The 258,471-nt window shown below is 36.1% G+C and overlaps 3 protein-coding genes and 1 long non-coding RNA gene across 6 annotated transcripts; all 4 read left to right on the top strand.

Moving 5' to 3' along the window:
• The first annotated feature begins 7,349 nt into the window (after positions 1 to 7,349).
• Positions 7,350 to 23,366, top strand: LOC149807534 (uncharacterized). 3 transcript variants are annotated; one of them, XM_089967495.1, is made up of 9 exons: positions 7,350 to 7,476; positions 9,149 to 9,763; positions 10,437 to 10,577; positions 14,614 to 14,757; positions 16,736 to 16,890; positions 17,188 to 17,341; positions 18,282 to 18,440; positions 21,342 to 21,472; positions 22,162 to 23,366. In XM_089967495.1, the coding sequence occupies exons 1-9, from the start codon at positions 7,444 to 7,446 to the stop codon at positions 22,268 to 22,270; spliced, it is 1,641 nt and encodes a 546-aa protein (XP_089823621.1). In that variant the 5' UTR covers positions 7,350 to 7,443; the 3' UTR covers positions 22,271 to 23,366. The 3 variants fall into 3 exon arrangements, with proteins under 3 accessions (XP_089823621.1, XP_089823628.1, XP_089823627.1); XM_089967501.1 differs by lacking the exon at positions 7,350 to 7,476 and adding an exon at positions 7,557 to 7,695; XM_089967502.1 differs by lacking the exon at positions 18,282 to 18,440.
• Positions 23,367 to 23,382: 16 nt separating this feature from the next.
• Positions 23,383 to 25,206, top strand: LOC149807533 (uncharacterized). The gene is made up of 2 exons (XR_016422843.1): positions 23,383 to 23,800; positions 24,214 to 25,206. It is a non-coding gene; the product is annotated as an uncharacterized LOC149807533 (long non-coding RNA).
• A 15,797-nt stretch (positions 25,207 to 41,003) lies between these two features.
• Positions 41,004 to 166,786, top strand: LOC149807532 (uncharacterized). The gene is made up of 7 exons (XM_089957514.1): positions 41,004 to 41,178; positions 146,601 to 146,699; positions 147,566 to 147,634; positions 153,874 to 153,969; positions 155,960 to 156,224; positions 158,234 to 158,501; positions 165,253 to 166,786. The coding sequence occupies exons 1-5, from the start codon at positions 41,004 to 41,006 to the stop codon at positions 156,025 to 156,027; spliced, it is 507 nt and encodes a 168-aa protein (XP_089813640.1). The 3' UTR covers positions 156,028 to 156,224; positions 158,234 to 158,501; positions 165,253 to 166,786.
• Positions 166,787 to 223,273: 56,487 nt separating this feature from the next.
• LOC149807531 (uncharacterized) lies at positions 223,274 to 224,723 on the top strand. The gene has a single exon (XM_089941535.1). It carries the CDS (start codon positions 223,426 to 223,428, stop codon positions 224,359 to 224,361), a length of 936 nt encoding a protein of 311 aa, XP_089797661.1. The 5' UTR covers positions 223,274 to 223,425; the 3' UTR covers positions 224,362 to 224,723.
• Positions 224,724 to 258,471: the final 33,748 nt, after the last annotated feature.

Raw genomic sequence — 258,471 nt, 5'->3', positions numbered from 1 at the left:
TAGATTCTGTTAATTTTTGACATTGAAACTGTACGTAATCCATAATACCAATGAGAACTGACTTAACTCTTTGAACAGCAAATACAATACTGAAGTGACACTAGCGCTTGAAAAGTAGTCATGGAAGGAGCTGATAACATTAATCAATTAAAAAGATAGTGCTAGATTTACGAGTACTGCATAACTCAGTAAACAGTCATGTACTGCCTTATTCAGTAACAAGACCACGTATCTATGACCATCAATAACTATAATGAAGTCGCACTGGGTTCCTTTCCTCCCTGTTTACTTTTTCTCTCCAGTACAAAGTACGTAAATCTGATCCCCTAGCAAAGGAAACATGTTCCATTTCATATGAATTAACATAAATAAGCAGACTGCAGAACGGAAATAATTATACCAGATAATAAAAAGTAATTAGACAATTCAGACAAGAAGGTATCGTTACTTTCGTGATAAGCATAAAATGTCCAATAGGAGAGATTTTGTAAGGAAATTTTTGCGACCAATAAAAAAGAAAATGCACTTCAAAAACATTTCCACTTAGATAAAAGCGGACATGTAATTAGACAGTCGCAACACCTGGTAGAAAAAATGTACGGTTCTATAATATATTTTTTTTTTTTATTAAAACCTGATTTATATAAAAAGGATAACACAAAAATATGTAAATCGGCGTTTTCTGAGAATCATTTCTGCATCTAAGTCGCCGATTATACTAAATATACTAACAAGTTTTATGGAACTTATTACGTAACCGACGACTAAGAAGTAAGTTTTCAAAAATGGTTTGTATTGACGATGATTAAAAGTTTTCTAATTAGTTCAATTTGTATTTTAAGCTTACAACCTATTATAGCACATGCAGCAAGACTTCATTGCCGAGTTTTGAAATCAACATGTATTGCTAGAAAGCTAGATGGCCATAGTTCCAATCCAGCGTGAATGCTTTACCAAATCGTTCGATTTAGTCAACAAACCAAGCTGTTTTCTGAATTTACCAACATTTTTACATCTCGTATTTGCCATTTAACTTCCGAGACCAAGGCTATATTTATCATCTTAAGTAATGTTGCAGAGTCCATATGTGGTATTTCTACAACCGTTTGTTTGCATTGATCATATAATCGATGACTTGCACAAAGCTAACTTGACTTTTATTAATAATACAGATGTTACAGTTCCCGGGTGAAAGATAGGCCCAAAGCATATCAAAGTGAGGCTCTTATACAAGTATGCTATGGTTTACCGATCAGTCATTTATCCTCTGTCCGCGTTGGTTCGTGTCTTGGGCTCAGTCGATGTGGGTATTTGAGAAAATTTGCAAGTCGATAGTTCTAACTGGGGCTTTCCCTGGTTCTTCCTCCTCCATTTTATCTTGCCGCTTAGAACTGTTTTAAGTCCATTACAACAACAACAACCTCCAACACGGTTAAATATACAAACTTAAAATTTTGGGATTTAACTGGAGGTGGTCGGTGGATACGCACGACGGTTTTACAATTTTGAGAGGAGCTAGCAATGGTCAAAACGTTTCATCATCGATGACAGGGCTACAAATATATAACAAGTTTCTGGATTACATCCTCCAGTGTTGCCCCAGGGATGGGGTATAAAATTTCACATTGCACATAATACTCGTAACTTGGAAACTGTTATGTCGTTGTGAACCCCTATAGCAACCGGCCAGGTGACTAGCCTCTAGATCATGGCTTTAAAACTGTCGTGATCCCCACCCCTTGTAATACTAGATTTGCAATCTTCTAAAGATGTGATTCTATTTTTCTATGATAATCATTATTTTGTCGAGATGTATAGAAAGAATAGTTATATATTTGTAACAAAACTAAGTATGCAGATGTTTACTGTCTTATGGCGAGGGAACAAAAATGGCTTCCTTCTTTGGAGTTCTAGGGCTGTCTTATGTGGTATTTGATTATTATATTCAGTGGTTTCATCGTTCTATTTCACTATGTTAATTACCCGTCCTAGGACGGGAATCAAAAAACAAAAACAAAAAGCGGATAAGCTAGTTTAAAAGAAGGTTAGAACATAAAAATACAAAAAAGAAAGAAAATGAGGTGCCGCCGCGAGTTTCAAACTCGCTACCTCATGTTTGGCAGCTGGGACACACAGAACGACAAATGTTAATGTTTATATATCAGATACCCATTTAATCTTACTTGCTTTATCTGGTCTGTGGCACAGTTGTTCAGTTCGTTTTTCTATATCACACATCCTAACTCGATCAATATATATGCCTATTTTGACGTTCGCTTATACATATTTTTTATATCTAATGATGCCAATTCAATTACGGTTTCATTCATACAATAATACTAAAGGTTTCCAAAAACGTAAAAGTGGTGGTATGTTATCAATAAAAAGGACATTCGTGTTTTGTTCCTAGTCGGGAGAAAGAACTCGTTTAATACAGCTTGTAGTTACGCCTCAGTCTGGAGGTCTCATTGAATCCCTGCGTCATATCTCTCATTCTTTTTGATGCTGACTCAGAACAAACCACTTATGTACTTTTGTGTCATATTCGGCGCTTTTCATTATGTGTTGTTGTTTCTGTATCATATGAAGTATATTCTTAATTACATGCATTTTTGTTGCTATGACATGCATTTGATTTTGTCGTCTTATGCTGTATATTTGTGGTGATTTTAACATTATGCAGTCCTTTAAGCATTGTGCGATGGGTTTTACATTGTATATGTTGGTTTGCTATTCTTTGCAATGGTTTTATCATTGTATGTGGTGCTTACTCCAAACTAAGCTGTGCATTTTCTTTTAAATTTGGCGCTTTAATCCTATTTTATATTCAGTGATTCTATCCGTATATAATGTAGCTGCATCATTATAATTTGTACTTATTTCATCATATGCGGTACTTTTGGCATGATGATAACGATAATGAGGTCAACATTACCTATCTACGGGATTCGACAGGTAGCCACCGAAATCGTAGTGTAGGTCTCAGCTATTTAACATCAGGACTGTCTTAAGTGGTATTTCTTATTACATTAGGTAGAGTTTGACTTTATTTTCAAATAACAGAACAAGAAGTGCATTTTGTGACTGACATCCCATCTATTGACCAATGACTTTGAAGATATGGACCTAAATGTGGTAAGCTACTTACTTTCCAGTGATTATATACAAATGCACGAATTCCATTCCTGTATATCAAACAGCTTAAAAGTTTTAAAGCTGAAAGGAAATCGGAACGGAAGCCTTATAATAATAACCGGAGGCACTGACCTCGGATATAGAATTTCCGGTGCTGTTTGCTACACACCTTCTAATGGTGACGTATGCACGTGCCAAGTTTCATTCCTTTATCTCTAACAGTCTGAAGCTAAAAATCGGAAAGGAAAGGCTAATAGAAAACTTAAAATATCAAAAACTGACTTTAACAGTGAAGACAGAACCCAAATGTTGTAAGTGGCACTCCTTATTACAATGATATACGCAGACCAGCTTTCATCCCGTAGTAAAGAAAGGGTTGTAGTTATAAAGTACAAAAAGTGACCGATGGTGAGACGGTCATACAAACGCATGTGATAGAGAATGCTACGTAATATCCATCTCTTCGCAACACGTTATGGTAACGTCAGGGGACCAAACGTTATCTGATAGCAAGGACTTTTACAGGCATGTGCTTAGAAACTCTCACTTCTTGTAATGGTATCAATTGTCTCATATAACCTGCTGTAACAATATTGCCTTATGTGGGGAAAGGTGTCATATCTAACTAAAGACCAGCCTTCAAGACTGAGACAACATTCACTGTTGAGAAATTTTAACCAAAATCTAGTTACGAAGACACCCAGATGATCCCTTTAGAACTTTCAAATAAGTGACTAACATATAAAAAAACAAATTCGTCCTGAAACATATTGCATAAACAAATACTTTGCTAGAAGAAATAAAACTCCTGACACGATTAATGCATCAGTGATTTACAACTGTACCGGTTCACAGCCTATACATCTCAAAATTAAGCATTTTATTCATAGTGATCGAGTTTTAAATGATTATAATTAATGTTCAGTAAAAAAGTTAAATTAAAAGTTCCAGACTCAAATATTCTCACAATCCTCTGCACTTTTCGTCTTTTCTTTTGCTCTCCGCTCATTCCTTTCACTTCCCCTCAATCTCGCAAGATTCTGTCAGAATCTGTCGAGCCGATCTCACACGGTCGGTACATTATTGTTAAAGAGTTTTCGAAGACTCGTTTGTATAAGATCTTTCATTTATGTGTTGTGGTTTGTTATATGCCGTAGATTCGTCAATATACTGGGTGCTTATCCTATTTATATACGTTGGTTTATATGCATTTATATGCAGTGTTTTGGACATTATATACTTTGGTCTCTTGACATGCAATACTTTTTGACAGTACATGCGGTAATGTTTACATTATATATATATATATATATATATATATATATATATATATATATATATATATATATATATATATATATATATGTATATATATGTGTGTGTGTGTGTGTGTGTGTGTGTGTGTGTGTGTGTGTGTGTGTGAGGTTTTGGGTTTTTAAAGTAGCTTTAACAATTTTTCAATCATATAGCTACGATTTCTGCAGTGTGGCAGTTTATAGTGATGTCTATCACTGAGGCATCATGCCACAGGGATGTAGCATCATGTCCCACCCAGTCATTATCCTCACACCAGGCCGACCAGTCCTAACGTTCACCTTTTAATGCTGAGCGCCTAGCGAGGCAGGTTTTAGTACCATTTTTAAAAGTCTTGGTATGACTCGGCCGGGGTTCGAACCCACGACTCCAAAGCGGACGCTCTAACTACTAGGCCACCGGAGCGCTCCTACATTATATGTAACGTATGATAACTAATCGTAAAATGAAAGGAAAACACCCCTATAGATAAAAGATAACAACAACAACAACAGAAAACAAAACAAATAAAATAACGACAACAACAGGTGAACAAATGAAGTGTCGGACCATTACCACTTCCGATTTTAGTAGCCCAGGTAGAATCCTAGAGATTTGTGAGATTTGTCCAATCAGTATCAGGACAAATGCGCAGCATATACTGAAATAAACCTAAAATATTACGTTGTAACTACCGCATATAAAGATACGATCACCGAATATGGTAGTAGTAGAGGACCAAATCCGAGAAACATCTGCTCTTCCACTTTCCTCCACCTCGACTGTTGGTCTTATGATGGATGTGTGTATGAATTAACTTTACACGTGCATTTCCTTTTGAAGCATTTATAAGATGGATTCATTAGAGTAATTTCTCCGAAAATAAATGGTAGGGCCTTTTTCTATGATCAAAAATATTTTATTTCAGGAATAATTTTTCTTATCTAATTAACCACAAAACACATTAGTGGTCACAAAATATTACATAAAAAATATTTTATATGATAATAGACATCCTTATAACAAAGGTGATTCTTTTGGTAATTATTGCTTTTACTTGATCCACACTTATTCTTATTTTAGCTGACTTTGATGATTTATATAGATACATGAAAAAATATGTATAGTTTTACATTTTCAGTGGAAGTACAAAATTGGAATTAGATCTCTTGTTCATATATATATATATATATATATATAACACAGAGGTCTCATATGACATATTGCATAGACTAGCATGCGGTGTGCAAGAACTTGGATGCTGCTGCTGCTGCTGCTGCTGCTGCTGCTGATGATGATGATGATGGTGGTGGTGGTAGAAAGAAGACAAAGGCAATTTAAAATATAGTTCAGACTATAACTGACAATAATGGGATAGAGCTGAAGTAAAGAGTTACTGTACCAATTGTTTTTATCAATAGACCTTAATGTTAGCGTTTCGTGAAATAAGTACACTTTCTTCCTAATTTAGCTTGCAAGTCACACAGTCATAGAAAACAATGGTAGATTGTCAGTTTGACCAGACAAAAGCAAGCATTCCTTTGCACGTAAGAGAGATAACTCTGCTGGAACAAGACATGGTACTAGTTAAGTAAGATAACAGTTACACGGCCACAACAGATAAAATTTATATGATCTACATCACATTAATAAAACAAAATCAAAGCAAAGAAAAAAAGCATGACCTAAATATGAATTAACGTAATCTCATATGCAGTCAAGATACCTTTTTGAAGACCGACAACTCATAAATAATTCACCAATAACAGCTATAGTATTCGCACACCCACCCATTTTCTTGTGACCCCCCCCCCATGATATTATTACCTAAAAACGTAAAGTATATGAAAACTGCAAGAAATTTTACAATGACTTCACTCTCCTGCGTGCATAATAGGGTCATAGGTAGTCCGAGAAATCAACCCCACAAATATGTGTTGGTACTCATGGACGATATGTTGGTCTGATGTCACGTGTTCATTAAAATGTGCAATTTGGATGCATGCATATCATTCCGGAATAAACCCGCGTACACTTTAGACACACACCGGTAATTGGTAACAGCCATATCTAGCACGAAATTCAAAATGGTTGCAGGACAGGTGGTGGTACTCTACCACGTAGATTTACAAGTCAACAAACGTAGGTTTTGTTCCGGAAATATAATGTACATGTCACCAAAAGAACCCTTCAGCCGTCTGTAGCTCTACAGCCACGAGAAATACCGGTAAGTGTATAAAATGTACACCGATGTGTGCAGTCAAAATTGGCAGCAGATAATTGCAGCTTTAAATGAATATGTGATTACAGCCCCTAACCCGAAAATCAATGTCATCACGGACGAGGGGCTGATTTATCGGCCTAGGTCATAGGTAGTAAAATTATAAGAAATGTATATCAAAACATTAACAAGGTTTGTTAAGTTCTTTTTCATTAAATAATTTATAATAATTTTGAAACATCGGTCATTTGAATAGTTTGTATTGTTTTTAAGTCCATAACATTTTCTTGCAAGTAGTTCCTATTCAAACAATTGTCATTTATTGTAAACAGTTCCTATTCAAACAATTGATATTCATTGTAAACAGTGCCGTTATATGGTGCGCATGCAACAGTATGGAGCTAATGTGCATGCTGTATGTTAAAGCAGTATATAGACTTAGCTCAAGATTCCATGCACTGATGAAAGATGTTTTAACTTTTAACCGGGACAATAACTTCTTATTCAACTTGCTCAATTAATAAGCATTTAAAAACTGATAACATCTTTTTATATGCATGTAGTTTACTCAAATGCAATTCACAACAGGATGGAATACCGTGGACGTTCATATCTGCTGCATCCGCTTTATTCATTATCACAACTGCATTATTTATCGCACGTATTGTTTTCTTCCTGTTGAAATTAAAATAGGTTACATTTTACGGACGATTCATATCACACATTTTCTATCAACTAGCTAAGATATATAGCACATATCTGACAATGCAGCCTTCATACTAGAAGATATTTGTATGAAGTTGTGCTCTGTCCTGAAATCAGGAAAGGTATTGTACATGCCTGGTAATGCAGCCTACAAACTGTACAATATTTATATTTAGTTGTGAATTGTCTCCTCTATAAATGTTTCTAGGCGTACACTATCCGTGGATGTGCTTTTCCTGAAATCTCGACCGTAGTCAGAATTCACTGACTCACAGTATCAGGGAAGTCCATAAAATAGTTTATTCGTCATTGAGTGTGCTTTGGAGTTTCAGAAAAGACAGGTTGGTTATATGTCTGCATTTACTTATGTTGTGTAACAGGATGCATATGGAAGAGGTAGTCAGTGGTATATATACTTACAAATTGCATTTAATATGTAAGGTCCATGATAAGTACTACTAAAACGAAAGAGAAAGTAAACGGAGGCATTTACTACTGCATTTTATGCTGTCGTAGGACATTCTACCAATTCAGTGAAAAGAGAAATAAACAAGGATATTTTTCAGTTTGAGAATTACTATACCATATGAACAGTTAAAGACAGTATTGGTAGATTAGTTATTTGTGTATGATAACCACATGCGAGAGAATGATAGTTTGGGTTTCGCGAAATTTTTGAACTTGCAGTTTTCTTCTTTTGGTAGGTAGGTGTAAATTTGGATCTATAATTCGATGCATTTACTTTGCATTTCTTAATATAAATCAAGTGGGTATGATCCATTCAGCTGACTGTTAAGATCTGCTTGCAAAGCGGGTGAGTATTTGTGCATCTCCAGTCCTATCCTTGTGAATTGTTCAACCCTTGTTGAAGAATGAACGGAACGGCAGTCTGTGTTATATGAAATGCAGGATCGTTCAAAATGGATAAGCACGTCACTCCATCTCTCTCTCTCTCTCTCTCTCTCTCTCTCTCTCGCTGGTTGTCTCTCTCTCTCTCTCTCCCTCTCTCTCTCTCTCTCTCTCTCTCTAAAGATTTCTCATCCATTTTGAACTATTTGGCATTCCATACTGTTAAGACGCTGGTGTTCGTGCCATGTTTCTGATTTGTGAATGGGACGAACTACAACTATATAATAACTATTGGATCAGGGTCCGGGGATATTTCATTTTTAAAACAAAAATCGCTGAGATTTGTCACAAAAAGCCTTGGAATTGGTTTTCTCCAAAATAAATCTGCAGATCAAACGATTGGCATTGAAACCGGAATAACTTTCGGTCTCGTCGAAATTATCGAGGAAGTGGCTACATAATTGGTAGGAATTCTTAAATTTATAAAGTTCAGTTTGAAGTGTAATTGATATATGCATTTAAAGTACAACATAAATAGCAAATACATTCAGGGCGTAAGTCAATAACAGATGACTCTTTTGGCAGTAATTTGCTGATGATTTTTCTATAGGGATATAAACACATTCGTACATAGATGCATGGCTAAACAGACAAAACCGAAAGACATACAGTTAAAACAATTGCTGATTAGTTAGCTGGATAAAATGAAGAGATTATGTCACAAACTAATTACAACTATTGAATCATTAATCGAGGTGAACTTAAAGCTAATAGTTTACAAACATATGCAAGGGTACTTCCATAAATACCATAAATCATAGTTTAAAAAACTAATATTTAGGCCGATTATCGATGTGACCTTCCTATGATCCGACAATCATCAACTAGATACTTTTATGGTTAGGATGTTTTGATCCTTGTAAGTATTTATGCCTTTCCTTTCAGGCATTTTCATGTGGAATGGAAACTGATCGAAGAGGGGAAGAAGGCATGAGCACCCATTTGGCCAAAACTAAATCTGGCTCAGAAACAAAAGCAAGCAAACAGCAATCTAGCAAAAACTCTTCTAGAAGACATGCTGATATTAACTATGTTTCAACGGTTCCGACAACTCGAAAAAATGGTTCATCCGTATCAAGGAAGAGAAGTACAGGGTCTGACGAATATGTAACCACTGAGGCAGAATCAACTAGAGGAAGGAGTGCAATTAGCAACACGAACGTCCACAACGAAGAAAAAGGAATTCGCTATCCGGATTCGGAATTGGAAGGTGGTAACAACACATCTAGTATTAAAGTGAAATATGGTAACCCACACACGACCGAACACACATCATCAAAGGAAATAGACACAAGTAAAGCACAGACTGGGTTACTAAAAGAAGTTACTTGTTTCATGAAACTGCAGTCTAAAAGTAAGAAGGCTTCGATAAGAAATCTTCACCAGTCGTATGAATTAGAAGAACGAACTGAACAGATATTTGCTACACTGTATGGGCAATGTATTGGTGATGCCATTGGTCTCCTGACAGAGTTCATGTCAAAGAGCGAGGCAAATTATGTAAGTAGAAATCAATAAAGGAGAAAATATGCTAATATACGAACATCAATTCATGCATAAAACACAAATGCACACCCACACAGGCATGTACGTATTTACAGACACACACAAAGTATATATATATATATATATATATATATATATATATATATATATATATATATATATATATATATATATATGTATATATATACACACACATATACATACACATCTGGGTGGGATTGTGTGTGTATATACATCGATGCGTGTATGGGTGTACAGTTGTGTTGTATATATGTAAATAATTACATACACGCACTGAAAATCAATATGCACACATATTGGCAGCGATATAAAAATAGCTATAATCAGTTTTTGTTTTATTGAGTTTAATAGAGTACGATGCACTGTTTCTTACGAAACGCACATGTTTGTGTATATATGTGTGTAGTGTTTCAATTGTAGCACAGTCTCATGGAGCATTATGTAGATTTATCAAGATGCAATGCTGGAAATTAGAAGAGAGAGTGAAAAAAGCAAAGTAACAGTTATCCTGACAAAAAGAGCGAAGCCAATCGCCCGTGTACAAGAATTTTTAAACCATATAAATAAATTACACTTCTCTGCTATTGTTTTGTATTATCATGATGTATTTAATATTGTTGAAACATATTTTCTCATATAATTTCAGTATTATAGTCACAAAAGTGAGTTAGAATATGAAGACAAATTAGAGGACAGTCACAGAAAACGTTGGAAGGTTGGCGATTGGACGGATGACTCTGATCAGATGATTTTAATAATGCAGTCTCTAACTGAAAAAGATGGAGTGGTAATTACACATTCATTCCTCTATTTGGTGTGTGCTAAGACAAGAATGGAGTGGTAATTACACATTTAGTCCTCTATGTCTTGTGTGCTAAAAAAGGAATGGAGTGGTAATTACACATTTAGTCCTCCTTTGCGTGTGTACTAAAGTAAGAATGGAGTGGTAATTATACATTTAGTCCTCTATTTCGTGTGTGCTAAAACAAGAATGGAGTGGTAATTACACATTCAGTCCTCTTTTGCGTGTCTGCTAAAGCAAGAATGGAATGGTGAGTACACATTTAATCCTCTATTTCGTGTGTGCTAAAACAAGAAAGGAGTGGTAATTACACATTTAGTCCTCTATGTCTTGTGTACTAAAACATGAATGGAGTGGTAATTACACATTCAGTCCTCCTTTGCGTGTATACTAAAGCAAGAATGGAATGGTAATTATACATTTAGTCCTCTATTTGGTGTGTGCTAAAACAAGAATTGAGTGGTAATTACACATTTAGTCCTCTATGTCTTGTGTGCTAAAACAAGAATGGAGTGGTAATTACACATTTAGTCCTCTATGTCTTGTGTGCTAAAACAAGAATGGAGTGGTAATTACACATTCAGTCCTCTTTTGCGTGTGTGCTAAAGCAAGAATGGAATAGTGATTACATTTAGTCCTCTGTTTTGTGTGTGCTAAAACAAGAATGGAGTGGTAATTACACATTCAGTCCTCCTTTGCGTGTGTGCTAAAACAAGAATGGAGTGGTAATTACACATTTAGTCCTCTATGTCTTGTTTGCTAAAACAAGAATGGAGTGGTAATTACACATTCAGTCCTCCTTTGCGTGTGTGCTAAAACAAGAATTGAGTGGTAATTACACATTTAGTCCTCTATGTCTTGTGTGCTAAAACAAGAATGGAGTGGTAATTACACATTCAGTCCTCTTTTGCGTGTGTGCTAAAACAAGAATGGAATAGTAATTACACATTCAGTCCTCTTTTGCGTGTGTGCTAAAGCAAGAATGGAGTGGTAATTACACTTTTAGTTCTCTATTTCGTGTGCGCTACAACAGGAATGGAGTGGTAATTACACATTTAGTCCTCTATTACGTGTGTGCTAAGACAAAATGGAGTGGTATAAAAACAGGCTGATTTCTATTTCGTGTGTATTAAGACACATAAAGTTGATTATTAATATGATGTTATTGCACATCTGACTTTTTGTATCTTATATATATATATATATATATATACGTATTTTATATTTGTGTCTGCTGTATTTACAGATCTATGGAAAACTGAATAAATAGGCAAAATCAAACTTTTAAAAATGAAAACATAATTGATACATTCTGTATTGCAGGGTGCTGTAGTATTTTGACACATTGCTAGCAATACACATCTTTACACACCTTCCCCATTTATATATAAATAAACATTATGCCTGATGAGGTGATAGGAGCATACGCGTTTATGATGTTTTTAAAATATATTTTATAATCTTATTCCACCCATGCAGTGGTCTTATTTAGCATAATCTCTTTTTGATCAACAACAAAATCTCTTACCAAGCACGATCAAAAGGGAGACAATCTCGACCTACAAATATTTGGCTAGCATGCCGACACCGACCCGTATAACTCATTTAAACGGGAGCGCCATTTCTCAGTACAAAAATATATTAACTACGCTGATTTAAAGCAATTTAATAAATAATTAAAGCAGAAAAGTTGGCAGCTGTCCTTCAACAATATGTTCTACTAATCTCGCAGCCTTGTTCATCAAAAATATGCATGTTGTTTAATAAAACGAAAAATTATTTAATTTCACTTGACGGATTTAATAGTTTTCTTTTTTCCACATCTTTGGTATCAGAATATGATGACAAAAATATTTTACTTTTATTTGCATTTCAACGTTTCTATTTAAAATATATGTTAATTGAACCTGTTTGATAATGTAAATAAAAAATATCATTTGCATTGTGTAACATTTACATAATAAACATCGCAAAAATGTCCATCAGGAGGATGACAAGTTTGGACTTATTTATTTTCAATTAGTATGGCATAGTTATTAATTAAATAATAAATGTCGTGAAAAGAAGACTACTTCCAAGTAAATAATAAAATAATCGTCTTTCTTGTTGTTACGAATCTAGTAAAAGGAAAACCAAAACGTTTAGTAAAAATTCTACAATTAATTTATTTGCCCCTCATGCAAGGTGAAAATTTAAGAGGAACTTAGAGTATTATGAATTAAAATAACATATAATCCTAAAGAAGTGCAAAAATATACAGTGTTTCGAATGATTTCCAGTATTGAATGGTCTAATGTGCCAATTGCCTTATGAGCTGACGTGCCAACAGTCTTGAGATATCATAATGATATAATCCAGAATATCCTTGAAAGAATTCAAAATAAACCCCAAATAGTGATTTAGTCCCAAATGTCAATGAGCACTTTGTAATTACGATGAATACTTTTAAATAAATATTCTTTTCAAATTATATCTGAAGACAACTTACAATGATTCTTGAAACTGTACTTAAAGATGGAATGAGAAAGTTTGTTTACTTCAGAACCTTATAATCAAACCTAAGACCCAGTAAAGACTACCAGGATGTAGGCCATTTTCATAACAAATTTGCAAACAAGTTCTCTTCTAGAACATTCTAATGCTCGACCTTGAAATCAAATATCAACAAACAAGGTATGCATAAAATACAAACAAGACCAAAAGCAGATACGCCTTCTAGAACCTTCTAATGTCACAAGTTCATGTCAACATGTTCACATTATCTAAAAGTATAATCTACAATCATGGACAAAACTTAGTTATATTATATGTTGTTTACAAATGATTCTTGCAATCTACAATCATGTACAAATGTTAAATGCTCAATATGGATATACATTACAGTATATATATATATATATATATATATATATATATATATATATATATATATATATATATATATATATATATATATATATAAAGCGCGGTCCTGTTCCTTGCTATTCAGTGTATTATTGAACTATTTAGACGGGCTTGTGCAACCTACCTGGTTTTATCTGCTTATTCACATCATGGGTTTTCGCTTTAAAAGTCCTTATCCGACCCACACCTCGAAGGAAGCTACATATTCCTGGTTTAAACATATTATCAAAATCTCCGAGGTTCTTACATATTTAAATACATTAAATGTATTATATATTTATGGGCGAAATATAAGGACTCATTGACGAAATAATTTTCACTTTATTTCCTGCCTCTGATTTCGCATGTGATAAGTATATCTTTATATTTACACATGTGAAAAATATATTTTTTTTTCACATGTGAAAATATCAGCTCTTCCATCGTGACATTTGACGCTTGATTGTATTTGCCAATGAAAGTTGTACTCGCAACAACAAAAACGAGTACTTTGTGAGATAAAACAAATAAATATAAACTGCCTTTTATTTCGGACATGGAAATAATCTTTGATAACGAAATTTGACACGACGCAGTTCGCGTCTCCGAAGTTATTTCCTCTGACTTCCTTAACAACAATAACAAACCCGCTGTGTTGCATTGCTGAATCGGACTAACTTTGTTTTCAAATAATTTACGAAATGACATGAAATGTAATTTACTGCACCTTATTAGGTCCACCACTTCCTACCACTTTCTTAAGTCACGTGTATTTATATGATAATGCTATGAAAGTGAGGTGAATTTACAAGGAGGTGGGGGTGAGAGCATGTTGTGCCAAAGAGCGAGTTTATTTTTTCTAAACTTCGATTCTGGAGAAAGTATGGTACATAATAAAAGTAAATGTTCTTCTCCTGCGTTAATAGCGGATATATTTCATCTCTATATTTTAATGTGTGGCAAATATCATGTTGTTGGGGAGTGGGAGGGTACCACACGATGAAATTTATCCGGTATTAACGGAGGACAAGAAAATATCCTCTTGTATTGCATGTTTTAAAATTGTCATTTGTCTGCTTATTCAGATGAACGAGCTTAAATGTCCTTTGATTCATTTTTAATTATGTCATATATAAAGGTAACTCCAAATGATTTTGCGAGAAGACTGGTCCGTTGGAGGGAAGATGGTTTCAACGAACTTGATGATATATGTGGCATGGGGATTGGTCACACAACGTATAATATAATCTCCAGACAAGACTTCGAACAATATCCACATAAAGTAAGACTAACGTGTCTTTATTTTATTCTTCCGGGCATGAACTTATTTGTCCCTTTTTCGCTCTTTGCATGCCCTAACCTAAAGAAACAGCTTAATTAGATTATTTGTAAGTGTTTGTTGTGGCTTACAGTATATAGGTATATAATAGAGGAAACATGTTTCAGAATAATAGTTTATCTGTGCTGCAGATGGAAAACGAAAATCAATATTTGATTGCAATTGTAAACGTTGGCTTGGAGAAAATGAAAAGTATTAACCAGAAATTGAGTTCTTAATGTTCAAGCTCAAGTTTCTTATCTAGGATTCGTATTAAAGTTTTAACGCATCAAATAAGACGTGTTTTGTGTATTTATATCACCAAACAACCAATTGGAGTTGATTTTCGTCATCACAACAATCAGTCTCTCTCATGCACTGCAAAGTAGCATGACAAGAAATGTATATGTATGTGCGATTTTTCAGTTATGCCTGCGTTGGATCTAGATGGCATAAAAAGAGTAATTTGTCAAAATGAAACGGACATTTCTCTTAATATGTATAGATACTGAAAATCCAAGAACGTGATTCAGCCAATTCTCTCACTTACTTTTTAGCTGTCGCTAAAACATTTTCCCCAAAATATTTGTTACTGATATTTGTCTACAACTGGAAAGCAAGGAAACTTGCATACGGAGGTATTTCAGAACATTCCGCGATACGTACCACGGTATACCGCAATTACATTAGGGACCAACAATTTATTGTTTGGGGCATGAACCTGACACTTTTAAAATGAACAAAATCCGTCTGTCGTTAGCTGGAAAAAAACAACTTGCTCTGATTTATAGCAAAATAACACTATATTATTATTATTATTATTATTATTATATCAATTGTATTAACTGAGAGAAAAAAATAGTTATCTTGAGATAAAATACAATAAAATATTTCAGCTAAAAAGAAAATCGCAGCACACCTCTCACTCCCCTGAAAATCAACTGTGCTGTACCTTATGGTAGTTGAAAAAAAGTAACTAATGTGAGATGATTAGACCTACACTATAACTGACACTGTGAAAACAGATCGTGCTACAATTAGAGATCTTGTCGATTACACCAGGAAGTATTGACCCTGAAATTTAGTATCACAGCTGATATAATCAGCACAACTGATATAATCAGCACGGAAACTTTGAGTGGGATGCCAACATCCGGGCAAGATATTTATCAGATGGGGCGAGTAACACAAAACACACTTACTCAACATACGAGAAAATATACAGTGGGTTAGAAGCTGTGGAAAAATTCAAATTGAAAAAATTACTCTACTGAAAAACTTAGGATGATTCACGGTCATACAATGAAGTACATGTACTTATTACATTCACGTACGGTAGTACATGACTGAAACAATGACATTTTTAATACGAATAATTATGTGTCCACCACGTTTCGTATGTGACTACGTGTCAAGTATGTGATTAAAAGGTCAGTAATATAATGATATGTGTAACAATACAAATTAATTTGTGACATCTACGCCTGCTTTGTAAAATAATACTTTTTTCGAATTATTTTGTCCCTAAAAGCATGCTCTTAAGTTAATAAAATTCGTAACAAGATGATTTGGGAATTTCCGTACAGTATGTACTGGAGGACACTATGGAAGTACCTGTACAGAGAAAAAGTATGTACCAACGGAAAAAAAACATACCGCGATAAACCTGTATACTGGTAATACCGTGCACCTCTAATATATATGTGTATTGCTGGTGGAATATATATATATATATATATATATATATATATATATATATATATATATATATATATATATATATATATATATATATATATATATATATATATATTCCATCATAAATTACTTTTTTCCTCTCGAAATGTTTGATATTACATTCCTCTCAGTAGCTATAACTAGCCTGATAATTAAGTGGGACCCTTATGCTCTCTTCTATGGGCAAAACGTTTTAATATTTCAGGCGTCTAAGGAGGTTTGGCAAGAGAGTGGAGGATATGTGGCTCCAAATGGAGGAGTTATGAGGACCAGTATCCTTGGAATCCACGACTGGTGGGATCGAAACAAGGTGTATGCAAATGCCATAGATATTTGCAAAACAACACATTTTGATTCAAGGTACATTCTGATTTACTTCTCAGTTTGGTAATAGCGAGACAATACATATTGTAAGTTTGTAATATAACGAGGCTGGTCGTTGTTTGATCTGGCACACTGTGACTACTCAGTGTATCCAACGTAGTTTCATGGTGCATTGTGGCAGTTTATAGTAACGTCTAGCGTTAGGGCACGATGCCGTAAACATGTAGCATCTTGTTCCACCCAGTTATCCTGACGCCGTGCCGACCAATATTGACATTAAGCTCTTAATGATGAGTGACTAATATAAATATACTGTTCTCCATATCACGATAGGTGTCAAGCATCTGCTGTTGCTGTATGTACTGCCATCAGCCTGATGTTACAGCGGGGAAGTCGACATTTCAAACCAAATGGGGAATACGTTGTTGAGACAATAATTGAAGATGCGTTTGGAGAAGCCTCGACCTGCCTCCAATCAAAAGAGGAGGTATGATATATGAGTCATTTTACAACCAATGCCAGTATATGTATTTACGAATACAGAAGATCAAATTATGTTAATGCATGTACATCTAATTTCAAAGCTTCCATTAAACTCTACGTGTATGCCCATTCTGTTGATTCGTCTATTAACTAATAATAATCACTAGTTTAATTTCCCATGTTCTGCTCTTTCCGTCTTGTCCACTGCAACGGAAATGATGCCATAGCGAGACATTTAAGCTAACTGTTTATTTTTTGCTTAGGAAATTATTAATGAAATCTTTGTTGCACTCTTCTTTCTTACTGAAATATTTAGATTTTTTAAAGAAGATGCCACAATAATTTGCTCTCACACACTAAATGGATTGTACGATTTTCCAATCGAAACATCTACTCTTTGTTTGATAAGTTGAAAGAAATAGTATAAACTTCATACGGAGCTACTCATAGAGAAGAATCAAGACACAAAGATTTTCCACCATGCATAATCCTCAAATGTTTTTGTTTGTATCTATGAAGATATGGCTGGCTGTCTGGCTGGCTGGATGCTTGAATGCATATTTGTTTACCTCTTTTTATATCTACTGCTCTGCTACCTACAACTGTCTTGATAGATTTTCAATTCACTGATTAATTAATTAGACTATGTTCTTACCAGCATTGAAGTACCACCTGTCTTAGAGACCATAGTCATTGCATTGAAATAATCAATTACACAGTGTTTCCACCTGTAATGAGAGATCACATGCCTTAAGAGAACTTATTTTATTGGTAGAAGAGGTGGCCTCTCGAGATGGGTTTTAATGTGATGATGATGATCATAATCATGATGATTGTTGTTGTTGTTGTTGTTGTTATTATTATTATTATTATTATCATTATAATTATTATTATTATTATTATTATTATTATTATTATTATTATTATTATTATTATTATTATAGAGAGAACCCCTTTGGAAATGTCTTCAGTGTGAACAGCTGTCAGAACTTAACTTAGACGAAAATAATGCAATTGGCTACACTTACAAGTGCTTGGGAGCTGGTTTCTGGGCTTTGAAACAAAATAATTTCAGAAAAGCTCTGCAGGAGGTAGTTATGAGTGTACGTATTTAGATTATTTCGATGTAACGAAGTACAGTAACTAATATTCATCAACAAAATTAATACCATATTGTGTGTATGTGCATATATATATATATATATATATATATATATATATATATATATATATATATACATTAAAAATAACAAGACATTAACAGTGTTAGTATAAAGCAAATTGATCTACCAATACTATTGGTATATCGAATTGTGATCCGCCCATGGCGCAATAATACGAATATTTAAACATTCTTTCAACTGCAGGCCTATATATCAATGATGAATTTCAACTCATTCATAAATCATAAATGGCATATGAAAATAACGATAAAAGTATTAATAGGCCCTGTTGTTTTTAAATGAAATTGAAATGATACACAATTTTTTTGGAATCCTTTTTTTCCATTCCCCTGTCCCCTCTCGTGCGTTGGGGACAAAACAAAAATCTAGAGTGAGAGAAAAACATACTGGGCTGGACGAAAACATTAAAACTGAACTTGTACCAAGTAACCTACAGTAATCTGGTTCGTCGTAACGGTATGTTTACGCTTTCCTTGGGATTTATCTACAGTGTACATAATATTAATGATACATAGTTGTAATAGCCAGTCGACACTATATGTTGAATTTGTCTTTAATGAGGCACACATACTTTAGCGTATTTAATACCTTGTTGTTGTCTTTGCTGAAACCTATTATAATGTTCTAAAAATCGATTAATAATTATTAAATATCAAAATGTCCAAATGGTCGCCCCGCCCCGCCCCGCCCCCCCCTTTCTTTTTCTCTCTCTCTCTCCGTCTCTCTCTCTCTTTCTCTCTCTCTCTCTCTCTCTCTCTCTCTCTCTCTCTCTCTCTCTCTGGATTATCGTAGCTAAATATGGGCGAAAATTCATGAAAATACGAGCGTTGGTGATTTTCGCTTGTGTCATACGAAGATGTCTCTGGACCTATGAATGATGGTAATGTTTAGTCAAACCGTCCAAAGGGGGGGGGGGGAGAGAAAGAGAGAGAGAGAGAGAGACTTGTAAAGTCCCTGGAACTTTTAATTAAAACAGAATAATGACTAAGATTAACTGTAGATATGTTACAATATTTTAATTACCTCTTGTTGGTTCGTCATATTGCTTAGTTTCTTTTCCTCGCTAATTTCCATTCACCAGTACGTGAATGCCTGATAGATAGGGTTCAGTGTACACGAGGCTAGCCGTGTTTGTAGTGCACTACTTTCTTCGTAAAGCCATATTTCATGTTTAAATCATGAGTTTGTCTTATAATGATTTAATGAATGTGAATAAAAATAGAAAATCAAAAAGAAAACAATCAATTTATCAATGTGCACATGTGTTTAAAAAAAAAAGTATATATCTCGTGGTATATCATTGATACAGCGTACGTACTATACTATACTATCCTATCCTATCCTATCCTATACTATACTATACTATACTATACTATACTATACTATACTATACTATACTGTACTGTACTGTGCTGTGCTGTGCTGTGCTGGGCATACATACATACATACATACATACATACATACATACATACATTTATAGATATCTGCGTGTATATTTATATCTTACCAGAACCTTCAACCCACAAGGAAGAAAAGACAATATTTTCGGGGGAAAATGTTGTTTTATAGAGTTATGATTATTTTATTTATTCGCAATCGTGATCACATTTTCTTATAACAGGAAGTTGGTTAAACGTAAAATACGTAAACTGATAACACATTCTCCCCTTGGAATCTATATAATTCGTAATAGCGATCCTGTGAAATTGTGATAAAAAGGTAAGGAGATCGGATTGAAAGCAATCCTATTAAATAACTTTAATAGCCACTCATCCACAACTGTAGCAACAATTCCCCAATTGAAACACTGCTAAACTGATAACAAATACTTCCCTAAAAGACGACGGATGAATGTAAGACTATTTTTGGAGACATGAATATATTATTGCTTGTCATTAAAAAATTGGGTGAAATATTCAGTTATCAGCTGCATACCCCGGACCTCTCTCTCTCTCTCTCTCTGTATTCCCACCCTTATCGTGGCCCACCATGCTCATAGAATGCTCGAGTAAGAAATACTTTCAAACAAGGGAGGTTATTCAACATTCCAAAGAGGTAAACAATGCAAACAGTACTGGTATTGGAATCGTTGATATTATATTTAACTGTGGCATATTCAAAACAGTTTTTCATGTATGGTATATATCAAAGGCAAACTCCCTATAGTTAATGGAGGGTGTGTTTCACATTTTGTCAGCAAAACACTTTGTAATGAATTACTAAAATGAAAATATATCCTTGAAAGCAGAAGAACTGTGTCGTAGATAAAAGATAACGTAGATCGCTGACGAAATATATGATTACTTGTTTTCATGTCGAGTACGTACGGTGAAGGTTATCGGTTTTTAGGTAATGTTAAACATGGCTGTATTATGTTATAAAGAGTTTTGCGTTAGTTATTGGTTGGTTGGTTGGTTGGAACATTAGTTAGTGTATTTGCTTAATGACCATGTCAGCTGTTATATAGGATCTTATTCTGAGTTTAAGTATAGTTGTATATCTGCCTATGTTCGTTAATTAGTTAGTTAGTTCCTAGCTAGTTAGTTATTTAGTTAGTTAGTTCGCTAGTCAAAAGTTTACTAGAAAAAATGTTATCGGCAACAGGACTTGCCTTTACTGGCGCATTAATACAGTGTTTTATAATGGGTATAATGCTGACTTTCTGTGGTTAAAATTAAAGTCCCTTAAATTTCTGCTATGCTGCTTTAGAAGCACACCTTGCGATTACCATGCTTACTAAGTGTCTATCATTAAATTAACGACGCACATTCAATGTTTCAATTCGCAATGCTTTAGAGTCAACAATCTTTGTTTCACAGGGTGGCGACGCAGACACAAACGCCGCAGTGGCAGGTGCTCTCCTAGGATGCAAGCTTGGAAATAGGAAACTCTTTCCAGCGACTTGGCTAAATCTGAAACACAAAGGTTGGCTAGACAAGCAAATACTGGGGTAACTGTTTTCTTTCATTTCTTCGTTTCTCCTTTCTTTACTTTTATTAACAATTACAGCAGCTGCAAAATTTATTTCAATATCGAGAACAGTATGAAAGATGCTCTCTGTCTCTGTCTGTCTGTCTCACTTTCATCACTTTAAATCTTTCGTATACGGAAACATAGGAGGCTATATATTTGTGCTTAGCGATAGAGTGTATATAGTTGTAGAAGCTACGCTTCTGTTTGTATTGTTAGTAGTAAAGTGTCCCAAACTCATTATCTCCTTCCTATCAGATTTCATAATACCATCATTATCAAGTCATTTCTTAACATATACAACCAATATCAAGTGTTTTGTTAGCGTAATAATTTAGAGGCAAGAGAAGCAAAATATTATAGACTCCATTACATTTGGTCTTTAAATTTAGAGCAAGGCATCTACACGACTGTTATTTAATTCCATATTGTATGAACTGTAGTTTTTGAATGCTAAAAAATAATAGGCAACGTAAACTGTATAAATGTTATATAATTAATGACGTGGTCACACCAACAAGCGTGAATGCCGATATAGACTAATCTTATTGGAAGTTGTAGCATCTTTTTATTTCGAGTAAGTATGACAAGTTTGAATCTGAGAAATACTTGAGATGGAATGTTAAAATGAAATTCTTTAAGTATGTCACAGTTTTGACACATTTCCAGATATTTGACAGTTTTGAAGAAACGGCAAGAAGATTGGAATCGTGTATTCGGAAAGGAACAGATACCAGCCAAAATGTCTAATCTGAAGGAAACAGACATAAATAATTAACATTTCTTAACAATAACTACAGCAGCACTGCATACCTTTCTAAGGTGAATGATATAAAACATCAACCTCATATATAGATGGACCAACAAGTTATGTCGTGGGAGTTTTTTTTGTTTCTTTTTAAAAAAAAATATTCGTAGCAGTTTATTACATTATCTACTGTAGGACTAGAAGGGTTCACAGGGAAAACTAGTATTTGTTTGGATGTTTTTCTGAGTATTGATTATTTATCTGATTGAAATTTTGAATGATTGAGTAGAATGATTACGTACACTGCATAGGGGGTGGGGTAGAGAAAGACCAAAATTATAAGCTGAAATAATGAGACAGGCCATATTTTAATGTTAATAAATATAGGCTCACGACCCATTGCTATTGGCAGGATAGAGCTGGAGAAACACGTTACGTTGTGGAAGTATTTCTCATTATACACCGTTGTTGGTGCCAATATCTCTCACATGGTAAAGGCGGTCCATTCCACTGTGTTTCATTGGGTAACAAGAGCAAAGAGTCACGTTGACTATGCATTTCTGGTCTGTCTGTCTTGCGTATATAATACGCACTAGCTACCTACATCTGAAAATTGCTAGTTTATCAGTGTTTGAGTCAGTCCCAAATAGAGCATTTACGAGCATGCTCCTACAGTGTTTAGGTTGGCCACTGACGGAACTCAAAGATATTTTCTTACGTAATTCCATTGGCTCATACCGAAATTACGCAAAAATGATCACGTTGAGAAGGAGACAAACCGGTTGAAACGTGGACTGTTTGGTATAAAATCGGACGAATGGCCACCGTACACGAGATATGAAATTTGTCAGGCTATAGCTTAGCAAGCATGAAAGGTCACGGGCGTGTCTTAATATTCATAACACGTGTTTTAATACCCTTTGGGAGTAAACAAGTTTAGGTAGAAAAGCTCAACTTAAACTTTTAAAACGTCTATATCTTTGTATTAGCGAGAGAGAGAGAGAGAGAGAGAGAGAGAGAGAGATGTTTGAATATCAAAAGTACATGTTTAAATATGAGACAAGCCCAGATAATGCGCTCGGTAGTACACTTAGTAGTATCCAAAATATAGTCATAAAGTGCCATCCACTTTAGAAACATTCTGTTTTAATATAAATTCGCATTTATTCTTCGCCCGCCATCCCATGCATATAAATCAAGACAGAAATAATCTAATAGACAGTGAAGAGCTGCTCCTAAATATCTCCGTTGGTGGGTACTACGTTTCTAAGGGTTGGATTGCTCATCCTTAATATTTAGACGTCCTTTAATTTTTTACTTTATGTTTAAGAAATTACATTTTCTTTTATATCGTTCTCGATTGCAGAGGAAGACTATGAAATTGTTCATATATGTGTGTGCGTCCATGCATGCTTGGAGGGGAGGGGGAGGGGTAGGGCCGAGTGGTCTAAAGCACTCACCGTTACTGATCACTGCCATCTCTCCTCTGTCTGTGTGATTTAGAGTCTCGGATTCGGCCAATGTGGTTACATGAGAAAGCTTGCCAGGAACTTCTCGTAGGTAGGTGGTTCTTTCCGGCTTTTTCCCGGGTTCTTCCTCCACCATTTTTACTGGCCACCATGTATAGCATATCTTGTGTTGAAAAATGGCGTTAAACCCTATAACAACAACAATAACAACCATGCATGCTTTTGTGTGAATGTGTGTAAGCGCAATTAATATAAATTGAAAATATACTGGAATTCAAAGATGAAATAACCTGAGCCTGGAAAATGTTTGTAGATATTTTCTTACGTAATTCCATAACGAATACAAATTTTAGTATGTGTACGTTTGGTAGGATGACAGTTTTCTTCCATTAGACAGTCAAGATGCACTAGTGCGGTGACTACAGTACTGCATGTATGTATGCGAGAGTACTTGGAGTTGAGTCCCCTTTCGACTGTGTTTTTATAAACTTATTTCTCTTGCAGAAAAGGCGAAAATAATTATCAATCAAGTGCATACATTTCTTATATCATCCTGTTCCGGATCCGTACAGAATTAGTGTACTAAAGGGGACCTTACGTATGCAGTCTTACCCATCCAACTGAGAATAATTGTATACTCATGTTTTCTATTATGCATACTAAGTGCGTGTCATTGATTTATTTGTTTTAAAAAAGTGCTTATTTTATAAAATTATATTAAAAGCTGAACATCAGAAGTAATAGTGTAAGAGTGCATTTTGCCAAAAACTATATTTAAAAATCAGTTATTTTCTTGACTTAACATTTGAAAAACATGCGTGTGAGGATAACATTGCTTAAAGGTGGTGACCGTAATTTGATTCATTGTAAATGGCTGTAAAATGGTTGCTAGTATTGCCATACATGGTCAGCTAATCTGTGTTAATAGTCTATTTAAAACCGCAGTTAATAAGAACTTTTTCATGAATTCACAGATTTTAAATAAAAACTAACCGCATTGCCAATATTATATTGGTCTTACTTGTAAATATAGAAACATGAATCACAGCAAGGAATTACTCCAAGTTGAATGGAAGGCCATTTTGCATACGTTCTTAGCTTTTGAGGCAGCGATAAGTTTTCAAACAATTACGGTTATAGTATAAATCGTAGATTTTCAGGTTTGGTTTACAAGCTTATAATTTATTATCAATGGTCGGGGAATTTTAATTTTCTTGGGTTTATTACTCATGTATTTGTTACTGTTCTTTGTATAAGGTCATATTTCCAGTTGCAATGTTGTTGTTCTTAGTATTGGATTTTATTTCTAGTTATTATGGTATTGATCTAGTCAGGAACAGTAAATAGCTACCACAGTTAGTATATTTCAAATGAATATGACTCATAATAGCTTTTCAAGCAACAGTAAAGTCATTATCATTTCTCATGATATTTTGTACAGACATATTTAATTTATCTTGTAATCCGTTGCTCAAATAATAAAAAAATCTATCAGTTTGTCAGATTTTTTTAAAAAATATGGTTGTGGATAGAGAGTAACAGGACATAAAGTACTGGTTATCCACTCCGTATTTGTGTTCATCCTCGTCCTCGTCTTTCGATCTATCAAAAAGCGGTCATAGTCACACACAAATCTAACTAGTCGCTTACATATAAAAAGCAACTAGTTATGAAAAATGTTTGTTGGATTTGTTTATTATGCACTGTGTATTTTCTTTTCGTTTTTCATGAAATAGGACACGTGGATATATTGGATCGGCGGCTACGTGCAGTGTATAAATATATCGCTTTAAGTTTGGATTTGGCCCGCCCTGGAAAAATTTGTGCGAACGCCCATGGAACTACTACTACTACAATAATAATAACAACTACTACTACTACTGATACTACTAATACTACTACTAAACATAATAATAATAATAAACATAAACATAATAATAATAATAATAATAATAATAACAATAAAGCGCGTATTTGTAAATAATATAATACTACATTTATTAAAATATTTATTCGATAAATTAGATCTCGATTTTTTGCTATAAGTTTTGTTTACTTCAGGCTGAAGTGAAAGTTGGTGTGTCCCTGACTGCCTCATTCCATGTATTTTTTTCTTCATATATTTCAAATAACCATGTATGCATACCCTTGACATGGTCAAGGCGTAGTAATGAAAGGATCGATTGATGAATACATGGGTGGGTGGTTTGATTATTGTATGCATTTGAACTAGAGGCCCATGTGAGCCTGAGACTGCTGATCTGTCTGGTATCTGCCTAATTCCCCCAAAGAAAATAATAAAAAAATGCAATAGCAGTTTCCCAAAAAGAATGTAGGTCAGTAAATTAATAAATTTTTCTCTGGTGGATCAGTAGGTGTACAGATTTCTACCAGCGCTGATGACTGCTTAATAGTTTCAAGGCTTCTCTGTCGTTTGTATCTTCATCCATATTTGATTGGTACATCAGGTTACTATTTCCAGTATTGAAAGACCTTTATGCCTGGATGCTTTCTGTTAACGTTGGTCAAATTCTGTTGGGCGAATTTTTGGGAGGTAAAGTTTTTGTTTTTCTGTTTCCAGCGATGGTGGCAATATTTTTTGGCACATCGACACAATTTGTATAATTCCGAAAGTAATGCAGGTTAGGACACTTTTCTGTCAAAATCTCTTCAGCGGCGTTTGAGACTAACTTTGTCCTGTCTGTTTATATTTTTGGTAACAGTGGTCAGTTTGACAAAGGACCATCACCACTTGCATGAATTTAAATCCCTTCGTGCCAGGATACTTTCAGTCAATGTTGGCCAATTTCTGTTGATTGTGTGTCAGTTGGGGGTTGAGGGGCGGTTGCAGTGTGTCATTTTAAAAACGTTTAAAGTATTATTATTTTTGTTGTTGTTGTAATGGTTGCCATATTTTATGGCTTGCAGGAGGAATTTTTAAAATAAATTGAAAGCCGTTGCTTTCTGGCAAATTTGGCAAACTTCTATTGAGCGAGGTTTGACATGAAGTCTGGCGGCTCCGAGTGGCTGAGTGGTCTAAAAAGCTCGCCGTTACGTATCACTGTCATCTCACCTTTGTCTGCGTGGGTTCGAGTCTCAGATTCGGCCAATGTAGTTATGTGAGAAAGCCTGCCAGTAGCTTCTCCTGGGTCCGTGGTTCTTTCCGGAGGTTTTCCCGGGTTCATCATCCAGCATTAATACTGGCAATCATGTATAGTCTATCGTGTGCTGAAAAATTGCGTTAAACCCTACAACAAGAACAACAACGACATGAAGTCTTTAAAATATTCTTTTTTCTTCTGCTTTAAGTAACAACTGCATATTTCGAGTCAAATCCTGCTAAACGATGTCTGAGAATTTAAAGTTTGTCGTATTTTGAATAACCGCAGCCTTATCTGACGGCAAATCGAGATCATTGATATAAACTTTAAAGAACTTTACGTGAAATGCTTTCTCTACGATCTTGTCAAATTCTGGACAGCAGGTTTTGAGAAGAATGTCGTTAAATGGTTTTACGATTTTTATAATAGAGGCTTCATTAGATGGCACAGCGGTGTCTTTTTGTATACAATGAAAGACCTCTATGCTGGATTGCGTTCTTTCAGATTGGATCAAATGGTGAAGAGCTGATTGTGGAAGAACTTTTTTCTTTTTTGTTTTCTTCTATTTTTGTAACGGTCGCCATAATTGTCAGCAGATCGTGATCATTTCAACAAAAAGAAATTACTCCTAGTTGAGGATATTTTCCTTTAAATTTGGTCCATTCTAGAAAGAGAATTTTGAGAATAAATCGTTTAAAGTTTCTTGAATTTTAGAAACCCGGTCCGTATTCGATTGGCATCATATCACCAGATTTGAAGACTGCTAAAGGAGCATTTTTGTTAAAATTGTCAAAATTTATTAAACTTTTATTAGCAATGTTTAAAGATTTTAAATGTTTGTAACGGTTGCCATCCACTTGAACGATTTCTATGTTAGGATGGATTTTTGTCAAATTTTGACAAATTTTGGACAGGGTCTTTGGAAAAGAAGTCGATAAATGGTTTTCCTTTTTTATTAACCTTACCATGTTTGAGGACATCATTTGTGCAAGCTTAGAGACCCTTTATGTCAGGACACTTTCACCAAAATTTAACCAAGTTGTGTTGGACCGGGTTTTAGAAGTCAAGTAAAAGATTTTACATGAAGATATGTATTTCTTTGATAGAGACGATCTTAAAAGATCTGAGTGATTTAATTTAATACCAAAAGTCGGGCGACTGACAAAGTGGCATAGCAAGAAATTCCATCCACCACCAACCACAGCAAAACGTAATTCTAGTGACCTTCGAATTAAAAAAATATGATTGATGGGAATTAGGGCCTGGGACATTCACACCCAGCCCATATCCCCCGTGCTGTTACAGAAGGGGGTGGGAGCGGGATTCTTGGGATGCTGCTACGCTACCGACCTGAGAACTTATGGATTGCGAGCAATAATTTTATGTTGCTTCTGGTGGTGCTCTACAGTTTCGTAGTTTTGCATGGAAAAAGTACTTTAAGAAAATGATTCTCCAATGTTTTCCTCATTGGTCATCGTGGCCATATAGAAGAGACCTTGTATTGTTAAAATATCTTGTAAATTTATTTTGATAGTTGATTAATGGATGCAATTTTGGTTATAGAGTATATAGCTTGGCCTTAAATCAGAAATGCACCTATTAAAGAGCTTTCTGCTTCGCTCGGTATTTTGTTCATCATTAACTTCAAAAATAAACTGTAAAATAATATATATATATATAAAACAAGGAGGAAATACCTTTTTACTTTTTAGTCATTTAGTAATCTCTCCCGATGTGTCCTCCCCCAGTTCTGACTATCACCCGTGGCGGATCGCCCACCACCCCCCGCAACCCTTTTTGTACGCCACTGATATAATGCCCTGGCATTATATGATATGTCATATAATGTATAATATGATCTTTGTTTCTCCGTCCGAATGTGCTCTAGGAACATTTTCAAGTTCTTCCATGTTTTATGGATGCGACATTTTTATGTTTTGGTTTCCAATTTTCACGCGACAAAGAGCCTTATGCGAACACATGGTACCTTTTATAATATATTTAATTTAAGGTATGTTATTCCCACCTTTGTGCTTAATCCACTCAATTTCTTTTTTATTTCTCTTAAGTAAAAGATCTTGCGAGATAAAAATAATATTTTAAAAATCTGTGACGATGATGATGTTAGATTATTCAGGATTCAATACACTTGATGGTGAAGGTGAATTGGAAGGGATGATTCCAGCCAAGCAACTTTATTCTTACGTAACAAGATGCTTAAATAACTGTTACCAATGTCCAGAATGGTCGACAGAGAGGGAGTAGACACAATATCTGTGGAAGGCAAATTTAAATTAACCATTCTGCTAGTTTATCGCTAGAAACATAGAAACATGCCTAAATGATAAATTTAGCGTTCAATTTCGTGAAGGGAGACAACAGTTAGTTACAATATTTATAATTTGCTTAAGTTATGTCGGCAGTGTCATTTTGTATGATAGCAAAATATTTAGTACAAGTGTTTAGTGTGTATCTAATTTGCTTGCTGTAATACTGACTTTGGGGCCGTCCATAAATGACGTCACGCACCTGGGGGGGGGAGGGGTTTACACATTTGTGACGATGTGTGACGAGGGGAAGGAATTTGTTTAAGAAATGTGTGACGAGTGGGGGTAGGGGTCAAAAACCGGCCAAAATCGCGTGACGTTATTTATGGATGGCCCATTTTGTAATATAGTTGATTCATTGTGCAATTAATTTATATATGCCATGTGGACGGCTTGAGAGCTATAACTTTGAAAATACATAATAATGATCCATGCAGTGCAGTATTTTGGTTTGAATACATTATATGCTAAAGAAAGACGCCGATGTGTTCGACATACATCAAAACAGAACTCGTGCGGTTACTTACAAACCATAAAAGACTTGATAAATCAGCGATTGAATGTGTCCCAGCTTGCGTCCATTTCTTTCGAAAGGTTTGAATTGATTCAACAGGGAAAAATCACTGCGTTCTTCAAGGTCACTTAACGATGCTATCGAACATTTGATAATGGTATATCAGAAAGGTAAATAACGTCAGGAAAAGAATATCGGAAAGGTAAATACCATCATGAAAAAGAACAAAAACAGATACAAAAAATACCAGCACATATAATGTGTCACGATGGATGGTTACGGATCCATTGACCGGAAGATGCTTTGAAGTTTGTTATATATTAATGAAAAATGTGTTGTCTTCACAAGATTTCTTGCAGAGAAAATAAAGACACAATGAACAAAATAAAAGAATAACATATTGAAAAGGAAATTAATTATTTTACACGAACACGCACGCAGAAGATTTATATTTTAAATGACAAAATAATTTAAAACAAATCTTACTGAATGATTTCAAAATTATTGTAATTATGGTTCTAAAAAAAAAATATTATGTAATTTAGAGCGGTTTATCTATTTCAATAAATATTTTACTTTGCTATCAGCATTCATTATGCACAATGAAATATATGTTTTGGAAGCTTTTTCGTGTAATTTAAGTAATCCAAACAGATATATTACATGTACCTAACATACATACATACATACATACATACATACATACATACATACATACATACATACAACATACATACATAACCTAACATACATACATATATATATATATATATATATATATATATATATATATATATATATATATATATATATATATATATATATATATATATATATATATATACATATCACCTAATTCATTTAATTTGAACTAAGATTAATATCTGATGAGATAGATGTAATCTACCAGACTGTCAGATCAATGATTGGGTATTTTAGTAGAGTATTGAGTACCTGAGGAGATTGGCAGGTGGATCAGATGCAGGTATAAATGTTTCTTAAAATAGTGCTTACCTTAAACAATTGGAGTACTTCATTTGCATTATGTCAGTTTTCATTTCAAAAAAACAAATATCGTTATAATATAGTTTTTAAACTTTCTGAGTTAGGCACCCAATATTAATGAATTACACAGTGGAACGTGTGGTAATGCGGTCTTTAAATATGTAGTGAAAATGTCTAGAAAAACAAATTCTATTAATCTGTTTTTCTTCTCGTTTATCAATAAACTTTGTGTATGCAAAACATTACATGGACAAAGCGGACCGCTCCGATGGCCTAGTGGTTAGAGCGTCCGCCTCGATTGTGGGAGGTCGCGGGTTCGAATCCCGGCGGAGTCATGCCAAAGACTTATAAAAATAGTACTAACAGCTACCTGGATAGGTGCTCAGCATTGAGAGGTTAGTATTAGGGCTGGTCGGTCTGGTATCAGAATAATGTGACTGGATGGGACACCATGCTACATGTCTGCAACATGATGCCCCTGTCTTTATTAGACATCACTATCATCTGCCACACTGCATACATCGTAACGATATGACTGAAAAATGTTAAAGCTACGTTAAAAATCCATATCACATACACAAACACACATACACACAGACACGAGCGAAACATGTTCGGAAATCTATAAGTAGACTATTTATTACTTGTCATACTGTACCTCTACTTCAGTTTGTTATGAATATAGATCTACTACTAGATTCATACAGCACTTACATGCTATATTTCGGAATGCTATATCTCGGAATTTTAGTGTTGGTTGCATCCTTGCTTTGCAACGTCCTCAATACAGATCCCCAGTCATCTTCACAGACGTTTAATGTTACGTGGTGTTATCAGTTGTGGGCAGTGAGAAATTAAATCTTTCTGAAATGCGATATACTCGAAATTGCAACGTGTTATTAAAAAAATCAAAGATATACGATTATAAACAGAAATTGCAACTGATGTATGTGAACGATAAGGTGCAGTTCACAAAGATATCATAAACTTGTGACTTACACTTAAGACGGAATGTTGATCATCAAAAGTCTAATGTTGTGAAGGTACAAACTTCCAACTGATTTGAAACATTGAACAGATTGAACTGAACAGACTGAACAGGCAACAGTTTTATGCACGTGCTTGCTATCAAATTTTGGGCAAAATATCACACCATTAACTTAAACCAGGAAGACAAAAATCAAAAGTAGATATAAATTAAGGATTTACGCCGCTAATAAAATGTTGGTGGAAAGTTGGAGGCCCTCACTTTTCAACACGAACATTTCCGTTTGTGACCAAACTTGTCGAAACAACGAGTCATGCCATTGTTTAGTGCTTTGAGTTAACTTTTACCTCAGTACCTAATGTCTTGAAGTGAAGTTTTACTGATATTCTAAGAATAAGAGTATGTGATACAAGACAAGTCAAAGAGTAAGAATATGTGATACAAACAAAGTCTAAGAGTAAGAATATGTGCTACAAGACAAGTCAAAGAGTAAGAATATGTGCTACAAGACATGTCAAAGTGGTTCAATCGCCATATGTATCTTTAAGAAAATCTCAATCCGTTAAATTGACAATGTTGTTTGCTTCAGAGTACAGTCTATCTTAAGCCATCTGTCTGAATGGAGTTTCGAATGATGTTATAAGGTGACAAATGTAAGGTCATGTGACTGAAGTACCATACTCATATAAAGATAAAGCTTCGTGCATATATCTGAGTTTATGAGGATACATCTTAATAACTAAACCGCTATTTCAGTTGTAAAGACCAAATGATTCATTTTTGGTTTACCCTGAAATATTTAACTTTTACAAATTTTGAAAATGTCATAGTTTTACCAAAGGTACCACCCAGGTAGCTTACCGGAAGTACGATGCCCGCAAACTTTAAAATGGCAATTTTATTTTTTCAATCATTGCGTCAGTGTATAGCGTATTAATGGTGTACACCTCAGGCTAAACATGAGAAAAGCTTAGATCCATGAACAACATCTGGAAATTTCCATAATACTGGCATGCACACTTTGGAATCAAAAGAGTGTCAAAAACTCTTTTATATGTTTATTTTCAATTATCTGAAAAAATATAAATGTCGGGAATGGTACATTTTACAATCTGATGCCTTCAGAGACAAACATTTCGTATATTCCATACAACTGACCATACAAGGTGCCTTAATTTTTGCCTTATAAGTCCATGGTTAAATGGACAAATTGGACTCTTTTCTATAGACAATGATAATATTTCTTGTTAAGACCATCTAAGCAGTATTCCGGTTATATAACTTATTTCAAAGGGGGCGCACAGAGAGAGAGAGAGAGAGAGAGAGAGAGAGAGAGAGTCTTTCCTGAAAAGAATTAATAGTACAGTAATCCTGTGAAACTATTTAAGAAACTTTTAATGTCAGGAAAAAGGAAAAGAATTAATTTATACTGGGCTCTAAATCCAGTGATATTGCGAGCGTACAAGAACTTACAACTATAAAAGAAGCGAAAGCTGTCGTGATTCTACGGATAAGTTAAATAAACATGAAAACCAAGCACAAGATTTCATCAGATATTTATGCATTTACAACCCATATGTTACAATTCGAAAGCGTGTCATGCATAATTTACACCGATACTACCCAGTTTTCGAGTATCCGTAATTCTTAGCTATATTCTGTGTAAAATGAATGTTAAAACTTCTATTCCAGTAACAAATTTATTATCCTTCATAAAACAATATGTAAATAATGCGCGGATCTATTCGACTTAAATTGGATTTAGGGCGTACTAAATGACATTTTAATCGTCAAGATGCCATTTTTGTTCCCGAATTACAAGGGGCACTCGCAACATTACGACCAAAATTAGAACTTCCTTGTAAGTAGGAATGTTTTCTGAACAGGTAGTTTGATTGTAGGATTCTCGCATGCGCACACTTATTATGTTTAACTCTTATGATTTTTGTTAAAGTTATGCCTCGGTGCACAGACCAGGTCTCCTTAAAATTAAGCAACTCGCATGTGACGAAGGCAGCTACTGTTGCACTTCGTATAAACGACAATAGTGCTCTAAAATTCGACTGATGGTAAACACATTTAATTAATTTTGTATGTATTTCGTAATCGTGTTTCAAAGATTCACTCGATCGGAAGCAGATGTTATTTTGCGAAAACGATAAACAAGTATATTATAAATAAAATCGATCCAATAGTTCGATTCTTCAAATTGTCTCAAAATAATACTCGCCTTCGGTGATTACGATCAGGAATTATATATATACATATGTATATATACTAGCTGAGCAATTTAAAATTAACAATGGGGTTTCGAGACTTACCATTCTCCACTTTTTGATTAAGCTATTTTCCTTTGAATGCCGTTTTTTTTTTGTTGTTGCGCGTAGCACACAACAAAACCGCATCATATATTTTTGATGAGTTACATTTCATATTTCCTATACAGTTATTGACATTGCTGCCATTAACTTCATTCTTCATATGAATAATTTATTTTCAAACTCATTTATAACGATTTTAATATTGCCTGAGCGATTTCAACGACTGCAGAGACTGTAGATACAGCCGCCTAGCCAGCCCTTCGAAACAGACATTGATCGACCATTTTCCAGCGGCAGTCAAACCTTTTCGACGACTGCTAAGTGACATCTCACATCAATTATATGCTTCACAAAATACCCAGATCAACCATTTTCATTTTCTACTCATTTGTTTACTTCGTATTGATGTTTTACTGATGCCGGATGCTTTATGCAGTTTAGGATAAAACTGATGGGATACTTTTTAAACAACTTTTTTTATCCATAGCAACACCAGTTTATCTTTTGTTTGGAGACAATCTCAGTTTGGAGCGATATTAATACCACAGTCGCGTCTTTATTGAATTGGTCAGGAGGAGGTAATTTAGGCTATGTCGGATCAGACTTGACAATTGTTATATAATACTAGTTCGATTTGCTGCTTTAATTTTCTTTGAGCCATTCAACATTTAACAACAAAAAGCACTGTTTTGATAGACTTAAAATCAAGCATAATGTGTGAATGACGTCAGCCTCATTAAAAATTTGCTTCAATCAATTTTACACTGAGTGATCACAAGCATCATATTGACATTTTCCAAGGACGCCATGGCGTTTCATAAATATTTGTGAGCATGACCCATACAAATATCTGTTCAATAAATGAGACAGTAATAATGGAGGATATTTGTTTGGCAAATAATACAGATCAGAAGTGTCAAGTGAGGAAATCAATGACTTAGAGTATTGAAAGTGGACCTATCTACAGTTGTTTTATTGTCAATGGAAATTTCAAGTACTTTATTTGCCCAAGGATTTAATATGTAAATTCACCAATCGGGTCACATTATCACAGGGAAATTGGATAAGTATGTACGTATGACTGCAAATTCTGTCAGGCGGGTACAAGTGGCAGAAGGCTAACATTACCTGACAATGTTATAAGGAACCAAACGCAATTATAATGTGTGACTTGTACAAGAATGGAATCGCATATTCAGCTTATGATCAGAAATGGTACGAAGGGAAGAAATTCATATTAAGTTCTGTGTGCCATACAGAATATCATTACCTGGGCATGTATGAGAACAAATGACGATGTCGCGATTAAGTCCTGCAAAATTGAGAGACACTTTCTTGAAAGATCGAGACCTGTTCGAAGTAATGCGTTCAAGAAAGTTAAATCAAGTTCAAATCAAGCTGATGCGAAATCACAGAAAGCAAATAAGAGCCATCGAAATTGCCGAAAAATCTTTTTTCTCTGGATATGAAACAAAGCGGGTTCTTTTCTTGCAAAAAATGGCAGAGCGGGTCAAGCAAAGGAACAAAATCAAAACTGATTTTGGTACGGAGGGAAAACACACGAGAGAAATTCATAGAAGTGTTTTGAAACTTTACCATGGGACAAACGAAGAAACTCTTGCAGAAAATCCAAATTCGGGTCCGAGAGTAAACAAGGATTGTCTTGAGCATTCCATTGATACAACATTCGAAATGATATCAAACAAGAAGCAAACAGAAATTAGACTAAATTTAAATTCAGATGTGTTTGATTCTGATGTACATGGTTCGGAATTTAATAACACTGTAAAAACTATGATACTACATAGAAGAATAAAGACAAAAATGAAAAATGAGCCTAAAGGGAAGGCAGCTGATGGAAAAGAGTCGAAAGAGTACACTTTTGAAACACAACTTGCAAAGCATATACCAAAGACAGAAATTATCGATTTAAAAGAAAAACCAAAATTCGTGGAAAGGTTGAATTCATTACCGGAATTGAAGATGTTGACAAAGCCAATGGTGAGCATGAAAATAGGGGAAGTGACTCCAGATGGGAGATTGATTCTTACGAAGGAGGACTATGACGAATATTTGAAAAGATTTCGACTAGCACGTGATGCGCGTCTTCACAGAGCACGGAGAAAAAGCGAGACATTGGAGCAACTTGTCGCAAGTTTCCACGTGCAGGATGATGTACCATATAGCGCAGTTGGAATTGAAAATACGATGAATGATTCAGGATAATAGTTGCCAACCATGGTCGCTCGTATAAGTTAAATTTCAAGCATCGACAAAGAATGCTAAAACAAATTCTCAGCCATCACTGTCACAACTTACATACTTGATAAATATATAATTTTACTACAGCTTCTTATAAAGATGTGTTAATAAATAGGAAAACGTAAAACATTAGATTAATAAGTATATGTCTACACTTAATCTTAACATCTTTAAAGCAGGTGTTAATAGAAAGCAGTGGCAAGTATTTTCTCGAAAAAAAATATTTTTGTTTATTTCTTTCATGAAAATGTCATGATGTTAAAATATTAATATACATTGAAAACATTATGTTTTGTCTTAAGTTACAAAGATGAACTTTGAAAATTAATCTGTGATTTTCTATGCTGAATAAAAATTGAAACGAACCCCGGAATCATAGTATGGGAAAAAGAACTGATTTTTTTATCATGCAGAAATGTTAATTTTAGTATCTATCAGGCAATTCCAGGCTGAAAATGTGTTTATTAACATTTCCCGTGTCCGAATATCTAAATTACATCCGGGGCACATAGTCTACCCTACGCACCCTTGTAAAAATACCTTCCTGTAGAAAGATACTCTTAAAATTTTGGAAAAAGGTTTTAGTTTACTTAGACACCTGAATTTATCAATTGCTCTCCAGGTGGCGCTCTTGGCTCTCAAAGTACATTTGCCATATCAAGCTGAAAACAGCTACTTTCGTGTAGAAAGTCTGCTCCTGCTTTAAATTCATTTTCCAATGAATTCTGAAAAGGAAACCGAATATATATATATATATATATATATATATATATATATATATATATATATATATTAATTAAGATAGTTATCAGCAGATCTAGCAGTGCTATTCTAAACGTTTATATTTTGTTCGAAGAAAATGACTGAGATGACAATTTAAAGAGGCACACCCATGTATAAAGCGGTCTTTGCAGGAGGGCTTTTTTTTTTTTTTTAATAAGAGAGCAGCTAATGAAAATATGGCTACATCTAACGTACATTTCTTTATACAATACCATGAAGGCGAATATAGTAGGCTGCTTGATTGATAACCTTAGGAAGTGTACTTAAATTAGAGACAGTACATTCTACGTGAGACCGATTTAATCACTTCTTTCGAAGGATCGTAAACAATGATCGCCCATGTTATTTCGAGGTAAATGATAAAAGTCGCAAATTGCATTGATAATATTTTTATCAGATATTTGTTCAACAGTATTACAATCGACGAAAAAGCAATAAATTCGAACTGCATCATTGAAACATGATTAGGCGATCAATGAGAATTGTGATCTCTTTTCTAACAGCTTCTTGCTCTTATCTTTGAACTTTGTTGTTGTTGTTGTTGTTATTGTTGTGAAGATGTCATTGACAGTCATTGTAGCACATGTTGTTTTTTAAAACTGTTTTTGCATCTGGCTTCTAAAACAACATCGACTAGAAATTGAGTATATGTGATATTCAAAAACGTCTAGTGTTTTGCGAATACATCATGGACAGTATATGTCGTACTTCTTTTATTGCTTTTTGTTTTTGTTAATATTGCCCATGTATTAATATTAATAAAATATTTAAATTCAAATTCTCCCTGCGATTGAAGCAAGACAAATGGAAGTCTCTTCGGGAATATGATTTATATCGGTATATGCGCGGCGAACGTTATTGGCGACTAGGAATAATATATGACTGTTCGTCAATTTGTGATAAAATAGTTGATGCGCAGAGACATAATCATTAAAGGACACTGTTTACTACAATAAATTGCTAATCAATGACCAAAATCGTTCCAAAGATTTACACACCTATCCTTATTATAAAGTACCAGACAATTTAGAAATGTTTGCGAAACAATCCAAAGAAACTCCATAGAGAATGGTAATGGATAATTTCAGGGGAGACATTTTTTCTTTTTTATGACAATGTAAGTATACCTTGGAATGTGAGAGACGTCGACAAAATTGTACGAAGATAGGATTTATGTAATCAACTGATGTCACACAGTATTAAACAAACGGACTTTGTCAAGGATGTGCTGAATGTTTTAGTTTCTAAAAGATCTCTGAATGTCTGACATTTTAGTTTCTGGTTTAGGGTGGATATATTGTATTAATCATAATGAAGCCTCGTACTGAGTTATCCATTCTTGCAGAAAACTTCTTTCCAAAATCAAGCTACATAACACATGCAACACAAAATGTACATTTAAGACCATGTTAATATAATCTTATATTTGCACTAATTTAAACTAAAAGTGCCAAGCTTGCTGGTGGATTTAATTTTATTTCTTGCAAATTTTCGATTTAATACCCTGCATTTCAAACGAGCAGTCATGCTAAGATTGTATCGCTGTACGTGCAAAAGCTGCTTAGACCACAACGGAGTTTAAATTGGCAAAGCGTATTTGTCTGATCTTATTATAATGCCTGATCACACACGATTTTTTCTTTGATGCATCAGCACGGTGGTGAATCAATGCATACAATACGGAGAGTTGTATTTACATTCATTTTCTTTCTCCCTCCCCATTACAATGTCACGCGATGAATTGTCTTGATAATACGGAATAAACACTCGCTCAGCCCGAGTTTGTTCATGGTCTCAATTAAATCAGCATTAGGTGCTGTTTCCTAATCAATGCTGAAAGACAAGAAGGGCGAATTAAATCATTTATTTGTGCCTTTAATATTGAAGAGTCTTTCAAATCCAACAAGAATCCTCTCATAAAGTGCTTTTTAATTCTAACTTTACAGCTGGGATTAAATGTCTACTCCAAAGCAAACAGTAGATTTTCCGACGGTTTGACTTAATTCTAATGAAAAATATGTTCATGAACTTTCATCCCGGACAAGTACTTCCCTTTTAATGTGGTTACATGGAATGCTTTTGAAGTGAGTGAATAGTTTGCAAATATTGTAAATGGATACAAACATAAAATGTCAATAACTGTAACGACTAAAGTAACGAGAATATAAGTGGACATTATTAGAATCATTTCTACCAAAGAATCATATTGACGTCAGCTACTATGAATGCAGTCACGTGACTTGTAGGTACAACACTTGTTTAAGATTTTCTGGTATTTGTATAAAGTATTATCGGGCGTACGCCCCTCCACTATACTGATATCCTAATGCAAAATTTATACTTGAGGGTAACGTGGAAGGTTGGAAACATAAAATGTCTGGGTAATAGTTGCATTCCCTGAATATTGACAAAGATTTGTGCATATTAAACTAAATGTGTAGGTATGTTTTTGTATATATTGTTACGAGTCAGTGGTCTTAAATTAAGTAATAGAAAAAGCAAAATCAACTAGTAAAGTAAAATTGAACTAATAATATAGACCGCTCCGGTGGCATAAGTGGTTAGAGTGTCCGCCTTGGACAGAGGAGGTCGCGCTTTCGAACCCCATCCGAGTCATATCAAAGACTTATAAAAATGATACTACCAGCTGCCTCGAATGGCGTTCAGTATTAAGACGCGTGTTGTTACAAAGTTGAAAAACACTTTTAACTGTCACAAAGCAGATAACGTAGCAATATGACTAAAACTTCTAAAGCTAAGTTAAAAATCCAAATCACAAACACTCACACTAATAACATTGATATAATTTTGTAATTCCAATTAAGTCTTAAATAAATAATTCATCCCAAATTATATCTGAACACAACAGTAAATACTTATACAAAATGAAATTAAAGGAGGAATGAATAATCGTATTGATCTCAACACTATCTACATTTCCACTTTACGTATGTCATAAAGTGGTGTAAGGGGTGCTCATGGAGGAATAGTACCTCTGGTTGGGGTAGCAGTCGTACTTCCTTGGGGGTAGCTAGTCCACCTTTGGTCTCCACTTGGTGCTCAGCTCTCACTTGTGGCTCCAAGATGCTGTAGCATGCGCAGCGGCCACACCACGGGCAACGGCTTCGACTGGCCGGCCAAACCAGCATGAGGGTAACAGACGGGTCTCAAACCCCCGGTGAGTCAGGGATTGCCACCCATTGCATGTGAAGACTACGTCCTACAACTTTACAAAGTGGAGCCTGGACGAGAGAGTGAGGTTGACGCAGCACACTCTTCCTCACTTTAATCCAACTCACACGTCATTTATTTCATCACCCATGCGCAAGTCCTGCGGCGATGGGCGAAATGCGACGCGGCAGGTGTGGATGCACTGGCAGCCGTTGTGGCAGACCTGCACGCAGGTGGCTCAGGCCGTATGATCGTCTTCCATTGATCTGAAGCAGAAATGGATGCCGGCAGCCGTCTGAGCGACTAAGCGGACCTCTTCAGGATTGCGCTGCTTACCTCCATAGCATGAGAAAGGGGCTAGTAGAGGTGCCCCCCTCAAAGCCTTCTTCATCTACCCCGACCTGCTTACCACGGCTGGACGAAACCCAATTCTTGCGGTCGAAGCACAAAGAAAACCGAAAAGGTTCCACTCACTCTTGGGGCGTGGAACATATGCACTCTATTGGATCGTTCAGAGGATGACAGACCAGAGAGAAGAACTACCCTGATTGCATGAGAACTTGCTCGCTACAAGATAGAGATAGCAGCCCTAAGTGAAACTCGTTTGGCCAACTGACTGAAGTTGGAGCTGGTTACACCTTTTTCTGGAGTGGACGTGGCACGGATGAACGTCCTGAGTCTGGAGTTGGATTCGCTGTCAAGGCGAGTTTGGTGAATAAGCTCTCCATCTTACCAAAATGAATTAATGACCGACTTATAATGCTGAAGCTACCCTTCCATGGAATAAAGCAAGCCACACTAGTTAGTACTTATGCACCAACCATGACCTACTCGGAGGAAGCCAAAGACAAGTTCTACCAGGATCTGGAAACTCTGATTGCTTCGGTACTAAAGTCAGACAAGCTGATCATTCTTGATGATTTTAACGCCAAAGTTGGCGCGGACTACATATCATGGAATGTAGTTATTGGTAGACATGGGATTGGCAACAGCAACAGTAATGGACATCTGCTCTTGCAAATGTGCGCAACATATACTCTCCTGATCACAAACACCATCTTCCGTCTGCCTAACCGTAATAAAACCACTTGGATGCACCCACGGTCTAAGCATTGCCATCAGATCGACTACATCTTAGTTCGTAGGAATGACAGGCAGGATGTCCGTGTGACCAAGGCCATGTGTGCTGCTGACTGCTGGACAGACCACAGGCTACTGATTTTCAAGATGAATCTTAGTATTCAACCTCCCACACGTCCACAGGGAATTAAAATCCCAAAACGACTCAGCGTCTACAGGCTGAAAGTCTGCAACACTGAGCAAGACCTATCTGAAGCTCTGACAAGCCAGCTAGAAACCACAGACTCTAATACCAACGACGTAGAGAAATGCTGGATGGTCTTCAAACATCTGGTGTACTCTACTCCATCTGAAACCCCTGGCATCACTGCCCGAAAGCACCAAGACTGGTTTGACGAGAACTGTGAAGAAATACAGTCCCTGCTAGAGGAGAAGCATCGTATCCATCGAGCATACAACATCAACCCCAAGTCTGCTGCAAGAAGGATGCCTTTCGCAGACTCCGCCAAGCTCTGCAGAAGAAACTACGCGAGATGCAGGACACATGGCTGAGCAGAAAGGCTGATGATATCCAGTCCTTTGCCGACAGACACGACATGAAAAATTGCTATAGGGCTCTTCGTGATGTTTATGGCCCAGTAACATCAGGCACATCCCCACTCTTGAGCTCCGATGGCAGTACTCTCATAACCGAGAAGGAGAAGATACTGGATCGCTGGGCTGAACACTTTGGCCGTATCCTTAACAGACTCCCTTTCATCAACGAGTAGAGGCATGTTTAAAATATGGATGGGTAATCTGAATAATTATGTATTTACAGCTGTCCACAATGTTACATGGTCAGCTGCGTTAATTCAAATCCACCTCCTACCACAGAGTCCTAAGGCAATCTGAAATCTGTGAAATCTGATAACCATATAGTCTATACTTGTGACTCCAATCTATTTCATCCTTGGTAAAATTATGTTTAATGGCAACGCAGGGCCTCTATGTGTCAATACTCTCATATTGGGCCACAGTCCTAATAGCAGGCATTAAGGACTTATTCGGGCATTAAGGACTGATTTAATGATACACATGTGAAAGGTTATTCGTTGTGGACTTCAGGTTAGAATCTGCAGGATATACAAGTTCTCATCACACAAAAAACCCAAACAAATTCCACAACGCAGGAAGAGGTAGCAGGTCCCTATAGATTAAGCTTTCAAACGGTATCGAGTAATGCTATATAAGGTTTACACACACACACACACACACACACACACACACACAGGCACACACACATTTCTTGGACAAAAATATTTGATAAAGCATTGCTGCTCTATTCCTATCAAAATGTTGATTGTCAGCAAATCACTGACGTAGACACTTGTAAATTAATTGCTGACGTTGTGATATTTATAGTTTGAGTACGAAATGGTGCAACGGTTATGGGGCCATAGGTTACAGAATAAGAACACTTAGGAGACTCTCAGTTACTATGCAAACCTCCAAGGATCTGTTCAATGATTATATTGCCTGACTGGTCGAACAAGATGTGGAAATGGTAAAACAAGTGAATAAACTGTTTACTTCATAAGAAAGAGGCGTATTTCGACATAGATGGTAAATGTAAGATACTGGATAACTCATTAACTTCATAAGATAGCGGGGTATTCCGACATAGCTGGTAAATGTAGTATACTGAAAAATCGCTAACTTCATAAGATAGCGGCGTATTTCGACATAAATGCCGCAGACATGTAGCATGATGTCCCACCCAGTCACATTATTCTGACACCAAGCCGACCAGCCCTAACATTAACATCTTAATGCTGAGTGCCAAGCGAGGCAGCTGTTAGTACCATTTTTGTAAGTATTTGGTATGACTCGGCCCGTGATCGAACCCACGACCTCTCACATTCGATGCAGACGCTCTAACCTCTAGGCCACCGGAGCGGTACGACATAGATAGCGAAATCTAACAAATCAATCTGGAATTTATGTACGCTGAAACTTTAATTCAGGAAATATAATGTTCTTAGATTTAATTACACTATTTGATATTGAAAGTTGTACGTAATCCATAAATGAACATGGATTGACTTACCGGCAAATTTATTGCAACACAGGCGACCGTTCTTATCTGGTAGCCATGGAAGAGGGCAAGAGCTTGAAACAATTAATGAGATAATGCAAGATTTATGAGTTACAGAATTACTCGGTAAACATTCATATATTATCCTATTCAGCCGTGATACAACATATCTATATACAACGATTTATATAAGGAAGTAATGTCTGCCTACTGTTCTGACTGTTGCCATTTTCATCTAGTACCACATATTGACGTCTAACCGTCTGGCAAATAACTTAGGTCCAGTTTTATATGCATTAAGCTTAAAACGCAAAATAACTCGAGGCAGTAAATTAAATCAAAATATAAAAAGTGTACCGTTACTGCATCGATGAGCGGAAAAAAATCTAGTAGAACATAGATCAAAGTAATTAATTTTCGGCAATAAAATAGATTGTGTACTCGAGAAAAATGAAGTATATTTAAAGTATACAACATTAGAAAGCAGTTACTCCCATTACAAATATGTATTTTTAACTATAACAGAAAACGCATACAAATAAGAAGTATCATGCAAAGAACGTGATTTGACATATCTGAAAGAAACATTTCTCTCCTACGTCAAAGTGGCAGACAGTATTACATGACAGTTTTAGGAATTTATCATTCAAATTATCTTGAATAAATAAACATATTTGAAAGATTTGTACTAATATCAATCAGAACACTACGCAAATATGTAACTTATAATTATATAATTTTATTTAATATAGTTTGATCTTTTATTTCGTTGCAATGCTTAGACATTACAAAGTTATGCGTTATTCGGTGGTGTACTAGGGTCATTGACGCCCGGGGCGAAGATGATGGCCTAAAGGAGTTTTGACGCCCCAAGACCTATGTTGCACATGACAACCATTATACTGCATAAAGGCACTGTATATATTTCGTATGAACGGGCAGTTTGCTAAAGGGATTATAGTATAGTTTGCATACAAGTTCAAATACAATTCAGTCAGACTATCTTCCTATTGTAGGGATGCCCTTGATGGGGTCTAAAGCACTGTTCATCAACCACTTGGTTAAAATTACACAGTGAGGTTGCGAGTACGTTCCCCATCATCAGGGAGGGCGAACTGAACGATGCTTCAGGGTGGGGGCGCGTCCTCCCATTCCCCTTTCAGTTCGCTTTCAGAAAGGGTGGCTCAACTCATACAATGCTCTTCCTCCATTTAAAAGCTATTCAACTCAACGCTACAGACGTATGCTCACCACCCTCAACACATGCCAGTTTCACATAAAAACACAGAGAGCCGAGCCGGACGGTCTACCCCATCATAGGCCTAGGCTTTACTGGTGAAAAAAAAAAAACCTACTCTTTGACGACTTTTCTGTTACATATACAAATAAATGCCTACTTATACAGAAATTGTCACTACGGAACTGTCTGACCAAACATTCTGAGCCGAGATTTTCACCTGAACATTGGCAGAGATGTTGTATTAATGTTATATGTAATTCATTGCATATCATTTACAAAATGTCACAATACGTTTTCTTTCATTTCATTAGTCGATGAGTATACTTGAACTAACATATACCAGCCAATAGAGCAGAGTAGATGGATACGGACATGAACATTAAAGTAAATTGTCCAAAGATTAAAGACAAAATTTAAAAACAAATTCAGTCTTGAAAGTGAATAGATAGAAAATGAGATGGAAAGAAACATAAAGACGCTAAAGGAAATAAAGAAAGGTGACGCAAAAACAGAAATTACATCTCGATCATGTTGTACTCATAAAATATCACTAACAATCATGTATTGTTTCATTGAAGTGGTCATGTCCACGAATTTACTAACTGATGTTAAAATGTTTGTTGAGAGTGAGCACATGTTCATGATTCTTTAACTTTGTTACCGACTATTTTAGAGGTGCCCATCAATTCGGTCTTCTTCATTATCGTTTATATTTGAAGTTAATAAAATTATTTGATCTTATGTGAGTGTTCTGACATTTTTCTCCTGCTGATTTCTCTACCTCTGAAAAGTCATAAATAGGAGATATACCGGTTGTTTTAAGTCATTGCCTAATATATAACTGAGTAAAAATTCATTAGTCGCAGAGCTTGGGATTATGCATAGAGGCAGTGCATTGTGAAGGTCCTGAACTTTTACTCTGAGTCTCCAGTACGTTTATGACAAATAAGAAGGCTCATCTTGTGACGACTGCAATGGAAGACAGCGATTTTTTCCCTCTTCGTCCAATGTCAAACAACGTGTGCTTGAGTGCCCTGAACAAATTTGAGCCTTCATGGGAGTTTTTTCTTCTTCAACTTCATTTATGATAAGTTATAACTCTTAATCGGAGACGTGGAAACTGTGTAAAACTCTTAACAAGCGGCGTGGATTGGTATTCTATGTGGCTTCGTCAAGCACACAGATCTCGTTATGAATTTTGGATTTTTGCAGAAGGCGTCGAATTATAAAATTGCTGAAGTCCCAGACAGTTCGCAGTCTGAGAAGGTGGTTCAATTCGTGCAAAAAAGGCGCGGCAATACTGTTTTCAATCACAAGCCACTTTTGTTGCCGTTATCGCTGGCGAGCCGGCAGGTCGGAGTAAGGATAATGGGCTTCCTCTTGCACAAGTGATCAATAGCACGAATGGTTATTCCTGACCATATCGTCACAATTAAGGTCGCTGATTTTTGTGTCGACGGCGATTCGTCCGGTAATGGTGCGGTTGCATCTGCGACAACTTTGTTTGCATCCCACCCTAACAAACACAGATTATTCACGAGTGGGAATGTCGACTGCAAACTCATGTGAGGTATACAGTTCCAATCCCTATTCACGACGTTTTTAAGGAGTCCGCAATCAGAATGTAATATCTAAATTTAAGTTAGGTAAAAATCTTGCAAATGAATTTTTTGGTAACAAAGGTAAGGTATCGACATGGTAAAGTCTGTGAAGTGACATTTTCTTGAGGGAGAACTAGTCTGTAGTCGCCGGTCATCCTCATTATCATTAAAACGCCTGAGCATGGCAAGAAGGTAGATGAGGGTATAAATCAGCCTGCATGGTCACATATTTGTATACTTATAGGTTAATGCATTTGTATTGGAATATGTGAAAGATTTTGTCGGATGTAAATATATCCATCCGCAAAACGAGTTCATATTTTCCCCTGCAAATGCAGTAACCATTTTATTATATGCTCATTTTCTTATTCTACCTAATGCTTAATTTTTTCACAAAATACAGTACAAGAAGCAAAATAACTGAATTTATGCCGTATTCCAAACTATATACACAAGCGCAGATTCATCATTACACAACAACAACATTATTACTGTGCACTTAACTCTGCCCAGATAAATTTGAACTTAGTCGCGCGCTAGACATAACTTTCGAAAGAAAATGGCGTGTCTAGTTAAAATTGAAATTTGGAGTCATATTGTGAATGAAAACGCATTGCAACAACTTTTCCATTTGATCTGGAATAAATACATTTTGGTATTTTTTTCGATTCTATGAAATTTCGTGATTATGGACTGGATTTATATACGACAATTCCACATGAAATACATAGGACTGAAGAAGCGAGGGAGAAGCGTGTTGACATCTGCAAATGTGTTTCTGTTTCTGTCACTGAATGTTTGAAATCATAATGTGGGACAAATATGAAGTCTTTCAATTGTAATTATCAAAACGACGCTATGGAATGCAATGCCTATTTCATTTTGATTGCAGTACGGACGATGTAATTGCACTTATATTCGAAATTACAGTACAATTTCGAAACGTGTAATCAAGATTGAGAACCTATTACATGGCTCAAGTAGTTAGGATATGCAGAACTAAGAAAATACATTTTGAGGAAATTCAGGAGGTAAAACTCTATATTTTTTGCCATTCTTATTACCAGCTAAAGAAGATAGTTTATGCCTTGTCACTTGTATGTTATATGAAAGGACCATTTCTGGCCTTTACTGTATAGCTAGCCTAAATTCGAAACATAGCATCAAAAAAGGTAAAACGGAATGTGCCAAAGTAGCTGGTATGTAGCAGTCAACAAAACACATGCTTTACTTCATTCATAAACAAATTTAATCAACCAAAACGTAAAGCGCCTACTACATGAGTGTACATGATTTGTTTTCAAATCAAAACAGCAGGCGTCTGCGTTCATTGTTTGTTTACAATATAAAGTAGTTCGTTTATGCACGTAAATGTAATATGAAGGTGTGCAATATTGTAAAATACTGAACCATTATGAAAATTTCAATTTAACGGAGAAAAAATAGGAGCATATAATAATGCGGTATACTGTCATCGTTTTAGGTCAGGACGTTTCACATTTAGCATCTTTTCGGTTTCTGCTAAGTTGGTCACCAGGCGGCGTAACAAGCATTTACAAACTGTTTTCTTACCCTGTACGAACCCAGCAATGACCAACCAACCCTGATTTATGTTGTCAGGCAGCCATATATGTTTCTGTTTATCACAGACAACAAAAGCTTCGGTCGCTTCAAGACTGGGAGTGGTCTTTGCTGCCTTATTCTCGACACCAACCTCAGGCAAGGGCTATATGGTCATAGAAGAGGAGAGCAGGATTTTATTATCTCGTCGTGTAAGTTTCGTATGCAGTTTAAAAGAAACTGGTCAACGGTCAGCTGGTCATCTTAGTCCCTTGCAACGTCAATGCCTTTGGCTTAGCTTGTTGTTCCTAGACAACACCCTAGCAGATGTGTACTTACTGAGGCTCAGAATCTTTAGGCCATGGATGGTAGTTCCGGACGATGAGCCCTGTCATTTTGTTGGTGTGTCCCTAGTGTCCTTATTACTTGCTGCTGCTGTAAGTTCCATTGATGGCTATGGTGTGCAAAATAATCAGCCGCTTAAGAGTACTTTCTAGCTCGTCGGTGTAATTTTACTCTAGTGCTTCTCTTGTGAATTGTTTGACTTTCCATACTTCGATCATTTGCTCCACATCGCATTAAAGTTTTGAGTCCATATGACGTTGTCAAAGTACCCAACAACGTTGAGCAACACATTCGTGTTCGGCGCTTCTCAAAGGGGTAATGATAGCTTGGTCTGTGTCTTTGACACCTTAAGGGTCATATATAATGACGATGACTGGATAATCTTTCACATCAGCAGGGTCAGTCGATCCCGCTGAAGGATTTACAGTTTGATCATCTAGGTCGCTTTTATCACAGGGTAAAGCCTATATTTTATACTCCACTTGCATTAATCTTGTCAGAGAAACTGTCGAGTACTCCTCGCGGACGCAGTATAGCCAAGGGGCGTAAGTTAGTCGATTGCGTGTTTAAGACAAACAAACCAATCTTCGCCAGCTTGTGGCGAGGACAACAAATACAAAAGGATGGCGATGAAAAGGGAGTTTCCATTAACAAACAACCAGGCGAAAATGACAAAAGAGGCCGTTATCAGCAAACGGGTTTTGGTATCACATTGATCCAAAGAGTGCCATCAAGTTCTCTTGACATGGTAATCGAAATCAATACCAGGTAGACGAAGCCGCTTTTAGCATCGGGAGAGATGCGGCTTACGCATTCAGGGTCACCGTTAAACATCCCCATGAGATTTAGTCGCTCTTAAAAACTAGACAAGGATATTATTTTACAGCTTCATAGCGGTTTAGTTTGTCTTGATGCTCAGTAACTTATGCTTATCTACTATGGTAGGAGGATCATAGGCTTATGTTTGCTTAAAATTACTCACGCAAGAGAGTGGGCACAAAAACATACGGCAGCATAAGCTTCAAGCTCGCTTTATCACGCTCCTGAGATCGAGTGCAGGGGCAAGGTTCAGTCTTTTTTCTTAACCGCTGTCGGTGGAATTCATCATATTTGACAGCTTTTTTCACAGGCCTCATAACGTTATCCCAGTTCAATTTTGTATTTACCAAAACACACTTTTTGTGATTTCATTGGCTACGGTATCTCTGAACGAGAAAAATAAACTTAGAGATGTTCACTCTACATGAACCTTTTGTCTTACACCAGTAGAGTTCAAGTACATGTGACACTGGGTCATCCCACGCGACTATATTGCTCTTTAGTGTGATTGATCTTGGTAGTGGTAGGGTCTTCCACCCTTCTGATTCTCATGTCATGGTCATTTAGCAAATATAAATACAGAACTTTAGGTATTATACGGGCCCCTGCTATTTTTTTTTGTGTGGTCAATCGTTGGCTTTTGAGAATTCTGCTCTTTCTGAAACACACAAGTCGACTGCAGTTGTCAATTTGGTACAGTAATCAGGCAATATGTTTCATAAAGTTTATAGATGTGGTAGCATAATAACTAACTCAGGAAGTATATTTCCTATATTTTTTAATTTCTATGGCCAAAAACATCCTCGAAGTTTTCTTAACTCTTCTCAATCTGACTATCCACCCACCCCACCCCATGTAAACGAGGATACTATGCACCATTATAATTTGCATGTTGTCTTTGGGAAATTATTGTAAATCTCATTGTATCAATTATTTAGAACAATAATCACATTTCACGATTTGCTCGTGCCCCTAAGTTATGAATTAAATTTAGGATGAATGACTTGGATTTTTGGGACCACTCCGTTGGCCTAGTGGTTAGAGTGTCCGCCTCGGATGGGATGTGTCGTATATTCGATCATCAGCCGAGTCATACCAAAAACCTTTTAAAATGGTACTTACAGTTGCCTTGCTGCGCTAAGCATTTAAGAGGTTAGTGTTAGGATTGGTCGACCTGGTGTCAGGATAATATTACTGGATGGGACATCATGCTACATGTCTGCGGCATGATACTCCAGTGTTGACATCACTATAAATTGCCACAATGCAGACATCGTAGCAATACGACTGAAAAATTGTTAATGCTACGTTCAAAATCCAAATCACTCACACGCTTGGAAGGTGGGCTTCAGACGGTTACTCATTCGCATTGTCAAGTACCACAACAATGATCTCTCGCCGATGACTAATATTAGAATGTGTGATTATAGAGGAAAGTGAGAGCATGATTTGCTTATTCACTATTTATTGCGTCACCGTTGGAAATTTACAACTGTTTAATACAGGCCTACTGTAAAGTATAGTATTTGAGCAGCATAAAGATTTAGGGAATGTCGTGTTCAGCCTATTAGCAACACAGATACTTTGTCACATAACATTTAAGTGCAAGAATGGTTTATCGCTATTTGAACAGCAAAATGTGTGGCCGCAATCAACGCCATGATAACAGGTGCTAAATTAATAGGGTCCTGCTATTTAAAAAATAAACACCATCAAAAACATACTAAAGCCCCCCCCCCCTCCGAAATTGTCTCCTTTAGTTAATCATTCTCAGACAAAGAGTGTAGACAACAAAAAAAACAGTTTGTTTAAAACGTTTTCCACTGGTTAGTCAACATCTTCGTTTCTTTTACAAAGCTGCTTATATTTCATTTTCCTTACATCCCATAATAAATATGTTCATAAGGTGTACCTTAATAGCAAGAACGTCATTTCAACCATTCTTGGGGGTGGGGGGGGGGGGGCAAAGCAAAACTTGATTGGGGAGGTCAAAACTTGATGGGGGGGGGTGCGGCAAAACTTGATTCATGCAAATATCAACGAGATGGCTCAGGCTGAATAACAGATTAGAAAGTAATAGCAGAGACGTCATTTCAATTTTTCGGGGGGGTGGCAAAAACATGACGAGCTTGTTAATTTTTGTATATATGTTACATCAATTTTACAGCGGGGGGGGGGGGACTGACCCCTCTAAACCCACCCCATGACATCCATGCTTAATAGTAATAACGTTTTGTTTCTTTGAACCAATTAATAAATTTAAATACGATACGTACATAAAATAATGTTCTTTAAAATGATCTGCAGCTGCGTATTCAGCACGCTGGACATCTAAAGATATATACATGTGATGTAACACAGGTAAATGATAGTCACCTGAAAACGTCAGTGAAGGAAACCGTTCTGCTACAGAGCAAAAAGTGTAAAGTCCAGGCGCTCTCATGGTACTGTTTGACTGAAATCAAGGATGACATAGATCGTAATCCTCTTTCATTATCCTTAAGTCTGCGGTGGCGTTTTCGTTTTAAAGATAGTCGGAAATCTATGGCAAATGATCCACTTTCTGGAAGACCGTTGTCTGCAATTGGTGAGCGGAAGTGGCTGCTCTGAAGAGGGTAACTGATGAAGATGCTTGGTATACAGTGGGTAATAGTTATAACATTATAATTAATTAGTCAGCTGTTTTAAATATGATGAAGACTCAATTGATGCTCAGAAAGGTTTTGGGGTCCACATTTGTTGACAACTGATTAAAAACAGATTCGGGTTGAAAAAACAAATTAGCTACTCACTAAATATGAAAATAATGACTAGAGACGTTTAAATGGCATTGTTAACAGTGTCAAAACATGGATTTACATTTTTGAACGCGACTCAAGAAAACAAAATAAAGTTTGAATTGGAGACAACGAGCTGAGTCACAAATTGCTCAAAGATGTCGGACTATCAAGAGAGTTTAGAACCATTATTTTATATTGCAAACATGACTCGTCGTCCAGGTACCTGTGCTTCATGTGCTTCATTCTGCTATCAACACTGAAAACTTGGATGCCTCCAAAATGTAGCCAGAACTTGTGGAATACTATCAAACCAATAATCTGTGCACCTGTACTTTTTCAAAATAGTACAGTCAATGGAAATATACAAGTGCTTATTCGGTACATGGTGGTGATAATATAAGAACGTGCAAAGAATACTTTGTCGGGGTGTTGAAGCAAGAGGGTTATCAGGTCTAACCATTAATGCTTATATTAGTATCCCTACCTCGTGGACAGGTACTAACATAATCCTATGAAAATCAACGGAGTAGGGTGTGTGATACTCATCCCCATTTCAGCTGACTATAAAAAAAATTGATCGTTACATATACAAAGTAATGTATAATGTGTATAATGCACACATAATGAAAGAAATTAAAAAATCCTCTTCTTTAATACCAGAATTGCTGCATATAATTGTAGAAAGCCGTGTAAAATACCGTTTACCTTTTTTAGCCGATATTTTATGTTGGCTCATCGGTCATATTAGTTCAACTGATAACTACTTCCGTTTCAAGCTCCTTTTTTGTTTGCCATATAAGAACATCACAGCCTTATTTGAAAACATAATCAAATCGTAGTATATATGTCATGCGTACGGAACACGGTGCACATTCTGTTATCTTTTGTTACTAGGACAATAACCAATGCGAAGTGATTGATTTAATGATGCTTCCAATAGTCATGACTGTATCATGAAAATGTTATTTACACCATTATAATACTCTTTTGTGTGTGTGTGTTTGTGTCTGTGTGTGTGTGTATGTTTTGCGTGTGCGTGTGTGTGTGTGCGTGTGTCACTCAGTGACTCAGCTGGTACAGCGTCGGATTCATAATTCAAAATCGCGCGTTCCATCCATTTTTGGCTATTCCGGTTTGGCTACCTCTGCGATTCAAACTCTGCTTGAAACTCGCTAATCCCAATTTTGTTTAATAATTATTTTTTAACCTTTATTTATTTCCGTCTTAGAACGGGAAATTAACCATGTCAAACGAAGGTTTAACGTTTGAAAATGATTAAATAATTAATTATTACAACAATATATATTTTATTCTGAAAATCAGCCGTCACAGAAAGGCAAACCATATTTGTAAATGTTAATAAGCATTATTTGTTACGGAACAAATGCAGTAGGGTTAACCCACAGTAATGTAAAGCTATAACGTTTGATACCAACCAAGATACACAAATAGTTAAACTATGTGGATTACACGCCATTTATGTGTTAAAACTATTACTAAGGTGTACGATGGCTAGGATGTCTGAAAGCGGCCGAAATAATGAAATGCAAATAAACTAAAAATGTACACGTGTACACACCAAGGTGATCGTTAAGGGGAACCACTACGAAAGGTTAATGATTAGAGTAGTCGCAATGATCAGACCAAGGAATGCAATTACTGTATTGATGTGAACATACATGCAAGTTATGTCAACCATTACAGAATAGGAATCCATCACTGCACTAGTAGAACTTATTCTAACTCTGAGCATTTAGGGGCCAAACTAACCCATTTGAGAGCAGCTCCATAGCTCACGCCTACCATGTCGCAAGTAAGTAAAATTGTATCCATAAAATAGCTTCAGGTGTACATACTGTACTTTTCTTAAAGCCTACAGATATATAGTCCTTGAAGAATCCAATATGTCTTATTTACTTGATCGATATTGCATATAAAATGATTCATGATAATGGTGCTTGTGATTTTGCAGTAAGAAAAAATATATTTGGATAATAGATTGAATGTTATGTTATTTTCTACACCTCTACCACCTTTTGTCGACTGCCAGCGATGAAAGATAGTAGCCGAGTGATTTTAGAATCAAAGTTAATTTGAAGACCACGGTCACTGTCATCCGTAACAAGACAAACTGTAAGCGTATATGTGGTACCTTTGATTTCTAATAATGCTTTGATACTTGTGTCAAGTTGCAGTAAAAAGATGATACTATTCCATTTGTACGGACACAAGATTTTGAGGAAAAAATAGTTTACTTTTGTATAAGAATAATTACAGGTCTACTTGTTTTTAAAAAAAAACAAAATGTTTGATTCATTGATAAGACGAGTTTGATCTGATTATCATGGCAATTGCTCAAAGTTATACATTTTCTTTTCTAATAGACGCCGACACTTTCGAACCTCCATCGCAAAGAGTTGCAACATGATTCTGTTACAGTGGATCCTTTAAACGGACTGGTTTCTTTTTATGTCATCCTTGCATATCTAAATGTGACTGATTTATTTCTGCCTTTACTTAAATGTCCTTTTTTTAGCGCACTGTTAAACACATGAAGCTTTTGTACAGCGCACATTTTCTCGTGTGATAAAACTTTATCCATTACTGCTCCCTCGGTAAATATAATAAGCTTTTGCAGAATCAAGTCAGACAACTGTATGCATACTAGTTTTACATGCAGCTTTCTTTACAGTTTCGTCATGAAATAATGGTATTCTGTTGATAGGACACTTTCGTCAGAACATGTAACATATTTCGATTGAAGTGTGTTGTGAATGCATGGGTGATGCTTTAACATTATATTGCCATAAAATTGACGCTAGGAACAATTGTGACGATGTTTGTTTTATTATTACTTATTCCCCGGGCAATATATTATATCTTGATGATGGCATGGTTACTGTTGTTCCCGAGACTCAGCAGCATCCTCAGTTAACACTTTATATATTGCTGTACTTTACTATGCCCTTGAGAAAAAACCATCTGCTCATATTGAATTCGTTGATTGCATGCTTGCGGTCTTTAAATAAAATTTTTACAAGAAGTTTCCTCTTTAAATAGGTGCTATCTTCCATCACCATTCCGTCCTGAAATATGTAATATTTCTTTTAGAATTTAGGTTGATGAATGCATTAACTGCATGGTTTTCTCTAATTTCTCCCAGAGAAAAAAATTGAAACTTTTCTTCATTACTATTCCCTCAGAATATAGAAACCGTTTTTCTCGAGTTGGTTAGATGACCGAATTGTTACTGCTGTTATCGGTTTTTTTTTCTAGTTTCAGATCCCTCAATGGTCAATTTGAGATCATGTTTTCATAGTTGGTTTGATAACTGCATAAGTTCTAATTTTGGTTTCATTTTTCCTGAATTCTCAAGAATATGTTCTTTATTGATGTTCCTTCAAGAGATATAGAAAGTTGTATCCATAGATGGGTCAGATGATTGCATTGTTACTATTTTTCTTGGGAATAATATAATCTATGCTGGGGGTTGCACCGAGGCAATGACAACTTAGTTAAGGACTTACAGTATTTGTCTCCCCACGAGGCAGAGATTTCCTAGGTTTGGTATAAAAACACATTAAAAAATTATTTTTCTGGCCCATTATTTTCCATTCAACATAAAACCGGGCACTTTTGGAAATCAGTTGCAGATTTTATACGTAAGTACTTATCGGATACTATTATTGCCTCACTTTTTATATAGGTCATCCGGCATAATACGTTTTTCTAAAATTTGAATAATTAACTATGCAGAATCTAGCAATAAAAAAAATAGCAAAGGTTATAACTGCTTCCTGCTGAAAGTTTTGCACCATGAGCGTCTCGAGTCACGTGCTATTGTTTGTAAATACCTCGCATTAGCACAAAATTATTTAATGAGGGCAGTGGGGGTAGCCTGTCGACTCTAAATACACAAACATAAACAGCATTTGGTATTATCCCAGTTTTATCCTGTTTAATTGATGGATGTTACACGAAAATATCAATCATAACTTTTATAAAGATAATCTTCTAACATTTCTCACTTCTTATTTGGAAAGGTTATTTGGTAACTAATGTCACGATAGGACACTGGATACGGGGCTGTATCGAAGTGTGTAACGACTGTAGTACGATTTATATGTGTTGGACTATTCATTGAGAATTGGAGATATGTGTTACTATCATTTATAAGGCACATGTTCTTTGCAAGAGGTGAAACTGTATGAGAGATAATGGTGCTGTAATTGATAATGGTTGTAAAATTACCATCATGTATTGAAGACCCCCTCGAATATGAGGAGATTTGTAATTCAGGAATTTCTTGGATATTTATGTTTTCTGTCTTGGAAATATGGTAATTGTTGCTATTACTATTGCAATGATGTTTCGTACATGAAATCTTCTTGTGGAATAGGATGAGGACTGATACATAAACCACTCTGATTGGTAAGTGCATGCGTTTTCATTTATAGTTACATTATTATGTTTGATTCTACAGGGCCGGTATTTGACAAAGTCTTTCTTTAGTATTGGAGAGGAAATATTACACGTGATAAGGGCTTCCTCTGAAACTAAAAACTATACAACTAGCTGTACTTAACTTGTGTACGGCAAATCAAAGAGGTTCCAGGGGATGAAGAATGCGCCGCTCACCTAAAGCTATTGCTGTACCAGGACCAATATCGTCTGTCATAATTTTTTGCACGGTTTAGTAATGTGACCTCTGGGTTTTATCTCCCTACTACTAAATCGCATAACAATATTGCTTATTTTTAAAAGAATGTCGTTCAGCATCCATATCAGTCTAGCAATATTATGTGTAAAGGAGTTTTCCTCAGCACATTTTACTTGGGATCAGAAAACCTTGGCTATTTCATTATACTATATAGTGAGGCTGGTGGTGTCCTATCTTTATGGATGTAATCAGCCAGATCTTTCCACGAAAAAGGCTCATTCATAGTTGTCTGCCTGTTTATGTCTTTCCAAAGCTTATCAAAAACAAATTTAGTGCAGCAGCTCTTTGGAAGCGATTTCCTAAACCAGTAAACACAGAATATCGCTAAACTTCAAATTAGTTGTTATTTCACAATTTGGTAGAGTAAATTGTAACCATTCAACCTTTGTTTCACATATTCGTGAACATAGTTTTACTATATTCGAAAATCTAAACGTTTTCATATTTCTTTCTAAAAACTCATTTGTATATAAAAGCCTTTCTTTACAGAAAAAATATTTAGTTGTAAACTCAAAATGATGGTTATCAGCTTCATCGTTTAGGTATTTACTTTTAGACATGTCATATTAACGTTTAGTCATATTATTTATTTGGTCCCTTTATTCTGACTGTATGTCTTAACTATAACATTTAGGCAGCATACACACCTTTGTTTATCGAAAATTTTATATTTTCATACATCTAAGCATGCATGTTTCTTCCCTCAGCCATCTCATCTAATCCGTTGTTTGTATCTGTTGGAGAATCTTGTAATAAAAGCAATTAGCTAGCTGATTAAGTTGCATGAATCGATAGTAGTATATGGCAATGTAATGTTAAATTCATTTTGGAGTTTATTCTAACTCAAACGTAGAAATACAACACGAATAACTTAAAAAGACAAATTATAATGCACTGGAATAGAAATCAAGACAGTATTGAAAAAGTGAACATGTTCCAGCACTGATATTGTATCATTTGATAATGTCATGCTACATCTTCACGAAAAAAATGTCGACTATTTAAGAGAACTGTCCCCGTTAATATCCCATTCTCAAGTCATTTGAATGAAGAAGTTTAAAGAACAATTGAGCCTTCGTCCGTTCCGATACATTCACGTTCGAAAAAACAATTATTGACCTTGCAGCAATGAAAGGGTTATCTATTTAGTCAATAAGTGTTCCAAAAGGCCTTGATTGAATTAATATTGTGAAAACAAAATTATATTGAAGAAAAAGTCTTTGAGCAGGAGAACGAAATCCTATACTACGACCTTCACATACTTCAATATATTCCCGAAATATTAGTTGACTGAGTGTTGTGAATGACATAAAGTAAAGGAGATATTTTTTGTAGATATATTTAAAGTAGGGGTCTCAAACACGCAGACTGCGAGCCGCATGCGGTATCCTTGTAGCCAACAAAATGATTGGCGTCACAAGGTGTCATGAGAGATAACAAACGTGTTGCAGCCCTTGGGACATCGAAAATGTCCTCATGCGCCCTTCAGGGTGTTTTAAGTTTGTAACCCCTGATTTAAAGGGTATATTACAAGCCATTATCATGTCCGATTACCTCTTGCATCTCCCAAATTGGGGATTTGAGCATACATTATTATTAACAATCATTACCATTTGGTCACATACACAAATGTGCATGCATAAAAATTTACATATTTTGTAGTGATTTTTTGCCGATATCGTATTCTAAATAAGGAATGAAGGATATATTTAACCACCGAATTGAAATCAGATGTTTAATCAGACTGTCGTCATTTTCATGAGCTCCAAACGGGAGGCTACTCTTACAAGAACTACTGTAACATTATAGAGCGTAGCAACATCTACATTCCCTTTCAATCGTATATTTCTTTAGCATTATGTAGGTTTTCTAGTCAAATAATGATATGAAACAAACAAACAAAAATATCAGTCAGATGATACTGATTAGACGCATATACAGAATAAAAAACATGTTGAAAATTGGTTTGGTTTCCATATTAAACACTGAAAAATAGAAACAGCATCAACTCTCTTAGCTTAATCACGGTGCTAAAGCACTTACAATACAACTACATTCAGAATGGATATTTAAAATATCATACAGATTTATTTCATGAGATTCATTATCCAGAGTTTTACACAGAAAATATGAATTTCCCACAAGTCACAATACTGTACTGCTCGTATACAAATTAGCCACTAATTTCTTTACAAATAATGGAGTCCTGAAACCTTTCGCGTTACATGTCTGGTCTTTGTCGGTCTCTAATTCTTCGTCGCTTGAGACACTATTGGTTAAGGTTCTGTCTCGTTTGTCCGGTATTTCCACCATTTAGACTCAGATCACAATTGATTGTCTTATATAGTCTGTACATTTGGTTATTAACACTGAACTTTCAACTGTGTGCCAATCAATAAAAATCATATGTTAATCTAAAATACCATCAACGATGACTTCATGGCGAATTTCTTGTCATAGATTCACTGGAATTTCTTTGGGAGGCTGGACTGTAAACAATGAAATGTGCAATGCAACATACAAATCATTACGAAGGCCTTATTACTCTCTGTGCACTGTCGCCGAAATACAGACAAACAACCACACCATACGCTCTTATTCTTACGAAGTAACAATTGCCTTTAAATCCATACCAAGAATGTCTAAACCTAACTTTTGTATCACCATCCAAAGGGAGACAGAAATAAATTCTCTACAATAGACTGGAACTAAATTCGTGGTTACTGAACCGGAACTAATAATTGTGATCTGATTTCATCTCATCCCGTGTATGTTACTTGCTAGGAGATAAGTTTCTTATTTCTTTCTCTACAAGCTAATATGTCCACGTAAGCTGAGCTGATTGATGTTAATAATAGTCTGTGTTGTCTTTCCACTGCTCCATTTTCAGGTATTGTTTTCTGATACTAACTAATTGTTCCTGTGAATTTTATTAAATTTATCCAAAATGAATTATAGCCCATTGTCTATTCGAATTGGGAGGAGTAATCGGGATCTCATAAAAATCGATTCTTAATTACCACCATATTTCCCGATACTACGATACTCCTAAGAATGGCAACCTCGATGTGTCGACTATTGTAAGTTATTACCGGTAGTGCACTTTCTCCAGATAAAATTGGATCCATCAGATATTTAGCTAGATATTTATCAAACTTTTTTGTCATTGGTTCTGGCACCACAGGTGCACATACAACTTGGCACGTATGTAAAATCTTGAATAACTGTTCTGTCTTCCATCCATTTTGGGCAACCATAATTTCGTAATCAGAATCAATTTTGCTTTTGTGATTTCTTGAAGTTCTTCATTGCCAACATACAATACTCTTTACCTCATGCACATTGGAATAACGCTTGTCGTTCATCATAGTGCTAACATTCGAAAACTGCATAATACGTCTTCGTTGCTTGTTATATTACGTAACAATCAGACCAATTACCAGTTTTGATGTTGTGCCTCGTTGTTTGCATCATTTGCAGACTACTGTCCAAGCTCTTACACAGTTACGGCCCTTAAAATCGCAATTTCTGCCACATTTGTCACTGATTTCATCTTTTCCACAGACAATCTAGAAAGCACGTGTACGACCATTTTGAAGTCCATGTGTATTTTGAACATTGAAATTATATGCTAGGACACTCAACAGCCATCTTTCGATGCGAGCGGATGGATTTGAATTTGGTGAGTAAAGCCACTCTAATGCATCGTTGTCAGTTGCAAATTCAATTCCATACACGCAAGGATGAAATATATCATAAACCCTAACCAGAGTGACTGCTTCGTTTTCAAGTGAGTGTAATGGTGTTCCACGTCAAAAAGGTTACAAACTACATACATTACTACATACATTGTATTTGCACTGATACTGCTAACGGATTTTGTTAAAGTATGTGAGAGTATCTGCTTTCTCTGGCTCTTCTCCCCAGATGAATAGGTCAATCTTACGTATGGGTTTCTGGAAGTAATCAGCATACAACGCAAAGTGTGGTATATGTTTGGCATTGGTGACGCTGCTTACCCATCCTGGCGTTAATTTCGTCAGCAGAGTGTTAATTCCTTGGAATCCCTTACTCATGTAAAAACCTCATGTCTGGAACATTGTCTTGAAATCTGATCCTCGTCAGATTCCTCTAGATTCCCTGCAAAAATGGTATATCATCTTGTCAATGTTATTATACCCCTCCCGGATTTGAAATACAAACGACAGGGTCGGCAACACACTAGCATGTAGTCTGTAAAAGGCCTCACTAACTTTGTAATTCTGGTATTGATTTCTTCCTCAATGTGGGGTGCAGTTGAGGGTGTATTACCGGGGTGAGTGTATTTGTCCACTGCTTGGAGTTTTTGGCCACCATTACCTCTGATCTTGATCTCTACTTAAGACATTCATTGTACATGATGGTGTGGCATGCAAGTATGACACATGCAAGTATAACAGAGAGCATCATAACTGAAGAGGGTTGGGGTCAACAATCAGTCTTACTTGATTCCATTGGTGACTGCGAATGGATTAAATGATTCACAGTCGTACACTACATGAACGGGAATGCCATCATAGAATTGGCGGACCATAATGATCCCTTTCTATGGGCAACCAAACGTTTACATGATCTTCTAGAGGCCCTCAAGGCTGACTGTGTCAAAAGCGTTTGCCTGGTGCACTCAGGACAGTTAATCGATTTTCTCCTCATTGATAAATGATTGATGATAGATGATGTTATTCATATACTATATCCATCTGTGTAGCATTTTTTCTTTGTCTGTGAGAAGTGAAGCATTGTCACCACTCAAGTTTGAAAATGTTCTTAATGACTATAACCTTTAAATTGCGTAGATTATGAACATTGCACACTTTTCACCAATCGCTTTTGTGATGAAATAAATCCAAATTAGACTGCTATTAAATTCTGTTGACATAACGTAGGTTGAATTGGAATTGCGACAATCAATTGTTATTGATTCAATTTTGTTATTTATCTTGTCGAATGGGACTCGTATTGTTTTATTTCTTCCCAATAGTCTTGCTCTGTTCTCTGTTGATGTTATATATATCCACTCAAACCGGGTCATACAATCTAGGGAGGTCATCCCCTCGATAACGCTATCCAAATCCAAATCACCACTCCTCTAACTAAGAGGGCGACGTTCTCCTATTGACCTAAGTATAAAATATTATAAAGAAGAAAATATATAGGCGAACTTTACTCATTCATAAGTCTGTATGGCAGCATAATACCTATTTAACTAGTCTTGCTATTTACGTGTGGTTGGGCACCGGGTTTAAAATGCAGCTGAGTACGCAAAATCTCTGAAGGACGCCCACGATTCCTACTGACTGTTACTAACTGGTCGTTCAGTTCTTCAACAAGTGTCTGTTTCGGTCTCCTGTTTCAGTTTCAAGACTTTGAACGTTTTCACATTTTTCCTTGTGGTCGTCTGTTAGACCGAATCCGGATATTGCGATAGGAACGTATACGTTTGTAGTCGTTCGTTAGTGTGACATTTTGGGGTTTTGGCAGGAGGAATATTGTTTGGTGGATAAGATTAAGAGGTCGTGTTCAGTGAGTTTCCTCAGTAGCAGTCCGTTGTTGCCACAATTGCCAGATCCATTATTTGACAATTTTAAGAGATTTGTGCCAACCCGCGCACTGGAGTCACCAAGGATAATGATCTTAACTGTCGTCGGCACTTGTGACAATAAACGATTCCAGATCAACATAAAATTTGCCCTTTATCACATATGGGTTAGTCATGGTGGGTGCTTAGGCGCTGATAAATGTTGTATGTCTTTTTCCAGACAATGTGAGTTTCAATCCGATGAGTGTGTCATTCATACGTTTTGGAAGATTGATGAGCGTACGGACTGTCGGTGTGCAAACCCAGGACCCGCTTCACTTTGGTATTCTTTTATGAACGTTTACTCTAGTCAGTTCTGTAGCAACATGTACTTCTCTTCTCTGGTCTATCTACTGGTGTATTGTCAGCTGGTGTGAACCCATTCCAGATATTAAGTGTTGTCAGCTTTTTGTCTTCTTGTGTGATTTATAAGCTGGAATCTCCAGCACCTCCATTAGATTGAATATGGTCAACGTTAAGCAGACACTATTAAGTAAACACATTCCAGATAATTCCACATACTGCGGAGGTGAGCAGTGCATTGCTAGTTAGTACTGCGCAGTCGCTGAGGAGCTTCCTAATTCCACTGCTGCTTCGCTCCATCGAGCAGTTGCTCTGTGTCCTAAGCCTGCTGTAAACTGGCACAGCTCCCATTATATATACAAGTGAGGCATTACATCTTTATATTGCAAAAAGATATATAAGTAGCTGGGACAAAGGGGAGGAGGGAATGATGTCATGACTTGAAGTGGACTTACGAGAGGTAAAATTGTACAGTCACTTTGACTCTCTTGTTAATATAGACACAAACGAATATATATATATATATATATATATATATATATATATATATATATATATATATATATATATATATATATATATATATAAGAGATTGAGAGAGAGAGAGAGAGAGACAGACAGACAGAGAGAGGTAAATAAATCCTTTTTATTTCACTTCTATAAACTTCAAGAAATTGCACGATGCACTCCGCCCGGAATTGTACCGTCTAGGATCGAGGACTCACCAAATGAAAACTACATTGCAAAAACAGAAATGAGCTATTAATAATGAGAACTATATCATATTAAATATGTTTTTCTATGCTATAATTGAACGTTTGAACATATAACTTTATTAGTGATGTATTTATAAACTAAAATAACAGTAGTATCTGAACTGATAACAAACTAATAACATTCCAGTCGATTAATATTCAGTTTCTTCCTTTATTTATTGGAAATTATTCAATAAAATGAGTGTACTACAACACTTCTTGAAACATCTGGTACACACACTGAGGAAGGAAAAAAAGGTGACTGACCCATGAAAGGTGAAAGCAGAATAAATGCATACCAGCTCTGAAATATCCACCTTCCTTGACATGGAAGAGTTAGAGGCTTTATCCCACGCAAGAAAATGAATTTATATACCACGCCCGAAAGGATAAAACAACTTTTAGCTCAGGGCACTTTGGAAATCAAGAGGAAAACAGCCCATGTGATAGACCCACTAATCATTCATAGAGAAATAGCCATTAAATATGTTGACAGGAATTTAACAGGAATCTCCATATAAATGCGCCATTGGAGAGGTTCGGAAAGATAATCAAACTGAAAATTAATGAATCTTAAATGGCAAAGTACGCTAGCTGTTTTACAATACAGACATATGCGAGACTGATATCAATAGATAAAAGCATGCAGAAGAGACTTACAACTTGTTTCTGTATCCAAGGCTTCCTTGTGAAATCATGACATAGAGAGAATGCATCTATGATCGGACATGCCAGAAATGTGGCACAAAAGAGCATGACCACAAGGACTGCCCTCCCGGAACGAAAGAAAATACTCGTACAAATATATTTCAGATTCAGGCGGGATTAATGTATATCAACATGTTGTTTCAATCTAAAGGGAAAAAACAACAAACAAACAAAGAAACAAAAACAAACAAAAAATTTAGAAAAATAAAGCTTGCATGGTGTTGTTACAAATGATAAAGAATAAGACTTTACACGTTTAGTATGTCAGCAAAAGCATTATCACATCTTACAAATATTCTCCTCGATTTTGCTTGTCAAATGTAAGAACCATTAAATATTTCTTTTCAAAAACCGCAATAGCAGGAATGGAGAAGGAGCAAATATCTGAGTCCAAAACCTAAACGGTTTATCTGATAACTAAAAATCATTATAGTTATATCCCAGAGAGAGAGAGAGAGAGAGAGAGAGAGAGAGACATAATTTGTTTCTTAAAATCTAAGTCCGTCTCCATACAAACAGGAATGTAGTACAACATACAACAACAATAATATAAACAAAAACATATACGAATATAAAATGAACTCGATATATTGAAGGAAACAAGAGAAAATAATGAGAGAAAAAAACTTGAATAAGACCTTTAAGGGGGAATGTCAGTAATGATTCCAAACTCTAAGAAATAGCGAAGGAAGGGAAGGAAACCCGACAAGCAGGAAATACCTGAAAGGAGGAGAGTACAAGCCTAGAAACCCTGATATCTTGAAAATATATGGAAAAAAAACCCAAAACAGAAAATAGATAATTAAACCTCATTTGAAAATCTTAAATGAAACTCTAAATCATAAAAGTCTTTTGTATTAACGAGGGGTCATATCGAAAGCGCTAAAGAGCTACACGTGCTGGATGTAATGGGAGATGATCACAAATAACTACATATTTCAAAGCATTGTGTTGTTTATTGTATGTGTAATAAATGGGTACACTTCTAACAATCCGGTCTATACTCAGTTTATCTGACAACTGATGTTGATATTAATACTGAGTGATGTCATTATTAGTCAGTACATATATACTATATGGGTGTCCCACCCTGCTAAAATTGTATTGAGGTAGTTATTGGCGATATAACTGCAAATATAGGTGATATTCTATCGCCTTCAACGAAGGTACGAAATGCCTGTGTATTTTTATCTACAGATTGAACGTGTATTTGGAGAAATAAGGATAAAATCAAATGGGTAATAGGGTAAAAATAAGAGGCAGATTGGTCAAAAAGGTAATAATTTGAAGGAAACGAAAGAGACAATCTAAATGAACAAAACAGCAATACAAATTATTGCAGATTTCGAGGTTACGGTTTGCTTTGATTTCTTTTTCTCTTGGGGCTTGTGAATCTACAAGTGTGTTGAAGGAAAATAACAGTTTTGGCTTTTGTCATTATTCATCGGACGCACCTGTAAAAACATTAGTAAACTGAGCTGTAATGATTAATATGTGTGCTTACAATTAAAGTAGCCGCAGGGTTGGGTGTATAATTGATAAGCACATCAAGATAATTGCTAGTTATCATATAACCTGTTAATAGACCTGTACGATTTATTGAGTCCTGTCGACCAACATTAGTATCATTACTAATTGGCGATTCCAGACGTGAAATCTGAGAATTGCAAACTCATTTATTTACAAAAACAACGGAGTTAACCCAAAGTACCATGTGATAGTGACAGAAGATGCAAACGTGTAGCTTGCGATGGGCGTATGAGCGTCTGGAGTAAGTTGTATTCTTTGCCATCCGTCTGTTGGACGAGACAGCGGATTCCGTTAGTCTTTAATTTTCTCTGTTATTTTTCTTTTTTTGGATAGCAAGCTTGTTTTCTTGTATATTTTTTCTTTAAGCAAAATGTTATGCAATGTGTGAATTTTAACATAAGAACAACACAAATTAAGTACATCCGGTAATGACTAAATCTTCATTATTTTGCTTCACTCTTTGAAGTAAAATTCGAGAAACTTCCCTGTATGGGCTTTTAATAAAAGATTATGACGTATCAGATCATGATGTGGTTTATAAAGCATGAAAAAAAACGTTAAGTACTTCGAAAATATTGGAAATAAATGATATCCAATACCCTTTAAGGCACGAGAGACATTAAGCAAACATAATGCTAGTCGTGTGAGTGATTGAACCCTCTGACTCCACGTATTCGTCCCCCGTGGTATTTGTCAGAGCAAACGTTGAATTAAACCGCTTTTACGTCGACTTTCGTCAATTTAATAAAATCGTCGTTTTTAATGCGGAAACGATGCTAGACATGGAAAGTTTATTTACCGAATTCGCATGATACCAGCATATTTCGAATTTAGATCTCATCAATGATATGGACACCTGCCTATTGTTAATAATGTCCGCGTGTTAACCGCATTCGTGACCTTATAGGCAATTTCGATAGGTCTATCCCTGCTTAAAGATAGGTTTGGTCAACGCCTCTGCATCAAGAGTTCGTGTTATGCACAGATTGTTGAAAAGCAAGGAGAACGCAGATAGTTTCGTTGATGATATTCTTGCATGTATGCACACATTGAAAGGGTACATTAGGATATTAACTAACCGATTCGACAGACTCCTTAAAGCCAGTCTCACAGTGTATAGCATACTTTAACTTGGAATGCTTGAGCTATATAGTAAGAGAAGAGGGTCAGGGTAGTTACAGAAGCAGACTGATAAAATCGAAGCGATTAGAGACACTTCATCACCAAAACCCAAGAAACAAATTCGATCGTTCCTTGGGTAATATGGTTTTACAGGAAATGTGTTCCAAATTTCGCCGCTACAGCTAATCAATTGAGGGACATAACTAGCAAAGGGCAACCAAATAAAGCTTCCTCGGCGTAATACATGGATAGAGATTTTAATGAACTTTAGGGAATGTTCATCAGTGCACGATTCCTAATGTTGCAAGAGCTGAATAAAAATAGTTCATTTTGAGAACCAAGGCTATTGACACTGAATTATGCGCATTTGTATTATATAATTGTTATGATAAGGTTTGTATCATAACCTTTTTCTCATCTCTTGCTATGAGAAGGGATTACTCATAAGTTAAGAAATGTGTTTGCCCTTGGTTAGAGAGAGAGGGAAGGAGTTCAGGTTCTCTTAACAAGGGTGTAACCCATAACCGTGTAGATACGGCTATATCTTGGGGGAATGAGGTACGGAATCTCTGTAAGGAAAAGACAGAGCTGTTCTGAATCAAGGGACGAACTGTTTATTTAAATATACATAATACTACATTCTAGAGATACATCAATAAAGCCCTTATATTAAAATATACAAAATACATGTAAGATTACACTTTTCCGTTGATTGTACCAACTTCATACATTTGTATAATTTCTGCCTTTAGAATGTAATACAGAGAGCTAAATGTCGATTAACTTTATCACAGCCAATGAGTATAAAATTCAATAGTTTCAATTAATGCAAAAATCATTTTGGAATAGGTTACTAAACATTACTCATTATTACTTAAATAATAGTTTAGTTCCAAATCAAAAGTAAACATGAAGTTGGTAGCGAATTCATCTTTCTCAATAATGGATATCACAAATTCAATTAAACATTCCATTATATTATAATATAAATTACAAATAGCTCACAACATTGTTGGAAAAATATGAACTTTACCGTTAAAATCTCAAATATTAAAATGTGCCCATTCTGTAAAGAAGTTTGCCAGCACAGACGATTTTTACCTGCAAGGAAAGACAGGGCTGTTCTGACTCGAAGAACGAACTAATTCTTCTTAAGTCTGCTTCTCTATTTATACACAGTTTTGCTTTCTCTCAGTCCAGTCAGAACAAAGCTCTCGACCTTTCCAAGGGAAACCGTGTGAATCATCTGCGTATCTCATCCATTATTGATTTAATAATTTGCCTGTTCAGCAGCTTCCCACCAAATCTAAATTGTTGACCCTTAGATACATGCGAAACGTATTTTATGGATTTCTGCACCTGCTCGTAACGCGCGATCTTTATAAAATAACGTACAGTTGTATTTCACAAATAGATACAATTAATCTCAATATATTTTAGTGGAGAATTACTTTCAATATAATTTAAAGAAAATTTATTTTTAATACAATTTAGAGAAAATTTAAATCTTAATAATTTTACTCAAACATTATGTCCTAATATATTTAAGAGGGGGTAACATCACTAATTGCTTATGCTGGTATGAAATTGCTACCTCGTGAGCAAAATTAATCCGTGATCGACAAAGAGTGTTTGGCACTGGCGTAGGGAACAAGAGAATTTCACACGTACGTTTTATCGTTAAAACGGATCACCAGCCCCTTGTGAATTTACACAAGGTGAAAACCGCCAATGCAAGATTGATTCGTTTGGCATTCTTTTTACAGCCTTTTCGTTTCCAGGTCAAGACGATTCGAGAGACGGGAAACGTAGGGGGCCAATAACCTGAACAGAATGTGATGTACATATCGTATCTTACCATGTTATCCTGGAAATGTAAACAATATATTTTATTTGCTTACATTCCTTGATATTGTAAGGGTTTCAACCTTTTTAAGGGTGTGGAGTGAGGGATGAATTGTAGCTGAAAATGTGTCAGTTCGTTACCGTTACGCAAGGCTGGTTTAGTTTTAACCTTAGCACGTGCAAAGTAAATCCATTGAGTTATATGTTTAACTAGAGTTCAATGGACAAAGATTTGCCATAACCAGGGATGTATTCAACACATTCACGTGGTATTATCATAATACAAAGAGTTTTGTCAGAAGCTGTCAACTTAACGGAGCAATCAAAGGAGTTTCGTCATGGGAAGTCTTAGAACTATGGGGTTTCGTATGACCCGGATGCTGTGGTCAATGTTGACGCTAGTTCAGGACGGTATTGATTTGTTCGCAGTCTGTGGGACCACAAGCTTGGAACCACCAGTTCTGCAGGGGTATGGAGGCTTTCGGAGAATCCTTCGAAAGACTGGGAGGAGAGGTTCATACGTGGTTGTTTCCAGTACCGGCCTTAGGGAAAGACAAAGAAAGTGGTCCGATTGACAGAAAAAATATTAAGCATACTAGAGTAACTCCTGCGTGGCGCTTTGGAAAAAAACGCGAATGCTGTTGCCAGTGCGGTGAACAAACTTTTATTCAATATGCCATGGCAAACTTCCATGTCCAACAAAAGTCACAAATCAGAGTGGAAATGGTATATTTTCGCGCATGTGTTACAAGGCAAAAGTCTTAACTAATTTGACTCTTGCGAACGGATCAGCCTGGTTTTCTCGATTTCATTGCAATATTTGTCTAGCCCATCTTGATGAGAAATCACGTTTCCGCCCGCTGCGAAAACAGTTTGTAAAGTTTTGTTTCACGTTTTCCAACAATATTTTTTATTTTGAAACGGTGTCTCTATTTCACATTTAGTCTCGGTCGTCTTACCAGTAACACTTGCTGGGAAAGTTCTTAAGTCAATAAAAGTGCCTAATAAAATTGAATAATAGCATTTTCTATTATCTTGTGTTTATTATTATTATTATTATTATTATTATTAGTAATAGTAGTAGTAGTAGTAGTAGTAGTAGTAGTTGTAGTAGTAGTAGTAGTAGTAATAATAGTAGTATTTATTAAAATAGAAATTGCAATATAAAGGTTTTGTCCTATTCTTCTTGCACATTTATTGGAACGATACAATAAAATTGTCTGTGTCGCACACTTAATCAAGAAATTTGAAATTCACCCGTAAATAGTATGCGTTTTTATACTTATTCGGTTTTAAAGTTGATTATGGATATGATTTTATTTACCAATCATGAATGACTATATTTGTTTCGAGCATTTCTAAATTGAATATGAGTACGGAACGATTATATATTTTTCATCCAAAAATAGCTATATGACAATGTCCCTGTTGATAATTTAACAAAGACAAATGACAACATTTTGGGAGAGATCCATTCAAGTTATTTATGTCAGGTTCAGATACTGTAAACCTGAGTTAATCAAAGAAAGATCTTTAGTTACTTTTGTGACTGTACCGATTGAACTTTTCATGCCCTAAATAGATGTGATAAAGAAATACCTTGTCGATGCATGAACTGGTTAATACTCTCAGAGCATAAAGACATTATTATAGACACATCTTTCGTAGGATAATTTGGAAATAAACTTCCAAGCAATGTTTATGAATCATTACATTGTGCCCGTGATAGCGTCGAAGTGTAGCAAATATTCTAGAAATTTGGTAATACAGAGAAATTCCAAATGCAGTATGTCTACGAAAGGAAAGAAAAAATGTTAAGGGAAAGAAACTTTCGGAAAACTGGAACGTCAGTACAATCAAAAACATGTTATAGTTAAGTTGTCTGACTCTGACATGTCTTCTAAAGGACCTTAAATTTGGTTTCGGCGGTCCAAAGCGTACAATATACTGGAATTAAAAGAAAATTTACCGTGTTTTGCACCGAGATCGAGACTGAAGAAATACTTAGATTAAATTTACGCCGGAGTCATTAAATAGGTCAATAACTTTTTGGATACTCAATCTAACCTTTTCGAGGGAAAAGTAGAAACTGACATGCCTTCCAAACCAACGTACTCTCACTAGTATCTACTGCCAATTCCAGCACGTAATAACAGAAACAAATATTCGTTACATGTGCAAACGCCAATGCTATAATCCGGCTACCTTTCAAACGAGACTTGAAGAGCACAATGGGCACCTACGAAAGAGAGATTACACTCTGTGTGTGTGTGTGTGTGTGTGTGTGATTTTAATTTTTAACTTAGCTTTAACAATTTTTTTCAATCATATTGCTACGATGTCTGCAGTTTAGCAGCTAATAGCGATGTTTAGCACTGGGACATCATGCCGCCAATCACATTAACCCGATACCAGGCCGGCCACTTCTAACACTAACCTCTTAATGTTGAGCTCTAAGCAAGGCAGCTCTTAGTAAAATTTGTCAAAGTCCTTACATTAGGGAAGCTATTAACATAATTAGGCTCCTCAACGGTGGACATCCCGTCATCCTGGAATATGACGCCAAGGAAAGCAACGAAAGCATCCCTTCAGTGGTTACTTTTCACCCCGATTATAAAAACTTACAACAGATCATTTCGAAGCTCTGGCAGCAGATTGAATCCTCCAAGCGTCTTAACTGCATATTTCAAGAAGCTCCAATGGTTTCATATCGTGGACCTAAAAATATGAACGATCTGATATATGTGCCGAAATAACTTCTGATACCACCCCAGTTTCAGGTACATGCTGCTTTAAAGACGTATTTTACCTAATTTGCAATCCAATACCCGAAACAATTATTACTACTGCTACTACTACTATGTATACTGCTGTAGAATCTGCTGTTCCTCTGCTCTTACAAGTACAGCTGCTTATTTGACTATTGTCATTTAGTGTTTGTCACTGAAATATTTATTAATAACTTACCAAGCATTTCGCTGTTAGACCGTCTCCTCCTTTATTCTGGTCTTTAGAAACTGTAAAGTTGTCCCTGTGTATTGCTTTATGGAAATGTTATCCCGTGTATTTATTTAAAATATATTAAAACATGTGACCTAATATTAGAGAGGGTGCTTACATCTAGCATAATTACTGCATACAAAGATCATTTTAACGTGCGCAAAAGTTGAGGTTTTAAAGGACGAAATAATGAGAACCCACCTAGTTTTCATTTTGCTGTTTATGGTTTCGCAGTTGATGAACTATTGAGGTTGTACTACTTATGTTAGTGAGCATCGAACTGATATATGTTCGCGATATCGCTACGAGACGGTTCAATCGCTAAAACATCTCCACGGTTAGAAATTCTCTATATATGGTATATGCTCCAGTTTTATATCAAGGAATGTGTATAAATGTACTATATTCAAAGTATAACCAAATGAATAGAACTATGACACGATCCTTTCATGCATCTAAAATAGTTACATGACAATAAACATGTTGCTCATTTTGACAAGTAAATTGAAATTTTCGTGCAAGAGATGGTCATTTGAAACATGCATGTCATGTAAACCATTATAGTTTTATGTTGAACAAAGATATTAATGCCTTATTACCGAAGTTCCATTTTACAAGCTCAGTACCAGATATATAATTATCCAGTTAAAGAATTCACTAGCTCATAAATACGTATTAATTAGATAATATTTGAATCACAACTTCAGGAGGAAATCTTGGATATTAAATTCAGTTGATGACTGTAAAAAATATTTCGGTTGCACACAGGGTTGGCGTTGAGGGCAGACTGACCTTTATCAATCATTTTAATTCCTTATCGCCTTTCCAGTATGGGTGGAAATGTTCTTGTCATGGCAATGATGCATTTGTCAGAATCAATGACACCATCGTCATCATCATCAACTGCCCCTATTTCTTCAATATATACAGCAATAATTTATTATTAATGCTTTTAAGAGAACGCAACAGCATAATTTATTTGCAAAGCGACTTAATCTTCTATTCATCTGTTTTACAAAGCATTGTTATTTTAATTTTCTTATATACGTTCTGGTGCAGTGGAGGTTTTCACGAGGATTAGGTTCATCATATCAATATACTACCTTTCGATAACGGGAGACAAAAGCATGTACGAACGAATAATTATCAGTGCGTGTATATATATGTCCAGTATTCTTTGTAAAGCCTTACCATCAGTTTATTCATACATTATGCTTAAGTGATCACCTGGTAGCAGAGTTAGGACTGCCTTCGCCGTTGTAAATTATACAAGTTGTGACGAGTAGCTATAAATTAGGTGTTTATGATTTGTATTATTCACCCTGTCCACGCCTTAGTAAAACGATAACATTACCGCTTTTTGCATACGCAAGTGCAGTGCAAGTATGTGCAGCGTGAATTGCTACACGCAACAGCACTTCCAGAGATCGCCCTCGAAACCCTTCTGCGGTAGCCAAACTACTTACTTGATATTTCTTTAATTTCCGAATAAACACATGTTCGCTAATGAAGCCGAAGCGACAATACTTTACCAGCACCACGTGTAACACCGGTTACAATCTATATAATCCTGACGGCAAATCCGATTGGTCTGCATATGATTCTTGCCGTGCTAGAGATTCCTGCCACGCCAAGGTAAACAGTGGTCGTACCTGCGAATTCACGAATAGCACCCACAACGACATACAAGCTTTTGTATTTTGCAAGTACTGTATTTCTCTTAAAAAATGATCTCGCAACTGTTGTTCCGTATCGATTATATTTTCCGGCGGTACCATGAGGATGTATTACAGGTTTATTAATACAGTCACCTCAAAGTATAGCTCGACAGACAGACCTTGTGTAGATGCATCTGGCTCAGGAGCAAGACGCACATGTACTTCCATATTTTGTTTCCTCTGCTGGAACAACTGCCATGCAATCAGAACAAATATTTTCGGGGGTATTGATTGTTTACATACGTCCAAGTTTACGTAGACTTGCATTGATTATGTCCCTGCATGGTGTTGTCAAAGATGTTTCTCATTTTTGCCCAAGGACTGTTACAAGAACAAATGCATCCTTATTGAAAAAACAGTTGATATATTTCTCTCCTTAGTTCAGTTAATGTTTGATATAATTGACGTGATACGTAACAGGCGTGGATTTGTCGGTGAATGTCACATCATCGCTATAGAAACAATCCCTGGCTAATAGATAATTCATAAACACAAACTCAAAGATGGATAAGACACTGCTCTGATACATATTGAGTTTTTCGAAATTAAGTTTCACTTCCGCCGTCAATAATATTGATACTGTAAATGAAGGAAATACAACAACAATATGAATTATTTGTATAGAACTGAATCTCTGGGCATTTATCAATTCTGTAATTGTACCCCAGTAGCGTATAATTCCAGTTAAAATCAACAAGTACAATCCACACAATGGCACACCTTTCAGATGTAAGGTGTAGGTTTATCAAATCCATCCGTGATACCAATGATAGAAAGTCGACAATTTACAGCATAGTTGTTTTCCCTCTGCTTCGCTGTTTAATATTCCTCTAGCTCCGTTAAATAAAGTTTATACGCGTATTGCGTCCACATATTGTTTCATCCCATTATTTTCAGCATCTACTTAGTCTTTGATGAAAGCAACCAACACGTGAGACTCTCTGATACTCTGGTTGTCAGTGATTTCTGACATGCCTTTTGAGATGGCTCATTGTTGCTTCAAGACAGCGTCGTTGATCTCCAGTTAGAACGGTTGACGTGTTCCAGTTTAATGCTAAATTAAATTACAAGCTCGACGCCGTAGACAAACCGGTTACTCATGTGGACCAAATCCGCTTTTTTTTACTGCTGAGCTCGATCCTCTATAAATATCAACAATCATTTCATACATTTTATGCATAAAATCTAAGTGATTTTGTCTTAAACACCATGAAAGCAGCAAGCCCGTGGTGTTTCTGTGAACGCTTGAGTGCACGCAGGGTTTCAGTTGTATCGTCTTCAAGTAAATAAACAACAACTTCATGTGACTGTGCGACCCGCTACAAGTCAAAATGCAAAAGATGTTGAGGTGCCAACGTGTATGCGACTCGAGGTTCTGTTGACAAAAGAAAATTGTCGATGACGGTTCCCGACGGGGGCGGCATCGACCTAAGTTCGGATTTCATGAAGATGCCAGGGATATGCTTGACTGATTTTGTCATCGCGAGAGACTCAAACAGCAGTCTAATCGTTGCTAGAAATGACAATAGTCAGACTTTGTTTCTCCGACGTTGATCTGTAGCTGCTTCAAATTCTTGCAATTTTGGTGGTGTCAACAACAGTGAGTGGTCCCGATAATTTAACCCGGAAATGTTCAAAGTCCTTTTTTCCCGCCAAGTATGCGATCATTTCGTGTTGACCTCAGGTCAGTGTGACTAGTTCACACTGGTGCCATATTTTATTTAAATGTTTCAGGTCTTATTGCCTTCTACGATAATGCGGAAAACACTACAATCGTGTCAATGACTTCTTTACAGGCGTGTCAATGACTTCATGTGCCCGCTTGAACCTTTCAACAGTGTTTTGTTGGAGAGAATCACGGCAATACATATATACTCCTCGTTCTGACCTACACGTGCTTTGAAATACATGTCCATCAAGTATTGATTAGCCAGGTATAGATGTTCCTGAGGAAAGTAAAAAATCAGTTATAAATGAGCGAAGTCTTTGTCGGAAATCTGAAAGTTCGTGTCATTGTTTTGGACTATATCCATATATTGTATTTTAAAAGCCGGCGATGCACACCGAGTCTATAGTCATAGTGAAGAATGAGATCGTAGATGTTCCGTTAGAATCCATAAATTATGCCAAACGTACTTCTGTAGCCCCTGACGAAGTTAATGATGGCATATAAAGCGAAAGTTTCCGTTAACATACTCTGTTATGCCGTCGTTGACGAAAAGAGGACATATCATTATAAACATTTATCTATGTCATGAAATTGATTTGTCCAAACCATTGCCATACTTTCTTCTCGAGATAAAGCTTCCTCCGGTGGCTCTAAGATCAATCGTGAGGATGCAGTGTGGGTTCCTGTTGACCTCGGCAGACATATTCCGAAAATCATCCCACAAGTGAGTGGCAGCACACCAGGTCCATTGAATCTTTTCAAGGCCATGCGTTTAAAACCAGGAAATATCATGAACATGGTACATGGCCCCGGATCACTTTTGTCACATGTGCGTATCGTTGTGGTGCGTAGGTTATGTTTGATACCGGAAACATATTTTTACGAGGTCGTCTTGCCGATCAAACATCATATCGCCGTACACGGCAAGAGTATTCTTGTCCGAGTCAAGAGGATCAAAGGTGGTGGCCTAGTCGATTTTGGAAAAGGACTGGATGATTGACAAATATAACGTCTTTAACGATTCAGGCGCGCACGTAAAATCATCGAGTACATCATAACAAAGCTGATTGTCTGCGTGTGGTGGAATCACGCCTAGCCTTTGCATGATAAGATTCCGTAACGCTTGAATTTTCCAGAATACCGACTGGTCAATGACTAGCGCGTGAACCAAATTCGGGGTGGTTGGGAATCTGACGCAAAAAGAGTCGATGACGGTGAAATCGTTTGCATTTTTTTCTTTTGCAGATGAACCTTAAAAAAATAAGTAAATTGAGCTATAATTAATATTTGAATTTCCGAAATCCAATATTGAGATTTTTAGCGCATAAACCGAATTCGGACACACATACATCCAGTTCCATCGGAGTCGCTCAGACACAACATGATGCACGGGAGAACCTTTTACACAACCGCGCTGGGGATTCGTTTATATTTCTTCAAATCTTTTGCGGGTTTTTGTTCGAACAACCGGGCAACAATTATCGGTCGTATTTCCCGTGCACTAGTATTTGAATTTCCCCATGACTTGTATGATAGCTTTGCTTGACAGTGGATTGTCATTCGGGCACTCGTTGATGTAAAATTCGTTCACGAAAGATACTTCACTCATATCGGCATCAACGTCATAGGTCGTTATTTGAATCAGTTACGAATTCGTATCCTTGTTTAGCATATTGATGTTGTCACCGTACCGCGGTTTAATCTTACTATAGTAAAAATCATACATGAGCACCTTTGACAAATCCAACGCAGACGATCCAGTGTAGATTGGACTCAACAACATCAAGTCAGATTTTTACTGTCTATTGCTGTCATTACAAATCTTGTATAACTCACTGCTCTGGGTCCACAATTAGCCTGTGATGTTTTCGTTGTTCACTGTCCGAGACACACTAGACACGGATACTTCTGGAAAATTCTTTATGGTTTTTTTCGAAGACTGCATTTTGTTCATGAGTTTGGAGAAGTCTTTTCCGAACTCATTAGTGGCCTTCTTCCGCAGATCCTTGTTATCGGGATGGAAGGAGTAATCCACGCCCTCGGAAAAAACCGGGGCAATCGGTGAACTTCACATACATGCATCCTCAACGGCAGACATAACAGGAAGTTCAGTATGTGGATAACATAGATGAGTTGAGAACCAATTTCTCACCAGAATTATCTACGAGCCAACACTGGTACGGGGACAACAACTCGCGAGACATTGACAACGTTTCAGAATCCATCGGATAATTATTGTGCACCTGGTGAAGCTGGTCTGGGTACTCAAGGTCGGCGTCGAAGAAATAATACATGTCGCTCTTGCTGTCGTACTCGTCTATACTGACGTGTTCGAGATTAACCCATGCGAACTAACCTACGGGCATAGGTTGTATCATACATAGCACACACATCCATACAGATTATTTGTCTCAAGGTGCATGATCTTACCGTTTGGGGCAGGTGGTGTCGTATCCGCCCACACGTGGTGTGCTTGAGCGAACTAAACATTGAATCACCATGCACTATCCCGCCGTGGATAACACATTCGACGAATAAATGCTGAGAAGTAGAGTGCACGGTCGCGCTTGTGCACCCGCAAGATTGTGTGAAGGAAAAGTTAAAAAATATCATTGAGCAGCAATACGTCAGTGTGCAGTTGGCGTGGTGGTCAGTGAGATTACGATAACCTAACGCGACCAATCGTTGTCCCCGTGGGTGTAGTCTTACTTTGGCGAAACCGTTACGAATAGAAAGTCTCCATGCGTGGAAGCTGAGTTTCAGAAAACTTATTCCAGGCGATCATGTACTTGTACGTGTATATTCCTTTGCGTGTGAGTAATAGGGGGAAGTGACACCATAGCGACGGATGATTTGTCCAGGCTGTCATAGAGAACCTGCATAGAGTCACTGGCCCAGCCGAACGTCACATGTTTTTCGTTATTGTTGAGAATGACACTTACAGGTGTATTCCATGCTATTGCCGCTTCCTGAATAATCATGTGACCATCAGAATCGCGCTAGTTATGAAGCACAAGCGGATAATGTATTCGTTATGTATAAGTTCGCAGCTGCAGGTTGCATGTGTTGTGTGTGGTTCATCTGCACGATCCATTGACATAGCAGTGAACAAACTTTCTTGTCGTTGGATTTGAAACTTCGTTGCAGATCCAGCAATGCGTCCCCGAGGAATCCATTCCTTTTTAACCTTGAGCGATTTAATAAACATTTCAACCAAGTCCTTGACACGGTACAATATTGATGACTCAGTCGCTCCATTGCATCTGAAGATTCCATGGAAATATTCAGCTATTAAAAGTCCGTGAAGATGACATACATGACCTATATCTTCCGTTGCACCGCGATGAATTTCTGTTTCTGCCAGGCTTTGGCATGATCGTAAGCAACAAAGTTTGGCTAATTCTCACAGCAAATGTCATTGCTGTCGAGCAATCGTTGTGTCATAAATACATGCTTAAAGCGTCGACATGGAAATTGTCTCCGATGGTACTTGCCGGTACCGGTAAATCATCCGGAGAAAATTTTTGATCAACACACAATGGTACCGCGCATGTGGGAATAGTCGAATCGTCTAAAGGCCATGTTCTAAGCAAACACATTAACCGTCATGGATGAGTCGCTGAAAGTTAATAATGTCAGTTACTTGTACAGGGAATGATATGTTACCTTACTTGAGCTGTTTGCTTTTTCGACGCTGGTTTGTATTATCACGTGTATCACACATTCAATACATCGATTTTCGCTGCTTACCACGTTTAACAATTGTCGCGGTGGAATAATCGCTGGCGTTGGAACATAACTGGATCCACGAACAAGCTTAGACTAGGAACCCTTAATGTGAAGTATGCGCGTGAGATATTAGACTCCATAACGAGAACACTTTTCACAACGACTCCGGACGCGCGTTGAGTTAACCAAAGCTGACGTAATTCCAGGTGGCATGTTTGAGAGAAAAAGTTTCATAGTGTGTTGATCTAGTTTGTATGAATATGGGATGATTTTCTGGTTAATTTTTAAATCACCGACTCGCTTGACGACTTATCCTCGAAACTTGTATACGCGATAGCCTCAGCGGCATTAGAAACTGCGATACGATGGGTCTTGTTCATGAATTACCAAGAGTACAAAATGTCCCGGTGAGGCTCGTGAAGGAATTTTCATACGTAACTGTTCGACCTTTTCAGAGTCGGATGCGACTCATTCGGGGAATATCCTAATAACGCAAATATATCTGAATTTCTTACACCTCTTGGTATCCTGATTCCCCGAATCTCTCACGGTTTTAATAACAACATAATATAATAGATAAATATTTGTTGTGTCATTTTTCCCTGACCAGGAACAAAAGCAGCAATCGCGTCGCTTCTGGATATTAATTCATCGACTTCTTTGTATTTTTCCTCTGTAATTAGCTGTGTCTGAGGATTATATATATGTTGTATATTAAAGATTGCAAACGAAGCCGCAAACAAGTTTCATATATCGTAAAAGCTGATATCTGATGTGATCATTTCTAATTCTGAAATTGTTAAATGAGAACGCTCACCAAAAATAATTTTAACATTCTCGATGGTCATTCAACTGTTGAGGACCATACTTTGGAACACGTTTTTCCATAATAGACACGCAGAATAAATAAAATGCTTCAAATTAATCTGTCCTTAGCAACATATTTCAAGCTTCTGATGCTGCTATGGGTATCTAACAGCCGATTAATACGTAAGGGATTAGTAAACAGTTTAGCCTCTAGAGCGCTTTCAGACGGACAGTCGCGCGGTTCGGACCCGTATTTCTATGCACACGGTAATTGTACCTGTTGTACTCGCGTGTGCGAAAGGCGAAAGGTAACGGGTAACAAAGACGTAAAGCAGAATGAGCAATACAAATTTGAAGCGCCAAGAATACAATTACCTAACGTCTGAGATCGCGGTTAGGAACTCCACGTCCCATCGCCAACCAAGTGCCCCTAAGCCTACTACTCGTATTGTGCAGTTGTGTTTTGTTTTGGGAGGTTTGTGATTATTGTCTTTTATGTGGGTTTTTTTGTAATTATTTTAATCCATCAGTGTATCATTTCAATCCGGTGGATTTAGAGTTGCACGCTTTAAGTAGCATGTAGCATTGTCCCCATTTACAAAAGTATATTCGAACTTTTACTTGAACGCAAATAATTTTAGTTATCAGAGTTCTAAAGTATTTATAGCTTTATGCGATACATAACAAATGTGTTATTGATTAACTATTATATTGATTTCATCAAACTACTGAAACGTTTGGTTGTTCTATTTACTTACGACGGGATAAACTATTCTATCCCGTTTTTTTATAACGAAAATGAATTCACAGCCATTCCTACACGTATCTCAAGTTTTAATAATACACCATGCGGTGAAGAAAATTGTGCAAATCATTTTATATTGCGCGAAATTTATTCAGTGCAGGTCCCGTCTCTAAACAAATTCCTGCAGTCGATAGGTACTAGTGGCTTAGGATAGATACTAGTAGCTTAGTATTTTACACTTACTGTGATGTAACGCAATGAATAATGCATATATTGTTTATACCTAGTTCCCGACCCTTGACTTTAAATGAAACTTGCTTCCTAGTATTGAACAAAAGCACATATAATACGTCGCATTGGCTGCCGACCTAGAGAACAAAATCTGCACCGATTTGTATGCACATGACTGAATATATATAATTGTAGTCGGAATTTTGAGTTGCATATACAGGCTAACTCATTCTACTGGAGTTGGAAAACCATTTGTAGTTTCAAGCTTTCACTTTAAATAGTGGGAAATGTATTACGTCTCCTAGGGGTATTGTGAAGACACTGCCATCATAGACAGCCTTTCATTTGATATAAGGTAAGAAAAAGCTGTTACAGTCATGGATGTAGTGGACGATTAAGGGTTTATGTGGCCCTGGGTACTTAAGATATGGATCCACTAATAAACTTGTTGTTGTCCTTAAATTGTACCTTTTGTGTATATAATTAGTATAACTATTTTAGGTTAATTGATAAATTGTTTGGACCTATCTATGTTTTATTTAAGCATATGGGGGGGGGGGCAGACGGGAAACGACCAGGGCAATGGAGGAAAAGATATATAAAACACATGCACGCAGTATACAAAATAAAAATACGCAAAAAAAATTTCTTACAATCTATGCAAGATAAATAAAAAACTTGATCTATTGAAGACTTTTTTTTTACAATCTATGCAAGAAACATAAAAAACTTGATCTATTGAAGGAGACAAAAGAAAAGAAACAGAAAGACCTGAGCAAGATCTTTAAGGGCAAAGATCATTGATAACTCCACCCTGCCAAGCATAGTCTTGAACTAGATAAGGGCGAGGATAGATGACATTAATGACCTTCAATGAGAAACGAACAGCTTGTGTTGCTCTGTCTACAGATTGAAAGTTCATTTGGGGAAATATCGAATAAATATTATTGGTATTAGATTAGAAACGAGAGACAAACAGAAGGACAGAAATGACAGTTTTATGGGAAAGGGAAATGCAAGTTCAAAAGACAATACAGGAACACACAGTTTTGCAGATATCGCCGTTGTAGATTTCGTCTCTTCGGGTTTGCGAATCTACAAATCTGGTTGAAAGAACAAAACCATCTGGGGTTTTAGTAATTCCTTTTGCGGATGAACGTGTACAAACTAAGTAAATTGAACTATGATTAACATTTGAATTTGCAAAATCCGATCGGGCAATCATCAGCAATGATCAGCGCGTGAACCGAATCGGAAACACGAACTTCCAGTTCCATCGGGGTGCTTGGGAAGCTGAGGCCTTCCTGACGCAAACAAAAATTGATAATGGTGAAATCTTTAGAATTTTCTTCTTTTGTGACGATCACAGGTTAAACGCCGATTGTTGTAAACTTGTTATAATGTCCTCATATTCTGTGCGAAACCGTTGAAAAACATGTAATGCCAACTCAACTCGAACAGTAGCATTTAATGATAGAAGTCCTGGTAATAAGAAGTCCTAATTAATCTGAGTTGGAGTCCTGATTAAAAAAATTCAAGATGGAGGACGATGACGTATGCGGTAGTCATTGTTGTTCTGATGAGTCAACCGTACCTTGTTGAACCACAGAAAATAATATTCCAGCTTTGAATTCCGAATACAATTTCAATAAATGTCATTGTCTAAGAATTATGTATGAGTACTTAGATAGTTCAAGAAAAAAACAATATTTCCATAAAACAGAATTTCAACTCAAACTGGCAACAACAAAACACCTTTAAGTGTCAATGGTTTGAAGCCCAACTCAATAAATTTTATATAGAAATGAGGTATACACTAATTTAACACTCAGAAATGATTCCCGTATGAGGGTCACATGGTGATGTTTCTAGAACAACATGGAAGCTTTACATGCCTAACATCACGTACTCCCAGTATGGCCTTGATTTCACTTTATGAATCTTCTCTAAGAAAGAATAAAAAAATAAAATAAAAAAGTTGTTTACTTCTCTCTCACTGATTCTGAATCAAGGTCAGGAACTAGGTCAGCAATTAAATACAAAGTTTATATCATTAGGTGTTTACGAAAAACCAGTGAGGTCAAACTAATTTCTGAAAAATGTCAGATCCAGTAAATAAAGTTATATTACAATACCATGTAATTAAATAAAACAAATTCAAAACTAACTAACAAACAATTAAATTAAATCAAATATAAATTTAATCAAATATACATAAGAGAATCTACAAATCTGGTTGAAGGAACATTACCGTTATGGCTTTTGTACTTTTTGGGGGGATGAATCTGTTCAAAATAAATTAAATGAGCTGTAATTAATATTTGATTTTCCAAAACCCGACCGGATAATGATCAGCGCGTGAGTCGAATTCGGAAACACTGAACTTCCAATATAAAACTTATCATAAATGTTTTAATAGAAAAAAACTAGGTAATCATAGTGTGATCAACACAACGAGAGTTTGTTTTCTTGTAGTCCATTTCTGGCAGTTATAATTTGAAATTATGTTGATTACTATTTTAGTGGCTAAAGATGTGATATAAAACAAGGACATACAGTCCAAGCATTTATCCGATAAATTAAACCCTCAAATCTGTGTTGTTGCAGATGGGGAATTTGTGGATTTGATGCCATCTGTTCATTAAAATGTGCAATATGTTTCGTTGGATTCAAATCTTTCTAGAACACACTTGCGTACAGTTTCGACACCTTCCGGTTTTTATTAACAGCCATATCTAGCACAAATTTCCACGTTACATAAGGTTGTGCTGTTTCACGTGGATTTACTAGTCACCGAACATACTATTTGATTCGGAAATAGTATGCACATATTGCCAAAGACCCATTTAACTGACGGTGACTCAGAAGTACCAGTATGTGTATAACGTTTACACTGATGGTGAAGATAAGAGTGTCTGCAAATATTTTCACATTTCACACTGTCAATGCAAGTTACAATATTACACGCATTATAAATGCTTTGCTGATTTTGAACAATGCCTGACTGGTAGTGAACGATTATAATATTGTCGACACGCAGCCTCAATGTTATTGGTTGTTTAGCAACAATTGCAATTACTTACTAATTAATGGCAAGAACAATCCATCAGAATATACACATCCATTCTTACTATAGCCTAATAAAATATTTATAAATATTTGCAAGTCAATAAATGAAATCCTCTTGGAGCATCGTCAACTCCCAATTCGTAACAGACTTTGTTCGACAATTTCGGTGCACATTAATAGAAACGAAGCGAACAGAAAAGGTAGCAGAATAAATAAAATATTAATATATGCCCAATATCACGGTTATAGTGCATTTGTTCATTCTATTGGGGTGCTCTGTGTTTTGTGTCATAATACACGCGAAAGCCTGACTGGCATTTTAGCTTCTCGTATATACTGGACATACTGTACAAATACTATTGTTAAGACAGGAAAATGTAAATTACATCACATCAAAACAAAAACTGAAATTCTATACCTTGGAAAACTAAAAAGTACCTAAACTGAAATTGCACAATGTAAACCTAATTTTTTGAAAAGGTTTGGATAAAGATAGAATCCTCAATACATGCAGTTGAATTAAAACCCATATGTATGTTGAAAGATTAACTGAATCATAACTATAACGAATAATGTATAATTGAAATAAATCACAGTATGTATAGGATGATATTTTTTATAACGACACGTTGAAACATGTCAATATGAGATAACTGATATCCCCATAGGGGCGACACTACTTTTATCCCCATAGTGGATTTATCTCTTCTATAAATACTTTCTTTTCCCCATTCAGGAAATATAACAGCTCTATATATGTATATTTGGACTTGTATTTCCACACTTAGGGGGATTTCATATCTGTTATTCTTTTTCTCTATCACTCTCTTCTTCTATAGATCCATCAGGATCAATAGATCTTAAACTATATCAGACCCACAAGTATGTATTTATGAAATCAACGATGATGTGTCAAACGAAAATGCCAAAAAATGAAATAAAAACAAAATATATTTGTCATTAAGTATTTACCTTTCTCCATATAAATCGTGCAAATTCTCAGTGACTCAACTGCTTCTATTCGGTATTCATTGTTACTCATACAGTATTGTACACTCGATAAATGATTTTTTTTTTGTAAGCGGAAAAATCTGGATTACATATTGTAATAAAATTGCTTAGGTATCAATATCGTCTAATTACAGTCATAATCTTTGTTGAAAGTGACGTAGAGATCGAGAACAGATGAGTAAAGAGAGAAACTGAAATTAAGTGACAATATAAATTTTGTTGTTGCTTCCTTTACAGAGCCGGACTGCATGGTTGCCAATGTCACACAATTTACGCTTGAATACAGACATAAACAAAACAAAAAACTAAAATATTTATGGGAAAAGTTAGAATTATTAAGATTATTTGTTAAATGTGTATACTCTGAATTTATTTTACTACAACGCTCTGTAATATTTCTACTGACCATCAATTGAATATTGTTCGCTATATTAAACCGTACGAGAAATGTGTTAAACATACAAATGTTAATTTTGTATGAACACTGTCATTAATAAGACAGAGTATATAATTTGAAATATTAAATATAGGTTTCCGTCCTAATCCTATTGTAAACATTTCGGAGATTATTTCTCGGAAGTAGTAATGCAGACGATAATCTCCTTGAACAGAATGGATAACATACTCCATGGAATCTCTGGCTTATGCCTTAACATATAGAACAAAGATACGTTTTTCACATATATAGAGGATATTTATATATTAATAATGGATATACGTAATGGTGCGGTAGAAAACGTTCACCTGCCAATACAATGTTCCCCACTTAATTCGTGAAACATTTATTTATACATGTATATTCAAAAATTGTAGATATCCTATACATATTAGTGGTTTGTTTGCTGATGTTCTATTCAAAACTTTTATTTTACATATCATCAACGATTTTAATTTTGCAGAGCATTAACTGTATCCTTTTCAAGTTCTATGGTTTTATTTTTAAGATATAAACATGAAAAGCTCTAGTCAAATACTGAGAGCTTAGTTTACGTTTATTTTGCATCCTATTTATATATCACGGGAAGTACTGTTTTGATAAAAATAAAAAAGACACAGTCATGTTGATGCAATAAGGACAGGAAGGGTGAAAACAAAATTTGTTCAGATCTTATATTCATAGTATTGTCAACTCAATTAGCGTCCTCAAACAATGTAATAATTATGTACATTTGTATTATTTGTTTGCTCTTCTTAATGATTATATGTTATGTATAATTGTGTTTTGTAACTGACCTTAGTTAAAAATCAACTATCCCTGACTAGGGACAACTATATTTTAACAACATAAAATATAGCTAATATTGTTCTGTGGATATTAAATGAAAGGATCTTTATCAGTGGAGGAAATCATCTTTATCTTAATCTGAGTCTAGGATATGTTTATTCCCCCATTGAAGAGTCTGGTGTTCCTGATGTTTACCATGTTCTTTATTATAATTTTAGTAATAGACTATATCCTATTGGCAACTTAGAATGTTTCAAAAAATGAACTTTGACCTTCATCCTGGTTCTCTTATTGTCTCTTAGATAGTTATGTCAATAACGTTTACTTGAAAGTTACTCATTCCTATTTTAACGTCCACCGTGGAACCATTTTTATTTTTGTGTTCAGTTATGATTTCGGTGGATTTATTTATTTAAAGTATTATTTACTGGAATTACAAAGTGCTCGATAATATTCTTTGACATATAAATTGACTTGGGATTCGAGTGAACTCAGACAAGAAACTCTTGGTTATATTTATTGTGACACATGGAAAGACTGTTCACACATCTCCACCAGTGAGATACTAAGTGTGTGTGATTAGGAATTTTAGCGTAGCTTTAACAATTTGTCAGCCGTATCGCTACAATGTCTGCATTGTGGCAGTTTATAGGGATGTCAAGCACTGGGGATTCATGCCGTATACATGTAGCATGATGTCCCACACAGACACATTATCCTGACACCAGGCCTACCAGTCCTAACACTAACCTCTTAATGCTATTGTTAGTATCATTTTTTTTTATAAGTCTTTGGTATATATATATATATATATATATATATATATAAGGGACACATTTTTGCGTTTTCTAACTTGTTTAAGTTTTCGAATATTTTATCATCTATTGATAGAACATGAGACACTGTTCACTCTGACATCCTCAAAAACGTTGAAGTGGTGCTTTACAGAAACAGAAGTTGTCATATTGAAAAATGTATACATGTCTAGGAATTGTACTGGTTGGTTATTAACAAATAATTATGCATAGTATAAGTGAGCATTGGTTCTGTCAAAGTTACTTTGGAAAATTATCCATTGTATACGACTAAATACTGTTTTCCCATTTCTGTTACTTTTCTATTGATATGTTCATATAAAGCAGACCATTTGTCATATTGGTCATGTGGTATATTACAGGTGTCATATTAGCTATATCGTATATTACATAATTTATGGGGGCCCCGAGTGGCCGAGTGGTCTAAAGCGCTCACCGTTCCGGATCACTGCCATCTCACCTCTGTCTGCGTGGGTTCGTGTCCAAGGCTCGGCTAGCGCGGGTACGCGGGAAAGCTTGCCAGTAGGTTCTCGTGGGTCGGTGGTTCTTCCCTGGGTTTTCCAGGGTTCATCCTCCACCAGTTATACTGGCCGCCATGTATAGCCTATATTGTGCTGAAAAATGGCGTTAAACACCAGAACAACAACAACAACAACATAATTTATGTCATATTGGCTATCTGGTATATTACATATGTCATATTGGGTATATAGCATATTACATAATTTATATTTTATTGGCTATGCGGTGTATAAAATATTATATGTCTTACTGGGTATGTGGCATATCCATTGAAATTTATTTGTCAGGTTGCCAACTAGTACACATAATTTCAGGCATTTCATCATGACGAAGTAAAGTTGGCATTCATCACATGTAGACCGTTGACTGTTCATGGTAGTCCATGCTGATTAAAACAAATTGTATTGGCAAAGTTTATGCGGTTAAATGATCGAAGATCAGTATTTAGCTCTTAAATGCAATACGAGGAAATATTAGAAAGGGTTAATTGTTGAATTGCAGAGAGAGAGAGAGAGAGATAGAGAGAGAGTATTCCTGATGAAGGCATATCGTTGAGAAGTTTGTTTGCCCAGGTGTCCCTTGTCATCAGGAGACTATATTAATTTATGCAGCATTATACAAGATAATGCTAGACGGAAAATCGTGATGTAACTGTTACAAAAGGTAGACTTCATGTTTTCATTGTAGCGGTATGGTACAGTAAGCTGAGTATGGAGTCGTTATGTTTCCAAACTACCAGACTAGTCATTATGAATTTGTCTCTAATTTGCTTGGATGTTCCACATGAGTTATATTCATTTATGCTGCTTTATCGCAAGACTGCTGCTTCATCACATCTAGATTAAATGCATGTATGCCATATTTTCTATCGTACTCATAACATGTCAAATAGGTCACAAACATGACTTAAACGGCAGAGACGTAATGTATCAGGCCGATGAATCCGCATTTAAGCTTTTTCGCCATTCTATTTTGCGTTTTTATTCAAGAAACTCTGTATGTTGTCTTTGTTACAAAAATATAATCATTGCTTTCATTTCTATTGAAAGTTATAAAACTTGTTGAATAAGTTCAGTCGCTAGTTTGCCGAGGCGTTATTCATAAATTGGATTTGAAATATTCTTTAAGTATGTACACATGTATTTAAGTTATCAGACCATATCTAATTGATCGTTTTCCAGCAGTTAACTAGCACAAAGTTCCTCATTGAAATGCTTAACGCGGCTTTAAAACTATGAAAAGCCCTTTCCTAACATTGTGAAAAGTCAGCTTTATGTGATACTGTTTCCTGGTTAATGCAAACCGGTCACGAAGGTTGAAATAAAACTTGATTCAGCTTCATTATTCAAGAACTAGCGCCTTCTCGTAAATTAATTCATTCGAACGTTATACCAGTTATTAAATATCAAATCCAAAATGGAAAGTACATTTTCAGATGTTTCTCATGAATTGTAAGACAAAATGTTCATCAACTATCAGACTCCTGCTTTCCAGCCTTAAAAGATGAATTTGACAAGTACACTTGCACTGGCATCTTCATACCAAAATGTAGTATTAAACGTTCAGTTTCTGACTCAAGATATAGCTGACGGATTGATCTGTATTACCTTGAAAGTTTAGTATATATCCATTTTTCCATGCTTACAACTACCTCGGCATAAACATTTAATTAGAAGTGAAGAAAGAAAATAAATAACGTTTCAAATGTACTATACCATGCTGAGACATTCGTTTGACATAAGTGACTATGGTAATTTGCTCAGAGGATAGATACATAATCATTTGAAGGGATGACTAACATATTAATACATTCTTTCTCACCATTGAAAGGGTCGATATACATTGTAGGATGGAGACAAAGACGACACAGACCTATTTGTGTTCGCTTAGAAATGGTGAACAGCATATGTATTCAATGGGCACATTCTTCCTCACAGATAATCACTGTTTTGTTCCGATTTGAGAGGAGGCTATGGTTTGTTTAGAATCATATACATTTCCTTGCGTGTAAAGTAATTGAAGCTCACGTGGCACCTAACATAATCCGATCGATTCCCGTAACCGTATAAATATCTTACAGAACGTGTGTCGCTGATACCACTGGACAACAAATTTTTACAAAAGTCATGTTACTGAAATAAAATTAGTCAATTCTTATCAATTTTTATGTGCTGAACACGAATATGACAGTCAAATTGCAAAATTGGCTCTAGTCTTTTTGTAATCTGCAAGAAATTAATGTTTACATAACGAAATGCATTCCAATAGTAAAAGGTCAACTGTAATAGCCTACCTATAAAAAATCAAGTCATTGACTACATCTTAGATTTCTTCGCCTGTCTCTTGTACAGCTGTTCGGGAGCATCTCTGAGGAGTGTCCAGCAGTAGTCAGCCAGCATTGTAGTGGACCATTTTCCCTGGTATCTTTGTTCCATTGTTGCGATATCTTGATGAAAACGATCGCCGTGTTCATCACTAACAATACCACAGTTGCTAGGAAAGAAATCCAAATGGGAATGAAGGAAGTGAATCTTTAGAGACATATTGCAGCCAAGTTTCTTATACTTCATCAACATTTCTTCTACTAGTTCCTTATAGTTTTCTGCCCTTACATTTCCGAGGAAGTTTGTAGAAACTAGGCGAAAAGCATTCCATGCTTGTTTCGCGTCACCTTCCAGCAAGGTGTTGAACCGGTCATCTTTGAAAAGCTCTCGAATCTGAGGACCCACAAAAACTCCCTCTTTAATCTTTGCTTCGCTGAGTCGAGGGAATTTTTCATGCAGGTATCGGAATGCTGGCAAAGTCCGGTCAATGCCTTTCACGAAGTTCGTCATCAAACCTAGTTTGATGTGAAGGGGTGGTAGCAAGATTTTCTGAGCCTCAACCAGAGCTGGGTGTTGGATATTCTTCTCTCCAATGGCTACATTCTGCCTGTGAGTCCATTCCTTCCTCATGTAGTGCATTTCCCTTGCTCGGCTATCCCACTCGCATAAGAAACACATGTATTTTGTATATCCTTGCTGCAGTCCCATTAAAAGGGCAACTACCTTCAAATCACCACAGAGGTGCCAGCTGTACTTGTTATACTCAATGGAATTCAGTAGCTGCCTTAAGTTATCGTATGTCTCTTTCATGTGGACAGCATACGCTACTGGAATAGATGGAAGAATGTTTCCATTGTGCAAAAGCACAGCCTTGAGACTCAGTTTCGAAGAGTCCACAAATAGTCTCCATTCTTGTGGGTCATGAGTGATTTTTAAAGCATTCATGAGGCCCTCAATATCGGAACAGAATATCAGATTACCAAGCAGAAGTAACAGTCATTTAGGTGGTTGCTTGGCTCTCTCCACACCACTGGGACTGCAAACGGCATTGATGACCTTTTGCAATTCAACCACTGTGAAAGCTGTGTTGTACATGTAGCACAGCATATATGCGGAGCCCAAGGCTTGTCTTGGTCACCAACCTTGCATCCGAAGTAAAGATGATATGCCTTCTTCACTTGAGAATTGATACTTTTCTTCTGGTTGGCAAATGTCACTTCCCCACAAATATAGCAAAAATTGTCCGCGGTATTAACACACTTTCGAGGCATTACTGTTCTTTATTGTACGTAAATGGATAAAATAATAAGTTTTATGTAACAGTAGCTTGAACTGTCTCGCACAACGTCTAAAATATTTTAAATGCTGAACCTATCTGATTGGGCTTTATATAGTACACTGCTTACGTCAGCTTCAGCAGCCGCCTGGCATTAGTATAATAGGCCTACACATGTATAGTACACTGCTGACGTCAACTTACTTCAGCAGCCGCATGTCATTAGTATTGCATTGCATCAGAAAATGATGCAATCAACTGTGGATGATGTGAGCATGATGGTATTATGCAATGTTACATCATTATTCCGGATGTTGCTGCAGTCCTACTGGAGAAATTTACACAGTGAAACATAGAAAATGAGGTATATGAATATCTTCAAAACGAGAGCCAATACAAATTTTTCACGGTTATATTCGTGTTCGGCACACCAAAATACTACAGATTAGGGCCTTTTCAAGTCAGTAATGATTTCACTGTTGACCAGTGTACTACACAAACTGTGCAGGTGTACGGCCTAGATACAACTCAAATCAGTCTTCTCTCAACCGTAAACATTTTTTTCATATAACCGTAACATCGACAGTTAAGAAATGCCATTGTTGAATATATATTTCAGTATAGGTGAAACAAGTTTGGGATCGCTGTGATTTTGTTTCGCACTGCAACATGCATGTGTATCGCCACATCACTGATCAACACTGATTTCGTACGAAAATATTAATTTTGAACAAACATGTACCGCACAGTAGGTTTCCTACTATCACCTTTGTAAAAATTAAAGCTGTTCTATTCTGAGCTAGCGTTGTTGGTGGAGAAATTGGGAAATGTTTAAAAAAAGTTATATAATATTAAGTGACCTTCGTTCTGGTATACACAATGTTAAATTTCTTTCCTTTATCAGACAAATTCTGTAAGAGTTAGGACGGAATAAATTGCCCTCCGATGATCGTTGTATATATATATATAGATAGATATATATATGAACATACTCGGCATTAAAATGCTTTTAATTCCTGTTAAAGTTTATAATATCAATATTTAAAAATGTTTTAATTGTGTGCCATTTTTAACACCTATGCCACAAAAGTACATACTGATTTTAACAGTACATACTGATTTTAACAGAGTGCCGCCTTATATATATATATATATATATATATATATATATATATATATATATATATATATATATATATATATATATATATATATATATATATATATATATCAAGCCATTCTACTGCTGCCTTAATTATCTTAAGTGGAGTTTCTCAAAGAGTTAGTTATTGATGCTCTATTGTGTACGCTACTGCATATTGAGATCTACGTTCGGTAATGCTAGTAAGCGTTACGTTTTCGTCTACAATGTTTTAAACTTAATGTTTCTAGGATCTGTCAGAAAATCTTGGTTTTTTAATCCCCTCGAACCTGGATATGTTAGTTTGAATTCTTCTTCTATTGTATATGTTTATGTTGCATCGAGAAGCAAGCGTTCGTGTATACAAACCATATCATTAACATAATCTTTTACAGTTTCTTCATACTTGTCGATATATACTGAAACTTTTTAACAGCACTAGAAGGAAATCTATTTTTGAAATGGTGAATAAGTTGGAGGCGAGCAATAGCGAAAGTATTTAAATTATCTGTTTTAGTTAATACACCGTTTAACAGCAAGTTTAAGATTTTTGCTACCCTTTCTTTCATTCTTGTGTATTCTAATTTTGTTAATATTTTCCTAGCTTCTGGACGATATTTCTTCAACTTTGTGTTTTTGAGACGCTCCCTTGCTAAATCAACTTTAGGAGGCTATGTTATTGTTTCTTTACTTCATCGTTTTCAAGATCTTTATAAAAAGATATTTTTATCTTCTTGTGCTGCAGCTTCGGCTTGTGCTTTGATTTTTCCATCGCGTACAATGCAGTATAAATTTCAGCATCAAGTATAAAGTACGCTGTTGTTAATGCTTCAGCATTCTATGGTTCACCATTTACTGCCAGAACATTTTCAACATCGTTATAATCTAGTCAGAGTTCTCTGTGCAATAATCGTTCAGCAAAATGCTCACGAATTTTAACATTTTTACTTAACACAAAGTTCTTTCTATCGTCTAGTGTGTCTATGCATTACATATCTTTTCTAATTTGAGCATCTTTTGTTTGGCGGAAAACCTTTTTCGTTTTACGCCTTTGAGAGGAGAGCATTACTACTACAAGTATAGTTTATGAAGAAATCATCCATTTGTTTCTCCGTTTCGGCTTTAGCTTTATTCGAGCAGTACTTAACAAATATCTCATACTAATATTTATCTCATCTGTTCAGCTCTCATTGCGCGAACTGACTGATTATTTAACCAGTTTTCTGAAACATTTTCGTGTTTGTCGGCCTGTTTTAGACTTACAGATCAGCAACTGCTTTTCCTGAACTGGTGGAAATTTTACTCCTTCCGGAGTTCTATGTCCGAGATAATTAAGATTAAAAACAACACCTGTCGAGAAAATGCCTTTGTGTGTGTCGTGGTCCTTTTGGTAAAGTTCATTGTTTGGAAAGCGATACATGTCTTATTCTTTTTGCATGCGATATCCCAGAGTTTGAACAAAAAACAATTCTACGCTAACCCACACGCCTGTCTAAGCGGTATGATCACAAGGCTGGTCTTGGTTCCAGGTTACGGCACATGTACGGCACAGTGGAAACATCCGTTTTCGTTGGCAGTGGTTTGGTATGACGGGATCGTACAAGTGAGTGTTAGGTAAGACTTGGCATTTGATCAAGCCTTCATATTGACAAAAGTGTTCCACATCGATGTGTTATGTCAACTTTTCGGGGTGTACTGATGGAAATAGATAATATTTACACATCCAAAGATACAACGTACACACATCGATGTACTTGATTTCATATCCTTGAAATTAGTCCGTGGTTTACATCACGACTGTGGCATTCGTACGTCTTCCAAAGAAACTGTCATGTGCATCCAGAGGCTGTATGTCTACAACGTCGTAGCTTTTGACAATACGCCCAAACAAGAGATTGGTTCGGAAACTTCGATTGGCGTTGTGCTCCCACATTTCTACCACCCGGTATCCTTGTTATTAAAACTTCAGACGCCGTTTCTGCGTTTTCTCGTTCGTGTAGTCCAAAAATTGACTTTATACGTGTCGCTGAAAATAACAGGTAGGGCATCCGTGAAATAAGCATCCATGAAATTTGTAAACGATCTTGGGATCTTCTAAATCCCAACCATCCACCGAAAGAATTCCAATTTTCTTCTCGCATCCTCCGTTTGTGGCATATTGTATCCATTTGTCTTCCTCTACGCACAAGTAACGTAACCACCGCAATGCTTTGTTAGAAAATCGACCACTGATGAATTGGAAAGTTTGAGAGTGAATGATGGTTACTGTGTTCTTGTGCATAAATTAGTTGCGGTACACCAAGGAACACGCATTGACAGTAGTAGAGGCGTCTTTCAAATAATGTATCCCTCCTTACCCAATAAACAAGTGTCCAAAGTTTCAAAAAAAATGTCGGAAGGCAATAGTTTAACATTTCTTCCAGAAAGTCAAAGGGGTTAGAAGCTTGAGATTGGTACCAGACGTAGAAGGTCTCGCGTTGTGCTCATTTTTGGAGATACCGAATAATCAGACGATACTGGTAATGACATCAAAATGGGAAATCATGGTCTCAAAACAACAGAAATCGACGAACCACACGAGAGTACACACCCAACTTGTAGCGTAAATCCAAGACTTTTTGCAGTTTTTTGCATTTTAGGAATGTCATGGGCGGTGTCTTTCAACATGTTTGCCTGCTGTAGGAGCAGTTCTGCTTTTTTGTTGTTTGATTCGATCCGGTTTTAAATGCCCTCTAAGGCACTTTTCTATTCTGCGGTTTCGTTCTTGTCAGCATACGTTCAACCCACAACGGTGGATTGGGCTAAACACACGTGGTCTTTTGATATGTGAATGTGGACGATGCTGCATTGGCGCCGAGAATGTCATCCATCAATAACACTTTTCTACGTTGCCCACTCTCTTGCATAGGGGAAACTTTGGTCATGAAAAGCGTAGTTTTTCCATCGGTAACGTGAAACTCGTCATTGGATTGTCGGACGTGCTGAATTTTGTCGATTCTATTTTAAGGTGGTGCCAGTTCTGCCGGGATGCTGAACTCAATGACTTCAAAATGTTGTGATGAATGGAAAGTCTCAAACGATCCTCTTAGTTCGCTTGACATTGTCTTTTCAGTGTCGATAACAAGGAAAACCTAAATATCGATGATGAACACTTCTATTTTCTTTGTGCACTTCAGACTTAAACTCTTTATATTTCACTGTGTAGTTGTAAGCATTGATTCTAAGTCGTGTGGAGGTACGTTATTGCCTCTTTCGAATGTGGAAATAATTTTCGGAGCTACCGAAAAAATTTCTTTCGGGGTAGAGTCCCTTGGGTTTGGATAAAAGTGTAAGGAGTTGCTTCAGACCTATTCGCATCGTCGTAAATTGCTGGCATAGATTTGAGCCAAAACTTCATCTTGTGTATAAGGCGATATAACACTTCGTTGCCTCTTAATTTATTCCTCTTTATTCTGACTGAAATGGTGCAGTCGTTTCATCTTGATCGTAAATTTGCATTAGAATGTATTTTCCACGAAGCGGACAACGTTGTATATAGGGCACAATATTTTTGAGTCAGGTTATATATTCATCTCTCCAATATAATCGAAGACGGAAGAGTCAACAAAGATCAACCTTCTGGGCAGAACTTTGCAGGGTCTCATATGAAAAGACACCGCTCATCCTCTCGATATAAAGATCAAGTTACTTGCTATATCAGCCACGAGAAGGAAAATAGCTCTTCAGAGTGCCGTAGGTAAAAAGAGAACAAACAAAATAAACAGGATGAGGAAGATGAGAGTTCTTCAGAAAATGAAAACCAAATTCTAGTGAAGAAGGGCAGGAAATACAGACCACGGTAGGAAAGTGGAAACGAGGAAGAAGAATTAGTGAAGTAATTGAAACGGAGAGAAAAAGTGAAGGAAGAATACAAATGGACTTTGCTGATCTGCTGTGAAATGTTAATTGTGTTTCAAGAAAAAGAGAATATACCACAGTAAAACGCCTTTCTTTTACTTGATCTTAATAAACTATATATCAACAAACACACACACACTCACATGTACACAATTCAATCATGGGGAAAAGGGATTTAAATTGCTCTTGATTTTGATAATCTTTGAGTAGTATCTTTTATCTAGAGATGTGGATGGCCCTGAAGAGTACCTTGGATTGTTTGTTCTGTTGACAACTTCATAGACTAGTATAATGAGTTTTAACTGTCTTAAGCACTTACTTTGGCCGAATCCTACTTGCACTCATTCTCCTGTGATTAGGATTGCTGATGATGGTACCTCGTTGATAGTGAACGTAGATGTAGTGATGGCTGTTTTGGAGTGTTTGATATGTGAAAGTCTCTTTCTCTTGGGTCGTGTTTAAACAAGTCTGATACTTTTGTCTCAGATACCATAAATCTGTAAAAATGTATTGTTGTACATATAATGTTTGAGTTAGTAACTCGTATTTTTAATGATTTTAATCTTCCAGGCTATCACATATAAGCGAGCAATATCAAGCATTGATTGTAAACGAATCGAGTTGTCTGAAATTAAACTTACTTTTATTCCTTATTTACAGTCTTCTGACAATTTAATACAGCAAATGATATATAACAGTTAAAGAGGCATTGAAAGCATCCTGCCTTGCCGAAAACTATGTCTGGTTGGTACAGGCTCAGATTTGGTGTCATTTATAGTTACAATGTTATACATATTATAGTATGATTCCTTAATTACAATGAAGAGTGTGCCAGTAACTCCATATAGGACAAGCTTTATGAAACATCCATCGTGATATACGCTGTCTAGTGTGTGTCCACACACGTATGGTTTAATTTGGATCAATAATGATCAACAAACTAAATGCTTAAACTTGCTGTATATTATTAAAGTTCACTGCTAATATCATTTGTTGTCCACCATGTTTAATCATATTAAAATAGCACAAATGGAACAATATCGAAAAGAACTTTTCACCTTGTTAGGTAATAAAAATGCTAAATTTTTTTAAGCCATTGTAGATGCAGCTCTTAGGAAAGAGAAGCGGGTATCTGGAAAAAACATCTCAAATGACTCATTTTACACTTCAAAGACCCCGATATTTGAATTCGGCTTCTCCTTGTTTAGGAGTGTCATAATCCAACAACTGTTGGAAATATGGTAAAACATTTCATATTGAATATCAGATAAATTGAAGGGAGAGGAAACATAATTACCTGGCTTTGTTTGACGAAAAGAGTATTGCATTGTCTGAAAGGAAAAAACTTCTTTTTCTGTGACCATCATCAATATTGTTTTCTGATTAAGAGCTTCTTCACCGTGAATGACACACGAACATGGCTGGAGCCATTAGTAAACGGGGATTATCGCAAGATTCCACCGTTAAGAATTTCAGTTTATTCTCATTTTATAATCTGGTAAATCTAATAACATCTCTTTGGCTTTCAGGTCAAATATGTTGTGATCTCTTCAAACTCGTTTGGGTTTTGATGAGCCAGTATACCTTTTAGTCATCATCTCCATAACAAAGTAGTCATTGACACAAATTTAAATTTAGATGAATTGGAGAAACAATCAGGTCAACCAAACCATAAACTTGGCACCACTAATGATCATTATATGTTTATAATATACTCAATAACAAACGATAGGAACAGTTTATGTGCCCATTTTTCTATATTATTCATACAATGGGTCATATAGCTGAATGTGATTTTTATCTAGGTATGTACTGTGCTCGTTGATGTAAGAAAATGATCACAATATACCTATCGTACATTAGGGTAACAACAATCAATATAATACTATTATATGCATCTAAAATATATCCACCTTATATTTACTCTTTTTATAGGTTTCGTCATTTTACTGAAAATAAGTATTGGTGTGCAAATATATATTCGTGTTACTTTTCCATAGCATACACGCTACATTCAAGTAACACAACCATAAATGCGTTAGCAATTATTGCATCAATTTTTATGAAATTACTATACGTCCTTTTTCCATCATTTCTGGGCTTTAAGTTAAAAAAATTTCAAAATTCAGAATGACCGATCTTGACAAACAGACAAACGTACACCCTATTCCCTATTCACATCTTTCAAATGAAACTAGTGTGACAGATGACAGAGGGAAATGATGCTTTGATAGGCTGAGACAAGCAGTCACATTCTCAAAACTTTAAGAAATGCTGACTTTCTAAAGTTGTTAAAATTATAAATTATTGTGATTTAGCACAGAAAACTATGATATCGGATATATAAAAGGTCAAACAAGCAAATAATTTACATTTTATTGAGAAAACATGGAGTGTTAATTGTTATTTAGATTGGTTTTATGGGGATTTGAACCATTTTTCAGCATGTGTTAAACTACAATATAACAAAAACGGAAATACTCTTGCTATAAGGCACTCACATTTTAGCACTTTTGTACGGGACGAAAGTATGTTGTAGGTGCAGTTTTATGCACAACCCTTGACTTCTACAATGGTCACTACTTTGAGTTTTGTCTTTAAAGTTAAATAACCACATATGACACATGAATTGTTGAACCTATATACTCTCGTTCTATAGGGAATTGTTACATATTCTATACAGAATTTAACTATGAAAGTCAGTTAATGAATGAATTTAAGTCCCTAAGAACTCATGATGAAACCTATATCTTGAAATCCATCATTGATGCAAGCTTCTTTGTAGAAAAAAAAAACAATTCACCAATGTTCTGAGCCACATGTGCATGAAATATGTATTACCTTTTCCGCAACTACAGAAACTATTACTACGTTCATTTTTGAGTCTTCGGGATCCATGCATGTAAATTAATCGAAATTGTATCAATAGCATACTGTCGCAATATTTGTTTCCGTAACAGATAGAAACAGTTTTCAAAGGTTTTCCTTTTTGCAAACATATTCCTTTTCATTATTAACTGATTATGTCACGCCAAATCTGTATATATTATATGTTTTTTACATCTATTTATAGAATGGTTACTTTTTGCTGTTGATAAGTTATGTGAGGCCACCGTTGGTTTCTTTGTTCGGCTTGTTCATATTTCGGGCCTGGGACGGACGTTTTTGGACGATTCCCAAGGTAGGAGATATCAATTTCTTTTTACAATATGTTGAACAGAATGCTGTAAGAATGATCCAATTCCAGCTTTGTATATTTATTAAATGTTTGTTACATTATTGGTGTAATCTATATAACTAATACATATTCAAATGACTTGACACGTTCTTAGAAAACCAGTCTATACCGTTTGCCAAATATATACGGCATTCAAAAAGACAGACGTTCGGACTCTAAGACGACAAAGAAGATGAAAAGCTGACAGGAAACCCAGTAAGGCAAACACAGAAATAGTATGTCGGCATATCTAAGTAAATATTATAGATCACTAAGGTTTATTGGGTATAACGTAATTTACCTCTACTTTCTCTTTAAAATGCACAACAAATTGTTCAAAATGGATGCGCTGTGGCGATCGTAATGCAACCTGGACTAATCGTAGGGTGCGCTGGAGTAATCATAGGGTGATCTAGAGTAATCGTATGTTCAGCTGGAGTAATTGTAGGGTGAAAAGCTGAAAGCAAGCTGGAGAGATCGTAGGGTGAACTAGAGTATTCATAGGGTGAGTTTTAGTAATCATATGGAGAGCTGTGGTGATCGTAGGGTCAACTGTAGTGATCGTTGAGTCAGCTGGTAAAATCATACGGTGATCTGAAGAGGACGATCTGGAGACACTTTGCAGTAGGAGAGGACAAGCTGGAGTAAACGAGAATTAGTTGTAATGGAGAATGAAATGATGGAGACTTCTATCAATAATCTCTTTCTTAAGATGATACATCTATCAAGAAACTCTTTCTTAAGATCTTAAAAATATCTGACAGTTGTCTTTGCTAAATCCCAGTAAGATTCAATGATTGTATTATTTCATAAACGTTCATTCTGAAATCATACAATGGTTACCCAAACAGCAAATTAAAGTGAAGCATATAATCTCAAAGAATAACATTTGTTTGATGTAGGTTTTGTGTATGTACAATTTGCTGGCATTTTTCATGTTTACTAGTCAAAATCGATACAAAATCTGAAAACAGCCAACCTATAAGAACGAGAGTTGTATATATGTATAACCTACCCTGGTTTTTGAGGTAGCGTCCTTCAAAATTAAGACCAAAGGTTATTGTTGTTATGATTGCTAACACGAACAATATCATGGGCCGTGTTCCTTATTAAAATTTATATTGCACCTCTACTCTTTACTTAATATTGTCTTCACGGTAATTGAGTATCTTTCTATATATATATATATATATATATATATATATATATATATATATATATATATATATATATATATATATTAAATGAACTTATATTTTCGTTTTTTATTAATCGTTATTGTTTCCACCATTAAAAGTACATTGATGGATCATCATTGCAAATGCGCATTGTTTTTATATGTTGCCTGCTTGTTTCTCGAGAGTTGAGTGAAGACGCAATATATTCAATTAAACTTTTTCGTCCGTTAATATTTTCCACAATATATTAATAGTATTGACGAGTACTATTTTGTGATGAATTTAAAAACTATTATGTGTGCAAAATAAATTCTATCACGAAAGATAAACCGTGTATTAAGAACAAACAGCAACAAAACACACAGAAATACACACACAATATATATATATATATATTTATATATATATATATATATATATATATATATATATATATATATATATATATATATATATATATATATATATATATATATCAGCTATTCTCCTTCTGCTGCTTACTTTACGACTGCTACAGATTATCAATTTTGGACGATTTGGACTGCCATACATTAAAAACCATCGCTGAAAGCCACAATTTCCACCTGTGGTAAGCGACGGTCGCTTTAAATCTTGATCTGTGTAAACGGTTGCATACTTTTATAACGTTAAACATTGTTAATGAGCACATTTTATTTAAATTTTATATTTGGTATATGCTATTCAACTCAGCTACGATTCCTCGGCAATATGTCGGCCTCTTACAATCAAATCTGTAACATGCTCTCAGACTTCCTATGTTACGATCAGTCTGTGAAATCGTTTATTGTGTTAACATATAAACTGAGAGGAGACATTTATTACCCTACGACTTCTCCAGATCATCCATTTTTAACGCTTTATTTAAACTACTCATTTGAAGAACAAAGTGCTCATTGACTGTTTGGACTAAAACATTATTCTGTGATATTGAGGACTCATTCAAAGACATCCTGGATTATATCACTGTGATACATCAAGACATTTCGGACTATTATGTGCTTTAGGAATTGTAAGAGGACATTTAGGAATATATGTTACTTAAGTTCCTCTTCAAAGTTTCACTTTGTATTCTAGGAAGATAAAGTATATATTGATTGTACTAAATTTGTTGGTTTTTCCGATTTCTTTTACATAGTTTAAGACCATGTAGTCGGAAGAAATAGTAATATTTAGGAACATATGTTACTTAAAACCTCTTCAAAGTTTCACTTTGTATTCTAGGAAGATAAAGTATATATTGATTGTACTAAATTTGTTGGTTTTTCCGATTTCTTTTACATAGTTTAAGACCATGTAGTCGGAAGAAATAGTAATATTTCTTAATCAAATGTAGCATCGACTCCCACAAATACTGACACTAATGGGATTCGTCGCTCAAATGCACATATGTATAGATCAAGAAAGGGTCCTGATGGTAACCAAAAATCGAGCAAATTAAACTGAACTGGTATATTTATATCTCTATTTCGTTTAAGTTAAACTGAATAAGTGTGTAGAATGTATTTGAATGCCTGCACTATGGATAAAAAGTGATAAATTTTACGTTTCTGCAAAGGAGGTGTTTTGATCTGTCCGTCCAGTGCAGCAAAGGAAGCTGGCAACAGACCTATATGAGACCTCAACATTTGCCTTATTGAATCTCTACTTGCTTATATCCCTATCAAAAGACAAATTATTCAGATCTTACTGTTCGTATATGAAACTATGTAGGAAAATGAGAAAAGATGTTGTAGCAAAGGACGCGGTATTACTAAGCATTTCGTTTGGTAATCACAGGATGTTAAATGCTAGCAGTAACGAGTCTGATATGATTTCTACTAATCATAAACTTTATTTTGATATATAACAAAACAGCATAACAAATTTACTCCACCAATGTGATAAATTTAACCTCTTCTACTGTCATAACCACCCTGCTGTTAGCCGAGTATGTGTACATAATTGCACCACTAGAATTTTCTCGTTCAACATACAAATGTGTTATACTATTTAATTATGCACTTAAACGTGCAACATATGTACATTTTAAATAGTATATTGACTGTGACTGTTTTGGTTCTTTGTACAAACATTCTGAAGAGAGAGAGAGAGAGAGAGAGAGAGAGAGAGAGAGAATAATGTAGTAGTGACTGTTAAAATCCAGTTCAGCCGACTACTCAAAGCTAATATGCTTAATAAGCAGGTAATAACAAAACAAAAAAGAAATATCGAATATCCATAATTCAGGTTATTGAAAAAACGAAAGAGTAAAGCAAACCATGAAAAGGTCCTTTAGGGAAAGATTGATTCGGACGGATCGAAAGACCGTAAACGAATTTGATTAAATGAGAGCTGGTGATGTAAAGCAAACAACAAATACGTAACTACGAAGAGTTAATATCTTGACATCGGGGTGCAGGAAAACAAAGGTAACTCGTGGGTAACTTACCGAATCAACTATATCAGTATGTTTCTTATGTTTATGCTCCATTACCTTCAAATCGGACAGTGAATATAGAACACAGCTGTTTGTCCTATTTTTACGTTCGTAAAATAGTGTTTTTACAGTAGAGAACAACGATATTGTTTCATCACATTACCCATTACTGTGGTCATAGCGCATTTAAGCGTGTGTGTGTGTGTGTGTGTCTGTGTGTGTGTGTGTCTGTGTGTGCGCGCGCGCTTTGGATTATTAAAATATCTTTAACACTTTCTTCGACTTTTGCAGTGTGACAGTTTATATTTTGATGTCCAGCACTGGGGCATCATGCTGCAGCCATGTAAAATCATGTCACACCCAGTCACGTTACCCTGACACCAGGCCGACCAGTCCAATCAGTAACCTATTAATGCTGAGCGCTTAGCGAGGCAGTTACTAGTACCATTTTTATAAGTCTTTGGTATGACTCGGCCTTGGTTCGAACTCGCGACTTCCCGCATCCGAAGCTGACGCTCTAACCGCTAGGCCACCGGAGCTGTCGCATATAAGATAGTAAACACTCACAGATTTATATCATCACCCCAGAATTCATTCATACTAATACAGATCAGCATTAATTGTAGCATATTTACATCCTAAAGCTTGTAGGAGCTGAGCAAGTGTCCCGCAAATAGGACGTTTTGCACTGATTGACCCAGTTACTTGTACATATTATGTAGTCGACAACCCTGTTGTATTTTTTTTCTTCTAAATTTCGTTTTCTCAAATAGGTTTATAAAAGGAAAATGATTTCTATATCGAAGACGAATATCATTATCTTTAGTCTGTCTAATGTGATCTTAGGATCAGAGCTAGTTGAATTTTTTAGGTTCAACTCTTCAGATTTTGATAACTGCTCATTTACACGTGTATACTACTCAATATCAAAAACCGATTAGAAATTTAACCTTTCTTCCTGTCTATATACAAGGCTTATAGCTAACTGGCCGATCTGTATAACTGAGAAATTTAATATCTATCCAGTTGTTCGTGTTCACAATTACCTCTGTTTTCACATTTAATTAGAAGTGAACGAAAACAAGAAATAACAAGTAAAATGTACTATAATATGCTGAGCCATTCGTGTGACATAGATGACTGCACATTTGCGCAGACGATAGATGCATAAATAATCCTTTGAAGGGTTGACTAATATGATTATACATTCCTCCTCACCCTTGAAAGGGTCATATTGTATGTTTGAGTCAAAGAAGATGAGGACATATTTTGTGGTCCCTTTCAAAAGATTAACAAGATATATGTTCAATGGGCACATTCTTCTTTACAGATAATTAGTCTTTTGATCCTATCTCCGATGAGGCCAGGGTTCGTTTAGAAAAGTATTTGTCCTTGCCTGTACAATAATTCAAGCTGACGTGACAGCTAACAAAAATAGGATCAATTATCGTAACCGTACAAATATCCTTACAAAACGTGTGGGTGTCTGATATTTTACAAATTGTGCAGATTTACGACATGGATAAGACTAAATTAAGTCATCTCTCAACTGTAAACAGTTTTCGTATAGCCATAACTTTGTCACGTAAGAAATGACATTGTTGAATATATGTGAGAGTTTAGGCGAAACACCTTTGGGATCGTTGTGATTTTGTCTCGTACTGCCATTTGTATCTATATCACCATATCACTGATCACCACTGATTTCGTACGCAAATATTCGTTTCCCTACTATCATCTTTGTCATAATTAAAACTATCCTATTAGTGGGTAGCTTTGTTGCAGGAGAAGTAGGGAAATTTCAGCGTTTATGTTGTATTATGAGAACAAATTAAATGTAAATTATCTCCACAACTTTCTATCATGTTGATCTTACCTAATGTCTGATATCACCACATGTTATTTCAAAACTTAAAGGCACAGTTTATATGCAGTGGGAGTCTTTTCCCCTTCGAGTCATTCAGACCCTGGAGATAATAAAACAAACAGGTCATATCAATGACTTTAAGAGTGACCAAAGTGAAATCTGATAAAAGAACCCATTAATGCGTGGATCTTATTTTAGAAACTCTGCAGATCTTGACAATATAAACCCATTATTACAATTCCAGTGAAAGTTGTGGTCTCCGGAATGGTAACAATCTCAGCCAATCACATACAAGATTGCTTTATAAATATTCATGGATCTCGATAATTACATGTACAGTCCATGCTTTTAATATATGCATATATTCCAAGTCTGCACAAATCAGGTCACAAATATGGCGTTCTGACTGGCAACAACTTCAACAAATCAGATCAAAGATTATATCATTAATATGTGTGAATCTTATTCATTAGCCAACCCTCAAAGATCTGCATGATAAAAGTTGAAATTAAAGTTTGTTCAAAATAGGATCAGAAATATGGTTTCTAGAGTAGCAACAAACCTGGCTAATCAGATGCAAGACGATACCTCATTAATATGCATCGATCTTACTGAACTTATCTAAGATCTTAGTGATATAATTTTATCTTCCAAGACATGGATCAGAAATCTGGCCTATATCATGGCAACAAGGTTAACCGATCAAATGCAAGATCACCTCATTAATATGCATACATCTCACACATTATCAAACCCATCAGACATCTGTATGATATGAAACCAAGATTCAAGTTTGATTAAGGTCAGACAAGAAATATTGCTTCCAGATGTGCAACTAGTTTAGTAAATCAGATGCAAAATCAGCTAATTAATATGGGTGAATTGGCTCATTAACAAACTCTTCTGAGTTCCTGGTGATATCAATGCATTTTTCAAGTTTCATCAAAATCGGATTAGAAATGTGGCTTCATGAGTGGTATAAAGCTTAGCCAATGAAAAGCATGATGAGCTAATTCATACAGACGGATCTCAGCCATTATAAAATTTGTTTGAGATCTCAATGACACAAGCATATTCCATACGTGGACCTTCCTCATTGTCATCCAAGATAGATATTCCAAAACACACTTCTATCAGATCCGAAATGCTAACCACAGAGTGGTACCAAGCAATCATTGACGAGCCGACTCACAATTCACAATGTGTAAATGAACTTTACCCACATTACTAGTAATATTAACATATCAAACATAGTCAAAAAAAGTTTCTTCAAGCAAACTCAGTAATATGGTCTATTTCAAGTATATGCTCTGATTCCAAACTATACCTTGACAGTTAGTTGCAAACGAAATTAAAAGTTTCAAGTCTGTTTTCCTATACTTTTGTGACATTTCAGAATGAGGCTGGTAAAGAGATGTTGCACTAAAATCATGTTCCATATTTTGTCTTCCATATGCATTATTACATAATAAACGTGGCTATGCAAGTTTCTGAAACAAGGCGATGTCCAAATAGGTATCTCATCCACCATTGTGACAGCTATGTCCTTTCATACTAAGTACACCACACCCTCGATAAATTACTCCCTGATAACTCGCGAAACCGCTTATAACGCGGGGTCAGTCATGGATCCCATTTTTTAAACCAGAAAATACCCCCAAAATTTATCACTGTTTGTTGAACTTGAACAAAATCGTGATCAAAATTGGTAACGGAAACTTTGATGTATCGCTCGTTATATCGCCGAAAACGGTAGATAGGACCATACAACTGGAATCAATACTATAAAATCTCAAATTTAAACATGTCACACAATGTTTTACATTTTCTTTCCAAACGACATTCCTAGTACACCGAAACTAACTATACGTAAGGAAATTTCGATCAATGAAAATCTGGCGAATTAAACGTTATTTTCACCATTATGGTCACAAAATCTTTATACAGGAAAGAAACAGGCGGAAGAAGCCTATTTGACCAGATTCTACCCTGCAGTAAATAATACGTCATATGGAAGCAGATATCATCACTTTGTTTTGTTCTTTAAATCGTTTAATTTCATACTAAGTCATTTCATTTAATACCACGTTATCTGGAATCTGAATTCATTTTTTTCCTTTTTGGGGTTCAACACTTTCATGCTACATCATTTCGTATCACACAACATCATTTAAAATCTGAACTCATCCATCCATTTGTTGGGTTAAATCATTTCGTTTCACACTACATACTTTCATTTAATACCAAGTCATTTGGAATCTAATTTCATCATTCAGTTGCGTTCGTTAAATCATTTCATGTGACACCACACCATTTGGAATCTGGATTTATCATTTCATTTGTTGCGTTAAATCATTTGACTTCATACTACATCATCTGATTAATGCAACTGTGGCGGTAACGGCTGTCCATACTGCCTCTTCTATATAAACCATCTGTTCAAATCTTAGATTATGTTCCCTAATTCTACTCATGCATCCTCTTCTCATACAAACTCATCTGCAACGGTGAAGATTTTAAATGGTCCTATTTAACGAAAGATTATTGTAAAGGACACTGAAATCAAGTTGGTCTCTTATTTCTTATTACTTATTCCCGATTGAACTATGTTGACATACATTTAAATACTTATTCCTTGTTCTCATACAGTTGGCTATTTATTCATTATTCCCAATTCAGTATGTAATTGGTTACCACTTAGTCGATGCAGATGAAAGCTCTTTGGGGATCCGTTGGTGTTATTCTAACCGGATTTGAGAAATACGAGTGTTCTTTTGTACCAGCTATATAATGCTGAATAAAGACAGATCACGGACTATATGCAGGAAGGGTTTAGGATATTGGTAGGTATACATGTTTAGTAATTTGATATAGGATTTATTAGTTGTATTAGGTGTTTGGTTCGAGTCTTGAGGTGCTGAGCAAGAAGTATTAGTATTCAGATTCGAAAAACATACTTATGACTCAAACAAAAGTGAAACCACAAAAAAAACATAAAGTGTTAAACTGGAGATTTCTTTTGTGTGGACGTCATGTCCTTAGAGGGAAATTATGTGGCATATGTTCGAGTTTAAGAAGCCTTCAATTGACCTTGACTGTTGTCTTGAAGTCCTTGAAACTGGAGAATTTAGCTTACGGGTAGCAGATTTCCATAAACTGGAGTTACATAAACGGGAAGGTAAAACACACGCCGCAAGAATATTATATCTTACTTGTATTGTTGGCCCATTACGTATCACCTTTAAAGAAATTTGACATGTACGCTTCTTGACATCTTAACTCGAGATGATATTTTCAAGGCATGAAAGAAGTCCTAACAAATTTAAGGTCATTTCCTTTTCATTTGAGTTTTGATATATACTCTTCTTTGATATTAGTTTGGAAGGGATAGAGTTTAAACACGAAGGAAGTCCTTATACATTTCGTCCAGAGGTAGTAACGCTAAAAGGGGCGCCAATTATGTACCGGGTATGAAAAACGCCCTAATATTAACAGGTTGTATCGCTAGTTTGTACTGGTGGGTACTCCAGTTTAGAGGTCTTTGATTCCTACATCTCATGGATAGTATCTAACTAGGGACCCATTTCAATAGTAGAACAAGTTTGAAGAAAATTCTTTGCGCTCATTTCGAGAAATTAGCGGCTAGAGAAAGGATGCAGAATACAAGTCATGCCGTCAGAGAATCTCAGCATACATCTACCACTGGGCCATTACGTCCCCTCATACAACTTTTACATGGACCCATCTTTGATATTTTATCTCTAGTGGATAAAATCCATCGACCTCGGAAGTCCTGACGAATTTCGTTGAGAGGTAACAGCGAAATAATATGCGTCCAATGGGTACCCTGTATAAAAAAAAAAACTAAGTCTTAATAGATTTGTATCAATGGTTTGTACTAACTGAACATCCACCTAGAGGATTTTCATTTCAATGTCTCTTGGATGTTATCTAGTTAGAGACCTGTTCATAAAGTTGGAAAAGTATGAAGAAAATGTGTCAAGCCAATTTCGAGAAATTCGCGGTTAGATGAAAGAGGTCGGGAACAACATATACTTTAAGATAATTATATCTTATGTATACATTTGGGCCATTACATACCCTGTTAAGAATTTTGACACAGACCATTCTTTAATATTCTATCTCTTGGGGATAAAGTGCATCTACGAAGGAATTCCTGACAAATTTCGTCGGCAGGAGGCAGCGAAATAATGGGGAGGGGACTATAGGTAATGTGGATGAAAAACAAGCAAATGTTAATTGATTGTATTAATAGTCTCTATAAATTGCACATCTGCTTAGAAGATTTTGATTTCAATGTCTATAAGAGAGCATCAAAATTGTGACCTGGTCTAACAGAATGAAATGTTTAAAGAAAATCCCGATTACAATAAATTTTCTGCTAGCGAAAGAAGTTCGAGTACAGCGCATGCCGCAAGAAGATGGTATTTTACGTATACATTTGGATCATTAGGTCCCCGGTTTAGACATGAGCCATTCTGTAATATTATATCTCTAAGGGTATGGAGTGCATCCACAAAAGATATCCTAATTTCGTCGAGAGGAGTCAGTGAAATAGAGAACGCCATATTCGTACCAGTTATGAAAAACACGTGAATGTTAAAAGATTATATCAGTAGTTTGTACTAAATGAACCTCGACTTTGAGGATTTTGATTTTAACGTCTCTTATTTCAACCTGTCACCTGCGGTTTCTATCTAGTTATGTGTGTCAACAGTTGGTCAGGTTTCAAGAACATTAGTCGACTAAATAAAGGGATTTGAATACAACACATTATATCGTGCGTATAAATTTGGGACATTACGTCCTCTTTACAGAGTTTTGAAATGGAGCCTTATGTGATATTTTATATCAAGGGGATAGAGTCGACCCACGACGGTTGCCCTAGTGAAGAGGATCAGCGAAATAAGGATCACCCTACGCGTGCGGGTATGAAAAACCCGCAGAATGTGCATCAGTTATATCAGTATATTTTTTACTAACCGAACTCCTTTAAAGAGACTTTTTATTCAACGCCTCTTCAGGAGTGCCCAGCTAGGTTTGTGTTCCAACTATAGGAAAAGTTAGGAAAATATTTGTCGAGACGATTGTTGGGTACAACGCATGCCAGAAGAAATTATAGTTATATATACAGTTACGTCCCTCCTTAAAGAGTTTTCACATGGACCCTTCGTTACTATTTTATCGCTAAGGGTCAGCGTAGCCCTACGACGAATTTCTTTGAGAGCAATCAGCAAATGAAGGGGCACGTTATGAGTACTGAGCATGTAAACATGTTCACTGTGCATCTGATATATCAACAATTTGTAGTAATTTGACCACGACTGAGAGGATTTTGATTTCAACGCCTCTTGGACAGTATTTAGCCCTGGATCTGTTGGAGCAGTAGGAAAACATAAAAGATAACTCGTCGAACATATTTCAAGAAATGTACGGCTAGATAAATGTGGCTGGGTACAGCACATGCCTAAGAAGATTATATCTTACGTATACAATTGGGTCATTACGTTTTCTTTGACATTGGCTTCTCGTTGAGTCAACCCGCGAAGGATTTTCTGACGAATTGTGTACAGATGAATCAGCGAAATAAGGGGAGCACGGTCGGTATCAGAATAAAAAAGTGCACATTGTGCATCGATTATTTCAATATTTTGTCCTAACTCTTACCCTACTCAGAGGATTTTGATTTCGGCCCCTCCTGGAAAGTATCTAGTTCGGGACCCATTATAACAGTAGAGAACTTTTAAAGCAAATATTCGTCAAACCGATATTGAGAAATCTGGAGTTCGATACATGGTCATTATAACGATGCCCACTTGGAGATTTCCTCTTCTCTGGATCCCACGGTTCCCCGTACAATGACTCCGTGATCGATCTTTCTTTTGAAAGATTGTACATATGGATATTTTTTATTCCTAAAGAATGTATTGACAGCATTCATCTTGATCTAATGGGATCAATAGGAAGATCGTTATGGATATCCGCAGTATTGAAGCGTTACAGTCCTTGAGCAGAATTTAGTAAAACTTTGCGATGAGTCAGCTCTTACTTAGTGGGTTTTCATTTAAATACTTATTTTTGCGTGTTTTTCGTATCTGGTTCCCATGGTGCGCCCAGTAATTCCCTGACTCCTCGTAACGAAATTCTTCAGATCTTCCTTCGTAGATGGACTCTACCCAAAGAGATACAATATTAAAGAAGGATCCATGTCAGAACTCTAAAGAGGTGGCGTAATGGCCCACATGCATACATAAGTTTTGATGTTCTTACCTCATGTTGTACTCGACCTCCATCATTTAGCCACGAATTTCTCGAAAATGGCTACATATATTTTTCTTCAAATTAATTCCTACTGTACAAACTGGTTCCTTAGTAGAGAATATCCAAGAGGCGCTGAAATCTAAATCGTCTAAGCAGATATACAATTAATACAAACAATTTTTATAAATCTATTTAGATTAGCGGATTTTGTTCATATCTGGTACCCATAGGACGCTCCTTATTTCAAAGTTTCCTATGTTTCCTATCGATGAAATTCGTAAGGACCTTGTGTGTGGATTCTATCGCATGTAGATAAAGAATGATAGAATGGCTATCATCAGAACTCTTTAAAGAGAGGACGTAAATGTCGAACTGTATACGTAAGATATAATCTTCTTATCGCATGTGTTGTACCCAACCTCCTTTATCTAGTCGCTAATTCCTCGAAATCGTCTCGACGAATTTTCCTCTAAAGTTTCCTACTGTTATGTTAGGACTGTTCCCTCTCCAGGAACTTTAAAACAGGGGTTAAAATCAAAATTCTCTAAGTAAGCGTTCATGCATTGCAAAAGTGTGGCTGCAATATGTTTACAGACAGTAATGGTTGTTAATACTGCTGGTATCCGTACAGACTCTACTGCTGGTATCCGTATAGACTCTCCTAGTTTTCCGCTTGCTTCAGACGAACACCGTCAATAACGCTTTTGGGAGTCAAATATATCCCTGCGTTGAAGATATCAAACAATGATCAATGTCAAAATCATTGTAGTGGTGGACTGTAGGAACCAGATATAGACCGAAGAGGTAATCTACTAATGGCCTTTGTTGTAGTTATGATATAATAATCACCGGATTCCTATAAATCCTCTCAAAGAATTTGCTTTAAAATTGTAATACGTTTAGAACATAACCTTGACTATATACTGTCCTGGAGGCGTTGAAATCAGTATCTTCTAAGGAGGGGTTCAATAATAACAATATACTCAATCGATCCGAATGGTGCGTGTTTTTCATACTCGATGCCCGTAGGTTAATGGTTAATGTCAAAACTCTTCAAAGAGGAGAGGTAATGGACCACATTTATATATATAGCCCCAATTTCTTGCAATCGGCTCAACGAATTGTTTTAATAACTTTGGCTTCTGTTGGACCAGTTCCCTGAATAAAACCTGTCCACGAGGTGTTGAAATCAAAGTCGTCGTTTACTTCGTACTAAGTATTGGTAAAATTGATCCGCACTGAGCGTGCTTTCATATTCCTACCCGTACTCGTAATGATTGTTTCCCCTAGTTCATTGGACTTCAAGACAACAGCGATGTCAACTGAAGGTTTTTTAAACTCGTAAACAATTCAAAAAAGTCTCCTCTAAATACAGTAGGATCTCCAATTTCACACTTGTATATGTTTTGTTGTGGTTTAACATTTACCTGAGTCATTAGTAAGCTTTTCGAATCCGAATAAATTAGTTCACGCTATGCACTACAAGACACGACCCAAACGCCTAAAATAACTAATTAATTCTATCTCAAATTACTAAATATGCATACCGACTAATATCCTAAACCCTTTCTACACATAATCTGTGATATGTCCTATTCAGCTTTATATAGCTGGTACCAAAGACGAACACTTATTTCTCCATCTGCGTTGGAATAACACCAATGCATGCGTCGAAGAGCCTTTAATCGGCAATAGGTAAGTTATAACCGATTACTTATTGAGAAGGGAATAAGGAATGAATAACAAACTGGATTTGAATAAGTAATAAGTAGCCAAATGTATGCAAAAATGGTTGAATCGGAAATAAATAAATAACTGGTTACTTATTCCTTTTTGAATCGGAAACTGTTTTTTATTCCTTAAAAAGAATAAGGATTAAGAAACCGACTTGATATCAATGTAAAATACTCACCAACCAGCCAGATATATCAAATGTAAACTTTAACTGTATAACTATATCCTAAGCATTTCACACCTACAACTCCAAATTTAACATCAAAAGGTCCGAACGCTATGTGTTTGGATATTAAGGAGACCTTTAGATTAGTGATTTGTTGAAGGCACTCTAGCATAATATTCCCTCCACAAAGGGGATCGTTTGTATAAATGGGCTTCTGCAGCTAAATGTAAAGCCCTCATTGTGAAGCCAGCGTGAACAAAGGAAAACACCACACTCAGCCAGAGTAACAGTTACACAAATTAACATTTAACACAAATGTACTTATCTTTCGTAACCAAGTACAATATGACATAAAATAGATCAATCTATAACAACAATTTAAGTGATAAACAAATGTACTTTTATGACTATTATAAAGCACACCACTAAATATCTAAATGTGGCATTATATACTGCTAGAATCAAATCATGCGTTGTTTATATCTCATAGTTTACCATTCATATATTTCTTTACAGTTTATTTCTCTGGGTACTCTTAAAACTGACAGACGATTGTTTAAATTTCCAGTTACAAATATGTTGTGTGTTTAATTATTGTAACGATATAAAATGAAACAAGCGGTATATGTGCCTGATATTCATATTTGTGCTTTGAATGTCTTCTACATTTTGTATGAGTGTACTTTTTGATGGGGTGTGGAGGAAGGGGGTGTGGGTGGCAAGCGAGGAGCATACGGGGTCATGCAATATTTTTAAAAAATTTTGTTTCATTTTTCAAAATGATAAAATCAGCATTTTTATTCTACTATGCAAATACACGAATATATCTCGTACAAGACCCTGAGATATAAGTGTTTCTGCCTGTAAAATGATTAGAGATGAAAAACATTTCCTTTCAAAATGTACAAACGTTAACGATCAATAGAGAAAAGATATATTTAGTTCATTTTAAAAACATTTGAACTACAGTGAGGTAATTTTATTTGAAACCATGACCATGACAATATTATTTCTGAGAACAAATGCACAACAAAGTCACCTTGTACTTTCTATTTCAATCCCTACACAAAACATGACATAGTGTTACAGAGCACACACTAAAAGAATGACTTATGTGATATTTTTATTATAATAATAATAATAATAATAATAATAATAATAATTATTATTATTATTATTATTATTATTATCAAGCATATATCCATGTTCATATGTATGTGAAAAACATTTAATTGTATTGATACGGTTCCAAATAACAAAAAATATTTACTAATATATAATTGCTAAATAGTCTTATCACACTAGTGCATTCAAAAGTTCTTGGTTGAAGAAAATAACGGAAAATGACTCGTACAGATGAAGCCGAAATATCAGATAAAACGAATATATTTTCTCAAAACAAGTTTTCAGCGGAATACGATATAACACACATCTGTGTGCTTCTTGATCTGATATAGAAGGGTTAGTGCATTCAATCATATAGATGCATACAATTTATATTGGTCTAAACATGAATTTAACAACAATTACCATAAACGTGGACATATACACACAAACACATACAACCTGTCCATATTTTATTACCTTTTAAGTTTTGCTGTCTTATAATAAATTCGTTGTACTTAGATTTGCATCCCTATTTATAAATTATTTAAACTTTTTTAGCAATATATGAATACCTTTTATATAAAGAATTCAGGACTCATACAGACTCATGTCTGGCAACTAAGTCACATGCCTATTTGGCACAAAGGATATGATCATTAACAAAGCCTAACTCTACTCTTGAATAAAATCACATTCACTAGAAGATGACTTATCATACAAATGCAAAGTACCTGATCACAAAAGACAATGAGAATCTCCCGTGTCCCTTAATATTTTAATAGGGATATGTTTGACAGAATCATCAATAAGTGATATAAAACCGTTCGACATGAATGGTTCATTGGTCTCCAAAATAGAAGCACACTTATTGTTTTGACCCTCCCAATGTATTGCTTTCAAAGCAGGGCAGTGAACTTGACCTTTCTGAAATAAAAACATATGGAATTGTTCTGTTTTTATTCTGCTGCTTATTTTTCAAACTGTATCAATCGGAAATGACGTGCCCTTATGTTTTACAACAAGTGTTCGTAGGAAGAGATAACGAATTCTGATCAGTTTTAGCATAAATTTGATTTGTAAAAGTTGTGCCAGATTGAGATTTGGAAGTACTCGCATGACAGTGAGATTATCCTTTACCAAAATAAACTGCTGAGAGGAAGACTTAATGACAACACTTTCAATGGTTACCACGTTTTGCTCGTCCACATAGGTCTTGACATCGCTATGAAAGCACATCTTGAACTCTGTGTTTATCTTAATATTGAGGAACTTTCTTGACATAACGAAACATATCAAATAGCTTTTCTTTTTTCCTTGTAAATTTGAAATGAGGTGTTTTCATATTCTTTTCTACAATTCCTACATTTTTGTTGATATGCCTGAGATAATACTTTACGACACTTTCCTTAACCACATCATAATCATCATTTTATTGTATTGACAATGAAGTGTACACCCCGCAAGCTTTGCTAATAAGTACGTTGTGCTAATGAAATGTAAAGTTCGATGCCTCCTTTTCCATTTAAAGTTGTCAGCGATGTTCTAAAATAGAAGAAAGTATTTGTCTACCATTTACTCCTGAAATGAGAGTACTAACATAATTTATTTGGTAAACTAAACCTGAAAATGTGTAAAGGGGAAGTGAGGGTGCTCCAATCGCCATGTATACTTGTTTTAATTCCTATTGCATGATCCCGCCTTCGCTCTGCATTTGCACCTGTGTCACCCTCTTTATGCCTATCCACCTTCTATTCGTCTCTCTGCATGTATTTCCCTTAATATTTGGTTTTTGCATTTCGATCGTTTTTTCCTCTGAATCTGAATCGTCGTTAATTCCAATTTTATCTGGTGTTTCACCTTTTATTACTTTACTTTCCTGTCAGATCCAGCCAAAGATTTACCAATAAAACATAAATCAGAATCAGAAAGTGTCATTTCCAGCCAAATACTGAATGAAAATATCATTTATCTCTTGCTTTTTTAAATATGATTTCGCATATTCATATTGCACTCATAAAGGAACTACTTTCTATGACCAAAAAAGAAAAAAAAAACAACAATGGACGCAGACGCTAGTACTTTTGATTTTTAAACAAATCATGTACACTCTCGTATTAGACAGTTTAAGCTTTGGTTGATTAAAAATGTTTCTGAATAAGTAAAGCAAACGTTTCGTTGACTGTCACATACCAGCTGCTTTGACACATTCCGCGTTAACATTTTTGATACAATGTTTCGGATGTAAGCTAGCTATACAGTAGACGCCATAAAGGATCCTTACAAATAGCATGTAAGTGACAAGGTATAAAGTGTCTTCCTTAGCCGGTAATAAGAATGGCATAACCATATACTTACAGTTTTACATCCTGAATTTCCAAAAAATGTACTTTCTTAGTCCTGCAAATCCGAATTACATGCGCCATGACATAGGTTCTCAATCTTGATTACACATTTCGAAATTGTACTATATTCCAAGTGTAATTACATCCTTCTTACTGTGCTCAGAATGAAATTAGCAATAAATTACATAGTCTTGTTGATAATTGGAAATTAAAGTCTTCACATTTCCCCACATTATGATTTCAAACATTCAATGACAGAAACACAAACACATTTGCAAACTTCAAAACGCTTCTCTCTCGGTTCTTCAATCCGATGCATTTCATGTGTAATTGTCATATATAAATCCAGTCCATCATCACTAAATTTCGTAGAATCGACAAAATACCAAAATCTATTAATTCCTGATCAAATGGAAAAGTTGTTGCAATGCGTATTCATTCACAATATGACTCCAAGTTTCACTTTTAACTAGACACGCCATTTGCTTTCGAAAGTTATGTTTAGCACAGGACTAAGTTCAAATTTATCTGGGCGGAGTTATGTGCGCAGCAATAATGTTGTTGTTGTGTAATGATGAATCTGCGCTTGTGCATTTCGTTGGAATACGGCATACATTCAGTTACTTTGTTTCTTGTAGTGTATGTTGTTAATATAATTAAGCATTAGGTATAATAATAAAATGAGCATAAATAGTTTCGTCGGATGGATATCTTTACTCCCAAGACCGTGCATTAATCCATCCGAAAAACTCGTTCCTTTTTTCCCATACAAATGCAGTAACCTATAAATAATGTTCATGGCAATGTCGACAACTTGCTGCTCTACTTATAAACGTATCGCATAGTTGCGCAATTCTTGCATTAGTTTAGACGAAAGCTGAACGTGTGATTGTACTGCTGAGGTAAATGTATATGTGAGTGATTTGGACTTTAACGTAGCTTTAACTATTTTTCAGTCATATCGCTACGATGTCTTGTGTGTGGTAGTTTATAGAGTTATCTATCACTGTGACATCATTCCGCAGACATGTCTCATGATGTCTCACCCAGTCACATCATCGTGACACCAAGCCGACCAGTCCTAACAATAAACTCAATGCTGAGCGCCAAGCGAGGCACTTGTTAGTGCCATTTTAGTAAGTCGTTGGTATGACTCAGCCACGACCTCCCGCATCCGAGGCGCGGTTCCGATGTAAATGAACTATAACGGACAGTTTCACCATTCGCTGCTAAGGCATGCTCTACGTACGGCTTTCCTGGTACACGGTGGAGCATAACATGTGTCATCATGATATTGATTGTCAGACATCGATGTGTTTTTCAGAAATATTCCTTAGCAAAATAGAAGATCACGAATAGTCCCTGTTTGCAACTTCGTCTCCGCTGAGTGAAGAACTTGCGATCAGTCTCGTGACGGATGTCAATCTTAGTGTCGTATTCGCGTATATAATCATGATAATGAACATGATAGTGACGAAGGGTGGGACTAAAATACAGTCTCACTTTACTCCATTGGTGAGTGGGAAAGGTTCTGTTGATTAAACGTCGTCCACGACGCAAACGAATATGCATTATGACGAATTTCTCTGGGCAGTCAAATATGTCATAATCTACTGAAGCCAGCTCCACTAACTCTGACAAATATTATTATTAGGTTGATGAAAATCCTGTACAGGATAGATTGTGTTCCTGATATTTTTCATGGAGTTGTCGAACTGCAAACACTTGTGGTCCCTCGACCAAAACGACTCTCATTTAATACCCCTGAATACATCTGACGCCCAATGCTATTCTGCTGAATTCTATCCAGGTTTGCGCAGACTATTGAAATATCGCAATGTTTGTTGAACAAGTGGACGATATTAGCATTAATGTATTCTAGGGGTATATTTATGTGAGTTCAAATTGAATGTAGTGTTACCAGTTGCTCAAAGGCAACGTTTAAAAGGGATTTGATTTGACTGAGAGAAAAAAAATACAATATCTTTTGACTTCATTTTAAAACTTATAACAGAAGATGATTTTTTTAAAGACGATAAAATTAATTGTAATAGCTCCTGGTTATAAATTAAATGAATATTGATTAGGAAATTATTATTTTTCTTCTTATTAACGATTTTGCTAATCTAAATGATGTGAAAATTATGGCAATAATTTGACAAAGTTAGAATTTATTGGTAGGCTTTATGCAATATATATGTGGATTATTGTACAACAGTATAAACAGTATAATCCTATCATGAAAATATGGCATACAACATTAGGAATACAATATTATTTTATTCATAGCATTAAATTGTATACAAAACATATTTTAATGAAAATAACAATGTCCGCACAGTGATCATAGGTGATAAGAGATTACGTATGTGAGTGTAATTGTATTGCTATTTTCGAGCGAGATGTCGTGTCAATGGCGTCTATTAATCATAAAATGTATGCAAATTATTGCAAATGTGTACATGCATCCTGGTAAATAATAGGATACCGTTCTTTTTAAATTGATATAAAGTGAAGATAAACTCCTGATCGTTTCAATTTTATTGTCCATTGAGCATTTAGATAATTTACGTTTACTTACTTTAATGATTTATTTCTTTTCTTTCAGTCAACGTATTTGTTCTGGATACGATAGCTGCTCAAAAATTGTAAGCATTTCAATTTTAGCTTTCATTTCCATACAAGAGAGCCAAAAATGTACATATAATCCCTAATCGTGATTTTCTTCATTACATAATTCTTTGTGGGTTCAGGCGTAATAAACTCTCGACTTTTGATTTTATATAAATTCTAGAGGATCATTATTTGTATTGCAATTTATGCAAAGCAATAAAGTCATACATGTTTATTGAACTTATACATAATGATTAAATTACCATGAACCCAATCATTTATATGAAAACAAATGCAGGATATATTTACATGGCTGATTTCAGTTATGCGTGATGTGTTTATATTATCTCATAATCATCATTATATTCATGGATTAAATATTTATGTTAAAATAGCAACGCATACACCCTACCTGCAAACTATAATTTTGGTTAATAGTTGACCAAAACTAAAAGCTCAATAAAAAAACTATTTATTGACCAGTTTGAATTTGTGCTGATCGAAAATATTTATTTTTCATTATATTTCATTATTTGACTACCGTATCTTCTATATCCATTAAAAGCACATATTGCATTCTATATTAGATGATATAATGCATTTTATACTTCCACATGGAACGACGCCTTTACAACACTTGCATAATATTGGTTTGAATAGGAAATCAGTGTAACTTTAACCTTTGTTCAACAGGATTTTGCTCCTCTTGATTACTATTTTCCAACATAAGAAGCAACCGTCTAGTTGGAAACAGAATACTGTCAACATTGTTGCGCGTATTTCTTTTCATTTCGTTGAGTTTGATGGCGCATTATAAAGCTAAATGGGCAATGATAGTACATTCATAGTGCTTATATATATTCTTCATTTCTTCTATTACATGAATATTTTTTCACTACCTTGAAAGTACTGCTCCTCAGTGCGCTGTCATGGTCTACGTGTCTTGTCTAGTTCAGTTAGCCGAAGCAAAGCCAGCTGCCAGAAAGTCTATGGAAAATGTTGCTAATAAATACATGACATTATCACATGCGTGTTATCTTGAAAGTAACGCATAACGTACCACCGTACAGCAGGCTTTGTAAGGTTTGTCGAGTGTGTCATTTATAGGAATACAAACTGGATATATTTCAATTCTAGAAAGAAATGAACAAGATACACCGATTTGTATATTTTGCCTAATTTACCTAGTTTTGGTATTATATTAACAAGTAAGAATATGATTATCCTTTCCTGACTGACAAAAGTAAAAATAGTGAATAAATCATATAAAATATTTTAATTGTATTATTTGCATTTATTTATATCTTTTGGTTAATACTAAGATGAAAATCTGAACGTTATAATTATGGCCTATGGCCAAATAATTTTCCGGAAATATTCTTTTTTTTGGAATTGGTGCATCTATTTACATCACTATCTTTGTTTCTGCTTCAACGTATCAGTCATCAAAGGGTTTCTGTGTTGGGTAGTTTGGGCCTTAGAGCACATTACACTATATGGAAGAAAATTCAGATGGATTTCAGCAGTTGAACGAAAACATATAATAAAATTATCGTCCATTATAGGAGCGACCACATTACATTTCGACCTGAAGTGGGAATTACATTAGGTGGTAGTTCCGTAACACCCTACGCTGGAGTACGTGCAAAAGTAGGCCCTGGTATGGAAGTAGGGTTTCACGTCGATACAAAAAGTAAGAAACATATGTATAGCTATTTACACTCGCTTCATGTTCTGCTGGATGGTGAATATTTTCTGAATATAATATATATTTGAACACTTGTATAACTTTCTTTGCGGTATGAATTAAATATGTATCAAAGAGATATTACGCACATACAGAATACCCACATTTACTAAGTTCATTTGGTCCACTGATATCCTCAGTACCTTTTATAGAAAGATACCCTCTAAGATGCACAGCTAGTAAGTTAAGGCCATGGCTACTCGATGGAAAATAAATCAAAGTTGTGCCTAAATTTGGTGAAGCTAAACGTAAGTTTGAGTTAGATAAATGCTATCTTATAAAAGTAGTTAGTTTTATTATTATGTAATACCAAAATAAGTTTGTAAAATCTGATATCGGATACAAATGTTATGAAATTAAGTTTATGAAATTCTAAGATTATAACCTAATAAATCATTCACTTTTACTAGCTTACCAATATCTTACAATAATGGCCTGTTAGTTGCTTTGAGTTAATTGTTTTTAATTTATGTTTTGTCTCGTTTGGGTGGGTGGTATAATGTACATTCTTGAAAAGTGTGTATAAAATAAAAAATGTTTTCATTGTATTGTGTAGAGTAGTGTGTCGCTTCTATTTGTTATAATAAAATTATTTAGCATTGGGTTGGAACAGTGTTTGACTTTTGAGAATTTAAACTATGGTCACCGGTGGATATATTATCCGAACACTGGTCTTGCGATCAAAGTTACTATTATTTCATATTTTTCTCGATGATTTTAAAAAGTTATTTGTGGGTATGTCATCTAAAGGATTATATATAATTATACCGTATTGTACTTTTAGAAGAATGGTCAGCGGACGCGGCGCTCACCAGAGGGGATTTGTCAGGAAAAGTAACAGTAACAGGTAACTCTGGGAAAGACCAAAGCAGTACATAAAACAGTGGTTTCGTCCTTTCCCCTCACAACTACAAGAATTGATCTTAGGATATTATTCGTCCAACATTATTCTATCACGTCTGGTCCATTTTTGCCTTTCAATCACATATTATATTGTAAGATCAATACGTCTATAAGCAACTTAAATTAAATTAAACTATCCCATGATGTTAGTGTGCGAAACATTAAACCCACGTATGTTCAACTGAGTAGTGAACAATAGACATACTAAGAAACATGTTGAGCTTGAACCTCATCAAACTGGGTGTTGCTTTTGCACACGCTTAGTTAGATAAACTGACTTGTTGTAGCTAACATGCACGCTTGTCTATCAGTATAATATTCAAATATTATACAATATAAGCTGCTTGCAAATTTTAAAAAAAAGACACATAACAAAAATGTAATATTTATGTGCTGAAAATTTCAAACAGCATGCATATCTTTAAAAGATTCATTTTAAATTAGAGAGCACATGCAAATACAAACACCATCACACTATAACAGTTGATAATGACTGTTAACGCTAGCACTGTCTGCCTTGTTCAAAATGCAATATAGCCAAATGGTTCACAGCATGGATATACTTGCCTAGTTTCTTTTTAATGAAACATTTATGCAACGAGTGGTATATCATTGATACAGCGTACATACTATACATATATTTTATTTATATTAAATACAAATACATATATCTGCCCTTTGAACGGAGTTAAGATTTACTACAAACAGCTGTGTATTAACCGAGTGAATGACACACACGAGTGTGTCCGCTGTAGTTCTATGTCATTTATATATATTCACAATCATCTCTGCATATTGATAAGTTGATTGCGTTCTTATCTTAATTTCTATTATTCTTGACATTGATTAAATCAATATAATCCACAATTAATGATTTAAACATGAAAGATGGGTTTGTATGATGACAGTAAAGCGCTACAAACGCTTAATTAACTACGCCATTTACATGAACGCTTAGAAACAGTACCACTGACCATATAACTCTCTCTTTCTTGCACTGTCCCTCTCTCTTTCTCTCTCTCTCTCTCTCTCTCTCTCTCTCTCTCTCTCGCTCGCGTCGCTTTGACTTTAAAACTTTTATCATCATTCATAAGTCCAGATACATCATGGGATAGCACAAACGAAAATCCTCTACGCTCCTCATTACATAGATTTTAGTTTGCATCTTGCTACGATGGTCCAGAGAGAGAGAGAGAGAGAGAGAGAGCGGCCTTTGGAAATTTTCATGATTAATTAATTATAATTGATTTTTAGAACATTTTAATATTTTTAAGAAGCAACAACAATAGAAAAACGTCAAATACATCACAGTATATCTACCACGTAACCGAAATATCGACATGGTTTGCAACTTTGTATCATTGATAAACAATTCTGATAAATCCAAAGGAAAATGCACACATATAAATTTATAAATTACGATGAACCATATTCGTGTAGGTTACTTGGTGTAATTTATATTTCAAGTTTGTAATCCAGCCCAAATTATTTTTCTTTCTAACTTCACATTTCTGCGTAGTTGTCCGTTATGCATGCGAAGAGAGAGGAGAACAGAAAGCTGAAAACGGGGATTATTATTACTGTTTGTCTTTATTTTCATACGTCACTAATGATTAATGTATTTCAATTTTTCATTGATCTATAGTCAACTGCAGACGGTCGCGATAATGTTCATATATGCGTATTAATACGCCATTGGCGGATCACAATTTCATATACCAATAGTATTGGCATGTCAAATTCTTTTATACCAACGCTTTAAAAGCCATGTCTTTAATGTATATATACATATTTTTTTTTCTAGGGAAAGGAAGATCTGTTGTCGAGGTTTCGGGAGAGGTATCCAAACATGTGGGTGATGTGAAACTTTCGTTGAAAGGGGGTATTAAGAATATCAAGGAAGGTAAAGTGAAATTTAAAGTTACATGAATTCTTTTACATGGATGCATATTTGCACACAATAATCTATCTATCTATCCATCTATCTCTCTCTCTCTCTCTCTCTCTCTCTCTCTCTCTCTCTCTCTCTCTATATATATATATATATATATATATATATATATATATATGTGTGTGTGTGTGTGTGTGTGTGTGTGTGTTTGAGCTTGTTTTTACGGACTATCGAGACGATTCTCTATGCAGTTCAATAAGATGAATGATAATGACCATCTCAATGAAAGCGGATATTAAATTCAAAGATATCAGATGTTCCAGGGAGACCAACGTGTTATTAAGAGTGATATGTTATATTGTGTGTAACGTAGACATAATGGTATTCAGAATCACCTTTTCCAGTATCTTCTCCGTATCCCCGTATTGCGATCCATCCAGAAAGTGACGTAACAATTTCGATGATAAATGCAAGGTTGTTTTAAATTTAATTCTCATTCAAAACACATAAAACCAGTGGCCAAATTGGATTTTAGTCTATTCAGTTGATAAAGAACTTTTGTTACAAGTAGTAGGTTAGATGAGCCATAAAAGAAGATATTTGATTCGCTTCTGGTAACCAAAAGATCTTTAGAGTATTAGTTTCAATCACAAGACGATTTTCTAGGATGCGTAATGCTGGGCTCAGATGAGCTGGAGAGTTGTTTAAGATTCGGGGGATAGCGAAAGGTCATGAGTACCTGTTAGCAATTAAGAAGACATGTGGACAGAGCATTGCGCATCAGTGTTCATATCATCAACACATGAACAATGTCGAGCTCCTGATCGCCCGTGTCATCTTTACAATTTAGCAGCACATTGAAACTTTGAGCATACCTTTCGTACGAGTATACACACCTCTAACATCCTATGGTCTGCTTAAAAGCCGGAGCAAATCTGATGTGCTAATTGTTGCTAGCCTAACGATGTTAAACGCTTTCTATGGGCTGTTGGCGATCTGTGGCAGGAACTATTTCATGAGTAAATTCACGTATGGGCCAACCCACCAGGCCGTACATCAGTTCTTCCAGTATCTTGCTGCAGGGAGCGTCCATCGGCTAGGCCAATCGTACTGTGGCGAAAGTAGCTGCAATACAATATATATATATATATATATATATATATATATATATATATATATATATATATATATATATATATATATATATATATATCGCATGTCGCAACTTATTATAAAATAGACTGTCAGTTATGCATACTTCCAGAATGTGAGTTTAGTATAAGTGCGGGTGGCTGATGGTGTGTTGAAGGAAGCAATGTGTCCATGGCTAATGCAGAATGCATCGGAATCGGAAGAGCCAATGGAAAACACTGTAGGCGCCAGGAAATTTATGTGTTAAGTAATAGCATGATTGTACCATCTGTTCCAGACTTCATGGACAGGACAGACTCACTAGGTCCAAGCTCCAGCCTAAAGTCGCATAATCGGTGAGATTGACAAAAAGAAACTAATGTCGCGACTGTGCCTGAACCTTATTGGCTCGAAGCAAACACATCGATTGGTCTTGACGCCATAATGCCTGGCGTTCTGGAAATCCTCAGTCGTAAGATACGGAATTTCGTTGGTAGGGTTATACCAATTATTAATGGCATAGCAGAGAAATCTGCACCAGGTCAACAAGCCGTCACCACAAAAGTCATAGCCTATTTTAGAAGCTTTTTCGCGGAAGCAATGGGCATTGTTCAGATTGTCCATCGAGTCGCTCAAGCTACCTTCACAATTGAATAACGTCTGGAAGTGTACTCTAGTAAAGGTTTTGTTAGCATTTTGTACTCCATGTGTCATAGTACGTCATGTTTCGAAGCACGCTCGTCAACCCGTAAGAATACTAAACGTTTGGGAGCATGTCAAAGAAACATTACTAAAGTCAATAGAAGCCTTTTGCAGGAAACTCTAGTGAGAGGGCTTAAAGGAAAATATTATGCAGCTGCGCAGAACGGCTGAAAGGCTTTAGAAAGCCAGTACATTGGAAACTGACACAACATATTCATAAAAAAAATTATTTGTTTCGTCTGGGTGACATATTTCAGACTTTTCCAAATACCTAGCAAAGTCAATCAATTTAGCATGTTGCCCCAGACAAGATAACCACAAGCAGGAGACATAATCGCTGAAGAACAGGCCGGGTTCCGGAGTGGAAGAAGCACAACAGAACAAATATTCAATCTTAGGGTTCTGTGCGAAAAGTACTCGCAACACCAACAAGACATCTATCATGTGTTCATAGATTTCAAAAAGGCTTTTAACCGAGAGTGGCATGAGGCATTGTGGGCCACAATGAAGAAATATAACATGGGTCAAAAGTTAACCAATACCATCAAGCAGCTGTTCGCCAAGGCTACTAGTGCAGTAACTGCCCAAGGTGCTGTGGGGGGACTGGTTCCAGACAACAGTGGGAGTGCGTCAAGGCTGTCTCCTGTCACCCACGCTTTTCAACATCTACTTAGAGCGCATCATGAGCGAAGCCCTGGAAAACCACTGTGGGACAGTCATCATTGGAGGGCGTAACATCACCAACCTCCGCTTTGCAGACGACATTGATGGGCTGGCAGGCAGTGAAGATGAGCTAGCCACCTTAGTGAAGAACCTGTATGAAACATCTTCCAGATTTGACATGGAGATAAGCGCTGAGAAGACAAAACTGATGACAAATAGTGGCAAACAAATCTCAGCCAAGATTGAAGTCGGAGAACGTGAACTGGAAACAGTAAGCCAGTTCAAATATCTTGGTTCCATAATCACTGAGGAGGGATCAAGAGCAGAAATTTTGTCAAGAGCAGCACAAATAATGGCAGCTATGTCAAAGCTAAGACCCATCTGGAGAGACAAGAATATCTGTCTGAAAACTAAAATCAGACTATTGCGAGCTCTAGTCATCTCAGTCTTTTTGTACTCATGTGAGGCCTGGACCCTGACAGCAGAATTACAACGAAGAATCCAGTCACTTGAAATGAGATGCTATAAAACTATCCTTGGAATCTCTTACAGGTACCACATCACAAAAGAAGTGGGTAACACCATCAGGCACGAAGTAGGCCAATATGAGGACCTCCTCACCACCGTCAAAAAGAGAAAGCTGAAATGGTATAGCCATGTCACTAGAGCCAACAGTCTATCCACACCAGTCCTGCAGGACAGCGTCCAGGGTGGCAGAAGGAGAGGCAGACAGAGAAAAAAGTGGACTGACAACATCACAGAATGGACAAGGAAAAGTTTTGCGGATACACAGGCATTGACACATGATCGAGACAAGTGGAGGGAACTGGTCAGATGTTCAGCAGCACAGTGCCTCAACGACCACACTAGGTCATGAGACTGATGATGATGATGATGATGATGATGATGATGATGATGTAACTATCTATCTATATATGTATCTATTAGTCTGTTCAATTATCTATCTGTCTCTATATATATCTATCTCTTTATATATATATATATATATATATATATATATATATATATATATATATATATATATATATATATATATATATATATATATATATATATATTAGGGACGGGAGGGTCTTCTGTCGAGGTTTCGGGAGAGGTATCCAAACATGTGGGTGATGTGAACTTCTCGTTAAAAGGGTGTATTAAGGACACCAAGGAAGGTAAAGTGAAATTTAAAGTTACATGTAATATTTTACAAGTATGCATATGTGCACACAATATTCTATCTATCTATCTATCTATCTATCTATATCTATCTATCTATCGATATATCTATCTATATATCTATCCATCTATCTATCTTACTATATATCGATCTATGTATGTACATATGTATATATATAGGTATCCAAACATGTGGGTGATCTGAAACTGTCCTTGAAAGTGGGTATTAAGGACATCAAAGAAGGTAAAGTGAATTTTAAAGTTAAATGTAACAATTTATAAGTATGCATATTTGCTCGTAATATTCTATCTACCTACCTACCTACCTACTTATCAATTTATCTATCCATTTATATATTTATTTATCTATCTAACTCTCTCTCTCTCTCTCTCTCTCTCTCTCTCTCTCTCTCTCTCTCTCTCTATATATATATATATATATATATATATATATATATATATATATATATATATATATATATATATATGCATATATGTTTGTGTGTGTGTGTGTGTGTGTTTGTGTGTATGTTTGTGTTTGTTTGTACGGACTATGGAGCCGATTCTCTATGCAGTTCGATAAGGTGAATGACAATGACCGTCTCAATGAAAGCGGATATTAAATTCAAAGCTATCAGAAGTTCCCGGGAGACCAACGTGTTATTTAGAGTGGTATGTTATATTGTGTGTAATGTAGATATAATGATATTCAGAATCGCCCTTTCCAGTATATTTCTGTGGGGTGTTGGCGGTCTGCGGCAGGGACTATTTCCTGAGTGAGTTCACGTATGTGGCCAGTTCTCAATTTTCCAAGCTGTACATCAGTTCTTTCCGTATCTTGCTGCAAGGAGCGTCAATCGGCTAGGCCTATTGTATTTTGGCGAATGTGGCTGCACTATATACACCGCATGTCGCAACCTAGCATAAAATATTCTCTCAGCAATGCATACTTATAGAATGTGAGTTAAGTATAAGTGCGGGTGGCTGATGGTGTGTTGAAGGATGCATTGTATCCATGGCTAATGCAAAATGCATCGGAATTGGACGAGCCAAAGGAAAACATTGTAGGCGTCATGACACTTATGTGTTAAGCAATAGCATTCTGGAACGGAATTTTCGGAACTGAGGCAGTGAATATGAGAAAATCAAGCTGATGCGTGCAGAAAATAAGGCAATGCCGCACTACGGTATTGATCTTGCAAACCTTTGGTCCAAAATAGCTTATTAGGGTGTCCGATGTATATATATATATATATATATATATATATATATATATATATATATATATATATATATATATATATATATTCTAGGGGAAGGAGGATCTGTCGTCGATGTTTCTGGATAGGTATCCAAACATGTGGGTGATGTGAACCTCTCGTTAAAAGGGGGTATTAGGGACATCAAGAAAGGTAAAGTGAAATTTAAAGTTACATGTAATGTTTTACATATATACTTATTTGCACTTAATAACCTATCTATCTATCTATCTATCTATCTATTTATCTATCAATATATCTATGTTTCGATCTATCTGTTTGTGTATATATAGATACCTACATACATGCTTACCTACCTACGTGCCATTGTGTGTCTATTTATCTATTTATCTATGTATATATCTATCTGTCTATCTATATATGTATCTCTATCTATCTATCTATCTATTTCTTTATGTTTCGCTATATATATATATATATATATATATATATATATATATATATATATATATATATATATGTACCTACATACATGCCTACCTACCTAAGTGCCTGCAAATCTATGTGTCTATATCTATATATATCTCTCTCTCTCTCTCTCTCTCTCTCTCTCTCTCTCTATATATATATATATATATATATATATATATATATATATATATATGTGTGTGTGTGGGTGTGGGTGTGGGTTGGTGTGTGGGTTTGTTTGTATGTTTGAACTTGTTTTTACGGACTATCGAGACCATTCTGTATGCAGTTCAATAAGATGAATGATAATGACCCTCTCAATGAAAGCGGTTATTAAATTCAAAGCTATCAGATGTTCCAGGGAGACCAACGTGTTATTAAGAGTGAGATGTTATACTGTGTTTAATGTAGACATAATGGTATTCAGAATAGCTATTTTCAGTATCCTCTGTGTTTCCTCGTATTGCGATCTATCCAGCAGATAGGGTGGATGAGCAATAAAGGAAGACATTTGATTCCCTCTCGGTAACCAAACGATCTTCAGAATATTAGTTTAAATGTTTTGTCACAAGAAGATTTTCTAGGATGAGTAATGCTGGCCTCAGATGAGCTGGAGAGTTATTTTAAGATTCGCATGATAGCTAAAGGTCTGGAGTATATCTTAGACAATTAAGAAGTCATGTAGACAGAGCATTTCACATTACTGTTCATATCATGAAAACATGAACGATGTCGAGCTCCAGATTGCCCGAGTCATCTTTACATTTTAGCAGCACAATGGAACTGTGAGGATACCTTTTGTACGGGTATACACACCTCCTGCGGTCTGCTTCGGCCGTTTCAAATCTGCGGTAGGAACTATCTTATGAGTAAATTCACGTATGCGGCCAGTTCTTTACTTTCCATACTGTACATCAGTTCTTTCCGTATCTTGTTGCATGGAGCGTCAATCGGCTAGGCCTATAGTACTGTGGCGAAAGTAGCTGCACTATATACATTCCATGTCGCAACCTAGTATAAAATATTCTCTCAGCAATGCATACTTATAGAATGTGAGTTAAGTATAAGTGCGGGTGGCTGATGGTGTGTTGAAGGATGCATTGTATCCATGGCTAATGCAAAATGCATCGGAATTGGACGAGCCAAAGGAAAACATTGTAGGCGTCATGACACTTATGTGTTAAGCAATAGCATTCTGGAACGGAATTTTCGGAACTGAGGCAGTGAATATGAGAAAATCAAGCTGATGCGTGCAGAAAATAAGGCAATGCCGCACTACGGTATTGATCTTGCAAACCTTTGGTCCAAAATAGCTTATTAGGATGTCCGATGTACCTTTTATGGGAAATTATCTGGTTCATACATATTGCGTATGCGTGACGAGGTGCATACCATATTAGACGAGAGAAGAAGTAAGTCATATTTTATTCACGCTCGTAACAGCATTATGTCTATCATTAACGAGATGGGGGAAGTTATTTAAAAAGGGTTGTTAGCAAGAGCAGACTATACCGCTATTATAGTTGATATGGTGCCACAGGCTTCTACAATAAGCCATGAACATGTGCTCCCAGTTACAAACAATCCCAACAGCGCATGATTGTAGCATCAGTTCCAGCCTCCATGGAGAGGACAAACTCGCTATTTCTAAGCTCCAGCCTAAGGTCACATAATCGGTGAGATTGACAAAAGGAAACTAATGTCGTGACTGTGCCTGAACCTCAATGGCTCGAATCAAACACATCGATTGGTCTTGACGCCATAGAGCCAGGCGTTCTGGAAATCTCAGTCGTAAGATAGGGAATTTCGCTGGCCTAGGGTTAGACCTAGTATCAATTTCACAGCTAGAGAAATCTGCACCAGGTCAACAAACCGTCACCACAAAAGTCATAGCCTATTTTAGAGGCTTTTTCGCAGAATGGGCATTATTTAGATTGTGCATCTAGTCGCTCAAGCTAGCGGCACAAATTAATGACGCCTGAAAGTGTACACTAGTGAAGGTTTTGTTAGAGTGTTTCACTCCATGTCTCGCAGTGAGTCCATTTTCGAAGCCAAAGCTCGTCCACCCGTAAGATTACAAAACGGTTGGGAGCTTGTCAAAGAAAGACAGCTACTGCCAATAGAGGCATTTTGCAGCCACTTCTGCTGAGAGGGCTGAAAGGAAAATAACATGCAGCTGCACAGAACGTTTGAAAGGCTATTTGTTTCGTCTGGCTGACATGTTTCAGATTTTTCGAAATACTTCTCAAATTCAATCATGTTAGTATATTCCCCAAGACAAGATAATTACCATCTATCTATATATCTATCTATCTATTTGTTTATCTATCTATGTATCTATATATGTTTCGATCTATCCATATATATATATATATATATATATATATATATATACCTACATACATGCTTACCTACCTACGTATCTCTGTGTTTATCTATCTATCTATCTATATATATATATATATATATATATATATATATATATATATATATATATATATATATATATATCAGTCTGTTTAACTATCTATCTCACTATATAACCATCTATCTCTTTATATATATATATATATATATATATATATATTCTAGCGGAAGGAGGACCTGTTGTCGAGGTTTCTGGAAAGGTATCCAAACATGTGGGTGATGTGAACCTCTCGTTGAAAGGGGGTATTAAAGACATCAAGAAAGGTAGAGTGAAATTTAAAATTACATGTAATATTTTACATGTATCCCTATTTGCACATAATATTCTATCTGTCTATCTAACTGTGTATCTATCTATATATCTATATATCAATCTATTTATTTATATATTAATATATCTATCTATGTTTCGATTTATCTATATATGTATATATATACCTACATACATGCCTATCTCTCTCTACGTGCCTGTGTATCTATATATATATGTAATATTTTACATGTATGGCTATTTGCACATAATATTCTATCAATCTAACTATCTATCTATCTATGTTTCGATGTATCTATATATGTATATATATATATACCTATATACATGCCTACCTACCTGCATGCCTATGTATTTATCTCTCTCTCTCTCTCTCTCTCTCTCTCTTTATATATATATTTATCTATATTCTAGTGGAAGGAGGATCGGTTGTCGAGGTTTCTGGAGAGCAATCCAAACATGTTGGTGATGTGAACCTCTCGTTAAAACGGGGTATTAAGGACATCAAGAAAGGTAAAGTGAAATTTAAAGTTACATGTAATATTTTACATGTATGCCTATTTGCACATAATATTCTATCTATCTATCTATCTAACTATCTTTCTATCTATCTATCTATCTATCTATCTATCTATCTATTTATATATCTATATATCTATGTTTCGATCTATCTATATATGTATATATATATATATACATATACCTACATACATGCCTACCTATATAATTGCCTGTGCATCTTTTATCTATCTTACTACCTGTCTATATATATATATATATATATATATATATATATATATATATATATATATATATATATATATATATTCTAGGGGAAGGAGGATCTGTCGTCGATGTTTCTGGATAGGTATCCAAACATGTGGGTGATGTGAACCTCTCGTTAAAAGGGGGTATTAGGGACATCAAGAAAGGTAAAGTGAAATTTAAAGTTACATGTAATGTTTTACATATATACTTATTTGCACTTAATAACCTATCTATCTATATATCTATCTATCTATCTATTTATCTATCTATGTATCTATGTTTCGATCTATCTGTTTATGTATATATACATACCTACATACATGCTTACCTACCTACGTGCCATTGTGTGTCTATTTATCTATTTATCTATGTATATATCTATCTGTCTATCTATATATGTATCTCTATCTATCTATCTATCTATTTCTTTATGTTTCGCTATATATATATATATATATATATATATATATATATATATATATATGTATATGTATATGTATATATGTACCTACATACATGCCTACCTACCTAAGTGCCTGCAAATCTATGTGTCTATATCTATCTCTCTCTCTCTCTCTCTCTCTCTCTCTCTCTCTATATATATATATATATATATATATATATATATATATATATATATATATATATATATATGTTTGTATGTTTGAACTTGTTTTTACGGACTATCGAGACCATTCTGTACGCAGTTCAATAAGATGAATGATAATGACCCTCTCAATGAAAGCGGTTATTAAATTCAAAGCTATCAGATGTTCCAGGGAGACCAACGTGTTATTAAGAGTGAGATGTTATACTGTGTTTAATGTAGACATAATGGTATTCAGAATAGCTATTTTCAGTATCCTCTGTGTTTCCTCGTATTGCGATCTATCCAGCAGATAGGGTGGATGAGCAATAAAGGAAGACATTTGATTCCCTCTCGGTAACCAAACGATCTTCAGAATATTAGTTTAAATGTTTTGTCACAAGAAGATTTTCTAGGATGAGTAATGCTGGCCTCAGATGAGCTGGAGAGTTATTTTAAGATTCGCATGATAGCTAAAGGTCTGGAGTATATCTTAGACAATTAAGAAGTCATGTAGACAGAGCATTTCACATTACTGTTCATATCATGAAAACATGAACGATGTCGAGCTCCAGATTGCCCGAGTCATCTTTACATTTTAGCAGCACAATGGAACTGTGAGGATACCTTTTGTACGGGTATACACACCTCCTGCGGTCTGCTTCGGCCGTTTCAAATCTGCGGTAGGAACTATCTTATGAGTAAATTCACGTATGCGGCCAGTTCTTTACTTTCCATACTGTACATCAGTTCTTTCCGTATCTTGTTGCATGGAGCGTCAATCGGCTAGGCCTATAGTACTGTGGCGAAAGTAGCTGCACTATATACATTCCATGTCGCAACCTAGTATAAAATATTCTCTCAGCAATGCATACTTATAGAATGTGAGTTAAGTATAAGTGCGGGTGGCTGATGGTGTGTTGAAGGATGCATTGTATCCATGGCTAATGCAAAATGCATCGGAATTGGACGAGCCAAAGGAAAACATTGTAGGCGTCATGACACTTATGTGTTAAGCAATAGCATTCTGGAACGGAATTTTCGGAACTGAGGCAGTGAATATGAGAAAATCAAGCTGATGCGTGCAGAAAATAAGGCAATGCCGCACTACGGTATTGATCTTGCAAACCTTTGGTCCAAAATAGCTTATTAGGATGTCCGATGTACCTTTTATGGGAAATTATCTGGTTCATACATATTGCGTATGCGTGACGAGGTGCATACCATATTAGACGAGAGAAGAAGTAAGTCATATTTTATTCACGCTCGTAACAGCATTATGTCTATCATTAACGAGATGGGGGAAGTTATTTAAAAAGGGTTGTTAGCAAGAGCAGACTATACCGCTATTATAGTTGATATGGTGCCACAGGCTTCTACAATAAGCCATGAACATGTGCTCCCAGTTACAAACAATCCCAACAGCGCATGATTGTAGCATCAGTTCCAGCCTCCATGGAGAGGACAAACTCGCTATTTCTAAGCTCCAGCCTAAGGTCACATAATCGGTGAGATTGACAAAAGGAAACTAATGTCGTGACTGTGCCTGAACCTCAATGGCTCGAATCAAACACATCGATTGGTCTTGACGCCATAGAGCCAGGCGTTCTGGAAATCTCAGTCGTAAGATAGGGAATTTCGCTGGCCTAGGGTTAGACCTAGTATCAATTTCACAGCTAGAGAAATCTGCACCAGGTCAACAAACCGTCACCACAAAAGTCATAGCCTATTTTAGAGGCTTTTTCGCAGAATGGGCATTATTTAGATTGTGCATCTAGTCGCTCAAGCTAGCGGCACAAATTAATGACGCCTGAAAGTGTACACTAGTGAAGGTTTTGTTAGAGTGTTTCACTCCATGTCTCGCAGTGAGTCCATTTTCGAAGCCAAAGCTCGTCCACCCGTAAGATTACAAAACGGTTGGGAGCTTGTCAAAGAAAGACAGCTACTGCCAATAGAGGCATTTTGCAGCCACTTCTGCTGAGAGGGCTGAAAGGAAAATAACATGCAGCTGCACAGAACGTTTGAAAGGCTATTTGTTTCGTCTGGCTGACATGTTTCAGATTTTTCGAAATACTTCTCAAATTCAATCATGTTAGTATATTCCCCAAGACAAGATAATTACCATCTATCTATATATCTATCTATCTATTTGTTTATCTATCTATGTATCTATATATGTTTCGATCTATCCATATATATATATATATATATATATATATATATATATATATATATATATATACCTACATACATGCTTACCTACCTACGTATCTCTGTGTTTATCTATCTATCTATCTATATATATATATATATATATATATATATATATATATATATATATATATATATATATATATATATCAGTCTGTTTAACTATCTATCTCACTATATAACCATCTATCTCTTTATATATATATATATATATATATATATATATATATATATATTCTAGCGGAAGGAGGACCTGTTGTCGAGGTTTCTGGAAAGGTATCCAAACATGTGGGTGATGTGAACCTCTCGTTGAAAGGGGGTATTAAAGACATCAAGAAAGGTAGAGTGAAATTTAAAATTACATGTAATATTTTACATGTATCCCTATTTGCACATAATATTCTATCTGTCTATCTAACTGTGTATCTATCTATATATCTATATATCAATCTATTTATTTATATATTAATATATCTATCTATGTTTCGATTTATCTATATATGTATATATATACCTACATACATGCCTATCTCTCTCTACGTGCCTGTGTATCTATATATATATGTAATATTTTACATGTATGGCTATTTGCACATAATATTCTATCAATCTAACTATCTATCTATCTATGTTTCGATGTATCTATATATGTATATATATATATACCTATATACATGCCTACCTACCTGCATGCCTATGTATTTATCTCTCTCTCTCTCTCTCTCTCTCTCTTTATATATATATTTATCTATATTCTAGTGGAAGGAGGATCGGTTGTCGAGGTTTCTGGAGAGCAATCCAAACATGTTGGTGATGTGAACCTCTCGTTAAAACGGGGTATTAAGGACATCAAGAAAGGTAAAGTGAAATTTAAAGTTACATGTAATATTTTACATGTATGCCTATTTGCACATAATATTCTATCTATCTATCTATCTAACTATCTTTCTATCTATCTATCTATCTATCTATCTATCTATCTATTTATATATCTATATATCTATGTTTCGATCTATCTATATATGTATATATATATATATACATATACCTACATACATGCCTACCTATATAATTGCCTGTGCATCTTTTATCTATCTTACTACCTGTCTATATATATATATATATATATATATATATATATATATATATATATATATATATATATATTCTAGGGGAAGGAGGATCTGTCGTCGATGTTTCTGGATAGGTATCCAAACATGTGGGTGATGTGAACCTCTCGTTAAAAGGGGGTATTAGGGACATCAAGAAAGGTAAAGTGAAATTTAAAGTTACATGTAATGTTTTACATATATACTTATTTGCACTTAATAACCTATCTATCTATATATCTATCTATCTATCTATCTATTTATCTATCTATGTATCTATGTTTCGATCTATCTGTTTATGTATATATACATACCTACATACATGCTTACCTACCTACGTGCCATTGTGTGTCTATTTATCTATTTATCTATGTATATATCTATCTGTCTATCTATATATGTATCTCTATCTATCTATCTATCTATTTCTTTATGTTTCGCTATATATATATATATATATATATATATATATATATGTATATGTATATGTATATATGTACCTACATACATGCCTACCTACCTAAGTGCCTGCAAATCTATGTGTCTATATCTATCTCTCTCTCTCTCTCTCTCTCTCTCTCTCTCTCTCTATATATATATATATATATATATATATATATATATATATATATATATGTTTGTATGTTTGAACTTGTTTTTACGGACTATCGAGACCATTCTGTACGCAGTTCAATAAGATGAATGATAATGACCCTCTCAATGAAAGCGGTTATTAAATTCAAAGCTATCAGATGTTCCAGGGAGACCAACGTGTTATTAAGAGTGAGATGTTATACTGTGTTTAATGTAGACATAATGGTATTCAGAATAGCTATTTTCAGTATCCTCTGTGTTTCCTCGTATTGCGATCTATCCAGCAGATAGGGTGGATGAGCAATAAAGGAAGACATTTGATTCCCTCTCGGTAACCAAACGATCTTCAGAATATTAGTTTAAATGTTTTGTCACAAGAAGATTTTCTAGGATGAGTAATGCTGGCCTCAGATGAACTGGAGAGTTATTTTAAGATTCGCATGATAGCTAAAGGTCTGGAGTATATCTTAGACAATTAAGAAGTCATGTAGACAGAGCATTTCACATTACTGTTCATATCATGAAAACATGAACGATGTCGAGCTCCAGATTGCCCGAGTCATCTTTACATTTTAGCAGCACAATGGAACTGTGAGGATACCTTTTGTACGGGTATACACACCTCCTGCGGTCTGCTTCGGCCGTTTCAAATCTGCGGTAGGAACTATCTTATGAGTAAATTCACGTATGCGGCCAGTTCTTTACTTTCCATACTGTACATCAGTTCTTTATATTCTCTCAGCAATGCATACTTATAGAATGTGAGTTAAGTATAAGTGCGGGTGGCTGATGGTGTGTTGAAGGATGCATTGTATCCATGGCTAATGCAAAGTGCATCGGAATTGGACGAGCCAAAGGAAAACACTGTAGGCACCATGACACTTATGTGTTAAGTAATAGCAATCTGACCCGAAATAAGTCGGAATTGTGGCAGTGAATATTGGCAAAGCAAGCTGATGCGTGCAGAAAATAAGGCAAAGCCGCACTACGGTACTGATCTTGCAAAACTACGGTCCAAAAGAATAGCTTATATGGGTGTCCGAAGTACTTTTTATGGGAAATTATCTGGTTCATGCGTTTTGCATGTGCGTGACGAAGTGCATACCATATTAGACGAGAGAAGTAAGTCACATTTCTTTCACGCTCGTAAACAGCATTTTGTCTATCATTAACGAGATGGGTGAAGTTATGTAGAAAGGGTTATTAGCAAGAGCAGACTATGCCGCTATATAACTGGCATGGTGCCACAGACTTCTACAATAGGCCCGGAAAATGAGCTCCCAGTTACAAACAATGCCAACAGCGCATGATTGTACCATCAGTTCCGTACACTGGCCAAAGCTCGTCAACCCGTAAGATTACTAAACGGTTGGGAGCTTGTCAAAGAAAGACAGCCACAGACAGTATAGGCCTTTTGTAGCCACATATGATGAGAGGGCTTAAAGGAAAATACTATGCAGCTGCGCAGAACGTTTGAAAGGCGTTAGGAAGCCAGGACATGTGAAATTGTCACAGCATATTCATATAAAAGATATTTGTTTCGTCTGGCAGACATGTTTCAGACTTTTCTAAATACTTCTCAAATTCAATCAAGTCGGTATATTCCCCCAAACAAGATAAAAATCATGATTACATAATACCGTATTGAAACATCATCTTTACATCCAGATGTGAAAACTGCTGTCAGAATTGAAATCTACAGTTAGATGACAGCAATGCATGCAAATCAAACACAATTAACATTATTATGAAACATGTCACTTATTCTTGAATTCTACCACAGCATACTTGGAAACGTCGCAAGGAAACAATTCACAAAAGTAATAATACTTCCTCTGAAGTAGATAACGCTGTACACCAATCTTTTGAATTTCTCACAAGGAATGTGATCACCGACTGTAGATGTAATGAAAATGTTGGTCTAGGTACTCTCCATCATTGAACAACATGCTTCTATTATGAAATCAGTTGTGTTGCTGCCAAAAACTACTGATTGGGCATGATTCGTTTTGAAAGTAAGGAATATTATGGTAAGATTCCAACCATGCATACAAATAAAAGTGAATTATTATATGCTGTTCTAGATAACGGTATATGTTTACTGCCGAGTTACATTGTGAGGAAAATGCATAGCCTTGATGGGTACAATAACTAATTACAGTAATATAGTAATTCGTTTAAATTAATACAATAACTATCAGTATGCCAGAGGCTGATAGATACTTCGTTACAATACCTCAACAATTGCTGAGGACAGAAAAACTAAGTTGACAAAACATTTAGAAAAGAAGTTATATATTGGCGATGATTTTCATCTGTCAGCTCTGTCAATTGTATCTTTTTCTTGAGTGTCCGTCGCACGTATATAATTTAGAGTCATCACATTAATATTTGCCATCAGAACTCGTATGAGGGGACCGATAATCATACGAAAATTAGTATTTCACATGCATGAGAACCTTAACAGCCAAAAGGAAAATACTGTCTTGAACTATTTAATAGGATTAACAGTGGGGTAAATGGTAACATCGTTAGAAGCGTCTGACCTCAAATAGGGTTACATAATAACAGTGTTAGAGTTGAACGCGATATGCAGCACTATAGGTAAGTATGGTAAATTCGGTGTTAACATTGCCCAGAGGTTTAACATGGGAGTGGTTTTTAGAGAGCCAAACAGAAAGTCCTTTGTTACTTGGCTTTCTTATAAGCCGTTTCCATATTGAAAAATTTAATGAGCTGTACGGGAAATGAAATGTTACATACCGGATCTACTATTCAAACACAGCACATATACAATCCAGCACCAGTAATTCCATTAATGTAAAAACACAGCACATATATAGTCAACAACCAGTTGTTTTCTAACCATGCAAGATAAAACCCTACGTTTCAGCAGCCAGTTTTTGATTACTATAAAACATAGACCCTACAATTCAGCAACCAGATTTGTATTAATATTTAAACACACTCCTTACAACCCAGAATCCAGTTTTTGATTACAATACTATCATACAACCATTTACACACCCCAATAAATGTGTAGTAGTTTTATACACACACTCTATACCTACATGCACAAAAACATCCTAGACAATAACACATGTGTGATGAGGAAGGGTCTTTTATATACACACTATAGCCTCACACAAACTTACACGCAGGTAGGCAATGGTAGCAGTATATTTATACACACAACTATACCCTCACACAAACAAAATATACAATGAGAAATAAGAGAAGGATAAAGGATATAAAATGTTTGTTTGTAAACATTGAGATAGATACACACAAACATTCATACATAACATTTGGCAATGATTCAAGTTTGAAAATTCAAGGTTAATAAATATAAACATCAATTTCACCACATTAAAGTACCAAATGCTAGTAATGGTTAAACTTAACTGTCCGTACGTTTCCCGACTGATTGATTTAACCAGATAAATATCATATTTATCTACTGTGATGAAGTGCTAAAACAAAGATTTAGAGTGGACCATTACAGTGGAAACGGATTGACCAATATGGTTTTAACAAAATCATTTTATAGGAAGTCCTGGAGTATGCGTGTATAAAACAGAGAGATCTATCAGTTTCTTAAGACAAGGTGGCTACAGGCCGTACAAACATTATCATCATTTTAGCTGTTATTATTATTATTATTATTATTATTATTATTGCATACGGTTTATGGCGCAACAAATTGTCATGTTATAAGAACACAAGTTCATGCACGACAAATTCATATTTGTTCAACGCAGTTCATTTTACCAGAAATGTAAATTGCAATAGCGGTATTTTTTCTACTGTAATATTCCACTCTAAATTTGTCTCGTAACAAAATGTGTACTTGAAATATATGGCCTGGCGAAATAGGTAATATTTTGAAGGAATGGCATGAGCCATACTTTTTGGAATTTTTATTTAATGCGTTCAGTTGAAAATATTTTTGTATGTACCATGGTGACAGTAGATGAGGATACTACTAATGTGGCTAAGTCAATCCGTCAGAAACAACCTGTGCTCAAATTACTTTTTATCCTTAGTTTTGTGAAATAAACTTTGATTGTTGGTACATTCTGTGGACACTGCTCGCAGTAGAATGTTAAAATAGTTCACGAGTCAAGATAAGGTCAATAAATAAACGTTGTTTTGTGACATTAAGTTTTAAGTGTTCATCAGCTCAGAAGCATAGTGTACACCGATGGCAAAATGACTATGCTAAATGCCTTGAACTCTAATGTTACGCTACTACGTTGTCAACCTTGATTCATTGCCAGTATTTCTATATTGTATGCTTAGTGCATGTATATGTCTATGTTTACTACCATAACGTAAAACCCCTCACCTTTATAATATTATTGTGTTTTTGTAAGTATAGAGTGTTTATTAAAGTCCTACCCTTTTCGTTGGAATCTAGGGGTGGTGTTTCTATTGTGAACAGAGTATGAGTGCTGGATTGTAGGAGAGATGTTTGGATAATAATCAAATAGCGGTTGCTGTATTGTAGAGACTGTGCTTGGGTAGTACTCAAATGGCATGTATAATTGGTGGGTAAGAATGAAAAAATCGGATGTTGAATTGTATGTGTGTGTGTGTGTTTGGACAGTAATCAAAAAAGCGAATGTTGCATTGTTTAGGTGGTGTGTTTGAATAATATAATCAAAATATAATGTGCATGTACCGTATGGCTCAATAATGTTACAAATGTGGAAACGGCCTATAATAACAAAAATTAACATAGCATTTGCAGTTTGGCTTTATCATACAACTACCATGTTAAATCAATGGATAATGATAACAGGGTTATGATTTCCCGTACGTATATATTGGTTACATAATGGTAATGTAAAAGATTAAATATGAGGCTAAGCACCTCCTGCGGAACCACTGCATGCATCACGTCTTACTAAATTTGATATAGACTGAACATATGTATATATTATGATTGGTAATATGTGCATACAGAGGCTAGAGTTACACACTTTATACTGCATTACAATTTTAGTCTGTCTCCAAGAGAACGTATTTGTTCCTGATCTGTTATTTAAACTTCCCTGTTTTGGACATTTTTATATCTGGACTTCATAATTTAATTTCTCTAGTTTAGTGTCCAGTCTAGTATTTGCATGATACGTGTTTCATTCCTAATTTCTTCTTCCTTAAACTATCTTTTTTTAAACTTTTATTTGCAGGTTTGTTAACTTCTCCAACCTTTGGATTATGTTACATCTCCGGTTTTCGTGTTGGATATATAACCTTCACAGTAGGGGTATTTTAGCTTGGAATATATTGCACGGAGGGTTTGTTCATTTTTTATTAGCTCTGTTTTGTTTTCCATGACAAGAGTACTTCCTAAAGTTCCACCGAATGTACCACAAGCTTAACTCTTTTACTAAACTGAGTACTTTCGTGTCTAAGTCTACCACTTAATTCCTTAGTATACATGAAAACTAATGCAGCGTTCTTCTAGTAACTTTTCTTAGGTAGTGTTATTTTATGTATTTCAAGATATTTAATAAAGAAGTTTATATGTTCTGGCGGCAGTATTGAACCAGTTGAACGACTATATCGAAATCACCGATATGTATAAATCATACATGCAGTTATTTTTCTGCAACTTTTCCTCTATTGAGTAGGATGATACAAGGTTTACTCGGCAATTTGAAGTAATCTTTAAATTACATTAATTACCGTATATCCATCTATACATTATTCATCACCCTCAACATCTTCAATCATATCGGTTGCGTTTCTTTCTATTATATCTTCATATACACTATTATGAGACCTGCTGAATACTTCCTTTGAAATGAATTTTGTTTTTGATCATATTGTTATGGTCCTGAAACACATGCAGAAATTCATACAGATTGGGCTCAAGATAAATCTGAATGCAGTAAGCTAACACGATGAATGGCATCAGAGTTTGATATCTACCAGGCCAACTGTCTGAGGAAGATTCCTGGCATCTTCTGACCAAGCAAGATCAGGAAAGAAGATCTTCATTAAAGAATAAAGTCAACATATGTTGTCCAGATTGTGAGGATTGAAATACCGTTGACTGTGGCATGTATGGCTAATCTAACTGGATACACTTCGTAAGATTATATGGTATTAAGTTAAGTAACAGAAACAACAAAGCCAACAAATTTATTAAAATGTAACAAACAATTTAATTCTCAAAGTTATAAATGAAGACTTAAGGAGAACTCACAGTATTGTGAATTAATTTCCAAATAATCTTAAAAATAGATATGTGATATGTTGTTTGCAAATGACCTTTGCAATCTATATTCATGGAGAAAAGTTAAACACCCAATACAGATATACATAAAACACCTCTCACGTCGAAGCCTTATGTGCCATCTAAGGAACGACGAGGGATGTGCAAGTTATGCTATAGCTTTAAGTAAGATTTACAGTATCATTCAATTTCTGTTGGTGTTGAGTCATCGTCGACATCATCATCATCATCGCCGTCGTCAGGATAACCAGAAGTTCCGAATATTTTCATCTCCGAAACTCGAACACCAGCGATCAGTATGATTGATCATTTAAATGTCGAATCAATAGATAAGTGTCAATTATAAATTAACAGAAACGCATATAACAAAGCACAACTGAAATAAATGAATGTCATCAAGGGGAATTTCTACATATATGGAAGAAGTGATGCAGGAACTATACTGGCTAATGCAAAAGGAACGCGCAAATAAGTAGCATAAACAACATATAAGTTAAAGAGATATTTAATATCCAAATATCATTGTCATCTGTCATGATGCATAGACATACACCATTAATTAGAAGATATCTTGGAATCATCAGAATGAACAGTTTGCAAAACGAACTAAAAATGGACTATGAGAAATCAAGCCATGGAAACAGAGAACATTAATTATACAGCAGCATAACCAAAAGGACACATTTATAGTCAATCACGTTAGAAAAGATATTAAGAAAAGGTTCACAGAAATGTTAAAGATTTAAATCTTAACATTAAAACACAGGAAAAGAGGAATCCAAAATGTTGACTGATGTCCAGGGTGTTTTCATGGCCTGCAGACAGTGTATGGCATATCCCTAACTTTTTAAATAACACAACATGAAATAAATCAAATAGGATTTTGCCCACAGGTATGGGTAGTGTAAGTGTTTAGGCTGTTTTTCCCATTTGATTAAAACAAAAATAATAAAAGATGGCGGGGAAAAAATTTGGAACTGAAGAATTAACCATGCTACATTAGAATGTTGTCAACAACCGTGTTTCCATTTACAACACGATACCGCCAACGGGTTCAAAGTAAATTCGATTATCATTTAAAAACATTTGATTATTCTTAAATGTTATCTCAGATATATCAGGTCGAGAAGATATATTCTGTAAATTCCACAATATAATTTAATTCAAAGACAGGATAATCAATATTAGGTATTGTACGGGGATGTTTGATTTGTTGATACATTCATGCACTGTTATTCGTGTTTCCAATACGTACTTTACTCGGTTATATCATCTGTTAAAATTATTCGTATCCCATATTTGAATCGTTTGGAAACAATGAGATTGAGACAGAAGAGCAAAAGATTGTATTCGACGTTGAGTCATAGTATATTATCTGATTTCTCCTAAATGATACATAGTTACTTTCAGGCCTAAAATTATATATATATATATATATATATATATATATATATATATATATATATATATATATATATATATATATATATATATATATATATATTATGAAGGTCCACCAATAGCTAAAGTTATCTTTGAAATCCTTTATTTCATAATGAATCCTCAGGAGAATGGTTCGCAGAAGGATCGGTCGCATCCTTGGACAATGGAATGTCCGGAACAGCAACAGTTACAGGTGACTGCTTGAAGGGCTATACAATGAATACAGATAGTACCGAAGTATACGTGTGATGCTCTGTCATAGTCTCCAAGACTTGATATTAAATTATTAGTACTGAAACATCATTCTCTCCAGTATTGACTTAAAACAAAGATTATAGGATAGGAACAATGTGTTTGGAATCATTTTAAGCCAAATATGAAAAATTCAATGATATAGGTATATGTAACTTTAACAAATTCAAGCCGTAGAATGATTAATTGACGCAAAGTATGCTAAGAAAATTAGAAAATGAACCTCATAACATGTTAGCTTAAGTATTTTTACGCATTTGAATCGTTGAAATTACAACAACTTGATCTTTGGGATTTATCTTTGTCTCTTTTTCATACATAATTTAAGCGTTGCTAAAGAACCTTTTGTTATTATATCATCATTTTATTAATATTTTGGAAACTGTTAGTTCTTTTTAATAATATGACTACATCAATAGGAACGCGATCTTTCAGATTGCATGTAGTCATAGAATTAAAGATTTTGAACACATATTTGCAATCTAAGTGATATCGAGCCATACTATATGATTACTGCTCTAATGTTGCTTTTCTGATCTTGTGTTGTGACCATATCCCAAAAGATAAAAGAAAGATTTACTTGTTAGACACGCAAAACATTTATTCATTGTCATCGGGTTTATAATGTTTAAACCAAGTTTTATATTATCTAATTCTATACTAAATTTTAGATTTTACACTTCCCATTGCATCGTATTAAATTTTCGTCCATTTTGACTGATACTTCCAGCACTAAAATGTACTTTATTATATATTCAAAGCGATTTTTCATTTTCACCAGCGTTTTTATAAATGTGCAGTACTGGTGAGCTAAATGAGAAAACCTTTCAAAGAAATACAAATCATTTAATGTAATATTTATTATACTTTTGTATGCAACCTTAATCCACAGCTAACTATCCATCAACATTTAAAGGAGATAATATCACGGCGTTGGAATGAGTAAGATGGGAAGCATCAGTCTGAATTTGTACAGCAGTTGAGAACTTAGCTTTCTTGGAACCAGGGTTATATTTGTAAACCAATATTATGAACCCTTAAATAGTAACAAAGTCATATAAGTCAAACAATTAGTTATTCAGTGACGTTACCCACTTATTTCTATGCCGCCTGGTGGGGAAACGTTACCCCGAACTGCAGTGAATGGTTCATAGATTGGCGAGAGACACCATGGAGATGTGTATGCGGCTACGAACTTTCACTTAGATGAATTACAACATTTGTACTTAGTCTTACGAACACCGGAAGTATGACACAGTTGTCTGCATGAGACAGAGTCAGGAAATGGAAGGCTGGAGCTAAAACGAATGGTTCGAACTGGACTTGAAAGGTTTGATAGGACCTTAATTCATAAGCAATACCTTTGAACACATATAATAGCGGCCCTCGTTGTAATAACACTTGTGTGACTAAGTTACATGCATACAATGTTCTAGGATGTCATTGTACGCTGCATATGGAGTGCAACATATATAGTGGGTACCATCACAACTATTATCCGGATATGTATATGTTATTCTCTGATTTGATATTTACACTTCAAACAATTAGATAGCCAAATACAACTGAAACTGGTATATTATATTACTGATAATTATTTTTTTAAGCAAAGGTCAACTTTAACAAATACAACATACTAATTTGACGAATCTTTTAGTATTTCTTGAGCAGAAGCAACGTGTCTAACTCGCATACTTTTTTATATTTGAGCTTCACTCAATATAATAAGTTCATAATAACTATATTATGTGTCACAATTACGTTTAACCCAACATCGATATTGTGCTGCCAAAGTAGTCCCATACCTATGCTATTTTGAACATAACATTCTGCGTAAAAATATCATATGAAATTAAGTGGAATTAGATCCAGAGAGCGCATAATCCCCTCGTGGTTTGTAGTGATTTGAACATAACGATCACGGTTAATTAAGATATAGCCATACACTTATGAAAAAGAAAGTATGTTGTCAGTCTGATTTTGTTTGATTTTATTCTGGTGTATATCCGGAATATGTCTGAAAAAGACAAATATTGTCCAGTCGCTTTAGTAGTTTTTAATTATTTCTAGCTTTTCGTACGGAAGAACTCTGGCATAACGCATATCTGAAATTAGTCTGCTACAATAGTCCTAGCCCGGTTGGACAATTCTTGGAGAAACTATCTGACGACATGCAAGTTTCTGATTCATGTCGGATGCATCATATTGTATAATTCTCTTTAGTAGTGATCGATACAATCTGCTACATAACAAATATAGAAAACAAAGTAGTATATGGAAATGTGATGTATACTCAGCGTCTACATGAGCTGCTTAAATATTCAGCTATATCTTACATATTCAGTTAATCACAAATATATATAATATATATATATAGGAAAACGAAAATCTCTTCAGGGAGTTTCGGGAGAGATCTCCAACATAGTGAGTGGTCCGGTGAACCTCTCCGTGGGAGCGGGAATTAACTTTGAGACAGGTAAAGTTTGTTTTTCAGTGTCATGTTATATAGTGGTTAATGAAAATAGAATGAGATTCAGGTTGGCCCAGCTGGTTATGTTCTAGGTTTCTGACTATTATGAGTAATCCGGAATACAGCGCAAATGCTTTTACGGGAAAAACAATGATTGTGCCGTCTATATTGTGAATTAGATTGTCAGATATTGAATATTGAGCAGTTTTAATCCATAGCTAGTGGGTGTTCTAAATTATACCAGATCGTGTTAATCGTATGCGCTGTTTCTTTTGTTTGGAGTTTCATATATTGTGATTTATCATGACCACCTTCCTCTAACACTTTATTAATTTCCTGTCCTTGAATTATTTACCGCTTTGCATCCATGTGTCAGACAATTCTATTTTCCACCCCTTGCAAGAAAACATGCAAATTAAAATATAAAAATGCACACGAGACCAAAGTTGACAAACATATCTCATATTTTTCATCAGTTAGTTATATCTATATATGACTAGTTGTAATGTTTAATTATCCCTATGGCTTATTAGGTAAATTTGGGATAACAATGAAATTCAGGACGTTTCCCGTTGTAGATAAATGACCCGATGATATGGTGGTCACTTCTAAATTCAGTTTGTCGGGCCTAACGCATTTGTTTCGATATGTTACACCCTTTCAAACGGCTGAAAAATAACTTTATTCAAGGAATCTGTATCACTATCATCAAAGTCACATTTCTTAAAATGAAAAGAAATTTACCTGAGGATTTATATATATATATATATATATATATATATATATATATATATATATATATATATATATAACGTAATTTACACAAAAAAATACATGAAATCGTTTATGCCATATTTTACTTTCACTTTCAGAACAGTGGTATAGAAAAGGAAAGCTTGCCCACGGGGCATCGGGAATAACTGGAACAGCAGCATTATCAGGTGACTCTCGAAAGTTATAAACTACAAGAACAAGGGTTATCTATATTTGCAGGTGTCGCTCTGAGACCGACGCACCAATTACAAATATTTACGTTAATATATTTTTCTTCCAGCTTTATTATATCTAATATTGGTCCATCTAGCTTTTAAACGATAGAGAACAAAGATCCTAATTTCAATACTTTTAGAAACAATTGAAGTACATTTTGAAATATGTATGATAATAGTTAAAGAGTAATCCATTTATTTCAGTCGTGAACACACGATATACTTAAACAATTTGAAATTGTACATCATAAAACTGAGTTGCTCGTTTGAATCGTTGAAATTTCAACAACTGAAACTTTTTATTAAACGATAATTTAAGTAATTCTAAAGAAGTTGTTAATATCATATTATCTTTTCAACATAATATCTTTCAAAACTTTCGTTACTTCTAATTAAGATGATGATTAAGAATTTACTGTTCTCTCATTGCATCTTGGCCTCAATTTAATTATTCTGAAAACAGAATATCTCTAACTTAGATGGTATGTACATTTAGCACTTGGACGGCTTCCAATATGTAACGTTTCCAACCATATTCCCAAATTGTGCTTCTTCTGTATCAACGTTTAGATTTTACATATAGTATTCCCTTTTGATCGCTTGTTCTCACTCGTATTTCCATCTCTTGTACGTTTCGAAACAGAAAAGGTTTCTTATTGACGTACACTTACCAGTTTGCGGTATGTGTTAGTCTTTCCGCGGGTTCTTTTTATTGCCCTGGACCCAGATCTCTAAAAATATGCTATCAAATTATTCGTTTCACATAAAAATATGTCACTGTAATTTAAATGGTATCACGTATCCTGAGAGTTTGTAAATGTATTTTTATATATGCTAGGCTACAAATCATAGATAAATATTCTTTGCATACAAACGAAGTTACCGTTGTATCATTGTATAGCTTAAAACGATCACTTTTAGGCATTGATCTCTTATATATTCTGGTATATCGTAAAGTATGCTACCATCGGCCTGGAAGATGGCGAGATTATATCGGGGCCTCAATAGTAGCCAAGCGGATAAACAGCCCTGACAGTTTCAGGCCCAACGAGGTTATTCGCGTCGGAGGTACCAAGCTTGTCCCTATAGCCTTCCCTAGGTTGGTCTTGTTGACATGATGGACTAGGTCCAACGGAGTCCCGGGTACTTTTCCTGTCTTTTTACGTGTTCCAGAAGACGCATTTTCCCATGGCCGGCTTCTTTCTAAACCAATATGCAGGTCAGCAACAGTGCTGCATCCAGTAAAACATCGGCGGCTGGGAAGTAGCATTTCCATTTTATCGACAGCAGCACCTCTAATGATGCGTAGACAAATAGTGGTCGGTCGAATCGTTTCGGAACAGGCAGAGTGGAATAGTGAGTGGCATGGCCATTCATTTCGAAGCAGAGCAGGCTGTCCGGTGCTGCCCAGAACTCCACCCAAAGAGTCACGTCGTTTTATGATGTGACGATGTTAATGACTTCATGTCCACTGCGTCTTGCATATAGACGCCTTCGAAGTGATGTATTGACCTGCTGCTTGAGATCAATGCCGCAAGTGACTAAGTGCAACCAACTAACTAATGGTCGATGGTCCTAGTATATTCTCTGCCTTGGCAGCACTCGCCTGGGAAGGGAAAACGCATAAGAATGGAAAGATGCCACCTCTGTACATAACTTTTTATTCTTAAAGGAGAAACCTTGAGCTTTAGTTTGCATAATGTTAAGGGACCTCGGTCATCTTCAGTCGCATTTCCACACCCTTCAGCATCATCGTTTGATCCCAAAACATAGCGGAGAAAGCCTGAAAATGCGCGCGATCTTGCCAACCGTGGTGTGATCGATGCCTGTAAGATCCGACCCGATTCCTAGACGTTAGTCACTATGGAGAGAAAGTATCATGAGGTGTTCTGAGCAGGAACTTGAATAGACCCTTCTGTATGGTATTGTAACGCAGATCGGGCACGCTACGATGCAGGAAGACATTGTATATACTGGTACCGGATCACCTCTACTCGGTAGAGTGGATAGGTTAGCAACAGTAGCATCGGGCTTAGTTCATCTGACAGATATACGACATTTTGTCGTTTTGCGGCTTTGACTATGTTCCGTACATCGGTCGGTATGTTTCAGGAGCAGATAGCTTGAACCGGCTGAGGTGTGCACATGTTGTCAAAAATACCTTTTCTATATATATTGCACGACTTTATCGTCGGGACCCGGCAGCCTTTCTTGAAAGGCAATCATTTTTTAGCATCAGGTACATATGAAGCCATGGATGTGGCCATCAGGGCATCCGTTAAACCATTTATTTTGCCGTTTGGAGCAGTAGTCCTCTATAAAGCTGCCTCCACATTTGAAGCCGCATGGACGATAGCTAGGAAGATGTCACCAAGCCCATCAACAAATGTACTTGATGAGACGGTCTTTTAGAGTCCACTGGCTGTCCCAAATTGCGCGCCTTATTGGATTCATGTATATTGTACCCGCACTATCTCTAGTACCTCCTCGGCAGATCTAAACTCTAAATCACATAACCTGATTCCTGGTCTTGAAATCTGTGTAGTTTTGATACAGCCTCGCAAGCACAATACACCGCAAGTGTGGCCGCGGACAATATGATGTGTAGTGTAGCCTAGTAACCCAGGTTGAGGATGGCGTCCGTTGGATCTATATTTTCGCGTATCCCAAAAAGCTTCTGCAGACGGAAGCTTGAGACGTCCACGCGGTAGGCAGCTGTGGTTATATTTTAGTCGCTAGAAGGATTGAATTGTTCACACGAAAATACACCTCGATTCTGTCTGAGGGTTACCAGCTGTTTTGGGTCGCACCCCGGCTTCATATTGAGATTGCTGCCTGGCTGCCTCCATCAGTAGTGTTACAGGTTTAATGAGGACAAATGTCCTCTCAGTATGTAAGGCCATATATTCTCTTATACTGATGACCCTATATAAAAACTGTCGATTATCGGAACTTGTAGAGTAGTTTTTCCCGTCATCCAGGTTACAGTCACCTAAGCTCTGAGGAAACTTGTAACTGAGGTTTCTTTACTGGAATCTTGTAAAAGAAGTCATATCCAGTTGATTTGATCATCGGCAGAAGTAATCAACGGTGTTTCATTTCTGATATACTTGCGAATCTCTTCGGTAAACGTTAGCTGTGTTGCATCGAGGACTCTATGTCGCTGATAAAGTCTCATAGCATTGCCACTGTTTCGTCTCCCAACTTCTTCAAATCCCGCTTCACATCCCTGACCCCCTAGAAGAATTTGTAGGCGTCTTTAGCGGAGTCCTGAATAGCCTATGAAGCAAAGGGTCTCATATAAGGTCCCTTGCAGCTACTATTACTTGGCGGCTACCTTGTGGTGTAACGTGGGACGTGATTTTAAGCTTGTACAGAAAACCTATTTTTTCCACAATGCTGTTAATCTTTTTGAAAGAAAACTGTGCGGCAAATCTTAAACTACGCTGAAGCTGGTGAAACATATGATCGCTCTAATTGCATAACAATTGTCCCGAGGTTTGCCGCGAAACTCAAGACATTCTATGTCGACTAAGCACCACGTAATATAAGCGTTATGGAAGCCAAGGGCATCGGTCTAGAAGTATAAGATGATCATGCAAGGTTATTCGCATTTCGAATTCAGGATATGGGCTTGTATTGGGACTAGAAACAGCACGTCATCATTTCCTTTTTTCGCGCCTAAAGAATGTGCGTTCATTATTTTGTCTTACCAGGGTCATATCATTGTAAATGATAACGTTGCTCTGGTCGCGATCCAGTGCGCTTCGCTCTGGGGCTAGAATAGACCGTTACGCATGTTTTAAGGCGTCGTTAATATACTGGCCATCACTTTCAGCGCACTGCAGCGCAGTCTTCTCTCAGACAGTTTCATCAATGATCTGCCTCAGAATGTCGTGGCACACTTGGTCGACCGCTCTCTGGACGACCACGTCAAGCTGGTCCGTGGCATGAATTTATGGAACGACGATAATCTGCGTATTGCTGATATGGTTGCCAACGAACCAGAAGGAGGATCTAGCAATAACGCTAGTATCATTCTCTAACAATAGTACAGCATCTGCCAGCCTTTTTCACCACAGCTTGTTGTTTCGCGACCTCACCCGCTACTGTTCAGGTCTCCAGGAGCGAGATCATACCGTCTTTATACTCTTTATGTTTGTCCTACGTGTTCGTAGTGCTATACGACCCAGTTTTTCAGACAAATGATTGCGGAAAACTCACTTTACTGCGCAAGGGTCTCGATGTGAAGTTTATGCTGGAGGTTGATCCTGACTATTTGCCTCGCTGTAGTGGGGTGTAAGCCAGCAAACATAACAATAAATATCCTAGTATAGTCCTATTCAGCTTATCAACCATCCTTTTGTTAGCATTGTTGGTGTTGCCATATATTTAGATGATCAAGGTAGTGGGCTTGGAGGGGTCGTAGTCCGGGCACTTGGGGTTCGTAGACATTGTGCATCTCTTACTGACGTAGAAGGAGCCACCTTGTGTCCCTCATTTGTCAAGAATTCTTATGCTCTCACGTTAGCCGAGCCGAGACTCAAACCCAATCGGACAGTAGTGAAATGTCAGGGATCTGCAAATGACAGCATCTAAGAGCACTTAGTCACCCAGCTCTACTGTTTATGAATGGACTATGAGCAAGACAATAGACAGTATCGAAACAAAATTAACAAATATCGTGAACGGTTCACCAACACTAACTAAACCTAATCGGAATTAAAAAGGTAAGAACAATTAATTGGAAAATATAACATATCCAAATAAGACTACTTCAAAACACAACAACAGCAGTCTTAAATATCATACACTGTTCAAAGTGTTCCTTCGGCATACTGTTCGGCACAATTAAAAGCTGCTAAAATAACATGTGAAAGGAACAAGACCAAATCAAACACCACGTCCTGCTATTTAATAGGAGGTCCAACGGTCTGGCGCATCTTCCTCATTTGATCAAAAAGCAAAGTGGTTACCAGTCTTCAACATCAAGTAGAAAGAATTTAAAATTCGCAACAAGCAACCACAGGCATTTAGGTATCTGTCCATCCATAATACAATTCAAGAAATGTAGTAGGATTTTTTGGTGCATGAATTCTTATTTGCTAACAAGTTTGAGTGATATATTGAAGAAGCATGATGAGAGGTAAAATTATATTATGAACACATTTAACTGTTCATTCTTTTCCAAACGTTATTCAACTTTTCATATGTCCAATATCAACAATGGATATAATGGAAACTGTACAGTTTAGGATTCTAGTTCATTGTCTGGATTACAGTGCTCTAGTCTGAACAACAATATGTGTTTATGTTACTTTCACAGCAAATCTTGAACTGTATTAGTTTTAGTCAGTATATATTTACGCCATTATTTTTATTTAATACAGAATTTACAGATTCAAAAATATTATCACCATTATATAAGGACTAAAACTTAGATTTTGTGAATTTCTCAACTTTGTAAATTAAATGTTAACTCAATCTTGGCTAAATTATATATTCTTAAACATTTTTAAGTACCGAACATCATACATTTTAACATTTTCAGATATTAATTATCATAAAGCCGTTTTTCCTCAACGACAATAAAAATATGACAAATAAAGCGAATATAATTAGGTACAAAAAAGTATATGGTGCCAGTTTCATACATGAACGTATTATCTGCAATTATATGACAAATGCAAAGTAGACAAAGCTGTGTGTTATGGATTGAATATCATGAGCTTATAAAAACATTTAATCGTAAAATATCTTTAAAAATTGAATATATTAAACATTAAACTTCTAAGTCATATAGTGGTAAATATTTTTCGAATTCTGTACACATAACATTCAAAATCTTTGTTGCACACGCTCAAATATTGTTTAGCAGAATAGTACAAGTGCAAAAAGCACAAGCTACTAAATCAATGCCTAAATATTTCCATTAGTGTAGACAAACATATTCATCCATATTATTATTTTTCACGTCTGGGTTATTATTTCACACCAGAAAAGTGGTGACAAATACAGTGTCATAAATACTTATTGATTATTTGAGCAGATAGAGAAAGTCGTGATGAGCAAATAGCGTTATTGTTTAGATCATATATATTTGTGGTAAGCAAATAGCGTTATTGTTTAGATCATATATATTTGTGGTATTTTTTGCGTCATCATACTACTTCTTGATTGTATCTAAACAGGGAAAGGAAGTTCTATTGAGCAAGTTTCAACAGAATTATCCAAACAGTTGAATGATGGGAACGTGTCGGTGAAATGGGGCTCCGAAATCACAGAAGGTAAATTGAAATATAGAGAGACATATGATGCATTGAAAATTTTGCATTGTGCCATTTAATAAAAATAATAATAATCATATTAATAATAATAACAACAACAACTTAGAAACAAATCCCTGTTAATGGCAATGTGAGGTTACCATTTTGTAAATAAACACATTTCCATCCGTGTGGAGGTATTGGTAATCTAAAAAAAACTCTGTGTATTAATTGATCAATTCGATGGCATGCAGGATGTGAATTCAGTCAGAATAAATATAAAGTGGCGGGGAGTACCACAGGTAAGATTAAAACTTTATGATATTTTCAAAATGCAATGGATATGCAATATAAAATGTATGCGCTTTGGCTCAAATGCGGTCATTTCTAAAATTGCTGAAGCAAAACAAATCAAGTATATGTATTACATTCAAATCTTAAATATGCATCTCGTTGCTGATAGAAGGGAGAATATACAGCTTTAAAGTAACAAAATCAAAAAAAGACTTAAATGTGGCAAAATCATGTATTTTGTCATACTATAGATATTTACTGGCTGATAAGTTCACAAACTGGACAGATAGTTGAAGACCTGAAGTATCATTATACAAATTGCGTGTGGTTTGAATACCTTCGGAAAGTAACATTCAAAACTCGCAGATTATTTCGATTTCGGACTGTCAATAAGGTTTTTTTGGAGGTGACAATATGCAGTTTACAGGTGGTTTCTTTGTAGGGTAGTCATTAAAGGTGTCCGCAATTTATATTGTTGTATTCATCTTGTTTCTCAATTGATTAATCACGCTGAAACAATACAACGCAATATATAACAATAACAATGTGGTATCGTTCTAACCTGCTTATATCAATAAGGCTTTTTTGGAGGTGACATTATGCAGTTTACAGGTGGTTTCTTTGTAGGATAATCATTAAAGGTGTCCGCAGTTTATATTGTTATATTCATTGTGTTTCTCAATCGATTAATCACGCTGAGTCAATACAACGCAATAAATAACAGTAACAATATGGTATCGTTGAAAACTGATTATATCGTTAGGAATGCAGTATTGCAAGGATGCTTTGTGGCATGATATTAGATATTTTGAACACCACATATGTGTAATCTAGACGACATAAGACAGAAGGGTACAATTTCTGCTGCACTTTTAAATGCTCAAATCTTAACGAAATGTTCACTCATGGACCATACGTACCATTTGAAGTCGTTATCGTCTTAAACGTTTAATATGTTTATCTGTATTAAATGTTCGGTCATACACTACGCATTAGATCGTGTCCCACGTTTATGATCTGTTCTGACTTAAATTCGAAACCCGATTTGTCAAGGTAACGCCTAGCGAAATGAGTCAAAAAAATGAGTAAGTCTTTGATATTACTGGCACTAGCATGACCTCATTTCCATAGCGGCAAGTTTAAACATTTTCAACCTGAATTGTAGAGAATGGTACCTATATTCAGATAGGCGGAGTGCGTCACGTCAATATCGCTGAAGACTACATATTATCACTTACAGAGGCGATGACGCTGTCAAATGAACACCAAAAGTTTTACTAACGTATTTGCTAGAGGAATAGTCAAACAAAACAAGGTTGATACTTTAATGAAACGTTGGATAATTAGTTTGTACGAAAATTTTAAATCAACAAGTAAACGGATAAACAATTGGACGAGTAACTCAGGGTACACCAATATGAGCAGAAGCAACATGTCAAACTCAGTGAGTGTTGTCTGTTTAAATTCAGCTGAAACTGGTTGCTACATAATTATTATGAAATGAATGCAAGCATTACCTTTCAGTGAAATTGGCTAATGAGCTTTTAATGTAGGTATACTCTACCTCGATTACACTCACGGTCAAAAAAAGCTGATGTAATTCAATTGAATTGAATCGCGAGAGCGAGTACACTACACATGAATCATTCTAATTTACTGGTACTAAACCATAGGAATAACATCGGATATATCAGAAATGAATCTATATATCTTCCAGGTGTTGTATTCGATCAGGTTTGTAGATCGAAGACGAGCTCTGACATGTCCGGGCTGACATCTACATAAGCCTAACTGCAGTGACGATTGGAACGTAAATATCCACTGCGAACACAACGATCACGGTCAAATCAGATAAGATATTGTCGTAATGGTGTCAGTTGGAAATTCTCGTACGATATTCCGATGTGTGCCTGGATGGCCTCAAGCCAAGAAAAGTATCGTCTGGTCACTTTGGTCGTTGTGAGCAGTTAGAGGAAGCCATGGTGAGGAAATTGCTCTATTGTTTAAATCACATATATCTTTGGTCCAAAATATCTTTGCGTCATCATACCACTTTACGAATGGATATATATATATATATATATATATATATATATATATATATATAAAGGGAAAGGGAGTTCAGTTGAGAAAGTTTCAGGAGAATTCTCCAAGCAGCTGAATGATGGGAAAGTGTCGGTGAAATGGGACTCCGAATTCACGGAAGGTAAAGATAAATGTAGAGAGAAATATGATGTATTGAACATTTTGTACTCTGTATTTTAATTATAAAATAATAACTGAGAAACAGAACAATGTTACTAGCAGTGTGAGATTAACATTTTGTAAATACACACATTTTCATCCATGTGGAGATGTTGGTAATCTAAATACAACTCTATGTATTAATTGTTTATGTCATTGGCATGCAGAAGGTGCACTCTGCAAGAATAAATATAAAGTGGCGATGAGTTCCGCAGGTAAGATTAAAACTTTAAGACGTTTCCAGACTGCAGTGGACATGCAATATAAAATGTCTGTTCTTTTGATAAAAAGCTGTTATTTCTGGAAAACAACAAGCATATGTATTACATTAAAATCATAAAATATTCATCTATTTGCTGATAGAAAGGAGAATATATAGACTTAAAAGTGGCGAAATTATGTAATTTGTCGTACCATAGCTATTTACTGGCCGATAATTTCACAAATTAGACATATAGTTTGAAGCTCTGAAGTGCCATTATATAAATTGCATATGGTTTGTTTATAAAATAATCCGCCAAATGAACACCTTGGGAAAGTAACATTCAACAATCGCAGATTAGTTCGATTTCTGACTATTAATAAGGCTTGTTTTGAGGTGACAATGTCCATTTTACAGGTTATTTCTTTGTAGGATAGTCATTAAAGGTGTCCGCAATTTATATTGTTGTATTCATCTTGTTTCTCAATTGATTAATCACGCTGAAACAATACAATGCAATATATAACAATAACAATATGGTATCGTTCTAACCTGCTTATATCGTTAGGAATGCAATATTGCCAGGATGCATTGTGGCATGATATTAAAGATTTCGAACACAAAATATGTGTAATATAGGCGACATAGGACAGAAGTGTAGAATGTCTGCTGTACGTTTAGAAGATTTCCGACCATATCCCAAAATGTTAAGGAAATATGCACACATTAACCATCCTTACCCTTTCCAGTCGTCGTCGTCTTTTTCCTTACAAACAACATTTAATATTTTCTTCTGTATTAGCCGGTGTCATACACATCGTATTACATCCGTGTCCCACGTCTATGATCTGTTCTGACTTAAATTCGCAACCCGATTTGTCAAGGTAACGCCTAGTGAAATGTGTAAAAAGAAATTAGTCTTTGATTTTACTGGCACTAGCATGACCTCATTTCCATAATGGCTAGTTTAAACATTTTCAACCTGAATTGTAGAGAATGGTACCTATATTCAGATAGGTGGAGTGCGTCACGTCAATATCGCTGAAGACTACATATTATCACTTACAGAGGCGATGACGCTGTCTCATGAACACCAAAAGTTTTACTAACGTATTTGCTAGAGGAATAGTCAAACAAAACAAGGTTGATACTGTAACGAAACGTTGGGTAATTAGTTTGTACGAAAATTTTAAATCAACAAGTAAACGGATAAACAATTGGACGAGTAACTCAGGGTACACCAATATGAGCAGAAGCAACATGTCAAACTCAGTGATTGTTGTCTGTTTAAATTCAGCTGAAACTGGTTGCTACATAATTATTATGAAATGAATGCAAGCATTACCTTTCAGTGAAATTGGCTAATGAGCTTTTAATATAGGCATACTCTACCTCGATTACACTCACGGTCAAAAAAAGCTGATGTAATTCAATGGAATTGAATCGCGAAAGCGAGTACACTACACATGAATCATTCTAATTTACTGGTACTAAACCATAGGAATAACATCGGGTATATCAGAAATGAATCTATATATCTTCCAGGTGTTGTATTCGATCAGGTTTGTAGATCGAAGACGAGCTCTGACATGTCCGGGCTGACATCATCTACATAAACCTAACTGCAGTGACGATTGGAACGTAAATATCCACTGCGAACACAACGATCACGGTCAAATCAGATAAGATATTGTCGTAATGGTGTCAGTTGGAAATTCTCGTACAATATTCCGATGTGTGCCTGGATGGCCTCAAGCCAAGAAAAGTATCGTCTGGTCACTTTGGTCGTTGTGAGCAGTTAGAGGAAGCCATGGTGAGGAAATTGCTCTATTGTTTAAATCACATATATCTTTGAACACCTTGGGAAAGTAACATTCAAAAATCGCAAATTAGTTTGATTTCGGACTATCAATAAGTCTTGTTTCTAGGTGACAATATCCATTTTACAGGTTATTTCTTTGTAGGATAGTCATTAAAGGTGTCCGCAATTTATATTGTTGTATTCATCTTGTTTCTCAATTGATTAATCACGCTGAAACAATACAACGCAATATATAACATAACAATATGGTATCGTTCTAACCTGCTTATATCGTTAGGAATGCAATATTACCAGGATGCATTGTGGCATGATATTAAAGATTTCGAACACAAAATATGTGTAATATAGGCGACATAGGACAGAAGTGTAGAATGTCTGCTGTACGTTTAGATAATTTCCGACCATATCCCAAAATGTTAAGGAAATATGCACACATTGGCCGTTCTTACCCTTTCCAGCCGTCGTCGTCTTTTTCCTTACAAACAACATTTAATATTTTCTTCTGTATTAGCCGGTGTCAAACGCATCGCATTACATCGTGTCCCACGTTTATGATCTGTTCTGACTTAAATTCGTAACCCGATTTGTCAAGGTAACGCCTAGTGAAATGTGTAAAAAGAAATTAGTCTTTGATATTACTGGCACTAATGAGACTTCATTTCTAGAACGGTTAGTTTGAACATTTTCAACCTTAATTGTATAGAATGGTACATATATTCAGATAGGCGGAGTGTGTCACGTCAATCTCGCTGGAGACTAAGTATTATCACTTAGAGAGGTGATGACGCTGTCTCATGAATGCCAAACGTATTACTAACGTATTTACTAAGGGAATATTCAAACAAAACAAGGCTGATACTTCAACGAAATGTTGGATAATTACTTTATATAAAATAAAATATAAAAAAATAGACGGATAAATAATTGGACGAGTAACTCAGTGTAAACCATTATGAGCAGAAACAACATGTCAAACTCAAGTGATTGTTTTACTGTTTAAATTAAGCTGAAATTGGTTGCTACATAATTAGTATGAGAAACATGCAAGCATTACCTTTCACTGATTTTGTCTAATGCTCTTTCAATAAAAGTATCCTCTAGCTCGATTACAATTACGGTAAAAAGAATAGCTGATGTAATTGAGTGGAATTGAATCGCGAGAGTGAGTACTCTGCACCAGAAACATTGTAATTTACCGGTACTAAACTATAGGAATATCATTGGATATATCAGCAATGAATCTATCTATCTTCCAGGTGTTGTATTCGATAAGGTTTGTAGATCAAATACGAGCTCTGGCATGTCCGGGCTGACACCTACATAAACCATTATGCAGTGAATATTGGAACGTGAATACCCACTGCGAACATAACGAGCGCGGAAAAAACAACGATATTGTCGTAATTTTGTCAGTTGGACATTTTCGTACATTATTCCGCTGTATGTCTTGATGGACCCTTGCCTAGAGGAGTATTGTCTGGTCACTTTGGTCGTTGTGAATTAGGCTTGACATTTTGGATTTTGTACACCTCTTACAAAAACATATTTATTGTATACGTTTGGCAGATCAAACAGGACTGTGTCTGATAGTTCTTGAACAAAATGTATGAAAACAAGTGGCAATTTGTGACACATGTGTGATACATCAATTTATAACATTTTGGTTGTCATGCCTAGATGCGATCTAGTTGAGAAGGTATAGAAGATATAAAGAAAACAAACTGAAAAGTGTAAATATTGCGTGCAATGCCAAGCTAAACTAGTTACTTCATTTGTAGCCTTACCTTGGAAATGAATTAGTCAGTAAGACCTTCTTACTTAAGGGCCAGACAAATATGACAAATAAAGCGACTTTAGTTAGGTACAAAGAAGTATCAAATGTCAGCTTAATACATAAATGTATCTACACTTTTATGAAAATACAGAGTAGACAAGGCTCTATGACTTTGGATCAAATGTAAAAAGTTTTAAAACATTCAAGCTTAAAACAACTTTCCAAAATTGAATATATTACAAACTGTACCTCGAAGTCATACGTGGTAAATATTTATAGAGTTTTGTACACATAACATTCATAATATGTTGCTTATTGCACATGCTCAAATGCTGTTTAGCAGAATAGTACAACAGCAAAAGGCGCAAGCTACTAAATCAATGCCAAATAATTTCCATTATTGTAGCCAAATATATTCACCCATTGTATAACTTTTCACGTCTTGGCTATCAGTTTACATCCGAAAAGTGGTGACAAATACAGGGTCTCAAATAAATATTTAATAATTGATCAGTTAGAGAAAGCCATGCTGAGGAAATAGCTCTATTGTTTGATCATATGTATCTTTGGTCCAAAATATCTTCGCGTCATCATACTACTTTACGATTATATATATATATATATCCAGGGAAAGGAAGATCAGTTGAGAAAGTTACAGGAGAATTCTCCACGCAGCTGAGTGATGGGAACGTGTCCGTGAAATGGGGCCCCCAAATCAAGGAAGATAAAGTTAAATGTAAAGAGAAATATGAATACTGAACATTTTGTATTGTGTATTTTAATTATAAGATAATAATAAAAATAGTAATAATAACAACAACAACATAGCAACAACTGAGAAACAGACCCGTCTTACAGGCAGTGTGAGGTTAACATTTTGCGAATACACACATTTCCATCCATGTGGAGATATTGGTAATCTAAATACAACTCTATGTATTAATTATTCAGGTCGATGGCGTGCAGAAGGTGAACACAGCAAGAATAAATATAAAGTGGCGATGGGTACCTAAGGGAAGATTAAAACTTTTTAGATGTTTGCAAAATGCAGTGGACAGGCAATATAAAATGTCTGTTCTTTAGATCAAAAGCTGTCATTTCTAAAATTTCTGGGGAAAAAAACAAGCATAGGTATTACATTCAAATCTTAAAATATGCATGTCTTTGCTGACAGAAAGGAGAATATATAGACTTAAAAGTGGCAAAATCATGTAATTTGTCGTACCATAGATATTTACTGGCTGATAAGCTCACAAATTGGACATATAGTTTGAAGCTCTGAAGTATCATTATATAAAGTGCGTCTGGTTTGTTTATAAACTAATCTGCTAAATGAACACCTTGGAAAAGTAACATTTAAAAATCGCAGATTATATCTTTTCTGAACTATCAATAAGGTTTGTTTCGAGATGACAATATCCAGTTTACAGGTTACATGTTTGTAGGATAGTCATTAAGGTGTGTCCTCAATTTATAGTATTGTATTCATCGTGTTTCTAAATTGATTAATCACGCTGAAGCAATACAACGCAATATATAATAATAACAATATGGAATCGTTCGAATCTAATTGTATCGTTAGGAATGCAATATAGCAAGGGTGCATAGTGGCATGATATTAAAGATTTTGAACACAACATATGTGTAATCTACGCGACATAAGACATAGGTGTAGATTTTCTGCTGTACTTTTAGATGCTTTCCGACCATACCCCAACATGTTAATTAAATATGCACACATGGGCCATTCCTTCCATTTCCAGTCGTCGTCGTCTTTTTCCTTACAAAAACTTTTAACATTTTCTTCTGTATTAAACGTTAGGTCAAAGGCATCTCATTACATCGTGTCCCGCGTTTACGATCTGTTCTGACTTAAATTCGTAACAAGATTTCTCAAGGTCATTGTCACAGGATGAAGCCGGGTTGGGATTGGATTAGGGAAGATATCAAAAGCAAATGCGTTTACAAGATGTTTATTTATAAACGCAATTTAAATATTAATAGATAAGGAAAATTATAAAGTTCCTAACATGGAACTATCAAAACAATTAACCCAAGAGAAAAAACGTGAATCCCTATCACTGATCAATAAAATAAATGTGATTTACACCCCAATATAAAGAGTCTTGAATGTATCATTCAAATAACGATCTAGAAAAGAATGTAATTATGAATGTATCGATAAAATAACGATTTAGAAAAAGAATGTAATTGTGAATGTATCGTTCAAATAACGATTTAGAAAAGAATGTAATTATGAATGAATCGTTCAAATAACGATTGTGAAAAGCAGGTAAATGTGAACGTATCGTTCAAGCAACGATTTGGAAATTTAAATTTGAACGTATCGTTCATAAAACGATATTGAAAAGAATGTAAATTTGAACGTATCGTTCATAAAACGATATTGAAAAGCAATGTAAATTACGAACCTATCGATCGTTCATATAACGATATAGCAATAGGAATGAATGAAATTACGAACCTATCGATCGTTCACATAACGATATAACAATAGGAATTAATGAAATTATGAAATGCAATTGTGGAATAACATGAAACACTATAACTATCGTGGCGCCCAAGATGTTAACTCCGGTTCCACGCGCTCTAGTCAATGGCCAGAGAAGCACCCACGCATGATCTGCTCCTCTCAGTCTGTTGAAGGATCCCTCGAGAGCCTTCACATCACAGACTCGATGGTCGCGAAGCCCTGGTCACTCGCATCGAAAGAAACAGTCAACTCTTCAGATCCAACATCATCAAAATATAGCGTATACATCACAGGAAACCCCACAGAGTTCTGTGACTCCACATCAAACGATTTACAAGGCGTGGCAGGCATGTATAAAGCAGCTCTACAGCTGGTGACTCCACATCAAACCATATACAAGGCATGGCATAAGGCAGCTAAAATGATAACTAAACCGTGTAGTACATATGACACTGTTAAGTACTTCTTCACTGATATATGTAGCGCATGCGTGCACATGAATTCGTTACCCATTACATTAATCGTTTAATGCAAACAGCGTATAATTAAATATCAATTTGTCTGTTCAGTTACAACAAATAGCTATCTCGAACCAGACTAAAGTGTTTCTAATATGGCGTTGTATAACCTAGGTATTGACTCTCTGTAGAATTTAGAATAAATATATGTTTCCTGCTCGTTATCTACTGCATTCAGTGAATATGTTTGCAGAAACAAGTCTTTTTGAAACATTAATTAAGGTTCTAAAACATCTAAAGTATGAAAACAATTATGTCATATAAACGAATAGTAATAAAGAATTGAATTACCTCTACAGCTGGAGATTCGCTTCCTTATTGACAATAGTGAGACTTCATTTCAATAACGGCTAGTTTGAACATTATCCTCCTGAAATGTAGTGAATGGTGCCTATATTCAGATAGGCGTAGTGCGTCACGTCAATATCGCTGAAGACTACGTATTATCACTTACAGAGGCGATGATGCTGTCTCATGAATTCCAAAAGTATTGATAACGTATTTGCTAGGGAAATAGTCAAACAAAATAAGGCTGATACTTCAACGAAACGTTGGATAATTAGTTTGTACGAAATTTGTAAGTAAAAGATAGACGGATAAAGAACTGGACGAGTAACTCAGTGTAAACCAATATGAGCAGAAACAACATGTCAAACTCACATGATTGTTTTCTGTTTAAATTAACCGAAAATGGTTGCTACATAATTAGTATGAAATGCATGCAATCATTATCTTTGACTGAATTTGGCTAATGTGCTTTCAATATAGGTATACTCTAGCTCGATTACACTTACGGTTATAAAATAGCTGATGTAATTGAGTGGAATAGAATCACGAGAGCGAGTACTCTGTACATGGATCATTGTAATGTACTGGTATTAAACCATAACAGTATCATCGGACATATCAGAAAGGAATATATTTCTCTTCCAGGTGTTGTATTCGATTAGGTTTGTAGATCAAAGATGAGCTATTTGCAGTGAATACTGGGACGTGAATACCCCCCTGCGAACACGTGAAGATATTGTCGTAATGGTGTCAGTTGGAAATTGTGTGTCTGGATGGCCTCTAGCCAAGAAAAGTATTGTCTGGTTACTTTGGCCGTTGTGAATTAGGCTCGGCATATTGGATTTTGGCGACCAAACAGGACTGTGTCTGATTTTTCTTAGACAAAATTTATGAAAACAAGTGGCAATTTGTGACACATGTGTGAAACATCAATTTGCAACATTTTGGTTGTCATTCCTCGATGCGATCTAGTACAGAAGATATTGAAGAAATAAAGAAAACAAAGTGAAAATTGTGTGCAATGCCAAGCTAAGCGGGATACTTCATTTTTAGCCATACCTTAGAAATGAATTAGTCATAAAAACCTTATTACTTAAGGGCCATAAAATATGACAAATAAAGCGAATTTAGTTAGGTACAAAAAAGTATGAGATGTCAGTTTAATACATAAATGTATCATCTACAATTTTATGACAAATACAAAATAGATAAGACTATGATTTGGACCGAATATTATATGTTTAAAAACATTCAAGCATAAAATTCTTTCCAAAATTGAATATATTATAAACTATACCTCGAAGTCATATAAATGGTAAATAATTCTAGAGTTATGTACACATAATATGTTGCTTATTGCACGTGCTCAAATGTTGTTTAGCAGGATGGTACAACAGTAAAGGGCGCAATATACATAATTAATGCCATATAATTTCGTTTGGTGTAGAAAATATATTACATGTTTTATTGCTATTCACGTCTTGACTAAAATTGTACCCCAGAAAAGTGGTGACAAATACAGGGTCTCAAATACATATTGATTATTGGAGCAGCTAGTGAATGCCATGACGAGCAAGTATCGTTATTGTTAAGATAATATATATCTTTGGTTCACAATATTATTGCGTCATCATACTACTTTATGGTTGTATATATCTGTATATACAGGGAATGGAAGGTGTACTGAGGACGTTTTAGGTGAATTATCCAAGCAACTGAATGAGGGGAACGTGTCAGTGAAAGCGGGCTCCATAATGACGGAAGGTAAAGTGAAATCTTGAGAGACATTTGGTGTATTATAACATTTTCCATTTTGCCTCTGAGTAATAATAATAGGCATATACATAAACCTATATGCAGTGACAATTGGGACTTTAATACCCACTGCGAACACAACAATCACGATCAAATCAGAGACGAAATTTTAATAATGGTGTCAGTTGGAAATTGTTTTATATTATTCCGCTGTGTGTCTGGATGGCATCTAGGCAAGACAAGTAATAACTGGTCACTTTGGTGGTTGTGAATTAGGCTTGGCATTACGGTTTGTGTATGACTCTAAAATCGAGAGTTATTGTATTAGTTTGTCAGATCAAATAGGAATGTGTCTGATAATTCTTGGAGAAAATATATGAAAACAAGTGGTCATTTATGACACGTGTGTGATATATCAATTTGCAAACAGTCTGTCATAATATGAAATGTAGAAAACACAGACTTAATAGCATGCAGAAGAGAAGGATTACAGTGAAGATGATTTTGTTTTGTCGGTGTTTCCAACTCTATCTGATTATGGGATGCTCAAATGACATGAACATTTAGAGAAATCAAAAGCATTGACGACTATCAAACAATAAATAATCGCTTATTTTGATGGTCATTGTTAAGTGAGCTGGAATATTTTGCCCTTTGAAATAGCTAAAGCAGGTATATTGTTCTAATTGCTTTGTCTACACCTTTAATAAAATAATTGTGATCTTGTTACTGACATTACAATATATCATGTTCACAAGAACACAATTTGAAAACACTCTTTTGGATCATCTAATCATACCACTCATTCCTGACATCTTTTACACTTATTTTGTTTCAAAACGAACAAATAAGAAACTAGTTTGCTATTATTGTCTTAATATTGAGACAGAGTCCTTCTCCATTAGCACCATATGCATCATTTCTTGTTTCTGTTTTCAATACATAAATATGCTCACTGTTTCTATTTGCGCAAGTTCTTCTGAACTCGTAATTTAATTAAGATTAAATGATAATCTTGAATGGTAAATAACCTTCCCATGATCTTCGATTCTTTACTAGCTGCTGGTTTGCTTGCGAAGATACAGAAATTAACTTTTCATCTAATGTACAATATGTTTAACTGTTTTACTTAAGTCAGCACTGCCATGTCCTACTCCACCTACTCATTCGTACTTTTTATTTCAATCAGTTTTCTCTAATGTACCTCTAAGGTCTTTGTTTGCTGCGCTATTTTGTCTTACTCTTAAAATCTGTTTAATCTATCATGAAACTATTACGTTCTGTCGTTACAGCAACATAAGGATCAATCAGAAATATAGCCCTAAATCACTGACGTTTTGTACAGTTTTTAATTACAATGATTTAAATCCTTCATAATATTTGACTTTGCGACTGATGCCTGTGCTCATCAAGGTGATATCAATTTTATTTTGCTATTTAATGCAGTCTTTAAATTAACCTAATTCTTCTAGCTATTTCTCTCCCCCCCCCCTCTGCTATATATATATATATATATATATATATATATATATATATATATATATATATATATATATATATATACATACATACCAGTCGCACCGTTTTCAGACGAACCTGATGCATATTCTTATAGAAGATTATTGCATGGATCAGTCTTGATATGGTGTACTGTAAGGTGTTGTAATCGAAGTCACAAATGTGATTTACAGTGTCATTAACAACTTCTATTTGGAATTGTGTTGTTCTTAATGACGTAGATCGTCACTATCAATATTGATTACGTTCCTTTCTAAACTTGCAATACACTTTCATTGCATCAGTTATCTAAACTTAAAGAGATGAATACGTGACAATTTTAAAAGCTGGTACAGATAAAAGTGAAAACGAAATAAATTAATAGTATCAACAAACGTTAATATCCCCATTTCTACACAAGTGAAAGACTGGAAATATGAATTGAATATAGCTATTGCAAAGGGAACAATATTTAACTTGGTAAAACATGAAATTTGTAAAATTGTATGTGCTACAATTTCTGTATCGCTGTCAACTTGTATATTATATAGAGTGACATCAGTTAGTTGTACAACACTTTCAATCATCAAGCGTTTTTAACATGAACGTAAAGGTCACTTCATAACATCAAGACGAAGTAGACAATTTATCGACTGTCTTTTATTTTGTGATTTTTCTGCCATTCTCTGCATTGCGTTTCAGTGTTATAAGTTTCAAAATTGATTTCAAAACACCAAATTAAAGAAACAATTGGGTGCTAATTACCTTCACGGTGAGGCATGTGTCAGTTAGGCAAGTGTCTTACAATATGTATCTTAACAGGAATCCCTTTGTACAGGTCAATGAAACTTTGCTTTGAAAAGTGATTAAACAAATACAGCTAAAGCCTGCAATGAAGTTGGCATACGTCAACTTAAACTCAGTGTTTTCCCCTTCTGCCTATACTACTTTCTCAATGCTGCAAATGTTTTGTCTAGTATTCATCTAGAAGTTCTCTGGTGGAAAGATTCTCTCTCTCTCTCTCTCTCTCTCTCTCTCTCTCTCTCTCTCTCTCTCTCTATATATATATATATATATATATATATTTGTGAATAAATAGAGATAAAAAAGTTTTATTATAAGTTTTATTATTTATAATGCACATTTAAAATAAGATATAAAAAATGAATATGAAAAATAAAAGTTATATAAAAGATCGAATACAAAATAATGATATATATATATATATATATATATATATATATATATATATATATATATATATATATATATATATATATATATTGATATATTATTGACGATTTTTCAATATTTGATTAGAACTCAATTATATAATAAAAAGTTATGGTGTGCATAATACTTATGATCAAGTATATAATAGATAATTAATCATAATGTATTGAGAATTTATTTACAATGCACTTTCACTTTTGAAGAAATTAGTAAACTTCTTTTTATGATATTAGTTTATACTTTCACTAGTTAAGTTATACTGTAAATTAGACTAAGGTGAACATATTCTTAACTAATTGTAAACAGGTGACATAATTCCAAAAAAGAATGATTAATGAATGTTGTATATTGTTTTGGAATTTATACCGGACTAAGACCAATAGGTTTCCTTTAATAGACGTTCTATCTCAGAATCAGCTATAACAATAGGTTGAAAGGAGAAATCTTGCAAAGTATGGGAACTCTTGTCAAAATGTGCGGCAAGAGTATGTTAAGTTGTGACTGCTATTATTTTAAGTTGAAATGATTACCATCACTGTTGTGATATTATTAATTCCCTACACATTACTTGATGTGCTTTATCATAAACTATGTCGCGGTCATTTGGCATGTGGTTTAGCAAGCAAATAGATTCAAAATACAGTAAGAAATGTCCAGCTGATACAAATATTTTGCGAAGTTAACAGGAAACAGTATGAAGCGATAGCGTCAACTTGTTTACTAGTTTAGATGGGATAAACACGTTGCCATAACAACCTGTTTTACAAGTTCAGTTCTAAGATTTAGTAGACTCTACAAAGTCAATATGCAATAATTTAAAAAAGGGATAGAATTTATGGAAAACAATTTTTTATCTCAAACTGAACATGCTGACGCAATGTACGAAGACGCTGTTTGACCAAGATTAGGAATCGAAACAACACAAAAAACTCGAATTCATTTACACTTTGAAAATCTTGACGAAACGTATTAAATTAGAAGCAAAAGTTTCCAGTTGAAGCTGGATCGGTCTAAGAATTGTTGATCCGCTCAAATGAAGCCTCTGAGATCTAACGCATTCCTGGAAACTGTATAGCCTTTTAAATGGCCGAGAATGAATACTATTTAGGATATCTTTATTAGGTCCAGACGGTTAAGTTTCGTACCAAGAATGCAGATCAGTTTAGGCAATAATAAAAGAGGAAAGGAAGAAAACTACGCTGCTTGGAGAGAAAAGCCTTCAGATAAGTGTTCTTGCAAATTGTAAAATAATGCAACAATATACCTGCTGGAAGAACAGTGTATATTAAGCACATGGAAAACCAGTGGGAGGCAAATATTGTTGACATGAAAGAATGTAAAAATACAATAAATATAAACAAATATACCTTGAAGATATAAGATGTTTTATTAAAATACTTCTGGAAGAGAAGGTGCAAACGAAAATGTGAGATGTCATACAGAACATTTTCAAGACTGTAAAACTACAATGAGTTGAAGGAAAGAATGCTTAAAATAAGAAAGTTAAGGAATTCCTAAGAATTATAAGCATCACGTACTGTTTGACCTCCTTAGACGAAAATATAAGGTTGAGGAAAGGTTTAAGATAAATCTGCAAGCTTAAACAGTGGACATATTGGATCAAATTGAAATCATACAATGGGCTAACGATTCGCTAAAGTTAGTTGAAAACTACAAGAACACTGATCAAGTATCAGCTGAAATGAGCATGGAAAAAATCAGATACAAAAATGAATGATGTCATACAGGTTTTTGACAACTGACACGTATGGATTTCAGACTTCAAACTTTTGAAAACAACCATAATTTGCAAATTCAAAACAATATTTGCAGAGGATTATCTTTCAAACCAACCGACAAAGAGTACAAAATCAGGCAATGTGTTTAAGTAATCCGGTAGTTTTAAACTTTGAAGATTGGAATAGAAAGGATGCATTACCGAGAAAGGTTATACTATTATATAAATAAGGCGAAAGGATGTTCAAAGGGAAATTAAATGTATCGTTTTGCATGTATAAGCTAGTAAACCCCATTATTTGATGCGATTAAATAAATGCGACACACTAGATAGACTGCACGATTAAGGAACGAAAACTTTCTTCTTTTTTTTTTTGATTTTCTTCTTAAATTACGGTATTCTAGAAGGTAATAAATGTGGTGAACAGCGCATAAGAAATTGCTGGTTCTAATGCATGCATGCCATATCTATCAGCATTGATCATAATATAAAATGAAAGGGAAAGGTACTTATTAAAATATCACAGGTAAGCAGTAAGAGAAGAAAATATATGAGAAGCATGATAACACGAATATATTATGAGTCATACCTTACCATGGATATATCGGCATGACAGAGGAAAGGAAAAAAGATAAAATTGAGACATACAAGTTAATTACCACTACATGTCAAACAATGCCGACAGAGTGCAAAAGACTTCATACCTTTCTACAATATTAACGTTTCACATAAGTCAATTGTATTGGAATAATGTACTAATCAAACGATAAGATTAAGTCATTTATGAGTTTGTATTGAGTAAAAATGTCGCCGACGCAGCTTGTTTCACCGGTTAAGCTTGAAGAACTAGTAAACTCTGCACGGCCAATATGAAATAATGACAGAACAAACTATACAGATTTTAAGCAAAAGACTATTAGACTTTGAGACTGCACATGTTGAGTAAGTGTACAAAGATGCAATATTGTGAACTAATCGGGAGAATAGGGAAAATGGAACAAATACCAATTCAATTACACGTTGTAAATTTTGAAGAAATTGAGTAAATGATGTTCCCAATATAGCTGTATGTAATAATGAATTGTTCAGCACACCTACATGCAGCTTGTCGGGTCTTACTTATTACTGCGATGCTGTGTATTATGCTAAAATATTCGATCCCATTTTATAATTGAATTACTGAAGTTAAAAAACTAATACTTTAAATAAAAATTCCCATTCCACAGAATCGAAAGACTTTTCGAAGTCAAACTGTAGTAGCATACCTGGTATTTAATGAGTTTTAGTGTAAACATTCCATCTTATATTTCTCTTATATTTTCACAAATAGATCTACCAGACAAAAATCAGTTTGAACATCATTATTTAAATACGGTAAAATTTTAATCCTATCGGCAATACATGATGTAACCACTGTGGAAGTAGTATTCAAAACTGTTATTGTTTTCCAAAGTTTAAAATAATATTTATCTTTCTCACCTTTAGGAATGCAAATAATACAGCCTTCCGTCTGAGTTGCTCAGAGAATATTTAATTGATAACCGCAGTTAGTTGACCTAACTAAAAAAATACCCTAGATCATACAAAATTAAAACATTCTGCAGAAAAGCATCCTTAGCCTGGACTCTTACCATATATATATATATATATATATATATATATATATATATATATATATATATATATATATATATATATATATATATATTGCCTTATAATTATTGCCAGTGCTTGGTATATTTTTCGGAACATCAGAGTCAAGTTGACAGCCATGGTTTCGACATATATTAGTATGTCATAATAGTATTGTGTCTCATCAAGTATCTTGTTTATACGTATACCTATTCATTACTTATACTCTTACAATACTCCTGTTTCTTAATCTCTTATGTTGTACACATCTTTTTCTTTACCTTCTTACCCTTAATGTTATTGTCTTTCTTTAGGCTTTCCTTTTTTCTTCTTGGAGTTTCCTCCCATTTTAATAGCTCAAAATCTAGTTAGAAGATTTTATGCAGAAGACACGATATATGTAGAAACAAGGAATTGTAAGGTAGTCCGTGAGATGGGTCCCCGACCCATGGCTACCGATGTACAAGGCATGTTAAAATGGTATTTTAGAAATTTGTACTAATACCCTGATAATTACTTTACCGCATCAGTCATCTGCGAGTAAAGAATCGAAACAGGGCAAGAAGAAAATAAAATGCGTTACATGGAGAGACGTTTCGATTTAAAAGTATCTGCACACATTACGAAACAACAATTCAATAAAGGTATCCATACAGAAGGTCATGTTTTAGACCTGTGAAAAACCAGTGGTAGGAAAAGGTCTTAGCCATGAAAAACACGCAAAGGTTATATCTTATCATATTTCCTGGGCAAACAACTTATTAGGAAAAGCTTAAACTGTATAAAGACTTATATATATATATATATATATATATATATATATATATATATATATATATATATATATATATATATATATATATATATATATATATATATATTACAGAAATCTAAATTGAATGATGTTTTCTCTCAAGATGAAACCAGACCATAGTTTGATACCCAATAACTGCAACTAAATATAGTAGTATGGGTCATATAAACTTTGTTGTTCTTTTATTTCTTATTTTTTATTTGCATTGTTCCTAATGAAGATTACTTGGTTGTTGATGAAATCACGAGAACCTTCAATTTTATTTTACTTTGCAATGAAATTTCATAGCGACGATTCGCACAAGTACTCAGTCAACTCAACATATCTTATCATATTCATTGGGCAAGCAATTTACCAGGAAAAGATTAAACAGTATGGAGACATTGTATATTAAAAGGGAAATATTCCTTTCTCTATTGAAAATACATTACGTTGATGGCAATATTCACTCAAATCGATTGTTATTCTATAAAATAATTTAATTTATATGAAATATTGTTAAAATTCACCACAGAATGTCTGATGGTATCTCAAAGGAAGAAAACAAAACAAAATAGGGATCATTCCTCGCGATAACACAACAATGTTTTGTAGATGTTGTGCCGAGGGCTTACATATGTAAAGATAACTATGGCGTAGGTACTGATCATATGATGAAATTAATTTTTTGCAGATAGAAAAAGAACCTACATACAGGATATTATCAGTATCTTTAATTTAAATTGCGTTTGATTTTCTCCAGAATTATGTTGTTAAGTATACCTTTATTTTGAGCTTCACCATGGTCCGTAATTGAGTTTAGCACCTATCTAATAACCATTTGTTATGTTGGAAACAAAACATTACATCACTAATTTTTCTATAGAGTTAAGATTATATGATCAGATCATCAATACTGGAGGCAAACATATTTACTTCAGTTGTTTCTTCTTCCTCAATACAAGGTGGTCTGAATGGCAATTTTTCGGGGGTAATATATCTCCGGGTGATAGAGCTCCTTTAACTTCTTCGAATTGTTTCATAATATTTTAAATTCATTCCAATGTTTGCAAGTGGTTTTAGATATACCACGGGACTTTAGAAATACATAAGGAACCCAATATGTTTCTGAAAACACTGGCGGTGTTTGGATCTAATAATCTATCACGATCTGAATATCATGTTGCGGCACATGCCGCATTGTCTCTCGAACTGGTGTACGACCTTCTTCGGTAAATTTGGCGTGTGAGTTTTGGTTTGGTTCTGGTTTAGATGGAACAGTATCCTTTACATCGCCTACCTCATTATGAACTTTGTTAATACCCTCAAGTACTTGTTGTATTTCTTCATGTAATTTGTGTTGAGAAGCAGTAATTTCAGCTGAAAGTTCTTGTAGTATCTTTTTTATTTTTTAGTTCCTTCTGCTATTTTTCTAGTTGGTTCAACGGTTTGCTTTAACGTGGGAAGAAGACATTCAATAGCCTATGTAACTCGTTTGGTAGCTTTTGTAACTGGCTTAAATAATGGTTATATATCTTCTGCAAATTCCACCAGGGACTCCTGGCGCTCTTGTAATGTTTGCTTGAAAGAATCGCGGAATGGACGATATTCAAGTCGCTGTCGAGCGAGTTTACTTGTGCGAGATTCCATTGTTAGCGTTATTCTTGATATAATAATGATTTATTTACGCCAACTTAGTTACACACTGGACTCTCTCAGGTCACACACACACAGGGTGACGACCCACGAAGATATATTTGACGCACACAAATAACCTGGTTAAAGGTCTCGGTGACGCTTGTATTGTTCCACCCATCGTAGGAAGGCTTTATTTACGCTCGTCTTTATTTACCCTCCGAAAGAAGCTTTATTTCGGTCCGAAGTCCTGGCATGTTCACCCCCATGCTAATGAACTCATCCGCATAGTTGAATTAGTGATATATAAATACACTCAAGCAACATTTCTCTCTCTCTCTCTCTCTCTCTCTCTCTCTGTCTCTCTCTCTCTCTCTCTCTCTCTCTCTCTCTCTCTATATATATATATATATATATATAGGGTACAACATATCAATTGCTGACAATTTGGGACTGTTCTCGAGGGAGTTGAATGATATGAACCTGTATGAACCTGTCAATGAGGACTGGCTACAAAATCACGAAAGGTAAATGTTGTGATTGACACATAACAGAATTCGTTATGTAAACATAATCTTTTTCATGTTAAGAGCCATCCATAAAACAGCTTAAAGACTTTCACAGACATAATGTTAGCTTTTATGCACATATCATTTAAGTATTTAGCCTGTGGAAACGTAAGTTAATACCGACGGGAACAGCTAATAATATATAGATGGATATTCTGTTTAATTTAGTTTTAAGATTGATGGTTTGGTTTGTTTTAAGCATTAAATATTGTATATAAGTTCCGGTTTTGAATTTTGAACATGTAGTCAAGTTTACGTTATTGGCTGATTAAATATTTCAGTAACACAAATGGAGGATCATTATTCTCAGTTACAACTTCATCTTCTGTACCTAACGTTTCTACCTTTAAGAAATTATACCTCAATGACTATTTTAATGAGGAATATTGATTGTTTGACTGCAAAAACGTTATTATGTTAATTTTGATTAATATGTATGAATTATTCTATTATGCTATTATGCACTAGTTTTTAACCTTGTTCACTTTTACTAATTACATGCATATATGTTTTACTTGCAGGGCCGTAATGTAAACTAGCTGCTAGCTAATTATGTCACCCGGAATACAAACAATGGATACTAGTATTAGTATGGCTCTCCTTTTGGATAATAATGCTAGTAGCATTTTCTCAACTTTCTATTATTCCCATAATTAGTGGATGCCAAGAATAAATGTCCTAATGTATCTATTCATCCTCTTTTCTTTAATATATCTATGAACATCTGTGCCGAAATTGAACAGTATCATAATTGCAAAAGCTATTTACATTCTTCACTTAAATAGTTATCCATAAAACCGAGAAAGCTACTTCTAACATTAATGTTATTCCTTCATCCACTGCATCAACATGTACCTAAGCAGAAATTAATTCATCTATTATAAACATAAACAAAAGGTTTTGGCGTTGCAAAATGTTTTACTTTATGGCTCGAGCCTAAAACATTTAAATTAGTTCATATGGACTGCATTCCGATTTTCATGCTAGGTAACTTTATAAAAAGTTGGAGTTTGTGGTTCCGGTGGAGGGTTTTTTCTGAATTGTTTTTCATTTATGACCTCGTAACAAGTACCACATGGTAGCAAGAGACCCGCAAACCGATGATGGATACACCAATTTCTCGGCCATTGCATACCTATAAAGTGTACATATTGTCGTAAGTTGGACATGTTATAACACACCGTCAAGTGCACAAACAGGAGCGTCAATTTGATATGCTCGTTGGATAATTAACTTTTTCTTTTGTTGCTATAAAGTGTATACATCGTCAGTATATGACTATATGATGGAAACTACAACGATTTTCAAGTCATGATCCAATGACGTGTTACTGAATTTGCTACATTTTTCGTAAAGTCGAGTTATACATTGACTGTAAATTATTGATACTTTCAATGAAACAATAGCATATAAGACAGTGAGCTGACTTTCCACTGTCTCTTTGTCACTTATGGATAAAGATACGGAGAGATACCATTTGTTAATGTACAGACTATCAGTCAACCGACTTTCTTTGTTTCCGTTTAGTCAATCAGATACATACAATATCGAATATATAATACAAGGAGAAGCATAGGCTCTGTCTGAGGAAGAAGTGCCTTTTTTCTCGACTCAAGAATGTATTGAGTGATAGCGTCGTAGTTGTCCATTTTCGACAATTTTCTACTAATTCAGGATAGGGAACTCAGTATAAGCAACTCTTGTAATAGATTTTGCTCCTTTGTTCTTTGTAAATTTTAAATTATTTGTTCGTACGATATATATATATATATATATATATATATATATATATATATATATATATATATATATATATATATATGGCATAATAACGATAAATATCGTTTCAATTTTATATTTTTCATGCAGCACATGTACAGTACAACGGATCGTTGTGCGCTTCTTAGAAATTTATATTTAGCAATTAGGAAAGAAAATAACTCTAAGAATTGATGCCTTGTAATTTTGTCCTTTTTTTTTTTGATTATGTTCACAATATTGTGTTGTACAAGTATTTTGATGCCAACTCCATGACTTAACGACTTTCGTTAATTATATTTGGAAAATAATTCTTCATACTCAAAATGTTATAAACCTTTGTCTATAAAATGTTGTTTGGTTTAATAAAGTGTAAGTGTATCTGCAGCCCTAAGTGTTTTGTTCTCGTTACAGATGTAGTTCGAATCTGGTCACCTGTTGCACCCTTGAAACATAAATCTTATTGCTTAACTTATCTAATGTCAATAATGCTCTTATAATCTCTCGTCTTTCTGAGAGCTTTCCGGTGACTGACACATAACGTTTCTGATCAACCCGGCTGACAAGTCCAAACTTTTGCATAATAGAAGTGTCTTCCTTGTTCAAGGGGGTAAGAATAAGGGTGTTCACTTTATTGAGTGCCTTTCGGACTCCCTAAACATCGTATAGCATGGTTTATTCAGTTCCTAAAGATAATTTTAGAGTTATGGGCTTGTACGAGATCTTTAACACTGCGTTGACGGAGTGGCCTCTGAAACAATAATTCCAATATCGGAATTTTAATTAGAATAATCCAAGATTTCTGACCTCTTAATGGAATGTGAAGGATGAGATACTACCTCAACACAAATTATGCAATATATTCGGGTTGAGTGCAGAAGCCTCTGCTCTTCCTCCTACATGAAATTAAGAAGTGGAGGCGATTATCACAACGCATGTATTATGTATATTTAATTTAAGGGACAGACTGTTTCAAACGGGATCACAACAAGAGCAACGTGCCTATTTTGAGAAGAAAGGAGAGGTGTTCCTCTTTAACACTATCCATTGCTACGAAACAACAGCTTTGTAGCAATATAATATTTGCCTCATTGTGAAAACTGACTAAACTAAACAGAAGCTGCATCCAGGCCGACTCTGCGCCATTCGGAGATTTGCAAAGCAGTGTATATAGTGCATCTAGGTTCGGAAAAATAAAAGTGTATGAGCAGTCTCTCGCAAATGTAGAGAAGTTTGTGCTTTGTCCCGGTTAGGTAAGACATATCTTACAGTCAACCCAAATTTCTAGAACAATTACATATATTTTTAACAAATACATACTCATCTTAATTATCAGAAATGAGTCAATTATTTTAAAATATTACAAATTTTGAGTTAACTGATAATTTTGCGCACTTAGCATTCAGCGTCATCTCTTGCCAAATCTCATTCCTCCTGTATTCTTAGTCCCTGAAATTCTTTGATCTGACAAATTATAAAGATTATAAAGTATTTTGGGATACACATGAAAAAGAATTTAAACAGAATAAATGAAATAACAATGATAAGCAGCGTTAGTAGGGAACAAATAAATGAATTTCTGCAAATACTTTAAAGAATCGTCACTTATTGCAGCCACAGAAATAGCATCGGATACATTTATTAAAACAAATTCTAGGAGATTATATAATGAACAAGAGAAGAAAATAATTTGAACAGACATTACCAGACCATTGTTTTTGTATTTTCCTCTCATATAAATTTTCAAATCTTAGAAACGGTTTCAAAGACACGATTTACAAATTATCGTTGTAAATTTTAATAAAATACCAAGACACTTCAGTTTGAATAAACACAATGTATCCCACAGACGTCCCTTGTTTATTGTTTTTCTGTCAATTTGTAATATTAATACAAGATATTTTAAAGGCGTGCAAACAATTTATTTGAAATACTAGGTCTGCAAAATTATTTTTCAATGAAAGCATCCTATGTGAATAATAAATTGTTATTACAATAACCTTTAGTTTCCAGAAAAAAATTGTGACCTCTGTCCTCTGTTTTGTATGGATGCCACACCGGCTAGCGTATCATGTTGATTAAATCTTATTAATAATAAAAATATACATCCCATAAATCATAACCAACACAAAAAAACACTTATGATTATTACAAAAATCCTTTTAAAATTCATTCTACTATAATAAAGGACCATAACAGTAAACAACATCAACCCGACTAGTTTCCATACCAAACACGTTACAATTTATCGAAATTCCAAACATCACAAATAAAGGATAACATGGTACATCCATACGAAACATTCACAGTATGGATAAAATTACAAATAGAACCTCGTAAAGTAAATTTAATAGATTACTTGCCACTAAAGGCTGTAGTAAATTGTCTAAACTGGACACCTCCTGTCAGCATATCTTCGATTGCTCCCTTGGCTCTTTCTACTGAAGATTGGTTCTGTAGATGGAGTGATTTTCCATGCACAAGCTTGAGCTCCTGACAGGCCTTGCAGATCATGAATCGACTGTTCAGTGTACTCTCACCCGTTGTAAGCCTGAAGCTCTGCTGGTAAAGAAGTAAAAACAATATCCAAGTGCAAAAGAACCGCTTCATCAGGTTTGACAGTGATTGCACGAATGACGTACAACTAGGTTAAATAGTCTGGGTAAAACATTATCCATCTGGTGCCATGATAGGGCATGGACTGCATGTCAATGAAATGTACATGACCCCTAGGGTTGATCTCACTTGTGAGAAGAGACCTAACAACAACATATCTGACAATAGGTCTCTCTTTCTTTCGCTGGCACTCAACACAACAGAAACTGTAATAAAACTCATGCGATAGCATAGTAATGTTGGTGTAATTGATACTCAGTATTATTTGTCTCTGCCACCATGGTCAGTAACAATATGGGCTCTTTTGATGACATCAAAGATATCTTCAATAGTGATGAAGTAGAGAAAGGTGTGTCACCAGTACATTTGCGCTTCCTGATCAGCTTATCTATATCTCCATACTGAAAAACCTCATACCTGAAAAAAATATAACGCTTCATATTTGTGAACACGCGATTCCAGCACTAGTATAAAATGTACATATTGTACCTCAAAGATACCACATAAGCCCACATACAGAATTAAAATACGAGTTCTGATTGTCAGATTACCTATCAGGTTATTACAGCCCAACAAAAGTATAATGTTTAAACCATTGCTTGTACATTGTATCATTTGTTTTTGTGGGAACGGTTTCAGGGTTACAATCACCTGTACCACCCTTTTGGTTGTATTAGGTCCTCAGTGCTACAGAGAGAAAGCATATAGTTTTAAGGAAGCATTAACCCAACAGAAGCTACCCGGAGACCAGACTGTACTATAATGTACAGTACTTACAAATCGTGCTTAGCGTCACTTTTATCCTTGCTTATTCCCCACAAATATTAGATGCAGACCTTGTTTTATTCATTGTTTTGACCAAATCAAATTCTTCCAGATCACATTTTGACGTCTCCGTTTTTTTTGTTGTTGATAATTTCCATAATTGCTTTTTGTTTCTGACAGCTATCCAGACCAGTTAATCCTTAAAATCTTTAAACTTGCTTGGGTTAATTTGGTCGGGCGGCTATGCCAACACTTTGTATTCTTTTACTAAATTATTTGCTAAGATTCCCGTAGCTGTGCCAACGGGGTTTAAGGTCGCCTACTTCAAAAATGGGTGTTTAAAGTATTTAACGAAATATTTCTTAAATCGGAGAGGTGTTACGGCAATCATCAAATGATCGTCATCATCTTCCGATTAAATTGCCCACCAATTCTGAACTAGGCAGGAAAAATAAGAAAACAAAAATTAAATAATTTTTTTGACGTTTCAGACAAATTATGTTATTATTTAACATTTCAATGCAATAATCATACATGCCAGCCATGAGAGAGGTATAAACGTAATTGTTGCTAATAGGTTTGTCTAAATAAATGCATTTAGAATTTACCGTGCGCATCTCATGATGTCGCCTCGAACTTCTGGATCTGGTTATGCGCGGGTCATGCACTTTTGAATGTTTTTACCTATTCAGTTTGGGGGGTCGGCTTATACACGAACGAGCTTTTAGCGATTATATACGGTAATAAATGAAACTAATATAAAATAAACAGAAGCAAAGCAACGAAATACAAGAACGCTAGATCATTTCAACACCATGCTAACAGTTACACTACCTCCAAATTACGCGTACATCTAGTTCAATGATATGCATCAGCTTATCATAGCCCAACAAGAAATTAACACGTGCTTTGAAAAGAGACCCTATCTGTGCCTGCATTTCTTCCCTGCATCCTTGATAACTTAAATCATGTGAATATAATCCTCTTCTGGTATGGGACACTTTTCATTTCACAGAGATCTCTATTACACTTTTCTTCAGCTCTGTTAACCATTTTGTGACACAAGATATCCAAGGAAATTACTGTTGGAAACATTTCCATTTTTAATGAGGAGTTAAATGATAATACATCAGTTAAAATTATAAAAAAGAATATCAATGGGAAAGCCGCATTTCCAGCTGACTTATATGTAAACTTTGATTACCTGATTAATTAAGTGAAGCCATATATTTGTCTTTTATCTATAACTGCTTTGAAAGATTAGCTCATTCCTGTAGGTTTTATTTAATCTGGAAAGCCATATTCGGGCCCACATTATAACATCATAATACCATTTAGTTACATGGAGTCATATCCCTACCTTTTGTTTGTTCACCAACCAAATATACTAGCAAAAGCAGACAATAACACAATGCAATACACTAGCAATGGCAGGCGAAATAACACAAAACATAAACACAAACACACAAACAACAAATACGAAACCCAAACACAGTGTGCACAAACAAAATCACAAATACCAAATCCGAAACCAAACATAATGTTCACAAAACGATACACATGCAAAGAATGACAAAGACACTAGCAATGGCAGACAAAGCCACAAGCAATCCAGGCAAAGATACAGAGCCACGCCAGACAACGTCACAATTTGCGAAACGTAATACACAAGCAACACCAAACAAAGACAAGTAATACATTAACAACGGCGGGCAAAGATACAGGCACGGCAGACAATGATCACAAAGCAATGATAGGAAACGACAAAAGCAATACACAGGCAATGGCAGGCAAAGACTTAAACAGCAGCAAACAAAAACACAAAACAATAAACTAGAACTGGCAGACAAAAACACAAGCAACGGCAAGCAAAGTCACAAAACAATACACTGGCACTAGCACACAAAGACACAAACAACGGCAGACAGCGAGCACAAAGCATTGGTAGACAAAGACAAAAACATTAGCGGTCAAAGAAACAAACAATACACTAGCAATGATAGACAAGGACTAAAAGCAACGGCCGACAATAACACAAAACAATACACAAAAGAAGGGCGGACAAAGATACAAGAAACTGTAGACAAAGACTCAAAGCGAGACACCGATAATGTCACACCAAGACATAAACAAGAGCAGCAAATACAATAACAATGGCAGGCAAGGATATAAGACTACGTCAGACAAAGGCACAAAGGAATACATTAGCAATTTCAGAAAAATACACAAAGCAATACACAAGCGACGGCAGACAAAAACACAAGCAATGGCAGACAATGACACAAAGTAATATTCTAATATTGGCAGACAAAGACACAAACCATCGCCAGTCAAAGACACAAAGCTATACACTAGCAATGGCAGTCAAATACACCAGCAATGGCAGACAAAGACACAAAGGAATAAACTAGCAATGGCTGACATAGACACAAGGAACGGCAGAGAACGACACAAAGCAATAAATTATCAATGGATGACAAAGACTTAAGCATCGGTTAACGAGGTCAAACCACAATACAGCAGGAATGTCTGACAAAGACACGTGCAACAGCAGATAAATATAAATCAATACACTAGTAATAGCAGACAAAGATACACGCAGCAGCAAAGACACTAGCAGCAACAGTCAAAAACAAGCAACATCAAAGACACAAAGCAATACATTAGCAACAACAGGGAAAGACACAAGCAGCGGCTGCCAACGTTACAAAACAAGGTGAGGCAAAGACAAACATAATACACTAGCAATGACAGCCAAGGACACAATCAGTGGTTGACAAAATCACAGAGCAATACACTATCCCTGGTAAACAAAGACATAAGAAACGGCAGACAATGTGCACAACATAATGGTAGACAAAGACACAATCAGCTGCAGACAAAAACACAAAGCAATACACTAGCTATGGCAAATAAAAAATAAAGACACTAACAATGGCAGATAAAGACAAACAACGGTAGATAAAGGCGCAAAACAAATCACTGGCAATAGTAGAAAACGACACCAGTAATGGCACACAAAGACACAAAGTAATACACTAGCAATTTCTGACAAAGACACAAGCAATGGCAAACAATTACAAAATGCCTATATAGCAGCAATATCAGACAAAGAGATAAGCAATAGCAGATAAAGACATAAAACAATACACAGCCAATGACCGATGAAGACACACCAACAGCAAAACAAAGATGCGAACAATGACAGGCAATGGCAAGCAACATCAAAGACACAAAGCAATACATGAACAGGAAAAGATGCTAGGAATGTCATGCAAAGACACAAAGCAAGGGCAAATATTTTTTCCTTAAAGATTTATTACTGATATTTGTCGTGAAGTAAATTCATAGCTGACTGAGTACTTTCCGGAGAAAACAAACACTCGCATGCAACACACACACACACACACACACACACACACACACAAACACACACACACATGCACACAAAAACACGCCATCCCGGAAACACAAAGAGAATGACAGAAAATGCGAGAGATTTTAAAACTGAGAGACAAAAGTTAGGACCTGAATTTGAGAGATAGCGATTAGAGCACGGTCTTAAAAGTAAAGAGCTGACGTTAGAGATAGAAACAATGAGACATCAAAAATCTTAGATAAAAGGAATGACAGCTTCCCATTCAAGAGTCAAGCTTCAAACTTTACTTACCAAGCGAAGGAAGAAAAACTAACAGTTCTTTCTGAATTTGAGGGAACGTGCATTTGGATAGGGTATTTTCAGATGAATATAGTGACCATGATCCTGATGAGGACGAGAATGAGATGTATCATGAAGATGAGGCTGGTGGCAAGAACATGTTGACTAATCAGCTGCACAGTGTTAATATGGATTAAATTTCTCGTCATCGAAAGAATGACGAATCATTGACAGGGGTGAGAGAAAAGGCCCTGTTTCTGCAAGTGATGCAGAATGTGTGTATAATGCATTCTTCTAGGAGCATGGAATTTTAAGACGATGGTGGAATTCGTCGAATAGAGAAAATATGGTATCCAAAAATAGTTACGTCAATCAGTGGTGGAGTTGGCACATGATAACCTATTGCTGGTCATCTAAGAAGGGAAAAAGCAAAGGCAAGAAAAACAACAGCGTTTTATTGGCAATGAATGTTTAGCGATATTCAGAGACACTGTCAGGCTTGTGTAATCTGTCAAAAGATAGCAAAGAAAACATGGAAAGAAGACATTTACATTATTGTGTACAAGAACTGTGTCTGACCCTATGGTTAAAATTACTATTGATATCGTTGGCCCACTATAGCGTAAAAAGGCCTGGAATAAATATATATTAACCGTTATTGATGAAGGCGCCGGGTATACAGAAGCAATTCTACTGAAGTACATTGATGTTGAAACAATGATGAACGCTTTAACTTTATCTATTAATTCAGATTGGTATACCTAAGATTATCCTCGCAGACCCAGGGACCAACCTCACAAGCACTTTTCTAAATAAACTCTACATGTTGAATATCTTTAAATTTTTCACGCTGAAATCTGATTCTATCCTGTCGTTACTATTTGGTCTTCCCCCAATGAAGTTTGATAGTCATTATGACCAAGTTATGGTCGCTATCTATGTCAGCTCCAGGGAAGCTACGCGTTCTGTAATTGTTAACGCTAGACCAAAGCGCTTCGTCACCAAGATCTAGTCAATTTGGTTGTGATATTTTCCGTCTCTACTGTGCCAAGTCCATCTCCTAGATAGTTTGTGGGGCAAAGGGTGGTCGTTAGTATTACGTTATTGTAGGTGGCAAATTCCGGGAGCCTCATTCCTCTGTTATCAGTCAGTTCATTAAAATATGGATCACATACTTCTTGCCATGATAATTTTCTTAAAAAACACTATTCGAAAAACAATGACTGCACTCACAATACATTTATGTACCATATATCCGACTCAAGAGCAGACATTTTGTCAAGAGCAGCACAAACAATGGCAGCTATGTCACAGCTAAGACCCATCTGGAGAGACAAGAATATCTGTCTGAAAACTAAAATCAGACTATTGCGAGCTCTATTCATCTCAGTCTTTTTGTACTCATGTGAGGCCTGGACCCTGACAGCAGAATTACAACGAAGAATCCAGTCACTATAAATGAGATTCTACAGAACCATCCTTGGCATCTCTTACATGGACCACATCACAAATGAAGAAGTGCGTAACACCATCAGGCGCAAAGTAGGCCAATATGAAGACCTCCTCACCACCGTCTAAATGAGAAAGCTGAAATGGTATGGCCATGTCACTAGAGCCAACAGTCTATCCACAACAGTTCTGCAGGGCGGCGTCCATGGTGGTGAAGGAGAGGTAGACAGAGAAAAAATGGACTGACAACATCACAGAATGGACCAGGAAAAGTTTTGCGGAAACACAGGCATTGACTCATCATCGAGACAAGTTGAGGGGACTGGTCAGATGTTCAGCAGCACAGTGCCTCGACGACCACACTAGGTCATGAGACTGATGATGATGATGATGATGATGATGATGATGATATCCGACTCCATGCTCATGCTTGTCCTCTTGCCCATTGAAGTAAATCATGTACCCTTCATCTGATGATCTCTCCGAAATTCTTCGCAGCGTCCAAGGATGTGCCATTCGTGTCTTAGCATCTCCCCGAGCTTCACTGCTGGTCCACGTTCCAATGGTGATGTTACCTTTTGCCCGTAATGTCATTTTACCACTACCCTATTTCTCCCACAGATATGACGATTCTACTTTTAAAACAAATTGCTTACTGTTTTAAGTTAGTAGGTTCAACTCTCTGTGTCCTGTAAATTTCATTGGCACTTTTAAGTTAACTTCTTTTCATTTTTGGAAAACGTTCCTTAAATTGTGCATTTTCTTGATTGCTAAAATATATTCTTATATTTTGTATACAAGGTGACATAATAATTTACTTTCCTACACACAGAGAATGTATGGTTACGATATTCCAAAGAAAACGTGTACTCATTGTTTGTTAAATTAAAGGCAAAATTATATCCTTCATAAATGGACACTCATAGAAGAAAATCGAGAGACATACATATGTTCCACCATGCATAACCGTGCATTCTTTTTGTCTGTATGCATTAATGCATGTATAGATGGATGCTTGAATATATACTTGTCTACCTGTCTTTATATCTACTACTCCTACTACATACAACTGTCTTCAGAGATCAAATTCTTAGTATACTGGTTAATGAAGTAGATAGAATTCTTACCAATATTGAACGACCATCTGTCTTGAGAGACTACAGTCAATCCACTGATTAATCAATCACATTGTGTTTCTTCCCGTAATGAGAGATCACCTGTCTTGAGAGAACTCACTTTGTTGGCAGAGGAGGTGACCTCTCAAGACCGATTCTATTGGATGATGATGATGATGATGATAAGTATAATTATTATTATTATTATTATTATTATTATTATTATTATAGCCGCTTTGGATATGTCTTCAATGTGTAAAGATGTCAGAACTTACATTAGAGGAAGATAATGCAATTTGCTATACTTACAAGTGCTGGGAGCTGGTTTCTGCACTTTGAAACAAGGTACATTTAGGAAAACTGTACAGGAAGTTTCTATGAGTGTACATATTTATTTGTAAGGAAGTACAGTAAATAATATACATTAACAAATTTAAGATCATATTGTGTATTAATATTTTTACTGGGATCCTTCCGGACATTTATATCTTGGCAGAACCTTCAGCCAGCAAAATAAACAAGAAACATTTTCGGGGAGAAAGATTTCTATTTTACAAAGTTCTCATCATTTTTATTTGTTTATTCTTCAATCATGGTTAAATTTTCTTAAAAACTGAACCTGGTACAACGTTAAATACACGTAATCTATATAAATCGTGCTAGCAATCCTGTTAAAATACGAGAAAAAGGTGTGGAGATGGGATTTAAGTCAATCGTTTTAAATAGTTTGAAATAGCCTCTCATTCGCAACTGCAACAACAATTCCCAATTTGACCACCTATCAACTGATAGATTATTCGATAAAAAAAACAACGAATGAATGTGTGAAATGTTATTTTGGAGACATCATTCTGCTTTGTGGAAACATGGAGTAAACTATTCAGTTATTAGGTGGCCATTACCGCCTCCCCCTACCAACTTGACCCCCACTATATTCCGACTATGCTCATCGAATGCTTCAGAAATGAATACCTTTATTAAAACAATGCATAATCTGAAATATACAAAGAGGGTCAACCGTGTCGGCAAACCCTATAATGGTATATATGGACGTGCTTCACTTTTTGTCAGCACAACACTTTGCAAAGAAGTACAAAGATGAAACTAAATACTCGTAAAAACAAAGAATAATGTCATAGATAAAGGAGAACGTAGGAGGCAAATAAATTATTTATTTACTTACTTCTTTTGATACTGAATATGTACGGTGAGGGCATTCGTTTATTAGATAATGTTAAAAATTATTTAGTTCTGCATTATAATATTACAACGCTGTCTGCTTTAGTTATCTGGATGGTTGGTTATTTGTTAAGTTAGTTATTAAATAGATTTGATTTAATAAATACACACATACACATATATGAAATGTGTGAGAATGGTCATAAAGCTTTGTACGAACCAATCCACATACCTCGCAGATTACCATGACTATGAGAAACCACTGTGCTTATCTGAATTCAAACAAAAGACTCATATTCAGCGTTTTGGTTCTCTAAGAGTTTCGAGACAATAATGCCTTTATATTTTACTTCAATAAGGTGATCACGCAGACACAAACGCTCTCCTCTGATGCAAGCTTGGCAATAAGAAACTCTTACCAGACACATGGTTGGATCTGGAACTCAAATATTGACTAAACAAGCACATAATTACTTATGTGGTCTCAGCAACAAGTGTGTATACTGATATATACTTATCATATTGGCGGTAGTAATATTGTTATTTCATTTTTGTACTTTCAAGAAAACCGTAATACGTTTAAATCTTCCAAAACGTTTATTATTTTAGTTTCATATGAAAATATTATAATATGTAAATTTCATGACAATTTCTAGATGTTTTGATGGCTTTGAAGAAATGGCAAGAAGACTGAAAGGGTATAACAGACGAAGAAAGGACAACAATTAAAATTCACAAACCGACGCAAACACCTAAATAGACAATATCATTTCTTCAATATACGTACGGAAGCATTCCATGCTTTTTGAAAGTGAATGATGTCAACACCAATCGTATATACAGCTCAACAAAACAAAAACTATATTCTGCCATGGGTGTTTTGTGTTGCATAAATATTCGTAGAGGTTGTTACAGTTACCTCTTTCAGGAAGAATTTAAGAGATAATATGTTGCATACATCTGTCAGTCTGTCCGTCTATCTGCCTGTCTGTCTCTCTGTCTGTCTCTCTCAGCGATTAGTATGCCTTCATTCGAAGGTTTTGATCAAAATGTGAACCGAATATGCAGCAACGGCAAAAGGTACTTGCCAGGCAGTAGTGTGTGCTGTCTTTTCATTATTCATAGCGGTTCATTTCAATATCTCTCATCGGATAAAAGAGGTTACTGCAACTATTTTAACACACCACCAAACCTACGAGATAACATGCTTATCATGATATGCCACAGCATATTCTAATTGAATGGATCAGGTTCTGCGGGACCTACAATTTAATGTTCAATTGGCGCTTGAGTGGAATTGGGGTGGGGTGGAATTATTCTGAAAGACATTTCAGGTCCCATACATGCTTGCAAAAATACTTTTGCCCGAGGCTAGATAAGATGAGACCGCTTTTTAAGCAAGCATGTGGTGAAGATGTGCTATCGACCTTCGTCTAGTTATATTTTCTTTTAATATAAATAGTGCATTTATCTTGCCCATGATATACTGTTTTGCAAACGGCTATTGCATCCACGTCAATCCAGATAAAAACTAAACTAATAAGAATTATTCGCTGTTATTGTGTATAGCGTTATCTGTATATCATTATTCTCATCCTAAATATTCAGCTTTCATCGATTTTCACTAGACTAATGTAATTGTTGATATATGTTCTTGCATGCGATCGTACCTGCGCGCACAAGAATTTGTTTCTATGTTTGTGCGTGTCTACATAGTAAACTCAGAAAGGGGGTTCTTTGGTGGAGTTCAAAGATGGTTTATCTTATCAATGAGGCTGAGTCAGAGATGAAATAATATGATAGTATGTGTTTGTGTGCGCTCACACGCATGGGTGTGAGCAAACGGATTGAAGCCTGACTTTGAGTATACAGGCTAACTCTAAATTGAATTTTTTTTATAAACTTCACAGAAGGTTGGTTAGATTACTGAGGTTGAAACCAGGAAATAATATGAAGAGTTTGTAAAATTTTCGAAATGAACTGCTTAAGTTACTCATGAATACAATAATATGTATTCGGACACTTCAGACATCTGAAAACATTCTTGCATGTGAACATTATATCTCTAAAATGTATTTTCATAATCAATCAGACGCATTTTAATGACTGTAAAATGGCTGCTTCTATTTCCAATACGTTTGTGTTATGAATATTTAAATTGTGGGCTCAACTTTTATACATGATTTTAATCTGATGTTTAGGCCAGTGGTCGTTGTAAACTACCTTTATATATATTTAACCTTTCTCCGTGATTGTGTATTGTACATTAAGATAAGAGTTGTAGACATGTGTACATAGACTTTTGAACTTAGTTGATGATGCGACCCTATAACTTACATTCCGGTCGTCTTATAGTGTCTTAGATTTTTATATAAGGTTGTAATTAATTAACTTATTAATTCCTATCTTAATGTCAGTCTTTGGGAACCTGTGATCAGAGTTTTTAGTTGTGCTCAAATATACTTTGAAATGAACCATTTATTTAATTTTTTCATTGCAATTACAATTGTTCATTTACATTGTGGACTAACCCACTATTTTAGGATTATTATGAAGACATTCAAAGACATTCTAAATTATATCATTGTAATACATGAAGACTGTTGGTATATATGCATAGTTGAGGCCACTACTACATCAGTACATTCAAGACTTGGAATTCATTCGGAATATTCTATGTTTTTGGACTTGCGATGAAACATTTAGGATTATTTAGGATTTAATTCACAATGCTGTAATTTCCTCTTAAATTTTCACTTTGTCATTTAGAGAATTAAAATATTTGCTGATTGTACTAATGCAACTCAGTATCGACCATATATCAACAGCTTGTGACAATTTTGCTCTCAATCAGCATGAACAAGACATGTGATGCAGCAGCCGGAACTAGGAAAGACTTCCGTAGAGCATCCCATCAATGTAAATGACCACACATTGCTGACATTGGACAAGTTCATATATCCCAGCAGCCCAATGTCACAACAATGTTGAAAACAACGCCTGAATCAGTCTACAAAGACACCTGAATATCTACAAAGCCTTTATGTTGCCTATACTGCTTGTTTGCTTACAAAACCTTGGCGGGGGACAGACGCCATTCCAAAAGAGCGCATCATTTACGTGTGGTTGCCTGAGGAAACTGATGAGTATAAGATTACAGAACATGGTCCCATACACTGCGGTTCTCCAACGAGCGATATTCCAATCATCGACACTCTGCTGATGAAAGCATAGTTGAGATGTTCGGGCCACGTCACCCGGATGTCGGACGAGCGAACACCAGTGCAGATCTTTACATGCTGAAAAACTGCAACATTGACCGTGAGTTTTGGGATGATCTCACACGAGATCGCTCCACATGTGGACTCTCTTCTATAAGGGTGCTACAGACATTAAAGTCATAATAAATGCAGAAGCACGAGCAGGACAAATCTCAGAACTTCAGCACGTCCTCTTTTTCAAGCAAACCCAATAGGCATTTCGTGTCTATTTCGTCATAGACAGACTACAAATTGGCTTCATATGCCACTCAGTACTCACAAAAGTCAAACGGTTAGTGATGGCATGGTAATGTTGAAGCTCAAGGACGAACAATATAAGTATTCTTAATTCTACTGTTGTTATTATTTTAATTGCTGGTGGTTGTGCTTTTGATCTTTTGTGACGATCGAATGTCATATACGCCTCCAACTGAATCAATGTTGCTTACTGTTTTCTTCAAAACCACGTTTAATTGTAAAAAATATTTTCCAACGATGTTCACTTTGCTAGTTATGGTAGTCATTATCAAAAGTATATATTCGTCATAAATTACAGATAAGGTATTTATGAAAAAGGGCGTTTTAGATAAGATCTAATTGGTCACGATGTATTCTTAAAGAAATAAAATTAAATAAGGAAGCTTTCTGACATTTATTATGTGTCAGTCGAGATATAACTGAATAAATCGTACAGTAATCTATTCAAATATACGTATACACGGAAACTTTTTTTAAAGCAGAAACAGGTATTATATTTTATCACGAACACTACTACAACAACCACAAGCAATTATGTTACCAAGCCCAAGCAGATGGAGGAGGGCCATGTGGAAAGAGTCTCAACCCCTAAGGGACCTCGAAAACGTTTTGAGGTAAGCAATTCTGAAAATAATAAATATACTTCGTTGTGTACTACTGATCATCCCTTTAACTGTTTATATATTGAATTTTATGGGCTTGTTTTGACATTCAGAATTTCACTATAGCCAGGGCCTAGGGGCCTCACACTCTCGACGTTGTCTGGGCCTCTCTCAACATCTGAAGTGGTTATGTGAAGGGGTCTGACTGTTACTACAACCAAGACTATCACTTATATTTCTAGCACCACGAGCACTACTACTACTACTACTACTACTACTATAAGTACCGCAAGTACTAAAACTACTAATATTATCGCTATTACAACCACTCGATATGAGCCAATGAAAATGACTGGGAATCCAGTTGGTCCAGTTTGTCAAGGATTCTGTGGTTAACATTCACATCTGCATTGTGACCTGCGTGGTTTTAAGTACCTATCATTATTTTTTATTCGATTTAAAATTGTGATCTGCATGATGTCAAAAGAAAATTTTACGGCTGGCCTAATCGTGCAATTTTTTATTTTCGTTTTTTGTAGCACCGTGTTTTGTTATAGTCTTATTGCATAAACAGGGGAAGTAATTACATTGAAAAATGATCCGAAGGACATATCGATATAAATGACACCTGTACGTAAAGTATACGTTCAGGAAGCCCGATGGTTATTCCCTAGGTATTTATCCCGTATTCAAATAATACAATTAGTAATTGTCTACTACTACTGCTATTACTACCACCACCACAACCATTATTACTGTAACTAGTACGCAGTCTGACCTAGCCGAAGAGCAAGATGAATACTAAACATAATGTGTTCCTGGCACGGCAGTCAATGCATTAACATAGATTTAAAATAGCAATTATCATGTTAAAGCTATAATGGTAGGAAAATGTGTACGTTTTCAAGACTGATCTCTTTGAATCGTACTTTCATCCAAAATCATTCCTGTGACGTTAAACATATTTGGTGTCAGTCTTATTGCGTCCATTACACGTTTATGCATTACATCACAATTCGTTTGAATTACTACAATAATCATTTTCGTTATCTTCATAAAATTCACCATTTTGATATAGCCAAACGGTGGTAGTAGTGGGACAAAATGACACTTGGTGGACAATGGGAGTTTATTATGGGAATGGCAATTTGTGGGACAATCGGAATTTAGCATGGGTGACGCCACGGCACTGGACGCTAGGGAAAAATCGCAACGTTGTGACAAGTGGTTGATCTCAATGGGGTAGTGAATAAGTTGCAGTGACCGAGTTGAACTCAATAGTGACTACTCTAGGTAGGTATGGGAAAATAAATGTTAAATGTTTATAGGGACAATAGGGTTTATTACACTGACAAAAGTGTTTGTAAGGACAAAAACCATACACAAACAATCAAATACTTATACAACATTAAAACAGAAAATTGAGGGGGGGATAGTGAAAGTATGTATTTTCTAGAGAAGTGAGTGATCCTGGAAAGGATTGTTTGGGGTTTCATTTGTCTGGAAAATCATATGGAAAACACCTCAGTATATTTTATAGCTTTAACCTGTACGAAAGTCCTATAGCAAAACCCTAGTATATATTCATAGCCTCATCTTGGAGAAGAATCATATGGAAAATCCCTCTTATCTCTTTTTAGCACCAAAACACAAAACTTTTATATAGGGGTTCCGCTGGGTGTAAAAATAGTCATTCACACTTTTTGCAGTCAAAAGGAAGCGATTTCATGATTTCAAATACAGAGAAAGAAAACGTAAGAGGCAACGATGTCACATAATGCCTAGCATACGAAAGAAAATGTTGACTCAAATATATGCAGCGCTATCGAGGACGACATGTGTGAGTCTAAAGCAATACTTTCCACGTCCACCTCCAGACCAAGAGAGTCTAGCTCCTATGAAAGACAAGAAATAGCATCCGGAAAGTATTACCACATTCGAAAGAAGGAAAAGCGCACCTCGAGAAATTTAGATATACGGTTTACACTTACGCGGTAAAGTTAAAAGATTTCAAGTCCGATGTAATGATCGAGAAAGCAGAACATTTCATTACCGATTTGTATGATTCATTGCTAACCACACTGTAACAACAATGCCAAGCCAAAGAAGACAACTTAGAAGCCAAGCAGAACTGACACCCTCCGAAATTGTCAACAAGATTGAACTCGTTCAATTCAACGACCAATTTCACATTACTAAAGGTAAAGCTACACTTTACATGACCCAGGGCGCTGACAACGCAGAAAAGTGTAACTGGTTGATGACCTCCGCATCACTAAAGAGGGCATCGTCCAAATTAACAATAGCAAAGACGAATGTATGCCGACAAGAACAACACGGAAGAGTGGAAAAGAGCCTGGGAGAGCATTCGAGAATCGAAATGAGCCAAACAACGAACAGAAGCAGAGCTCCTGTTTTAGCAAGCTGGCCTATCCAAAGAGACAGTCTGCGACGGACAGTGTCACCACAGCCTCAGCAGCTACCCTCAATAACAAAGCGTCTCCACAAAGCGATCACATGCACCAAAAGAGTAGCACTAGTAGGTCACATCCCCAGAAAACCATCCAGGAACGTTTTAAATGCACATTAAATGAAAAAAATTGGTAATATTTAACGAATCAATAAACCCTCAAGTACATCGACGTCTTACCGAGTATGGTCAAAGCTTACATCCAATCTTACCATCGGAGCATTGGATGCGCCCCCGAAGACGTGGTCTCCCGACAACGAAGAGGCCGTGTTTGAACGCCTGTTTGGTATATCCCCATACTGTCCCCAATCAGAATGGACTGTTGACGACGGGAGATTGTGTGTGCATTTAGACTAACCAAACGTACAGTCGTCAAAGGTAATCTAAGGAACTGCACCACCGAATTGTTTCGTGTCAGTGGACGAGTACGTGGTCATAATCCTCCGTCTATAAATTGGAAGACATGAAAGGTGTAGTGTTAAAAGGAACTTTGTACTTGACTGAGTTAAAACGAGTGACCAAAACCTAAATTTGCTTTGGAAAGGATATCTCCCGAGTTTCGGTTGTTTGATCGACGCTTTACAAGCAATCGACTACAAAAGAAAGTGACCATAATGCCGTTCTACTCAGCAGCAGCAGCGACAGCTCCTTTTCAGAGTTGTTTTCTTCAAGATCTACAAAACCAGCCACTGTGAGTCTGGTGCGGTGAACGTGTGCCTTGAACGCAAAACGTTTTTATCTACCAAATCTTTGTGGTGTATTGTGTCACCGGCAGCAAAACAGCAACAGCAATGGTCCTCTTTTGAACATTTGGAAATTCATTCGCCTTTGACCTCGTTTAACTCATCGGAACGCAGAACTCTTGAATTATGAATAACACATTTTACGTAACTTTACCAAGTGACAGTTCCATGGATGTGTTTCCGAACAATACCTTGTAATGCTTCACTGTAATATTACCCAGGGCCATCCAGCTGGATTACGAAGCGCATAGGAAAGTAATCATTCATCCCACGCAACTCCAAACTGTAAGTAGAAATCGAATGAAGATAACCGTACAAGTACTAAATGAACAAGTGCAACAACACTTGGATACAAACTATCCTGGTTTTTATGAATCCAAAACATCAGCTTCAACCAATCTTCAACTGAGCATCTATACCATGAAAATTCCTCTGGTGGAAAAGATTGTAGCTATTTTTGTCGCTCAGTTTGGCAAAGCCCTGAACAAAATTATCACAGCTTACTGATTGAATACTATAAAATAGCATGCTTTCTTCAAATGACTTTTTCGGATGTCAAAACGTTGTCCTTTGCTATTTCTCCCGCTTAGATATTTTGGGTGGACACATGAAGATGGCCCCAAATACCATAGACATCAACAACAGTTGATTTTATAAATGCTTTGATCTGTGTGTATTCCTATGTGGTTGAGTATAACGTGGTGGGAAACACAGCTTCGTCGTTGCCGAGAGTTATTCCTTGTACAGTGTATTCTGCCGTCGCTGCTTACAAAGAGGGTGGAAAATGGTACCATGTTCATCATGAATATGAACATTTTAACTATTCGGCTGTCAGTAAATCGTATCTCGACAGTGTCAACTCTACTATAATAGGAGATATGGGACAAATTATTCCATTCTCGAAAGGATACGTTACGGTGACACTAGAGTTTCGAAAACTGTTCTTTGCATCCTGTATGTCATGTGTCCAGTATACCTAGGAATAGCTAGGAAACAAGAACATGGTTTAGGGGATATGCTCAGATCTGCTTATCACTCGGTAGCCTCTGTTTTAGAACCGATGCTGTAACGAGAATGGAACGAGGTGAAAAATGCTGCTTGACGCAATGAAAATAATTTCTCCAAAATGTCATCATCGACAAACAAAATCCCAAACAAGCCTGCTTGAGAGCAAGCAAAAATGTCTTGCTTCAAACTGGAAAAAACAGTTTGGATTGCCTATGTATTCCAATAAAGGCATTCTGTCATCGTTCAAGCAAACGCAAAGACATAGCCCAAAGAGACCAAAAAAACTCCAGAGCTCATAAACACGTTGCGAGATTGACAAAGAAAATAAGAACAGCGAGAAAGTTAGATTTTTTAAAATTATTTAACAAAAGGTGATGCACCAAGATTCTTGTGATTTTTCAGTTTCATAACTGGAGTGTTCTCAATACCACCCACCATGATGGCGATGCAAGAATCTTAATGGGTAGAATTTCATCTCATCTCTTTCTTGACGACCTCAGCCCCACTCAAATTCGAAGTTAAAGGACAGGTCGAAGATTACATAGATCTGAATAGCAGTTACTTGTATGTGAAAGTCAAAGCTCTCAAAACGGACGCACCGATCCAGGTGCCGATGCGAGAGTTGCTCCCAGCCACAATTGCATTCATTCGTTGTTCATAAAACTTGATTTGTATTTGAATAACAAACTGGTCAGCAGTAACATAAATATTTTCTCTTACCGAGCTTGCCAAGAAAATCTAGTCATGTACCGAGAAGAGGCCAAGAAAACTGATGGGGATACTTGCGCAGTATGGACACCTGGCACGTCCGAATAGTTTAACAACAGATCCGTGAGAGAAGATGGCATTCCTCATAATGTCTGATTTAACAACAAAAGAACATCCTGCTAGTGCGCAGTTTAGAATTGATGGAAACGTTTAATCATCGGAATCGTCAGCAAAGTAGCCATCACCGGAGCCATCACTCAAACTCATTTCCAGTTTAAGCACTACAAAGTGTCCAGGATAGAAGTTATTCGAGATGGCCAGACATTGTGCACCAGACCCTTTGAATCTAACTTCAAACAGGCAAATTACCGGAAATCTTACTTGTACCTGTACGAAGCCACGGGACAGATAGGCACCAACAATATCCACGGCATATCGTACTACGATTATGCAGGAGGTTATGCTTTGCGATCTTCTGATTTCACTCTTGACAAAGACAGAGACGAGGGACAGTTCCACCTTATAAATTGTGACCAAATTCATTTTGCAGAAGCTCTAGCCATCACGGTCAATGTCATCTTGATACAGAATTCGAAAATATACTAGAAACCATCAGCTGGAGAGAACTGATTCTAGACTATTAGAATATATGAAAGAATATTACCCCTCTTTGGAATCTGGAGTATCTTTGGAGATGGAGGACGAGGATGTCTTGGAACCAGAACAAGGAAAACCAACAGCAGAAGAGAAAGACAAAGAAATCATCACGATACCAGTGTTGTATCATGAACATGAATATATTTTCATCTCCTGTTTATCTGACGCACTGGCAGAGAAGAATGGTTATCAAAGACGAAATTTTATTGAAATAGTATTCGAAATGAAAGATGTTGGATCAAAAGGAAAGTTGGAAAAGTATATTTATGACGCTTAGTATCTCGTCTCGGAAGATATACTGTTTGGACATTGATATCACAAAACTCTTGATGTTCTTCAGCTTTCATTGTGTTCTTTGGAGATTCAACACACGGATGCTGTCTTGAGACAGAGTAAATAGACAAGGTGAGGTTTATCAGCTTCATTGAACACATTTTCAAGGAAAAAATCAGACTTCAAATGATACAATTTCATTATTTTGTAATTTCATTACCTAGGTAATGATATTGCAAGGAACTGATTCCGTTATGTGTTTGGATATTACTGTGTGTATTTTGGACATCAACGCAGCCTTGGATATCCCTTGTAAAATTTAGTGATTTATTTTGATAGAGAGTATGCTCGAACCGATTCTAAAGTAGAAGTTGGTTTTGTGAAAATAAGTTATCAATTGTCGTTATCTGAGAAACGTAGTGTGCATCGAAGTCGAGCTGGACTCCACAACGTTTCAACCTTGTAAATATTTTTTCTGTTTGAAATATTTTTGACTTATTGATTTATTTTAGAGACGTTTCTTGTTGCGAAGAAAATGTAGAATGTTTGAAAAATGGTGTATTTTGTTTTTTAAATTAACTATATGAATATATGCTCTTTTCACTTCTCTCTATCCCTGTGGGTTTTTTTGGCGTTTCCAACTCATATGTGTGTTGTCCATGACGTCCGCGCTTGAGACATATAAAGCGTAGCCATTCTGGCTATTCATCGCTGACTCGTCAATAGATGAAAAAACCTTTGAAATTAGGCAAGCTGAATGAAGCTCACGTGTATTTGCGTTGTGTCAGGCAGAACCTGATTCAGGAACCTGAAGAAATGGAGAATGTCAGAATGCTAATGTGGCACAGAATAAATGAATAAGGAGGAAGAAGAGTGGACAGAGACGTATAGGCTGCAGAAAAATAGAGACAGCAGCAGAAACAACAACAGCAGGAGTTGTTTGTTTGAGAATGACTTTACATTTATGCTTATAAAACTTAACACATTGCAGCATATCGACCAACTTTATTCTTAGCAAGAATTATTGGTTTTCATTCCCAATTTAATGATTTGTTTGTAACTAATGCCGAGACAAAAGATTCATACGCCAAAACCAGCCTATGAAAACAGGTATTAACTTATCAGCTAGTAGCGACCGTCAAACATTTTAAAAGCCTACTAAGCGACTTTATACATTTCTGTAATGCTTTACAAGGATACTTCTGTCATTTTCTACTCATTTATTACATCATACTGATATTTCTTTGTTGTGTTTTATCATGAAAAATTAATGGAAAACTTTGAAAACGAAGTTTAAATCCACAGCAACACGGGATTTTCTTTGTTCACCTTGTCGATCTGGAGTGATACTAAAACAACAGACGCGGCTATATTTACTTGCTCCTGAGGAAGATATTTAGGTTATATCAGATTGAAACTTGGCAATAGTTTATGAACGATTATTCAAATCCGCTGGTTTATCAAAGCAACATTTGATTTGCCTGAGTCATTAAACTTTTTAACAATGATGAGTTAATTTTCCATGCATCTGAGTCGAATGCCCAAAACGTTTGAATGACAGAAACGGCCAAAGGCTATGCCACATTTGCTTCATGCCCACTACTACGACCCTGACAACATGTGCACCGAACAACGAGAAACTTTCTACGCTTCTTACCAAACTCACGTAGGACCCATTCGACTTTCAGGAAGAAATGTTAAAGTACTGTCTTTCCGACGTGGACATTTTACGGCGTTGCTGTGGAAAATTTCGAGAATTGTTCATGGAACACGGATAGATCGATCATTTGAAAAAGGCCTGCACCATTGCCTGAACGTGTTTCTTAGCGTACCGCAAACGAGTCATGTCTGAGAGACACTAGCTGTCATCCGTCCTCAAGCAACCAAATTTGTCAAACGTCGATATTTGGTCAAAGCCCTACACTGTCTACATCACCTGTAGACAAGGAAGACAAATGGATCCTACATGCCAGACTATTTGAAATTATTCAGTGGATGGCTGGGTCTTAGAAAATTCCGAGATTGTGAACGAGTTTAACGGTTGCTTACTTCTCGGATATTTAACCTGCTACCATTAATGTGACACCGAAAATCAGTTTTTTCTTCGTACCATGGAAGAGTACGAGGCCATTTGTCAACCCCGCTTAAAAATAGAACAGAAATGATACCAAGTCGTGGAAATGTGGGAACCCGAGTACGATCACCGTTTGAAAACTGATCCCGAGTTTAAACGTATCTTGGTTAGTTACAAGCTGGTGGACCCTCTGAACCTCCAAGAATGTTTAGATGGAGGACGAACAAATGCCACTTGTTTGTTTGCTGTACTAATCTGACGAAGAGAAAGGAGACGGGTTTCTCCGCACTCACCTCGAAATGAACTAGTGAAAGAATAATATTCGTTGCCTGTGCGTTTTCCTCAAAACTGCGACTTTGAAAGTCGATTTCACACCTTCCAATAAAAGTGGCTAAATATTTGTGAGGACCTACCATTGAAGAACTAGCCAGAAGTGATAAAGTCAAGCGCTTCAGTTGCGGTGTGTCACTTCACGAATGGGAGCAGAAAACCTTTGTTTGCCTGGAACATATTTTTGATGGTCTCCGCACTGTCACTACCTACCTTTAGTGGGACCGACGTAATCTCTTCATGGATACCTTACAAGAAAACATTCGTGGTTTGCTTGTGGAGTTGAGAGAACGCATTTTCCAAGAGTTTGTTGAAAATACAAGTGAAAGGCAGCAAACAAATGCATCATTTACGGCACCAATGTATGAACCACTGGTACCTGAATGCTATAAGAGGATCGATTCATTTGAAATCGTTCCATAGGTAAGACTTTTATAAACTAACCGAGGACCAGAAGGATTTGAATGATACTCCTGCTACAAATTCCAGAGGAAGACTTAAAGGATTATCAAAATCTTTTACACTTGGTTGAAGAGGAAAATTCTGTGAGACGAGTGATGTGCACGTTAGTGACTAGACACTTTAGATTCGCCACTGGAGTACGACCAGCTCTAGGCAGAAAGTACATTACCTCCAACAGAAAGATCGTATACAAAATTTGCTAGCATGCCATTACCTTTTCAGTAGTAATAAAACAAATTCCGTAGAAGGAAGTCAATGACACTGTTCAGACAGTGGAGGATTACTAAATCATAGTACCAAATACTGTGATACTGGAATTGGGGACGTGGTTTGGTGTGTGTCTTAATGCCTTCCTTTTGGGGATTTTGTTTACCAAGAAATTCTTTGTAGACGAATTACGAACAGTGCGTACCACCAAGACATGAAGGGGACACCTTTAAATGTACATAAGAGGCTCATTCTGTTAAAAAGCCTTGGCTTTTATCTCGATACTTCTCTACGTATAAAGGAAGGCGAATTCGTCAAGTTTTAATCACTGGGGATGTTTTCGAAGATGTATGTATAGTTTGTGACTTACACCCTCACAGGCAAGAAGTCATGGTTTCGAAGCTTGGACGAAAGAAGTGACTGATTATGTCAAAGATTTGTAATCATAAATTCTACCGTCCAGTGAAAAATGTAACATTTAAACATGTGTTAACCACAGTGTCAGAAGAATAACCCGACACCGAGGAAAACTACCCCATTCAGGACAGTACTGTCCTCGACATCGACACCCACAAAAAGCCATGTCGGACGGACGCTTTTGTGACTGTGCCAAGTGTATAGACTCCAAGAACATTACCAAATGTCCCTTGGACACCACATCTTCATCAAATAAAAATGTTGTACATTAGCTTGTTTATGTTCCATTTTGATTGTTTTGACATGTATTTTGTCGATATACTTAACCATTTGAATTTTATCTGTCCAGTCTTAAAGTTTGTATTAAATATGTCCTGACAAAAGAATAAAAAACCTTGTCTTGTCTGTGTTCGTTTCAAAAGTGTCATCACCTGCGCTATGGCTACCTCTACTGTCTCTGCTACCTCTTCTTTAACTTTCAAAGTCATCGACGTACACTTACATCGTTCCAGTTTGAAGGCCTTGTATCTTCGCCATCGCTTTAACATGTGAATTGCAGAAAAGATTTGCTCAGGCAAACCCGAATTTGTCAAACGCCTGATCGAACATAAAAGTCCTTTGATCGATCGTCCACCACAGCGCATCGTGTGATGTTACAAAGAGTGGCAATCGGCGGACAGCTTGCTGCTTGCTGCCAGAACTTCAAGGAGATTCCATCGTCTTTGTGTGAGACATTGCTTGTGAAGACAACGGCATCGTGTCTTACCCCAGTCAAACACATCTGGCCATCTTTGACAAAATGTTAGGAGAAGACGAAGAACAATTTAAACTGTGGTTTAAACGCAAAGGACATCATCGTAATGCCAGTATCATTTACATCACCCAAAATTTGTTTCAACAAAGTAAAGCACATCGCACCATTAGTATCAATGCTCATTACGTGGTCTGGTTTAAAAGTCCCAGATATAAATCGCAAGTGCAAGTGCTAGCCAAACAGTTAGGACCTCCTTGGCTGACTCATGCATACGACGATGCAACTCAAACCCCTGATACATATTTACTCGTCAAGTTAAAATCCACTACCCCCAATTGATTTCGATTTCCTACCCTACAAGTGTTGCCACAACCGCAGGCCTGTCGTGTATATGCCCCCGTCAACTTAAACATCTATAAAAACCTCACACATTGTCAACATGGCGTCCCCTCAGTCTCATCTCTCAGACTGATTTGTGCTTTCTCGGCATCATTTGCGAAAAATTTCACAAATACGTGCTCGTATCTTACAAACCAGTCACAAAGAAATTTTGCAATGCTTTACAATGACAGTAAGTCAATTACTTCAAAGCATCTTTCACATCCCTTATTAAACCAAAAGGTGGTTTTTTTTTTGTTGACACTCAAACCAGAAAGCAAATCATTTTGAAACCTGGAGGTAGCGGTTCTATATGAGGTGTCATCCTTCGCAACCTCTTAAAATGGGATCTAAATGGCCCATCGGTGACCCTAACGTACCCAGTAGAGAAAAAGAGGGGGGTCGAGACCAGGCATAGACCAGGTCACATCCTAAAAAAAAAAGCCCCCCAGAAAAAGAAACGTCCCAAGAAAAGACCCAAGAAAATAGCGTATACCCGCAAGAGAAGCACTGCGATTTCGATGCAACCTTACATTTCAAAACCACGAACTTCAGCGACGGTGACCGCGTCTACAGTAGCCTCAGGTTCTTCCACGTCACCGTTGCTAGTGATGCCAGCCAAACCCAATTTGACACCCGTCCTTAACCATTTGATGGCAAAACAGAAACCCGTGTCTCCAGGAAAGTCTTATCCGACCACAGCGACGGCCACAGTATCTTCATTCTCTTTACTTTCAGCGGCATCTCCTAACAAAGTACCTGCCCTAAAATCGAAATCCAAGAGAAATTATGTATGTTACAGAGTTCACTGGATTTATCCAAGCAAGAACTGCCCTGATCTAGTCTTTTGCAAACCCCTCAACATAAAGTGTTGCCTGTCCTAAAGTTGATACGGCGTACCAACAATCAGTGGCACAGCATTCCACTATAAAAAAGACTCTGGAATGAAAAACGATGTCACCCCAAGAAACCCTCACTATTATGTACCAAAAGGAAAAAAATAGAACTATCTCCTCGTTTATACAAACATTGGGACGTAATGTCGGTTCTGTTCAAGTCACCTACACCAGTGCGAAAACAACTCATTAAAACAGCATCGAAATGCATCTTCGATACCTTGTGTGAATGTTGTCTGAATATCTTGAAAGGAACGATACCTTTGTCTCAACACCAGCAAGAACACTTAGCCAAGCATCGACACGTTCATCGCCAAATGGTGAAAAAGAAAATACCAGTCCGTCAAAAGAAAAAGATGTTGGTGCAACGTAGACGGATCTTACCTGTGTTATTAGGACTCTTGGTGAAAGAATATTTAGAACAATGATTGCAGGACTCATTGGAGCTCATGCTTCATCCAGTGGTCCAAGATAAAAGCAAAGATCAAAAAGATAAAATTGACTTCTTTGATGAAAAGATTTAATACGTGCACTTTGTAATATGAGGTAAGGACGAAAGATATCTTTATTCCCTTACAAACAAAATTCCACCATTGGCAAGAACTACGCACCCCGCATTTACCTCTAAATCCTCATTTAACCGAGATGCCCCAGTTCCAGCACGAATTGTTATCGTTGATGGATCACGGCGATTTGTCAGAAAAGACAAATCGCAACGGTACGGTCAAGTGTTACAAAGTCTTCAACTTTTTCACCAGAAAAACTTAGACGATACAGCTCAGCCTGCTCTGAAAGATTTCAAGGCCCTGATGAAAATTGCATTGCCACCACCGCCACCCCCAGGGATCAAGCCACACGGATAAAAGAGTAAGAAGACTCACGAGAAGTCTTCTAAATACCATATGCGGTTCCCATCCCTAGTAAGATTTCAGCGTCCATGTTGACCATTTCCACCACTCCCCGATGAGAAGAACTTTTGTGTTAAAAAGATGATGTCCACTCCTCCATTGACAGAAGTGAGAAGTAAAAAAATATGCAGAAGTGAAAAAAGAAAGCTAGAAAAAAAAAACATCCCATTACCACAGCTACCCTCGACTTATGTTCCCGCGGCACGTCGGACACGTAAAGCCGTTTCCAAACACCACTTCATCCAAGCCAGAGTAGCATCAGTGAACATTTGACCACCAACAATTGTGGCTAAAATTATTTGTTTTGTGTTATCGAAGTCTTTTGAAAATTTGCCTATGTCTTGTCTTTGACTTTCAAATAGAGCTAATAGTTAGTGCGGAGCCTTACAACTGGTCTTGAAACAATGCGGTCGTCACCCTCTTCGATGGCAAACCGACTGATGCACTGAATTTTCGAACCAAACTTTCCAAAAAGAATTGAAGAAATTGGATACGTTAATATTTCACCACCGAGATTCCCAAAACCAAAGCCAGCATAGTGGAACATTTACAACGTACCTTGAAAGAACGCATGTGGAAATATTGCATGCATCTTTGTGGTGTATTGTGTCATCGGTTCTGAAATCGCCAATTTGAGTTTGCAACAATGAGACAAACAAATGTGGACCTTTTTACTGAGCAGTTGTATCGGTTACCTTATACCAAACCCTTCCCTGAAACACCCCACTAACAGTCACCACTACCGCAACAACAACAACCCTGGTGAAATTATGAACGACTAATTGTACTTAAGTTTACCCAGCGACAGTTCCATGGATGCGTTTCCCCACAATATTTTGTGTGGTTTCACGGCCAACGTACCTCAGGCCTTCCAACTAGATGACGAAGTGCATTGGGAAGTGGCTTTGGTCGAAATGATTAATCCCACACAAATCCTAAACCTCACCGAAAATCAAACGAAGTTTTGGGCTGCAATACGGAATATACAAGTGCAAGAAAACTTAGATGTCAAAGATACTGGTTTTTACCAATCCAAATTTCCACCACTAACCAGTTCTTCTTGATGATCTGTGAAATAAAAATTTGTGTTGTCTATTATTTCAACGGTCAATATGTGGTGGAAACGATTGCCACTATTTTCGACACTCCGTTTGGCAAACCCATAGTCAAACAGAACAAAACTGTCACGATCGATTACATGAAAGTAGTCAATTTCCTACTTATGAAATATACGGATTCCCTAACGTTGTACATCATCTTTAATCCCAGTTTGTCTGGCATGTTGGATATGGAAAAGATCACATTATCTAATGGTCATGTGTCCTCCGACATCAGAATCTTCAGCAACGGTTGACATTTGAAGTTATTTCGTCACCCGGTAGAATTGAACGAAGGATTGAATTTTGTCTTTTTATACTCCGATGTGTTGGAGTACAACGTGGCGGGACACACAGATGCATTGTTACTGCGAGTCATTCCTTTTAAAGTGGATTCTGACGTGTCTACTGACGAGGAAAGTGGAAACACCTATCACGTTCACACAATCTTTATTACTTAACCGTCAGTAAGGCGTATTTAGACAGTTTCAACATTGGTATGAAAGGAGATCTTGGACAAAATAATCCATTCTCCAAAGAAAAAGTCACGGTGAAACTTCATTTTCGAAAACGAATCTCTAACGAATTGTAGGTCATGTATCCTGTGTATCGAGGACTCGCTCGACAACAATGACATTGTTTTGGAGATATGCTGAAACCTGCGTTCAGGTCGGTGGCCTCCGTTTGGAAACCGATGATAACACAAGAATTGCACGGCTTGAAAGATGCAGCTTTGACTCAAGAAAAAGAGTTTCTCAAAACTGTTACCATCGACAAATAAAATCCCAACGAAGCCTTCTTAAGAGCAAGCAAAAATGTATTGCTTCAAACTGAAAAGGACATTTTGGGCCGACAAGAAATTCCTATAAATGCACTGAACATTGCCTAGTCAGGCATTCGTTCTTCTCTCATGCCACATCAAAGAAAAGGCAGAAAGAGACGACAGTGACACGGCACAAGAGTACTTCACACACACACTGACAGAGAATTAGACGCCTTTGAGTATTAAACAATAGAGAGAAAGGCATGATGCAACGAGAGTCTTAGAATGTTCCAAGTCGGAAATGGATCGTTTGCCATGCCACCCAGCTTGATGACGATGCAAGATTCCCAATGAGTATAATTTCATCCCGTCTTCTCTTTGAAGAACTTAACCACCATCGAATTTGAAGTCACAGGACAGCCCGAAGATTACCTCGATATGAATAACAGCTACTTGTAACTGCAAGTCAAAGTTCTCAAACCGGACAACACCGATCCGGGTGCCGATGCCAGATTAGCTCATGTCAACAATTGCATACATTCCTTATTCAACGATGTGGATTTGTACTTGAATAACAAACTGGTCAGCAGCAGCATGGATACTTACCCTTGCCTTGCGTGGCTAGAAAATGTCTTGACGTACGGAAAAGACGCCAAGAACATTCATCTCAATGCTTACGTAATATGGAAACCTGACACAGAGGGCTAGGACAAGATCAGTGACACAGTCGTGACAGCAGCATAGGATCACCACAATGTGGGCTTTAACGACCATCGAAACAATTCCTGCATGGACTTAATTTATAAATAATGGATCGTTTGCATTTGGATATGTGGTTGCAAGAGAAGTATTTGCCGAATGGGGTTGATATCCGCATGAGACTGAATCGAACCAGTACCAGTTTCCATTTAATGGCCAATGTTAACAAGTACAAAACTATCTTCCAATAAGACAACCTCTACGAACGACAAGTGGAAGTGTTACCTAAAGTGGGAAACAACATCAGTGACACTTTGGGCAGAACGACCGCCAAGTATCTGGTACGACGCGTGGAAGTGAAAACCTTCACCGTTGCCTCCAGACTCCGATCCAAGATCGAAGATCATCTGTTCCAATGACAGTTACCCAAACGTTTCAATCTTTGGCATCGTCAGTAAAGAAGCCCTCATCGGAGCCATTACTGCCAATTATTTCGAATTTCAGCACTACATAATTTTGGAGCCGCTTTGGAAATAGAATGTGAGGATATCTTGGATGGAACACCACACACCAAAAAAGCCAAAGACAAAGAGGACATAGTGATGGACAGATGGACAGAATAAGAACAACATTTAATCTCCTTCTTTGCCAATCACCTGGCAGACAATAATTACAGTGTTGACCAAGAAAACATTGATATGAATGTCTAAACGATCATCCCAGTCAAGTTCAACACAATAAATTCAAAACGATGAGTCCAGAATAAAACTTGGGCGTGTATCGACATGACGCTCGGACAAAGCAGTGTTTCATCAGTGGTATAAAGACTTGCGTGTACATTCCTCCCCTCCATTGACTTCTATTTAGATCCGTCGCATAGAATTTCTCTTTGCACAGAGAGTACAGAGACAATGCGAAGAGATGTTTACTTTACAGAGATTTTCAAGCAAAATGTCAGGATTGAATTGATGATTTATCATTACCTATGGAAAAAGAAAAAAGAAAAATAACGCAGACACTCCCACCATAGAATAATGGGCAGAGGAGTTTTGAATAGTGTTTGAAATGGGTTTTGGATAGCAATGGGATATTTTATGGTATAGGTGGTGTGATGAATAATAGTTTGTTAGGTTTAACGGATAGTATATATTTTTTTTCTCTTTTAGCTAATTATCTTACACTCTAAGCTGACACATGATGTTTTATAAAGTGTGCAGGGAAAGGGATGGTATATAAGGTATGTTTGAATATGTTTTGTGGGATTTCATTTCCTTCTCTTATATTCTACGAAAACACAGGACGTTTTTTACAGTGTATGGGGATGGGGATGGGATATAAGGTATGTTTGAGTATGTTTTGTGGGATTTCATTTCCTTCTCTAATATTCTACGAGAACACAGGGCGTTTTTTACAGTGTGTGGGGAGAGGGATGGTATATAAGGTATGTGAGGGTATGTTTCCTAGGATTTCATCTCCTTCTCATATTTTATCTTACACAGGACGGTTTTTAGGATAGTGAGTGTTATATAGTTGGATGGTATGATGGGTGTGATGGATATTATTTTTGGTAGTGTAAGTGATAGTATAATGTTTAAGATCGTATGTCCATCTCTTTCATGTTCAACTAAAAGAGGGTGTTTGAAAAGTGAGTATTATATAATGGATGGTATGGTGGGTGTAATGGATAGTATTTCTTTTTTAGATTTCATCTACTTCTCTTATATTCTAAGGGAACAAATACTTTTTGGATAGTGAATATAATATGCTAGATGGTATAGATGGTGTGATGGAAAGTATGTTTTTGGTTAAAGGGATAGTATAGTTTGTGAGATTGCATAGCCTTCTCTGACACTTTAAGCTAACGCATGCTGTTGATGTGTTATGTAATAGATGGCGTAGATGGTATAACGAATAGTCTTGTATGGGATGTTGGATTGTGTATAAGGTGTGTATGTTTTGTTTGCTTTCATCTCATTCTCTTTTACTCTAAGCTAACACAATTTGTTGTGTGTGTGTAAGGGTTAGGGATGTTTCGATAATATGTTTGTGAGAATTGTTTCTCCTTCTCTTACGTTCTAAGCTAACAAACAGCCTTTTGAACAGAGTGCATAATGGGATGTTGGATGGTATATAGGGTATGTGATAGTACTTTTGTGGGATTTCATCGTTTCTATTAAACTTTAAACTAAAAATGGTAGCTTGTGATAGTGTTTGTAATATTTGTTTCACTGATGTTCTGTTACAGATGATGCAGACCCGTGATCTTCTGGAATATTACATGTTCTATCTCCCCGCTATTATAAGCACGCGTATAATGATTGGCCCAGACTGGACATCATTATATGTCACTGTCCTGTGCCATAAATTATAATTTAAAAAACTAACATTTAGGCCGATTATCCTTGTGACATATCTATGATCCGACAGTCATCAGCTAGATAATTTTATTGTTAGGATGTTTTGATCTTTTTAAGTGTTTATACCTATCCTTTCAGAAAATTTCGTGTGGAATGGAAACTGATCAATGTTCACATCTAAAAGTATAATCTACAATCATGGACAAAACTTAGCTATGTAATATGTTCTTTACAAATGATTATTGCAGTCTACAATCATGTACAAATGTTAAATGCACAATATGGACACACTTTACAGTTGTTATATACATATATATATATATATATATATATATATATATATATATATATATATATATATATATATATATATATATATATAGCGTGGTGCTTGTCCCTTATTAGACGTGTAAATGTATTTATATCACCAAGCAACCAATTGGAGTTGATTTTCATCACAACAATCAGTCTCTCTCATGCAGTGCAAATAAAGTGGAATGACAAGAAATTTATATGTATGTGCGATCTTTCAGTTATGCCTGCGTTGGATCTAGATGGCATAAAAAGAGTTAATTGTCTAAATGAAATGGACATTTCTCTTAATATGTATAGATACAAAAACTCCCACAACGTGATTCAGCCAATTCTTTCACTTACCTTTTAGCTGTCGCCAAAACATTTTCCCCAAAAGATTTGTTACTGACATTGTCTATTTGTCTACATCTGAAAACCAAGGAAACTTTGTACAGCTGCATACCGAGGTATTTCAGAACATACCGAGATACGAACCACGGTAAACCACAATTTCATTAGGGACCAACAATGTATTGTTTGGGGCATAAGCCTGACACTTTTAAAATGAACAAAATCCGTTTGTCGTTAGCTGAAAGAAAACAACTTGCTCTGATTTATAGCAAAATAACTCATTATTATTATTATTATTATTATTATTATTATATCAGTTGTATTAACTGAGGGAAAAAATTAGTTATCATGAGATAAAATACAATAACATATTTCAGCTAAAAAGAAAATCGCAGCACGCCTCTCACTCCCCCGAAAATCAACTGTGTTGTACCTTATGATAGTTGAAAAATTGTCATCTAAAAAGTAACCAATGTGAGATGATTAGGCCTACACTATATCTGACACTGTGAAAACAGATCGTGCTACAATTAGAGATCGTATTGATTACACCAGGAAGTATAGAACCTGAAACTTAGTATAATGCTGTCTTTCTGTGGTTAAAATTAAAGTCTCTTAAATTTCTGCTATGCTGCTTTAGAAGCACACACCTTGCCGAATACCATGCTTACTAAGTGCTTATCTTTAAACTAAAGACTCACATTCAATGTTTAAATTCGCAATGCTTTAGAGTCAACAATACTTGTTTCATAGGGTGGTGACGCAGACACAAACGCCGCAGTGGCAGGTGCTCTCCTAGGGTGCAAGCTTGGAAATAGGAAACACTTTCCAGCGACTTGGCTAAATTTGAAACACAAAGGTTGGCTAGACATGCAAATACTGGGGTAACTGTTTTATTTCATTCATTCGTTTCTCCTTTCTGTACTTTTATTAACAATTACAGCAACTGCAAAATTTATTTCAACAGCGAGAACAGTATGAAAGATTATTTCTCTGTCTCTCTGTCTCTGTCTGTCTGTCTGTCTCTCTTTCATCACTTTAAATCTTTTGTATACGGAAACATAGGAGGCTATATATTTGTGCTTAGCGATAGAGTGTATATAGTTGTAGAAGCTACTACTTCTGTTTGTATTGTTAGTAGTAAAGTGTCCCAAACTCATTATCTCCTTCCTATCAGATTTCATGATACCATCATTATCAAGTCATTTCTTAACATATACAACCAATATCAAGTGTATTGTTAGAGTAATAATCTAAAGGCAAGAGAAGCAAAATATTATAGACTTCATTACATTTGGTCTTTAAATTTAGAGCAAGGCAACTACACGACTGTTATTTAATTCCATATTGTATGAACTGTAGTTTTTTAATGCTAAAAAATAATAGCCGTCGTAAACTGTATAAATGTTATATAATTAATGACATGGTCTCACCAACAAGCGTGTATGCCGATATAGACTTATCTTATTAGCAGTAGTAGCATTTTTTATTTCGAGGAAGTGTGACAAGTTTGAATCTGAGAAATACTTGAGACGGAATGTTAAAATGAAATCCTTTAAGTATGTCACAGTTTGCTTGTTTTGACACATTTCCAGATATTTGACAGTTTTGAAGAAACGGCAAGAAGATTGGAATCGTGTCTTCGGAAAGGAACATATACCAGACAAAATGTCTAATCTGAGGGAAACAGACATATAAATAATTAAACATTTCTTAAACATAACTACAGTAGCACTGCATACCTATTTAAGGCGAATGATATAAAACACCAACCTCATATATAGATGAACCAACATGTTATGTCGTGGGAGTGGGTTTTTTTTGTTTTTTTAAATATTCGTAGCAGCTGATTACATTATCTACTTTAGGACTAGAAGGATTTACAGGGAAAACTATTATTGTTTTGGATGCTTTTCTGAGTATTGATTACTTATTTGATTGAAATTTTGAAAGATTGAGTAGAATGATTACGTATACTGCTGGGGGGGGGGATAGAGAAAGACCAAAATTATAAGCTGAAATAATGAGACAGGCCATATTTTAATGTTAATAAATATAGGCGCACGACCCATTGCAATTGGCAGGATAGAGCTGGAGAAACATGTTACGTTGTGGGCGTATTTCTCATTATATACCGTTGTTGGTGCCAATATCTCACATGGTAAAGGCGGTTCATTCCACTGTGTCTCATTGGGTAACAAGAGCAATGAGTCACGTTGACTATGCATTTCTTGTTTGTCTGTTTTGCGTATATAATACGCACTAGCTACCTACATCTGCAAAGTACTAGTTTAGCAGTCACTGAGTCAGTCCAAAATTGAGCATTCACGAGAATGCTCCTACAGTGTTTAGGCTGGCCACTGACGGAACTCGAAGATATGTTCTAACTTAATTCCATTGGCTGATACCAAAATTACGCAAAAATGATCACTTTGAGAAGGAGACAAACGGGATGAAACGTGGACTGTTTGGTATAAAATCGGACGAATGACACCGTACACGAGGTATGAAATTTGTCAGGCTATAGCTTAGCAAGCATGAAAGGTTACGGGCGTGTCTTAATATTCATAACACGTGTTTCTATACCCTTTGGGAGTAAAAAAGTTTAGGAAGAAAAGCTTAACTTAAACTTTTAAAATGTCTATATCTTTGTACTAGCTAGCTAAAGAGAGAGAGAGAGAGAGAGAGAGAGAGATTTTGAATATCAAAAGTACATGTTTAAATATGAGACAAGCCCAGATATTGCGCTCGGTAGTAGACTTAGCAGTATCGAGAATATAGTCATAAAGTGCCATCCACTTTAGAAATATTCTGTTTTAATATAAATTCGTATTTTTCATCGCCCGCCATCCCATGCATATAAATCCAGACAGAAATAATCTAATAGGCCCTGAAGAGCTGCTCTTCAGCATCTCCGTTGGTGGGTGCTACGTTTCTAAGGGTTGAATTGCTCATCCTTAATATTTAGATGTCCATTAATTTGTACTTTATGTTTAAAAAAATTGCATTTTGTTTTGCAGTGTAAGACTATGAAATTGTTCATATATGTGTGTGCGCCCATGCATGCTTGGGGGGGGGGGGCGCATGGCCGATTGGTCTAAAGCACTCACCGTTACTGATCACTTCCATCTCCCCTCCGTGTTATTTGGAGTCTCGGGTTCGGCCAATGTGGTTATATGAGAAAGCTTGCCAGGAACTTCTCGTAGGTAGGTGGTTCTTTCCAGCGTTTTCCCGGATTCTTCCTCCACCATTTATACTGGCCACCATGTATAGCCTATCTTGTGCTGAAAAATGGCGTTAAACCCTATAACAACAACAAAAATAACAACCATGCATGCTTGTGTGTGAATGTGTGGGCGCAAATACTATAAATTGAAAATATACCGGAATTCAAAGATGAAATAATCTGAGCCTGGAAAATGTTTGTAGATATTTTCTTACGTAATTCCATAACGAATAAAAATTTTGATATGTATACGTTTGGTAGGATGACAGTTTTCTTCCATTAGACAGTCAAGATGCACTAGTGCGGTGACTACAGTACTGCATGTATGCATGAGAGAGTACTTGGAGTTGAGTCCCCTTTCGACTGTGTTTTTATAAACTTCCTTCTCTTGCAGAAAAGGCGAAAATAATTATCAATCAAGTGCATGTATTTCTTATATCATCCTGTTCCGGATCCGTACAGAATTAGTGTACTAAAGGGGACCTTACATATGCAGTCTCACTCATCGAATCGAGAATAATTTTATACTCATGTTTTCTATTATGCATACTAAGTGCGTGTCATTAATTTATTTGTTTTAAAAAAGTTCTTATTTTATAAAATTATATCAAAAGCTGAACATAGATGTAAAATTGTAAGAGTACATTTTGCCAAAAACTATATTCAAAAATCAGTTATTTTCTTGACTTAACATTTGAAAAACATGCGTGTGAGGATAACATTGCTAAAAGGTGTGACCGTAATTTGATTCATTGTAAATGGCTGTAAAATGGCTGCTAGTATTGCCATACATGGTCAGCTAATCTGTGTTAATAGTCTATTTAAAACCGCAGTTAATAAGAACTTTTTCATGAATTCACAGATTTTAAATAAAAACTAACCGCATTGCCAATATTATATTGGTCTTACTTGTAAATATAGAAACATGAATCACAGCAGCAAAATTACTCCAAGTTGAATGGAAGGCCATTTTGCATACGTTCTTAGCTTTTGAGGCACCGATAAGTTTTCAAACAATTACGGTTATAATATAAATCGTAGAATTTCAGGTTCGGTTTACAAGTATATAACTTATTTTAATTTTCTTGGGTTTATTACTCATGTATTTGTTACTGTTCTTTGTATAAGGTCATATTTCCAGTTGTAATGCTGTTGTTCTTAGTATTGGATTTTATTTATAGTTATTATGGATTGATCTAGTCAGGAACAGCAAATAGCTACCACAGTTAGTATATTTCAAATGAATATGCCTCATAATAGCTTTTCAAACAACAGTAAAGTCATTATCATTTCTCGTGATATTTTGTACAGATATATTTAATTTATCTTGTAATCCGTTGCTCAAATAAAAAAATATCTATAAGTTTGTCAGATTTTTTTAAAATATGGTTGCGGATAGAGAGGAACAGGACATAAAGTACTGGTTATCCACTCCGTAGTTGTGTTCATCCTTGTCCTCGTCTTTCGATCTATCAAAAAGCGGTCATAGTCACACACAAAACTAACTAGTCGCTTATATATATATATATATATATATATATATATATATATATATATATATATATATTGAGAAAAAGCGACTAGTATGAATACTGTTTGTTGGATTTGTTTATTATGCACTGCGTATTTCGTTTCACTGTGTATTTCTTTTCATTTTTCATGAAATAGGACAAGTGGATATATTGGATCGGGGGCTACGTGCAGTATATAAATATATCGCTTTAAGTTTGGATTTGGCCCGCCCTGGAAAAATTTGTGCGGACGCCCATGGATCTACTACTACTACAATAATAATAACAACTACTACCACTACTACTGATGCTACTACTACTACTAAACATAATAATAACAATAATAATAAAGCGCGCATTTGTAAATACTATAATAATACATTTATTAAAATATTTATTCGATAAATTAGATCTCGATTTTTTGCAATAAGTTTAGTTCAGTTCGGGCTGAAGTGAAAGTTGACGTGTCCCTGACTGCTTCATTCCATGTATTTTGTTCTTCATGCATTTGAAATAACCATGTATGCATACTCTTGACATGGTCAGGGCGTAGTAAAGAATGGACCGATGGATGAATAGATGGGTGGGTGGTTTGATTATTGTATGCACTTGAACAAGAGGCCCATGTGAGCCTGAGACTACTCATCTGCCTGGCATCTGCCTAATTCCCCCCAAAGAAAATAATAAAAAATGCAATAGCAGTTTCCCAATAAGAATGTAGGTTAGTAAGTTTAGAAATTTTTCTCTGGTGGATCAAACTTCTACCAGCGCTGATGACTGCATAATAGTTTAAAGGCTTCTCTATTGTTTGTATCTTCATCCCTATTTGATTGGTACATCAGGCTACTATTTCCCAGTATTGAAAGACCTTTATGCCTCGATGCTTTCTGTTAATGTTGGTCAAATTCTCTTGGCCGAATTTTTGTTAGGTAAAGTTTTTGTTTTTATGTTTCCAGCAATGGTGACAATATTTTGTGGCACATAGACACAATTTGTATAATTCCGAAAGGAATGCAGGTTAGGACTCTTTTCTGTCAAAATCACTTCATCAGCGTTTGAGACTAACTTTGTCCTGTCTGTTTATATTTTTGGTAACAGCGGTCATATTGACAAAGGACCATCACAAGTTGCATGAAATTAAATCCCTTCAAACCAGGATACTTTCAGTCAATGTTGGTCAGTTTCTGTTGAGTGTGTGTGAGTTGGGGGTTTGGGGTGCGGTTGCGGTGTGTCATTTAGAAGAAGTTTAAAGTATATTTTTTTAGTAATGGTTGTCATATTTTATGGCATGCAGGAGGATTTTTTTTAATAAATTGAAAGCCGTTGCTTTCTGGCAAATTTGGCAAAATTCTAATGAGCGAGGTTTGACATGAAGTCTGGGGGCTCCGAGTGGCCGAGTGTTCTAAAGCTCTCTCCGTTATGTATCACTGCCATCTCATCTCTGTCTGCGTGGGTTCGAGTCTCAGATTCGGCTAATGTAGGTATGTGAGAAAGCCTGCAAGTAGCTTCTCGTGGGTCCATGATTCTTTCCGGAGGTTTTCCCGGGTTCTTCCTCCACCATTAATACTGGCCGCCATGTATAGCCTATCGTGTGCTGAACAATGGCGTTAAACCCTACAACAAGAACAACAACGACATGAAGTCTTTTAAATATTCTTTTTTTCTTTTTTCTTCTGCTTTAAGTAAAAACTGCATATTTCGAATCAAATCCTGTTAAACAATGTCTGAGAATTTAAAGTTTGTCGTATTTTGAGTAACCGCAGACTTATCTGATGGCAAATTGAGATCATTGATCTAAAATTCAAAGAACTTTACGTGAAACGCTTTATCTACGATCTGGTCAAATTCTGGACAGCAGGTTTTGAGAAGAATGGCTTTACGATTTTTATAATAGAGACTTCATTTGATGGCACATCGGTATCTTTTTGTATACAATGAAAGACCTCTATGCTGGAGTGCGTTCTTTCAGATTTGATCAAATGGTGAAGAGCTGATTGTGGAAGAATTTTTTCTTTCTTTTTTTTTCTTCTATTTTCGTAACGGTCGCCATAATTGTCAGCAGATCGCGATCATTGGAACAAAAATAAATCACTCCTATTTGAGGATGTTTTCCTTTAAATTTGGTCCATTCTAGAAAGAGAATTTTGAGAATAAATCGTTTAAAGTTTCTCGATTTTTAGAAACCCGGTCCGTATTCGATTGGCATCATATCACCAGATTTGAAGACTGCTAAAGGAGAATTATTGTTAAAATTGTCAAAATTTATTAAGCTTGTATTAGCAATGTTTAAAGATTTTAAATGTTTGTAACGGCTTGCATCAACTTGAACGATTTCTATGTTAGGATGGTTTTTGTCAAATTTTGACAAATTTTGGACAGGGTCTTTGGAAAAGAAGTCGATAAATGGTTTTCCTGTTTTTATTAACCTTACCATATTTGAGGACATCATTTGTGCAAGGTTAGAAACCCTTTATGTCAGGACACTTTCACCAAAACTTAATCAAGTTGTGTTGGACGGGGTTTTAGAAGTCAAGTAAAAGATTTTACATGAAGATATGTATTTCTTTGATGGAGACGACCTTACGAGATCTGAGTGATTTAATTTAATATCAAAAGTCGAACGACTGAGAAAGCGGCATAGCAAGAACTTATATCCACCAACAACCATAGCAAAACGTAATTCTAGTGACCGTAGAATTAAACAAAAATATGATTGATGGGAATTAGGGCCTGGCACATTCACACCCAACCCATATCCCCCATGCTGTTACAGAAGGGGGTGGGAGCGGGATTCTTGGGATGTTGCTACGCTACCGAGCTGAGAACTTATGGATTGCGAAGCAATAATTTTATGTTGCTTCTGGTGGTGCTCTACACTTTCGTACTTTTGCATGGCAAAAGTACTTTAAGAAAACGATTTTCCATGTTTTCCTCATTGGTCATTGTGGCCATATAGAAAAGACCTTGTATTGTTAAAATATCTTGTAAATTTATTTTGGTAGTTGATTAATGGATGCAATTTTGGTTATAGAGTATATAGCTTGGCCCTACATCAGAAATGCACCTCTTAAAGAACTTCCTGCTTCGCTCGGTATTTTTGTTCATCATTAACTTAAAAAAATACTCTGTTAAAAAAAAAAAAGAGAAAATACGTTTTTACTTTTTAGGCATTTAGTAATCTCTCCCGATGTGTCTTCCCCCCGTTCTGGCTGTCACCCGGGGCGGATCGCCCCCGGCCCCCCCGCACCCCCTTTAGTACGCCACTGATATAATGCCCTGGCATTATATGATATGTCATATAATGTATAATATGATCGTTGTCTGTCCGTCCGAATGTGCTCTATGAACATTTTCAAGTTCTTCCACGTTTTATGGATGCTACATTTTTATGTTTTGGCTTCCAATTTTCACGCGACGAAGAGACTTATGCGAACGCATGGTAAGTTTTATAATATAATGAATTTAAGTTATATTATTCCCACCTTTGTGCTTAATCCAATCAATTTCTATTTTATTTCTCTTTATTAAAAGATCTTGCGAGATAAAAATAATATTTTAAAAATCTGTGACGATGATGATGTTAGATTATTCAGGATTCAATACACTTGAGGGTGAAGGTGAATTGGAAGGAATAATTCCAGCCAAGCAACTTCATTCTTGCTTAACAAGATGCTTAAATAACTGTTACCAATGTCCAGAATGGTCGACAGAGAGGGAGTAGACACAATATATGTGGAAGGCAAATTTAAATTAACCATTCTGCTAGTTTATCGCTAGAAACATAGAAACATACCTATATGATACATTTAGCGTTCAATTTCGTGAAGGGAGACAACAATTGTTACAATATCTATAATTTGCTTAAGTTATGTCGGCAATGTCTTAAACATTTTGTATGATAGCAAAATATTAAGTAGTACAAGTGCATAGTGTGTATCTAATTTACTTGCTGTAATACTGACTTTGGGACGGTCCATAAATGACGTCACGCAGCTATGGGGGAGGGGGTTCGACGAGGGGGGGAGGGGTCAAAAATCGGCCAAAATCGCGTGACGTCATTTATGGATGGCCCATTTTGTAATATAGTTAATTCATGGTCCAATTAATTTATATATGCCATGTGGACGGCTTGAGAGCTATAACTTTGAAAATACATAATAATGATTCATTCAGTGCAGTATTTTGGTTTGAATACATTATATGCTAAAGAAAGACGCCGATGTGTTCGACATACATCAAAACAGAACTCATGCGGTTACTTACAAACCATAAAAGACTTGATAAATCAGCGATTGAATGTGTCCCAGCTTGCGTCCATTTCTTTCGAAAGGTTTGAATTGATTCAACAGGGAAAAATCACTGCGTTCTTCAAGGTCACTTAACGATGCTATCGAACATTTGATAATGGTATATCAGAAAGGTAAATAACGTCAGAAAAAGAATATCGGAAAGGTAAATACCGTCATGAAAAAGAATAAAAAACATTAAAAAAATACCAGCACATATAATGTGTCACGATGGATGGTTAACGATCTATTGACCGGAATATGCTTTGAAGTTTGTTATATACTAATGAAAAATGTGTTTTCTTCACAAAATGTCTTGCAGAGAAAATAAAGACTCTGAACAAAATAAATGAATTACATATTGAAAAGGAAATTAATTATTTTACACGAACACGCACGCAGAAGATTTATATTTTAAATGACAAAATGATTTAAAACAAATCTTACTGAATGATTTCAAAATTATTGCAATTATGGTTCTGAAAAATAAATATTATGTAATTTAGAGCGATTTATCTATTTCAATAAGTATTTTACTTTGCTATCAGCATTCATTATGCACAATGAGATATATGTTTTGGAAGCTTTTTCGTGTAATTTAAGTAATCCAAACAGACATACATACATACATACATACATACATACATACATACATACATACATACATATATATATATATATATATATATATATATATATATATATATATATATATATATATATATATATATATATATATATATATATATCACCTAATTCATTTAATTTGAACTAAGATTAATATCTGATGAGATAGATGTAATCTACCAGACTGTCAGATCAATGATTGGGTCTTTTAGTAGAGTTCTGAGTACCTGAGGAGATTGTCAGGTGGATCAGATGCCGGTATAAATGTTTCTTAAAATAGTGCTTACCTTAAACAATTGGAGTGCTTCATTTGCATTATGTCAGCCTTACATTTAAAAAAAACAAATATCGTTATAATGTAGTTTTTAAACTTATTGACTGAGGCACACAATATTAATGAATTACACAGTGGAACGTGTGGTAATGCGGTCTTTAAATACGTAGTAAAAATATCTAGAAAAACAAATTCTATTAATCTGTTTTTCTTTTCGTCTATCAATAAACTTTGTATATGCAAAACATTACATGGACAAAGCGGACCGCTCCGATGGCCTAGTGGTTAGAGCGTCAGCCTCGAATGTGGAAGGTCGCGGGTTCGAACCCCGGCCGAGTCATACCAAAGACTTATAAAAATGGTACTAACAGCTACCTGGATAGGTGCTCAGCATTGAGAGGTTAGTATTAGGTCAATCTGGTATCAGAATAATGTGACTGGATGGGACACCATGCTACATGTCTGCGGCATGATGCCCCAGTATTTATTAGACATCACTATAAACTGCCACACTGCATATATCGTAGCGATATGACTGACAAATGTTAAAGCTGCGTTAAAAATCCATATCACAAACACAGACACACATACACACAGACACGAGCGAAACATATTCGGAAGTCTACAAGTAGACTATTTATTACTTGTCATACTGTACCTCTACTTCAGTTTGTTATGAATATAGATCTATCAACGTGAGGAAGCAAAACTACTAGATTCATACAGCACTAACATGCTATATTTCGGAATGCTGTATCTCGGAATTTTAGTGTTGGTTGCATCCTCTTTTTGCAACGTCCTCAATACAGATCCCCAGTCATCTTCACTGACGTTTAATGTTACGTGTTGATATCAGTTGTGGGCAGTGAGAAATCAAATCTTTCTAAAATGCGATATACTCAAAATTGCATCGTGTTGTTAAAAAAAATCAAAGATCTACGATTATAAACAGAAATTGCAACTGATGTATGTGAACGATAAGGTGCAGTTCACCAAGATATTGTAAACTTGTGACTTACACTTAAGGTGGAATGTTGATCATCAAAAGTCTAATGTTGTGAAGGCACAAACTACCAGCTGATTTGAAACACTTAACAGACTGAACTGAGCAGACTGAACAGGCAACTGTTTTTGCACGTGCTTGCTATCAAATTTTGGGCAAAATATCACACCATTAACTTAAACCAGGAAGACAAAAATCAAAAGGAGACATAAATTAAGGATTTACGCCGCTAATAAAATGTTGGTGGAAAGTTGGAGGCCGTCACTTTTCAACATGAACATTTCCGTTTGTGACCAAACTTGTTTAAACAACGAGTCGTGACATTGTTTAGCGCCTTGAGTTAACTTTTACCTCAGTACCTAATGTGTTGAAGTAAAGTTTTACTGATATTCTAAGAGTAAGAATATGTGATACAAGATAAGTCAAAGTGGTTCAATTACCAAATATATCTTTAAGAAAATCTCATTCCGTTAAATTGACAATGTTGTTTGCTTCGGAGTACAGACTATCTTAAGCCATCTGTCTGAATGGAGTTTCGAATGATGTAATAAGGTGACAAATGTAAGGTCCAATGACTGAAGTACCATACTCATATAAAGATAAAGCTTCATGCATATATCTGAGTTTATGAGGATATATCTTAATAACTAGACCGATATTTCAATGGTAAAGACCAAATTATTCATTTTTGGTTTATCCTGAAATATTTAACTTTTACAAATTTGGAAAATGTCATAGTTTTACCAAACGTACCACCCAGGTAGCTGACCGGAAGTGAGATGCCCGCAAACTTTAAAATGGTACTTTTATTTTTTCAATCAATGCGTCAATGTATAGCGTATTACTGGTGTACACCTCAGCTTAAACATGAGAAAAGCTTAGATCCATGAACAACATCTGGAAATTTCCTTAATACTGGCATGCACACTTTGGAATCAAAAGAGTGTCAAAAACTATTTTATATGTTGATTTTCAATTATCTGAAAATATATAAATGTCGAGAATGGTACATTTTAAAATCTGATACCTTCAGAGATAAACATTTCGTATATTCCATAGAACTGACCATACAAGGTGCCTTAATTTTTGCCTTATAAGTCCATGGTTAAATGGACAAATCGGACTCTTTTCTATAGACAATGATAATATTTCTTGTTAAGACCAACCAAGCAGTATTCCGGTTATATAACTTATTTCAAAGGGGGCGCAGAGAGAGAGAGAGAGAGAGAGAGAGAGAGAGTCTTTCCTGAAAAGAATTAATAGCACAGTAATCCTGTGAAACTATTTAAGAAACTTTTCATGTTAGGAAAAAGGGAAAGAATTAATTTATACTGGGCTCTAAATCCAGTGATATTGTGAGCGTACAAGAAATTACAACTATAAAAGAAGCGTAAGCTGTCGTGAATCTACTGATAAATTAAATAAACATGAAAACCCTGCACAAGATTTCATGAGATATTTATGCATTTACAACCCATATGTTACAATTCGGAAGCGTGTCATGCATAATTTACACCGATACTACCCAGTTTTCGAGTATCCGTAATTCTCAGCTATATTCTATGTAAAATGAATGTTAAAACTTCTATTCCAGTAACAAATTTATTATCCTTCATAAAACAACATGTAAATAATGCGCGGATCTATTCGACTTAAATTGGATTTAGGGTGTACTAAATGACATTTTAATCGTCAAGATGCCATTTTTGTTCCCGAATTACAAGGGGCACTCGCAACGTTAAGACCAAAATTAGAACTTCCTTGTAAGTAGGAATGTTTTCTGAACAGGTAGTTTGATTGTAGGATTCTCGCATGCGCACACTTATTATGTTTAACTCTTATGATTTTTGTTAAAGTTATGCCTCGGTGCACAGACCAGGTCTCCTTAAAATTAAGCAACTCACATGTGACGAAGGCAGCTACTGTTGCACTTCGTATAAACGACAATAGTGCTCTAAAATTCGACTGATGGTAAACACATTTAATTAATTTTGTATGTATTTCTTAATCGGGTTTCAAAGATTCACTCGATTGGAAGCAGATGTTATTTTAGCGAAAACGATAAACAATTATATTATAAATAAAATCGATCCAATAGTTCGATTCTTCAAATTGTCTCAAAATAATACTCGCCTTTGGTAATTATGATCAGGAATTATATATATATATATATATATATATATATATATATATATATATATATATATATATATATAGATATATATATACTAGCTGAGCAATTTAAAATGAACAATGGGGTATCGAAACTTACCATTCTCCACTTTTTGATTTAGCTATTTTCCTTTGAATGTCGTTTATTTTTTGCGCATAGCACTCAACAAAACCGCATCATACATTTTTGATGAGTTACATATCATATTTCCTATACAGTTATTGGCATTGCTGGCATTAACTTCATTCTTCATATGAATCATTTATTTTCAAACTCACTTATAACGATTTTAATATTGCCTGAGCGATTTCAACGACTGCAGAGACTGTAGATACATTCGCCTAGCCAGCCCTTCGAAACGGACATCGATCGACCATTTTCCAGCGGCAGTCAAACCTTTTCGACGACTGCTAAGTGACATCTCGCATCAATTATATGCTTCACAAAATACCCAGATCAACCATTTTCATTTTCTACTCATTTGTTTACTTCGTATTGATGTTTTACTGATGCCGGATGCTTTATGCAGTTTAGGATAAAACTGATAGGATACTTTTTAAACAACATTTTTTATCCATAGCAACACCAGTTTATCTTTTGTTTGGACACAATCTCAGTTTGGAGCGATATTAATACCACAGTCGCGTCTTTATTGAATTGGTCAGGAGGAGGTAATTTAGGCTATGTCGGATCAGACTTGACAATTGTTGTATAATATTAGTTCGATTTGCTGCTTTAATTTTCTTTGAGCCATTCAATATTTAACAACAAAAAGCACTGTTTTGATAGACTTAAAATCAAGCATAATGTGTGAATGACGTCAGCCTCATTAAACATTTGCTTCAATCAATTTTACACTGAGTGATCACAAGCATCATATTGACATTTTTCAAGGACGCCATGGCGTTTCATAAATATTTGTGAGCATGACCCATACAAATATCTGTTCAATAAATGAGACAGTAATAATGGAGGATATTTGTTTGGCAAATAATACAGATCAGAAATGTCAAGTGAGGAAATCAATGACTTAAAGTATTAAAAGTGGACCTATCTACAGTTGTTTTATTGTCAATGGAAATTTTAAGTACTTTATTTGCTCAAGGATTTAATATGTAAATTCACCAATCGGGTCACATTATCACAGGGAAATTGGATAAGTATGTACGTATGACTGCAAATTCTGTCAGGCGGGTACAAGTGGCAGAAGGCTAACATTACCTGACAATGTTACAAGGAACCAAACGCAATTATAATGTGTGACTTGTACAAGAATGGAATCGCGTGTTCAGCTAATGATCAGAAATGGTACGAAGGGAAGAAATTCATATTAAGTTATGTGTGCCATACAGAATATCATTACCTGGGCATGTATGAAAACAAATGACGATGTCGCAATTAAGTCCGGCGAAATTAGGAGACACTTTCTTGAAAGACCGAGACCTGTTCGAAGTAATGCGTTCAAGAAAGTTAAATCAAGTTCAAATCAAGCTGATGCGAAATCACAGAAAGCAAATAAGAGCTATCGAAATTGCCGAAAAAACTTTTTTCTCTGGATATGAAACAAAGCGGGTTCTTTTCTTGCAAAAAATGGCACAGCGGGTCAAGCAAAGGAACAAAATCAAAACTGATTTTGGTACGGAGGGAAAACACACGAGAGAAATTCATAGCAGTGTATTGAAACTTTACCATGGGACAAACGAAGAAACTCTTGCAGAAAATCCTAATTCGGGTCCGAGAGCAAACAATGATTGTCTTGAGCATTCCATTGATACAACATTCGAAATGATATCAAACAAGAAGCAAACAGAAATTAGACTAAATTTAAAGTCCAATGTGTTTGATTCTGATGTACAAGGTGCGGAATTTAATAATATTCTAAAAACTATGACACTACATAGAAGAATAAAGACAAAAATGAAAAATAAGCCTAAAGGGAAGGCAGCTGATGGAAAAGAGTCTAAAGATTACACTTTTGAAACACAACTTGCAAAGCATATACCAAAGACAGAAATTATCGATTTAAAAGAAAAACCAAAATTCGTGGAAAGGTTGAATTCCGTACCGGAATTGAGCATGTCGACAAAGCCAATGGTGAGCATGAAAATAGGGGGAGTGACTCCAGATGGGAGATTGATTCTTACGAAGGAGGACTATGACGAATATTTGAATAGATTTCGACTAGCACGTGATGCGCGTCTTCACAGAGCACGTAGAAAAAGCGAGACATTGGAGCAACTTGTCGCAAGTTTCCACGTGCAGGATGATGTTCCTGATAGCGCATTTGGGATTGAAAATACGATGCATGATTCAGGATAGTAGCTGCCAGCCATGGTTCCTGCTATAAGTTAAACTTCAAGCATCGACAAAGAATGATAAAACAAATTCTCAACCATCACTGTCACAACTGATATACTTCATGGAATATATAATTTTACTACAGCTTCTTATAAAGATGTGTTAATAAATAGGAAAACGTAAAACATTAGATTAATAAGTATATGTTTACAATTAATCCTAATATTTTTAAAGCAGGTGTGTACAGAATGCAGTGTCAAATATTTTCTCGAAAAAATTCTTTTTATTTGTTTCATGAAAATGTCATGATGTTAAAATATTAATATACATTGAAAACATTATGTTTTGTCTTCAGTTACAAAGATGAACTTTGAAAATTAATTTGTGATTTTCTATGCTGAATAAAAATTGAAACGAACCCAGGAATCATAGTATGAGAAATAGAACTGTTTTTCTCTTATCATACAGAAATGTTCATTTTAGTATCTTTCAGGCATTTACAGTCTGAAAATATGTTTATTAACATTTCCCGTGTCCGAATATCTAAATTACATCCGGGGCACATAGACTACGCTACGCATCCTTGTAATAATACCTTCCTGTGGAAAGATACTCTTAAAATTTTGGAAAAGAGTTTTAGGCTACTTAGACACCGGAAGGTAGCAAGTGCTCTCCAGGTTGCGCTCTTGGCACTCAAAGTACATCTGCCACATCAAGCTGAAAACAACTACTTTCGTGCAGAAAGTCTGCTCCTGCTCTAATATCATTCTCCAATGAATTCTGAAAAGGAAGCGGAATATATATATATATATATATATATATATATATATATATATATATATATATATATATATCAGTGCTATTTTAAACGTTTATCTTTTTTTCGAAACAATGACTGAGATGATAACTTAAAGCGAGGCTAACCCCTGTGTAAAGCGGTCTTTGAAGCAGGGCTTTTTTTTAAAAAAGAGAGCAGTTTGTGAAGATATGGCTACTTCTAACGCACATTTCTTCATAAAATACCATGAAGACGAATAGAGTATGTTATTGCATTGATAACCTTAGGAAGTGTACTTAAATTAGAGACGGCCCATTCTACGTAAGACCGATTTAACCACTTCCTCAATACACTTTTTCGAAACCGTTTTCTTTCAATGGGTAGTACACAATGATCACCCATGTTATTTCGAGGTAAATGATAAAAGTCGCAAATTTCATTGATAATATTTTATCAGATATTTATTCAACAGTATTACAATCGACGAAAAAGCTATAAATTCTAACCGCATCATTGAAAACATGATTAGGCGATCAATGAGAATTGTGATTTCTTTTCTAAAAGCTTCTTGCTCTTATCTTTGAATTTTGTTGTTGTTGTTATTGTTGTGAAGATGTCATTGACAGTCATTGTAGCACATGTTGCACATGTTGTTTTTTAAAATATTTTTGCATTTGGCTTCTAAAACAACATCGACTAGAAACTGAGTATATGTGATATTCAAAAACGTCTAGTTATTGGCGAATAGAGTATGTTATTGGATTGATAACCTTAGGAAGCTTACTTAAAATAGAGACGGCCCATGAACAGGGTATATCGTACTTGTTTTATTGCTGTTTGCTTTTGTTACTATTATCCATGTATTAATATTAGTAAAAGATTTAAATTCAAATTCTCCCTGAGATGGAAGCAAGACAAAGGGATGTCTCATCGGGAATATGAATTATATCGGTATATGCGGGAATATGAATTATATCGGTATATGCGGGAATATGAATTATATCGGTATATGCGGGAATATGAATTATATCGGTATATGCGCGGCGAATGTTATTGGCGATTTTGAACAATATATGACTGTTCGTCAATTTTTCATAAAATAGTTGATGCGCAGAGACAGAATCATTAAAGGACACTGTTTACTACAATAAATTACTAATCAATGACCAAAATCGTTCCAAAGGTTTACACATCTACCCTTATTATAAAGTAATAGACAATTGAAAAATGTTTGCGACCCAATCCAAAGATACTCTGTAGGGAATACTAATGGGTGATTCGGGAGACATTTATTTATTTTCTGACAATGTAAGTGTAGCTTGGAATGTGAGAGAAGTCGATAAAGTTGTACGAAGATAGGATTTATCCAATTAACTGATGTCACACGGTATTAAACGAACATACTTTGTCAAAGATGTGATATATATTTTAATTTCCAAATGAACTCTGAATGTGTAACTGACATTTTAGTTTCTGGTATAGGGTGGATACACTGTATTAATCATGATGAAGCCTCGTATTGAGATATCTATTCTTGCAGAAAACTTCTTTCCAAAATCAAGCTACATAACACATGCAACATAAAATGTACATTTAAGACCATCTTGATTTTGGCGTAGATTCCCGATGAAGATATCACAAAAAGCAGAGATTTTAATCTCATTGGATTGGCAAGGTTTATTATGATGGTGACTTTTCAGTCAAAACTGGATTTGTTTTCATGATCTCAAGTATTTAAATTGAAATCTTAACTTTGAAAATAAATTTATACGAAAATGAAGAAATAAACACTTGTAAGAAAACATGGTTCATTATTAGAAACATGGAATTTTCTGTAAGAATATACATACATACATACATACATACATACATACATACATACATACATACATATGGGCACACACACACAATGCAGACGGGTTTCGTTGCAGCTTACATTGTTACCTGGGATATATGATCTTTTAGCTTTGGCGATTTCGAAATACTGACTTCACGCACAAAGAGCTGACAGTTATGGACCCGTTTATCGCGATTTCACTGGTCATGGATTTGACCACGACCATATTACTTACTGAAGTACCAATTCTCTCTCGATCGTCACAATGCAAGACTTGTCAGGAAGTTGTCCACTTATAGAAGGAATCTTCAGCTACAGAGGTATGTGTCAAGTAATATTTTATTCTTTATTATATTAGGTATTGAACCTAAAACATAAATGGCGTTATATGTGTGACAATCTAATGCATCTTTATACAGGTTGGTAAGCACTACAACGGTCATGTTTGTTAATAATTGTATACGCTAGTCATAGTTGGTCACGACAACCGTGCATTTATGTCATATTAGTTGACAACAAATGTCATTTGTGATTACTTGTTGAAAATCCTTGCTATGATCGCATCTACTGAAGGACGATATCATCTTGTTATATCCGATGTTGAACTTTGTGTCCATCAGTAGGATAGTGTTTTCTCTTATAGTTTAGTCTGAGAGGTGGAAATAAAGTTGACCAAGGGTTCCGAAGATTCAGTCACCATTAATTTTCATCATAAATAAACATCTCATTCATGTTACACTTAACTACAAAACAAACGTGCTTGACTGGAATGATCCTGGTTTAAGGTTTGATTTTTCATCAATTAAATAAATGAAGATGACATTGAAATGTATATACTAATTGCTTTAATAATGCAGTAGATGAAATACACAAGACGTTGTGTATTGGATACATTTTGAGCACAAAACTCCAGTTCAAGCTCAAATCCAAAAATCAGATATAATAATTGTATTGCGTCTACTTGATATAAATTTAAATTGCCATGGGGGTAAGTGATCGTTATTTAACCATAATTAAAACCATGGATTGTCGAGATTTTACGCTGTTAGCTTCTTAAGCTTGCGTTATTAAAGTAAGAATGCTGGACGAGTCACCACAGCTCTTCATCTCATTTCTTCCAAGTTCTAAAGGATTCGCGTATATTTAAACTGCTCCATCACAAAACATACATACTGACTAGGTTCTAAACCTGTATTTTATTAAATATAAAAATATGAAATATAACAAGATATTGGTGACAAATTTTAATTTATTTTAATACAAATAATCTCGCTATTACAAAGTATATTCTCATTTTTTTCAACTGTGAAAATACAGCTCCCATCATGCAATGCAACACTTCATTGTGTGTCCCTATATAAATGATAACATACAGCAAGAAAAATCACGATTCAGAGAGCTGGAGCTATACACAGAAGCGGCATTACCTTGACAGAGATATTACATCTTATTCACCAGTCGTTACAATATCAAATGTTTTGTACCACACTACGAAATTTATTCGATATCAGCTTAGGAAAAGATAATATCCTTATACACTTCATCATTTTCAAAGTATAAAGTCGTCATTGCGTCAATAATGACGCCATGACGTCGTACAAGGAAGAAGCAACATGTCTAATGCATTCAACTTGTGCTTGAAATTAATTTTATTGTGCTGACAAAAATCTATAATTTTATTAATATAATTTTATATTTGTTCTCATTTCAATTAAAAGTTCCAAGCTTGCTGATGAACTTAATTATATTTCTTGCAAAAGCTCGATTTAATATCCTGCATTTCAAACGAGCACTCATGCTAAGACTATATCGCTGTGCATGCAAAATCTGCCTAGAACACAACGGGGTTTAAATTGGCAAAGCATATTTGTCTGATCTTAATCTAATACCTGATCACACACGGTTTCTTCTTTGATGCATAAACACGGTAGTGAATCTATGCATTCAATACGGAGAGTCGTATTTACATTCATTTTCTCTCTCCCTCCCCATTACACTGTCACGCTATGAATTGTCTTTATAATACGGAATAAACACTCGCTCAGCCTGATCTTGTTCATGGTCTCAATTAAATCAGCATTATATGATGTTTCCTGATAAATGCTGAAATATAAGAAGGTCGAATTTAATCGTTTATTTGTGCCTTTAATATTGAAGAGTCTTTCAAATCCAACAAGAATCCTCTCATAAAGTGCTTTTTAATTCTAACTTTACAGCTGGGATTAAATGTCTACTCCAAAGCAAACAATAGATTTTCCGACGGTTTGCCTTAATTCTAATGAAAAAAATGTTCATGAACTTTCATCCCGGACAAGTACTTCCCTTTTAATGTGGTTAAATGGAATGCTTTTGAAGTGAGTGAATAGTTTGCAAATATTGTAAATGGATACTAACATAAAATGTCAATGACTGTAACGACTAAACTAACGAGAATATAACTCAGAGTATGAGTGGATATTATTAGAATCATTTCTAACAAAGAAGCCTATTGACGTCAGCTACTATGAATGCAGCCACGTGACTTGTAGTTACAACACTTGTTTAAGGTTTTCTGGTATTTGTGTAAAGTATTAACGGACGTATGCCCCTCCACTATACTGATATCCAAATGCAAAATTTATACTAGAGGGTAACGTAGCGTTAAAGGCTGGAAACATAAAAAGTATAGGTATTAGTTGTATTCATGGAATATTGACAGATTTGTGCATATTAAACTAAATGTGTAGGTATGTTTTTGTATATATTGTTACGACTCAGAGGTCTTAAATAAGTAATAGAAAAAGCAAAACCAACAAGTAAAGTAAAATTAAACAAATAATGTAGACCACTCCGGTGGCATAAGTGGTTAGAGTGTTTGCCTTGGATAGGGGAGGTCGCGGGTTCGAAGCACATCCGAGTCATGTCAAAGACTTATACAAATGATACTACCAGCCGCCTCGCTTGGCATTCAGTATTAAGATGCGTGATGTTCCAATGTTGGACAACACTATAAACTGTCACACAGCAGATAACGTAGCGATACGACCAAAAATTATAAAGCTAAGTTAAAAATCCAAATCACACACATACTAATAATATTAATATAATTTTGAAATTCCAATTAAGTTTTAAAACAATTAATTCATCTCAGATTATATTTGAACACAACAGTAAATACTTATACAAACTGAAATTAAAGGAGGAATGAATAATCGTATTGATCTCAAGCCTATCTACATTTCCTCTTTACGTATGTCGCAAAGTGGTGTAAGGGGTGTTCATGGAGAAATAGTACCTCTGGTGGGTGTAGCAGTCGCACTTCCTTGAGGGGAAGCTAGACCACCTTTGGTCTGCACTTGGCGCTTAGCTCTCGCATGTGGCTCCAAGAAGCTGTAGCAAGCGCAGCGGACACACCACGGGCAACGGCTTCGACTGGCCGGCCAAACCAGGTTGAGGGTAACCGACGGGTCTCAAACCCCCGGTGAGTCAGGGATTGTCACCTATCGCATGGGAAGACTGGACCCGGCGGACTACGCGGATGAACCAGCAGCTGGTCAACGGGCAGGAAGGCGGACCCAGCAAAGCGATCTGAAGCGCTAAGAGCACGACAAGACACATAGGACGCCTTGGTCATTCACTGCATCCAGTCTCCATTCCAGCCGTCTTGACTACGTCTTGCAACTGGACAAAGTGGAGCCTGGACAAGACAGTGAGGCTGACGCAGCGCAACTCTTCCTCACTTTAATCCAACTCACACGCAAGTCATTTATTTCATCACCCGTGCCCAAGTCCTGAGGAGAAGGGCGAGCTGCTACGCGGCAGGTGTGGATGCACTGGCAGCCGTAGTGGCGGACATGCACGCAGGCGGCTCAAGCCATATGGTCGTCTTCCATTGATCTGAAGCAGAAATGGATGTCGAACGATATACGACTAAGCAGACCTCTTCAGGATAGCGCTGCTTACCTCCAAAGCCTGATGAAGGGACTAGAAAAAGTGCCCTAAAAATGCCTGCTTCATCTACCCCGACCAGCTTATCACGGCTGGAGGGATTCCCATTCTTGCGGACGAGACACAAAGAAAACAAAAAAGGTTCCATTCACTCTTTGTGAGTGGAACATACACTCTCTGTTGGATCGTGCAAAGGCTGACAGACCAGTGTGAAGAATTGCCCAGATTGTATGAGAACTTACTCGCTACAAGATATAGATAGCAGCCCTAAGTGAAACTCGCTTGGCCGACGAGGGTCAACTGACTGACGTTGGAGCTGGTTACACCTTTTTCTGGAGTGGACGTGGCACCGATGAACGTCGTGAGTCTGGAGTTGGATTAGCTGTCAAGTCGAGTTTGGTGAATAAGCTCTCCATTTTACCAAAGGGAATGACCGACTTATAATGCTGACGCTACCTTTACATGGAAAAAAGCAAGCCACATTCATTAGTGCTTATGCAACTACCATGACCTACTCGGAGAAAGTCAAAGACAAGTTCTACCAGGATCTGGAAAGTCTGATTGCTTCGGTACCAAAGTCAGACAGTCATTCTTGGTGATTTTAACGCCAGAGTTGGACCACATATCAGAGAAAGGAGTTATTGGTAAACATGGGATTGGCAACAGCAACAGTAATGGACATATGCTCTTGAGAATGTGCGCAACATATGATCTCCTAATCACAAGTACCATCTTCCGTCTGCCTAACCGTAATAAAACAACTTAGATGCACACACGGTCCAAGCATTGGCATCAGATCGACTACATTTAAGTTCGTAGGAATGACAGGCAGGATGTCCGTGTGACCAAGGCCATGTATGGTGCTGACTGCTTGACAGACCACAGGATACTGATTTCCAAGAGGAATCTTAGAATTCGACCTCCCAGACGTCCACAGGGAATTTAAGTCCCAAAACGACTCAACGCCTCCAGGCTGAAAGTCTGCCACACTGAGCAAGCTCTGTCTGAAGCTCTGACAAGCCAGATAGAAACCACAGACTCTAATACCAACGACGTAGAGAAATGCTGGATGGCCTTCAAACATCTGGCGTCCTCTGCTGCATCTGAAACCCTTGGCATCACTGCGCGAAAGCACCAAGACTGGTTTGACGAGACCTGTGAAGAAATACAGTCCCTGCAGGAGGAGGAACATCGTCTCCATCGTGCATACAACATCGACCCCAAGTCCGATGCAAGAAAGATTCTTTCAGCAGAGTCCGCCAAGCTCTGCAGAAGAAACTACGCGAGATGCAGGACACATGACTGAGTCAAAAGCCTGATGATATCCAGTCCTTGGTCGACAAACACGACATGAAAAATTGCTATAGTGCTCTTCGTGATATTTATTGGCCAGTAACATCAGCCACAACCCCAGTCTTGAGCTCCGATGGCAGCACTCTCATAACCGAAAAGGAGAAAATACTGGATCGCTGGACGGAACACTTTGACGGTATCCTCAACAGACCCGCTTCCATCAACGATGAAGCGATCAACCGTCTACCCCAGGTGGAGATCAATGATAGGTTGGCTGACCCTCCAACATTCCTGGAAACTCAAAAGGCCATTGAGCTCCTATCTAGTGGTAAAGCTCCAGGAGCAGACTCCATCCCAGCTGGGATCTACAAAGTCTCGTGGGCCTAAGTTAGTGGGAAGACTAACAGAGATGTTCTGTGGGATATGGAAGATGAAACGCATACTCCAGGAATTAAAAGATGCATCCATCATCCACCTTTACAAACGCAAAGGCAATCGCCAATCATGCGACAACCATAGAGGAATCTCTCTACTCTGCATCGCTGGCAAGGTCCTCGCCAGTCTAGTGCTGAACAGACTCACAGAACACCTTTATCATGGTCTACTGCCAGAAGGCCAGTGTGGCTTCAGAAAGGAGAGAGGCGCCATCGACATGATCTTTGCTGCCAGTCAGTTGCAAGAAAAATGTCTTGAACAAAATGTCCACCTATACACCACCTTCATGGACCTGACTAAAGCATTCGACGCTGTCAGCCGGGGAGGCCTTTGGAACATGATGACCAAACTTGGATGTCCAGAAGCCTTCATTGAAATGGAGAGACAGTTTCATGATGGCATGCTTGCCAGAGTCCAGGACCAGGGTAACTATTCCAAACCCTTTGCAGTTACGAATGGAGTGAAACAAGGATGCATCTTAGCCCCAACTCCTCTCTTCAGCCTCATGTTCACCGCTATGTTGATGACTTCTTTCAATGACAGCTATGTTGGAGTAGGTCTCCATTACCGTCTGGATCGAAAGGTGTTCAACCTGAGGAGGCTTCAAACCAAAACCAAAGTCCAAGTTGAGAATATTCGCGACCTGCTGTTTGCAGATAACTGTGCCCTCAACACCAGCACGGAGGCAGGCATGCAACAGAGCATGGACCTTTTTTCCACAGCGTGCTCCTACCTGAAACTCACCATCTCTACCAGCAAGACCGAGGTTCTGCATCAGCCAGCTCCTGGATAAGATTACATGGAACCATCCATTACTGTCAATGGCCAAAAGCTCAGGTTCACATACCTCGGCAGCAACCTCTCACAAGCAGTCCACATAGACGATGAGGTCAACAACAGGAATGCCAAAGCCAGTATATCATTCGGCAGACTCCGCTCAAATGTCTGGGATAGGAGAAGCATCAAGCTTGCCACCAAACTCAAAGTCAACGCAGCGGTTGTTCTCCCCATCCTCCTCCATGCTTGCATGAATGGACTGTGTATAGCCGCCATGTTATAAAAACTGAACCACTTCCATATGAACTCCCTGAGAAAATTACTGAAAATAAGATGGCAGCACAAGGTACCAAACACAGAGGTCTCACTAAGGCCCGCATGACAAGCATCCACACCATGCTGTGCAAGGCACAACTCCGATGGGCTGGCCATGTTGTTCACATGCCGGTAAAACGCCTACCTAAGAAAGTCTTCTATGGAGAGCTACACCAAGGTAAAAGATCTCACGGTGGTCAAAAAAAGAGGTACAAGGACACTCTCAAGGCTTCGCTGAAGAACCTAGGCATTGATTCTGATAGCTGGGAGAGTATCGCTGCTAACCGATCTGCTTGGCACAGTCAAGTCGACGCTGATGAGGAAGCCTTTGAGCAGAAAAGACTGGTGGATGCAGCTGAAAAACGTGATCTGCGCAAATCCAGGTACAGCAGTTCCGCAACTCCCGGTCAGCAACCTGTGCATCAATGGCCCCACTGCAACAGACTCTTCAGAGGCCGGATCGGACTGATAAGCCATCTCCGGACACACCCCCAGTAAATCGATGACATTAAATGGTCCTCATCGACACCGATGGACGAACATCATCATGTCGCAATAACGTTTTCTAAACAGCTCAACCATCGTAATGAAAAATGACTCAAAAATGTAAACAAGTTAGCTTCTAGAATCTTCTTAGCTCATAATCAAGGCTAGGTCTTAAACACAAACAAAAATAAACATCTGTTTAAAATTTAAAACATGACAAAAAGCAGGTATGCACTAAAGCTCTATCCTCAATCATGGGAAATGCTCCAGTACACAACACAAAATAAATATACATAGCAGTTTGCATGTATGATGATTTTGTCAGTGCTACTCATATCTATTCTTTAAAGAGATTGTATAAGCAAAGTATCATATTTGCAATATCTTATATGCATTGATATGTATTGTACTGAATACTTTATATCAAGGGTATCAGACAGGTGCATAAACTTTCTGTTTTCCTACAACAAGGAATGACATAACAGCACGTGTATGTAGTGTTGTATTGACACTTCCAATTGAATAAGCCTGAAATAAGAGTTTGTTCATCTGACCTACTCAGACAAAGCATAATGGTAACAGATCAACATTAACTTAACTCACAGGTACTCAGTCGTTAACTTCAGAATATTAAATATCAATGTTAAGCCGTGTGCTGGTACACAAGTACCGCTTGTGCTGCCAGCTTCAAGCCAAGCCCAAATGCATACAACATATACCCTGGGGTCCTGTCGAATAATGCGCCTGCATATCAGGGTCTACGTTGTTTATGTACTTATTACTCCTAACAAACTGCAGATCTGTATATGTGCCGTTGCATTTGGAGTAGACTTATAAGCGAGTCGATACAGTATATACAAAGGAATGATGGTAGTAGAAGAATGTATAAAATATGGATGGGTAATCTTAATAATGATGTGTTTACAGTTGTCCACAAAGTTACACGGCCAGCTGTGTTTATTCAAATCCATCACCTACTACAGAGTCCTAAGGTAATGTGAAATCTGAACTCTGTGAAATCTGAAAACCATAAGGTCTATACTTGTGACTCGAGTCTATTTCATCCTCGGTAAAATTATGTTTAATGGCAACGCAGGGCCTCTATGTTTCAATACGCTCATGTCGGGCCACAGTCCTAATAGGAGGCATTAAGGACTTATTCAGGCATTAAGGACTGATTTAGTGATACACGTGTGAAAGGTTATTCATTGTGGGCTTAGGGTTGGAACATGCAGGATGTACAAGCTACCATCACACAAAAAAAAACCAAACAAATTCCACAACGCAGGAAGAGGTAGCAGATCCCTATAGATTAAGATTTCTAACGGTATCGAGTACTGTTATATAAGCTTTACACACACACACACACACACACACACACACACACACACACACAGAAGCACAGACACATTTCTTGGACAAAGATATTTGATAAAGCATTGCGGCTATATTCCAATCAAAATGTTGATTGTCAGAAAATCGCTGACGTAGACACTTGTAAATTAATTGCTGACGTTGTGATATTTATAGTTTGAGTATGAAACGGAGCAGCGGTTATGGGGACATAGGTTACATAATAAGAACACTTAGGAGACTTCAGTTACTATGCAAACCTCCAAGGATCTGTTCAATGATTATATTGCCTGACTCGTCGAACAAAATGTTGAAATGGTAAAACAAGTGAAGAAACTGTTTACTTCATAAGAAAGAGGCGTATTTCGACATAGAAGGTAAATGTAAGATACTGGAAAAACCGTTAACTTCATAAGATAGCGGCTTATTTCGACATAAATGCCGCAGACATGTAACATGATGTCCCACCCAGTCACATTATTCTGACACCAAGCCGACCAGTCCTAACATTAACCTCTTAATGCTGAGCGCCAAGCGAGGCAGCTGTTAGTACCATTTTTGTAAGTATTTGGTATGACTCGGCACGTGATCGAACCCACGACCTCCCGCATTCGAGGCAGACGCTCTAACCTCTAGGCCACCCGAGCGGTACTACATAGATAGGGAAATCGAACAATTCAATCTGGAATTTATGTACACTGAAACTTTAATTCAGGAAATATGATGTTCTTAGATTTAGTTACACTATTTGATATTGAAAGTTGTATGTAATCCATAAATGAACATGGATTGACTTACGGGCAAATTTATTGCAACACAGGCGACCGTTCTTATCTGGTAGCCATGGAAGAGGGCAAGAGCTTGAAACAATAATGAGATAATGCAAGATTTACGAGTTACAGAATTACTCGGTAAACATTCATATATTATCTTATTCAGCCGTGATACCATATATCTATATACAACGATTTATATAAGGAAGTAATGTCTGCCTACTGTTCTGCCTGTTGCCATTTTCATCTAGTACCACATATTGACGTTTAACCATCCGGCAAATAACTTAGGTCCAGTTTTATATGCATTAAGCTTAAAACGCAAAAAACAAAAAACGAGGCAGTAACATTATATCAAAATATAAATAGTGTGCCGTTACTGCATCGATGAGCAGAAAAAATCTAGTTGAAGATAGATCAAAATAATTAATTTTCGGCAATAAAATATATTGTGTACTCGAGAAAAATGAAGTCTATTTAAAATATACAACATTAGAAAGCAGTTACTCCCATTACAAATATGTACTTTGAAGTATAACAGAAAACTCATGCAGAGAATGAGTATCACGCAAAGAACATGATGTGAAATATCTGAAAGAAACATTTCTCTCCTACGTCAAAGTGGCAGACAGTAATAAATATACATGACAGTTTTAGGAATTTATCATTCAAATTATCTTGAATAACTAAACCTATTTTAAAGATTTGTACTAATATCAATCAAAACACTACGTAAATATGTAACTTAAAACTATATAATTTTATTCAATATAGTTTGATCTTTTATTTCGTTGCAATGCTTAGACATTAAAAAGATATGCGTTATTCGGTGGTGTACTACGGGTCATTTACGCCCGGGGCGAAGATGATGGCCTAAAGGAATTTTGGCGCCCTAAGATCTATGTCGCCCATGACAACCGTTTTACTGCACAAAGACATTGTATAGATTTCGTATGGACGGGAAGTATGCTAAAGTGATATAATCTATTTTGCATACAAGTTCAAATATAATTCAGTCAGACTATCTTCCTATTGTAGGGATGCCTTTGATGGGGTCTAATGCACTGCTCATCAACTACTTAGTTAAACTTACACCGTGAGGTTGCGAGTACGTTCCCCATCATCAGAGAGGTCGAACTGAACGATGACTGAGGGTGGGACAGCGGCCTCCCATTCCCCTTTCAGTTGATTTCAGAAAGGGTGGCTCAACTCATACAATGCTCTTCCTCCATGTAAAAGCTATTCAACTCAACACTACAGACGTATGCCCACCACCCTCAACACATGCCAATTACACAGAAAAACACAGACAGCCGAGCAGGACGGCCTACCCCTTCATAGGTCTAGGCTTTACTGGTGAAAAACCTACTCTTTGACGACGTTTCTGTTACACATACAAATAAATAGGTAGTTATACAGAAAGTGTCAGTACGAACTGTCTGGCCAAACATTCTGAGCCGAGATTTTCACCTGAACATTGTCAGAGATATTGTATTAATGTTATATATAATTCATTGCATATCATTTGCAAAATGTCACCAATACTTTTTATTTCATTTCATTAGTCGATGGGTATACTTGAACGAACACATACCAGCCAATAGAGCCGAGTAGATGGAAACGGACATGAACATATTCAGTCTTGAAAGTGAATAGATAGAAAAAGAGATGGAAAGAAAGATAAAGACGGCGAAGGAAATAAAGAAAAGGTTGACGCAAAAATAGAAATTACATCTCGATCATGTTATGCTCATAAAACATTACTAACAATCATGTATTTTTTTCATTCAAGTGGTCATGTTCATGAATTTACTAACTGATGTTAAGATGTTTGTTGAGACTGAGCACGTGTTCATGATTCTTTAACTTTGCTACAGAGGAAAGTTAAAGTCGACTATTTTAGAGGTGCCCATTAATTCGGTCTTCTTCATTATCGTTTATATTTGAAGTTAATTAAATTATTTGATATTATGTGAGTGTTCTGGCTTTTTTCTCCTGCTAGATTCTCTTCCTCTGAAAAGTCATAAATAGGAGATATACCGGTCGTTTTAAATCATCGCCTAATATATAACTGTGTAAAAATTCATTAGTTGCAGAGCTTGGGATTACGCACAGAGGCAGTGCATTATGAAGGTCCTGAAATTTTACTCTGAGTCTCCAGTACGTTTATGACAAATAAGAAGGCTCATCTTGTGACGAGTGAACTGGAAGACAGCGATTTTTTTCCCTCTTCGTCCAATGTCAAACAACGTGTGCTTCAGTGCCCTGAACAAATTTGAGCCTTTATGTGAGTTTTTTCTTCTTCCACTTCATTCATGGTAAGTCATAACTCTTAATCGGAGACGTGAGATGGTATTATATGTGGCTTCGTCTAGCACACGGATCTAGTCATGAATTCTGGCTTTTGAGAAGGTGTCGAATAATAAAGTTGCTGAAGTCCCAGACGGAACGCAGGTTGAGAAGGCGGCTCAAATCGTGCAAAAAAGGCGCGCCAATACTGTTTGCAATCACAAGCCACTTGTGTTGCCGTTATCGCTGGCGAGCCGGCAGGTCGGAGTAAGGATAATGGGCTTCCTCTTGCACAAGTGCTCGATAGCAAGAATGGTTATTCCTGACCATATCGTCACGATTAAGGTCGCTGATTTTTTGTGTCGACGGTGATTGTCCGGTAATGGAGCGGTTGCAACTGCGACAACTTTGTTTGCATCCACCCTAACATACACAGATTATTCACGAGTGGGAATGTCGACTGCAAACTCATGTGAGGTATACAGTTCCAACCCCTATTCACGACATTTTTAAGGAGGCCGCAATCAGAATGTAATATCTAAATTTAAATTAGGTAAAAATCTTGCAAATGAATTTTTTGGTACCAAAGGTAAGGTATTGACATGTAAAGTTTATGAAGGGACGTTTTCTTGACGGAGAACTAGTCTGTAGTCGCCGGTCATCCTCATTATCATTAACACGCATGAGCATGGCAAAAAGGTAGTTCAGGGTATAAATCAGCCTGCATGGTCACATATTTGTATACTAATAGGTTAATGCATTTGTATGGGAATATGTGAACGAGTTTTCGGATGTAAATACAGTATATCCATCCGCAAAACGAGTTCATATTTTCCCCTGCAAATGCAGCAACCATTTTATTATATGCTCATTTTCTTATTCTACCTAATGCTTAATTTTTTCACAAAATACAGTACAAGAAGCAAAGTAACTGAATTTATGCCGTATTCCAAACTAAATACACAAGCGCAGATTCATCATTACACAACAATAACATTATTACTGCGCATTTAACTCCGCCAGATAAATTTGAACTTAGAAATAAATTTCGAAAGAAAATGGCGTGTCTAGTTAAAATTGAAATTTGGAGTCATATTGTGAATGAAAACGCATTGCAACAACTTTTCCATTTGATCTGGAATGAATACATTTTGGTATTTTTTTCGATTCTATGAAATTTCGTGATTGTGGGCTGGATTTATATATGACAATTCCACATGAAATACATTGGATTGAAGAAGCGAGGGAGAAGCGTGTTGACATCTGCAAATGTGTTTCTGTTTCTGTCACTGAATGTTTGAAATGATAATGTGGGAAAAATATGAAGTCTTTCATTTGGAATTACCAAAACGACGCCATGGAATGTAATGCCTATTTCATTTTGATTGCAGTAAGGACGATGTAATTGCATTTATATTCGAAATTACAGTACAACTTCGAAATGTGTAATCAAGATTGAGAACCTATTACATGGCTCATGTAGTTAGGATATGCAGAACTAAGAAAGTACATTTTGAGGTTATTCAGGAGGTAAAACTGTAAGGTTTTTTTGCCATTCTTATTGCCAGCTAAAGAAGACAGCTTATGCCTTGTCACTTGTATGTTATATGTAAGGACCCTTTCTGGCGTCTACTGTATAGCTAGCATAAATTCGAAACATAGCATCAGAAAAGGTAAAACGGAATGTGTCAAAGCAGCTGGTATGTAGCAGTCAACAAAACTTCTGCTTTACTTCATTCAGAAACAAATTTAATCAACCAAAATGTAAAACGCCTACTACATGAGTGTACATGATTTGTTTTCAAATCAAAAGAGCTGGCGTCTGCGTTCATTGTTTGTTTACAATATAAAGTAGTTCGTTTATGCACGTGAATGTAATATGAAGGTGTGCAATATCGTAAAATACTGAACGATTATGAAAATTTCAATTTAACGGAGAAAAAATATGAGCATATAATAATGCGGTATACTGTCATCGTTTTAGGTCAGGACGTTTCACATTTAGCATCTTTTCGGTTTCTGCTAAGAGTTTTGCGTGTAAATCTCACAGGAGTTGGTCACCAGGCGGCGTAACAAGCATTTACAAACTGCTTTATTACCCTGTACGAACCCAGCGATGACCAACCAACCCTGATTTATGTTGTCAGGCAGCCATATATGTTTCTGTTTATCACAGACAACAAAAGCTTCGGTCGCTTCAAGACTGGGAGTGGTCCTTGCTGCGTTATTCTCGACACCAACCTCAGGCAAGGGCTATATGGTCATAGAAGAGGAGAGCAGGATTTTATCATCTCGTCGTGTAAGTTTCGTGTGCAGTGGAAAAGAAACTGGTCAACGGTCAGCTGATCATCTTAGTCCCTTGCAACGTCAATGCCTTTGGCTTAGCTCAGATCGCTTGTTGTTCCTAGACAACACCCTAGCAGATGTGTACTTACTAAGGCTCGGAATCTTTAGGCCATGAATGGCCGTTATGGACGATGAGCCCTGTCATTTTGTTGGTGTGGAATTAGTGTCCTTATTACTTGCTGTTGCTATATGTTCCATTGATGGTTATGGTGTGCAAAATAATCAGCCGCTTAAGAGTCATATCTAGCTCGTCGTTGTAATTTTACTCTAGTGCTTCTCTTGTGAATTGTTTGACTTTCCATACTTCGATCATTCGCTCCACATCGCATTAAAGGTTTGAGTCCATATGACGTTGTCGAAGTACCCAACAACGTTGAGCAACACATTCGTGTTCGGCGCTTCTCAAAGGGGTAATCATAGCTTGGTCTGTGTCTTTGACACCTTAAGGGTCATATATAATGACGTTGACTGGATAATCTTTCACATCAGTAGGGTCAGTCGATCCCGCTGAAGGATTTACAGTTTGATCATCTTGGTCGCTTTTATCACAGGGTCAAGCTTATATTTTATGCTCCACTTACATTAATCCTTTCAGAGAAACTGTCGAGTACTCCTCGCCGACGCAGTACAGCCGAGGGGCGTAAGTTAGTCAATTGCGCGTTGAAGACAAACATACCAATCTTCGCCAGCTTGAGGCGAGGACAACAAAAACAAAAGTTTGGCGATGAAAAGGGAGTTTCCACTAACAAACAACCAAGCGAAAATGACAAAGAGGCCGTTATCAGCAAACGGGTTTTGGTATCACATTGATATCGGAGCCAAAGAGTGCCATCAAGTTCTCTTGGCATGGTAACCGAAATCAACACCAGGAAGTCGAAGCCGGGAGAGATGCGGCTTACGCATTCAAGGTCACCGTTAAACATCCCCTTGAGATTTGGTAGCTCTTAAAAACTAGACAAGGAAATTATTTTACCGCTACACAGCGGTTTAGTTTGTCTTGATGCTCAGTAACTTATGCTTATCTACTATGGTGGAAGGATCATAGGCTTATGTTTGCTTTAAATTACTCACGCATCATATATATATATATATATATATATATATATATATATATATATATATATATATATATATATGTATAATTTACTTATCTCTCTTACGTCAAGACAAGAGAGTGGGCACAAAAACATACGGCAGCATAAAGCTTCTAGAACGCTTTATCACGCTCCCCAGATCGAGTGCAGGGGCAAGGTTCAGTCTTTCTTTTTTCTTAACCGCTGTCGGTGGAATTCATCATATTTGACAGCTTTTTTCACAAGCCTCATAACGTTATCCCATTTCAATTTTGTATTTACCAAAACACACTTTTTGTGATTTCATTGGCTACGGTATCTCTGAACGAGAAAAATAAATTTAGATATGGTCACTCTACATGAACCTTGTGTCTTACACCAGTAGAATTCAAGTACATGTGACATTGGGTCATCCCACGCGACTATATTGCTCTTTAGTGTGATTGATCTTGGTAGTGGTAGGGTCTTCCACCCTTCTGATTCTCATGTCATGGTCATTTAGCAAATATAAATACAGAACTTTAGGTATTATACGGACCCCTGCTATCTTTTTGTGTGGTCAATCGTTGGCTTTTGAGAATTCTGCTCTCTCTGAAACACACAAGCCGACTGCAGTTGTCGATTTGGTACAGTAACCAGGCAATATGTTTCATAAAGTTTATAGATGTGGTGGCCCAATAGCTAAATCAGGAAGTATATTTCCTATATTTTTTAATTTCTGTGGCCAAAAAACATCCTCGAAGTTATCTTAACTCTTCTCAATCTGACTATCCCCCGCCCCCATGTAAACGAGGATACTATGCACCATTATAATTTGCATGTTGTCTTGGGGAAATTATTGTAAATCTCATTGTATCAGTTATTTAGAACAATAATCACATTTCACGATTTGCTCCTGCCCCTAAGTTATGAATTAAATTTAGGATGAATGACTTGGATTTTTAGGACCTCTCCGGTGGCCTAGTGGTTAGAGCGTCCGCCTCGGATGGGGTGTGTCGTATATTCGATCACCAGCCGAGTCATACCAAAGACCTTTTAAAATGGTACTTACAGTTGCCTCGCTGCGCTTAGCATTTAAGAGGTTAGTGTTAGGATTGGTCGACCTGGTGTCAGGATAATGTTACTGGGTGGGACATCATGCTACATGTCTGCGGTATGATGCCCCAGTGTTGACATCACTATAAATTGCCACAATGCAGACATTGTAGCGATACGACTGAAAAATTGTTAATGCTACGTTCAAAATCCAAATCACACACACACACACACACACACACACACACACACACACACTTGGAATGTGGGCTTCAGACGGTTGCTCATTCGCATTGTCAAATACCACAGCAATGATCTCTCGCCGATGACTAATATTGGAATGTGTGATTACAGAGGAAAGTGACAGCATGATTTGCTTATTCACTATTTATTGCATCACCGTTGGAAATTTACAACTGTTTAATACAGGCCTACTGTATAGTATTTAAGCTGTATAAAGATTTAGTGAATGTCGTGTTCAGCCTATTAGCAACACAGATACTTTGTCACATAAAATTTAAGTGCAAGAATGGTTTATCGCTATTTGAACAGCAGAATGTGTGGCCGCAATCAACGCCATGATAACGGGTGCGAAATTAATAGGGTCCTGCTATTTAAAAAAATAAACACCATCAAAAACATACTAAAGCCCCCCCCCCCCGCCCCTTCCGAAATTGTCTCCTGTAGTTAATCATTCTCAGACAAAGAGTGTAGACACAAAAAAAAACACATTTTGTTTAAGACGTTTTCTACTGGTTAGTCAATATCTTCGTTTCTTTTACAAAACTGCTTATATTTCATTTTCCTTACATCCCATAATATATATGTTTATAAGGGGTACCTTAGTAGCAAGAACGTCATTTCAACCTTTTTCGGGGGGGGGGGGGGCAAAGCAAAACTTGATTAGGGAGGGCAAAACTTGATGGAGGGGAACAAAACTTGATTCATGCAAATATCAACGCGCTGGCTCAGGCTGAATAACAGATTAAAGAGTAATAGCAGAGACGTCATTTCAATTTTTCGGGGGGGGGGGGGCCAAAACATGACGAGCTAGTTAATTTTCGTATATATGTTACATCAATTTTACAGCGGGGAGGGGGGGGAGCAATTGACCCCTCTGACCCCCCCCCCCATGACATCCATGCTTAATAGTAATAACTTTTTGTTTCTTTGAACCAATTAATAAATTTAAATACGATCCGTAAATAAAATAAACTTCTTTAAAATGATCTGCAGCTGCGTGTTCAGCACGCTGGACATCTATACATATATACATGTGATGTAACACAGGTAAATGATAGTCACCTAAAAACGTCAGTGAAGGAAACCGTTCTGCTACAGAGCAAAAAGTGTAAAGTCCAGGCGCTCTCATGGTACTGTTTGACTGAAATCAAGGATGACATAGATCGTAATCCTCTTTCATTATCCTTAAGTCTGCGGTGGCGTTTTCGTTTTAAAGATAGTCGGGAATCTATGGCAAATGATCCACTTTCTGGAAGACCGTTGTCTGCGATTGGTGAGCGGAAGTGGCTTCTCTCAATAGGGTAACTGATGAAGATGCTTGGTGCACGGTGGGTAATAGTTATAACATTATAATTAATTAGTCAGCTGTTTTAAATATGATGAAGACTCAATTGATGCTCAGAAAGGTTTTAGGGTCCACATTTATTGACAACTGATTAAAAACAGATTCGGGTTGAAAAAACAAATTAGCTACTCACTAAATATGAAAATAATGACTAGAGACATTTGAATGGCATTGTCAACAGTGTCAAAACATGGATTTACATTTTTTAACGCGACTCAAGAAAACAAAATAAAGTTTGAATTGGAGAAAACGAGCTGAGATCACAAATTGCTCGAAGAAGTCGGACTATCAAGAGAGTTTAGAACCATTATTTTATATTGCAAAAATGATTCGTCAACCAGGTACCTGTGCTTCATGTGCTTCACTCTGCAATCAGCAATGAAAACTTGTATGCCTCCAAAATGTAGCCAGAACTTGTGGAATACTATCAAACCAATGATCTGTGCACCTGTACTTTTTCAAAATAGTACAGTCAGTGGAAATATACAAGTGCTTATTCGGTACATGGTGGTGATAACATAAGAACGTGCAAAGAATACTTTGTCGGGGTGTTGAAGCAAGAGGGTTATCAGGTCTAACCATTAATGCTTATATTAGTATCCCTACCTCGTGGACAGGTACTAACATAAGCCTATGAAAATCAACGGAGTAGGGTGTGTGATACTCATCCCCATTTCAGCTGACTATAAAAAAAAATGATCGTTACATATACAAAGTAATGTATAATGTGTATAATACACACATAATGAAAGAAATTAAAAAATCCTCTTCTTTAATACCAGAATTGTTACATATAATTGTAGAAAGCCCTGTAAAATACCGTTTACCTTTTTAAGCCGATATTTTATGTTGGCTTATCAGTCATATTAGTTCAACTGATAACTACTTCCGTTTCAATCTCCTTTGTTGTTTGCCATATATGGACATCGCAGCCTTATTTGAAAACAAAAACAAATAGTAGTATATATGGCATGCGTACGGAACACGGTGCATTTTCTGTTATCTTTTGTTACTAGGACAATAACCTTTGCGAAAGTGATTGATTTAATGATGCTTCCAATAGTCATGACTGTATCATGAAAATGTTATTTACACTATTATAATACTCTTGTGTGTGTGTGTGTGTGTGTGTGTGTGTGTGTGTGTGTGTGTGTGTGTTTTGCGTGTGCGTGTGTGACTCAGTGACTCAGCTGGTACAGCGTCGGATTCATAATTCAAACAGGCACATTTCTTGTCGTAACCCCACCAACTGACACGATTTCTTTAGTCATAAAGTACACAAACTTCTGACCAGCACTAGAGCCTGATCAGGTTGACACAGTACTGCTAGCGTCGCGGCGAAGAGTATTTGCAAAGAGGGACTGGTACCCAAATCTGTCGCACATACGTACACAGCCCCACTATGAAAAAAGCAAAGACGTCGTTTATGCATAATGTGCTTGTCGTGTGCAACATGTGAGCATACAAGTTTAATTTCAAGCATATTAACTGGTGTTTATTTTTTTATTTTTTTTCATTTCAAACACATGTCGAGAGCTTACAGATTCTTCCAGTAGAAGACAATGGATGCATCCCTAAATGGCCTCGCCATCCACCCGAATAGCTTGTAACCGGGTATTGTTTTCTTGATCTAGGTGGACATAGAGCCCTGGAATGTTGATGAATGCAGGTTTATCGATTGCTACGATTCTTTTCCATGACCAAAAAGACTCGTATACATGGAACCTAAGGAAACGAGATAGCTGTGCAAATCCCATGAAAATAACGAGGGGTTCTCTGCAAGTACCGTGATGTTATCAGATCTATTGGTGGTATTTTAGTTCGCAGCAAAACTCCAGGAAAGTCGACCTACATTACCTTTCGAACGTATATATTGTTACTCTATATACAAAGTAACAGGATGACGCTAAACTTTAAGAGGAACTTACAGTATTATGAATTCAATCAAAATTATCCTAAAAAGTCAAATTCAAGTACCAGAGACGCAACTTTTCCAAATAAATATCACATCCCTGAATTTTTACTAGTCAAAATGGCGTTGTCCAGAACACGTTTGAATAATTTACAATACTCCCACAATAAAATGAGCACTTTATATATCCACTGAATAATCCAAATAAATGTTTCCTCTCAAATAATATATAAATACAATATAAAATACGTCTGCAGACCCGATGTTACAAGAAGAACTTCCTCTACATAAACTACATAAAGCTACTTGAGCTGTGAGACACTTGTTGGAGCAATCCGCGTACGAGTCTATCATAATAATGAAAGGTAGGTATAATTGCATTATTTCGTCTCACAGTGTAACCGTGTCAGAGCGAATGACAGCTTCTTGCAATAACGGCACGATTAAATGTAAAATTTCATCCACGAACCAGGCGTGCCGAAACCATACATTGAGTATATGATAAACAAAACTGCCGACATATCTCAAGCTACTATCGCCGCTGAGGCAGTCAAATATGTACGGCAACGACCCTAAAGTTCCAGAAAAAAGTAAATTACTAAAATTTCATGGCAGGTTGGAAAATTATCTTGCAATCATAACATCCGCGTACTCACAAAGAAAACAGGTCTGAAAGCGTCAATCGAATATTCGCCCAGGAATAACATCAATGTTGGAGCGAGCTTTCACAGAGATCAGCAGCGAGAATACCAACAAATATGGCAGCATAGAAAGGTGCATGTTAGTAAGGTCTTGCTTAAACACTTACTCAATCTTTGTATCGGTGTTAACATGAAAGCTTGAAAAAATGGCTTGTATGCGCTTGCACTATCCATACATGTACAAAGCAAAGTTTCAATTAGGCAGACTCACGTTCATCGTTACGTGTGGATAAAACAATTTCAATGTCGAGGTTGCCTGTATTTATTTAGCACATAACAACTTCATGACAAGTGTAACCGTAACTGCCATGGAATTAGTGAAAGCCCGCCGTTTACGATAATGCCCCATCCTGGCAACATATTCTGAAAGTTACATCAGTACAGTTACATTCCCTTAAAGCAGTTTTTTTAATAGACTTTAATTGTCTGAACATTCACTTACGTCCTAATAATCAAGAGACCCTATCGATTCCGTCGAATGCAATGCAAGTAACCGAACAAATCCATGCGATATTTGCTACATTTCTGTCAGGTGCGATGGTGCAACCGAACCGTCCATGCTGCATCGTGGCCAGGACACAGTTGATGTGATTTTTAATGTAACAAGATAACCGGGTTGGGGTCGGATTATAACAAGGAATACTTTTGATAGTGACAAAAATACGTTTTATCTGAATGATTCAATGAAAAAGACTGTTCGATTCGTGCTCCTACAAAATGTAAATATTTGATATTTAACAAAATGTGCACAAACCTGATAAGGTATTGCGATTTAAATAAAATGCGAACCGATATACAAGAAAAACTTTAAATAGTAAAAAGATACAATGATTAATCATTCAAAGTGATTCTACGCAAAACATGGAAAAACTTATTCACGTAAACATTGACATTTTCCACACATAGTAATAAATGATATAGTTCACTCAAATAGTAATGTATAATATGTTTCACTCAACTAATGATATATGATGTGTTTCACTCACTTACTAAAAGACGACGAGTTTACACTCAAATAGTGAAATATGATGGGTTTTTACTCAGATAGTGAAATATGTTGACTTTCACTCAGATAGTGATATGAAACATTGGGACACATATTTTGCGGGATCAAACACAAATCCGAAAGATCTTTTCAGCCCCAACGCTCTGTCGAATGGTTGAATAGCCACCACGAACGGTTTGCACATCCTGGTCTGCCTAAAGATCCGTAAAATATCTTGTTCTCTGCAGACTCGTTGGTCCAGACGTCTTAGTTCTTCACTACGTGATGACCGTTCCCTTCTTCCGGGTCAACGTCACCCGCGACAGTAGTACACTGGGTATAACACAATCCAAATTAGCACCACGGCTAAACAACACCTACAGTACTGTGCATATACGGAGATACAGCACAACTATCACTCCGTCCCTCCTTCACTACTTCAGTACTACACTCAATCAATCACCGATAAATCAGCTGAAAATATAATATTCGAATCCGTGTACATCAAATGACACGGTCGCGTATAACAACACATAATGACGTTATATACTGTAAACTTCAGTTGATTTTTTTATACAAATTATATTATCTGGAGTAATGTGCAGGATGATAATCAGAAGGTCAGATGTGAACTTGTGTCTGACAATAATCGTATAGTACTTAACGTAGCACCTTCTCTTCCTTGATAAATACAACTATTGCGAATACAATCGTTAATTTAATTTACAAACAGGTAAACTAGGAAACAGACTATACAATTGCATTACCCGATACAAGTAGGAATTACCTAAAATACAAGATAAATGTGACAGTAAAACATTTCTATCCTACAGTAGAAATAGGAAAATAATATTTAACTCAAATACCTCTACAGATGGAGATCGCGCGTCATAACGTGGACTGCTCACTGACTAGACTCCTCGTAATGTGATGTTTTACTCTACGATGACGTAATTTACAGGCAGACCATGTAGTGATAACACTGCCTGTGAGCTCACGGTATATCGATTTTCTCATAGTAAGCACTTTGCTCGTGCAGAATGGGATGAACCGAACTCACCATTTCGAAATAATATAAGATATACATTAAACACCCTCGGGTAACTCTAAAAACAAAAACGAAACCCGAGTACATGTGTTTAATCTTAAATAATAAATAAACAATAGATATATAAAATTCCGTGACACTTAAATCGATCTATGTTACCGCGAAATTGCCACGTACAGATGAGTCTTGAACAACGCATGCGATCTACAATTGCGCATTTACTCAGGCCAAAAATTAATCAATGCGGTACTTTGTAACCTGCGTTGGTATAATGGTCAAATGATTACTCAAGGAGTCGCACCTGTATCAAATGCACCAATACGCGGAACCTTCATTAAGAAAAACATACATGGCATTTCGTCTGGATCAGCTGCAGTTTATTGATTAGCTACAATTTTACAGTTCCACTCTGGAGAACCTAGTGTACAACCTTGCATCGAATAGCAATGCTGGTTTTAAAATCAATAATCAATAAGTTGGAGCGGCAGATGAAAGATCTAAGTTCGCCTAACTCACGTGAATAGTAATTTACCCGTAGGAATAAAGGAACGGATGAAATAAGTGTGATGAAAATTAGTTACCATCCATGGAAACCTTTCGCTCGACACTCATACGTGAATGTACTTCCGCCTTCGGCTACGTAAACGCTTGGTAGTTCATATTGCTTTTCGTTACAGGGATGGCTTTGGATCATTGTTGATGATTTCAGGCGCAATTCATCTAATGTAGCAAGCTTGTCCCAAATGTGAGATTTAAGCGAAACTCTATAGTCTATGTCCAGACTTTTGTGTGTTCTGCGAGTCCACCGGATATTACGGTTTTAATAACGAGAGTGGATGGCGCCGTATGTGTAAAGGAATATGAATCTGCCCACAGTCGACACAGATAAGTTTGAAAAGGATTTTTCAAGCTGATAAATAAGGCTGTATTTGAAAAAGCACTGGATAACCTCCATTACTGTATCTGCATTGACCTTTTTGGTATACTGAATAACATTAACTTCTGAGGTTTATTGTTGACCCTTGGTTCAAGTCATGTAACTACTTGACGGCGAAGTCATTGCATTTCACAGTAAAAACAACAAAACTAAAGCTAATGAATCCTATCAACGTTTTGCGTCATTGCAAATTCTTTCCATGTTCTTGATGTAAGAATTATATTACGACTAAATGAAGCCCGAGGTATTTTGATTTACACAGACATGACCCGTAGTTGATGTATTTCACAACCAATGATATTTACATAATCATGGCTGAACCAAGTCTGAAAAATGAATTCGATGACCATCCACTGTTTAGCAGTAAGTATATCAACTCTTATACAAATTCAAGGGTTAATGCGACGACAAGACAATATAAAAATACTTAGGACTGATTCCCAAAATGTACTCGATCGTAGTTTGTTCAGGTAAAAGCCATCCTTGGTGAGGGTAGGTAAATCTGCCTCAATGCCTTTGTTGACCAACTATGCTTAAGGAACCACGTGTCTGACTTCATGTGCTCATTGATTTCCAACGGCAGCTTCACCTGTCCAATGCATTCAGGGGACTGTAAAATATGGCTCAGAGGCTTTTCTTATTCACGTTTGTTCGCTATATTATAGTTTTCTACAAATGATGAACCTGGCCTTGATGCCTATTTTTCTCCGAATGCATGACTCATCGTGCTCAAGTCAACGCGCGCCGATATCGTTTGAAGCACTGTACTCGAGATTATATCGTTAAGATTGAGCATCAACGCGGTTTATAGTTTCTCCGAGTTTTAGTCGATTGTTAGAATCATGTCTTATATCCGGTTGTCTTCCAGGCATGCATTAATTGTATCCAAGAAGATGTTCTTTTTACCAGGGTAATTTGCTCCATATTTATGCTCCCAGTTCATCCAATAATGCATAGCGAGGATATCGCCGCAAAGAACATTTTGAATACATCTACACTTCTATGTTCCTCAACGGACACAAGCTCAAGGGATAGCAGCTCGACCTTTATGTGTTTGAAACCAAGTTCAATTTCGTTATGATGTATGTGTGTATGTGTGTGTGTGTGCGTGCGTGTGTGTTCAAGGAAAAGGACCTTCTGTTGGCGGTATTTCGCGAGAGATCTCCGGAAGTAAGGGTGGTGTGGCCTCTCGTTGAAAGCGGACATTAATGGCATTAAGAAAGGGAACGTGAAATTAAAAGTGACATGTATCAGTATAAATGGATCCATACTCCCACAAATATATATGCATGCACACATATACACATACACACACACACACACACACACACACACACATATATATATATATATATATATATATATAGAGAGAGAGAGAGAGAGAGAGAGAGAGAGAGACAGACAGACAGACAGACAGACAGACAGGCAGACAGGGAGAGAGACAGATTGAAACAGAAAGAGAGGGAGTGAGAGACAGACAGAATATGTGTGTATGTGTGTGTGTGTGTGTGTGTGTGTGTGTCCTTGTGTTTACCGTGTATTGTGACAGTGCTCCAAGCAGTTCAAGAAACCGAATGATGATTACTTGTCAATCAAAGCAGGTATTAAATTCAAAGTGGGCTGAAATGTCAGAGATGCCAAAGTTGGGTTCCACTATTACTGAGAGCCTTGCGTGAAATTATTTGCATGTTTATATTGTGGGATGGATCACTTGATGCACCCTTTATTTTCTTTACGGTTCTAAAGGTTCCAAATGTGTAATATATCAGACTTTTTCTCCTTTCAATCATCGTTAACAACAATATTTCCTTGTGCACATAAACTTCTTCTGTATATCAATATTTGTAATTTTCATAAGGTCGTTTCAGATACAAGGAAGGGCCCGTTTATTCGTTAGAGAATAATGGTCGTATTTGTGTTCTGTGTACCTTTGCACTATGTCAAATCACACTGTTCGGCTTTATTTGATTTCATTCTCATTCAAAATACAGAGAAGTAATAATGAAAGCTGTTTTTAGTCTTAGCGATTGATAGAAAGCTTTTGGTACAAATAATGGCCAGGGGATATTTTTGATATATTGCCACATTAATCTTTCTTAGCTTTCTTGGATGGACTGTAAGTTCAATCTTTATAGCAGGTTTATATTTCACGAGTGGAAGAGAAAGTATCCTAGGTTGAATTATTGGCTCAAAACATATCTGTCCAATATGATATTTTTATGACGAATAATGATGAGATTGGGCTGAACTCGGCTTATGGAATCAATGGAATCAATGGAAATAAATATTAGGCTAGATGAACCTTACAAGAAGAGTTTTTTTTTTCCTCTTGGTGACTTAAAGAACTTTGCACTACGGTAAGAGTTTTAATATTAGTCGCGAGAAGGTTTCCTGGGATGACTATTGCTAGGCTCAAGTGTGCTGGACCTTTGTTAGTGTTCTTACGCTCACTTTGCGGGTAGCGAAAGGTCCGTAGTACCTCTTAGACAAATAAGAATAACTTGGACACTGTATTAATTATTAATTAGCAAAGTTAACTTACTCAATATGTAATCGAGGTCAAGCCATATCTACAATTTAGGAGCAAATTTAAAAGCAGAGGCACATGGAGTTTTGCTCGCTTTTAGTACCGCTTACAGCCGTTCAACTTCATATGCATCTGGTATCGCAGCTTCAAGGGCGGAGCACATTTGTACTGTTAGTTGTTGTTCATCTATCTGGGTGTTGGCGGTCTGCTGAAGAGGTTATTGCCAGTGTACTGGTCATGCATGTTGCCGGTCATATTTCCAGGCTGTGTATCTGTTCTCCGCGCATCGACAAGCCCTAATGTACTATGGTGATCGTATCTGCACCATATATACCACAGATCACCCACGTATGCATGGCGATGTGCATGGCTTATTGGACGAGGCAAATAGTAAGTCATATATCATTGAGCATCTGTATGCCTACCATTAGCGAACTCGGCGAAGTCTTAGAGCAAGTCTTAGTAGATAAAGCAGAATACTCTGCGATCATAGCTGACACGCCTCCACAAGTTCCTACGATAAGGTGCGAGAAAGAGTTTCCCTTTCCACACAACCCCTCCAGCACATGGTTGTAGCATTAATCCCATCCTCTTCGTGGAGGAGCGAATCCCTAGTTCCAAGCTCCATCCAACCACCACTGAACCAATGAGGTTGATGAAAACTACGTTGCCACTGTTTCTGAAACACACAGGCTTGAAGCTGACCCTTTGATGTGTCTTGACGCCATGCCGCATGACTTTCAGGAAATCCTTGGTACCGAGATATGGAAGGCCTGAGGTTCTATTTAGGGATAACGGTACAGCTCAAGAAATACGCACCAGGTAGCGAACCGGTATCGAAAAGTCAAAATCTATTTAAGACGTACTTCGATCGTAAACTTGAGAATTAATAAGGCTGTGACACAAGTCGCTCAAGTCAAGGTCACAATTTCATGGAGGATGTAAAGGTTTCATTTAACGATTCGTCAGGTACGCAGATTTCGAACTCCATCTGTACGTCCCATTTTGTAGTCAACCCATAAGAATATATTAACGGTTCGGAGCTATTCAACGAAACTAAGCAGCACCAATAAAGGCCTTCTGCAACCATCTCTCATGCGAGAGCATTAATGAAAAAGGCTATGCTAATGCGCAGGTTTGAAAGGCTTTAGAACGTCAGAACACGGAGGCCTATCATGACATTTTCTTAAGGAGTGATTTGTTCTTGTTACCTGATGTGTTTCAGACATTCACAATACCTCGCAAAGTCAATCAGCTCAGCATATTCCACCATGAGATGACTACCAGTATTACCGAATACTGTACATACAGTTTAGAACAGTCATGTAGAAAAACCAATGTCTTAAGTGAAAGTAATGCTACATACTATTTAGTACATACAACTGTACACCAATATTTTGTACTGGTTACACCAGGTGCTTAGTTCAGTGATTGTAAATGTAAACAGAAGGTTGGTCCAGGTACTGTCCAGTACTGGAGAACATATTCAGTTCGCGAAACCATCTTTATGGCATATAAACAGCTACCACATTGGATACCCTTCTTTTCACAAGTAAGCAATGTTGTCGTAAGATTCCAGCTATAAATAAGAGTTAAAATGAAATTTGACTATACTGTAATAGGTCACAGTATATGTTTCCAACCGAGTGCCATGGTGAATGAACTGCATAGCTTCGTAGGTTACAATAATTATTTACACCAATCCGGGAAGTCGTTAAAACTTGAACTAAATAGCAATGGCACGATAACACCGTGTAACATGTTTTTTTCTTCTGGGTAGTAAGTGTTATTTCCTAATTGTTTAAGCAAAGTTTGTGGGAAATAATAGCTATTTTCTATACTTATTAGGCATACGCAATTACGAAATAACACTCACTACCCAGGAAAATAATTGTTACATAGTGTAATAAATATAATTATGTCAGCGGGTGATACATTCTTCGCTACAATAGGTCAAAAATTAATAAGAACAAGAAAAGTTAATAAAATATGTCGAAAAGAATGATTACAAAGCGATGTTTTCATTCTTTCAGCTCTGCCAATTCTATCTAATTCTTGAATATCAAACGGATATATTGTTACGACTGTTTGTTAGGGTTATTTCATTCATTACACAGTATGGGTTCGCCTGGAACTCGCTTGAGGTGAAATGAGTGTCCAAATAGGCTAGTGGTGTTGGTATATTCATGTACAATACAGTCTATAAAGGCAGAAGAGATGACAGAGAAGAAAGAAGAAATGGGTACTTTTTATGATATAAATAAATACAGAATAAATGTTGTTTTACTTTTAGCCTTGTTGTTTTTGTGCTACTCATACTATCACAATTACAGTCACATACACAATACTAATTTTAATACATCACCATACGTTTACTATAGAATCCTCAACAAACAAGGTTTCCACATGACGCAAATTCGCATATTTAGTAAAAGAACCACAGCTTTATCCTACATATATTCCTATAAACTAAAATTTCGTAACAAAAGATTTTGTTTTATAACATTAAAATATAACCCTATTGTTGGAGACTTGTACTGCATTATTTATTTAAAGTCCTCACGAAAAACCTTTAAACGAACATCTGGACAAATCCGAAATTTAGACAAGTCCGAATTCTGGATAACTCAAAATCTGGGCAAGTCCGAAATTTGGTATAAATCAAAATCTGGACAAATCCGAATTTTGGCATTTGAACGAAATAACAATTTCAGAGATTATTTTTACCAGAATACAATTTGTCATGGTTGATAAAAAATTTAATTCCAAATTTTGAAATGTATGTCCAAATGTTTTCCAAACGGAGACCGATGATTCTGAGGTCAAGTCTGTCTATCCCACATATGGAAAGACGGGGTCGTATTTATACTCTTTGCACCCTTGGAGAAACTTGGATATTTGCACAAACATAAACAACGGAGACAACCAAGGTTCTCAGATTCGGGTGTTTAGAAACGGGAAAGCTACCACTTCGCGCTTGGCAACATAGAATGCTTGGAACAAAGGCGCCATTATAAAATTAGCGAAGAACGTTCCAGGAGGCAATATTTGACTAAAATACCCCTTAAACAAATAAGGCAACATACAATTTCGTGATTTGGTAATAATTAATTATCTAACAGTTACTGGATGAAATGAGTGTTGGTCGATCTTATCCAAAGCCACAATATGCTTTCGACGAGGGACCGTCTCAAGACTACGTAATTACTGGCAACAAAGTACATGTACGTATTTTTTTAACGAATTCGTACTAAAACAAAAATAAGGCAAATTATGAGAGAGGCATAGCAATCTACACTTTAGAGTTATTAAAACTTTTAGCTATCAAGTGTTGTATGAAGGGACCAAAAATCACAACACAATTAACATTACTCCGTAAGTTCACATGACAGAAAGTCCTATGTTAACTTTGGTTTCTTATAAACCATTTCCATGTTTATAACCCTACTGAGCCATACAGGAAATGTAATGCTATATTTTGTGTTCCTTATTGAAACACAACACATGTGCAATCCAGCACCCGTTTTTCATTACTGTCCAAACCAACAACATGTATAATCTATCACCAGGTTTTATTACCACCCAAGAAACAGCAGCCACTTTTATTATTATCCAAACACACAACTGTTACTATCCAGCACTTTATTTTTCATTGCAATCCAAAAGCACAGCCCCCACACATTAAGAAAATGAGTAGGAGTTTTATACACGCACTCTATACCTACATACGTACAGCATATTATACAATCACACGTGTAAAACGTAGGAGGGTGGTGGACTCACAGTACTAATAATATGAAAAAATGGGAATTATTCTAAAAACAGGTACAGATAAAATGGAGTACATCTGGGTTTAGCGGGCCAGGATTGGTTAATAATGAAAGTTAGATTGAAGTGAAAAGAATCTTTCGAGAGCTCATCCTAGTAGTAAGTGTCAAATTGGAATATCAGTATTTCAACAGTCTTGAGTTTGGAACACTCATTACTGAAATTAGCACCCAACTCTTTGGTGCAAAATTGAAAACACATTTTTCAAAAACAAGTAGGATCATTTATATCGGAAACAGATACCATTATTGATATTAAAATCATTCTATAATAGGTTCATGTGTACGTGTGTGCATGAAACGGAGATAATATTGTTCTTTTTACGAGATTTTTAAGACAAGGTCGCTACAGACCAATCAAACATCATCATCATCGTCATCAATCGAAGGTGTGTCATAGGTGTAGGTGGCTGAACTATCTTGAATAAATAAAGTTATTTTATTATTATTTAATTTCACCATACCTTTGTAAAATCTGATTATAACAGATACAAAGTTTAAGAAATTAAGTCGATGAAATTGTAAAGATTATAACCTAATTTATTATTCTCTTTGACAAGCTTGCCAATACCTTTCTTAAAAAAATAAAATGTTTTGTCGCTTCTTTGGGTTCATTATTTTAAATGTATTTCTGTCTCGCTGGGGTGGGTGATAATGTGTAAATTTTCAAAAACTGACAATGACATGGTGCGGCTTTGCTAGAATGCATAAGATATGTAAGTTTTTATTGTGTAGAATGGCCTGTTACTTCTATTTTTTAAAATAAGTTTGAGGTAGGGTTTGACTTTTGAGAACTGAAACTAAGGAAACTTGTGGGTATATCATCTGACCACCAGTTTGGCTTTCATGGTTACTATTATTTTATGTTTGTATCGAGGCGTTTAGGGCTTTTGTTTGAAAAGTTTATTGGTGGGTATATCATCTGAAGTAATATGTACTGCTTATATTGCACATACGTTGATACATAATAATTTTACATCAAATTGTACTTTTAGGAGAATGGTCAGCAGGGGCATGGCTCGGCTCCAAAGATATTAGAATGTCTGGAACGATATCATTAACAGGTAAGTCATATAAGGTTCAAAATTTTAATAGAAAGGATGGTGTCGTACAGTGTTTTTCCCTACCAACTGCAATGATGTTTTGTAGGATATATTAAGGATATTATAATTCCAATATTATTCTATCAAATTTGATCCATCTCAGATCTTAGGTACATAGCAAAGATGGACCCCAAAATATATCAATATAGCAGACCCGTATTTTTGTATCTTAAATTTTACAAGTACATCGTTACAGAAATTTCGAGAACCTAGTCGTATGCCTCGAAAAGATCATATAAAAGATGCCTAGCAAGTAGTTCATATGATATAACCATTTCAATATAATATAACTCTCATTATGTTCTATTCTCAGCAAACGATTTCGGTAACCTAGGTGGCATGCTTCCAACGTGTAACTTTCCCTATATGATTTAGCTTTTCCAATCGTTTCTCTGAAACAAAAACCCCAAAACAAAATTACACGTTGAACTCGTAGTTCTTCATCGATATAACTTCTTCCCGATGATATATTTAGCATTTTCTTCTGCTAAATCAGAAGTCAGGTTTTAAAAGTACGATCCCATCTTATAACACTGATGACCTGTCTCGGATTTCAAACGCCAGATGTACCTATCTTTATGTATCAATCTTTCCTCTAATTCTGCACATGTGTAGTCCGCGTGTGTGTGTGTGTGTGTGTGTGTGTGTGTGTGTGTTCTAGGACCAGGCCTATGTGTTGGAGGTGTTTCGGGAGGAGGTTCCATTGAGCTGGGTGGTACCGACCTCTCGTTGAATACGGGCATTAACGACATTCAGAAAGGTGAGGTGGAAATTAAGGTTACATGC

This window comes from Sinohyriopsis cumingii, chromosome 1 (genome assembly GCF_028554795.1).
Source record: "Sinohyriopsis cumingii isolate HCF-2022 chromosome 1, ASM2855479v2, whole genome shotgun sequence".
Lineage (NCBI taxonomy): Eukaryota > Metazoa > Mollusca > Bivalvia > Unionida > Unionidae > Sinohyriopsis > Sinohyriopsis cumingii.
Note: the sequence above shows the minus strand (reverse complement) of the source record. Positions and strands in the feature narration are given on the sequence as shown.

Bases quoted from the DNA above. Each gene is read 5' to 3' on its own strand.
- LOC149807531 (XM_089941535.1), top strand. From the start codon at position 223,426: ATGACGATGTCGCAATTAAGTCCGGCGAAATTAGGAGACACTTTCTTG.
- LOC149807534 (XM_089967495.1), top strand. From the start codon at position 7,444: ATGAAGTTGTGCTCTGTCCTGAAATCAGGAAAG. The intron at 7,477-9,148 runs GTATTGTACATG...CTTTCCTTTCAG, and splicing joins CTGTCCTGAAATCAGGAAAG to GCATTTTCATGTGGAATGGA. The intron at 17,342-18,281 runs GTATGATATATG...TTATTATTATAG, and splicing joins GCCTCCAATCAAAAGAGGAG to AGAGAACCCCTTTGGAAATG.
- LOC149807532 (XM_089957514.1), top strand. From the start codon at position 41,004: ATGACCTACTCGGAGGAAGCCAAAGACAAGTTCTACCAGGATCTGGAA. The intron at 147,635-153,873 runs GTGACTCTCGAA...GTATCTAAACAG, and splicing joins TGGAACAGCAGCATTATCAG to GGAAAGGAAGTTCTATTGAG. The intron at 153,970-155,959 runs GTAAATTGAAAT...TATATCTTCCAG, and splicing joins GGGCTCCGAAATCACAGAAG to GTGTTGTATTCGATCAGGTT.